The 277,386-nt window shown below is 40.7% G+C and overlaps 18 protein-coding genes and 1 long non-coding RNA gene across 30 annotated transcripts in view; 7 read left to right on the top strand and 12 right to left on the bottom strand.

The window, feature by feature from the left end:
* Positions 1-1,836: 1,836 nt before the first annotated feature.
* On the bottom strand, positions 1,837-9,228 carry LOC125764852 (putative uncharacterized protein DDB_G0282133). Of its 2 annotated transcripts, none has more exons than XM_049429479.1 (9): positions 8,973-9,228; positions 8,534-8,717; positions 7,970-8,476; positions 7,645-7,889; positions 5,766-7,515; positions 5,597-5,679; positions 5,305-5,522; positions 3,737-3,939; positions 1,837-3,662 (listed from the first exon to the last, which is right to left on the bottom strand). In XM_049429479.1, exons 2-9 carry the CDS (start codon positions 8,561-8,563, stop codon positions 3,621-3,623), a joined length of 3,078 nt encoding a protein of 1,025 aa, XP_049285436.1. In that variant the 5' UTR covers positions 8,564-8,717; positions 8,973-9,228; the 3' UTR covers positions 1,837-3,620. The 2 variants fall into 2 exon arrangements, with proteins under 2 accessions (XP_049285436.1, XP_049285437.1); XM_049429480.1 differs by having other exon boundaries at positions 8,534-8,687.
* Positions 9,229-10,775: 1,547 nt separating this feature from the next.
* Positions 10,776-14,398, top strand: LOC125764853 (uncharacterized). Its single transcript, XM_049429481.1, has 5 exons — positions 10,776-11,644; positions 12,492-12,631; positions 12,729-12,845; positions 12,990-13,480; positions 13,564-14,398. The coding sequence occupies exons 2-5, from the start codon at positions 12,530-12,532 to the stop codon at positions 13,877-13,879; spliced, it is 1,026 nt and encodes a 341-aa protein (XP_049285438.1). The 5' UTR covers positions 10,776-11,644; positions 12,492-12,529; the 3' UTR covers positions 13,880-14,398.
* Positions 14,399-23,076: 8,678 nt separating this feature from the next.
* LOC125760494 (uncharacterized) lies at positions 23,077-30,933 on the bottom strand. Its single transcript, XM_049420657.1, has 3 exons — positions 29,549-30,933; positions 26,087-26,457; positions 23,077-24,114 (listed from the first exon to the last, which is right to left on the bottom strand). Exons 1-3 carry the CDS (start codon positions 30,054-30,056, stop codon positions 23,917-23,919), a joined length of 1,077 nt encoding a protein of 358 aa, XP_049276614.1. The 5' UTR covers positions 30,057-30,933; the 3' UTR covers positions 23,077-23,916.
* A 42,511-nt stretch (positions 30,934-73,444) lies between these two features.
* LOC125774915 (uncharacterized) lies at positions 73,445-74,455 on the bottom strand. Its single transcript, XM_049445285.1, has one exon. It carries the CDS (start codon positions 74,453-74,455, stop codon positions 73,445-73,447), a length of 1,011 nt encoding a protein of 336 aa, XP_049301242.1.
* A 2,669-nt stretch (positions 74,456-77,124) lies between these two features.
* LOC125762960 (nucleolar complex protein 3 homolog) lies at positions 77,125-80,333 on the top strand. The gene is made up of 6 exons (XM_049425622.1): positions 77,125-77,295; positions 77,363-77,971; positions 78,043-78,377; positions 78,465-79,044; positions 79,111-79,510; positions 79,579-80,333. The coding sequence occupies exons 1-6, from the start codon at positions 77,247-77,249 to the stop codon at positions 79,829-79,831; spliced, it is 2,226 nt and encodes a 741-aa protein (XP_049281579.1). The 5' UTR covers positions 77,125-77,246; the 3' UTR covers positions 79,832-80,333.
* LOC125762964 (protein Malvolio) lies at positions 80,302-83,862 on the bottom strand. The gene is made up of 12 exons (XM_049425629.1): positions 83,351-83,862; positions 82,875-83,059; positions 82,615-82,779; positions 82,408-82,546; positions 82,178-82,333; positions 81,952-82,110; positions 81,530-81,742; positions 81,253-81,448; positions 81,119-81,149; positions 80,918-81,033; positions 80,770-80,861; positions 80,302-80,691 (listed from the first exon to the last, which is right to left on the bottom strand). The coding sequence occupies exons 1-12, from the start codon at positions 83,537-83,539 to the stop codon at positions 80,620-80,622; spliced, it is 1,713 nt and encodes a 570-aa protein (XP_049281586.1). The 5' UTR covers positions 83,540-83,862; the 3' UTR covers positions 80,302-80,619.
* Positions 83,863-84,768: 906 nt separating this feature from the next.
* Positions 84,769-89,135, top strand: LOC125762970 (pleckstrin homology domain-containing family F member 1 homolog). Of its 2 annotated transcripts, XR_007418284.1 has the most exons (8): positions 84,769-85,008; positions 85,546-85,812; positions 85,921-86,046; positions 86,116-86,222; positions 86,371-86,508; positions 86,570-86,683; positions 86,916-87,069; positions 88,708-89,135. XR_007418284.1 is itself a non-coding variant. In XM_049425645.1 (7 exons), exons 1-7 carry the CDS (start codon positions 84,993-84,995, stop codon positions 88,741-88,743), a joined length of 804 nt encoding a protein of 267 aa, XP_049281602.1. In that variant the 5' UTR covers positions 84,770-84,992; the 3' UTR covers positions 88,744-89,135. The 2 variants fall into 2 exon arrangements, 1 of the variants encoding a protein (XP_049281602.1); XM_049425645.1 differs by lacking the exon at positions 86,916-87,069 and having other exon boundaries at positions 84,770-85,008.
* Positions 89,136-89,491: 356 nt separating this feature from the next.
* On the bottom strand, positions 89,492-92,188 carry LOC125762957 (ER degradation-enhancing alpha-mannosidase-like protein 2). Its single transcript, XM_049425620.1, has 2 exons — positions 91,894-92,188; positions 89,492-91,819 (listed from the first exon to the last, which is right to left on the bottom strand). Exons 1-2 carry the CDS (start codon positions 92,085-92,087, stop codon positions 89,551-89,553), a joined length of 2,463 nt encoding a protein of 820 aa, XP_049281577.1. The 5' UTR covers positions 92,088-92,188; the 3' UTR covers positions 89,492-89,550.
* Positions 92,189-93,424: 1,236 nt separating this feature from the next.
* Positions 93,425-95,135, top strand: LOC125762977 (uncharacterized). The gene is made up of 3 exons (XR_007418290.1): positions 93,425-93,845; positions 93,955-94,805; positions 95,047-95,135. It is a non-coding gene; the product is annotated as an uncharacterized LOC125762977 (long non-coding RNA).
* Positions 95,136-99,383: 4,248 nt separating this feature from the next.
* Positions 99,384-105,567, bottom strand: LOC125762958 (transforming acidic coiled-coil-containing protein 1). The gene is made up of 10 exons (XM_049425621.1): positions 105,435-105,567; positions 105,038-105,126; positions 104,450-104,956; positions 102,430-103,316; positions 102,286-102,371; positions 102,154-102,219; positions 101,581-101,685; positions 101,242-101,403; positions 101,024-101,173; positions 99,384-100,138 (listed from the first exon to the last, which is right to left on the bottom strand). Exons 2-10 carry the CDS (start codon positions 105,096-105,098, stop codon positions 99,958-99,960), a joined length of 2,205 nt encoding a protein of 734 aa, XP_049281578.1. The 5' UTR covers positions 105,099-105,126; positions 105,435-105,567; the 3' UTR covers positions 99,384-99,957.
* A 4,338-nt stretch (positions 105,568-109,905) lies between these two features.
* Positions 109,906-112,781, bottom strand: LOC125762961 (GRIP and coiled-coil domain-containing protein 1). Of its 2 annotated transcripts, none has more exons than XM_049425623.1 (3): positions 112,194-112,781; positions 111,956-112,129; positions 109,906-111,866 (listed from the first exon to the last, which is right to left on the bottom strand). In XM_049425623.1, the coding sequence occupies exons 1-3, from the start codon at positions 112,288-112,290 to the stop codon at positions 109,960-109,962; spliced, it is 2,178 nt and encodes a 725-aa protein (XP_049281580.1). In that variant the 5' UTR covers positions 112,291-112,781; the 3' UTR covers positions 109,906-109,959. The 2 variants fall into 2 exon arrangements, with proteins under 2 accessions (XP_049281580.1, XP_049281581.1); XM_049425624.1 differs by having other exon boundaries at positions 112,236-112,781.
* Positions 112,782-112,983: 202 nt separating this feature from the next.
* On the top strand, positions 112,984-116,761 carry LOC125762962 (armadillo-like helical domain-containing protein 3). The gene is made up of 6 exons (XM_049425626.1): positions 112,984-113,903; positions 113,964-114,125; positions 114,200-114,412; positions 114,507-114,727; positions 115,812-116,044; positions 116,125-116,761. Exons 1-6 carry the CDS (start codon positions 113,155-113,157, stop codon positions 116,677-116,679), a joined length of 2,133 nt encoding a protein of 710 aa, XP_049281583.1. The 5' UTR covers positions 112,984-113,154; the 3' UTR covers positions 116,680-116,761.
* A 400-nt stretch (positions 116,762-117,161) lies between these two features.
* On the bottom strand, positions 117,162-118,746 carry LOC125762971 (V-type proton ATPase subunit D 1). The gene is made up of 5 exons (XM_049425646.1): positions 118,553-118,746; positions 118,357-118,474; positions 117,915-118,278; positions 117,756-117,850; positions 117,162-117,691 (listed from the first exon to the last, which is right to left on the bottom strand). Exons 1-5 carry the CDS (start codon positions 118,591-118,593, stop codon positions 117,569-117,571), a joined length of 741 nt encoding a protein of 246 aa, XP_049281603.1. The 5' UTR covers positions 118,594-118,746; the 3' UTR covers positions 117,162-117,568.
* Positions 118,747-128,952: 10,206 nt separating this feature from the next.
* LOC125762955 (GATA zinc finger domain-containing protein 14-like) lies at positions 128,953-137,180 on the top strand. The gene is given in 5 exon segments (XM_049425616.1): positions 128,953-130,160; positions 130,338-130,406; positions 130,496-131,042; positions 132,597-135,428; positions 136,722-137,180. Coding segments are annotated over 5 exon segments (3,633 nt in total). The 5' UTR covers positions 128,953-130,057; the 3' UTR covers positions 136,804-137,180.
* A 1,021-nt stretch (positions 137,181-138,201) lies between these two features.
* LOC125762953 (uncharacterized) lies at positions 138,202-192,767 on the bottom strand. Its single transcript, XM_049425615.1, has 6 exons — positions 192,654-192,767; positions 148,206-151,426; positions 144,089-144,253; positions 143,940-143,981; positions 143,451-143,746; positions 138,202-143,228 (listed from the first exon to the last, which is right to left on the bottom strand). Exons 4-6 carry the CDS (start codon positions 143,968-143,970, stop codon positions 139,608-139,610), a joined length of 3,948 nt encoding a protein of 1,315 aa, XP_049281572.1. The 5' UTR covers positions 143,971-143,981; positions 144,089-144,253; positions 148,206-151,426; positions 192,654-192,767; the 3' UTR covers positions 138,202-139,607.
* Positions 152,680-156,477, bottom strand: LOC125762963 (ubiquitin-like modifier-activating enzyme atg7). 2 transcript variants are annotated; one of them, XM_049425627.1, is made up of 11 exons: positions 156,157-156,477; positions 155,873-156,071; positions 155,444-155,799; positions 155,179-155,382; positions 154,951-155,095; positions 154,304-154,462; positions 154,052-154,243; positions 153,797-153,970; positions 153,601-153,710; positions 152,962-153,262; positions 152,680-152,890 (listed from the first exon to the last, which is right to left on the bottom strand). In XM_049425627.1, the coding sequence occupies exons 1-11, from the start codon at positions 156,357-156,359 to the stop codon at positions 152,849-152,851; spliced, it is 2,085 nt and encodes a 694-aa protein (XP_049281584.1). In that variant the 5' UTR covers positions 156,360-156,477; the 3' UTR covers positions 152,680-152,848. The 2 variants fall into 2 exon arrangements, with proteins under 2 accessions (XP_049281584.1, XP_049281585.1); XM_049425628.1 differs by having other exon boundaries at positions 156,180-156,288.
* Positions 159,533-165,494, top strand: LOC125762965 (vacuole membrane protein 1). 8 transcript variants are annotated; one of them, XM_049425630.1, is made up of 6 exons: positions 159,533-159,783; positions 161,241-161,560; positions 163,468-163,715; positions 163,896-164,177; positions 164,245-164,560; positions 164,632-165,494. In XM_049425630.1, exons 2-6 carry the CDS (start codon positions 161,312-161,314, stop codon positions 165,085-165,087), a joined length of 1,551 nt encoding a protein of 516 aa, XP_049281587.1. In that variant the 5' UTR covers positions 159,533-159,783; positions 161,241-161,311; the 3' UTR covers positions 165,088-165,494. The 8 variants fall into 8 exon arrangements, with proteins under 8 accessions (XP_049281587.1, XP_049281588.1, XP_049281593.1 ...); XM_049425631.1 differs by having other exon boundaries at positions 159,533-159,798; XM_049425636.1 differs by lacking the exon at positions 161,241-161,560 and adding an exon at positions 159,904-159,995 and having other exon boundaries at positions 159,534-159,783.
* LOC125762968 (DDB1- and CUL4-associated factor 13) lies at positions 167,170-168,732 on the bottom strand. The gene has a single exon (XM_049425641.1). The coding sequence runs from the start codon at positions 168,631-168,633 to the stop codon at positions 167,293-167,295; it is 1,341 nt and encodes a 446-aa protein (XP_049281598.1). The 5' UTR covers positions 168,634-168,732; the 3' UTR covers positions 167,170-167,292.
* Positions 192,768-274,976: 82,209 nt separating the features above from the next.
* LOC125762967 (E3 SUMO-protein ligase ZBED1-like) overlaps positions 274,977-277,386 on the bottom strand; it is a 3,224-nt gene continuing 814 nt past the window's right edge. Inside the window, exon 2 of the mRNA XM_049425640.1 lies at positions 274,977-277,386. This exon is cut by the window's right edge and continues 144 nt beyond it. Within this exon, the coding sequence (XP_049281597.1) occupies positions 275,729-277,207 (1,479 nt within the window). The 5' untranslated portion in view covers positions 277,208-277,386 and the 3' untranslated portion in view covers positions 274,977-275,728.

Genomic DNA, 277,386 nt, shown 5'->3' with positions numbered 1-277,386 from the left:
ACATATCCTGTCGGACGAGCGAGAGGTGATCGACAGATTGTGCTACTTCGACAGACATCTGAATGGAGCAGATACAGGAAAGACTGAACCAGGCGCAGGAAGCAGAGGAGAGCACTATTACGACAGTCAGCAGAATGACGAAGTGCCCCCGCCATCCTTGGACGAAGTCATCAGTGCCATCAAACAGCTGAAATGCAACAAGTCAGCCGACAGCGATGGTCTGGTGACCGAGCTGTTGAAGATGGACGCGAAGAGGCTTGCCGCCATTATGCATCGGCTGATCGTAAGGATTTGGGACTAGGAAAATCATCCGGACGAGTGGAAGCTGGGCGTCATACAACCAGTGTACAAAAAGGGCGACAAACTGGACTGTGCTAACTTCCGAGCCATCACAGTCCTGAATGTTGCCTACAAGATCCTGTCCCGAATACTCTTCTGCAGACTTGCGCCACTTGCCTTGTTGGAGGCAACGACCAAACCTTTACTCTACGGCAGATCCTCAAGAAGTGCCGATAGCACCAGATCCCTACGCACCACCTGTTCATTGACTTTAAGGCGGTCTACGATACCATAGATCGGACCGAACTATGAAAGACCATACAGCAGTACAGATTCCCTGGGAAGCCGATGCGGCTGTTGAAGGCCACTATGGATGGGGTGCAGTGCAAGATGAGAGTATAACATCGCTCTGGAAGGTGTTATGCGAAGCGCGGGCTTCGACATCAGGGACACCCGTTCTCTCCAAATTTCACCAGTTCTCTCCAATTTCTCGACTTCGCGGATGACATCGACATCATCAGACGGACATCTACGGTGGTGCGCGTACACCCGACTGAAACGCGAGACCGACAGAATTGGATTGAGGATCAATGCGATGAAGACAAAATACCTGCTTGCCGGAGGCTCTGACCATGATAGAACCTTACTCGGAAGCAGAGTATCAGTTGACGGCGACGATCTCGAGGTGGTAGAGGAGTTCTGCTACCTTGGTACGATCGTAACTTCGGACAGCAACATGAGCAGCGAAATCCGGAGGCGCATTGTTCAGGAAAATCGTGTCTACTAAGGGCCCCACAAACTTCTGCGATCCAGAAGGCTCCAGCAATACACGAAATGCACGAAATATTGCACACTGATATGTTCGGTAATCCTCTACGAGTATGAGTTCTGGACTATGCTAACAGAGGACACCAAAGGACTTGACATCTTCTAATAGCGGATGATAAGGGTTATCTTTGGTGGTGTGTGCGAGCAGGGCGTATTGAGAAGGAGAATGAACCACGAGCTAGCTGAGCTGTTTTGCGATGCAGATATCCTAACGGGGGCAGCCCGGTGGTGCATGTGATAAACGGCGCCAGTCCACACGGCCGGACCGGGTTCAAATCCCATTCGGACCGTCCCCCCGTAGCAAGGACTGACTATCCGGCTACGTGGTAAAAATAAGTCTAGTAAGCCAGAAATGGCCGGTGTGACCTGTAAGGTCGTTAGAGCCAAGAAGAAGATATCCTAACGGTGGTCAAAGACGGAATGATACGATGGCTAGGGCACGTGATGAGGATGTCGAACCAGAAAGGTGGTCGTTAGCGACCCGTTTTGCAGATCAAGTGGAGGCAATCCTGTCAGATATCGGATGCAACCGTGGATCTAACACTGCAGCCCTAGACCGAGATTCCTGGAAAGGGGTTGGCAACCTGGCTATCTCTTCGCCACGTGCTCGACCAAGAGCAGGCCAAGAAAGAAGACCTATAGCGCTTGCAATAAATTTTCAATTATTGACGAACTAAACTATTTTGAGGTAAATGAAAAACCCATCGCTTAAATGTATGCTATATAAAGTAAAAGGTTATTATGTTCATAATTTATTTTGTTCATAATTTATCTTGTTCAATGATTGTCATTACAAACTTCACATGCATTCTCACATCAATCATAACGCTGCATAAAACTATACAATATATCGCATTTATTTTGCATGGCATTACGTTTTATTTGTCAAGTCTACATTTTTAATCTTGTAGTATGTTTTCTATGCATTTTAATCGTATGCAACTGTAGCCGTTCCAACAATAAAAAAAAGTTATGTAGATACCCTACACCAATAAAGGAAAGGTGGAATGATTTTTCGCAAATATGTTTCGTTCTATTGAAATTGGATTTGAATACGTTGTTTTTTATTCCATACATTTTGGAATTAGACCTGAAAGAACATCCCTTTTGAATATTTGTATTACACTCTCTAAGCTGTTCTGTGTTCGATTAATCAATTTTTGTCGTTGCATCCAAATGCATCCCAATAGCCAAAAACAATACATTTACATTTATTCGGTTGTATGTAACGTATGCGTCTAACATCAGTGTTTCTGTACAGAATATTTAAACTACTTAAGACTCTTAAGGTTGTTGGAGAGCTTAAGGTTGTTTAAAAACACATCAAACTTAATTTTATTTCATTTTGTATTTGTAATTTATATGATGGATGCAAGAATACGTCATGATATTTAGTCAATATGTTTCGTAAAGCCGCAGGACCACGGCAGCTGAGATTTTTCCTCAAACTTCTTCAGTTACAAAAATCCCTCAAAAAGCGTCAGAAAACCAAAGTCTATGTGGCCGTTTCAGGTTTACCTCAAATTTGGTCTCAGAAAAAATCCCACATGACGGCCATGCTACCTCTCTTTTCCTCAGCGACATCAAACAGTTTGCAACAAATGCTATATATTTAATGTAATTGTAATTTTGATTTAATACCGTTTTTTGATCAATTTAATGGAAAATATGGTCAATAATATTTTTGTTTTGAGAAAAAGCATGTTCGTAAACATTGTATCAATTAAATGAACGAGATTCAGGCAGAGTATTCCGGTTAAAAAGTGTAAGTTTAAAATTAAAACGTATACGCAACTGGTGTCACACACTGTTCGATAAAGGTACTGTTATAGAAACAAAAAAACTAAACAATCAATTAAGTTGATAAATTATAATTAATGTTAGTTTTAATGCTTCAGTATGTATTTACATTAACAATGGTACACGAAGAGTAAAAACCACAAACAAAAAAAAGGTTTTTTTTACATTCCTAACAGCTGAGGCATCTCATCTGTACAAAGGATTCCACAAAAATTGTCACAAATTTTTTTTTGAAATTATTGTCCATGGGCCAAGTTTTTCTCAAAACACAAATCACTCGAGTGTTCACGTAATTTTTAATTCTGAAGAAATCCTCAACAGTCGTTGTCCCGCGGCCTAACACAACTTTTGCCAATTAGTTTTCAATTAAGATCATTGTACACCATCTTCACTAGTAGTCATACCGACACAGGATTTAACAGTTCTAAACACAATGCTACGAATATTATCTTATTGGTTAACTTGAACGAGTCCAAGTCTATGAGAAAAATGATTCTCATTTGTCTGTTTGTTTCCTGAAAACAATAATACAAAGCGCTGTACACTCCGCTTTTATTTATGTTTCATATAATATTCCCTTTATGGAAATATAATGAAATAAATGTAGGGTTTATGCTAGCATTGACTCCAAGTAGTAAGCGGTTGTGATAAACACATTGTGAATTGAACTGTGAAGTCTTGTATTAGCAAACAATATTATTCAACTCTCAATCCTAATTATCGTCAGTGTACGATGGAGCAAGTCGCGGATAAAGCTAAAAGAATAAATAAAGCAATAATTAAATAACTAACAGATGCGTATGACTCACCAGTGTTAGTAAATACTTACCCCAAGCAAATTTCTTGGAACGTAACCCTCTGTTGTTAAGCTGTTGCGTGCCCACCACCATTCACGTTCGGCTTCGTCTCCTTTCCGGATGATAGTAAGCTTATCATTTACAAAGAAGCTTAATTCATCAGGCTGTTGAGATTCATATGCGAACACAGCATGCACTTCTCCATTGTTCAATATGCCTAATTTTTCTTGTATACCTGTGCATAAAAAAATTAAAAAATAAATATGTTCATATCGACCGTAATATTTGATTGTAATTGCAATACTTGTGTGTGACATACGAGGGTGTGCTTTACGAATATAAAGGTTTTAGTTTCGATAATTGAAATATTACAGCAACAGTATTACGCCTAAAGTGCTTTACACAATCGACAATACAAGCAGTTTAAATATGGAAACTATAAACGGGCCTTAATAATTTGTGAAAAACTTTTTTTTTTGCTCGGTTAGAACGGCCTGGCCGTATCAAGACTTATTTTACCACGTAGCAGGATAGTCAGTCCATGCTACGGGGAGACGGTCCGGATGGGATTTGAACCCGGTCCCTGCCGTGTGAACGGGCGTCGTTTTTCACATGCACCCCCGGGCCGCCCCGTTTGCGAAAAACTTAAAGATCTGATAATTCACCGAACGTATCTAGACTTATTTTTACCACGTAGTTGGGTAATCAATCATTGCTTTAGGATTTGGCATTTGATACCCGGTCCTGTCATTTTAACCCAAAAGTTTGATAAAAAAATATGAAACTATATTATTTGTTTCTGCTCAAGACTTGTCCTAACAAGTTTGAATGATCGTTAATTGGCTTACAACAAAGGAATGTTTCACCAAATAACCGAAAAGTTAATAGTTAATACGTGAGTCGGTGTGTATCGGTTAACTTTATAAAATAACTAGCTTACCCTGCAAACCTAGCTTTGCCCTTAAAGATGCGTTTTGTAATTAAACTTTTCTAGCAAACAGTTTGTATGTTCAATTTTGATCAGTGTGGTGATTAGAGAAAATCACCAGAAAGAGAAAAAAAATGAAATTTTTTAAATTACCTATTACCATTCTTGATCAAAATGATATTCCTAATATAAGCAATTTCTTCTTCTACTGTTGTGGCACTTCTCCTTTTGTGTAATTTTATTCAATAAAACGTAAAGTGAGTGTTAAGTAAGTTAAAAGCGAGATAAGTGTGTGAATAATAAAAAAAAATGTTGTTGTTGATTTGCATATGGAATTGCCGCCTTGCACTGAAGGACCTGATATTGAATCCCAATCGTCAAGGAAAGCTAAAAATACCTCCTGAAGTGCCAGAAAAGGAGAAGATGTGCCACAACAGAAGAAGAAGAAATTGTTTGATTTCAAGAAATTGAAAGAATGGTAATACCTAGGCAATTTAAAACAAATCAATTGATCAACGATTTTCTCTAATCACCCCACGGATCAAAATTAAACTTTCAAACTGTTTGCTAGAAAACTTTAATTACAAAACGCATGTTTAAGAGCAAAGCTAGGTTTGACGGGTAAGCTAGTAGATAGATAACAATAAAAGAAGGAGAAATTTGTCTACGTACTATAAAGATATTCAGAGCATCCGTCGAATCCTTCTTCATCTTCTTCACACTTTTCGGCAGGTGTTTCATGGTCAGAAAGCGTAGCTGCGAACAAACAGGCACCAGACTCGACAAGAAATTTAACCATCGGTAAATTGTTACAACTAGCGGCACAGTGCAATGGTGTCCAGCCGTCGGAATCCTGCGCATTAACATCACACCCAAAATTCACCAGAAACCTGTAGTAAAATAAATAATTTTATTTTGTTAGCAATTTTATAGCAACGTGTACTGAAACATTTTCATCACTTACTTCACTATCTCAAAGTGACCCGCGCATATAGCATTGTGCAACGCAGTAATACCTTCATCATTGGCTGCACTTGGATTAGTAACCTGCCAACAACGGAAGTTTATCGAAATTAATTTAGATTTATAGAAATATTGAATGACATTACAGATCCCTGGTGATTATTACTTACCTGCATAGCAGTTTTCTCTACCAATTCTAATTCACCTTCTAAACTAGCATCCAACAATAACGCTAACGGGTCAAAGCTAACGCGGCGCGACAGCTTATGTTTAGTTCCTTCGACAACGTTTGATCCTCCAGCACCGTTTGCTCCAATACTGCTAGAATTACCCTGACTCTCGGGAGCAATAACAATGAAATTACGCTTCCGTCTAGTAACTTCATTATCAGTGTTCCCTGTTCCGTCAATGGTATTGGAACTTCCACTTTTTAACTTCTTTAAGCGTTCTATGGGATGGTCTCTTCCTGTGTTGTTCTCATTGACGTCTGAGGCGGATTGTTTGTCTTGCAATGTTTCATTTTCGTAATTACCGTAGTAAGTGGTTTCATTTCCATCGCCATGTCCTGCCGCAGCTGCCTCCTTTCGTTTATTTGATATCTGTTGCTGTTGCAAAGCGGCAGTAGATGGTATTTTATTTAGCCCCGTAGCCACAACATTTCCGTTACCGGGATTAAACAAACCCGTAATATTCTTTAGCCTCGGTTGCTCCAAGAATGGATGTTTCCTAATTGTCAAGGGTTTAGCTTTGATTGGAAGTTTATCGTTTGCTGACGATTGTTTACTTATTGTTGCATGTAGGCTTAAATCCGGAATGTCGTATGATGTAGAAGATGAAGAGTCATTCTCATTGCTTGTTAATGCACCTTCGAATGTGGAATTAGTTTCATTACTATTTTCATCATTTGCATTGTTATTTCCTGAAACAGCCGCTGTGCCGGTATTGCCAAAACATGGTGGTTTGCTAGGTTTTGGCGGGAGTGCCGGGCGATTGTTATTGTTTGGGCTTGTAGGATTCGATGCTTGTTGAGCTTCGTTCATCGCAACACCGCCACCGCTATCCATTCCTACTGGGAGCTTCCGCATTACACCCGTTACTTTTGCACTCGTGGTTTCATTTACGATGGTCGAAGAGCTAGACGTGGGAGGCTTCATAGCAAGGGTTGGTGCTACACTATTTATCGGTTTCCTGGGAGGTACCACCAAGTTTCCCAATGGAATGTTTTGTAAAAAATTGTAGCTAGCCTTCGGTTGATTGAAATTGTTTTGTTGGTATTTTTCTTGATTATTGCCATAGCCTTTAGTAAGTCCAACATTATTATCCCTTGACTGTCCTATATCGCTTCCTGTGTTAACTGCGGCATCTAATTCTCCCTCACTTGTCGGCGTATTGTTGTAGAATTCGATCATTCCTTTTTCATTATCGTAGGCTGCAGGCGTATTGGAATTGTTTGTTACCTCAAAATCATTTGTGATTATTTTTTGTTGCGTGTCCGGATAGTGTGCCTTTCCTGACACAGAATCATCCTCCGAGACCATTTCCGGGCCTGTAACAAAACCGACATTGTCTACGTAACGCGAACGGTACTGTTGTTGCCGGACAGCTAGTTTCTTTTCATCGCTTTCGGGTGCTAGTAACATAGCCTCATCACCGGCGATCATCATCGTATGTTTTTCGTGGTCCCACTGATAATTTTGAAGCTGATGTTGCTGCTGTTGTTGCATAAAATCAGACGTACCGGTAATTGGTGGCTGTATTTTCTCATTCGTATTCACCAACGGAGATGGCGATGACGATGCATTTGATCCATTTCCCAGGGATGCTGATTTCATAGGAACATGATTAAACGGTTCCACTGCAACTACATTGCCGCGGCTCAGAGTTCTTGAATGCGAGGGAATTATGTGCGTCGAAGAGGATCTGCAAATAATTTAGTGCAATCATGAAAATGTATATAAATCGGCCCCGATCTTTCATAGTGAATATATAGGTAAACAAAAAGTTCATATAATTCGCGATTATACTGTGTACAATTTCCAGCAAACTTACCTCGAATGCAACGACTGATTACTGTTGGACGGGATTGTTTTGTTATGGTTTTGTCCTGATCCCAGACCATTATTTGCTGCATTAAGTTTGTAATTCTGCACATTGAGTATTCTTTTTTTGTTAATACGGCTTTGCAATTCAACGATACGTTTGTCTACTGAATGTAGTTCTATTTGGCGCTGCTGCAAAGCTTCCCTCTGCATATTCAAGCGAGCATTCTGTTGCATGGACAACTGATTGCGATACTGTTAAAAATAAATGTATATCATAGCTTTATATATTGAAATCTTGAATGCTTGTGCTTTTTGCAATATGCTAAACTTACAACAAGTTCCAAACGCAACTTTTCCAGCTCCTTGCCCGCAGGTGATCCATTGTTATTTAGAGCATTTGTGTTAATATTGTATGAAATGCCATTTGTATCGACTCCTCTGCGGTCACGCCGTAGCTCTTCCAGTTGGCGTGTTAGCGCTTCTACTTTAGCCACTGCTAGCGTAAGCTCCTTTTCTTTCTCACTGAATAATGCTCTTATCGAGTCCAAATCATTACCTAGCGTAACATTATAGGTTTTCTGTAAATCCACTTGACCACGCAATGCTCGAAGGCGTCGTAATTTTGATTCCTGTGCTTCGACGCGCTCGCGTAGTCGGCGAAGACGCTCCGCTTCGGCAATTGAAACAACATTTCGCGTTTCCTGGGATTTTAGAAACCGTAAACGTTGTTCCTTTGCTGCCAACATTTGGTGCTGAGTGTCAATTTGTTGCTGTTGTCTCATCGCCATTGAACGTAGTTCTGCAGCACTCGGTCGATCAGCTCGGTCGTGTAGCTGAAACTAGGACAACACACAAATCAGTCTCCACCTAGCCTGTAACCTTAATTCTACACTTACATTATCTTCACTAAAACTCGGCTGCTTCATTCCATGATATAAAATAAAACAATCAACGCAAATGAGGTGACTGTTTCCTTGATGAACACTGCTACTACACTGAATTGAAAATCAATCAAATCCGAACAATATTTCAAGACGTATTTGACCAAACCTTGCAAAACAAGAATAGTTTAACGTGGCTCTGAAATAGTTAATTATCGAATCACCGAGGAAACACGTATGTGAGTTATAAACACTTTGATACTATGTGACAAAGTTAACAATATAAACACATCTCTTTAAAACACTACATTTAGATTGTTTGTTAAAAGTATTAAATATTTCAAACACGAGAAAGTACCACGAATATTGGGCTTTCAATGCAAATCCATTATAAAAACAATTTCCTTGCATGCATAGTAGCAGATACAACAGCGATAAAATCTGAATGAATTACTTCAAACGCTGACGCACGAAATTCCGTAGCCCTCTGGGTGTTTTTTATAAATATGCTGCAGTACACACACTGTATTAATAACAAAATTTTATAATCGATGACGACTGCACGCCATTTTGTCTGTATTTCACATTGATATTCGATACCAGCTTGAACGCACAACAAATGACAATTGGCTTCGTGACATTACTTGCTTTGACAGTATGGGTACAATGAAAAAGGTTTATATATAATAAAAACACCACTACAGATATTTCTCAAAATACGCTACTGAACAGTGAACTGCACCAGACAAATACGCGTAAATACCGTTCTAATTGTAGTATTTTAACCACTTTTTTGTAACAAATGTTGTTTTTCGATAAACATATCCGCGAGCTGTCTAAACATCGCGATCTAAAGATCAACGTACATCGATTACCACGTATTGTGGGAATTGCCTGTACAATTATGTTTGGTAGATAAACCAATTAACTATAGAAAATACATTTTTACAATAGTTTGAATAAACGAAAGATAGATAAACGATATGATTTCTCTGTTAGGATTATTAAAAGGTTAAAGAACCTGAAATTTAATGAATGGTTCAGGTAACACACAATCCAATCGACAACAACAATGTTGCAACAAAATATTGAGCCATTCTGCAAATCTTTCTTTACAGTATTGTTAATTATTCAAACAGAGACATGTGGACAAAGTAGCCGATCTCTAATACATTAAGGTCTTGGAACGTAAACCCTATACAAATAATTAACGTAGCGACGGAACCCAAGAAGCTGGATTTTGTACACCGTACCAACGAAATATCTTACAAATTGAAGAAGAAAATATAGTTTCAAAGTAGAAATGCAGTTTCCGAGACAAACTGCGATGATAAGAGGCTGTTTTGTTAATTGAATCTACAAACATTTTTCTTATCTGTGTTTACCTTCCTAGACAATAACGTTGGATATTCAAAAACAATAGGAAACGACATTTGCAAAACAGGAATGTACACAAAGCTATTTGGCGACCGCCATTTTGGATCCTATTTGACAATCGCAAAGGTACAGATGTTTACAAACGTAACTCAAACACACACAAAATTCCACCCTATTTTCAAACTTTGGAATTACCAAAATTTAGGCTGAAAATTTATTCAATTTACGATATAGATCGACAAAGTTGGAAACACCTCATATACACACCATAGCGAAAAGAGATGACCCTTTATTGTGTTTAAGAAACTGAGAAAGCAAGTGTAAATCTATAAACATATTTGTCTTATTTTCCTTTTATCGTCTGCGATTTTAGACTGTGTAGAAACGACGTTTGATGAAGTACCCGCAGGGAATATTGTCGCAGAGAGTTGCTGCATGCAACAGCGACTTCCGTTTCTAATTTTGTGCTGACGTTAACAATTTGTATGGCCTCGTACTAAGTTAAGAAATCACATACTCCTACTCTATATGAGCATAATAACGTCTGTAATTCCTTTACATTTCAACTAAGCTAAACTAGAGCAATCTATTGCCCCGTGGTCGCTAAGAACCTGCCCTAATCATCCTTGTGAAAATGCCAACTTTTAATCCATTGAAGTTAACCGTTGAAGTGTGTTGTTCAGCGTGATAAATAAAATATTTACATAAAATTTGTCGCATTGAACGGTGAACAACAATGATTGAAGAAATGCATTCATATTGAAAATCCCGAAATAATGCTTATTTCACCGCAATGGCGGAGCGTAATTGTTTCAATGCTTTAATGAAGTATTGGTCCATGTGTTGTGTTACACGGCCACGATGCGTTGAGGATATTTTTCCAGCTAGGGAGATGCTCAACAAGGACAGCATGAGAAATTGCAGTAACGTACGTATTGCGTCTGCGCAATTTGAACGTGCAACCCGTTTTCCAGTCGAGATGACGGTGACAGGGAAACGACATAATAGGCTCACCGTCGCATAAAATAAAAGAACCTGGTCAAAGCATAACGAATGTCGTTTAACGATCCTCGTATTTTCGCTCCGTTATCGGCGTGTTGGTGTTTCCGTCACTTTTTGGTGTATTTCGGGCAAAATTCAGCATTTCTGTCTACCTGTGCGTAAGGCGTGCCCCAGGACACTCGCCTGGAAATGTGAATTTCTTGTGCAAATGGTTACCGTTCGCTGCTTAGCAGAAGTAAAGCTAAATGCGTGCCGCGTCTGGGTGAAATGGGCTTCGGCCTTACCCTTGAGTAAAAGCAAAAAAACGCTACACACCAATTTGGTACCAGTATAAACCTTCTCCTGGAAGACAGCTAAACTTATAATATACTTCATAAAAGTGTACGATAACATAAAAGTGATAGGATATTTTCCCAAAAAAAGGCGTATGGGCTAGATTTTCCCCTGCTTCATTCGCATGTTGAGGTCAAGAGGCTATGTATTATGCTTCGCGTGTTTGTAGGGACTGAACTTAGCGAGCAATAGGTATACATGCATTGTGTTTCGTGTACGGTATAATTGATGGTTGTTCGATGCAAATCTTTGCTTCGCTTTTCTACGAACTTGACTATGTATTATTAACTGTGATCGGGATATAAAATTTTCAGTGACTTACTGGTTAGTGTGAAGTATCGGTATTCAGCCCTTATCAAAAGCGCTTTTTAACTTCGTTAAACAATAGACCTTTTGGATTCTGTTGTGAATAGGGTAAGTAAAAGAAGGTATTAAGTAGTTAATAACTTACGAAAGAACCGACTGTATTATAAGGATTTTATATTGAAAACAGAAAAAGAATAGTTTTGGCCGTCCAGAAAATAAAATAAATTGTGTGTTTTTTTTTTTATTCTGGTAAACAATAACGATCATACTGTTCATATTTTGCAATAAACGGAATTTTAGACTTTTGTTACTAATCTAAGTTCATTCCCATTTAATAAGTTTATAATTAGTTTTGAAAATGTCTTAACACAACAAGTATATTGTATATTATAAACATAAAAATGCATAAGCATCACGATAAGCAACGAATCGTTGGTATTCTACTGTTTGGCTTATTTTTTGTTTCTTATAGATAGATGGTATAATTGTTATTGATATTAATAATATTGCTATTTATGTACCTTAGAAAAAGTCAGAACGTTGGTTTATTGATAAAAATTATAACATATTTTATTTTGTTATTCAAAAGATGGAATTGCGTATAAAGGGACGTTGTGTTTAGCGACCTACGTCATTTAAGACACGATGATGTCATTTTATTGCAGATAATCGTAGCGTTCGTTGAGGAGTTCAAATTTCCCAAACAAAACAAAAAAAAAGTACTTGTACAGCACGCAAAAGAAATTATGCAGATTACTGTAGTTAAGCTGTGTGTTCTATGTAAAAGCTTTTACATTTTATATGCATTCGTATAAAATTTATACGTATTCGTAGTTCGTATTCAATATCGAAGCACCTATACTGGATATGTAAATTTATATTTTAGCCAATATACGATTAGAAGTTTAAAAAAAGATTTAAAAAAAATTAACACCTCTTTTAATACGTTTTACAGATATACATTGACCAGCGAACCATAACATCTAATGAAGGATGGAAATCGTACCAGAAGGAAACAATTTCGTTATCGTTAAAGAAAGCGAACTACCAGCAATGATGGAAGAGCTGGAAAAATATTTTCCTCATTCTTTAAAAGTATGTTCCTTGCAACCATTCAATAGGGAGACTCCAATTTATAAATACAACGAACAGTTTTCAAAAAATCTGTTGGTCTTTCTAAATTACATTTCAGTTCCATCAAACTATTAAAACGTACCTGACTGATAGAGTATGGCGATTTCAATTTTATAGAGCAAAGACTTGGCCGCAAGATCCTGTTTGTTTGCATTTTCCCGGCTGCACATACACGGTACATATTTTATGTTATAAATACTATTATATTTTTAACATGACATTTGTATCATGCAGTATTCAATTGATTGATTGACTGCTTGTCACTAATTTCAACATTATACTTGCAACAATGCATCTAATTTATTGCATATTCTTTCAGCCGGACAACAGAACGAACGAAAGTGTAGGTATTTTTTGTCCGCCAGACAAACTAGAGCGAATGGATCTGATTAAGGAGGAAGACATTCTGTTTGAATGGCATAGTCCACTGTACATGAACTTTACCCATGTAGGCATCATGTTCAAGATGGAAGAGATATACCGAGATAAAGTGAATGGAAAATTGGATGGGCATATCTACGGTGACATTTACGTACACGAATGTCCAGCTGAATTAGATTTAACATTGGAACCGTTAGCAGCGAATGAAGTGATCATGAAACCACTATGTATCGATGATGTCAAGGATATCCACGATTTGTACCCAGCAGGTGATATCGAAAGTCTTGAGCTATTTGAAAAGTTAGTCCGCCAGCTTCCAGGCTTTGGTGTGTTCAATCAATCGGACAATGAGCTAGCAGCATGGAGTTTGCAGTCCTACTACGGTGGAATGTTTTCTATGCAAACAAAACCGAAATTCCGAAGAAAAGGGTATATATGTTTCAACTGCAAAATATAATTTGTAGAGTAATAATTTCTAAAATTTGTTTTATGTATTAATTATTTAATTATAGATACGGTATTCAACTTGCACAATCGCTGACAAAGCTGGTAATCCAACGGGGATACATACCGTTTGTTGTCATAAGGCCCGAAAATGATGCTTCCCGTGGACTTTACATGAAACTGGGATTTCGAAAGGCTTTCGAGAGTGTACGCGGCACATTTGTGCCATTTGCTGGAGAAAATCATTCTCAAATTGGTTTACCAACTGACGTACAAAGTGAAATATCAACTGATGATATATCTCGAAACCAACATTGCACAATGGAACCGTCTGTGGAAGTAACAAACGGTATCGCCGCGGACAAGGAAAATAATATATGCTGAATTTTATTGAACGTTATCAAAACACGAAAAAGGCACGTGCAGATTATATTGATAAAATGATCTTCGAAAACGTTTTAAAGTAAAAATAAAAACCAGGTTCAATATTTATTATAATATCGAAAACATCCTGCAGCACACAAGGATTAACCGCTAATGCAACTAAAGCTAAAGCAGCATTAGCAGATGCAGCAACAGCAGCGGCGGCAGCCTCAACAAAAGCAGCGGCGGCGGCAGCAGCAGCAAAAGCAGTAGCAGCAGCAGCAGCAGCAGCGACAACAGCAGCCACAGCAGCAACAACAGCAGCGGCAATAGCAGTAGCAGTAAGAACAGCAGTTAACGCAGCAATAACAGCCGCAAACACACAGCAACAGCAGCAGTAAAAGTAATACTAATATTGTGTTTCTGCTGCTGATTTGCTGCCATATAGCCGCACCCGCAACAGCCTATGCAGTCACAAATAATAGATAGTTTTCTTATATAAATTTCGAACCAATATATAACTTTGCTTTACCTTAAAAAGTGCTACAACAATTTTTAAAAGTACTAAATTTGAAAGAAAATAAAAATGGCAATAGGATGATTTTAAACACATTTAAAATTCGTGTAAAGCCGCGCGGCCACCGCAGACTTTTCCCTCAAACTTCCTCAGTCACTCAAATTCGCGTCAAAAAGCGTCTCAAAACCAAAATCCACATGGCCGTTTGAGGTGTTTCATAAATTTTGTCTCAAAAACAATCACTCCCAAGCTCGGTTTAAAGTGTCCGATAAGTAGTGGAGCAAACTTCGACCAATTCTCGTTGTTCCAAATTTGGTCGCAATTTCTTACGAAACAGACCGTTATCGTTTACTAGGGATAGTTTTATTTCAAAGATTAGGCATCGTTATCGCTGCCTTATTGTTGCTATCCCATAGTTTCAAAGAGCCGTCATAACGTTAGTTTAGGGAAAATAACTGCCCGATTTGAGAAATGGTATTACGATTTTGAAATGCTAACTTACTACTTTGAATTCGCTTCTTTTACGTTTGCGTTTTACGAATTTGAAACCACCCATTATATATTTGAACTGGGCTGGAAAACCCTGTATTTATACTATACTTACTATTTGTTAACAAACGTTCGTTTGCGAAATGTTAACCACTTTTTGGATTAACAAATGCAAGCATTTTCCCCATGGTACGTATATAACATAGTACTAAAATACAATGAAAAAACAAAGTAAAAACAAAGTATATTTCGGTACTTATGTACATGTGGTCATTGCATTTTTGTGAGTGAGAAAATGATGTTCTATGCAGTTGTAAAGAATAAAATGTATCGTTTAAAATCGTTTTTTGATTTTTGCATAGTTTTACAAAGTTATTTAAAAATGTTTTGATAGTTCGGAAATTAGTTCACTCGAGAAAGAGTGGGATATACGCAGCATCATCGACCTGGGGGAAAAATTTGAAGAAAATATTTCTAATAAACCAAACTTTACATTAAATACAATGTATGAAAAATTATTTACATGATTTATAATGCATTTCAACTATTAATGATTTTTAAAATAAAAAAATTAAAATAATACTAAAAAATAAAAATAAAAAATTAAATTAAAATAAAAAAAGCACAAAAGAATTATTTTTCGCATGAAACGACCATTGAAATGTATTGCCGTTCACAGATGCGGACAGCGAAAATGTAAATCACTATCTTCTACACCAGGGGTCTCCAAACTACGCCCGCGCGACACATGCCCTCCGGAGAGATCCCGAGATTGGCCCTCACCTGTGGCTATTCAACTCAAAGCGACCCGCCATCTAAAATGTTTGAAGGCCCCTGTTCTACACCACCACTCTAATCCAATGTTCTCTAATCAATCTCCAACTCTCACGAGAGAGTGAACATAAGGAACACCCTATTGTCGTATTTATTTTTTGGCATTAGTACATGTTTTTGCTAAAATCCGGCATAAATCCACGCGCGAGAAACACCCGCGGACGACTGGCTGCGCGGCGCTTTATATACCGCACAGTGAGAGTGTGTACGTGTGGTATAGTTTTCCTGAGCTGGACACATACTTTTGGCTGGCCAATTCGACGATACTTGGGCCATGAGCACAAAAGAAGTTGGGCCTCATTGAACCTGAGTTTTTCCTTATGACTGGGAAATCAATGCACAAACTAATTTGCGACTTGTTGATGGTACGGCCCAAGATCAACAAGAAATATAATCTCTATTTCACTATTTCAAGCACAACACTCATTTGCATATTGTACTGCACAAGATACACACGCATTACGCACAAGAGGCTAGAACATTTTCTAAGTCGCATAAAAAGTCCGCGGCGGACTTAGTGCACAGCCGACCTCAATGATGGTTTAAGCGCTAGAGTAAGAACATAAAAGGATTAGTGGTGGGAACCCCGATGCTGATTCATGAATCCACTCCGACTCCGACGTATAAATACCGGAGTGTACATATTCCGAAGTAATTACTCCGGATTAATCCGGATTTAACCTTATGGTTGGATTTTAATTCATTTGGCTACTTGGGGAACTGTGTTGCAAACTACGTCGGTATAACTAGCAGGCTGTCCGGCTGCCAAGGTTTTCAAGATTGAAACACAAAACTGGTGACCAAATATTTCACAGCGCCAACACGGGTTCTTCGCTCAACGCAGCGTTACAATAAACCTGGTTGAATTCGTCACTAACTGCCATGCAGCATCCTCTACTGGAGCTCAGCTGGATGACGTATATAAAGAGTTAAAGGCAGCTTTTCATCGTGTGATCCAACGCATGTCGATATGTAGCTAAACTTGCCCTACTTGGATTCTGTGCAGCTCTGGTAAATCGATTCAGTTCCTACCTCAAAGGTCGTATAGCACTACTGTGATCAGTGGCGGATCAAGTTTGTCGGAGGCCCTAGGCGGAATAGTAATTGGGGCCCAAAAAAGTATAGTCGAACTGTCGCGAAACTGAATTTTGAATAAAAAAACGAGAATTTAACTGTTTTCAAAAGTGCTAACCGGGGGGAGTCATTTTTGGAGGGCCCCTACTGTACCTGCTCGGGGCCCCTACAACTCCGCAAACGATGAATGGGGGGGGGGGGGTGGCTGGTGCTAAGTGACCGTTAGCCAAACCACACTCGCAAACCTGTGCATATACTTTTCAAGGAAGAACAACCCATTCATAGTGCTGGGGCCTCGGCTGTCCATATCATTCCTTGGAAAACGTTCGTTCTGGGTTTAAAGGGGCCCCTGGCTGCTCTGTACGATTAAGCGAGAAGGTCAACAAATTCTCAACCTCCTCACCGCTGAACCTGTTATCCATATGATTCTTTGGAAAACGTTCGTTCATGGGTTTAAAGGGGCGTCTAGTGTTCGAGTTCGTTCAGGTAGTACATGAGCGGGGGGGGGGGGGGGGGGGGGGTTTCTTCTACCCGAGCTCCGTTACGTATGAAATGTTCTGTCGTCTTTCGGAGCCAAACGACGAGGCCCTAGGCGGCCGCCTACTCCGCCCACCGTTAGATCCGCTACTGACTGTGATATTATAGACAAAACTAACAAAATGCTAGGATTTATTCGTGGTCAGTATAGAGCAAATGTTTCAAACTCATTTAATTGGGGGGCTGCATTTACACAATTCCAATAATTTTAGGTCGGCAAAGTTGAACTTGAAAAGAAAATTAACTTCGTTCAACAATATATTTTTTAAGTTTCTATTTGCATATCAAGAGAAAGCTTTGCAACCTCAACGTAAAATGGCGCAACAATAACAGAACATAGATATCCCAACTCTTTAATATCAAGAAATCTGTTTTCAAACTCCTTTCTGAGTTCAGTAATTTTCCGAACGTATTTGCCAAAATTTAAACCTTTTTAAATTGTCTTTCATTCTTGCGCAGGTTGGAAGGTATACCAGTTCGCCTTGTAGTACGTGCGATTAAAATAATTTCAGCTTTGCTATAAACGCTTTTAATGAAGCGTACATATTTGTTATTAGCTGATTTTTTCCTTGATGTTTCAAATTCAGATCGTTTAAATCAGTGATGTCAAACTCATTCTGGTTTGTGGGCCGGATTGCAAACAAAAATTATCTTGCGGGCCAAGGCAAGTCAAAAGGGGAGGGAGAAGTCGGAAGGAAATAAAATTCAACAGTTGTTTGGACTTCAAGAAGATTCAAGAGCGTGTTACTTAAGTGTTAAAGAGTATATACACAACATATGCAAATATATTTTCAATTTTCCAAGCTAAACCTCACCCCAGCCAGATATTAATCGATGCTCTCGTTTTTCCTTCGCGGGCCGGATTCAAAGGCCTCGCGGACCGGATCCGGCCCGCGGGCCGTATGTTTGACATGTCTGGTTTAAATGTTCTGTAATATTTGGTAAAAATCCGACATCCCGACAATCCGACATTATTATTTTCATCCTTAAAATTCAAGAACGAAATAATTTGTGGTAAAATTGTACAGAATATTTTGCTAACTTTATTTATTTTTATTTTTTGTATTTATTTCACATTGTCGAAACGGGCAAGATTGGTTATAAGGAGGAAGGTTATATGGCACGACAACTAACAAACCGTCGTGTAATCACTCACTCAGATTCACTACGAAGTGTTGTCGAATTGTCGGTTATTTAGGCCTTGGGACCTTCAAAAATTCACCACATTTGTAACAGTTTGCAAAGCTGGTTCTCATTTGAAATATTTCACACAGAGTTTCGTGCTCGAGTTCAGTTCAGTTGTTTGGTGTAGGTCGTCTAGTGTTTGGAAAGACAGAATTACATCTGTCCTGAAAAAATGACGCGTGTTGTCCTTCACTTCACTTCGTGGCGTAATGTAGCTTCTTGTCCTTCGCACCATACTCGTTATCTGTTGTTTGGATTAGATACGATAACGATAACGAGACGTGGCGTGACATGATAACGCACCATGCACCTTTATGTCTAAGGTCCTCATCGGTGAGATAGATGCAGCCGATTAGTGATGGGTACTCGAAATCGGAACTACCCAGTTCCGATTCCGTGTTAGAAATCGGTTCTGATTACGGTTCCGTTTTCGAAATCGTTTCTGGTTTCGGATCCAATTCAGGATCCGATTCCGGTACTAATTCCAGATCCGATTCCGGAACCAATTATACGGTATTTTGCATCGGCACCCCTAAAAATGCATGGGCAGCGCACTCAGACTTTAAATAAATTATAATATAAATAATTACACGATAACATCCTGTGCAATATGTATATTTTTAACAATTTTAAAAATGACTGTAAATATAAAAAAGTAAGGTGTTTTGTTCTGTTAAGCTACATGGAGCGTTTTTGGAAATGACGAAAAAATATGTTACAGTGAGCAGAAAAATTTGGAATACTGGAACAAGAAGTAAACAATGAAATATACAACATGTCCATAGAAGTGATAGGCGGAGCGAACCTTCTGCAGTACTAAATCCCTAGATAATAGAAATTTTTTACCCATTTCCAGAGACAGGTTCCAAGAGCAAAATCTTAAAGATCTACGAAAATTTCGTTAGCGTTGCATGCTAGCGTTACACAGCACTTAAACTTTGCTACCCTTCCTGATACCTACAGTCACCTTTTAACAAAAGATTACAGATGGTTCAACAATTACGTAACGCAAACCTTGAACACTTTTTACCCTCTTCATCCCCATTGTAACAAAACGTAACGGTCTTTTGAGATAAAACTTGCTGAAACACCAAATTGTCTCACAAACATTGTTAAGAATGTTTTAGCGATCTTTAGAAGGCTTGCGATCTACCACAACAAGTTTATCTTAAACCAACACATCTCTACTCCGTTCCTTCATATCACTGTCGCAATGAAGCTAGGCTTTGCTCTTGATGACGGATCTTCATTAAGACTCTTACCTCTTTGTAAGACGGTCTCCATATCAACTTTCGGCTGCAGTTATGTATTGTGGAGCGGCTTCTCTTGGAAGCTCTAACCTTTCTCTAAACGAAATAAAATCTTTTAAATGCGAGATAGGTAACATATGACTTACAGAAAGTGCATTAAGATGTCCTCGCTCCGATGCGGTATTCATTATCTAAACAAGCCTTAGGATAACAATTGGCGGGTTTTACAATAATTCTTACAAATTATCTTATATACTATGCGAAACAGGAAAGCCATTATTTTTTATTCATGCACTATTAATCAAGAATTTTAGAAGCGTCTTATTTTATGTTACGTAATGCCCAAGTTAAACCCCAACCTCTCGCCCCCAACCCTCTTAGTTGCGCGAGGAAACTAAGAACATACCTAATGATCTTCGCCCGAGGGTAGTTCTGGGCATTTTTATGAACAAGTATGTTATGGTCATTTAGACCAAATAGCCAGTATTACACTTGTTGCCGACAGGGTCACTCCGTTAGAAGCGCACAACGCGTGGTGCGAGACAGAAGAGCTGCATCGGCATTTTGGGTGCAGCGGTTGATCGAGTTTCGCCGCCCAAGCCGGTGCCGCGGTTTTCGCGACGTCAACAATTTGGCTGCTACGATCAATCGCAGCCCAAAATGCTGATGCATCGTTGATCGAACGCACCACGAACCTTTACCACGGCTTTGCGACATCGGCAATTTGAGTGCCGTGTAACGACAAAATAAGCCAGCAACAGGTGGTGCGCGTAGGTTAAACATTGTTAAAAAGCCAGCTAAAATTTGGTATTTAAGATCGTAAATTTTAATCAATAAACCAGTATGTCTCAAAGTACCTTGGAGTGGAGGTTTCATAAATTAGTGCTCGAGTCGGCGTGAACTGCGCCTGTCTCGGTTTATCGGAAGTTTATCCGAAAGAAATTTCGCATAAACTACAACAATGGTGGATCATCCTTTGAGGAGGGCACAAATTTCAGTGCTTTTAGAAAGTCCATCGAAGCTTATTTCAACATGGGTCAGTCATGGAGATGTGCTTACACAGCAGAGCTAGCCGCAATCTTTTACGCGATCTTGCCATTAATGATAGCAGAGACCTCCAAGACCTACGGATCAGTACTTTATTTGTATAGATAGCCTTAGTGCTATTAAGGCACTGAGATCCCCAAAGACTGTCAGGATTTCTTTACCATAAAAAATCATTGAAATGCATTGAAATGGCTCAATGTTCGGAAAGGCGTTCAGAATTCCTTCAGAAATGAGGTACCTTCTCATTGTGCAATTCCCGGCAATAAGGGTTCCTTCTCGGTTTCTCCGCAAGTGTCCCTGCGGTCTTTTTCAGTGGGCTTTCTGTAGATCGTGTATTTATACACGATGATTGATGTCCTGATCCATGTCGAAGCATTTCGCCATGGATGCACATCTGCAGCGTATTAATCTGGCTCAGATGAAAGGGTGTGAATGCGGTGCTGGATTTCTGTGAAATGTTCTACGAACCCCTGCTTTCCAAATCCCCTAAAAAACCTATCTTTCTTGAAAGTTTCATGTAAATACGACGATCAGATCAAAGGTACACGCTTGAGAATCCGAAAAAAATTAAAACCCGATACAAAATGTATGACCCGGGTAGGCGGTCATACATATAAGGGGTATCAATCGAAAAAAATATTTAAAAAATGGTAAAAATAATTTTGAAATTTTTCTTTTTCTAGAAAATGTTGAAAAACATGTTTTTCTAGGCAAGTCTGTGCGCCTTTCTTATAAAAAGATATTAAGAAATAAAAGTGCAAAACTTACCCAGGTAGGCGGTCATTGACAATAGGGTTAAAAAGAATTCAAATGGATTTATTTTATCCTCCCTGTCCTTCCCCTGGATTCGATGAGCCCTTTCCCCTGGATCTGGATCAGAAATTTCTTCCCCTGGATGCCGATCGCCCCTGTGCTGGTTGTTTTGGGACTGGAGCATTGACGCTTTCCGTGCTCGTTGCGAGTACGTGACCTTCTTTTATGATATGTATCTCATTAACTCGCCTTTGTTTTTAAGCGTTACTTGTTCCACGCGGAGCATACCTCTGAGTGGCGAACAAGTTTTTTATTGACATTGCAAGGAAAGACCTCTTCTCTGGAATTATCAAATTACAATCTAATACTATTAGACCTTGTAACTCCGAAACAGTTACAAGGTGTAATAGTAACGCCTTGTTGATGTCGTTTCACGCTGATTAATTTAAGTTCCGCAAACGCTTATGTATATAATTCTTAAGTTTGCACTTTACACTTTTTCTGTCCTAATATTTTAATAGCATTGTGGTCAACATGCCGATCAAACATGTGATGTGCTGGTGTTTATTATTATAACAAAACGTGCAAAGTCAAACTGTTTCGTTTGAGCGGATGGTTTCGGTGACCCATTTAAACCAAACGTGTGTTTTCGTCATCGACACTACTTTGAGTATTAGCTTTTTATTATTGCCTTGAAATTAGACAATATAATTGCTTAAGTCTCTTTCCCTTCTTGGCTTTTAACGACCTTACAGGTCACGCCGGCCATTACTGGCTTACTAGACTTATTTTTACCACGTAGCCGGATAGTCAGTCCTTGCTACGGGTGGACGGTCCGGATGGGATTTGAACTCGGTCCTGCCGTGTGGACCGGCGCCGTTTATCACATGCACCACCCGGCCGACCCATAATTGCTTAAGTATGAAAGCTAAATAAATGTTTACCCTTAAACAGTTGTGCTAAATTCGATTGTTGCAACAAACTGTTGCTGTTTTTGTGTTTTATAATTTAAGGAATATGTTTAGTGGTGTAAACCATTAACTTCGTACTAGTGATGTGCGTTCCGGAATGAACGTGGTAGGTTCGTCCTTTTCTTAAAATGAACTATCACAACTGGGTTCAAAATTTTGAACCTGCTAGGTTCGCGGAACTGAGTTCGGAATTATTAGACTTGTTTCCAGCTACGTTAGAATATCGTGCCATCTGCCTTGAACCATATGCCGTCTGCTTCGAATCGCGTGCCATCACCTTCGAAAGTCTGCCAGTACGGTTGAATCGTGCGCCACTATGTTCGATAATTGCGATAATTGTCAAATTCGACAAGTGTATTATTAAGAAAAACCTGGTAGGTTTGCGGAACTAGGATAGAATAGTTGTATATTTTCGTTCCAATATCACACGAACACCATAAAACCTCAACCCCCTACCACCCATCCCCTTAAAAAAAACTTAGGGAGAGAGAATATTTTTCTCTTTTGTTAACCATGCATAATCCTAAAACAGAAACAATCGTCGTCATCAACGGTCGAAGGAGAAGAAGAAACATTCTACAATAGTAAAACATCCAACAAATTTCAATTTGCTATTGATAGGAAGCTCCTTTTTAGGTTTTTTTATAACTTTTATCTTTAGTTTATTTCACTTTTTGCAGCAAACCAAACAAAGCAATAATTTGAAAATGCACTTTTTACACGTACCAGAACAATGGACATTGAAACAAATCTAAAGTTAGTTTCGATTCTGAATATAGGTATAATGCAAAATTGACAGTATTCAAAATTGAAAGTAATTCTATAAATGCAATATTATTCTAACACTAGTCATTCTACAAAACTATACATTTTACAACGTTAAAACTTTAACAACGGTTCAACATTCTGTTTGTCTTCGTGATATACAACCTGAAGTTATTTTAGTAATTTAAAAAAGAATTTCGAAATTTTAAAAATAAGGCAAATTTTAAAAATGCTAAAAAAACAAAATTAATGCCTGAAATGGATCGGAATTACATTGAATCGTCTTAAATACATGTGTAATTAATAATAGCCATTGCCAATTAGTTCTAAAAACGATATTACATTGTTAGTTTTATTTAAAGATTCTCAGGTCTGATTTGAATTGCCATTACTTAAAGCGTAAAATCGTAATTTATAACTTATTAGTCACTTTTACTATAACATTCAATTATTAACAATAATTAAATATTGAGCGCCTTGTGGAGAATAATATCCATTTTACTTCCGATACATGATATCTTGAAAGTTTCTTATAAATGCAATACTTCAAATTAAGATCATTATAAAATAAGCCATTTATTTAACAAATCTGATTCCCTACAATGTTACAATAAACGTAAAGTTTTGTTATGCCATCTAATCAATTATTACGTCGTCGTCTTCAGTTCCTTCGTTGACATCTATAGATAACATATCTGCCATTTCAGAATTCATGTAGGACGGCGATATAGTCTGAGATTGTTCTATCTCTTTATTATGAGACATTGAAAATAACGAAGTATTCTTTACCATATGTCGCCACTTCATGCGACGATTTTGGAACCAAACCTTCACCTAAAATAAACGAAACCATATAATTATAAATCAAATGAAAATCAATAGAAACAAATACAATTTCAATGAAATAAAATGAAATAAATAATATTAAAAATCCATACATAACAATGAATTAAACTATGTATTGTAATATGTAGGGGAACGAAGAAATCCTTTAAATTTTATAAATAATCGTGTCTTTTATGTGAAATCAAAACAGTAAATAGGATTCAAAAGCAAGTAGATGTAATAGCAAATTGTAGCTATATTACTCCCCAAGTTCAATTAATTATTTTATGATTCTGTTTCTGGAATACTATTTTATATATATAAAATTATATCAATGACGCAATATGGCCTGGAAAATCTATACGAATAAAAAAAGTGTTATCAGCCTGGATATTTTAAAAACAGCAGCTAATACGCTATAACAGCTAATAGCTAATAATACATGAAAAAACTTTTAAAAAAACTAAAATAATATAATTCGCAGTATACGACAACCCGATCGCCCGGTCCTGATCAAATTTTAAACACATTGATTCGCATTGTGGGAGGGGGGGTTGGATTTTTACTCGGGCTCCGTACCCCAAGCAACGGGGCCCTAGGCGGTCATCTACTCCGTCCACCGTTAGATCCGCTACTGTGTGTAAAGCATATTAGCCACGGAGGCCCTTGGCAGCTCGGGGCCCCCTGCGGCCGCTTAGTACGCTTAGCATTAGAGGCACTGCTGGGCCCGGATACCACCAATATCACCGGTCCGCCCATACAATACGAATCGATACTGCCCGAATATTAGTTTAGATTTGTAAATCATACTTATTATTTTGTCTTCTCACATAAAAAACACTGTAATATTTAGAGCAACATTTTAGCTTGTTATTAGTTAAGAAAATGCTAAATAATAAATATAGGGATTACTTACAGAAATAATGTTTTAAAAATGTTAATGTTATTTACACTTTATTCAGCCTGTGAATCGTTATTAATGTTAGAAAAACAAATTTTTGAGAACTATCAATGTCAGTCAATCTTCTATTGACTTCTCCATTTTGCGCCTTCCTTACATTTTCCTTTCCACCCTAATGCCTTTAAATATTTTTTTTATTATAATTCCCAATTGGTGCTTTAATCTGTTACGTGTCTAAACCCATTGAGGGCAAGTTAACTGTATAATACTAAACGAAAAATAATGTATATTATTAAAATGAGTTCAAACAAAGCGGAGAAACAATTCATGCACTTTTTTATAAGTTTCCCTGACGATGGAAACAAATTCATTATTATAGATACTGGTTTGTTCGCTAAACGACGCCAGTTCCACACGACATGGCCGAGGAGCAAATCCCATCCGGACCTTCCACCGTAACAAAGGCTGACTATCCTTCTACGTGGTAAAAATTAGTAAGTCAGAAATGAACTTAGAGATCGCCAAGCCAAGGAGAGAGAAAGGGAGAGAGAGAGAGAAAGAGAGAGAGAGAGAGAGAGAGAGAGAGAGAGAGATAAATACAATCTCACCTCAAGTTCAATGTAGGTCTCAATTCAATATACTTGTTTCGAAAAGATTTTTTTTAATTCAGATAGAACGGCCTGGCCGTATTGATTCGAAAAGTTGTTATCATATTAAAACAAAATATTAAATGTTAATAATAATATTAATTAATAGTTATCATATTTAAACAAAACCATTTCTAATATAAATGTATCTATTTCAAAGTTATTTCTCTCTTCTTTCCCGCTACTGTCCACTGCCGAATACTCTCTAAAAATAATTCTCCACTCCCTTAGCCTTGTAATGTGCTAATTTAGCTTAAATTGGCCATGCAATAATCTTGAATCATGTGCTTATTGAGCAATACAATTTTAAATCAGTAGCATTGTCGGAGGCCGTAGTTAATGGGTAAAATTAAAAACACAATTCTTGGTAGTGCATTGTAGTACCTCAATAACAGGATGATAACGACCTACACGAGGATCAAACTATTGTTACCTGAGCATCATGCAGCCCCAGGGTAGCAGCGAGACGCTTTCTATCGGGCTTCGTGATGTATTTTTGTTCTTGAAATGTCTTTTCGAGTCCTTTCCGTTGCAAACTGCTAAACACTGCTCGTGACCATGATCTTTTACGACGTGAAATAATTGATTGAGTTCCTGACTTGTTAAACGCACCAGCTGCACCGTTGTTCGACCGTAAGCTGTTTAAATCCACAGATGGTGTTTTAAATACTGAACATTCGTTGAATTTATCAATCCGGGTAGGTACAGCTACATCACAAGCCCAAGATTCCACGTATCGAGTAGTTGTTGTGGTCTGTGGAAATGTGAAGGAGTCGATTGTTTGATGAGATATGATATCGCCGCCTGTAGCAAATATAAAATTTACGAAAAGATTTAAAATTTTGATTTGTACACTATTACTAACAAACAATAACCTCACTTATGTGTTTATTAATTAGAAGCAGTGAAGTGCTAATAGATTACGCTAATAAATAACTGTGAAGCGTGTGAGGGCTTCCATCTACAGATAGATGTTAATATCGTCGCCTAAAACCATTTCTATACTTCGATACTTACATCGTTATGGTCTTAATATTGTTCTTAATTTTGGTTTATAATTAATTATGAATGTAGAAATCTAGCATCATTCATAGTTTAAGTTATTTCATTTCCCTTCCCATTAAGTTATTTATGTTGTATCCCTATGTTGTATCAAAGCTCTTTTTTGGTTATGTGGCAAACAAACGCGCGCAGAAGAAAGTTTGTTAACCTGTTGCAACATGGTGTTACATGAACAACTCCTCACAGGCAATGCGCTGTTTACATGAACTCTCATAAACAGACGAGAATTAGGAGTCATCGACCAAACAAATATGATTATTATGTACAATTTGACATATTTGCCACCAAATGCAGTTTGTTATCATCAGATATTTGTTTGTTGTTTTTTTTCTCTCAGTTTTCTAAACACTATAATCAGATATGTCTGATTATTTAGACTTCAATAACAAACTAAACTCTTCAACATTTTGAGATCGCTGAGTCAAATGAAAGATAGCGTACTGAAAGTGAGAATAATCCAGTAGAATTATATCAATCGACACTAGAACTAGAAGGAGATAGCAATGCATAACACGAAAGTTGTCGAAAAGAGAAATGAAGCAACAGTTCTAAAACAGAGCAGTGGATCTTGTAAACAAAACAAACGATAATTTTAGAAAGGCTGCACTAGCTTCCAATGCGTGTTGTTTATTGGATATAATTAATTATGTTTCACAGCATTAACGAAACACAGTGACTAAAGATGATGAGTTAAAATACATCTACTATGCGTGTAGTATAAAACGATAAGATTAAAGTTGTAAAGCAAAATATGAAGTCAAACTGTTCAAACAAGACGCACAATAACGGAAAGCACATGTCGAAGTGTATTGATTTTATACACGAAAAAATATACATCATAAAATATTAGTTGCTGTACGTGAAAACAAGCATGCTACATTTTATAACCAATACACGGGTCGGTTTGGCTACCCGGCTATGCGTTAATCAATAAGTTACAGTTAGCCAAGTAGATAAGCCAGCAGGCAGGCCAAAACAACGGTTTGGGGGAGAAGCTTAAAAACAGAAAGTACCTTGCAGTATGGTCATTAGGTTGGAATCTAAATATTCACAATTGTACAAACAAACAGTAACTCATGTCGTAAACAGCATCCATTTCAAGGATGTAAGTTGTACACAAGTATCTGTGTACCATTGCGGGATAACAATTGATTTATTACTTTTGTTAAGCGTTCATTGCAAAGTTCGATGTTGATTGAAGTTGAATAGCCTGTTTCACATCGAAATAATGACTATTCAAAGTACATATAATATGGTTTATCAACCTGATAAAATGGAAAAGTTATGAAAATATATTCTCTTAATTTATTCTGGATCGTTACAATGGATTTCTGTTTTGTGATAATCAATTATTTTTGTCTTTGTTTTAATATAGGTATATCGAAAATCAGTATAATCACTTGTTTCATACGCGATACTTATGCTTCTAACCACTGTATCGTCAGGATGATGTTTACCAACATATGATTTTCAGTATTGATGTGTTAAATATGTTTACTAACAATTTCTCCAATATTTCTACTTTAGAATAACATATACGAATTTTGCGGAATAGTTTTTTTTCATCATTTTTGAATGAGTAATATATTCACTCAGCATAAAAATTAATTTGACGCGTTTCAGAAGTAACTGAATAACGTAATTCAAATTATATATTTATTTTGTATATTTGTTTCACAATGCACCTTTTAGTGAAAAACAAAAAAGTGAAAAACACGCAAAGGAAGAATCGATCCCAGGTAGAGTGCCGGCAGCACAAGTCTGCAAAACGTTCTAATGAATCTTGAGAGTTACAAAATTGACGTTTCGAAAAATTTGGCGCCCCGGTGGTGTATGTGCTAGCTGCGCCGTTCTCTACACGGCTGGAACGGGTGTCAAATCTCATCCGGCTATAATTAATGTTATTAACCTCAAAAGTTCTTTGTAAACCCTTTACGTACTGTAGATGTTTTATAATAAACCAATATTTTTACCAACTAGTCAACTAGTCAAACTTAAAAACGATTATCATGTGCATAATAGGATTGTCCAAATCATATCGATAGATAAGGATGAAATTTTCAAATGATCTTTCCTTACTTGCCTAAGTATTTTAAATCGGGTTTTTTTATCCAAATTTGGAATTGTATAAAGTTTTAAATCTCTTATTGGAAATAGGTATATAATATAGATCATAACGATGGATAGTTATAATTTTTTTCGATATAAATTTATTTCGATCACAATCTTAAAAGACATACCAACTGATACGATAAATGGGAAGGGAAAATCCATAGATAAATTGTTCATATTTAAAGTTAGTTTTGGGGCGGCGCGGTGCTGTATGTGATAAACGGCGCCGGTCCACAGGACCGGGTTTCAAATCCCATCCGGACAGTCCTTCCGCAGCAAGGACTGAATATCCTGCTACGTGGTAAAACAAGTCTTGATACGGCCAGGCCGTTCTAACCGAGCAAAAAACAAAATGAAGTAAAATTAACACTTTCCCATGTCTACCCGTATCCATTCCTTGTCATGTGCCGCGAATTCAATGCCAATGTTGCGATGAATTCAATGTTTGTAATCATTTTGCACCGTCGCGTACATGTCGCGTTCCTCAAATGTATACATGTAGAGCGGCTTTATGCTTGTTAAATGTTAAAAACAGAATGTACACAAAAAAGGGAAAACGCTTCAAGGGGGCCATATATGGTCCGATGAAAGCAAATAATAAATAACAAATATGCAAATCTTTAAACCAATTCAAATACACAACACAATAAGGTTGGTACATATACACAAATGTAAAGAATTAATTTTAAATCATATGTAGTAGCTCTTATTATACACATACCTAAATGTACACTTCCAATTCTCAGTGGTAGAGGTTTACATATTATTTTCGAAAATTTCTTGTCACTTTCATAAGAAGATCCGAATGGTACATCATTCACTGTTTCTCCACATTGCTCAACATTTTTTCTGCATTCCAGAGTGTCTGGTTCACACACACTATTAGCATATTTCGTTTTGCCCATGTCACTTTCACTAATCAAAAACTTTGAAAAGTTAGACAATAAATCATTGCCTTTATATTCTTCACAACATTCACATTTTCGCATCGGAAGATCACTGTCATTTTGTCTATCTTCTTCATGAGAGGGCTTCAGCAAAGTTTCACAACGTTTTATTTCGCGTTGTACAGTTGCCGGCATACTCAACAAACGATCGATGCCGAAAGTTAGTTTTTGAGTTGAAGATTCTTCTGCTTCCAATGATCCATCGCACACTGCTCGATATTCAATGCAGCCGTTTTCAAAACACCTATCACCTTGTACCATCTCGATGTTGGTATCCCACATGGTTTCAACTAACTAACAGTTATGTACGTTCACATCACTGCGTTGGCAACGGTTTACCATACGTAGCCGTATGGCGAGTGCTGGAAATTGAACTTTTCTTTTCGTCTTGATCGTTCCCAAGCAGTAGGCGGAGCCGAATTAAAAGTAAACAGTGCGATGATTACGTGCTTACGATTATTAGTTGGCATACAGAATAAGTATTACAATTTTTCAATGAATTTACTATATGAAATTTTTGCACTATGTATTTTGTTTATATTATATTGTTGTTTACTGTCACAGGTATATATTTGTATGATTTATTTTCTTTTTCCTTTTAGTGACACACTTTTTTAAATATGCGTAGGGATAAATGATAAACTTCTTTAACAGCTTTAAGGATAATGAAAAGCAATACTTTTCAAAATCTCATGACATCATGAAAGCTATTTATAAGTTATTAATGCTTCATCCGATCACAACTGATCGTACATTAGATAATAAAACAGAATAAGTATGATTGGGCAAACAAAACAGATTTCCACGTATTAGCTTGATGTAACAGCTTAACACAAAATATGTAAAATATGCAAAGCAAAATATGAATCAAGAAATCAATACTACAACTTCTCTTTAGATAATACACAACCAATCAGCATTGTAAAAAATGTAGCAAGAATTAATTCTTTATAACATGGATAGTACGATTCGAACAGAGCTTTTTATTATCTTGCTTTATGTATCATCAGCATTTCCTTCGCTGATGTTATTCGTAATCTTGATAAAAACGAAAATTAATAAAATAGGGATCGGATTACAAAATCATATTCTTTCTATTCTTTTGTTCTTCCATAAATTCTTGATCGAGCAGAGAACTTGACCACGTTAAACATTAAACTCGAACTAAGATTGGATTTGTTAACAATTTTTTTTGCAGTTTAGCTAGCTTAAAATCTTTGATCATACGACCATATAATAAAATAATTGGCTATCATCTTTTCCTGTTTTGGCTTCGAAATTTTTGAGATAGATTCTTTGTTTAGGTTTTTTATATAAAAGTTTCTCGCTTTTATCTATTGGACTTAAAGAACATAGGGCCGTTTTCTGTAAAATGTGTACCCTCAAAGTTCAGTTCATATTCTCCACAGTTCATATCCTCCACAAATCTCTTAGCATGATGGGACGAAGCCGATTCCAAGTACAAATTCGCTTAAACATTGCGGAAATATACTACTCATCTTAAATGTTCGAATTACAATTTAATCTTTTGCAGGTACTTCTTCACCAACGAATGGGGGTTTTTTAACTAACGATAAGAACGATTGTGGAAGAGTGAGTTCTTTCCCCCTCTTCTTCATTTTCAAGTTATGCTGTCAGTTTATTTTACCAGTATATTCCATCAGTATATTTTTACCGCCTCATCGGCCGCACCTGAACGTCACAAATTCCTTATTTGTCCAAATTGACAAATTGACAAGTGACAAATTGTTATTTGTCCATATTCTGATTTGTAAATCTTCTTCATTTCGGTTTTAGCTTATAGTAAGAATTTGTATGTTTTTATATCTGATGAAAGAAGCCTGACAGTCAAAGAAATACAATTCTTCCCTTGTTAGCTGGATTTGTAGCAAGAATATGTAGAAAAATCTATACCGGTGTCCAGGTTACATTGCATACGGAGAGTGGTGTATCCTTGGTATCAGTTAATATATGAGAAATAGTTATATTGACGCCTCAAAAGATACAGAAGGACGATGAGGATTTGTGAAACAGAAATGCGTGTGTCAATCGTGTATGGCCAATTCGGAGACGGGTAAGTATTCTTTACATGCTGTAGCATGCCGTATCATTCCAAGGGTGTGTTGTTGTTTTGTTTTCCTTAAGAAGTTTGCTCTGCTGTTGTGCCATATGGAATCCTTAGTAGGTGTCTCTTCTTGTAAGGCTGTAATACACCTGTTTTCAGCTACGTTCCAATCGTGCCACGTTCGAATCACATGCCGCTATCGTTGAATCGTGTGCCATGTCACTGAATCGCGTGCCATTACGGTTAAACCGTGTGCCACTACGTTCGAATTTGAAAGCTCGAGGTAAAGAATTCACAACCGGAGTCGATCCTCTTTTTCCTACCAGATGTTCTACATGACTACCTGGCGCGCAAAGAGCGACCCGGCGGGCAAAGAGCGAGAAAAACGGACAAAGAAATGGAAAGGGAAATGGTCCCAACTGCCATGAAAAAAAAGTTCCGATGGAAGAGAAGTGTGGTCCATTTCCCGTGTGCAGGCTTAGGGCAAAAACGAGAAACGGACCATTCCTAGCATTCCATTGCAGAGCGCTCTCTGCAACGAAGCCGAAGAGGATGACGAAAACATGATCCTTCGCTGCAAATAGAGTTAGAGTGCGTAAACGATGCGGACAAACAGCGCAAGAGGAACACGTACACACGATCCTGCACTACACATAGGAATACAATGCGCATATATTGTGGGCAAAACCCACAAGAAGAAGAGAAGATCTTGCACTGCATGTAGCACGATGCGATGCGGACCAACAGGACAAGAAGAAGACTCGATCCTTCCCTGCATGTGGGATTGGGGTGCCCGAACGGCGAACGGCGCCGGCAAGAAACACAAAAGGAAGACAAAAACACGAGCATGTACTGCATAGAATTGCAGCGAATGCGCGTACAGGATATTTGACACCATTTATCAGTAAAACAAATGCAAAAACTAATTTACGATTTGTTGATCGTACGGCACAAGATCAACCCGAACAATCAGACACAAAGCATAACATCAACTGCATTCATCGGTGTGTAAAAAAGAGAAGAAGTTTCCACAACATGTACCGAAAGTTTTTTCCATGTACATGTACCGAAAGTTCCGAAGCAAGCAGGGGGAAGGGAAAAAACTAATACCACACGTTAATGGCATGATAAGGCACATAGATTCTACATAAATCGTAACACTTGTTTGAATATTGCACTGCACCAAGCAAACGCGCACATTTGCAATCCTCCACGCATCATACACGGACAAACAGGTTCAAAATTTTCTAAGTGCCACAACACGTCCGCCTTGGACTTAGCACACAGCAAACTGAGCCCTTCACTATGTGGGTTTTACGCAAGAGGAAGGAGGCAGGATGAACAATACAGGTCAGGACGAGATGGAAATAATTCTACCTTGAGTAAACTCTGTCGGCTTACACATACAATCAAAGAATCCTCCTTTTTACACGGATCCACTCTCTAAGTAGTCAAGTTTCGGAGCGGAAAACCCTCGCGATCACCTTTTTCGGAAACTTTTACCGAACCTGCATGACTACGGACCGAAATTCGACACTCTCTGCACACCGGGCGAGGTGCCTTTCATATAAAGCGTCGTGATTTGTTCCGGTTATCATTAAGAGTAAACAGAACTTTATTTTCACTCCTAAAAACACATTTTTGATGCCTGTCGAGAAGAGAAGCAATAGATGCTGAAAATGGTAATAATATTACCAGGGCCTAGCAACCGTGCCACCTTTGAGCACTGTCAGTTTTGTAAAACAGTGAAAACATCCATCAATATACTCCTGTAAACTGATCTCATTCGTTGCCGGTGAGCAGTAAGGACTTTCGGAATTTGATTACACATTTTATTCAATTGTGATTTCTTCCGATTATCATTAAGAACAAAGTGTCCGGCAAACCTTTGTGCAGAGCGGACACGTTTCTGTTTTCCTTAACAACCGATACCCTTTTCCGGAAAATGATATAGTGATTATCTTAAGCAGCCTTCCTTTGGGGACCCTGTAAACACCAAAAACCAGATAAAATAAACATCTAAAATTCCCGTTTCAAAAAATAGTAAGTGAAAAGTTTAGCTGGCGATGGGGGTAGATGACTCGGGAGGAAGTGGATTTAAAGTGGAAGTGGAAGATTAAACATAAGCTTGAGTGATGTAAAAACAGAGGAAGTGTTCATGGTAGTGGAGAGTGATTCAACAGGCCAAACACTAGCAAATTATAATCCCTTCCTCTTTACAAAAGCATTGGTGTTGGTAATTAGGGCGTTAGAAACGACGCTTTTATAGGATGGTAAAATACCGATGCGATTGAAAAATCATAAAGAACTAAACGAAACTAAAAAATATTAAATTGAACCATGGTGGGAATGAGATGCAGGTCAGAGTTTATGAACACAAAACACTTAACACTAGCAAAGGAATATTACGTTGTGATGCCTGCAATATTCTGAATTCTTGGCGAATTGAATTGTGGTGAATTCTTTAATACAAGAACGGCCATCATAACTAGGCATGCGAGTATTAAATCAGAACCGCTCGATTCATTCCATTCTTTCTACTGAGCGAACGAGTTTCACACAACAAAATTAGAAACGACGATTCTTCCGTACGACGGCCGTACGGCGACAGTTCAATGTGTCGATGGTTCAGTTTGCCGACTACACATACGAATGCTCTTTACTTGTATTGAAACTGACACTAATACACGTATTAACACATTGGCGTCGACCACACTTTGGTAGAGATGAGAATATCAACTCTTTTCAGTGAGTCAACTCAGAGTGAATGAGTCGTTATTAGGAATCAGCTCGTTTAACGACTCATTTCGGAGTCATAAAAAAACCCGGCATAAACGTGCAAGTTAAGGTTCGGTCATTTTACTCACTCATGAGTATAAGTATGTAGCCGTGGTGAGTCGTGTTGCTAAAAGGAAAATACGTGAGTTGAAACGAAAATGTGCGAGTGAGTTGAAACAAAAATGAGTTGAAACGAAACGTTTGATACACATGAGTTGAAACGGAATACATGTGTACAACAAACTAGCCGAATTATAATACTGCTCGCTCTGCCTAACTATCAAACGAACAAGCGGGCCACTCTGAAAGACATGAAACGGGATACTTTTAGGATATTTATTATCATATACAGAGGTGGATCATCCACTACGCAAACTAAGCGGCCACGGGGAATCCCGATGCTAAAGGGGCCTTGAAATGTTTGGCGCTTGTAGAGTTCAATATGCATGTTTTGCAATATAGTAATACTTTACATATTTTCTTTCTTTATACATCTTTCTTTTACTTATTTGTTGTGGAGTTTATTGATGCATTTTAATGCGTATTTGTTGAAATAAGTTCCTTTTCGCTCAAATAATGCTTTCAATAAAAAAAGAATAAAAAAATATTAAAGAAATCAAAAAAATCTATAAATTTGAAAATCGCCTAAACAGAAACGGATTCCGTTTCATGTCCTTGCCGATCAGACTAGCCCTTGCAGCTTGTTAGCTTATAGCGACCACATGATGGCTCATGAGACGTCCAAAAAAGCCAAAGTCATACAAAATTTCAAAAAAATTGGGTCCTGTCCTGGATGCGTACACAAATCGCGAAGCGAAAGAGGGTTCGGGAATTCACAAGTAACAATTCACCACGGCCTAATTCACCACGAACTGCTGCGGAGAAGAGATTACAGCTGCGGTTGCATCTTCTTCTTCTTCTTCTTGGCTTAACGACCTTACAGGTCACGCCGGCCATTTCTGGCTTACTAGACTTATTTTACCACGTAGCCGGATAGTCAGTCCTTGCTACGGGGGGCGGTCCGGATGGGAAATGTACTGTTACTACACCAGTGGCACAAATTCAAATTTTCGACTCAACTCTATGGTGAATTGATGTATCAAACGAAATTTTTTCACCACAGCTGTGACATTACCGCGGTGTTATGGTGAGCGTTCATGTCAACAATCATTCAGTCAACAAAGCAAAGCGAAAGTGGAAGTGCTTAGCTGTAAAGTTTCATTTAAAAGTGTTGCGGTAAAATGAGCACTACACCATCAGCTTGATCTGGCCGCAGGAAGAGCCCTGAACTACAGGCACAACGAAAATCCGGCGCGTTTTACCGGCGCACGGCACAGCTTCTGAAAGCCTATGAAAACGCATCAAATTCAAATTTTCGACTCATATATCGACTCAGTTTCGGCGGGTCGAAAATTTTGACAACTCCATACATGGTGAGTCGAAAATGCTGCCGGTTAGCAGTCCTGTTTCGACTCATCTTTTTGATCTTTTTCACCATGGTGCTTTTCATAGGCTTTCGGAATCTGTGCCGTGCGCCAGTGAAACGCACCGGACTTTCGTTGTCCTTCTAGTTCACGGCTCTTCCTGCGGCCAGATGAAGTTGTAGTGCTCATTTTACCGCAACACTTTTAAATGAAACTGTACAGCTAAGCACTTCCACTTTCGCTTTGCTTTGTTGACATGAACGCTCACCATAACACCGCGGTAATGTCACAGCTGTGGTGAAAAAATTTCGTTTGATACATCAATTCACCATAGAGTTGAGTCGAAAATTTGAATTTGTGCCACTGGTGCTCTTTTTTCTATTCGTGACCATTGGATAAACATTGTTATCGATATTTATATTTGCTTCTAATTCCCTTAGCTCAATTAACCTACTGATTACTTGTGATAACGTCCTAACTAAGCCTTTAATAATTTTCCCTTCAAAGGGAGTTTCCCTTCAAAGGGATAAGGTTGGAAGGGACCCGATTTCATGTACATCGTTTCCTATGAGCAACAGATTGTAAACATTACTGTTTATGTATGATTTATCGTAATTAAACCTGAATATTACATATTACACTTCATATTATAAAATCTTACTTAAACTGATACCGCAGACCTTTTTTTATCTCTTGATACCAAAGTTGACCACCTGAGTATTAAGTCCCTTCCCTACATCAATGGGGGTCTTCAAAAAAGTTCATGAATCTTTAGGTACATGGTAGTCCATAGATTCACGAATAATTGCCAACAAATCCTTTAGAGCGGTATGTCTTATACGATGCGAAAGGGCCCACATTCGCAGTTTCAATTTAAACGCCTCATTTCGCAAACGCGACAATTGCTAAGCATATAGTGACGGGATTATTTGTGTTATACCTGGGATCTTCGCGAAGTGAAAAAGGATTCGGAAATTATACCTGCGATCCGCATTAGAATACCACGTACGCTGCATTCGAGGTAGCAATCGCCAAAGCGTTGTTTTGCTTAAGCGTGCAGTAAGCATAGAGGGTTTGTTTCGGCTTTCTACGAAGTTACTTGTGGACGTGGCCAGGGCGTGGGCGTCCCGTGTGAATTCGGCCATACATGTTCGACAGTTAAGCAGAGCGAGCAGAATATTCATTCGGCTAGTTTATTGTACACATGTATTCCGTTTCAACTCATGTGTATCAAACGTTTCGTTTCAACTCACTCGCACATTTTCGTTTCAACTCACGTATTTACTCTTTTAGCAACTCGACTCACCACGGCTACATGCTTACACTCATGAGTGATTAAGTGAAAAAAGAGTCGCTAAAACTCCTCGCGGTGAAAGAACGAAACTCGTTCAATGCAACGTTTCAATTCACTGGGAGTGTTTCTGGCGAACGATCGTTCAGGAACGATCGTTCGTCATGTCAAACCCTTTAAAAATGAATGGAGTTTCGCACAATTTTTGCTATTTGGGTCCTTTCAACAGTTCATCCTCAGTTTACCCTAGCGACAAAAATGACCACAAATTCATCCCAAAATATTCATTTTGAAAATGGTCGAGCCAGGGTCGAGGCGAGGGTCGACGTGTCGTGGTCCCTCGACCTTTTGCCAAAATGAACAAGACCCGTACTAAAATGAATCGTAACCTGCCGTGAACCGAAAGCAAAAATTTTGTTATCTGGGTAGCTCTAAGCACGCTTCCCCCTCCTAATCGCGTGTTGTGATTGGCTCAGCCGTATGTTCTATTTATAACTCTCTCTTCCTTATCCTTTTATGTCCTGTATGCGCGCCAGGCTTTGCTTGCATCTGTAGAATTGTGGAGGGGGATATATTTTTGTCTTAACTTTAACCTCAACCAACTGAACTGTTGTGAGAGAGAGTCTCTTTTTCTTGTTCGCCTATGGATGGAATTGAAGGATGAAAATTTATGTGTTGATGTGATTTGAACTCAATTTAGATACGTTTCCCTATACTAAATGTCCTGCCGCTACGATCAGGACTACAAAAATTGGGTTTTCATCCGCGCGCGAAGAACGTTATATAAAAAATGGATGGAAGGAAAGATTTCTGCAACCATGATCTAGGAGTGAACACGTCTATACACTCTTTAGTACTCTTAGGATTTTGGTGCAAATATGTAAGAGGTAAGACGTATTTTTCATGAGCAAAGCGCAACATTCCCGTTTTTTAATAATCGAATGCAATGCTAGATATGCGTTCTCGCCATTCGAAAACATGAAAAATTATCTTTTTTCTATCAATTAATATCAAATGGACGTACATTCGTTAAAGCACATGATAAATAATTAAAAAAAAAGTTTTTTTAGACGCAAGATATCTCTTAATTTAGCTTAATAGCTTAATATTTTCATTTCCAAAAATGTTATATTTCGTCGCACGTCTAACGATTTAGGTTCTGGTTAACTGGCCCATTTTCTCTTACTCTGTGATAAAGCGAATTAATCACAGCATATTTTGTCTTGCGCATTCAGTGCACCTTCACCTTCACTGGATTCGTGATCTTCGTTCAATCTTTTAAAATCATGTGCCGTGTCATCTATTTTATTTTGTAGAGGTGCTGCTGATGATTGTTTTTACTGATTTTCAATAACAATTCAAAAATTTGATATTGTTGGTGATAATATACCAGCGTAACAAATTTCTTCATTACATGAAAACAATCATTATCATTATTATCATTAAAATTATGTTTCATGTAAAATATCGTAGGCGGGTTCGAAAGGAAATGCAGTCCGTATGATCCACGTGGTAAAGACGACATACCTTGCAATGATCGAACGGCAATAGGTTTTGAAACATGCAAAAAATAATCATATCAATAGAACCACCGCAGCTTGACGATGCTCTTTCACGTTCATTTCAGAACAGTTTTGACAAAGAGGCAAGTACAATCAAGAGAATTTAAAAGGACATCGTGCGTGTGCAATGCATATGGGTCAGAGGGTGTGAAACAAGAAGCAATGCAGGGTGCAAAATTCATCGTAGTCGTGACGACGGACGCTTGTGGGTACGAGCAGCAAGGCAAGAGGAAGCAAGAGTAGGAGCAAATGACCGGCCGAGCAGACGATGAACATTTTCGTGTTCTCGAATGAAGGTTTTTGCTCTTATAGTGAATTTTTGGGACAGCGCGGTCATTTTTAGAGGGTCGGCGTTTTTTTTATATGGAGTTTGGATGAATTTGTGGTCATTTTTGTTGCTAGGGTATTTTTTAATAATTTATATTCATTTTGGTCATTTTGCTTCATTCCATGATATTTTTTATCACTTGGGTCTGCTATGTAATTCATTGCAATTCCACACTGTTAAGCTAAAAATCTGAAATAAAAAGCTGTTATACTAGAGTAAATTAACGTTTGATTTTTACAGTGTACAACGAACGATCGATTCTGCTTTGTATGGAGCTCTCCAGTTACTCCATGAGTAACTTTAGATGGTCGATCGTTTGGTTTTTTTTTGCATTTCTCCATGTAAGGGCTGATGTGCGTTGTACAGTTAACGGATTTAACATTTAATTGCTTTGATACATTAAGAAATACGGTTTGCGATATTAATTTTAATTTTTTTTAAATATTGGATTACATTTTAAAATTTTTAAATTAATTTTCCAATGAAACAATATGCTGAACAATCTAGTAAACCCGTTGAAGTAGTGAAGAGAAAATTTTAGCAAGTTTTAGCAATTGAGGGATCTCGGTTCAAGGTTTACTGCATTTTAAATGTAGGCAACGGCAAATGGAATACATTATGCAAAGAAAACATTACTAGTTCCCGATTTTTCTATAAGAAAACTATTGTTGCCTCATATTATAACACTGTAAATGGTTTGCAACCGACGCAGTGACGTAAATTTAAAATTGTGGTATACGAACATTGGTAGCTTGCATACAGTTCATTATGAGGGGTAATAGTTCATCACGAACGATCGTTCCTGAACGATCGTTCGCCAGAAACACTCCCACTATCTCACTTATACTCACTTTGCATATCTCAAGACCACACAGTGGCTTATGAGACATCCAAAATCGCCGAAGTCATACAAAATTACAAAAAAAAAGTTGAGTCCTGCCCTCGACGCGTCTACAAATCACGAAATGAAAGAGGATTCGGAAATTATAACTGCACCAGTGGCACAAACCGCATCAAATTCAAATTTTCGACTCATATATCGACTCAGTTTCGGCGGGTCGAAAATTTTGACAACTCCATACATGGTGAGTCGAAACTGCTGCCGGTTAGCAGTCCTGTTTCGACTCACCTTTTTGACCTTTTTCACCATGGTGCTTTTCATATGCTTTCAGAAGCTGCGCCGTGCGCCGGTAAACGCGCCGGATTTTCGTTGTCCTTCTAGTTCACGGCTCTTCCTGCGGCCAGATCAAGCTGATGGTGTAGTGTTCATTTTACCGCTTTTTAACTTTTAATTTTAACACTTTTAAATGAAACTTTACAGCTAAGCACTTCCACTTTCGCTTTGCTTTGTTGACATGAACGCTCACCATAACACCGCGGTAATGTCACAGCTGTGGTGAAAAAACTTCGTTTGATACATCAATTCACCATAGAGTTGAGTCGAAAATTTGAATTTGTGCCACTGGTGTGTTTGCTTGTGTAGGTACACTTCTCCTTTCGTTATCGCTTGACCCCTCTTCTAGGCCATCCGCAACGGTCGCACAAACTAGTGCGCGGCGCGCTTAGTGGGTCACTAGGAGACGGTTCGTTTCAAAAACAAAGGACTAGAAGAGGGAGTACTAGCATTTTTTCAACTGAAAGAGTGACAGAGTCGACATGCTAAAATTCAGTGAATTTGAGCCGCTTTGCCCGCTGGGTATAGTTTGTATGAACTTATTTATATTCACCAGTAGCACAAAACGCGTCAAATTCAAATTTTCGACTCATATTTTAATTCACTTTCGGCGGGTAGAAAATTTTGACAACTCCACCAGTGGCACAAAACGCATCAAATTCAAATTTTCGACTCATATATCGACTCAGTTTCGGCGGGTCGAAAATTTTGACAACTCCATACATGGTGAGTCGAAACTGCTGCCGGTTAGCAGTCCTGTTTCGACTCACCTTTTTGATCTTTTCCACCATGGTGCTTTTCATAGGCTTTCGGAATCTGTGCTGTGCGCCAGTAAAACGCACCGGACTTTCGTTGTCCTTCTAGTTCACGGCTCTTCCTGCGGCCAGATGAAGTTGATCGTGTAGTGCTCATTTTACCGCAACGCTTTTAAATGAAACTGTACAGCTAAGCACTTCCACTTTCGCTTTGCTTTGTTGACATGAACGCTCACCATAACACCGCGGTAATGTCACAGCTGTGGTGAAAAAACTTCGTTTGATACATCAATTCACCATAGAGTTGAGTAGAAAATTTGAAATTGTGCCACTGGTGTCCATACATGGTGAGTCGAAACTGCTGCCGGTTAGTAGTCCTGTTTCGACTCACCTTTTTGACCTTTTTCACCATGGTGCTTTTCATAGACCTTTAGAAGCTGTACCGGGCGCCGGTAAATCTCTAAACTCGTCAACGTAAACGCAACAGATAAGTAAAGAGAGATTTGAGCGAGCGGACGGAAGCTGCTGAGCGAGAGATTGAGCTGCGTTCGTCGAACTGGCGAACTGTCAAGTTCGTGCAGTGTGAAAAGGTTCTAAGCCAGACATGTCAAACATACGGCCCGCGGGCCGCGAGGTTTTTGAATCCGGCCCGCGAAGGAAGAACGAGAACATCGATTACTATCTGACTTGAATGATGTTTAGCTTAGAAAATTGAGGATTACTTTGTATATAATTACGTATTATGTAATATTATACGAGTACTATAAATCGTTATAGCAAAGCAAATGGCAACACGGCCAGAATAACGACAGGCTTCGAGCTCAACACGACGGTTGAGCTCGACCTCTTTCCTCGTTAGCTCTTGTGCGAACACGTTGTTCATATGTATTATCAAAGGTTAAATTGTTAGTTTTTTTTGGGTAGGTTTAGTTTAGGTTAGATGTAGAATAAGTTTAGTGTTGAGGCGCCGGGGTTGCCTCAAGAGGGGGAGGAGGAATTTTGTTTCCCTTTGGAGCAGGAAGAGAAACACCTTTTCTAACTTTAACCTAGGAACTTTATTTTCACTTTATTGACCGTTTGCCGGATCGGATTGGACTCTTACAGGGTCGGTTTGGAACTCTTGCCGGTTCGATTTGAACTGTTGCCGGTTCGTTATGGAACTGTCGCCCGTTCGTTTTGAACTCTTGCCGGTTCGTTTTGAACTCTTGCCGGTTCGTTTTGAATTATTGCCGGTTCGTTATGGAACTGTCGCCCGTTCGTTTTGAACTGTCTGATACGAGGATCTAATCGTCCTTTTATAGTTGCCAAAATGTTTATTTAGATCCTTCCAGAAAGATTCAGAAAGATCTATCCATCCAGAAGATAAATCCAGAAAAATCTGGATTTAAAAAGGTTGCCGCATCATTGCGCGCGCGATGATTACTTTGCGTAATAATCATCGGTCAGGGTTCATCCTGCGTTCGGGTCAGGGTTCATCCTGCATTCGGGTCGGGGTTCATCCTGCGTTGGGGATTGTTCGTGCGCGTCGGTGGTGTGACTATGCAGTAGGTGTGGTTTCTAAAGCCTTCGCACACACTCTCGCGCCCTGTGTCTAGTGTGTTGAGTGTGTTGGTGTCGAACATGCTCCCCCGGGCTGCGAAGAATCCGTTGAAGCACTGCAATCCTGATTGCAGTTGTCTTCGATAGGCAGGATAGAAATTCGGGAAACAGCTCGACGATAAATCGTTCCCCCGATCCTGACATCAACGGCTCGTACAAGATTGTCTGATCAAGGGTACGTGGTGACGATCCTGCCCATCTTCCAGGATTGTGATGGCAGATCTCTCTCCTCAACCAGCACAATCATTCCAGGGCGGATGTTAGGATGTGTCCGTTGATTTTTACTGCGGGGCTGCAAGCTCTGCAGGTAGTCCTTCCTCCATTGTTGCCAGAATTTCTCTCGTAGCTGTTGAAGGTATTGCCATCGGGACAATCGATTCATCGGTACATTGTTGTAGCTGGGTTCCGGGGTTGCAATCAGAGGACGACCCACCAGGAAGTGTCCTGGCGTAATGACCTCTGGGTCCGAAGGATCAGAGGAAATAGCGAACAGCGGTCGTGAGTTAAGGATCGCCTCCACTTGGGTCAGTACCGTAGCGTACTCTTCGAAGGTTAGCTGGGCGTCCTTCAGCGTTCTCTTGAGGTGATACTTGGTGCTCTTAACAGCGGCTTCCCAAAGTCCTCCAAAATTTGGAGCTTCGGGTGGGATGAAATGCCATACGATTTCCTTCGTCTGGCAGTAATCCTGAAGGAGCTCGATGGTTGCTCGGTTTCGGAAGAGTTGGTATAGCTCGTGTAGCTCCGAATTGGCTCCCTTGAAGGTGAATCCTTTATCCGAAAAGATTTCCTTGCTTAACCCTCGCCGACTGGTGAACCGATGGAACGCTGCAAGGAAGACCTCGCTCGACATATCCGAGACTAATTCCAGATGGACTGCTTTCATTGCCATGCACACGAAAACGGCAATATAAGCCTTAATAAGGCGAGGCTTATACCGGCCCTGCTTGACGAGTACTGGACCGGCGTAATCAACTCCAGCCTTCTCGAATGGATGCGCTTGAGTTACTCGGCATGAAGGAAGGTTGCCCATTAACTGGCTGGAACTTCGTGGCTTGGATCGGAAGCAGCGGACACAGGATCTTGTTATCTTTCGAACAGATGATCGTCCATCAATAAGCCAAAACTTCTGACGAATGGCTGCAAGCAATCCGGATGGTCCGATGTGTAGAAGCTCTTGATGATACGCCTGTATGATGAGATCGGTAACTGGATGCCTTGGAAGTAGGATCTGATGTTTATTGGACAGCGGGAGGTCGGAATGCTGTAATCTTCCGCCGACACGCAGGACTCCGTAGACAATTATCGGGTGCAGGGCGTAAATCCGTTTACAAGATTCGTTGCTTTCCACCCGTTGGATTTCGTCAGCTAGCGTTTCACGCTGAATAAGTTGGACTATGATGTCCTGGGCGTCTCGAAGTTCCACAACAGTGGGAAAACGGTTGGTGACACGCTTCGAAACGTCCTTCTCACGGCAGTTAAGGATGAAGCGTCGAACTAAAGCGATTACTCGCTGGAGTCTTCGAAAAGAGCTGTACTTTGAAAGGACAGGTGGGTTTGTTTACTGCCGGCGTGGCAGCGATGGGTGTCGTTCTCAATTCTGGAAGGCCGTCATCAGGTAACTCATCAGGAATCTCTACTTCATAATCCGCGCTTTGGAGGAACTTTGGGCCCAACCACCAAAGTTCGTTTGTCCGTAAGGCCTCTGGCAGCATACCGCGGGACACAATGTCTGCTGGATTCTGCTTTGTTGAGATATACCTCCACTGTACTCTCAACGGTTCGGTGAGTTGACGGATTTTTTCGATGCGGTTCCGCATGAACACTGGCAGGGATGTAAGCGGTTTCTTCAGCCATGCGAGAACGATCTGACTATCCAGCCAGAGGATTCGCTGGAAGCACGAGTGCGCTGGAACCACCTTGATCTGCCGATACATTTTGGATATGTCGGCAGTGAAGACGATGACATGTTTCCGGAATCGGATGAGGATGACGAAAATATCATTCTGCACAGTCGCTCCCACCATAAGGGCTTGGTTGAGAGCTACATCAGATGGCGCGGCCTTTGCAGATCCATCGAAGACCACACGGAGCTTGGTGCTGGAGCTAGATGGTCGTAGAACCGCATGATGAGGCATGTAGAAGCAGGCTTTGTCTGGTTCGTCAAGATCTTCCCTGATCTCATGGCAGTGACCGAGAGCTTCGTAGTCGTCGATGAATTTGGCATATTGCTGCTTCAGAGAGGAGTCCTTCTTCATACGTCGCTCAAGTGAGAGAAAGCGACGCAGTGCCAGCTCTCGGTTGACCTTCATCTGAGGTGGAAACTCACGAAAGGGCAGGGCGACAACATATCTTCCGTCCTCGTCTCGGTGGTGAGTTTCTCGGAACACCCTTTCACACGCCTCATGCTCCGTGGGTTGATCGGTATCTTCGATCTCCTCAACCTCCCAAAACCTCTTCATGGTCTCGGGCAATGAGGCGGTGGTGGCGATGCAGCATTGTTGGTCGTTTTTTAGTTCTTCGACATCTCCTGCCACGACCCATCCAAAATGCGTCTCTTGAAGTTCGGGCAAGTCGTCTCGAAGCTGCATCCTTCCTGATTTAAGTAGTCGTAGGAAATGAGATACGCCTAACAGCATGTCTATTCGTCCAGGCGTATGGAAATCAGGATCAGCCAGAACTAAGCCAGGTGGCAGGGGCCACTGCGTAATATCCAGTTGAGTCGAAGGGATGATTCCTGTTACCTTAGGAATCACCAGGCATTCAACGGTTGTTGAATAATCAGAACATCGCGACTCGATTGCCACGACGATCTTTTCACGAGCGCAGATCTTGACAGCACCCACTCCAGTGATGGGCACAAACGTTGGGATTCTCGCAAGTGATAGGCGATCAGCGATTGCCTTTGAGATGAAGCTTGCTTGGGAACCGGAATCCAGAAGAACACGGCATGGTATTTTCCCGTTGTCGCTGTTTCTTATGTTCACGAGGGCAGTCATGAGCATAGCAGTCGTTTGTTTAAACGGTCGGTTTTTTGGAACAGCGGTATAGGACGAAGGATTAAACGAAGCGGTAGTGGTGTCCGACCAGACTGCTGGAGATGTGTTTATCATTGGTGTGGGCTTCTCCGATGCTGGCTTAGCATCCTCGTGCAGAAGCGTGTGATGTTTCTTCTGGCATTTCGAGCATCCCCTTTGTGATGGACATTCGTTTACTCGATGGCCAGCTCGAAGACAGTTGTAGCATAGGTTTAACTCCCTCACCTTGGCGCTGCGTTTTGCGGGTTCCATTTTGTTTAATGCGGGACATTCAAAATGGCGATGTTTCTCGGAGCACACGAGACAGGGATGTGATGTCGATGACGATGATACTGCGTGTGCTTTCTGGCTTGGAAGCTTACCAGTCGACTGCTTATGGTTTAACTCCTTCACGGTGGCCGCCTGGGGTCGATTCTGGAACCTTTCCAGAACTTGGCATTCGCTTTGCAGGAATTTCATAATCTGCTCGAAGTCTGGTAGTTTTCCGTGTTCCTGCGTTCTTTCCCACAGTTGGAGCGTCTGGTCGTCTAGCCGAGCAGTGATGATCTTAGTTAGCAGCAAACCAGACATCGCGTCGACTTGGATGTTTTGGTACTGCAAACCTCCAACGTGCCGGTTTACAGTTTTTACCAGCTCTGTGAGATCCTTGTGGTTCCTCTTTGGAATAGCCTTCAATTCCAAAAGTCCAACTAGATGGGTGTCAACGATAACGCGAGGGTTCTCGAATCGCTCCTTCAGTTGCTTCCAGGTCAGCTGGAAATTGTTATCCTGGATCATCTTTGCCGTTATCCATCCAGAAGCATCGCCGACTAGTGCCTTATCCAGATGATGAAGCTTCATGGCATCGGAAACGTTGCTGCGACCGACAATGTCCTCAAACATCGTCTGAAACTTTGGCCAGTTTTCCACCTTCCCATCAAAGCTGGGAATCGGAGTGTAGCAGATAATATCTAATCTGCTATACAGCTAATATAAAAATTAACAGCTATAACCCAAATTCATGACCCACATAACACATACAACTAATATGAAAATTAACAGCCAAAACCCAAATTTATGACCCACATAAAACACATGACTATTTAATAAACACCAAACCAATAAACAAAAACTGACCCGCGCAGCCCAAAATTGTTTGCATAAGCAAAACATGTCCATGCTAGGTCGAGAGCGTTTAAACGAATCGAAATCGTTTAAGTAGGTCAACCCGCGTTACCAACAGAACAGAACAGAACAGAGCAACAAAAGCAAAGTCAAATGTAAGCCAACTTAAAATTGTAAAGTAAGCAAATTGAAATTGATATAATAAAGTACCGGGCCGAAAAGCAAGACAGATTCAATCTGGACTTGACAGGTGACTCTACAAATGAAGCTGATCGTATTCGTATTTAGTAAAGGAAAGAAAGGTGTTACATGGCGACCGTGACTTTAATCGGCAATCTTCGGATGGAAAAACTGTCTCATCGAGTGAGTCTATTAAAGAAACACTAAAAGTGCGTAATGTGAACAACAGTGCAGTTATAACCACGTTAAAAATACAGTCGACAATGTGAATCCAAACAATACGCATAGAAGGATGGTGTCAATATTGAGATCCCGAGTGAAAAAAAAAGAGACAAAACATTTGCGCCAAACGTGATGATTAGCAAGTGTGCATTAAAAATGCAAAAGAGTAGCAGAAAACAATAAGTGAATTGAAAAATTGACGATACAGCAAATTTTGGCAGTGTACAGTTAACGTGTTACACAGGTAAAAGTGTACCAGAAGTGCATATGTATACCAGAATTGCATAAGCAACACATGTACGTGAAGAAATAAAAATGGGTGGAAAAAACTCTACTCCAACTACGAAAGTGCAAGGAGATAATGATCTTACGATCATTCAAACACAGAATGTACACAGTGAACAGCACGTCAATCACGAACTCAAGTTGAATCTGGTGTTAATAATGGTGACGATTGTGTTAATCATCAAAGTACTAAAAATGGCATACAAGATGGTTTCGCGGCAGGCAGAAAGAAGAGCAATCCAAACATTAACGCTGCCAAAGTGAGTGATAATGAACGAGTGAGAGCGGAAAAGCAAAACAAGGCGAGTGGAAGGCGAGACCACGGCTCACAAATGGTGACCGGCGGGATCCCAAGAGGCAGGAGCCTCCAACGTTGAAGACAACGATCAGGAACCCTACGAAGAGCAGCCGATAAGAAGAAAACAACCAGGCAACATGATCAACAGATGAATTGCAAAAAAAAAAATACACCGGCAAGTAAAGGAATAACTATTAATCAATGCAAAATAGACAGGTATGTCAAAACTAATAGAATTAGTTCAAAAATTACAATATATCCTTAAGAAATTAAACGATAAAACTCAAAAATTAAGAACGAGTAGACTAACACAATTAAAATTGCAAGCTGAGGAATTACATAAGGAGATCCAAAAGGAAATAGAAATAAATAACAGAAAATACGGTATAGAGGAAATAATACAGCTAAAACGCACCGCAAAAAATGCATGGGAAGAAATCTGCTGCAAAATAGAAAACGAATTGATAAACTCGTCGTTAGAAAGTTTAGCCGAGGAAACAGAGATAAAAGAGCAAAAACCTCAGGCAACATTTAAAACAAAAGAAATAAAAATGACTAATTTTGATATAAAATTAGCCACAGGGCTAGTACCCATCTACGATGGATCAGCTGAATTGTTTAGCACCTTCGAAGATGCCTCTAAGTTACTGTTCGAGTTGAACGAACAACACGAAGAAATGCTAGTAAAATTCTTAAGAACTAGATTAACAGGTAAAGCAAGAATAGGATTACCAACATCGATAACAACATTCAAGGAACTATTGGATGATATAAAATTAAGGTGTGAAGAGAAAACTAATCCGGACAAAGTAATAGCAAAACTTAGAGCAATAAAATCCGGAGATACTCAAAAGATTTGCAATGAAGTAGAATTGTTGACAGCAAAATTAAAGGTAATTTACTTAGAACAAGGAATCCCAGAAAAAGTGGCAAACGACATGATCGTGAAAAAAGGAATAGATACTCTAAAGGAGAAGATCACTAATGCGGAAACAAAAACGCTTCTAAAAGCAGGAACATTTACGACCATAACAGACGCTACACAAAAAGTAATGGAAAACGAGGATGATAATACTAACAAACACATTTTCAATGTTAGAACACATGACAAACCATACACTAGGAATAACACTTACAATAACAACACAAATCACAGATACAACAAATACAAACAAAACTACGCTTATCACCAGAAGCGAGTTACTAACAACTACAACGACAGAAACAGGTACAATTCAGATAATAGGCCACAACAAAATTATAGGCCAAACCCACAAAACACTAGAAATCAAAACTGGCGAACAAATAATAATCGCCGTATTTACCAAACGTCAGTACAAGCACAGGGAAACAATTTTTTAGATCAACCCATGTCGTCCCAAATCAACGACACATATTTGCAATAAATTTAAGGGGGCAGACTACATCAAATTAAAAATACAGGCTACAGATGATGCATATTGCATCTTAATGGTAGATACAGGTGCATCAGTATCGCTACTGAAGAGAAACAAAGTAAAACCATATTCTGACATTAATACTAACAACCTAATCACACTAACAGGCATTTGTAATAACCCGATCAGTACAGTAGGCTCACTAGATACAGACTTACATTTCAACAACGCCATAATCAACCACAAATTTCATTTAATTACCGAAAATGTTGAATTACTGGCAGACGGAATTTTGGGAAGAGACTTCTTCAAACACTACAATTGCGACATTTTATATCGAATGGAATCACTCCATTTGATCCATAACGGTATAGAAGTGTATCATCCGTTGGAAGATGGAGACGTCAAGGGAATGTACCTACCTCCACGAAGCGAAGTTATAAAGAAAATCAGATTTACACATATTACAGAAGATTCTATCATATCAGCACAAGAAATTAAACCAGGAGTTTTTTGCGGTAACACAATTATTAGCAAAAATAATCAGTTCATCAAATTTATTAATACTAGAGATGAACCAATACAAATCAAGAATAATGAATTTAAGCCAAAAATTGAACCGCTACAAAATTATAACATACTCAAATTTAACACAACAGCCGATAACAAAAAAGATAGAGTAAACAAACTTTTGGAAAAAATCAACATAGAAAATGGCACAGCAACAGATAGACAAAGATTACAACAAGTTATTTCACAATATAACGACATCTTTTGTCTAGAAAATGATCAGATTACTACGAACAATTTTTATACACAGGAAATACAGCTAAAAGACAATATTCCCACATATATACCAAATTACAAACAGATACACGCACAGACAGAAGAAGTACATAAACAGGTAAATAAAATGTTACAAGATGACATAATAGAACATTCTGTGTCTTCTTATAATTCACCTATCCTGTTAGTACCAAAAAAGGCAACCGACGGAAACAAGAAATGGAGACTTGTTGTTGACTTTCGACAACTCAACAAAAAAGTACTACCTGACAAATTCCCATTGCCTCGAATTGATTTCATTTTAGATCAGCTAGGAAGAGCAAAATATTTTAGTACCTTAGACCTTATGTCGGGTTTTCATCAAATACCCCTTGAACAAAACTCAAGAAAATACACGGCATTTTCAACAACGACAGGTCATTACCAATTCAAACGAATGCCTTTTGGATTGAACATTAGCCCCAACAGCTTTCAGCGTATGATGGCTATCGCTATGGCAGGTTTAACACCTGAGCTAGCATTTGTATATATAGATGATATAATAGTTACTGGATGCAGCGCGCAGCATCACATCAGTAACTTAGTTAAAGTTTTTGATAGGCTAAGAAAATATAATCTTAAGCTTAACCCAGAAAAATGCCACTTTTTCAAAACACAAGTAACATATTTAGGGCATAAAATTACTGATAAAGGAATTTATCCGGATGATTCAAAATATGAATCTATAAAGAAATTCCCCATACCAACTAGCGCCGACGAATCCAGAAGATTCGTCGCTTTTTGTAATTATTATAGAAAATTTATAAAAGATTTTGCAAAGATTGCAAAACCTTTAAATAACCTAATTAAAAAGGAAATAAAATTCGAATGGACAACGGAATGTCAAAATGCATTCGACACATTAAAGCAAAGATTACTTTCACCAACTATCCTAAAGTACCCAGATTTCACCAAACAATTTATAATAACGACAGATGCTTCAGATATGGCTTGCGGAGCAGTATTGTCACAAATAACAGATGGTAATGACCATCCAATAGCATTTGCCAGCAAAGGTTTCACCCCAGGTGAAAAGAACAAACCAATAATCGAAAAAGAATTAACAGCAATACATTGGGCTATTGACTATTTCAAACCATATGTATACGGCAGAAAATTCTTAGTACGAACAGATCATAGACCTTTAGTATATCTGTTCGGTATGAAAAACCCAACTTCTAAACTCACAAGGATGAGACTAGATTTGGAAGAATTCGATTTTGACATTGAATTCCTATCTGGAAAAGCAAATGTAACTGCTGATGCATTGTCACGAATAGTGATTAACTCAAATGAACTAAAAGCATCAATTCCAAAGTTAAAGAGTGAAACAGTACTCATGGTAAACACTAGGGCAATGGCAAGAAAGGGTCAAGTCTCACAAAAGAAACATGAAAAACAGACGAGGATTGATCACCCCACAGTCTGGGAAGCAAATAAAGCTTCAGAAGTGAAAAAACTTCTTAAAATAAAAACGGCCAAAACAAAGAATAAACTCGAGATAGTGGTATACAACCACAATTATAATAAAGCGCTAGGAATGACCGATATTCCATTACATAAAAATGCGAAGTCAAGCCAAACACTAGAGTTTGCGCTGCATCAAGTATGCCAAATCGCAAAGAAATACAAAAGAGACAAAGTAGCTCTATCAACAAATGATAGCATATTCCAGTATTATTCCCTGCAGACAATCAAAGAAATAGCAAATAAAGCTATATCCGATAGTGAAATTGTCGTATATACTCCACCCAGGTGGATAGAATCGCAGGATGAGCAATTAAAGATAATCACAGATTATCATGTGACCCCTTCGGGAGGACACATAGGCCAATATCGATTGTATAGCAAATTAAAAGAAAAATATAACTGGAAGCATATGAAGACGGATATCCGCAAATTCATACAAAAATGTCAAGCATGCATAACGAATAAAACGACAAGACATACGAAAGAAGAAACAGTTGTGACGACAACTCCTTCAAAACCATTTGACGTAATAGCAATAGATACAGTAGGACCACTACCGAAAACAAATAATAACAATAGATACGCTGTAACAATTCAATGTGAACTAACCAAGTATATAGTATTAATACCCATTTACAACAAAGAAGCTAACACAATAGCAAAAGCATTGGTAGAAAACTTCATACTAACATTTGGAAATTTTGTAGAACTAAAATCAGATCAAGGTTTGGAATACAACAACGAAGTGTTGAGGAAAATTTCCGAAATTCTCAAAATTAAACAATCATTTGCTACAGCATATCACCCACAAACAATAGGAGCGTTAGAAAGAAATCATAGAAGCCTAAACGAATATCTAAGGAGTTACACTAATGAACACCACGATGATTGGGATCAATGGACAAAATTCTATGAATTCGTTTACAATACCACAATGCACACAGCTACAGGATATACACCTTACGAACTAGTTTTCGGAAGACAAGCTAATTTACCACAAGATATATACAAAACAAAAATAGATCCAGTCTACAATATAGAACAATACTATAACGAAATGAAATTCAAATTACAGAAATCCAACGAAACAGCTAGAAACAACCTAATTAAATCAAAATTCAGGACACAAAGAGTATTAAACCAAAATACTAATCCTAGTAATGTTAAATTGGGAGACCAGGTATACCTTACAAACGAAAACAGAAGAAAGTTAGACCCGGTATATATTGGACCATTCACAATTATAGACATCAATGACACAAACTGCGTTATAAGACATAACATAACAGACAAAGAAACAACAGTACATAAAAACAGAATAAAAACGCAAATGTAAAGAATAATGTCATTCTTTTCAAGTCATAACATTATTCTCCTAAAGAGGGGAGGTGTAGCAGATAATATCTAATCTGCTATACAGCTAATATAAAAATTAACAGCTATAACCCAAATTCATGACCCACATAACACATACAACTAATATGAAAATTAACAGCCAAAACCCAAATTTATGACCCACATAAAACACATGACTATTTAATAAACACCAAACCAATAAACAAAAACTGACCCGCGCAGCCCAAAATTGTTTGCATAAGCAAAACATGTCCATGCTAGGTCGAGAGCGTTTAAACGAATCGAAATCGTTTAAGTAGGTCAACCCGCGTTACCAACAGAACAGAACAGAACAGAACAACAAAAGCAAAGTCAAATGTAAGCCAACTTAAAATTGTAAAGTAAGCAAATTGAAATTGATATAATAAAGTACCGGGCCGAAAAGCAAGACAGATTCAATCTGGACTTGACAGGTGACTCTACAAATGAAGCTGATCGTATTCGTATTTAGTAAAGGAAAGAAAGGTGTTACAGGAGCACGCAGTTGTTGATGTTGCACCATTATCGGGGTATGAACCGTGCTATTTACTGGAACAGCGGTTTGCGGCAGTGACACGGATTGCTGCTCGAGTCTCTCCATCGCCTCGATGTGGAGAATATCAAAGGCCATAAGCATTTCGTCTTGCTCTTCTAGCTTCGATGGTGGGCATGCTTCCATAATCTCTCGATGGACAGTGGTGTACTCTTGGTAGTGTACATCGAGCTTTTTTGCGAAGACCTTTAGGAGTGTTGGAGTCACCTTTGTAGGGTCTTCTTCGGCTTCCTTCAGAGTGCGGTTGATGAGTGTGACTCTCCGCTTGATTTGGCCACGCTGGTGAACCAGGAGCTTGAAGTCGTTATCGTCATCCTTCTTCTCCGGTGTGTGATCGAGTCCCATTTTGGCTTAGTAAAGGCTCGCTGCACACACGATGGAACCAAGGTAAGGTTTTTTATACACACACACTTCGCGTTGTTAAAGCCACGCGAACGCTTTTCACTCTATCCTCACGCAAAAGATGGATTGCTTCGACCGACGGCTGGCCGACACTAGATCTTCCTCTGGTGTCCTTGCAGGCTGCTCGGATGTCACCAAAGGTGCCGATTAGCGCACTAATCGACAGGGAGCACTTCACTGGTCGCTTCGGGGACCGGGAGGGAAGATTTTGCTTCTACTGGTTGTCTGGTTAACCAGAGAAGGCTTGTGGTACCGAACGGCTCGGTAACGACGGGTTGATCAAAGGTGCCGATCAGCGCACTAATCGACAGGGAGCACTTCACTGGTCGCTTCGGGGACCAGGAGTGAAGGTTTTGCTTCTACTGGTTGTCTGGTTAACCAGAGAAGGCTTGTGGTACCGAACGGCTCGGTAACGACGGGTTGCTTCCACTAGCCGCCTAGTTGACTAGGGAAGGCTTCAAACTACCGGGGACTGTAAGCCGGTAACCGGTTCGGGATGGACCAAAATGTTGAGGCGCCGGGGTTGCCTCAAGAGGGGGAGGAGGAATTTTGTTTCCCTTTGGAGCAGGAAGAGAAACACCTTTTCTAACTTTAACCTAGGAACTTTATTTTCACTTTATTGACCGTTTGCCGGATCGGATTGGACTCTTACAGGGTCGGTTTGGAACTCTTGCCGGTTCGATTTGAACTGTTGCCGGTTCGTTATGGAACTGTCGCCCGTTCGTTTTGAACTCTTGCCGGTTCGTTTTGAACTCTTGCCGGTTCGTTTTGAACTGTTGCCGGTTCGTTATGGAACTGTCGCCCGTTCGTTTTGAACTGTCTGATACGAGGATCTAATCGTCCTTTTATAGTTGCCAAAATGTTTATTTAGATCCTTCCAGAAAGATTCAGAAAGATCTATCCATCCAGAAGATAAATCCAGAAAAATCTGGATTTAAAAAGGTTGCCGCATCATTGCGCGCGCGATGCTTACTTTGCGTAATAATCATCGGTCAAGGATCATCCTGCGTTCGGGTCAGGGTTCATCCTGCATTCGGGTCGGGGTTCATCCTGCGTTAGGGATTGTTCGTGCGCGTCGGTGGTGTGACTATGCAGTAGGTGTGGTTTCTAAAGCCTTCGCACACACTCTCGCGCCCTGTGTCTAGTGTGTTGAGTGTGTTGGTGTCGAACATTTAGTGTTTAATAAATATAATTATATGTTGTATGTTTACTCTTTTACACTTAAGTAACATGCTCTTGAATCATTCTTAAAGTCAAAACCACTGTTGCATTTTATTTCCTTCCGACTTCTCCCTCCCCTTCCGACCTATCTTGGCCCGCAAGATAATTTTTGTTTGCAAACCGGCCGCAAGCCAAAAAGAATTTAACATCACTGCTCTAAGTCGTCAAGCAGTGCGGGTCGATTTTTATTTGTGATATCACAACAGGTTATGGACCCAAATACCCAACACTTGAAAAGTGTTCTAAGAATTTTTGTGTAAAGAAGTTTACAATAAATCGTTTTTGAAACGTGTGCAGTTCGTTAAAAAATGGAAAAATATGGTGTAAAGAAATTAAACAATAATAATTGACTAGCATGGACAATTCTGTCTCCAACCGTCGTTCGGAACGGACCTTGCCTGCCCGTGTCAAGCTGTTATTGATGACAAACAGTAGTAGTTCGTGTTACCCCTGTGCTTCGTGTTACCCCTCTCCTGTGTTGTCCGTACTGCTCTGTTTCGGTTACTAGTACAGCTTTTAGTTTTTGCTTTCCATAAAATTTTTACTTTAGTAAATAAAATAAAAATTATAACAAATCCTCTTTTCCGATCTCTTTGATCACAGTGGCCGGGATGGAAGTCGAAAGAACTTCCTTCAATGACGGGTTCACCCCAGTTGCCAACAAAAGAAGAAAGTCGGAGATCGAAGAGGATTCCATTGTTTCACAGAAATCTGTTGTGTCTTGTGTCTGACATTCTCGAATGGTGGGCAGTGGAGCCGCAGTTGCCCGATCTCGCATCGTGGTGAATATCGGGTATTCATGATGCCCGGAAAAAAGAATTGGACTTGTTACGAATAACAAAGTCCTTGCATAAGAATTATTCGGCAGTGACGGACGTACTTCGCTTTCGCACAAATAGAATTCCGGTCATCGTAAACGAACGAGTACAGGTGAACTCGTTTCCATTTCGGCCGATCCTGTCTACACGGAGGATTACCGGGTATATTCCTGGGTTGAAGAAGCAGGTGTGGTAGAGGATCTCGACATCCCATCCGAGGAACTCCTAAAATACGGAATTGGTGGGTTCAGCTCCTGTGCAAAACCAGCGGTGAAAGTCATGGAGGTCAAACCTATATACACTTTTTCCATCGCAAATGGAAAGAAGGTGTATTAGGAAACTTGTTCCAAACGAGTTACTTCCGAGGGAACTATACTACCGGATTTCATCGTGTATGAAGGACTACGCGTCCCGATAGCTAGACCCTTTATCTCCAGAGTTCCCACCTGCGAGAAATGTAGCCAGATCTGACACTAAAAAGATTTCTGTAGCAATAAAGTCAGATATGTCAAGTGCCAGGAGCAGCACTTGTCTTCGGAATGCACCGCACCATTCAAATGCGCCCAGTGCAATCAGCACTGACATGATCTCAAGTCGTGCTCGGTGTACAAGAGGATACAAACTAAGCTTAAAAAAGCCCCATATCAACTGGCACGTGGCTCTTATGCTTCAGTTCTGATGGGTGGCCTTTCAAGCGAAAACGCATACGGTCTTCTGAATGATGAGGTAACTTCCTCCAGTTCGGAGCCAGTGCACCCAACAGTCCCGAAGGTGGTAGTGAGAGTCAAGAGTAAGGTGACTCGCCGCCTCAGGAAGCACCCCTAAGAAGGTGTAGTCCCCTAAGAAGGCTACACCTCCCACGGAGAAAAAATCTTCGTCTACAAAACATAAGAAACATTCTTCCTTCCCGGCAACTCCTCGTCTTACCAGTGCCCGTCGTCGATCTGCCCATGTGAATCTCCGTCAAGACGAGACGCTTCCTTCCCGTCCAATCCCCATCCCAGCATCCAATTCCCGACCCAAGCTATAGCAAAAGCTGAGGACTCGTCGTCAGACAAGAATCGTTCTCCTTTTTTTCAGTTTCTACGGACTTCCACAAGGGTCCTGTTTGAGCCCCATTTTGTATAATTTTTATGTCAACAACATAGATTCTTGCTGGTCGCCAAATTGCACCTTAAGACAATTGGCAGACAACGGTGTTGTCTCAGTCGCTAGCAACGACATCGTAGGTCTCCAAAGTCCGTTGCAAATTGCGCTTGACAATTTACAAGTGTGAGCAGACAACCTAGGTATTGAGTTTTCTCCAGAGAAATGCTTGTTTTTTTCGTATCATTACGATATTCTAAAAAATAGGCTTGCCAATTTGTGCAAACTTAGCTTTGATATTTGTATATGGAAATAAAATCTCAATTGCCCAAACTTTTAGATACCTAGGCATTTGGTTTGACATCAAAAATTGTGGAGGTCATTAGTGGAACAACTGGCAATAAAGTGTGCCAAACGAATCAACTTCCTCGAAACTGTCAAAGGTTTCTGGTGGAGTGCACAACCACTACATCTCCTGCAGCTGTATAACACAACGATCCTATCCGTCTTGGAATACGGATGCATCTGCTTTCATTGGGCAGCCAAGACGCATATACTAACACTATAACGTATTCAATATCGTTGTCTTAGAATTGAACTGGGCAGTATGCAGTCCACTCATGCAAGTGATGTCCGGAGTGATGCCGCTGAAACTAAGATTTGTTCAGCTGTCGCTTCGCCTTAGATACGTTCCACAGTATCTAATCGGCTAAAGTCTGAAATAAAGAACCTAGCTCTCACGGTCACTCATCTGTGTGTCAATTTTTCGTACAGGGTGGTTCGGAGGCTGTGCAATGTGGCCACCGTCACACTTACGGTTGCATACTTTTCTTTTTTTTCGTTCAAAATGCTTGTAACGGTCAAGCAGGTTTATTCTCGAATACCAGACAAATCAGCGGGAATATGCTACGGACTGCAGAAAGGATTTTTTTGTAAGGGGGGGCAAAAACTTTGTAAGGGGGTTTTTGCGAAGTGAAAAGTGATTTATTAATCGAGGAACCAAGTTCTATACCCTGTTTGTGAAACCATAAAATTTTCCGCATTTTTGGTCAATTTTGCCCCATAACTCGATCAGTATTCAACGGATCGCCAATCTTTCTTCTTATATGGTTAGATGGCACTTGTACCTACATTTCGTCCATGCACCACTATACGCTTCCATGTATGTGGCCAAAGCTATTCGCGAAAGCAACTGTTGCACTTTTTCGGGTATTCGGTGTAATTTTCCTCATTTCATTTCAACTTTGCCCCATACATAACTCGGGCGGTATCCAACGGATCGCCAATCTTTGACCTGTGGTCGATAGATGGCACCAATTGCTACATTTTCTTCTTCGTGAGTGACCGTGAGAGGGTGGGACGGTCCTTATTTCAGACTTTAGCCAAATGCGTGTATCCGCAAAGCACCGGAAACAAGCCAATGCGATTGCGGCCGACCCCTCCTTTACGGAGGATTACCGGATATGCTAACCCGGTGGATTAGTGGCGGTCATCGGTGTTGTCGATGACTTCGAATACACCCTGGAGGATATCCTGAAGTACGGAGAGGGGGCATTCTTGCAACAATCTACTCCTCGTGCCAAGGTCCTCGAAGTAAAGAAACTATATGCTTCAAGCCTGGTCGTCGGAAAGAAATTTTTTCTTGAGACTTCCTCGCTCCGAATCATTTTCGAAGGCACAGTCCTTCCGAATTCCCTGCTTTTCGAGGGACTTCATGTGCCAATTCGTCAACCATTCTTGACAAAAGTTGCGAACTGCATTAACTGCAGCCAAATTGGGCATTCTGCTCCTTTTTGCACGAAATGCAGTAAGTGTAGCGCACTCCACATTGGAGTGCACGTCCGCAGCCGAAAAGCAAACAGCAATGGCACGAAGTAAACGTCTGCCCTGTCTACCGTAGAAGACAGGCGGAACACAAGCGGACTGTAATAAACAGTGCAAGAGGATCGTACGCCGATGTTTTGAAGACGACCCCAAGCGTGAATCCGTTCGACACGCTTTCTTTGTATGCGAATAACGAATCGGACCCTAAAGACTCAATCTTTGCCTAAACAGACACCACGGCGTCACATGGAAACAGCGCCACACCAACGCCCCACTCGGGATAATCCCCTCGTGATGTTGGTACCTCCTCCGAACCCCGCAAGAACCCAAGTCCCAAAAACATGGCGTTCCCAAGTGAGCCCAGGTTCTTCTCTCAGATTCCTAGCCTGACAGAGATCTCTGATCGAGTCCCTCCACCTTCCGCAGCCACTTGCGGGTATGATTCCTTTTGCGTTTCCTAAGAGGAATGGACAAACAACGGTTGGAACAATGGCCTTGTCTTAGTATGATGGTCCGTTTGGACGACTAAAAAGTCCAATGCCTACCATACTACAATGGAACTGCAGAAGTTTTATTGGAAAAATAGACTCATTTAAAGTTATTTTAAGGCAACATAATTGCAATGTATTTGCCTTAAGCGAAACTTGGCTCTCACCAGAAAAAACTATAACCTTCCCGGGATATAATATTATACGTCAAGATCGATTCGACCAAGCCAGTGATAGGCGTGGTGGGGGAGTATTAATCGGTATTCTAAGTAGTCACAGCTTCAACCGAATAGCCCTCCCTACACCCGAGGGCATTGAATACGTCGCTATCCAGGCAAAGATAGGTAATCTTGACGTTTCTATTGCTTCTATTTATATCCCACCGGGAGCCAATCTTGAACCTGAGAAGATCAAAAAGGATCTTGAGACGTTAGCTACGGTTCTACCACAGCCGTTTTTCATCCTAGGCGATTTTAACGCTCATGGACAAGATTGGGGCTGCTCGAACGATGATAGTCGAGCATCAATCATTAGGGATTTCTGCGACACTTTTAGATTGACAATCTTAAACTCTGGTGACGCAACTAGGGTGTCATCACCACGAAATAGCGCAATAGAACTATCTCTATGTACGTCATCTCTAGGGCGGGATTCAAAGTGGAAGGTTATCCAAGACCCGCTTGGCAGTGACCATCTGCCAATTGAGATCTCCGTTATCAATGGAAATCGTACAGCCGATCCTTTTCCCGTCAATTGTGACTTGACGAAAAACATCGACTGGACGAAATACGGTGAACTAATGTCCGCTTGGCTGCGCCGTAAAGTAGCCAGTTTTTCCCCATACGAGGAATATAAAAATCTTGTTCAAGCGATAAACGAGTGCGCCCTTGGTGCCCAAACAAGGCCGCCCCTCCAGGGAAGGAAATTTATCAGACCTCCTACTCCTTGGTGGGATGCGGACTGCCAAGTGGCATTCTCAGCGAAGAGGAAGGCCTTTGCCCAGTATAGAGCCACTGCCTCCACAGATCTATATGATCAATATAGAGGACTGGAGCGCAAGTGCAAAAACTTGCTTAAGGCAAAAAAGAGAAGCTACTGGAGGAGGTATGTAAATAATCTCTGTCCTTCCACTTCGCTCAGTTCGCTTCAGAGCATGGCGAGAAGGATGCGAAATAGCAGAGCGTCCAACGAGAGTGAAAGAGTTTCAGGGGAATGGCTTAAGCCATTTGCACAGAAAGTCTGCCCAGATTTCGCTCAAGCACCACCCTTCATACAAAGTGCACCTGGCAGTGATTCCTCAATGGATTCACCCTTCACAATGGTCGAGCTTTCGCTTGCACTTTATTCCAGCAAAAAATCCTCCCCAGGAATAGATCGTATCAGGAACAAGTTGCTCCACAACCTTCCAGACCTGGCGAAGAAACGGCTATTGAGGCTTTTCAACATCATGTTGGAGCTTAATACCGTCCCGTTGGAATGGAGAGAGGTGAAGATTATCGCCTTGTTGAAACCTGGTAAACCAGCATCAGAGTTCGACTCGTACCGACCGATTTCGATGTTGTCGTGTCTGCGAAAAATTTTTGAGAAAATGATTCTTTTTAGATTGGACAATTGGCTTGAGTCCAACAGTCTTTTGTCAAGTACCCCATTTGGTTTTCGCAAAGGTAAGGGTACCAACGATTGCTTGGCGCTGCTTGTATCCGAAATAGAGCTTGCTCATTCCCGAAAGGAAATGATGGCCTCTCTATTTCTTGACATCAAGGGGGCTTTTGACTCAGTGTCAGTACACCTACTGTGTCAAAAGTTAGAAGCTGTGGGCTTAAGCCCGAAACTAAACAACATCGTCTTCAACCTCCTTTCGGAAAAGGCGATGAATTTCGATAACGGCCATTTGAATATTCGAAGGGTCAGTTTCTACGGACTGCCACAAGGGTTTTGCTTGAGTCCCTTGCTGTACAATTTTTACGTTAGTGATATAGATACATGCCTTGCACAAGGATGCAAATTACGGCAATTGGCGGATGACGGTGTTGTTTCAGTCGCCAGCAACAACATCATCGACCTTCAAAGACCTTTGCAAACCACTCTGGACAATTTAGAAGTGTGGGCTACAAACCTGGGTATCGAGTTTTCGCACGAGAAAACGGAAATGCTCATTTTCTCGTTTGTCTACGACACAGAGAATAATAGACGCAATAATTTGGTTAATCCTCAATTTGATATACATTTGTACAACAACAAAATATCCATTGCCAGATCTTTTCGATACCTGAGCGTTTGGTTCGATAGCAAGAATGTGTGGAGGGCACATATTGACTATCTGGTTAAAAAATGCACCAGACGAATCCATTTTCTCAGAACGATTACCGGATTCTTGTGGGGTGCGCACCCATCAGATATCCTTAAACTATACAAGACAACGATACTGTCCGTCTTGGAATATGGATGCATATGCTTCCATCGGGCATCCAAGTCGCATCTGCATCCAAGTCGCAATCGAAATAAACTCACCGCTGTGTGATGCCGCTATCGCTCCGTTTTGAGCTACTATCGCTTCGGCTTCTCGTACGCTCTACAGCAGTGCTCCCCAACCTTTTTAGTACCGCGGACCACTTTTTGTTCGACATAAGTATATCGCGACCCACATGAGACATCTAAGAACGGATTTTTTTAAATAAAACATTAGCAAAAAATGTAATTGTCCGCAATCTGACACATCGAGAGGTGTAGAACGATTTCGTCACGTAAAAATGCTTGAAATGGTAAACAATACGTATTAAAATGATCGGTCCAACGACCGAAAATTTCTTCCGCGGACCACTTCTACTTAAGCCACGGACCACAAGTGGTCCGCGGACCATAGGTTGGGGACCACTGCTCTACAGTATCAAATCCATTGATAATCGAGAACTTTCAAACACTGCATGATATAGGTTCTAAATGCAAAATCATGAAGACATATCATGATTTTGTATCTTTACAGGTACACCCTAGCAACTCAGAAAATTTAAATCGTGCCAGCTTGTCAGGGTCCTGCAGTTCTCGTTTTACTGTAGATACTTCGTTGAGAGAGGAAACTAAGTCTATCTCCGATAGCTTTCGCAGGACGTCAATTCCCATCATTTTTGTGGAAAAGCATGGCCATTTGAACAGAAACCAATTTTATACTGACGGATCCTGATCAGAGCAGGGCATCGGTTTTGGCGTATATAACATTGTATCCGAAGCATATTTTCAACTACGCCAACCATGCTCGATGTATGTAGCGGAGCTCACCGTAATCTTTTACGCCTTATTGATAATAAGTGCTTGTCCTCCAGACGAATATTTTAATTTCTCCGACAGCTTAAGCGCTGTCGAAGCATTAAAATCTGTGAAGGCTATTAAGATCTCAGACTACTTCGTAAAAGAAATTTTAAAGGTCCTAAGCTCATTGTTTGAGAAATCTTTCCGTATATCTCTTGTTTCGTTGCCTGCTCATTGTGGCAAAGCTGGCAATGAAAAGGCAGACCAATTGACCAAGAACGGTGCTTCGGAAGGGTCCTTTTTCGCAAGGCTTATCCTACCTCATGACATCATTCGAATGATGTCTAGACTTAGGTCTAATCACTTCGCATTGGGCGCACATCTTCAGCGTATAGAACAGATCGACTCCAAAGTATATGGCTGTAAGTATGAATGGATGAATGAAAGTAAGTATGAATGAGTACGATGTGTGAAGGGATGGGTACTACATGGAAGAAGTTGCACCGACCGATGCCATGGGCAAACAAATTACCGAAAAGGGAGAAGGAGGCCACGAACGAAAAACCCAGAACGATTAAGACCCCTGCTACGATATGGACCTTGCACATGGACTACGTAAAAACGCGTATGGTTTTTCTTTAGAGTGCAAGTAAAAAGTTCTGTCTTTATTCTGTTGTGAACCGGAAGTAGTACAAAGTAAGAATGTTTAAAGGCATGGCTGCCAACATAGAAAAATACACAAAATGACAAATGTCATGTCATGCAGGCAATAGACAGGGGTTGTCTACCTTAACACCCCCACTCAAGCGCTGCAACTTGCCAACCCTATAGATTGACAATTTCTTCGAAACGCTGCGACAGGTAGTCCCTTAGTCATCATGTCCGCTTGTTGGTTCGCCGTTGGAACATATTCCAGAACGATCTGCTTTTCCTTCACTAAATCCTTTAGGAAGAATAACTTGACATCGATGTGCTTCAATCTTCCGAAACCCTTCGAATCCTCAACAACACTCATCGTTGACTGATTGTCCTCAAAATAAGTCACAGGAAAATCCACCTTACAGTCAAGGTCACGAAGCAGACGTGTCATCCACAATCCATGACGAACAGCAACACATAAAGCCGTCAGTTCAGCTTCCGTCGAAGACAGTGCAACAGTTTGTTGTTTCCTTGTAATCCACGCCACAGTTGATCCAAACATTTTGAAAACGCTTCCGCTTACTGATCGTCTGTCATTCGGATCATTAGCCCAATCTGCATCTGCGTATACCTCCAGAGTATTTCCTTCACCTCGACGGTATACAAGTCCCACATCCAGAGATCCTTGTACATAGCGTAGAACTCTCTTCAAATGTGTCCAATGGGCATCGGTCGGGCAACTCTGAAATTGGCTATAAAAATTCACTGCTGCAGCCAAATCAGGCCTTGTCGTCTGAGCTGCGTACATCAGACAACCTATCAACTCTCTATAAGGTTGTGCCGTCCGATCTTCCTCTTTGCCTTTGGGCAATTTCAGCCGATTCTCTATAGGTGTCGAACAGGGTTTACATGTTTCCATTTTAAACCTTCGCAATACATCTTGAAGGTAATGCTGCTGCTGGATCTGCATCACACCTTCTTCCCTGTTGTATCTGATGTTCATTCCGAGAAAACATTTGATGTCGCCTATATCTTTCATCTCAAACTAGTTTGACAGACACGTCTTCACGTCCTCCACAGCCGCTAACGTTGAACCTGCAATCACTAGGTCATCCACGTACAAAACGATGATAACCACGCCGTTCTTCGTTGTCCGTGTATAAAGACACTGATCATTCAGGCTTCGCCGAAATCCTAAACGTTCCTGAATAAATGTGTCAAAACGATCGTTCCATGCTTTGGAAGCTTGTTTTAGGCCATACAAAGATTTCCGCAATCGGCACACCAGATCTTCACCGTTCAGAAACCCCTCGGGCTGCATCATGAAAATTTCTTCGCTAATAGTACCATTTAAGAAAGCAGTACGAACATCCATTTGATGTATCACCATTTTCCTCTCTTTCGCATAGGCCAAAACTATTCGAAGTGTATCCAATCTAGCAACCGGTGAGTAAGTTTCGTTATAATCGAAACCATATTTTTGAGTAAAGCCTCTAGCCACAAAACGGGCTTTGTAACGACAAGATTTGCCATCAATATCTCTCTTTACCGCAAATACCCATTTGCATGTTTAGTGTTTAGGACAAGCGTTTATTCCTAACCTATTTTGTTACCTCAGGGCAACACGCGGTGCGATGTGGTACGAACGTGGTAGCGTGGCAAGAAAACGAGAGAGAGAGAGCTTGGCTGAGCACGCCAAAGCTTTTATACGCGCAGTGCACGTGCACCCCCTAGCTGTCCTTTTCTATCTTTTTCATGCCGTCCCTATCTCCTAATCCCCAAGGATCGTAATCCTGCTACCTATATTTTGCGCCAGGTGGCGTCCTGGTCGCTACACATGTAATAGGTTTCCGACCTTCAGGTAGTTTCACCAACTCCCAGGTTTTATTTCTTTTAAGAGATTGCATCTCTTCATTCACCGCATTCTTCCATTTAGGCCAGTCTTCACGTTTACGAGCCTCAGCCAATGAATTCGGTAGATTCTCCACATAACTCGTAGCACTCAACGCATATGCTGCATACTCCATCTCATAATCTTTGTGCCAGACGGGAACCGTACGCTGTCGTTTTAAAGATCTTGAAGCTTCCGATACCGCTTCTTCTTCTGCATCTGAGCTTGAGCTAGGAGCCGTGTCATATTCTCCTCCCGATTCATTTCCTGTATCACCCATTTCAACCAGCAGTTCATCCTCAGCTGAACCTTGTGTTGAACCATCGTGAACTACGTTCGTTGAGAAGAAATCATCAGCCGACATATCTTTAACTGCTATAGAACTTGCTTGAGAGTCTTCCAAAAACACAACATCACGCACATGGACGATCTTGCTTCGTTTTGGATTCCAAACTAGATACCCGTTGACACCATAACCAACAAAGACACCTTTCCAAGCTTTAGCATCCATCTTAGCACGTTGCTCTTTAGGAATGTGTACATACACATTACATCCAAATACTCTAAGCTTCGCCAAGTTTGGTTTCTTGCCTTCCCATCGTTCGTATGGAGTCTCGCTGCTATCTATCGCATTTGTGGGGCTGCGATTAAGAAGGTAGGCTGCCGTCTGAACGGCTTTTCCCCAAAAATGCTTCTCAATACCTGAATCCTGCAACATAGTCCGCGCTTTATCATTCAGGGTGCGGTTTAGTCTTTCACTAACTCCGTTCTGTTGGGGTGTATGTGGAACTGTCCATTCCACCATGATGCCTTTCTGCTTCAAAAATAATTCGAACTGCTTACTGCGGTATTCACCGCCATTGTCACATCGCAAACGACTTATTTGTTTCCCAAACTTTGCTGTGACGGCAGCCTCATAATCTCGGAAACAGCTATATACTTCTTCCTTGCTATGGATTAAAAATACCATACAAAAATGACTCCAATCATCCATAAAGGTTACAAAGTATCGCTCCCCATCCACACCAACCGGAGTAACTGGACCGCAAACATCTGAGTGAATCAGCTCCAACACTCGAGACGATCTTCTCTCAGAACGGGACGGAAACGGATTCCGTGTTTGCTTCCCTGCCAGGCAAGACTCACAAACAATACTATCTTTGACCGTATTTACCTGCAGCCCTGTAATCGTTCCATTCCGAATCAACTGCTCAACACCGCGCGCGTTCAGATGGCCCAGCCTCCTATGCCATAATTCCATGCATTTCGACACACTACCTGTTGTCAACATCGAATTTCCATGACATGGTTGAATACAAAAATCCAGTTGGTACAGCTTTCCAACACGCGTACCACACGCAACAATTTCAGCACCGCGAGGGATCTGAACTGTTCCGTTTTTGTATACTACTGTCATCCCCGCAGCATCCACACGCATAAGGTTGGACATAGACGAAGCGAGATTTACGCGGATCGAGTAATACGCGGGTGTCAATTTTGGAATAACGTCGGTCAAACAGGCGAGTAAACCGCGCCTCGTGTATGGACCAAACCGCGTACGCAGTGCCAATAGCTTAAGAAAATCTATTTACTGCAGCTATAAACCTACTCTTTTTGTTGTAGTTTTTAGTAGTTGTAGCGAAATCTTTATGTTTTGGTTCTTCTTAACCAGAAAATCATCAACAAAATTGTAAACAACTCTTTATGTCATCGATCTCGCTACCGAGTAAACGCAGAGTTGCTGCACTTCAACAACTCTGCGGAAACGCGGGCGCGATAGCAGGCGCGGCAAATTTGACATCTGAACTGGGCTAAATCTGGTATAAACTAGCCGCGTATTACTCGATCCGCGTAAATCTCGCTTCGTCTATGTCCAACCTAACGGAAAACAAATTGCATCGTAAATTCGGCACAAATAAAACGTTGTTCACAATGCATTCGATTCTCTTCCCGTACACATTGCTCACAACGTGGATCGTTCCGGAGAATTCCGCACGAATCGTAGCATCGTCTTTCGCGATCGCAATGTCGATCGGTTGTTTTAAGCGTGTTAATTCCGAGAAAAACGCTTTGTCATTTACCAAATGTTCCGAGCAACCAGAGTCGATAAACCACTCCATTTTGTTTAGTTTCTCCGTTCTCACACCTACAAAGCTAACAGCATTAGCTTTACTCATATGAGCCTTCGATGTGTTGGTGACACTGTTCTTCTTGTTCGGACACTCAGACAACTTGTGTCCTACCATTTTGCAGCCAAAACACCTAACCTTGCTTTTGGGTTTGGTCGGTTGCTTCGTACTAGAGAACGCTGCTTCATTCTTTGGCACGCTTATATCCAGACACTTTCTTTTCGTTTCCTCGTGCAGCAATCGGCATTTCACAAATTCCAAATTAAGAATTTCTGCCGGCAACGATTCTATTGTTGTTACGACGGTCGAATATGATGATCCTACTGTAATCAGTAAATAACATATTACATCCAGCTCCTCCAGCGTAGCACCGGTAGCTCGATAATCCCGTACCAACCGATCGAACTTAAGAAAGTGTTCTTGGAGGGTTCCACCTTCAAAACGGAGAAAAATCAGTTGACGTTTCAGGTGCATCCTACTCGCAATGCTGTGTCTTTCGAAAACACGTTTCAGCGCGTCCCATACATCCTTCGGCGTCCTCTGGTCCTGAACATACTCTAACTGCGAATCGTGTATTCGCGACACGAGTATTGATTTGCAACGCCGATCCTTTTTAGTACGTGCCTCACGGTTCTGCTTCTTTTCCTTCTTGACCGCCTCACTATCTCCTTCCTTGTCCATCAGTTCCACCAATTCATCCGCATTAGAATAAACGCACTCCAAGAGCTCGTGCTCCTCCAGGAGGACCGATATCCGATACTTCCATGCCGTATAATTGGTACCGTCGAACAGCGGGAGAAAATGACGATCGTTCTTTTCTGCAAGAAGCTCCATCACAACACTGGATAAATAACTTTTTACTTTCTTTTCACTCGATGATCTAATACGTATCTGGGCCCATAACCTAAAAACGCGTGTGGTTTTTCTTTAGAGTGCAAGTAAAAAGTTCTGTCTTTATTCTGTTGTTAACCGGAAGTAGTACAAAGTAAGAATGTTTAAAGGCATGGCTGCCAACATAGAAAAATACACAAGATGACAAATGTCATGTCATGCAGGCAATAGACAGGGGTTGTCTACCTTAACACTACGGTACTATAAGCAACGAAACACCCGGACCACGATAAGACCTTCGCTACGAACACGACCATGAATTGGATGAAGGAATAAGACGTAACAACGCAACAACACAACCGAGCACACCCGGGACAAGGTGCCCTTTCATGGCTCGTAGGAAGAAAAGCCTCCCAGTTAAGGTGAAAGGTGTTTAAATTTTATTTGTAAGTTAGGATTAATCAATACTGCCAGGCCGTTCTATCTGAATAAAAAAAAAATACATCATCTGCAACATCTACATCTTGCTGCGAGTACAGGAATAACAGTTTTGTAGAGACTCACTGGTGGCAGATTCCACGATTAGAAACGTTTGCTGCGTAGCGTTGGAAAACATATAGCCAACGACTAACCAGTTTTGACAGTTGGAATCCGATTTGATTAGAGGACCGTGAAATTAAGTTCCACCAAAATACTAGTTCCTCATAAGCTCACACTGCAGAATTTTCCCATATAAGTATCATGCGTATTCTGACGAACGTCACACAGCTTCACACGGTTGTGGAATAATAGTCATAATAGACTGAACAATAACATTAAATCAACATTGGAATTGATTGTGAATTGTAATAACTACACATAGCTATGTTGTCTTAATGTAGCTCTGTTTATGTTTCATAAAATATTTTGGAACACGTTACAGCTTTCTTCGTGTTGTTAAAGATAAACCGCTCTATCAGTTCAATATGCCTAATAATTCTGTTTGCATTTCTCTTAATACAAATCGATTGCGTGTCCGGTGTTCCTCGAAGCATTCTTCTAATGCTTGCCTTTGCCAGCCAGAGTTGCTGATCACAACATGTCATTTGCCACCGATCCTTTCATTGAAATGTTCATTGCATTGCATTGCACCAGCTAAGCCCGTGAGCCTAACTGTTTCTGTAGGATGCGACCGTAGCGACACTTCCTGGAAAACTAATATTAAGTACAAAACATATCACAGCACAGCTGAACGTAACACATGGAACATTCTCTAGCGTTCCCTTCTTACTTAGCAATCGATGCCGTTCGAAAGATGCTCAGCGAGCATCAAAAGAGCGTGTAGAAATTGAAACGCAATGAAATACTTAACATTGCACTGTACGTTAACGTACTTCGCGACATCTGTAATGATCCTATTCGGTATCAAGCAAGAGCGAAGAATATGTACGATTTATAATGTTCTGGGAAGCCTTGCATATTAGATGTCACGAAAGACTACGAAAAAAGGTATGACTGTAACAACAAAAACAGATCGAGTCATTGTCCACGAACCACCACCAGCAATAGAACCATAACAGAACAGCTGATGGTACTTCGTTCGAGTCGCTGCACGTAGAGCAAAACCTGCTCTGTATCAATCCTTTTGGCGCCAAATTGTTGGTACCATCGGATCGCGGACGCCTGAAACACCACGGTAAATTGCCTCCAAATGTAAGTCTGGGATCGATTCCCGATATTTCCTACTTTGGGGGGTTGTTCCGTAGTTCGGAGCCCTTGTATTTGTTCTTCCTTCCTTCCTTCTTTGTCGATTGGTACTTGGCCACTTCTTTGGTCGTCCTTCGGTCTTCCTTCGGGGCTGCAGCGAGATGCTTGTCGGTTGACGGTATAACGATAACTAACTTAGTTCGGACATGCCGCCGCTTTTATATTGTGCTGGCCATGTCTCGAACTTTCCTATTTCCGTGTTTTTGAACGATTTCGTGTTTGATCCTGTCTGTTTTCGCATATTCTTTTGTTCCCCTAAGTCCTTTGTTACTTGTTCGCACCATATGGCACCCACTAGACAATTTTGCTTGTTCTCGTTATTGACCCTAGATGGCGCTTCTCTGTGTCCTGGCTATTGGCTATTGGTCGCCACAGTACTCCCCTCCTAGAGCGGTGTTACCGGTATCGCAGTGGGATTACAACTCTGCGTTGCGATCTGGTAACTCCGGTCGATACGTTGTCCTCGGTTGTCCGTAATATTGACTGAGGCTGAGTCTGGCTAGTTGGGGTCGCGCTGGATGAAGGCCTACAGGTTGCGGATGGTTGCTCAGGCGATAGTGGATCGACCGTTGGTGTTGCGCGTTGTGAGGTCATCATCGGTTCTTCGAAGGGGCGTGGCTGTTCGGCTGGTGTAGTATCTTCTTCGGTGGTATAAGCGGGTTTCAAGCGGTCGATGGATACGAACGAGGGATGTCCATTCAGCAAAATCTGGAACGATTTTGGGCCTCGTTTGATAATCCGGTACGGTCCTTGATAAGGTGTCGTCAGGGCAGGGCGGACGGTATCGTTGCGTAGAAACACGTGGGAGCATTTGTTTAGGTCGGCGTGTACAAATGCGGTCCGGTTTGAATGCCAGGCGGTTTTCGGCGGACGGATGTTGTTCATCGCTTCTTGTAGTGTTTCGGCGAAGTCCGATTGGTCGGCTGGCGGTGGCTTCTCGGCGAGGAACTCGGCTGGGATGGTGAGTGTCGTACCATAGACCAGCTCGGCAGGTGATGCGTTGATGTCTTCTTTATGGGTGGTTCGTAGTCCCAGCAGGATTAGAGGTAGATGTTCGCTCCATCTCGTTGTGTCTTTGCAGCAGATGGCTGCCTTCAACGTGCGGTGCCAACGCTCAATCAACCCGTTCGCCTGTGGATGATAAGCAGTTGTTCGAATGTGTTTTGTGCCGAGTGTTCGAGTCAGTTCCTTGAACAAGGATGACTCGAATTGTCTGCCTTGGTCTGTGGTGATGTACGATGGCACTCCAAACCGGGCGATCCAATGCTGTAGCAGTGCCGAAACGACAGTTGTCGCGGTAATGTCTGCAATCGGTTCTGCTTCGGGCCAACGGGTGAAACGGTCGATGATGGTCAGACAATAGCGGTTGCCATTGCTGACGGGGAACGGTCCAATGATGTCGACGTTGATGTGCGCGAACCTAGCAGCTGTTGTCGGGTACCGTACCAGTGGGCTCTTCGTATGGCGTCCTACTTTGGCTCGCTGGCAGGCAATGCAGCTTTTTACAAACTCCTGGGTCTCCCGTTTGATGCCCACCCAAACAAATCTTTCTGTCATTAATTTGGCGGTGGCTCTTGCTCCTGGGTGGCTGAGATCGTGGACTGCGTGTAGAAGTGGCTTTCGGAATGTTTCCGTTACGTAAGGGCGAATTATACCTCCAGGACAATCAGCATACAAGGATTTAGTGCTACCGGGAATAGGTGTCTTCTGCAGCTGAAGGTCGGTTGGTGTTTTTCCACTCAGCAAGTCCTGTAGCTCCGTGTCACGGGTTTGTTCTTCGGCTAGCTGCTCGTAGTCGATGGTATGCGACGCGTGTACGGCTTCGATTCGGGATAGAAGGTCGGCGGTGATATTGTCTTCTCCTGCTACGTGCCGAATGTCGTTGGTGAATTGTCCGATGAAATCCAGTTGGCGCGTTCTACGTGGCGATGTGCTATCGTGGGATTGGCGGAAGGCGTAAGTTAGCGGTTTGTGGTCCGTATAAATACGGAATTCACGACCCTCTAACTGATGGCGAAAATGTCGTACGGCGAGGTAGACGGCTGTCAGCTCCCGGTCGTAGGTCGAGTATTTCAGCTGTGCTTTCTCGAACTTTTTCGAGAAGAATCCCAAAGGCTGGAGTTGACCGTTGACGAGTTGATGCAGCACTGCTCCAGCGGCGAAGTCGGAGGCGTCTGTCCAGAGCGATAGCTCTGCGTTGGGAGCGGGATGGGCCAACAGGGTGGCTTGCTTCAGTTGCTCCTTACAGCATTCGAATGCCTCGCTAGCTTCAGGTGTCCAGACTAGCGGTGCTTTATCCTTTTTTTTGTTCCCCGGGGTCATCGCTAACAGGATATTTTGCGTCTTCATGGCGTGGGGCAGGAACCGGCGGTAGTAGTTCACCATGGCTAGGAACCTCTTTAGTTCCATGACGTTGGATGGCTTCTTCATCTGGCTGATGGCAAGAACTCGCTCAGGAAGGGGGCGTATACCTTCGACGTTCACCAGGTGGCCCAGGAAGGTTATTTCGCTGCGGCCAAACTCGCATTTGGCTGGATTTATCGCCAGTTGATGCTCTTCCAAACGCTGGAAAAGTTGGCGCAAATGCTGGTGGTGCTCTTCTTCGGATGATGATGCCACGATCATATCGTCCAGGTAGGGAAAGACGAAATCGAGCCCGCGGAGTACATCGTGGATTAGGCGCTGGAAGGTCTGGGCAGCGTTCCTCAGTCCAAAAGGCATCGTGGTAAATTCAAACAAACCGAACGGGGTGGTGATCGCTGTTTTCGGTATGTCGTCCGGGTGCAATGGAATTTGATGATAGGCCTTGTGCAGATCGATTTTCGAGAAGATTGTCTTTCCCTGCAACTGCATCGTGAAGTCTTGCAGAAAAGGCAATGGATAGCGGTCCGGGATCGTCTGCGCGTTCAGGGTGCGGTAGTCACCGCATGGGCGCCAGGTTCCATCGGCCTTCTTCGTCATATGCAACGGGCTTGCCCAGCAGCTGTGGGAAGGACGGCAAATTCCGAGCTGCACCAAGGACTCGAATTCGGCACGGGCTGCGGTGAACTTCTCGGGCGACAATCTTCGGGGACGAGCAAAGGTTGGTTGTCCCGTTGTTTCGATGCGGTGTGAAATGTTGGTTTGCAAGGGTGTGCCAGGTGCTATCCGTGCGGTCAGGCCAGGAAACTCCTTCAACAGGTTGATGTAGGGGGATGTTCCGTCGCAAACTTTCACGGTGGGCTCCTGTAGATGTCGATCCGTTTCACCGGGCGTTTGTAGGTTGGTAAGGGCGTCTACCAGGCGCTTGCGTCTCAGGTCCACCAAAAGATGAAAATGCTGGAAAAAGTCGGCTCCAATAATAGCTGAGCCCACGTCGGCTATTACAAAATTCCATAAGAATGTTCGGCGTAATCCCAAGTCCAAGGAATAGAGGGTTTCTCCGTAGACTTCGATAGGGGTTTTATTGGCGGCAAATAAACGCATTGACGATGGTTTACCCGGGAAGGAACTGTGATGCCTCGGGATTACCGAAACATCGGCGCCGGTATCGATGAGGAAACGTTGCCTTGAGCGGCGATCCACTACGATGAGGCGATGGCTTGCGGTTGCAAGAGCGTTGACTTCCTTCTTAGTGTCGCTGGCCGTCTGTCAGGATGATGCGTTGGTCCCTTGCGAACGCTGGTGAAACGAACACGGGGCTCGGCAATTTCGCGCATCTTTTCCAAACTTTCGATGGAAGTAGCAAATTTCCTCTACTGTTGGTCGGGCTGGAGAGTTAGCCCAACGGCGGTGAAGTGGTCGAGGATGCGAGCGTGGTCGGGACGGTTCACGGCGATGGTCTTGTCGTAGCACAGCTTCCAAACGTTCACTTAATTGGTTCACTTGTTGAGCAAAGCGATCCATTTCCACGTTTCGCACTTCGGACACATGTTGGTATGGCCCCGTTCGATGGTAAAGGGCGAAGGAATCCATCACTGCGTCGGCTACCTTCACTTTCTCCTCCACGTTGGTGGCAGCAGCGAGGACGGCTGATTGAACGTAGGGCGGCAGACGTCCAATCCAAAGATCGACCAGGGTTAGGTCGGTCATTGCTCCTTTTGCCGTTCGGCGCATTTCTGCTAGCAGCTGGGATGGTTTCCGATCGCCGAGGGTCATCTCCGACAGCAATCGATGTAGGCGGCTTCGTTGCGATTCTTCGAAATACTGGATCAAGGCTCTCTTGGCGGCTTCGTAGCGGTCGGTAGCAGGAACATTTTCCAGGAAATGTCGCACTTCCGGAAGGATGCTTGTTGGGATTTGCGTTTTAAGGATATTAAAACGCTTGGCATCACATTGCGGAGTGAGGTTCCACACATCAAACCAATTTTCTAGAGCGAAGAAAAAGGTATGGATGTCGGAGGTGCTGAGTTCCGGGGGCTTGAGTCGCATGGCGTTCATCGTCTGAACCTCCTGATCGGGTGGCACGGTTGAAAAATCATGCGCGGCGGGAATCTCGATGAGCACTGGCGATGCGGTAGCACCAGTAACCGGGGTGGTTCTGGCGACGGGCGCAGATGGTAGATCGATGATCACGAGCGGTGTGGTGTGACCGGCAGCGGGGTTGGTAACGGAGGCGGAGTTATCGGCAGGTTCACCACGCTGGATCGGGCTGTGCAGCATGGCGATCACGAGGCGTCAGCACGAATGGTCGTCTGCGATGGCTATCACGGCGTTGCGAAGATCGAAGAAGCGACGGGCAAAATGGCGTACAGCGCGGTGCACGGTAGAGATGTTCCGAGTCAGCAGCGGCGTGGGCAGGAACCACGAACCAACGGGCGTTTGTAATGGACGGTGGACGTGACAGTGGTATGGAACACCCGTAGGATTCCTGAAAAGGAATTAACCTGCGGTGCCAGTGGTACGGAACACTCGAGGAATTCCTGAAAAGGAATGAATCCTACGGTGCCAGTTGTACGGTTTGCTGAGAAGAAAATTTGTTAATAATGATGGGCTCGAAAGCCGGCGTCCGCTGAAGGCTCGGTGTCTCGAAGGCAGGAAAGATCACGTCGGGGTCACCAGTTTTGAGGGGTTGTTCCGTAGTTCGGAGCCCTTGTATTTGTTCTTCCTTCCTTCCTTCTTTGTCGATTGGTACTTGGCCACTTCTTTGGTCGTCCTTCGGTCTTCCTTCGGGGCTGCAGCGAGATGCTTGTCGGTTGACGGTATAACGATAAATAACTTAGTTCGGACATGCCGCCGCTTTTATATTGTGCTGGCCATGTCTCGAACTTTCCTATTTCCGTGTTTTTGAACGATTTCGTGTTTGATCCTGTCTGTTTTCGCATATTCTTTTGTTCCCCTAAGTCCTTTGTTACTTGTTCGCACCATATGGCACCCACTAGACAATTTTGCTTGTTCTCGTTATTGACCCTAGATGGCGCTTCTCTGTGTCCTGGCTATTGGCTATTGGTCGCCACACTACCATTACTATCTTTGCAGAAAACACACATGGGCGAGCTGGCGATATCACTCCAGTATATGACTATCATACTTACCCTTGCGCACATCGCGCGAGGATACCCCAACCTTGAAATAATAGTACGGTCTAGATCCTATATATGTGCCAAGCCGTTGAGGAAACAGTCGTCTTCGAGGAAAATACCAGAGCCGCAAAAGGGAGGCAGACAGGGTGTTTTGTGCTGTCCACAATATTGTAATTGTTGTTTGTTTTTTACAGTCCTGTGCAGCCCCCAAGCAACGAGGGACAAGACCGCTATTGGTGTACTCACCATTTTCACCAGTGGGTATAGATATCAGGTGGGCTTATCCCTAACGATTTGACAGCTGCGCTGTAGAAAAATGAATTAAAATTTGACGTTTATGGGTTCGATTTTTGTCAATGTATGTGAGCGAATCCTTTGGAATGTGCTATGTGTGTGAGTGAAAATATATGTATCACAATCGAACCCACAAACTTCTAATTGGTTTTCAATATGTCTACCGCGTCAAAGCTATAAGCCCACTTAGTCTCTTTACCCACTTTGAGCACCACCATCACACAATAGAAATAATATGGACAAAATAAAAATAATACATGTATTCAACAACAAGACGTACAAAAATCAATAGGACTCCGAACCAATCCACAACAACAATAGTAACAAAACCAGCAATAACCACAAACCCCAGAATCACAACCGAGTATGCCCGGGATAAGGCAAAGGACAAGGAGGAAATGCCTTGTGATAATAATGATAATTGTACTGCTTCAGCTCCAGAGGCTGACAATACGGCCGAAGCCGTCATCACGAATTATAAATAAATAAAAAAATAGATCCTATATACCACTAGTCAAAACGAAACAAACTGACAAGCCATAGGCAGTACGGACGAACGAACGCGATGCAAGACACACCAGCGCAGAACAGAACTCGCGAATCGAACAAATACTAGAATTAGCAGGAGCAAGCAAGAGAAAAAAAGAGGATCGACCGCCACACATAGAAAAAAAGTAATGTGGCAACGGCTGTGACAAACTTTTTTGCTTTAAATTTGAAATTGAGCTTTTTGCTAGACATCCGCACGATGACAGCAAAAATCCTGCAGTCCTCCTGCTGTTTGGGCGAAATCGACTGATTTCCGGAACAAATAGCGGCAAAAATTTCGATACACGAAATATAGGTCGAAATTTATGCCGAAACTCATTCCAAACGTCCGATTGGGATTGCTGGTCGGGTACGGCGCTGCTCTGGGATTTGTCGTATACGACGAACGACAAATACAAACGTATGGAGCTGTATGAAGGTGCTCTGTCAAATCCTGTAAAACATGATCATACATCTGTCGTTATACAAATCAATTTGTTTTTTCTATAAACCTCGTAAAACTTGTCGTAGGCACATCTTTCAAAACGTGCATCTTGGTTGTCAAAACAGAACAAATTGTTGCAGTAGAAATTAAATGGACGCAAGTTGTCCAATGTGCATCATTTCTAACTGAATTTTAATTAAAGCGGCCAATCTAGCAAGTTTAGGCAATGGAACTCAGATTTGAGGACGCTTTATTGTTGGTTTTGTATGTTTGATGATTTGATGTTTTTCTTCTTATTATTACGGTTTGACGTTCCTTCTCTGTTTGACAGTTTGTGTGACGACAAATCCTAGTGCACCTATAAAACTTGTCGTTGTCGTTCGTCGTATACGACAAATCCCAGAGCAGCGCCACCCACTTTGGTTACCCGGGTAGAAATCCGCTATAAAATGTCAATTTGAAAACAATGTTAATTGGGTTGGTAAAAACTGAAGTAACACCTTCGATGAATGTATGTTGGTTATATTCCCCGTATGTCATTTGTCAATGTGGTCACCATCAGGCAACCCAGTCTCATTTAGGCCGGCCAATTGAAATCCATGTGGTTTTCGATCGCGTAAACAAAACGATTCTTTGATTGAAATATAGCTTTGCGGTAATTGTAATGGTTAAATTACGTAAAAAATCGATTAAAGCAAAGCCCGCAAATGGAGGTACGGTTTTCATTCTATAATTATTGATATTACTTTGACTTACTGTTAATTTTCTGTTTATGTTTAGCGCGACAATCTTTACGTGGGCTTCGGAAAGATAAAAATAATATATCCGCAGGTGTTAAAGCGAAGAAAATACTTCGCTCTAAAGATTTTAAACATAAAACACAGACGGACAGGGTCGAAGAGATGGAAGAAGCATATGGCAGAAAAGTACTGGCGGAAATGAAAAATCGCGATAATGTAAATCATTTGTTGCCCATAAAAATTAAAGGGAAAGGATTGATCAGTCGATCCGCTCCTAAGCGTGTGTCAAACGAACCTGATATAAGTGCAGCTACAGCTACCGACGATCCATTAGCAAAAGCTGTTACATCCCAGGCGCCTTTAGCCGAACAAGAAGTAGTGTCATTGACCGATATTCTGTTGAAACGGGAAGAGCAAGTTAGAGAAAAGCAATTTTATATAGGAACAGCATGTGCGGCATTATTAGAAAACCCAGAGGCAAGGATTGAAAATGTTAGTTCTTTGCTGGACTTATTGAATGAAACAACCCGCGACGGTTCTATCAACTTCTTAGCTGTTCGTAAAACTGCTTTGATATCTCTGGTTGAGGTATTTAAAGATATTGTCCCAGAATATCGCATTGGAGTCGTTGACAAGGAACAGCAAAAGTGTAAGTCTAATGTTTTCGCTCAAGGTTTTGGGAAGAAGATATTCTATTTTAACTTTTTTTTTACATTTTAGTGAAGAAAGATACGCTTGCTCGTGTTAACTTTGAAAATAAGCTGCTAGCATATTATAAGCAATTATTAAAATACATGGAAACTTTAATAAGTAATTACACCAGAAAAATAAAAAAATCGGAAAAACAATCGATTGAAACGCGCCAACTGCTGGAAATGGCTGTGCAATGCATGTGCGATTTAGTACTAGCACACCCGTATTTCAACTATAGTCCAAATATTATACAAGTACTGGTACTAATGTTGAACAACACAAAAGAAACCATACGCAAAACGGTACACGCTTGCTTCAGCTCTTTATTCAGAACGGATACACGGTTAGATTTAACTCATCATGTAAGTAATTGGGCTAAATTTTCAAATTAAATCAAAAAGTGTGTAAAGAGTTTTTGCTAATGGTTATACAACTTTTCTTTATTTCAGGCTGTGCGTCATATAAATATGCTGATTAAAAAAAAACAGCGAAGTATATTCCCTGAGATGATTTCCTGTTTGAAAAACTTGCAGATTAATCGTATAAACATGAACGACGACGTGTTGTTAGAGCTCAAAAAACAAAAGCTAGAAAAGCAAAAATCATACGTTATCAATATGTCACGAAAAGAACGGAAACGCAAAAAGAAACTTGAGGAGCTTGAAAAAGATATTTTCGAAACAAAGGCGGAGGAAAACAAGCAAGTCGTACGCCGCAAGCTAACTGAAATATCGAAGTTGACGTTCATGATTTACTTCAAAATTCTAAAATGTTATCCTGACTCGAAAGTGCTAAGTGTGACACTGGAAGGATTATCTAAATTTGCACATACAATCAATATCGAATTTTACGCCGATCTAGTTGAGCTATTGAATAATCTTTTGGAAAATGTCGAGTTGGGATATAGAGAGCAACTGCACTGCATTCAAACGGTATTCGTTATACTAAGTGGACAAGGAGAAGTTCTTAACATTGATCCGGCAAGATTCTATTCCCATTTTTACAAGAATTTGCTCTACGTGCATGCAGGTAAGAAGTAAAAAAATCCTATATTGTCATTTTGTACTTAAATTTTCACTCTTCTATAATTGACAGGCAAAAACCATGATGATATGGAGACCATTCTTAAAACTTTGGACATCATTCTGTTCAAACGTCGTAGAAACGTAACGTATCATCGTTATGTGAGCTTCGTAAAGCGTCTTTCAACGCTTTGCCTACAGGTGCTTCCCAATGGTTCTCTTGGTCTTATGTCGTTGATTCGAAGCTGCATCCATATGAACCAAAAACTGGATATCCTGCTCGATACGGAAGCCGTTGTAGGCTCGGGTAAATTTGATCCATTTAATGACGAACCGGAATTTGCTAATGCCAATTGCAGTGCATTATACGAAAGTAGCTGCATGACGCGCCATTATCATCCAACCGTACGCAAAATAATAACTAATATATTAAAAAATTCGGACACCGTGCCCATCAATGCCGGCAGAACACTGTAAGTAGGCGATTGTGATAGAACATATATGTTTGCAAAAAATATTACATCGTTTCCATTTCCATTAGGACCCCCGGCGAGTTTTATACAACCTACGATTGCTCGGAAATGGTGTTTAATCCAGCAATTCCTCATTCAACATCTGTTAAAAATGGTAAAAATTATCGCAACCTAATTGCTACGAAATTATCAGAGAGACAAAAGCTAAGCCATCCATACAACATAAAGGAGATAAGAAGGAATGCTAATTTCAACGATAAGTCAAAAGAATTATATTACGATTACTTTTTAGAATACGTTAAAAAATCTAAAGCATGCTAAAAATATTGTTAATCTAAGGCATCTTATCATTGATGTACCATAATAAAAGATTTATCTCGGTGGATGTAAACGGAAGGTTCTGTTTTACAAAACCTTGTTTTGAGTTCTACTACTAAGAAAATTCTATTGTTCTGTTTTGGTGCAATATATAAATGCAATAATTCTAATTTTCGTTGGTTGTGTTTTACACGCTATTCCAAAGCTTACGGTCTTTGGACATGGATATTCATTGCGATTAAAACATTATCATGGTAGTTATATTGCCGTTGAATGTTTTAAATCAATGAGTCCAACAGCGTTTTGATGTTGGAAAGGTGGAAAACGATTGTAAAGCTTTTGGACCAGCACTATAAAATCTGACAGGATATTCTCTTATTCCTACTTGTTAGTATTTTAATTTTTTTTTAATTTAAACGAACGGTCATCAAATTAAGCATTTCTAATTACTTCCGAAGGATCACACAAATCAGTAAGAAAATATAATACAATCATGAATCCCGAAAAAGTATTATACGAGTATTTTTATTAACATGTGACGCAATATATGTAATAGATATTTATACCTTTTCTAATGCACAGCCCTATTTGTATATGCTTTTGATGCGTTGCACTTTAAAATAATCCACTTTATTTATCCTGAATTAGCTAACACAAAACATTACGGATATAAAAGTTGTCTAAAAATATACTTCTCTACTAAGGCACAACATATGCTTAATGAGCCCCGGTTAAAATCTTCTTTTATTCCCCAAAGTAAATATGTAAATGATACACATGACTATTTAAGATCAAATACCATTATCTATCGTCGCCATATTTGAAAACAGCTCAACATCATCAAAGATATAGCGCTTGACGAGCTAGATGAAAAGAGAAGACAGATATATATGTATATATATATTTTTTCGTTTACGGTGAAACACTTTTGATCCACTTACTGAATTGGTTGCTAACGATTTGTTTCCCAAATTTACCATCATGTGTAATATAAGGTACGCGTTAAAAGCGATGTAGAAGGTACCGAATATGACTAGAAAGTAAAAAAAAATTAAAATGATTTCTTATGCTACTTTAAATCAAACATACCAACGCCAATTAACATAAAAGCAGTCAAATTAACTTGCTGCAGATTTGCAATAATAAAATACAGATTTATGCCAATGACAGTGAAACTAAGTGTGATGGAGATAATCTTCTCTACCCTGCAAAAGTAAAAAAAAATCATTATTACATTTGTTATATACAATTACCCAACGGAAGAAAAAGCCAATATGCAAATTTCCTTACGTGCTGTTCACGAATTCTTTCTTCATGAGTGCTGTTGTTTGTTTAAGAAAATAGGAAATGAGACACATTTAAATTAATGAAAGTTGCTGTTTTTACACGCCGTCGTTCTATTGCCAACTATAAATGAAACATACCCACGCTTGAAGAAAAAGCGACAGTTGGTATCGCTGCAAACGGAAGTTGCAATGCCATAACGGCGTTCAAAATGTCATTCATCTTGGTTAAATCATCTAGCTTGCTGTAGAATGCAACATAAAATGCTGGCATTATTGCAACCGTTCTGGTGAACAATACCCGTTTCCAACGCGCCCATTGCAAATTAAGAAAGCCCTACAAAGGAAGCAATAGTGCGTTTAGTGGAATAAGTAGGATAACTCTTAATGCACGTTAGTGAGATGTACTATACATTACTTCCATAGCAAACTGTCCTGCATAAGTGCCGGTCATGGTGGAACTTTGACCAGCCGCTAATATACCGATTGCCCACACGTACATTGATAGTCCACCGTAAAAGCATCCTAGTACCAAACCACCTTTGTAAATATTAATATCAGCTGTAGCATTATTTGCCGTAAACGCTTGTAGGATATCATCAGAAAATGATGAATTACTGCATCTGTCAATCTGCAAAAGTTAACGAATTATTCAACGAGTATCCGTGATGATTATGCACAACATGCCAGGGGGAGAATGTTATGGAAGAAGAAAAAGAGAGGGTGAGCAACTACTAGTAGTAAGCAACTACTAGTTGTCCGAAAGTTGCTACGAATCGTAATGATATGTTAGATCGGCTATTTATAGTGTTTTTTATCGATTAGCTGCTTTTTACATACCACATCCTGATTTGTCTTTCCGTACAAATCGTGAGCGAAAACAGAAACTACAAACACGTTGATAACAAATGATACAGCAAGCGCTATAGATGCTTCGATAAAATAGTAACGGTTGGCTTTTTTCACCTCTTTCACTTCGTTTCGGTTTATCGCTCGGGACTGAAAGTAAACAAATTAATAGTTAATCGTATTTTTTTTTCAAACTAAATTTGGAAACAACGTGTACCTTAACCAGCGCTGAATGTAAATATAAATTGTGCGGCATGATAACTGCACCGATAATTCCAACTGCTTGTAACAGTGTACCGGGCCGATAGTCGGATGACCAGGGAATGAACATGCCCTTTATTACTTCCATTTGTGGTGTATCACTGATGATGTACTACAAACCAAAAAAACTCTTGTAAAGTAGAACATTTTCCATAACAGCATTCGAATAGTAACTACTTTAATTACCTGGTAACCGAATGATACCGCCATTGTTGTAATAAGAAAACCGAAAAACAGTTCCAACCGTCTCAATTTATACTTGTCCAAAAAGAGAAAGGACATTGTGTCTAATACGGTTATCAATACACCAACGTGCAAAGGTATTCTGTAATGGAATAACCAGAGTTAATGAAAAAAAATTCTTTCAAAATGAACTGAAAAACTATAAATTACCTTTTATATGAGAGAAGATAGATTGCGATTGCCGTACCAATTACTTCCTGCATATCAGAACCAATGATAGCAACTTCTACCATGAGCCAAAGTATCAACCGTGGTACTGTTTTGTATTGTTTATGGCACATCTCCGCTAAATCCAATCCTGTAACGACTCCAATTCTTTGTTTAGCACCGACAGAAACATATTGTTAGTGAATGGAAATAAGTTTGTTCAAAATCGTAACTTAAAAATTCATTGAAAATATGTTACCCACTTCACAGCCAATCGTTGCATCGCTAAACCTAGCAGCGTCGCTCCAAGTAGTACCCATAGCAAACTGTATTTGGCTACAACTCCGCTCTGCAAGTCTGATTCAATGTTTCCCGGGTCCAGATAAGCGATGGACATCAAAAAACCAGGCCCAGTGAACGCCCATAATTCTCGAAAGCTGAAATCACTCTGCAAATTAATAAAGATAGCATATAGTAAGTACGGTCAAACTGATATAATATAAATCATAAGGAAACAAGATCAGTCATTACAGCGCTTCAGTTCATATGTACATGCTGTAAATACTGAATTCAACTATTAGTTGAATTGTACGTCATTCATTTACCATTTGATAAAGATGAATGAAACGAATGATAAATCACGTGTAAAAACTCACATACACTTGCGGTTAACCTATGAATTTAAGAATCTCTGCGGAAAATAGTTAATTTACTGCTCTATTCATACCAAACTGCTTACCGTTTCGGTATCAGTAGCACTGCGCTCTCCTCCATAAAATATGCTTGAAGCATTGTTTAGAGTGGAATCTTCGGAAGGTTCGATTAAACTATTACTAGAACTAGGAGTTGTTGCTGTTGATGAAGTTTGGCTAACAGATTTGTCGCCCACGCTACTACTACGGGGGGAAGTGGATTTGTCGAAATTCATTGCGTTACTTATGGGGTACGCCACCGAAAAAACACCGATTTCCTCTTCTTATCTATTCCAATGACGAAATGGCCACGCAACAATCATAAAGGAATGTCACTGTACCAGGAGTGACGGTGAGATACATTTATTCTACGAAGTAATTTTCACACCCGCTTATTGTTGACATAGTTGTATTGTATATTATAAGATAATTCAACTCGGATTATAACATGAAACGATTTTATAAACTACGTTACTAATCCTTTGGAAATGATTACCACACACTTCACCAAATAATAAACACAAATCAAGTGACAGCTCGAGGACAATGCCAAGTTTAATTCTTGAAACACGATTCAACATTGAGGGTCTGCGAAACGGTGGTCTATTGTACTTTGCAGGGTTACAGCAGCTCATTTTTACCTGTCAATAAATAAAGCTGCGACCATTTTGGTAAATAGCTGTTTCAATAATAATAACCGAGGAAATGAAATGACGGACATTTGTTGAAATAGTCCTTTGCCGAAATGATAAATTCGATTGACACTTGAAAATGATCGGTATACCATGAGAATTCTCTTCTTTTGTGGCCTGCTCACGGTCGAGCACGTCGCGTAGACATGGCCTGGTCGCCAAACCGTTTCCAGGAAACTCGGTCCATACATACAATCAACCAAATATATCAGGCTGTCTACACATGAATCCGCGGACGCCGCGGTCCGCGGAAAACACGTATAACTTGTATACCAGTTGGGTCCGCTCGGCTGTCAAATTCCGCGGTGGGCTGTCAAACCTACCGCGGCGCCTGCTGTTCCGCAGATTTGTTGATGTTCAACAAAACTGTGTTTCCGCGGTGCCGCGGTAGGTTTGACAGCCCATCGCGGAATTTGACAGCCAAGCGGACCCAACTGGTATACAAGTTATACGTGTTTTCCGCGGACCGCGGCGTCCGCGGATTCATGTGTAGACAGCCTCAAATGTCAAACATTTTATCAATATTGTCCACGGTTGTGTTTTGCTGGGTACGTAGTGTAAACGCCGCTAAAGTTTTCTCCATTGCAAAAACTTTTTTTATTTTTATTAAAACTGCCCTCACATAAATTTTCTTAAGAATCTATTATGTAAAACAAATGATCATGCTTCATCGATTAAAAGTATTTTCAGGTTTAATTCATGAATGATCCCTCATGGATATTTCTTAAAGTGATATTTGCCAGTCCATTGTTAGAACCATTGTTACGAATAGCTGCGCTCTTTGCTGTCAGCAAAACAGCATCGACAGAGGAATGTATCGAACACTGGAATAGCACGAATAATTTAATTGTCCTACAAGTTTCAGAAAGAGTTTTGATACGTGACCCATCAAGTTGATTATTTTTTTGTTTTTATTTTGTTTAATTGTAAATACAGTTGCTAATTTCGTTCGAATTTGTGAGGAAAGTAAAGACATCTATACCAGTGGTGTTCAAATATGGTGGACAAGTTAGGTGAGTTTATTTAGCTGGATTCAACATTGTCATGATTTTTCTTTGTGTATGAACAGTTCGTGCTACGTGAATGCAGAATATAGCTATATTCAGGTCATTATATGCATTGAAATAGAAATTATGGGTAATAGTTTAGAATCAACGCAACAACAATTAGCCTGCATGTTGCTGTATAGAATGGTAATGACGATGATGGTATTAAAATGATTCATACACAGTTTGCTGTGCCAGGGCTCATGAATCGCGTGATAATAATATGATACTTTATATTTGTCAACAAATTAACGAAGTAAAAATAGAAAGTTCTGCACTGGTTAAAGCAATAATGCGATTCGTTTGTAGCTAAAATAAGGATTACATGTTTTTATAAAAAAGATTAATTGTGTCCACAATTATAGGTTTGAGTTATTCTTTTACTTGTTTAATACGGAAAAGTATTTGATTTTAAGTGTTCTAGCTTCTGCATTTATGTTTTTTCCTAGATATAAAACAATCTAACAATTAATTATATTCCATTTCCCTTCCTAATGTGAAAAGTTAACAGCGAAGCCAATGCTCGACGGATACAAATGGTTGAAAACTGTTTCGGAACATCTGGGCAGCAGTTGCTTGTTCCTGGGCGTGTACTAGTAGGCGAAGGGGTCCTTACAAAAATGTGTCGCAAACGTCCTAAAGCACGACAATTTTTCTTGTTTAATGACATTTTGGTGTATGGCAACATTGTTATTGGCAAGAAAAAATACAACAAACAACACTTAATTCCCCTTGAGGAAGTTCAGTTGCAGGCGCTGGAAGATAATGGTCGTAAGTTTTTTTTGTTCTTTTATGAGGAAATAAGTTTTAGAACGTAATTTTAGAACTAATATCCACTGCTTACGCATCATTGCTCCTCGCATTCTCTTTCCGGTGCAGAGTATAGAAATGGTTGGCTGATACGTACGGCTACCAAATCTTTCGCAGTCTACGCTGCGACCCAAACAGAAAAACAAGAATGGATGGCACACATCAACAAGTGCATCGAAGATTTATTGCGCAAAAGTATGCTTCGAACGCTAGGGTAAAGATGTAGAAGGATTTTCTTATCAGAATTTTTTTTATTCATAACAGGCGGCAAAAAACCAGTCGAAACGCATGCTGCGGTATGGGTTCCAGACAGCGAAGCAACCATCTGCATGCATTGTAAAAAGACTCAGTTCACTATGATCAACAGAAGGGTGCGTAAACAAAGCAGAATGTATTCATGTTTGTTATGAATCATTCGAATACGTACTACAGCTGCAATTCGTTGGAAAACGAATTTTGTCATGCTTTAGAGTACATGGAAGGTTATTGATAATTATGTGTCATTTCGGTTTTCCATAGCATCACTGTCGAAATTGCGGAGCCGTTGTATGCGGTCCATGCTCGTCGAAAAAGTTTATGCTTCCCGGGCAGAGTAATAAACCTCTGCGCGTATGTCTCGATTGCTACGACAACCTCAAGTCTATGAAGCGCGATGGAGTAAGTAATGACGATCATGTTAAGTGTGTGCAACATTCTACATAATGTGTTATTTTTACAGAACAAAGCACTTGCCGGTAACAACAACAAACCAGCAAACTCTACTGAAAGCTCGGGCGAGGATGATTCAGGAGATGACGAGGAAACTCTTAAGGATAATGTGACACACGATGAAGTAAGTATTGAATGGATGGCATAGCGCAGGAAAACTTTGGCCTTTTGAAACACACACAAGTATTGCATAGTATAGTTACGTGTTTTTTAGTGTGTGTGAATCTTAAACACGAGGAATTATATATCTCAAATACGTATAATGCGTATCTTTTCTAACTGTATTTATTCTCTTCTCTCTATCTTTTACTAACTTTTATGAATTCGTTGGGATCACGGATTGTTCTGCAATTCAGAATTTTACGATGCATTACGCACATGCAGCGTTATGTGTGTAATAAATATAAGAAATCAATGAGGAACAACGTTTTGAAGTATATGAAAAACGTAAAGAAAAGGTTGTACATTATTATTTCTATTTCTGCTGTAACTCTCCTGAAAGTTCAAAAGGTTAGATTTGTACGATACAGATAAGACGTAATTATTTACGTATTAATTTTGTGATTTGTGATGTTTTTGGTTTGTTGCAGTAATGTAGAGATTGTTTTTTTCATTGTTTGAGTTAATAAACCATTTCGTCTACTTGTTAATTTAGTTGGCTAAATTGAATAATCAGTTGTTTAAATAGGTAGTTTAATCTATTTCAACATTTTGATTCTAGAACTTATCGTACAAAACCGTGTGCCAAATAATTATTTTCGCACCGTTAAACAAGGAAATTTGTCGTCGTCCCTTGTTTGACCGTTTTTAACAAGTGTCCATTTCGTGTTATTTGTGAACTGCTTGCATTTTATGTTTTCCAAGCGTTGTTTTTAAAATTGTTTTATATTTTATGTGGATACAACTTTTTCTTTAAATTATATTTGCTTACCAAATCTGACTAAAAGTTTATAGAAAGTTATGGGAAGTTATGGAAAGTAGACGTGAAGATAGAAGCAGTAACTAAAGAAAAGTAAGAATGAAGAAATACTAGTATGGTTTATAAAGTTTTTTTTTACTGCGTACCATTGGTTTGTGAATTTTTTACTTTCTATTTGTTTTTAGCTGAAGGTTGCATGTTATGGGAAAAAAAGAAAGATTTTTTTTTGTTGTAGGTATACGGTTTTATCACACATTCATTATTTTTTATGTATACAGTTCTATCCCACATTCACTATTGTTCAACATTAAAGTATGGCTATTTGATGTATTCCTATATGTTTACAGATATTTTACAAATGAAATTGTTTGTCTGCTTGCAAACCTTGTCTGCTCTGCTTCTCAATCTTTTAATGTTTAACCAATCAATGTTCGTGCAAAATTTTATAATTATTAATTTACGTTTTGTTACTCAACTAATACCCTTCGTTTTTAATTATACGTGGCTCGACGATTAAGTACAAGTATAATGAGATCAACAATTGCAAATTCAATTCCGACGCGCAGTTAACGAGTGTGAGTTTCAATGTGTAAGCTCTAGTCAAGCTCAAGATCCCACCGTTACTAATGGTCCAATATCAATTGACTTTATGTTGTATGTGATGTATATTTATAGATAAATTATTACTGCATGCGCCCTAATTATTTAAAATCAATTGCTAGTGCTAGCACAAGCTAGAGTGAAAAATTTAATAAAAAAAAAAATTCATATTAACGTAAGAGGGTTCTTGAGCAAGGGAAATCGTGGAAGTATAAACACATTTTTTGCTACAAAATCCAAGAAAAAAAGATACATTGTATCCAAAAAAGCAAGTCTGTGGACCGAGCCACACATCCATGTTTTAAACATTATGTACCTAAGTGCATTGAATAACGGTTGAACTGGTCGAGCTAGTTTTGATCACCTATGGATCAAAAATGTATTTCATAATGCAGAACTGTTTATAGTACCTATCAACTCCTACAAAGGATCAAAAGCCATAAATGAGGGGGCTCATAAAAATGTATGATGATTAACCTTCTATCGCTAGAATACAAACAAAAAAAATATGTTGACACATCAATTTTGAGTGTTTCACAATTTGTTTGAGCAATCGTATAATTTAAATGAAATTTTGATGTATTGTGTTTTTTTAATTAATATTTTTTTGTTTATTTGTTCGTTTTCAGCCCAAATTTTACGCCGATGGTAAACTTGAAAAATAATAATGTAAGTGCTTTAATGAATCCTTCATAGCGTAATGCTGGCGTTCGAGCTAATAAAGTAAAAACTTTCTGGAGAACAAGTGGTATTGCATCAAATAATCGTACATTCAGCAGAACATGAAACAGACACCAATTTCATTTTGATGTATAACCTTATATTCATTTTAGTAATGGTAAAATACATTGGGTACCCTATTATATATATGATATTCTTTTACAATTACAATGAATGATTAGCTTGAAACAACAACAGAAAGATTATTTTCTCTTGATTTATTTAAGTTATAGAAAAAGTTATAAAAATCAAAATATTTAGATATTTCCGTAACTTGTATCATGCTGTTTCTTGAACATGAAATATATTTTACTTTTGTCCAATTATGTCGTATAAATTATGTGTTTTTATTTCAAAGATTGTTTGGTATAATCCGTAGAGTTTTAAAAGCAAAAAGTACATTTTCGTTAATGCACTAATAAAAAAGTACCTATGCTAAAGCTTTTTTCCCCAGTATTCTCATGTTCTGTATTGGGTCAGATAATGAAACCTTTTTCATTCTCAAAAGGAAGCTGATTCTAAACTAGCTAAGCTTTCTGAGCTGCAACACTGATAGCTTTGCAAATGCATGAATGCAAAACTTTCAGTGTGTTAGATGATATATAGTCTATAAGATAAATGTGATATATAGTGTACATGATAAAATTGGTAGAGTTGGTAAACAAAAAATAAATAACAAATTTACCCGTAACGTCCAATTTCATGACACTTACACTTTTTTTATTTCAAGCAACGTTTACAACCCCCACACTTTAATAGAACTCGCCAATTAGAGTTAGCCGATGAAGATAAGGTTGTGCGCGACACAGTAGCAGCTCGTGCTGCTTTTCATCTTTGGTCGGCGATGGTGCCGATGCGTTGTATTTACTACTTTCTTCTTCTAACATACGCTTTCTGATCAAGTGTTGATAAAATTTTTCACGATCAAACTTAGATCTTTTCGTATCATGCTGGCCGACGGTTGTGTGAAACATGCTCTGCACGAGTTTTAATAGCGTTGCCATTGTTTTATCTTCCTCATTTTCATTATTGCCATCCTTGGTTGACGTTAGTGTTGATTTTACCATAATATTGCAAGAATCTTCTTTCAATGCAGATGATTCTTCCTTCATAGGGTCTGATCCAAAAATGATGTAATTAGATTTGTCTCTACTGCTGCTGCTGCATTTCGTTTCCTTCGGTGCAATGATTGACGATGGTTCCGCAATTTCACCCGATACAGATGAAAGAACATGACTAGCATCATCTACTATTTGCGATGATTCTGTATAGTGTAACATCGAAGATGATTTCATATCTTTGCTTGAAATGGGTACGGTTGATGAGATAGTTTTGATCTTAATATCACTGGGAATACTCTCTACTTTTTCCACATCACGATTCATAGTGCCGGTAGGAAGACTTATGGTGGTCATTCTATCAACAACGGGTTTTGTTCCAACGTCCGAATTCGTAGCAAATGTTGGTTCTTTACGTATGGAGCGATTCCATAATTGTTGTACATTTTCCTTTTGCTGTGATTGAACCATTTTCCGTTGACCTTTCGAAAGAAACAGTTCGCCTCGCGGGGAATTGTTTTTGTTTTGATTTGCGGATGTCCGGTCAGCAAAAATGTTGCCATGAATTGCTTCACAGCACCGCAGTGCCGTTGGATCGATTGGATGGGCTTCCGTGTTGAAAATGTATCCCCCAGCACCTACGACACATTCGTACATTTCATCTTTATCATCTTCGTTGTGCACTACATTAATAACATTGCCAATGCTCCCATCATTGTGCAGCACATTATTTGGATCAAACAATAGGTACAGATATTTGGTAGTTTCGGCCAAAAAAAACGATTCCATACGATCCTCTTGTTGGTGCGTCAGAACGTTCCGTATCGTCGCGTAGCCACATGCCGTCTTGGCGCTATACTCGATGCTTTCAAGGATGTTTTCGCCTACCTCCAGTAGGAATGGATCGCCGGTAGCACGATACAGATACATTACCGATTCAATTAGCTCTGGCCGCAGGGGATAATTTTCACGATTTGCACCAGCTTCTCCGGTGGGAATATTGTAAAATTCCGGTAGAAATCCATACTGACGCCAAACGGACTGGTAGTTGTGCAGTACACGTAGCGCTTCCTTTGTATTGCCATACAAACTAAGTAAACCTGGCCAGTATGCTTCGAGTGACTGAAATACGGGTAGCGTGATCTGACCTTTGCTCATGCTAACCCAAACGTACCAATCTTCTCGTTTCAAATAGCGATCAATCGCTGCCTTACTTTCGAGGAATTTGCCCATCAGCTCAGGTCGTTCGAGCAGGATTGATCCTTTTACTAAATATTCAAAATATGAATCCACCCCAGCACCAATGCCGGCATCCTGTGCTATCCAGCGACCAGTTTGTACATCGATATGATTTCCATACAATCCTATTGGGGAGCGGTGTTTGTACAGTGCGGACAGAGCATTCATTGCAACATCTTCGTATACGGAATTTCCTGTCAGTCTGCTGAGGGTGCCAAATTCCAGTATAAAAGTTCCGATACCCGCAGTACAGGTGACCGATGTTTCTCCATATGGTACACCGTGGCGCAAATTTACCGTGCCGTACGGCATGCCCGTAGCGGTATCGAATGCCGGCAATAAACGCTGCGCAACATCCTGTGCCATTTCCAATAGTGGACCTTCACAGGGCCAACCTGGTTTAACTAATCCCATGGATGCCAGATCGGCATGATAAGAAAGTAAATGGGCCGACAAAAGTCCACCAATTATGCGAATATTTGTTTCGAACACTGATACGTTGATGTCTGCATCAAATGATCTATCTTGCAAAAGTTGTACCACACGGCCAAACTCAGTGTAGTTACCCATGACTGCTAATGTATCGAGTGCGTCAATCAATGTTAGCGAATAACTACCCCAAGTGTCAATAGCATCGCAGGATAAAGGCCGCAACTCGTCGTATGGAGCACCATACTGCAGATAACCATCGTACGCATGATGAAACATTTGACGGACTCGTTCGCTGGAAAGATGGCATGTAAAATAGGATCACTTCGTGTTGCCTTACATCTTTTACGACTATGGGTCGAGTGTTACCGCATACGATGCATATCAGTAGCTGCATATTTCCTCAAAGCTTGCACTTCCGAAACAGATTGGAAAATCCATCCTGCAGTACAGCACCATACTAAAACCATCAGTAACGATTGAGGACAATTAAAGCGTATGATGCTCCGTGATACATTTGTGATACGTGAGCACCTTGTTTTCGATTCTAGTATTACTTTCATTGAAATGAAGCTACAATTAGCACTATCTTAAATAAAACCTATATTTCTATCACTGAAGCAAGCCTGTTCTCTGTTTGTTTACATTTGTTTGAAACGAACTCAAACTCATGTTGACATGTTATCGAATACCCAATATGCATGTCAGAATAGAATAAGACCGGTCTACACGGCAAACCGGCGAGACCGCCCCAGTGAGGCAGCCCGGTGTGCAGAGAGCGAGAGAAACGGACCAAAAAATGGTGGGAGAAATGGTCCGAAGCGCCATGTAAAAAATGGTCCGAAGGAAGACATGGTCGGACCATTTCCTATGTGCTAGCATAGGGCAAAAAAGAGAAACGGACCATTCCTAGCATTCCATTGCAGAGTGCGCTCTCCGTATTTTTGTCGTTGTGTGCGTGTAGGTTCAAGCAGTGATCTTCGGTTCCACGTACGAATGATGCCGAAGAGGATGACGAAAACACGATCCTTCGCTGCACATAGGAATACAGTGCATACGATACGGGCAAAACCCACAAGAAGAAGAAGACACAATCCTTCACTGCATGTACGAATGGGGTGAGCGAACGGCGAACGACGCCAGCAAGAAGCACAAAAGGAAGACAAAAACACGAGCATGTACTGCATAGAACCGCAGTGCCTGCGCGTACAGGATATTTGACATCATTTTTCACCAAATCAAATGCGAAAACTAATTTGCGGCTTGTTGATCGTACGGCACAAGATCAACCAGAACAATAATCACTATTTCACACACAACACACAACACCAACTGTATTCATCGGCGTGTAAAAAAGCGAAGAAATTTCCACAACATGTACCGAAAGTTTTTTTCCTCACTTCAATTCAATGCGCTTGCCGAAGCAAGCACGGAGTGAAGGGAAAAAACTAACACCACACGTTAATGGCTTGAAAAGACATACAAATTCTAATTAAATCGCAACACTTGTTTAAATACTGCACTGCACAAAGCTAAAGCGCACATTTCCAATCCTCCGCGCAGCATACACGCACAGATTCAAAAATTTTTAAGTCCCACAACACGTCCGACCTGGACTTAGCGCACAGCAAACTGAGCCTTTATCTATGTGGGTTTTACGCTAGAGGAAAGAGGGAGGATGAACAGTTCAGGACGAGATGCAAATAATTCTACCTTGAGCAAACTCTGTCGGTTTACACATACAATCAAAGAACCCTTCTTTTTACACAGATCCGCTCTCAAAATAGTCAAGTTTTGGAGAGAAAAACCGTAGCGACCAACTTTGTCCTAAACTTTTACCGAAACTACACGTCAACGGACCAAAATGGTCCGTTCGTCTCGCTCTCTGCACACCGGGAGCGTTCTGCTAATTTACCCATTCGAGTAGTTTTCTTCGGCAAGCTTCCCAAGTAGAAATTGACAAGCGCAATATAGGCCCAAGGGAGTGTAAAAGGTAAAAATTTGCTCGAATCGTGAGATGGAAGAAATTTTGCCGTAAGAAAGAGCAGGACGGCGATAAAAGTATATGCTGGTATTGGTAAACGTCACAATCCTATGGATGCATTTTCAAAACAAAAACACATCGTATTTCCTAACGAATATAGGCTGAACGCCTTTTCAAATCTCCTTCGTGTTTTGAGTGTTTTGTGGCTATGGCTTTTATGAATAGTACAAATCGTTCAAATGAAAGTACAGAGTCATTCTCACGTGCTGAAGTTAATTTGGGACAGTTTTAAAAGAAATCAGCAGCAAATAAGCCAGCAGGAATTTAGAAGGACTAGGTAAGATGCATTTCTTTGCGTTCATGTGTTGCGTTTATTTAGTAGTAGTAAAAAATAAACCACACGACGACGAGCGTATAATTGAACGTATAAAACTTCTATCTTTTAGCAAATTGGATAGTCGGATACAGTGCTTAAATCGGAAGTACAGGACAGCGTGCTAGAGGGTGAATAGATATAAGAAAAGGAGTGTTTTTGGAAGAACGATGCTTGGAATCAATCCGGAACGAAGGAAGGAGGGTAAATATTCTTGGGCTGATAGTATATAGGCTAGAATAGGCTAAAGACATTGGATTATCTCTAAAATTTAATAGTTCAACTGAAATTGAAAGATATGTTGCTTTTAACTTTAATATTAATAATATTTGTTTTCTTTGCTTTGCTCTTCTTTGCCGGGACGAGTAGAAAAACAGTTGATAACTGTTGTAGGATGGCCGTTGAGAGCTTGCAAAATGTTCTTCGATATTGTTCTCGCGTATATTTTAATTAAAAGAATGTTGATTAGGCTAAAGTCTGAAACAAGACCCCCCCCCCCCCACTCACGGTCACTCATCTGCGTGTCAATTTTTCGTACAGGGTGGTTCGGAGACTATGCAATGTGGCCTGAATTTTATTTTTTTTACAATTACTATTAAATTGTAAGGAGGTTTTCGCATAGTGAAAAGTGATTTATTCATCGAGGAACCAAGTTCCATACGCTGTTTGTGAAACCGTAAAATTTTCCTCATTTTTGGCCCAACTTTGCCCCATAGCTCCGCCGGTATCCAAGATATCGCCAAACTTTCTTCTGGCCATGGCTAGATGGCACTTGTGGCTAGATTTCGTCCATGCACCACTAATCGCTACCATGTCTGTGGCCGGAGCTATTCGCGAAAGCTCCAACGGATCGCCAATCTTTGACCTGTGGTCGATAGATGGCACCAATTGCTACATTTTCTTCTTCGACGGCCATGCCCTCAGGTGTCTGTGTCTCGAAACATAATTAAAAAACACCCAACCGATTTCGAACCACCCTGCACGAAAAAAAGTCACTCAAATGAGTGCCCGTGAGTGGGGGGGGAGGGGTCGTGTTTCAGACTTTAGCCACCATGTCTGTGGCCGGAGCTATTCGCGAAAGCTCCAACGAATCGCCAATCTTTGACCTGTGGTCGATAGATGGCACCAATTGCTACATTTTCTTCTTGGACGGCCATGCCCTCAGGTGTCTGTGTCTCGAAACATAATTAAAAAACACGCAACCGATTTCGAACCACCCTGCACGAAAAAAAGTCACTCAAATGAGTGCCCGTGAGTGGGGGGGGGTCGTGTTTCAGACTTTAGCCAAAAGATTTTTGGCTAAAGTCTGAAACACGACCCCCCCCCACTCACGGTCACTCATCTGCGTGTCAATTTTTCGTACAGGGTGGTTCGGAGACTATGCAATGTGGCCTGAATTTGATTTTTTTTACAATTACTATTAAATTGTAAGGAGGTTTTCGCGTAGTGAAAAGTGATTTATTCATCGAGGAACCAAGTTCCATACGCTGTTTGTGAAACCGTAAAATATTCCTCATTTTTGGCCCAACTTTGCCCCATAGCTCCGCCGGTATCCAAGATATCGCCAAACTTTCTTCTGGCCATGGCTAGATGGCACTTGTGGCTACATTTCGTCCATGCACCACTAATCGCTACCATGTCTGTGGCCGGAGCTATTCGCGAAAGCTCCAACGGATCGCCAATCTTTGACCTGTGGTCGATAGATGGCACCAATTGCTACATTTTCTTCTTCGACGGCCATGCCCTCAGGTGTCTGTGTCTGGAAACATAATTAAAAAACACGCAACCGATTTCGAACCACCCTGCACGAAAAAAAGTCACTCAAATGAGTGCCCGTGAGTGGGGGGGTCGTGTTTCAGACTTTAGCCAGATTTTTTAATTATTATTTAATTATTACACTTTTAGTTCTTATTAACATTTTATATAATGGAGCTATTGGTTTGAAACTTTGAAACTAGATTCGCGGGCCGCATAAAACCACCTTGAGGGCCGCATGCGGCCCGCAAGCCGCAGGTTGCTCATGCCTGCTCTAGAAGGATAATATAGGCACTCCATACCCTACTCCGACTCAATACGTCCCCGTCGTACAGAATGGTAACATATCTCTCCAAATATCTGAGCTTGGGTATACGGGGAAACCCAACCCCTTGGGAAGATGGGGTATATGGCTAAATTAAGCGGAGGGAGACAGCCAGGGTCTGTTTTCCATATTAGGGGCGGCTGGATGTCCCTTCTGTCCTGGCATCATACGGGACTTAAAACAGCTAGGATGCGTAGGCCCTCCGACGAGACAGGGGGTTGGGAGAGAGGCCTTGCAAGCCACCCCCAATACCAAAGCAAAGGAAAGTAACCAAGACATTTCGAATCGGATTAACGGATACCGACCCACGCAACTGAACAAGAACTACGATTGGAAACTCGGGACATGGAACTGCAGCACCCGGAAGTAGCCGCATTCTTTTGGACGAGGTGAGGGCCCGCGGCTTCGGTATAGTAACACTTCAGGAGGTGCGCTGGAAAGGAGTTATGGAGCGCCCCTACCACAGTGATTGCATGATCTACCAGAGCGGTGGTAAAAAGCATGAACTCGGTACAGCGTTCCTGGTCATAGGTGCGATGCGAATAAAAGTAATCGGTAATCGGTGGCCGATCAACGAACGGATGTGCAGGTTGAAGGTTCGCGGAAGGTTCAACCTGAGCATTATTAACGTGCATAGTCCGCACCTTGGAAGCACCGATGACGATAAGGAGATATTCTATACGCAGTTGGAGAGGGAGTACGACCGCTGCCCACAAAATGACGTCAAGATCGTCATCGGACACTTTAACGCTCAGGTCGGACGGGAGGAGGCATACAAACCCATGATAGGTAGTTTCAGCGCCCACCAGCTGACAAACGAAAATGGGCTTCGCCTAATAAACTTCGCCTCCTCCAAGCATATGACCATTCGCAGCACCTTCTTCCAGCACGCACCCCGCTTCGGCTACACCTGGAGATCACCACAGCAGACATATTCCCAAATTGACCACGTTCTCATCGATGGAAGGCACTTCTCGGATATTATCGACGTACGTACGTACAGAGGAGCAAACGTCGACTCAGACCATTTCCTGGTTATGGTTAAGTTACGCCAGAAACTGAGCGCAGCCAATAAGCTGCGCTATCAGCTCACCCCAAGGCTTAACATAGATCGGTTGCGGCAAGCTGATGTGGCGAGGAACTTTGAGTTCACGCTTGGGTAAGCGTTACCACCTTCGAGGCGATGTCCCTCAATGACCATTGTCGTATGATAGAGCGAGTCATCAACAGCACGGCCGATCGAACTATTGGCAGCGTAACACGTAACCAGAGGAAGGAATGGTTTGATGATGTGTGCAGGCGAGCATCCGAGAAGAACGCAGCGCGTACCCGCATGCTCCAGCGCGAGACCAGGCAGAACGTGGAAGACTACAGACGACTGAGAAGGCAGCAGACCCGACTCTTCTCGATAAGAGTCGATAAGAAAAGCAGCTTCCAAGAGCCGGACGAGCAACTAATGCTGCACCTGTCCCAGTCGGGGGAAACTCGTAAGTTCTACAGGATGTTGAATGCGGCACGAGGCGGTTTCACTCCCATGACCGCTATGTGCCGCAACGAGGAGGGAGATATCCTGTCGGACAAGCGAGAGGTGATCGACAGGTGAAAGTGCTACTTCGACAAGCACCTGAATAGAGCAGATACAGGAAAGACTGAACCAGGCGCAGGAATCAGAGGAGAGCAGTATTACGACGGCCAGCAGGATGACGAAGTGCCCCGCCATCCTTGGACGAAGTCATCAGTGCCATCAAACAGCTGAAATGCAACAAGTCAGCTGGCAGCGATGGTCTAGTGGTCGAACTGTTCAAGATGGGTCCGGAGACGCTTGCTGTCATTGTGCATCGGTTGATGTAAGGATTTGGGACCAGGAAAATCAACCGAACGAGTGGAAGCTGGGCGTCATGCAACATCTGTGTACAAAAAGGGCGTCAGACTGGACTGAGCTAACTTCCGAGCCATCATAGTCCTGAATGCTGCCTATAAGATGATGTCGCAAACACTTTTCTGCAGACTTGCGCCCCTTGTCACAGATTTCGTCGAAAGCTACTAAGCTGGATTCGTTGGAGGCAAATCGACCACCGACCAAATCTTTACTCTACGGCAGATCCTCCAGAAGTGCCGAGAACATTAGATCCCTACGCAACACCTGTTCATTGAGCTTAAGGCGGCCACAATACCATAGATCGGACCGAACTATGGAACACCATGCAGCAGTACGGATTCCCAGGGAAGCTACTACGGCTGTTGAAGGTCACGATGGATGGGGTGCAGTGCAAGGTGAGAGTATCGAACATGCTGTCGGAATCGTTCGAATCTCACCGGGGTCTGAGGCAAGGGGACGGACTCTCCTGTTTGCTGTTTAACATTGCTCTGGAAGGTGTCATGCGAAGCGCGGGCTTCGACATCCGGGGCACGATTTTCACCCGTTCTCTCCAATTTCTCGGCTTCGCGGATGACATCGACATTATCGGACGGACATCTGCGGCGGTGTGCGACGCGTACACCCGACTGAAACGCGAGGCTGACAGAATTGGGTTGAGGATCAATGCGACGAACACAAAGTGCCTGTTTGCCGGTGGCTCTGACCGTGATAGAACCCGACTCGGGAGCAGAGTATCAGTTGACGGCGACGATCTCGAGGTGTTAGAGGAATTCTGCTACCTTGGTAAGATCGTAACTTCGGACAGCAACAGGAGCAGCGAAATGTTCAGGGCAAAGGCGCATTGTTCAGGGAAATCGTGCCTACTACGGGCTCGACAAACTCCTGCGATCCAGAAGGCTCCAGCAATACACGAAATGCACGAAATATTGCACACTGATATGTCCGGTAATCCTCTACGGGTACTAGTCCTGGACTATGCTAACGGAGGACGCCAATGCACTCGCTATTTTCGAACGGCGTGTGCTAAGGACTATCTTAAGGTGGTGTGTGCGACCAGGGCGTGTGGTGAAGGAGGATGAACCACGAGCAAGCTGAGCTGTTTGGCGGTGCAGATATCCTGACGGTGGTCAAAGCAGGAAGGATACGATGGCTGGAGCACGTGATGAGGATGTCGGACTCATGCACCACCAGGAAGGTGTTCGTCAGCGATCCGTTCAGCGCGAGGCGGAGAGGAGCACAGCGAGCTCATTGGCTGGATCAGGTGGAGTCAAACCTGTCGGAGATCGGATGCAGCCGTAGATGGAGGACTGCAGCCCTGGACCGAGTTTCCTGGAAACGGATTGGCGACCAGGCCATGTCTACGCGACGTGCTCGACCGTGAGCAGGCCATAAAAGATGAAGAAGACATGCAGTTTTGCGGTAAGAAAATACAAAATTAAATTTAAATTTAACGTCGTCCTTTGAACTTCAAACGTTTTCCCTTTTCTTCTAAAAATACATAATTATCAGGATCTAGAATTCCTCCAGAGTTTATTCAAAACGATTTATCTTCGTACGATAATAGCTGCGTAGTTATTTATTAATATATGCGTTTTTCATATTTTTACAGTAGATCTCTAACAGTAGTTATGCAAGTTTATTACATTGGTATCGAAAAATATTAGGCGAACATTTGTTGGAAATAGTGCGTTTGTCGTTTATAGTTGGTTAACGAATAGATAATATTTTATATCTCGGGATGTTTTTAAATGACAGATGGGTTTTTTGTTAATACAAATTTTGTTTGTTACGATTGTAGTTAAGAATAAATTGAAATAGAGAGCAACATTTCTGTTGTTGAAAACGAGAATGAAAAAAAAATAACAATATTTGTCACTTCGTTTTCATAAATCAGACATGGATACAAATGTTCAAACTTGTTGAAAGATGTGCAACAAATTAGTACTTGACGCGCGAAACTACTACCAAAGCGAACAACTACGACTCTCTTTCATTTCATACAATGGCTGATGGAGAAAAGAAACACTGAATCTTTTTCTCTACATTTGCTGTTCATTTCATGAAGCGCATTTAAGTGGATTTGGGAAAATTTAATCCATGCTAATAGTAAATATCTTTCAATTGGTTTCACTGATTAGCTCGTCGCATATCTTAACCAACTCTTCATTTTCTTTTGATTTTTGAATCAACTGCTCGTTGATCGAAATTCGATACAGTTCCTCTTTCTTTATCTGAGCTTTTAACTTTGCTGATTCCTGGGAATGGTTGCGGAGAGCTTCATCAATTTTGGTGTTTGCACTGTAATAGAAAGTGAAAAGTATACAAGGAAGTCATTAGATTGCTGCTTTTGAGATACAATACATTTCGGTAATATTTCAATAACGGACAAGCTAAAAACATTGTCAAACACACCTTTAAATTAATTACTGAACATAATTGTGAACATATATTCGTAGTGTTCTGGGTAAAAATTTGACATTTTCATAATTGATTATATTTTTCTGCAGGTTAGAGGTGTTAACACAGGCTACTCGACATTTGAATGTCTAAACCCTTATTTGATTGACAAGATGCCAGAAAGGATAAATGATTGGAAACAGTCTGGATCATGGCAGTGAATAACTTGCATGAAGATGATTTGCGCCGGTCATCAAAATAAGGATATGTTTATTGTTTTCCAACGCTCCCTGAATATAATAAAGCAACTAGGCGTAAACTAGCGAATGACTTGCATACCGCTATCTAACCATACCTCTTTGAACAGTCAAAAATGGTTGTCGGAAAATTTCTACGACTTCACCAGTCCAAATATTTGGCCTCAAAACTCCCCAGATCTTGATTCTATAAATTATGTTGTATCGGGTACAGTTAAAAAGCAACCAATCGCATTTAGTGTAACACTCCAGCTAATGGAAAAAAAATAAATAATTTTAGAGGCCCTTCTTACGGAAACTGGTAGCATCAGCTTGTTCGAGGTTCTGAATCAGGATTGAATCTGTGATCGATGTAAATGATGGCTATTTTGAGTGGATATTGTTGATGTAATTTGATGACTTGACAAAAGTTAATTACAGATAGTAATTACAAATACAGAGATAGAGCAAATTACAACCAAAAAAGAAATAAAAATTCGTACAACGCTATTTTTAGATAAGAAAAATAAAAAAAAAACTTTTAACTTACATTTCCAGTTGACTCATAGCATGACCTTTCATTTTTTCATACCGCTGCTCTTGCGCTCTAAGGCATTCTTCAAGTTTCAAAACCTTTTCTAAAAGCTTATCTTCATTTTCTTTATATTTTATTGCGCTCTTTTTCATACGCTCATATTTCCTACGATAGTAAAAGTAAATATTTTCATTAAATAACACATTTGTTAGAGAATCACTACGAATACTTACGCATATAAGTTTGAAAAGGTTTTCTCCAAAGATTCCAAATGTTGTGCGTTGATTTCATTGTCTTGCTTAAGACTTTCGCATTCAACTTCGTGATTGCGGATTAAAATTTCTTTTTCCGATATCAACTCAGCTATAGTTCGCTCGTATGCCTCAACCACGTTGCTATCAAATATATTTGAATTAGAAATGGATCAACAATGGGTAATCTACGTTTATATTGTAATGTTTGAAAAATAAGTAACTACAAAGCGAATCAATTACTTTTACTTGAATATATACCTGTTATAATTTTAAAAATGTACTCTGAACACCCAATATTGTGATGATGGAAATATTTACCTCATTTTGGAAATTGTTTTATCTTTTTCTGTGATCCGCTTTAACATGCTTTCTTCTCTGAGTTCAACGTCATGCATCTTTTTCTCTATATCTGCAATATTTACTCTGGAACGATAAAGCGTGTACAATGTTAATTGTCTTAATCCATTTTGTTATAAATGTTTGTGTTGCATAACAAACTAAAACTATAATTGATCGTAAACAAACGACAAACGGATCCATCGTTTGGATAACATAGAGAAGTACTTTTCAGTGCACGAAAAAATGTAACTGTTCCGCCTTGCGTTATGCAAACCGCATTACTGCCGGTAGAACCGGTTAATAGTTAGTAGTGGTGAGCGCACCCGATAGTATCAGGATAGGAGGTGCGTAAACGCACTACTAATAAATGTATAGTTAGTTGCAATGAAGAGACCAAAGGGAAAAGTTCGTTAAAAATAATCCTGAGTTACATCGTATCCGAACACGGCCCTTCGTACAGAGCGTACAGTAACGTTGCACAATATTGTTACGTTACTATTGCTACTCAGTTCCAATTATGTTGCACTGCACTTAGCTGTAACTGTTACTTACTCTTCAGTTTTACTTTTTTTTTCAACCTCAGCATAACCTTCCTCGTTCGGTACCGATCGATCCTCACTGTGTTAAATGAAGCAAAACTCATATTATCATCGTTTCCGTGTTGCATATTTTGCATTAATTTACCTCATATTTTGCACGGCAATGTTCTGTTTTTCAGAGTTCGGTTCAGCAATCATATTCCCGTCATGAATCGTTAAATCATTATGAGCCTTAAAGAAGATAATGATTAACAATATAAATGTCTCCGATGCTACAAAGTGTACTTACATTAGAAACACCTGCGAAAATCACAGTACTGCTTAAATCTACTGTATGTTCTGTAATGACTCCTAATGCCGGTTGTTTTACAGGTGATGGAACTTTGAGGTGCGATTCATGTAATTGTTCAACAATCAAGTCTTCACGAGGTGTTGTGCTTAAGCCCGAATCCAATTTCGACAATTCTTCGGCGTCTGTGTTACTTTCCACCAGTTGGACAGAATCTTTATCGAAATTCGAAATTTCCACTAATGGTTCATTTTGTTCCTCATTTGGACTGTCTAAAACTTCTTGTGTTATCGAGTTAGTTGAAAACACAAGACGTTCCGACGATTTTGAGGATTCGCTGATTTCGTTTTCTACTGTAGTTAATGTTTTGTCTAACGAGCTTTCACTATGATCCCTATTACCGTAATAATTTGGATCTATGGTTGCGTCAAGCAGACAACAAGCCGTTTCTTCCTGGCGCAGGTTATCCTTGAAACTGACACTGGGGTGATGTTGCGATAGGGGTGTTGTTGATGATGAGTCTAAAGCATTTAGCAAGAGTAGCGTACTGTCTACCAGCTGGTGATCGGAAGGATCGTCGCCGATATTATAGGATGCTGGTATTGGTATAGTACTTCCGAGGTCTGGCTGCCGTTGTGGTAAATTAACTAAAGCCAGACAAGCACCAGATGGGGAACCTTCGACGTGTTCAACGGAACCTCTATTTTCTGGCTTTATAATAGTTTGCCGACGTAAAAGTGGGTCAAAATTGTCCAGCACAGAGTTTCTCGGAAGGTTCGCAGTTGAAGGGGACGATGTAGAAGCTAGAGTTGATTTTACCGTGCCTGAAGTAGGCTGCGAGCAACCCCGAGACAGTAAACAATCAAAATCGGCCGCCGTAAAATTGTCTGTAAGATAAAAAAAACACATAGAAACAAGCATTAATTTTTTATCACTTTTATCACAACTTACTGCCGTATACTGTTGTGGATGTTTTCAACAATTTTAAAATACCGTAGTGTAGTTTTCACAAGGCGAAAGTTTTTTCGTCATACACTTTTATCTCTCTTCCTGTCGCATATGTATATATACGACGATGCAACTCCCGTCGTGCTCATGTAGGCCATCCGTGGGAAGCATAAGGGCGAGCGAGCAATGACAATAACCACCCTCAACGCCGCGTTTGCAGTGCAGGGTTGAATACTTTACGAACTTTGAAAAGTTGGTTGTAACTTAAACCCAATAAACCTAACCTATCTTATATTATAAATTACAAGATTTTTATCAATCGCTTGCGCAACTCAAAAATATTTGACATTTTACTGAATAATCATACCTAATTTAATCCGCTTAATTGGCCCCAAATATTTATTGTAACACAATTAATATGCGTTACCAACATTGTGAAACTTCGGGAGAGATTCCGTTTCATTTTCGCATCTAGTGTAATAATGTTTTTTCCCAACCAACTGTTCAGATGAGATATTAAGTGAAATATCTTCAAGTTTCCATGTCGTTCAGCAGCTGTGGCATGTTCCGATGCAACATACAGCGAATGATAAATGTATCGTTCCAGATTTGAGGATAATTTAGATATTGGTTCTGATATAAATTTTCACAACATAGATCTAAGTCAAGTCAAATATTAAAAAGCAAAACGATCAATTCACCATAACAGTCTCGAAAGCATTATTTTCGACGAGTATCGAATTCCGGGGCAAAAAGAAAATGAATCCAATCTGCCAAATCTGTGCGATCAGTAAAACCAGGGTTTCACCATTGAAAATTGAGAACTATCCCTGATGAGAACGATATTCTAACTGATCCATGTTCTAATTTTATAACACTTAACTATGCCGTTGAATTAACTAATAACTAACCGTGGAAATAAACTATTTGCGAGATGTAAACACTCAGTTTTCCCAAAATCGGTTCAAACCGTGGAACTGAATGATTAATTCAAAACTAAAATAACACACTGTTAAAACGCAACTATCCTTCAAAAGCTATGTTACAAAAAATAAATAAATAAAATACTCACATTCATTAGCTGGAGTAAAATGTTCCTCAGGAAGCGAAGAGTGTTGGTCAGACGAACAGTCTGATACAAATTCCGGAATGTTGTCCAATGGAAATGCACATCGCAGACTTTTTGTTTCAGTGGGAAACTCATTTAATCGGATTTCGCGTGCTTCCTCAAACATGTTTTCTTTGTCCGACCCACAGATTCCGGAATACTCTAGTGTGTTCATTAGATTTCCTTTTAAGAGTTCCATGGAATTGATACTCCTAGACATAATGTTGAGCTGATTGCAATCCTTAGTGTCTTGGAGCGGAAATCGATTGGCATCACAACCGTTTTTGCTATTTTCCGCTGGGAAACTAGTGTTGGGCTCAGGCAGAATGTTTACTTTTGATGTGTCAGATTTCTGCTCTAATATAATGCTTTCAGCATGCTGGGAATCCTGTTCAATGATCATGGCATCTTGGGACACTTGTTGCAGTACAATGTTTTGATGATCAGAACATTCATGCTGTTCTTCATCGCCTGTCAATCGCCAAAGTGAATATGGATATAATTATATTAGTTATTCGTTCTGTTTACAATAGCTTTAAGATTTCTACTTACAAATCATATCAGATACGTCTCCAATTTTCTCATCGCTGTACGAGATATCCATGCTCTCCATTTTTGACTCTTCACGGTGTTGCAATTGTCTGAAAAACGAAAATAAGTACATTTGGATTGTCCTTGCTCCGACTAAAGTGTTGCCAAGTTGTATAAAAACGTCCTATTAGTTTATTTTTACACACAGGGTACGTTTTCATTTCATTGACAATGCAAAATGCGCAGCGCAAACCAAAAAATGTTTACCACCTACTGCGCATTCCTCCGCAGACTTGAGTGCCATTCTCAGATTAAGGATCGTACATTTCCATCGCTAATGAACATATTAGGGTTTAGAATAAGCTTATATCTTAAATGCACTCAGAGCCAATGTGAAACAAAGCATTTACATACTTACAAAAAGAATAATAATACTTTTCCCGATCGTATACAAAAGTTATTTGTCGAATTGAGAAAGATCGTTAACTTCGCGCCCAAGCGGTTTTTATTGTTCGGCAATTTATGACATCTTGAAAAGATTCTTCCATGATGACTATTTGACATCTGTTGTCATATTCAAGGTACCTAAAAAAAGGTGTCCTTTAAATACGCTGTTGAAAAGTTTGAATTTAAATATACATTAATTCCAGTCAGCAACTAGACAAAAAAAATCATTTAATCTAAAATCCAATGCATTTGTATAGCTACAACGCGGCTTGAATTTCGGTTGTCGAAGGTAACTCCCAAATACTGTATCCTTGAACGCCAAGGAATCGATGTTCCTTGCATTAAGAGCTAGTGACCCGATGGTTTGAGGAGCTTCGGAAAAGGTCGATGCGAGATGATCATAGCTTGTGTTTTGGATGCGTTGATTCTAATCTTCCATTCGGAGACATATTTGATGGCTTCTTCAAGAGAACCAAAGTGGTCATGTAGAACATTTGGTAGGAAAAAGAGGATCGACCCCAGTTGTCAAATCCCATCCGTTTGTTCATGTGTGTTGGTGAATGGCAAATGTTTACATCCGTATTTATATCGTTGCCACAATCAGAACACTGATGATCACATAAGCGGTAAATGCATAGAGTAATGTGCAGGATCCAGAAGAACGACGACACGCCACATTCTTGGCCGAAGTTCCACTCAATACTTTACAATTATTGTGGGCACCTACTGCACTCACATTGATCGTCAACAATAACATCACTGTATGTGTGGCCTTCATCGGTATACAAATGCTATTAATACATCTCCTTATAAATACCCACTTTGAAGAGAACGCTGAGCATTTAACCTGATACAGTTAAGAGATCTTTCGCGTGCCGCTATGGCAGTATCATCCGCATAGAGAAATAACTCCATTTGCATTTGGTAAACATGGAAAGTCAGCTGTGAACAGCAGATAAAGAAGAGGCCCCAGAACGCTGCCTTGAGGAACTCCTGCTGTTGGTGGTAGTAGACGCAGTGGCGCCTAGGACAACACGGAATGTCCTGTCCGACAGGTAGCTTTGCAGGAGTTTCACCAGATGTGTTGGAAGTTGTGACATGCATAGCTTCTGGACAAGCCCATCGTGCCATATATGGCACAATGTATACATTGTCGAACGCCTTCTCAACATCCAAGAGGACTACAGCAGTAGACTTGGAGACTCGGGTGTTGCTGTGGATGGTTTTCTTCAGCCGGAGTAATTGATGTGTGGTGGAGTGGCCCGTTCGGAAACCAAACTGCTCAGGTGGTAGGAACTGGAGATTCTCAACTGCACCACGCAGTCTCCAGATTTTCTCGAACAATTTTCCAAGCGCGCAGAGCAGGCTAATCGGTCGATAGCTGGCCTTTTCCAGGTTTGAGTATAGGAAAGACCTTTGCACATTTCCAAGCCTTTGGCAAATACTGAAGTTCCAGGCAGCAGTTGAATATGTTCACAAGCAAATCGAGGGTTCGATGGTGAAGGCGTTTGATGAGTATGTTGAAGATGCCATCAAATCCCGGAGCCTTCATGTTTTTCAAGCTTGTCAGTGCATTTTCGAGATCTTTTTTGGTGATACCAGCTTCTGATGGAAGGGATGGCTGCAATCTTTCAAGTAGTTCAATAGTGGCGGCGACAGTAGCATCTAAAGGACTGGGCATGGATAGTGCAATTTTATGAGCTTCTGCAAACTCATGAGCAAGAGCGTTGGATTTTTCTTCAAAAGCGAACATGATCGAGTTCGCTGATGTAGAAACAGGTCTAGACTTCTTACGAAGCACTTTCGCAACCTTCCAAAAGGTGCTTGAATTGGGTTTCAACTTATGAACCATCTCGTTGAATTTGTCATTCCTTATGCAAAGGACACGCTCGTGGATGACGCGGGAAAGGTGTTGCGCTGGTATTGTCTCCTAAGCTGATTACGATGAGAAATGAACCATCGAGTGCCATCATCCAAGATGAGCACCTCCTCGCGTAAACTCACCTCTGGCACACATTCAGCTTCTGCAGATAAAATAGCACCTTCGAGTCTGGCTATTGCTGATTCGATGCCGGTTTGAGTTGGTTCAACGTTGCTGGTAGCGATGATAGTTCATGATAGTTCTTACGACAATGGTGGTTTTAAGGTCCACTTCTGTAAACACAGGAAAGTGATCCGAATTTAGCTCGTCGATGTTGACAGGTTTACTGATCATTATGTTCGTCAGGAACAAATCGATGGTAGAATATCAATATGTACGTAGGCTTGTCAGGGAACTCAACGATGAAGTTACCATGTTGGGAGACAGCTGCTGTAGAGTTGCCGTTAGTATTACTTCGCAGGTTATTCCATTGCTGATGGCGTGCATTAAGATCGCTACCTATTACTGTGCGTGTAGAACTAGTTGTGATGGTATGTAAGTCTCGCCGGAAAACAGCAGTAATAGAGCGGTAGCATTGGCGTGGACAGTATGCTGCGATGAGGTTCAATAATCCAGAGCTGATGGAGAGCTGAATACCGATTGCCTCGATAACGGAAAGGTTGAAGTGCTTAAGTAGCGTGTGCTGGATTCGAACAGCGATCGCAACACCACCACTGCGATGGTTAGATCTGTCGAGCCGATGGATGGTGTACTTTCCGAGATAGAAACTTAGGTTTGGCTTCAGGTGAGTATCTACAACCAACGCTACATCGATGTTGTGTCGATTCAAGAAGTCAGCGAGGGGGATCTGCTTAGCGCTGACGGACTGAGCATTCCAGGTGACCAAACGCAGACTAGTGAATGAACTAAGCAATGAGGTCAACAAGGACAACGAGTTTTACCTCAATAGAGCGGCAAGCTCTGATGAGTGGAACATACTTTTTGACGATGTTCATCAACTGCATAAAAGATGCAGCATCATCCTCCGTGGAGATATCGGGTGTGGTTACTGCTTCACGGGCGATCTTCAGGCGCTGAGCCAGATTCACCTGGAAACCTGGTGAAGTGGCTGGAGTAGAAGATCGCTGCGACGTCACGGTACTGCATAATGCAGAGGGCGGGGTCGATGCAGGAGCCGATGCACTTACCATGGCGTAGGTCTTAACAGACCGTCCTGGAGCTGGCTGCTGTTGAAGCTGGGGCTGTTTCAGCTGTTTTTGCTTCTAGGGCTGCTGCTTAAGATTGCGAAGCCGGTTGAAAACCTGTTGCCGCATTTCTTTATACTGTGCACTGCGAGGGCACGATGGATCGCTAGCACGGTGGTCACCATTGCAGTTCACACACTTGAACTGCGTCTGGGCTGCTGCTGGAGTCGGACTGCGTCTGAACCGTCTGGGATGCTGCTGGACAGGAGTCGGACACGTGTTCTTCTGCGCATAATGCCCATCGTGGCTTCATATGACAATGGCGGGTACCATGTCCAAAGCTCTGACACCGAAAGCACTGCGTCAGACCTTGTTTGCCACCCCGATATGCCTCCCAGCGAACGATAACTTGCCGTATGCTGCGAACAGCACTCAGCTTGGCGAGAGAGCACGTCCCTCGCTTGAAAATGACGAGATAGAGTTTAGACTCTATGCTCTCGTCACGCCGCTTCATGTGGAAGACACCCAATACCTCCAAGTTGTGCTGATTCCAGAGCTCGTCGGCAATCTCCTCCACATCCATTGCTGGCCAGCCATGGTAAGCCTCGGATGACCGCCTTATACGAACGTTCGTCCCGGGGAGCATGGGTGTAATATTCCGTTTTTATTGCGTCTGAGTATTTGAAGACCGGAAATTATACCTGCGATCCGCATTAGAATACCACGTACGCTGCATTCGGGGTAGCACTCGGTAAAGCGTTGTTTTGCTTAAGCGTGCAGTAAGCATAGAGGGTTTGTTTCGGCTTTCTACGAAGTTACTTGTGGACGTGGGCAGGGCGTGGGCGTCACGTGTGAGTTCGGCCATACAGCTTTTTTTCCTGCATCGTCGAGCTGAACTTAAGTACACGCGTTAAAGCTAAAAAGATTTTTGTCATTGTTTTTGTATTTAATGTTTTGTTTTTTCTTTCAACAAGATTCTAAGCACTGTTCTAGGAACTGTTTAAGAGGAATTTGCTTTGTAAATATATTATTTAAATTATAACATATATTTTAAAACAAATCTTGTTTTGTTCAATAGACATCTGAACATTTACTTCACGAGAAGACTAACCCAGCCCAACGCTAGAAGGAAGGGAGACGAGTCTTGGACCGATACTACCATTGATTAGGAAGAAGGAAGGAAGGAAAAAGAATATTCCGGGGCCGAGACATTCCTCAATAAGGAGTGAAAATAAAATAAGGATTCCTCCCTCGGAACTTCTAAACATTAATACATAGTTACCAAAGAGAGAAGACACATTAGCGATGAAGAACTGAAGACAAGATGGACTGATTCGATTTTTCCGATGTATTAAAAACCTTTAAACGATTAAATATCATCTTTTAGATAAAGTTACTGTTAGCTGTAACATTTATTCCAATTTAACTAGCTAATGTTTGATATTATTAACAGCTTGTATTTCATTGGTATCAAACTTTAAGACTGCTGCTATCGCATTGGTCATATGTTTCTTACTGTCAATGTCTCGCGTTAAAAGGAAGCTGAGCACCACATTTTTCAAGTACTCGAGGTTTGATCCTTCCAGCTGGTTATTGTTACGCAAGCGTTCAATGTCTCGTTCCATGTGAGCTATTTGCTCTTTATATCTTTCCTCAATCATTATCTTTTCCTGTGCAAGCTTCCGAAGAGTAACCTCCGACATGTTCTTTGATGTACGAAGCGAACTAATTTCGACGTCTTTGCGTGCAATTTCCTGTGCATAATGAAGAATGTGTTGGTGTTCATCAACTGACGAAGTGAATGATGTTAACATTGGAGAAGAATCATGGCTGCTATTCCAACGATTAATGCGATCTTCTTTCACGTTGTTCATAGCATCACTACTGGAATCCTGTTGCCGGATAGAAGACGAAGATAGTGAAATAATTTCCAGTGACGTTCGTAGTGTTTTAATCTCTTCATCCTTCTCGTCCATAACGGCAAGTGAACGTTCGCGCTGCTTTTGTAATGAATCTTGAAGATGTCCGATTTGTCTCTCGAAGGACGCTTGCATGGCATGCAAGGCATCAGAATGTTTGGCGGACTCGTTTTTAAAAGCCATCTGCTGATCGGCTAATTTTTGCTGCAACTTAGATTCCAGCTGGGCAGTGGATTGCTTCTGTGAATCAAGTTTTTGCTTCAGTTGCGCTACACATTCTTGACACAAAAGCAATTCCTTTTTCAGTCGTTGGTTTTCACCCATTGCCTGTTCGTAACGCCATTTATAATTTTCCAGCTCATTTTGAGCATCCAAATGCTGGTCATGGACAACCACGTTGGATGGAAAATTTAAATCTGTTTTGTCAGAACTCTCTGCTAGATGGAGTTCGAACAGCTCTTGGCGAGTTCCATATCCATCTTCTATGGATTCGCGATCAAAATTATCGCAAGGTAAGCTGTTCTGTTCTTCTACATACTTCGTTTTAAGGTGAGCAATGGTGTTTTTAAGTTGTAAAATATGTGCTTTGTCCTGCTCTTTCAAACGATCATACTTACCTACCATTTCACTGAGCTCCCGTATGCGGGATTCAAAATTTGCCACACGTTCTTCGTGAATCTCTCTTAAACGTTTACTGCTTTCTTCCGCCAAACATACCCGTTGCTTTTCATCGGACACAGCAATGGCATACTGTTTCTTTAAATTATTCATTTCCCTTTGCAAATCTTGCAAAGATTCTTTTAAATTCATCGAATTGTTTGAGCTCTTTTCAATGTTACTGTGCATGGAACTGTGGTTCTTTTCTTCTGCACGTTTCTTCTGTTCTGCCTGCCGATCCGGGATGGTGAGCAAAAATTGCGTCTTTAGATTACCCAATTGTAACTCCAACTGTTCGTTCAAATTACGTTCATCGTCTAAAAGTTTCTTTAGCTCTCTTATTTTTAAAGACTGATCCTCATACTTTCCACCATTTGGCAAACGTTCCGCAATACCACTATCAAACGAAGCGCTTGTGTCAGGCTGAGATTGGTTTTCTAGTATCCTGATTCGCCGCGTTAATTCCTCTATCGTCGCATCTTTGTTAGCTAATTGTTGACGAAGCTGATTTCTGTCACTTTTCAACACTTCTTCGATACGGTTTCGTTCAGCAGTGAGAGTTGCGAGATTTTGCATTAGTTTTTGGACTTGTCCTTCGATCGGTGCAGAAGGTACTAGTAGTTTAGCGTCGGACTGTTCATTGTTTTTCAAGCTGAAAGATACTTTGCCTGCTCCATCATCACCTTCCGTGCTCAATGTCTGTAAAGATTGCTCTAGTGCTGCCTTTTCCTTGGCTAAACCTTTATATGCTACGATAATGTCTGGAAAACAAAATATTGTTGATTGTTGGACGGTAACATCATGGGACTAAAAATATTTCGTATAACACACATCTGTGAATACAACTCACCCTTTAGCCGACTTTCATAACGATTAATATGTTCTTTTTGGGAGCTAATGATTGATTCATATTCTTTCAATCTGTGCATTTCATGATTTCTTTTCTCCATGATGATAGATATATTTTCTTCAAAAGTACCCGATAGAGGCTCGAAGCGCTTAGTTCCACAAATTACATAAATAACTGGAAATAACGAAGCAATATCCGAATATTCCGTATAACAATTGTAAAACTATTACTTTATTACTTTCAGCACGTAAACAATACAGCAAATTATGGATATTATTACCGTAGGTATACCGAACAATTAAACCTACATATCCCCAGTATTGTATGTGCCACATATATGCAGAAACTGAGAGGTACGTACAAGCATGAATATATTGTATTAAATGTTAGGAAAAGAAATGTCATCATCAGTGTGGCCAGATTGTTTTCCTCGTTATCGGTAGGAAGGCAAAAAATTTATCGGTAGTTATCGGTATGATCCTAATTCTGTTCAGCTCATGTTCTCTTCAGCTAATACGTGTGACCGGGGGGGGGGGGGGGGGGGTTCGCAGGGAAAATGGAAATGTTGAACTGCTGTGAATTTTGTCGTTTTCAGCGGCACAAAAAGAGCCAAAACTCGGAAGAAAATTGTAGTTTTTTATTGACTGTACACAATTCATTCTTGACATTTATGACTTCTTCAGTAATATTAAGAAAAATCTGTGATTTTCGGTAGGATTCTTGAAAAATCGGTAGTTTCAGGATGCTCGTCTGTGAATCGGTAGGCTAATCAAAAATCGGTAGGAATACAGATAAATCGGTAGTTCTGGTCACACTGTTTGTGAATTTCAAGACTAAAACAAATAATCGCAGACTTACTTCAATTTCGCATCTTCTGTATATATCTCGTCTCATTAGATTTTTAGAAGAATGTGCGTGTGCATGTTGGAAAGGCTGTAAAATCATCTGGTCTCTTTTCAAAAGTTCCAACTAAAATGGCTGCCGTAATTAAGTTAAAATTACAACCTGGCATGTGTTCAATGACAAATGATCATTTGTCAAACGGCTATGAACAGCCGCAGCTGTAGTCACCTTGAAACGTAATCAACAAATTGTACGGAAACGTAGTTCACCTAGAGATAAAATAGATAGAAAACAGAGGAACCGTTTACGTTAAAATATCTAATATAAATAAATCAACCACGTAGACACCAGTTGCGATGGCCTCTAGGAAACGATCTGGTTCGGGTACGAAACGACCAAAGGAAAAGGTGGTCCACATCTACGAACTATTGTGTCGAGGTGAAGACCCCAGAAGGCAGAATGCTCAGTTTTGGGAGGAGTTTTTTCTGCTGCAGCCGAACATGGATACGCTGGAATGTGAATTATACAAGCTCGCTCCGGAACAGTACAGTTGCGCTAAACACAATATACAACAATTTTTCTCAGAATGCATAAACATTCTGTCAACCGGCAGTCCCAAGCGCATACACAATGCATTACAAACGATAGGTGTTTTCATTCATGTGCTGTTCCGCAAACTGGCAATGCCTAGTGCTGGTGGCAACGGCAGTGATACCAACAGCGGTGTTGGACCAGGTTGCATACCTGCTTCGTTTATTACTATAAGTGAGATAGTGGATGATATGCGCGAATTAATGAAACAACTGTACGAAATATTGTCGAGCAACATTCCCTCTGATCGTCCAAAAGATCTCTGTTTAAAGATTCTGCTTATTATTGCTACCGGCATGGATAACGTTAACGAAAATTGCCTCATAGAGTTCATCATCGGACAAAATATGTTTGAAGTATTTAAAAACATGTTAAGCGATTCCAGTCTGCGGAACCTACATGGTCACGATGTGGTTACGCTGCTAACGATTTTGGTTAATTATCGAAAACATGAAGGAAGCAATCCGTTTGTGGTAGAACTGTCCCTATTAGCAGACGAGTTTGCATTGAACGGGTAGGTTCTTGACATTATGTTTTCAAACTAAGTAAAGCAATTGAATTCATTAAATTGCAGTTATGGACAAGTGATATCGTGCGTACTGACAATGTTTTGCAAGCAGCATCTGCTGAGTCTGACAGAGCTTCCAACGTCATCATCCTGGTTCTCATCGTTATCGAGTATAGTTGGAAACATGTTTATTTCCGACGATTTGTGCTATAGAAGCCAACAGATCCGGTATGTATTAGGAAACTTTAATAATCCTTTCGATAAAATATGGTCATGTTTATCTTCTTTTTTTCAATTTTCAGGGCAAACAACGCACTCCTTCTGGCACTGTATGAAGCAATTCATCTGAACAGGAATTTCATAACTACCCTAGCACATACGCAAGCAGATTCCACTCCGCCTTCGCCATGCAATACGTTAAATATAAATGACGGAACTCCCGATTTATCGGCGGCAGCTATCCTAGATGCGTCACAATATTCAACTAATCTGTTCGTAGCCTTATTTCAATACTGGTAAGAAGTTTATTAACGTATTGATCGGTTATAGTTTTGACGAAGAATACGTCCAACTTTTAATATAATCGTTTTCTTATGTTGTTGTTTGCAGCTCGATCGTGATGCAAGATCATAAAAGCGAGTTGAGTGCAATTAATTTGAAACTTTGCTTGCTTATTTTGACATGCATTGCTGAGGATCAGTATGCGAACTCTATGATGCATGACAATAATCTTACTTTCAAAGTTTCTTTACATCGAGCACATATGCGACACAGAAAGCTAACGTCAGAAAAAGTTTCTAAACCACAACCCTTGGCTACCACCTTGCTCGGTAAGTGAATAGTGTTTTAAGATGTTTTCTGTGAAGTTTATTATTCCAAATCAATTTAATCATCGGGTGAGTTTGTTTTTTTGGCCGACATTGGTCGTATCCTTTTTTACGGCATCAGACGATCAGCGTGACCTGTTTTTTGTTGTTTAAACTTTTTTTTATGATTTAAAAACGTAGCTTTAGTTATTCTAGCGTAACTAATTTTATAGAATTGTAATGTGATCGCGCATACATGTTTTACTTCGCGTTTCACTTTGTACTCGCGTCACACTTTCCGAATGTGTAAGGTTAACGTTGTTAACGTTGTTTCAAACAATTTTACCAGCGGACCACAAAACTTCACTTGAGCGGAATCGATAGTCCAGGCGATCATAGAAATTTGGAAGAGGTTTATCTTACTGGATTGATGGAGACATCGAGGCCTTACCTTGAGTAGGGGTATACTCGAAGCTTTTGAAAGAACTACACTAAGAGGTTTAGGTTTATTCTACTTGAAAGCTGACGGTCCAACTCGTTCTATTTCCGTGGATGTTAAACTAGCTTTATTAATATCCGTGTTCCATGCGTTTTGCTTGTTTATTTATCTATAGTTGTCATACAAGCATTGTAACTAAAGTAGCTCATATAATTTTGTATCGCTAATGTTTATCTCCAAAGATATAATGAATATATATTATTGGTATATTATTGGTATATTATTGGTATTGGAAACTAACACTAACACTAAAGTAAACAATAACAGAAGCATTTATATGTTAATAATAATTAAACGTAGTAAACATTTAAATGTTTACACAAAGTTTGCTGTGTGGTGATTTCGCAACTATGATAAAGTTAATCTACCATATTAGGTGTTTAATTCGATAAAATTGATTGATAGTGTGTCGCATTTTCAATGTTTACAAAATTGTTCAAACCACTGCAGTAATAAACCATTCCGTGAGCTTAGCAGCTACAATGATGTGCGCCAATAATTCATTCAGTTAAAAGATAAAGAAAACGATACACACGCTGTATGTTTGTAGGTTGTTTTAATGTATAATATTTAATAAGTTATTTTCCTTTTTTTTCAAATCTTTCGCAGATCTTTTAGTGGAGTTTATTGTGTCGCATTTGCTAAAAAAATTCCCAATAGAGCTGTATCTTTTGTGTATTGGTATAATACATCGCGTAATTATATACCAAAAAAGATGCCGCGTAAGAATTGCATATCACTGGAAAGAATTATGGACGGCAATGATAAGTTTGTTAAAATTTCTCATTTACCAAGAACAAAATCTTATGAAGAGATGTAACATTTTCGAGTTAGCATTACAGGTAAGAATTAAAAAGCGCAACTGGACGCAGAGTTACTTGTTAATTGCCTTCGTTAATGTATGCCGATTTTGTCGTTTTAGGTTATAAATATTTTTAATCTTTTCATCACATATGGGGACACTTTTCTCGCTACAACTAACAGCTATGATGAACTTTATTACGAGTTGAATCGAGAGGAAAAGGTGTTCTGTGAATTGCATGCAATGGTACTAAGATATGCTTCAATACAAGACTGCGATTACAAAGACGATTCGATTCGACTTTTGCATGCACTTTCCAACATATTGGCAATCATCAAACACTTTCAGATGAAAATTAAAGAATGGCTGGCTAGTCAAAGCTTATCGACACCTACTGAACAGCAAATACTAGAACAAATTCAGAAAAACTATGATCTTACACTGAAGCTTCAGGATAGTCTTGATCAATATGAACGATATAGTGAGCGTCCGAAGCATGAATTTTTTTTTGCCAACCTTATGAAGGAAGTAATGGTCGATACCAGGAAAACGGTTTACTATTTAGTAAAGGAAAGTAACAAAGGTACATTTGTTGAATGTTTGTGTGGTGCTATGACGGATGGACCAAGTACCACCGACGGACCAGAAGTTGGAATGACGCATTCCCCCAGTTGAAAACGATCGGCGATTCATTGCAGTAATGCTTAGTTTAAATCTGTATGACAGCAAATAAAACAAATATCTGCTTTCAACATAAGCAATACAACGTATATAAATAAGTAGCATATTGATAGTTGAAGAAAGAAAAAAAACGTATCGTTTCAAAAAGTCGTCACCTAATTTGTTTAAGAAATGTTACATCAAAGTAAACTGAATACCATCAACAATCTTATTAAAAGGGATTAGCAAATTCCCTGAAAAAAATGTTTGACTAAAGAGGCCAATCAATATGAATGTAAAATACAAAATGAACATTCGCGCTAGTTCGACGGTTCAGTTCAACTACTCCTAGCATTTTTGATAAGCACTGAAGGCTCAATTAATGATACCATAGTTTGCCACTTTGTTTTGAACAAACCAATTTTAATTATGATCTTGACCTAATGCATAAATTTTGTTCGAATATTTACTAATAATAATTAAAACAAACACTAGCGAACGGTGACGTTATACTACATATGTTATAACATCTATATTTTACTTTTGCTATAGTTGATTTTAATACAATCGCATTTTTCTCCTATCCACTTGCAAGATTGTACAGTGGTAATTGATGTAGGTTGAATCTTGTGTCTTTATTAACGTTGTACCACCTTCAATCCTAATGCAGTTCTATCATCAGCAATGCAAAACAAAAATTACACAATTACACACAAACGGATGCGGAAAGTACAATTCTACAAACATATTAAAACATAATAAAACAATTCAACAGAACATGAACAACTAGAACATATTTCCTTTTTCGAATACATTTGTAGCTTGCTGTATATGACGAAACCAGACGGGAAGTGAGTTTTAGTCGAACTCAAATCGCACTGTGGAATGAACGGCTGGGAAGCTTTTAGAACAGAATATCATCGTCTCCTTCGTCTAGGATGTTAGCTTGGCTGCGCACATCTATGCCTTCTTGCAACAGAGCAGCCCGTTTTTCCTCTGCCTTTTTCTTTGCGATACGTTTCTTGTCCTATTGAATGAATTACGATTGGTATCAAAAATACAAAATTAAAAATGTTTACACTTTTACAGACCTGAATTTTCTTCAAACGATAAAATTCCTCGCGTTCCAACTCATCAAGCTCTGAGATGATGTACGCCAGTGTGCGGTCAATTCTAGGAATAATAACTGTAAATGATCGAACAATTAATGCAACACATTACTGTTTTGTACATAGATATGTATACCCTACCATGCTCGATTGCATTTACACGACGATTGGTGATTTTAATGACCTCGTCTAATGTAACGAACGATGTTTGGAGGGATGCCAACTCTACCAGCAGCTTTACAGCACTTTGGTAATTCTTTTTCAATTTCTGGAGCTGCTGTCCACCCTTCGCTAAACCGGTAAGCTCGTACGTATCCGAACCGTCTTGATAAGACTCGAACACTGGCAGCGTAACTCCGGCAACGTTATCCTTTTTGGTACGTATCTTGATTTGGGCTTTAGTAACATTTTGGAGAACGACCTGGTTGAAATCGCCGGAAGCAAACTTCGCCTCTGCGAGTGAGAAAGCTGCCTCTTTCATTACCTCACCCATCAATGTCTTGGTCTGTCGTAAAAGTACACGAAAACAAAGTTTAATTGAGCATATGCAAAAACTGAGGTATGTAAGTTCTAGTCGACTTACCTCAATAATCTTACTTAAAATCATCCGGAAGCGCATCTGAAGAGCATCGGCCTTCTTTTTTAACAGCCCGTGACCCTTATGGGCACCTGCAAGGCGAGCCTTCATTTGCATTTGGGCACTGCAAAGAGAAAAAAAATAATGCGCATATCACATCCCTTGATATTCATTTCTTCGAGCACAACAAGAAAATACCTACCCCCGCGATGGGAAAATGGGAATTCGATCCTTGGATGACATTTTGGAAAACGAATATTTTCTTCAGACTGAATTGGAATCCTGATGTTAGGCTGTTCCACTGAACGTACGAAGAAAACAATCACGGGTTGCAAATTTCAGATTCTCTGGTCACAAGACCATACAACAACATACACATACACAGACTTGTCCATAAGTCATTTTGACTTTTGTTGTGCCAAGGTTAGATCATTTTTAAACAAAGTGGGTATATAAGGAGGTGTATTCACAAGGTGTATTTATTTAGAAGCTGAATTTTTATCATTTTTGCTGGGCGCCATTGCTTACCGTCTGGTCCAAAATGGGTAGACTAGGTAGACTCATAGGTTTGACGCGGTAAACATGATGAAAATAGGTGCAGTAAGTGTCCACAATGATTGTAATGTGATTGAGTGGAAATTCGGTCAAAAATGTGGCGCATCGTCGTTCTTCTGGATCCTACGCATTAATCTACGGATTTACCGCTTATGTGATCATAAATATTTTGATTGTGGCAATGATATAAATACGGTTGTAAACATTTGTTATTCACCTACACACATCAACAAACGCTTCGAATCTGACAACTGGGGTCGATTCTCTCTTTCCTACCAAATGTTCTACATCAGGCATGAGCAACCTGCCCTAGCGACAAAAATGACCACAAATTCATCCCAAAATATTCATTTTGAAAATGGTCGAGCCAGGGTCGAGGCAAGGGTCGACGTGTCGTGGTCCCTCGACCTTTTGCCAAAGTGAACAAGACCCGTACTAAAATGAATCGTAACATGCCGTGAACCGAAAGCAAAATTTTTGTTATCTGGGTAGCTCTAAGCAAGCTTCCCCCTCCTAATCGCGTGTTGTGATTGGCTCAGCCGTATGTTCTATTTATAACTCTCTCTTCCTTATCCTTTTATGTCCTGTATGCGCGCCAGGCTTTGCTTGCATCTGTAGAATTGTGGAGGGGGATATATTTTTGCCTAAACTTTAACACCTCAACCAACTTAACTGTTGTGAGAGAGAGTCTCTTTTTCTTGTTCGCCTATGGATGGAATTGAAGGATGAAAATTTATGTGTTGTTGTGATTTGAACTCAATTTAGATACGTTTCCCTATACTAAATGTCCTGCCGCTACGATCAGGACTACAAAAATTGGGTTTTCGTCCGCGCGCGTAGTACGTTATATAAAAAATCGGAGGAAGGAAAGATTTCTGCAACCATGATCTAGGAGTAAACATGTCTACACACTCTTTCGACTCTTAGGATTTTGGTGCAAATATGTAAGAGGTAAGACGTATTTTTCATGAGCAAAGCGCAACATTCCCGTTTTTTATTAATCGAATGCAATGCTAGATATGCGTCCTCGCCATTCGAAAACATATAAAATTATCTTTTTTCAATCAATTAATATCAAATGGACGTACATTCGTTAAAGAATATGATAAATAATGAATAAAAAAAAGACATTAGAGGCAAGATATCTCTAAATTTTGTTTTAATTTCTTATGTAAACGTCTAACGATTTAGGTTCTGGTTAACTGGCCCATTTTCTCTTACTCTGTGAAAAAAGCGAATTAATCACATCATATTTTGTCTTGCACATTCAGTGCACCTGCACCTTCGCTGCATTCGTGATCTTCGTTCTATCTTTTAAAATCATGTGCCGTGTCATCTATTTTGTTTTGTAGAAGTGCTGCTGATGATTGTTTTTACAGAATTTCAATAACAATTCAAAAATTTGATATTGTTGGTGATAATATACCAGCGTAACAAATATCTTCATTACATGAAAACAATCATTATCATTATTATCATTAAAATTATTTTTCATGTTAAAATATCGTAGACGCGTTGGAAAGGAAAGTCCGTATGATCCACGTGGTGAAGACGACATACTTTGCAATGATCGAACGGCAATAGGTTTTGAAACATGCAAAAAATAATCATATCAATAGAACCACCGCAGCTTGACGATGCTCTTTCACGTTCATTTCAGAACAGTTTTTACAAAGAGGCAAGTACAATCAAGAGAATTTAAAGGGACATCGTGTGTGTGCAATGCATATTGGTCAGGGGGGTGTGAAACAAGAAGTAATGCAGGGTGCAAAATTCATCGTAGTCGTGACGACGGATGCTTGTGGGTACGAGCAGCAAGGCAAGAGGAGGAGCAAATGACCGGCCGAGCAGACGATGAACATTTTCGTGTTCTCGAATGAAGGTTTTTGCTCTTATCGTGAATTTTTGGGACAGCGCGGTCATTTTTAGAGGGTCGGCGTTTTTTTTATATGGAGTTTGGATGAATTTGTGGTCATTTTTGTTGCTAGGGTGGGGCCCGCGGGCCGCATGCGACCCTCGAGGTGGTTTTATGCGGCACGCGAATCTAGCTTTTTAAGAATTAAAAGAGCAAATTACCCGGTTAATACAACACTCAAAAATAAAAAAAAAATTTAATCATAATTCACTTTTCAAAAATACAGCGATGCGTCCGAAAAAGTCCGGATAAAAGCTGCTTTACTACATTCATTATTTACATTTACATTTACTACATTAATGTGGCCCGCCAAGCAGTTTTTGATTTTGAATGTGGCCCGAAGCTCTAAAAGGTTGCTCATCCCTGTTCTACATGACTACACCTCGTTATATACACACTTTGATTATACCCACTTTGCTAATGACGATCGCCCGTCACAACCAAAGTGGGTGTCAGAGCGTAGCTCCGACACTACAGGGTGCACCATAACAGAATTGTTGCGGTCGCAACGTTAGATTTGAATATTTGTTTAAAAATTGTACCTTATCGCATGGGATCGTTGGAAAGGTCGGTTTCACGATACCATCGATAAGAATAAATCATGCATCGCGTAGGTCATGCGAAGGAGGTCTATGGGAAACTTAAACAAGCTTCTCAAGTGCAATAAACAGCTAGGAAAAGGAATGCATGTGCAGCACAATGAGCTGCTTTCAATGTTGGGTGCAATAAAAATGAAATGTTTAGGATAAGGCACCAATGAAAGTGAACACGAGTCAAAAGGGTCGTACACTTACCGTGGTTCAATAATCAACGTTAGGCGTGAAATGCACTTGTATCAAACAATCGCTTTAATTCAGTTGTCCAGAAACAGATCCTAGCCATGTGTTTATTTAGGATGAACATAGAAGAAAAAAGGAAAAGATCAACGCGATCTAACTTACTAATACCACCACAATGCGTATGCGTATACGTATAAATAATACACAAACAATTTCAAACATTGTTAGTGTATAAGGCAAAGAAATTTGTTAATAAAAATAGATTTAATTTAGAACTTGAATGGAGAACGTCTCGACATTCAGTTGAATTTTCTTGATCTCTCCTAAGGCTTTGCTTTGAATCTCACCCGAGTCTTCTGACCCATCCGAAAAGTTGCTATTACCGGATTGTTCCACATTCGCAGTATAGGTTCCTACGTACCGAAAACACTAGCGGGAAGTTTAACGAACAATTGGCGACAGCAACCCCTTTTTGGTCAGAAACTAAACTATCCTGTTTTACGGTTAAACTAGGGACTCGGAAGGCCTCTCCTTCGCGTGGCCTAGCCTGGGTTTGGCCGTTAACAAGAATGGATAAAAATCGTGCCCCGGATGTCGAAGCCCGCGATACGCATGACACCTTCCAGAGCAATGTTAAACAGCAAACAGGAGAGTCCGTCCCCTTGCCTCAGACCCCGGTGAGATTCGAACGATTCCGACAGCATGTTCGATACTCTCACCTTGCAGTGCACCCCAACCATCGTGACCTTTAACAGCCGTACCAGCTTCCCTGGGAATCCGTACTGCTGCATGGTCTTCCATAGTTCGGTCCGACCTATGTTATCGTAGGCCTCCTTAATGTCAACGAGCAGCTGGTGCTCTCGCCACTTCTTGAGGATCTGCCGTAGAGCAATGATTTGGTCGGTGGTCGATTTGCCACCAACAAGGCAATAGGCGCAAGTCTGCAGAAGAGTATTCGGGACAGGATCTTGTAGGCAACATTCAGGACTGTGACGGCTCGGAAGTTAGCACAGTCCAGTCTGTCGTCCTTTTTGTACACTGGTTGTATGACGCCCAGCTTTCACTCGTCCGGTAGTTCTTCCTGGTCCCAAATCCTTATGATCAGCCGATGTATAATGGCGACAATCCTCTCCGGGCCCATCTTGAACAGCTCGGCCACCAGACCATCGCTGCCAGCTGACTTGCATTTCAGCTGTTTGATGGCACTGATGACTTCGTCCAAGGTTGGCGGGGGAACTTCGTGCCTTGGCACTGCTGGCCGTCGTAATACTGCTGTTTTATCCTTCCTGCTTCTGGTTCATTCAGGTGTCGAAGTAGCATTCCCACCTGTCGATCACCTCTCGCTTGTCCGACAGGATACATCCCTCCTCGCTGCCGCACATAGCGGTCGTGGCATTAAAACCGCTTCGTGCCGCATTCAACTTCCTGTAGAACTTACGAGTTCCCCCCTACTGGAATAACTGATGCATCAGCGCTCCGTAACTCCTTTCCGGCACACCTCCTGAAGTACTGCTATTCCGAAAACGTGGTCCCTCACCTTGTCCGAAAAAATGCGGGTACTTCCGGGTGCTGTGAGGGATGTGCAGTTTTATGTCCCAAGCTTTCAATCGTCGGCCTTGTTCAGTAGCGTGGGTTGATATCTTTCAAGGTCTCCACTTTAGACGCCAGACTTTAGAGGTCGTTAAGCCAAGAAGTAGACCCATCTTCCCAAGGGATTCGGGTTTCCCGTATACCCAAGCTCAGATATTTGGAGATATATGTTACCGTTCTATATACCGTGGACGTTTAGACTCGGAGTAGGGTATGGAGAGCCTATATGTATTATCCTTCGAGAGGCTTCAGATCGTGCTGTTGGACTATTGTGGGCTACGTTATGCAGATTGTCTCGGAAAAGGAGGTCGTGGAGTTCCTTGCTGGGGTGGCGTGTTCGTATTCAACGTCCGGGAAGCCGTACACCGTCCGGGACGCCGTTAAACGGGAGAGTCATTGTTCCCCCAGGACCCGGGAGCCTCTTTAAGGATGTGAGCGTTGCTTGTCGAGTGTAGGGACACTCCGTGTGTGTTCGTGATGCACTAACACGGCGTTACCACTACTGATGCACTTGACGTCACTACATATCACGGACACTGAACTACATGGAACTCGATACGCCATGCCAGGAGGAACTTGGTGGGGTCGTCCTTGTCGTGAAGCCTATCGTTGCCTATCCAGTCGTGAGCTGGATTGCGGATTCCCGGGTGTCTTTGTGAAATGTCGGTGGGACGGTGTAACACGGTACTGTGCGAGGTGCTCGACAGAACTGATACTTGCCAGGAGCGCGTGGACGAAGAGATCACCTCAGGGTCACCAGTTTTGGGCCAAAGATGGTAGAGGCGAGGCGTGTTGCTCTTCTTTTCCTACTTTTATTATCCCCTTCACCACACGACCGGGTATTAGGAGCTGGTTTACTACAAGGAACGCAAGAACAATAATTGTGGTATACCTTCGCTTTATATACCGTCGGTGTAGTGTGCCAATCCTACATCCTTCTCACTAAGGGTACTCCTGTCCTGGTTCCGTACTTCCCACTTAACATTTAAACCTGGTACGCATATAAACTACGCCAGGGTCGCCACAAATTAAACCCGTTTCCAAAATGCGTTTAGCAAAGCCATATTATGAGTTCTATTCTGTTTTTCCTACGGGAGTTATCAAGTAGGCATAGCCATTTTTTCAACACGAATAATGTTGAACACTACTGAAACAAAAAAGTTCTAACTAATAAATCAATCGAAGTAGGTAGACATGATGATTTATTTTGTGCAATTATATTCATTAAAGCATAAAGTGAGTGATAAATAAATAATAAGCAAGTGTGTGAATAGTCAAAACATGCTATTTAGTGATTTGCAGGCTCGATGGTACATATGGAATCGGTGCCTTACACGGAAGGACCTGGTATTAATCCCAATCGTCAAGGAAAGCCAGAAATGTCTTCTGAAGTAGCAGAAAAGAAGAAGAAGAGCCACAAAAAAGAAGAAAAAATGCTTTGATTGGGAATATCATTTAGATGAAGAATGGCAATAATTGAAGAATTTTCAATTAATCAACGATATTCTCTAATCGCCACTCTAATAATACCACACGAATCAAGATTGAACATTCAAAATGTTTGCTTTAATTACAAAACGCATGTTTAAGGGCAAAGCTAGGTTTGCTGGGTAAGCTAGTTCTTATATATTTTTTAAATTTAGTTATTTATTAAAGGTTCAACTAACCTATTCATCATCATTCATTAGCAGATGATGGGTCAACTATCATGCTATAAATACTATAATACAGTCAAATAAGACTAAATCTAATGTTCTGTGGTGTGATATTCCTTAGGTTGCGCAATTTAAAATTTAAAACTTTTATTTTTCGTTTTCTTCCTTATTTCCACATTATTTGACGAGGTACAATCATGATTTTTTCGCACGAGATTCTAGAACAAACCATTCGCCTAAGAGAGCTCTAGCATGTCCCAATATAAGGAAAATGCTTTCAATGCTCGTTCAACTCGAATTCACGAAGTTGATGCTACGTTTTAAATCCTGACGTCCATAAACACGTTCCAATGGGTAAATTTTTGAAACAGCTCGTTTGATGGTTGTAGACGCCGTCTTGAAAGTTGCGACTCTAGCAACGCCGTCTAGTCCGAGATGTATTTGGGTTGATGGGTCATACGATTCATTTCATGTCTCGACCCGGAGTCAAGTACATCAGAGTACTCGGAATCGACCTCGACCCGTGGATGCAGCGGGTTCGAGCTGAACTATAAGTTTAACATGTTAACCTCCATCCCGTTGCAAAATAGGCAACTCAACTTTCTGGCAAAAAGCGCTGCCCACCTTCGAGGCCATGTCCCTCAATGACCATTGGCATATGATGGAGCAAGACATCAGCAGCACGGCTGATCGAACGGCCGCGTGACCATTGGAAGGAATGGTTTGATGATGAGTGCAGGCGAGCACTATCCGAGAAGAACGCATCGTGTACCCGCATGCTCCAGCGCGAGACCACGCAGAACGTGGAAGACTACAGACGACTGAGAAGGCAGCAGTCCTGGCTCTTCCAGATCAAGAAGCGCAGCTTCGAAGAGTCGGATGAGGAACTGATGCAGCAGCTATCCCAGTCGGGGGATACTCGTAAGTTCTACAAGATGCTGAATGCGGCACGAGGCGGTTTCACTCCCATGACCGCTATGAGATGTCCTGTCGGACGAGCGAGAGGTGAACGACAGGTGGAAGAGCTACTTCGACAGGCACCTGAACGGAGCAGATGTAGGAGACTGAACCAGGCGTAGTACGCAGGATGACGAAGTGCCCCCGCCATCCTTGGACGAAGTCATCAGTACCATCAAACAGCTGAAATGCAACAAGTCAGCTGGCAGCGATAGTCTAGTGGTCGAACTGTTCAAGATGGGCCCGGAGAGGCTTGCTGTCATTGTGCATCGGTTGATGTAAGGATTTGGGACCAGGAAAATCAACCGGACGAGTGGAAGCTGGGTGTCATACAACCATTGTACAAAAAGGGCGACAGACTGGACTGCGCTAACTTCCGAGCCGTCACAGTCCTGAATGTTGCTTACAAGATCCTGTCCTGAATACTCTTCTGCAGACTTGCGCCTCTTGCCTTGTTGGTGGCAAACCGACCACCGACCAAATCATTACTCTACGGCAGATCCTCAAGAAGTGGCGAGAGCACCAGCTGTTCGTTGACATTAAGGAGGCCTACGATAACATAGGTCGGACCGAACTATGGAAGACCATGTAGCAGTACGGATTCCCAGGGAAGCTGGTACGGCTGTTGAAGGTCACGATGGATGGGGTGCACTGCAAGGTGAGAGTATCGAACATGCTGTCGGAATCGGAATGCAGGACGGACTCTCCTGTTTGCTGTTTAACATTGCTCTGGAAGGCGTCATGCGAAGCGCGGGCTTCGACATCCGGGGAACGATTTTCACCCGTTCTCTTCAATTTCTCGGCTTCGCGGATGACATCGACATCATCGGACGGACATCTGCGGCGGTATGCGACGCGTACAGCTGACTGAAACGCAATGCTGACAGAATTGGATTGAGGATCGATGCGACGAACACAAAGTACATGCTTGCCGGAGGCTCTGACCGTGATAGAGCCCGACTCGGAAACAGAGTATCAGTTGACGGCGACGATCTCCAGGTGGTATAGGAGCTCTGCTACCTTTGTACGATCGTAACTTTGAACAACAACATGAGTAATGTCGAGACCGCCGGGCAATAAACCCAGTGGTGCCGGACTTTTGTAGAGCGAGCGCACACTGCTTACGGGAGCTGGGCCCTTTCCTTCAATAATTAAAGACAAATGTTCTGCCCTTGATTTTAGAGAGAAGAAAGAGAGCCTTTATTCATTTTTTCCTTGCACCGCCATTCGCCCACGACGTGCTGTTTTAGTGATGTTAACAATGTTTATCCCTACTCGTCCTAGATTAAGAGAGTGCGTGATCATTATCGATTAGCTTTCAGCGCCTGAGATCGCAGCGACTAAGCTTGAAGCATCTCTCGCTCTCGCGGCGTCGGGTCTGAAGCATAAGGGAGCTTTCTACTCATTATGCGTTGGCGATTATTATTATTATATATTTATTTTTTAATTGATTATTTTTTACTATTCTTTTTTAATATTTAATTGTTCTAGCGACGACAAGTAGCGAAATCCGAAGGCGCATTGTTCAGTGGAAATCGTGCCTACTACGGGCTCCACAAGTTCCAGCGATCCAGAAGACTCCAACAACACACGAAAGGCAAGATATATCGCACACTGATACGTTCGGTAGTCCTCTATATTGAGTAGAGCGAACAATAAAAGCGTCCGTACACAACGGCTGACGGAACTCAACAGACCTTATTATAATTCAAAATATATGCATGTGAGGTGATCGCATATAAGAAATAAGGTGTATTGAATTGGTAATCCTAACACTCTACGGGTACTAGTCCTGGACTATGCTAACGGAGGACGCCAATGCACTCGCTATTTTCAAACGGCGTGTGCTAAGGACTATCTTAAGGCGGTGTTTGCGACCAGGGCGTGTGGAGAAGGAGATTGAACCACGAGCTAGCTGAGCTGTTTGACGGTGCAGATATCTTGACAGTTGTCAAAGCCGGAAAGATACGATGGCTGGGGCACGTGATGAGGATGCCGGACTCATGCCCCACCAGGAAGGTGGTCGTCAGCGATCCGCTCGGCATGACGCGGAGAAGAGCACAGCGAGCTCGTTGGCTGGATTTGATGGAGTCAAACTTGTCGGAGATCGGATGCAGCCGTGGATGGAGGAATGCAGCCCTGGACCGAGTTTTCTGGAAACGGATTGGGGACCAGGCCATGTCTTCGCGACGTGCTCGACCACGAACAGGCCAGAAATGATGATGATAAAGATAGAACGAGAACGCATGTTCATTTTTGTGGGGATTGACATGGCGTGAATGGTCCCTAGCAACTGACATGACGGTCAACGTGTTAAGGTTCAGTAGTTCCGACCCGAACTCGCTGCACCCACGGGTCGGAGTCGCTTACAGGGAAATACAAATGATAGGATGCGGAGAGTCCACTTTAGGGAATCCCTCAAGCGTATATGCAATACGCGACTATTCATATAGAAACACACAATACTTTAACGAATCACCCAAAATTGTTATGGAATCGCGTTATTGGTCTATGTATGGTAAACGCTAAGGATTGAAGATTAACATAAAACCGACTCGTTGAGAGCGGAATGTAAACTGCGGACTTGGGGATAAAGAATTAGCTTGGATGGATGGGCAGTGGTGTAAGTAATAAAAGCAATAAGCATTTGTATGTTGAAATATACAACATTGTGTTGTCGATAATAAAATACAGAGAACGCTACAATCTCTTCCAAAGCTAAACGCAAAGATTGCAATTGGCTGAAGTTTGGAGCGCGAGGAGGAATTAGATGCCATTGTATGTGCTCTTGTATTGTTTAGTATTTCGTAAACATGATGTAACTCATTTGTCGCCCCAAGCTTGTTCAAAATTTTGTTCAAAAGATTCCGAATTATGAAGCTGGAAGTTTTACGGATATAGGATAGAATAGTTGAACATTTCCGTTCCAATTACACAGTAATATCCCGAGAGCACAACCTCCCCACCCCTTCTCTATTTAATGACATGAGCCATTAGGACAATTAACCTACCAGTTTTGTTCCGTTCTTTTTCAAAAAGAATCCAGTTCCGTTCCGTTCCTATTTTTGTCCAATTTTCCCATCGCTAGTTCTAACGTGCCGACATCTGGTCCAATATAGGACCTGCAAATTTTAACGACTTAAATTTTAATTTAATTTTAACGACTTTCTTTAGCGATGCTGGCTACCGTTTTTTTCAAGAACAATCTCTCCGCGTAGGACGTTCTAGCATCCTTACATAGGGAAAAGTGTTGTCAATGCTCGATCAATTCGAATTCACGTGGTTGATCCGTCAGGAATCTAGGAAAGTGGTAAGATGAATCAACATCTTACATGCATGCAATTTACACAAAACAACTTTTTTAAGTTATATGTTTTAAGTTATAGAAAGAAAAAAATTCTGTTCATTTATTATGATTGATTTTAATTGATTGCAAATATTCCATGGAACTGCGAAATATGTTGTGTCGCCGTAATTTGACCAGAAAAATCCAATCCGCATTATGAAAAGGAAACACCAAGATAATTATGTTTCATTCTGTTCTAAATAAAAATGTTTAAAAGATCGCTTGCATTGTAAAAATTGTAATCTATTAACCGTCTTTTTAAATTACAAAAGCAAAAATAAAAAAAAATCACCACACGCCAGGATTGGTAAATTATATCAGCGGAAAATTCAGCTGATGGTAATAGTTAATTAAAAATATATTAAATGCATAGTCAAAGCCAATCTCCCAAAACCACTTGCTAATACAAATTCTATGATAAGAAATCGATGGCTCAGAAATGTGAAATAAAACATGAATAATTTTCTTTTGTAAAATGTTGTCCAGCTGCTTTCGTATTTGCACTGTATGTTGTGTGTACCGTATCTCGAACTGTGGGAGAGTGCGAGAAAATTTTCCACGCGTTTGCGCAGTTTCTTGTCTACGCCAGCCCTAACTTTATTGGAAATGGCAGCAGCAGTAATGTTATAGATTGTCCATGTTAAATAAGTACAGACATTTTTTCCACATTTCCAACGAGTTGAAAATCCATGTTCGATATTGTGAAGTACAGTGCATTGTTGTTGAACATGTTTTAAAACATTAATCTGTAGTATACCTTCCAGAACGCTGATCGTTTTAAACGAAAACCATCGTCACAAGCATATTTTTATCGTTTGTAATTGTCGAATTGTAATTTGAGTGCGTTGAAAGTGAATAACATATTTTTGTTGGTGTTGAAACTGAATCCAATTGGTCAGTTTTTGCAACAATGTCCAAAATATCGCAAGAAAACAGAAAGTCTTGCTTGTACTTATTTGGACATTGGTTATGGTGTGGTTATGTACTGTTACTGCAAGTGCCCTCCATAAACGGTACGTACTTTTTAGATAAACAATTTTGAAATGCAGCGGGGTCATGATAATCCCTGAATATAATTTAAAATAATTTAATATTTTCTAGAAAAACTGTCATAGCTGCGCTAGTTTTAGTAATAACGATGAATTAAAAGTGTACATTTTGTGACAAGAAGCTTTTTTTTACTTTTACAGGTGCATATGGAAATGTTGTGTCTCTACCAGGGGAGTGCCGAGATGTGAATGGCAAAAAAGTGGAACAAGGTGAAAGGAAATAAGAACAATAAGGCAATGTTTCCTGATATTCGTAACAGTGTTTTATAAATATACCATATTCTCTGTATCGTTGATAGATGCACATTATGTGCCGCCAGGATCGGATACCTGTCGATTGTGTTTATGTGACAATGGCCATCCAAAGGCGTGCAAAGCAGTGCTTTGCTCACCGCCTCACGATTGTAAATCCTTTCAAATTGGTAGTTCTTGCTGTGAGTTCATCTGTTTGGATGACACAATAGGCAATACAGCAGATAAAAACTACGATGTCGGCATGTGACTAGTAGCTACTGGAGTGATCGTAACATTTTCGTTAACCTTGCTTTTCTTCGTTATCAGTCGCTTAAGGCATCGTAAAAGTCGTGCCCAAGAAGGGCGCGAAGTCATCGATGATCCTAACCAACGCAATTTGGTAAATAACGTAGGGTACATGGGAGGCAGCATTGGTTATCTAGGTGGGGGGACGATGAACATGGATTATTCATATGTAGACCATGCTGTCGCTCCACACTACCAACTTTGGAAACCTCCTGGGGCGTATTACACGAGGGGTGAAGCTCCTCCTCCTTATGAAGAGGCCATAGCTATCGCTCATGCAGAGTCGTTAAGTTCGTGTACTGTAAGGTAAGGAAATATTTCCCTATCTGTTTATATGTAATATCGAAAAATGTGTTTTAATAATTGTAAAGAAATTGGAAATCTTTGTTTTACACTGATGGTTATTTTTAATTAAACTTTAATTCACAATTATTATTGTTCTTGTATGACAGACTTGGAGATCTTTGCATGGGATTTCTGGCTTTGCATTACTTAAAATAACTTGTAGCTGGTTAGTCGATTAAGCGTACGGGGAAACAATCCGGATGAGATTTAGTCTTTAGGAGCACTCTGTCATGTAAAAGACTGGCAGCAATACCATATTACTAACCTTTCCAAAGCATTTGTTGACTTCCTTAAAACATTTGTTGAGTTGTTCTTTGTTTTATTAACTGTTTGCAGTTCACACACGGTTGTTCTCATAGTAATGGTTTATTCTCTTCGAAATGATTAACAGTAAAATGTCAATTTTTCAAAAAAATTTGATACCTTTCCAAAAAGGTAGGTTTTTAGTATTTTTTTTCTTGTAATTAGTGATTATATGGTACTACCATCTGAGTACCATATAATTTTCTTAAGTATTGAAAGCAAGATATTACAGGAGAACAGTTAATTTTATGAATAGTTTTCGTCAATGTAGCGAAAACAAGTTTGCCCAAGGGGCAGCTTTAAACAGACACTCTTGTTTGTCAATTATATCAAATATATAGGGACGGATAATGGGGTACACAAACTAAACAGATGATTGAGGTGTCAAGGTTGCTAGGACCCCACACTTTTCGTTAAAATTATCTGTAGCTGAATAGACAGGCTCGTCATATATGGAGGCTCCGGTGAAAGAAAGACCCTGGAGCGGCCTGGTGGCGTATGTGATAAACGGCGCAGTTCCACACGACATGACATGGGTATCAAATCACATCCGGACCATCTCCCCGTAGTTACTGCTGATTATCCAGCTACGTGGTAAAAATATGTCTAGTAAGCCAGAAATGGCCGGCACTACCTAAGGGGTTGTTAAGCCAGGAAGAGAGAGAGAGGTGATAGAAAGTTTGTAAAGATGTGTGCATTAGAGTATCGTACACACTCATAATAGTTAGAAAAGCACTCTTTAAAAGAAACCACTTCCTCTCTGTTTGAGTTCCTTTGCAGGATATCGGTGTGGGCAAAAAATCACCTTTCTTTGGTTAGCAGTTTTGAAAATGGTTCACCACCGGGTCGAATTAAAGTTTGTTTAGCTTCCTCCAAACTCCATCACTGTAAATACAGTTAGTCTCCAAGATACACGGTACCTCTTATACCGATACCGAGTATTCCTAATATTATGTGAACTGTTGTACTGTTGTTTTGGGTTTTGGTAGTTGTCATTGGAATTTTACATTAGCTTCCAAAATGTACCAACCATATGAACACAATCAATCTCATACCTCATAATATTTGTGAAAAATTACGACTGTACGAATGAAGATTAGGATTTAAATAAGGAATACACTAAACGGTGAACAACATTCAAAGGACGATAAAACTATGCATATTTCTAGTGAAGTTTATTTGACAATTTTGTCTCTTTTTGTGTCGTTTTAGTGTCGCTACATCTACAGGACGAAATTATCCACTCGGAGTTGTGCAAGATTCTGATGCTGCACCAAATATAACGGCGAATACTACGAATTTAATAAGCATTAACATTAATGGTACAGGACATGGCGGAAATGTAACGGAAATCGGCGGTGTGGATAGCAACATGGGGGCACGTAGTGTGGCCACTATCACTAATGAAGACTCGCCATTCGTGACATCCAGCAATAACCGTGTTAGCGGTGTTAATGGACGCTCAACCCTTTTAAACGGAGGAGATAGGCATAGTAGCGAGACAAACGAAGACACATCGATGACAATTTACAATCATCATCCATCGAATCTTTTACACCAGAACGATGTAATCGATGTTAACGATGGTCTCTGTGAAAATGTTAATTTAAGTAGCAATCATCATTGCACTGGAAGCAACACGATTTCTTTCAGTAGCGTGGGGTCAGACCTGTGTATGAATTCTAGCTGCGAGCTGAACATTAATGCTCATCAGTGCAACTTTACGCATCATCAAGTCACTGTGGCTGCTGTTAACGTTAGTTCCGGGGAATTTGGTGAAACAGGAGTACATAGAGTAGGAATAAAAGAGGACCATTGTTCTTCCATGTTTCAAAATCCGAACCGTCTATCAGATGGTGTCGATAAATTTATTGATGCTAGTCATCACCGCCATTGTCAGCAAACAGTTACTGGAAACTGTGGAGACGAAAGCTCACAATTACCCGCTTCTTCTCAATCTCCAATTTCACAGTCGTTGATGCAATCCGTCCCGGTACCAGCAATGTTCAACGATGATATGATAAGCGACAGTAAGTTTAGCAATTATTCGGATAAATCCACTGATGTGATCAAAAACCGAATAACGGGGAAAAAATACCATCGCACTATTCCACGCCATTTCTCTGTGGTTGATCCTATAATAAATCCAATCAAGACCAACTTTTTGGCAGCAGGGACAGCAGCTACTGCCACCACCCCCACGGATTCTTCAGCATCATTTACTCTAGTGCAACAAGATCGTGTGTCTGGGGATGTGAGAGATAAGCAAACTTTGCAACGGACGCCTACGAAAGGGGCGGCAGACGTAACAACATCGCCAAACATGATTTTGGCATCAGCAAATGGAAACACAACAGTAGCAAACCGGAAAGTTTGTCAATGTCCAATACAGCATAAAGCCTTGACGGGTTATCAGTCAACAACTGCTGGAAGATCTTCGGCCATATCATCAATTCATGGCGATGATAGCTATCGTAGTCTACGGCCAACATCAAAAGATATCCTACAAAATCGTGGTGATAGCTGCAACAAGCAAACATCAAGTCATGGTGATCATGCCATGGTTGCGAGCAAAAGAAGCAATGGACTAGGTACGATGCGAGAAAATTATGGCACGGAAAGAACTCCACTAAAGAGAGCCAGTGAACCAGTGGGGCTAATGAATCAGCGGTTCCATGAAAAAGAACATCGTAAAACAGCTTCATCGTTCTCTGACGCTACTATAGGTACTGGTGGCAACAGGGTTAAGGCTAAACTACAACCGAATTATCAACATCGTACTCACTCAGATCACAGTTCACATATCGCTGCATCGGAACGCAAGGTGACTACACAATTGCCATTGGATGAGCTAATGTCTACCCGATTGACAACTAGGCCCGGGATAGAGAGTGAAGATCGGCCTCATTCTGTACTGAAAAAATCTTCGTTAAATACGAACATGAATAATGAAGCTAACAGTGGTTTACACAATCCCATTCTACCCCCGAAGGCTAAAAAGCAGCAGCATCAACAGTCTCGCCAAAATCAAGCATATAATAAAAACATAGCACCTGGAAATCATCAACTGCACGATGGTAGTTTAGTACATCAGAAAATCTTGTCTCTTCCTGAAAAGCCTAACGATGGTAACAATGGAGGTGGAAACAAATTGCGGGAACTACGAAAGTCGCCCATGCACATAACCCATGACACAGGTGGAGTGCTGAAGGTGTGCAACAACAATGTCATGTCAAGTGGATTCTCAAATTCGCTACCCAGACACTCGTTTGCTGCTATACGAAATTATGAAAGGAAACAGCGCAATGATAATTTGTTTTTTAACAATTTTGGCAAGGGTACGAAACAACACAGGCCCGATGGTGTAGACAGTGAATTATTACAAGAAAAAGTATTATACGATAGTAATACGATGCCGAAAAATATTCCAAATCATAATGGGCGCAAGACAAGCCTAGTTACGGAAGCAGTAAATCACATACCCCCCATCATAAACATTCCAGTTACATCACACAGTGCAACGTCTTTTGGAAGAAACGCAAATTCCAACAATCAAAGTACCAATAACGTGAATTGCTCCAATACTGCAAATACTACAGCAGCAGAAAATAGTAATCATTCGTCAGTTGTACACGGTTCGGCGCAAATCGCATTACAAGCCGCTACATTGCCCAATAGCACTAATGGTGGAAGTAGGAATAATGATGATGGAGGGACCAACAGTAATTCAATCAAACAACCGATTCTTCTGCCATTGCCCGTATTAATGACAACCATCACAAACTGTGCCAATCCGCGGGAACACATGCTACCGAATGACAACAGTCTTGATGAGGATTACTTAAGCGAGTGTGAAAATTGCAAATCGTCCGCTAACAACATGCGCTACTATCTCGATCTAGAAGATGGTAGTAAAACTTGTGCTCCCATACAGGAAACGATGACACTGCAAAGGAAAATACCAGACGCTGCAGAGGAGGTAGAACAAAATTATTATCGCGTATCTTCGACATTGCCGACTAATACCAGCAAACGAAATGTACCGTAAGTATGATTTACTAATGCTATCATCATAACATAGAAATTGTAAACTTGCTTTATGTATTTAGATTCATGTTCGATTTGTGAGTAATTGTAGGTGCTATTTTTGATCTCTCTGATTGGGCCTGGGAAAAAAACGAAGAACAGATAGTACTAAACATACAAAACAAAACACCCTGTCATATCTGCATCTCATTTGCAGCTTTGATGCTGTCCTCAATGGCGGTACCGACTTTTACAGACTTTACTAAGGTATAGTTCACATGTTCACAGAGTTGTTTTATTCGACAATTTTGTTGACTCTTTCAGCAAGTTACTGAATAGTATAGAAGATGGCGTTGACTTGTTGAGCAAAACTGTTAAGCAACACTTGCAGTTTGCGAATCTAAAACCACTGCATTAAATTCTCTTCATTAAATGCTCAATGAAATCATATGCTTTCATATTCAAATACAGATAACACCAAAGTCTTATAAAGTCGCGGCCCATCTGACAGTTGTTTGTACTTCCAAAATCCTTTCCTTAGGCATCCCTTATTGTCCTTAGAAATTTTATTCTTTTTGAGCATTTTTGAATAAAATATGTTTGAAAAAATATCATCTGGAGTTGAACCATACACCAAGGAACAGAAAATAACCGATGATTAACATATTTTCCCCATAAAAAAAGAGCTCAATGTTTAGGTCATATGGCCATTACTCACTGTTTTTCGGTATCGCTAAAGAGAGAAAAGCTTATCATTTCGGTTTTCATTGCTAAGAACTTGATACCAAGGATAAAAAACACCTCGGCAAGGTTATCCAGAATGATTTGACCGTTTGTCGAGTGAAAGTCCGTTGTATTTAGATGGCCACTATGCCTAATGAGAAGAAAGAATCCAAACTGAATTTTCAGGCTCATTTTTAACCGTCAATAGAATTTTCTTTTTTTTTGCTCGGTTGGAACGGCCTGGCCGTATCAAGACTTATTTTACCACGTAGCACGATAGTCAGTCCATGCTACGGGGGGACGGGTCCGGATGGGATTTGAACCCGGTCCTGCCGTGTGGACAGGCGCCGTTTTTCACATGCACCACCGGGCCGCCCCATCAATAGAATATTTGATTTTGGTAAAATGCAAACCCCCTGCAAATCCAAAACCAAGTTGTTTTAGAAACAACAGTTGTTTTGTAATGATAATGTAACAGTTACATAGAGTAGACCGTACCGCTTGGTAGCTAATATTTTAAAAGAATATACTGAGGAAATTAAAATAAGAAAGAAACTAACAATGTGTTTCCATTCATTCTACTTTTAGGCTTGTCAACAAGGATCGAGTAGCATGGTTTTCTACTATACCGGCTAGTTCGTCCTCGGACGATGAGGAAGTATGTGAATGAATTCGCTAACGCGGTAAATTTGTTCAATGGCACATTTAGCCGTGTCTGAAAATATATTGTAGTAGTAACCAACGAAAAAGGATGCAATGGAATCGCATCTTTACTAACAAACATAAAATCTTCAATGCGTGGAAATATTTAGAATATAAATAGTATTTAAAGTCGATAAAAGTATGTTGAAAAATCAGCACATGAATTCAAATCCATAATAAAACAGATATAGAATTAATTTTCAACATTGTAATCGACTGCCATAAAACTCAAACAATGATCGCATGGATTCTCCGTAATCTGACAAGTTGGTGTATATCTATTTTTGTCAAAATTCTAACTCGTGGAACCAGGAAAATAAATGATAATGTAAAAAAATTAACAAACTTGTTTTCAATTTCTGGTGCGCTTACGTGTTGACAGTATATCATTTTATTACAATACTAAACTTGCATTAAGCATTTTTTATAGATGAAGCTGAGGAGATGGTGTATTCGACTGCCGGTAGCAATTACTGATTATCCGGCTACGTGCAAGAAATAAATCTAGCAAACCAGTAATCGCCGGTGTGATGTTAGAGGTCGTTAAGGCAAGACCAGAGAGAAAGAGAGATTAAGCTGAGAGATTTAATAAAATTTCTACGGTTCAATAGTACAGCTATTCAGAATAGCTGGAATCAGAATGTTATGTGTATATCAGGTATCAGGTGTAATGGTAATATACCAATGGCAAAAATTGTCACGACTCTCCCCGTTGTGTTTTGCGTGGGGTAGAGAATCGTGACATTTTTTATATTGTCACTGTCACATTGGTATATACTGTCCTGTTTGTGTGAAACATGTGTATATGTAGTATGGTGTTCGAGGAAGAGAGCATGCGTTTTTGTTTTTTTATTATTTTTTATTTTATTACATGATTACGGCTTTTGCCGTATTGTCAGCCACAGACAGCTGAGGTAATTACAATTTTCGCAAGGCATTTCCTCCTTGTAATTTGCCATATCCCGGGCATGCTCGGTTGTGGTTCTGGGGTTTTTGTACTGCTGTAATTATGAGCGAGGAAAAGATTTGAACGCATATTTAATTTCAATTAGATAATTACCGGTGCATTTGGTTCGTCTTCGTTACAAGCAAACTATTGGGTAAAATATCGAACATAATTAGGAGTGAGTTTATTTTACGTACACCGAAATACCTTGCATGCTTATACAACATGCTCTGCCCGAGTTCGAATCTCAACGCGATCTTTTTTTTCGTGGGTTATTCCACTACGCCGGTTAGTATAATTACATTTAAATTGGAGTGTTTTGAAGTTGGAAGTATGCATCTTTTCGGAAAATCATGTCAATTGTTGTTGGTGCGCTAAAATCCACAAATCATCACTATTTTTTAGGTTTTGACTTGGTAAATGTTGACAGCAATAACCGATCATGCGAGTTGATAATTAAGGACGATCTGGCGAATTTTATGGTAATTACCATAAACCATAAACCTATTTAAACAGAAGTCGCAGTGTGTGACGTCACAAAATGCCTATGATTGCGAGCTAGCAAGATATGGAATTTAGAGCAGAATACACGCTATTTTGTTCATTTTAGCCCCACCCGGTTTATTTGGGTCGCGCCATAGCTCTTGTTGAATAAACAACCATTAACTGCTCAATACTGCTTAAGTTCCCGTGTGGTGACAAAATTAATTTCCTCCCCCGAAATACAACACATATTTTTTTAAGGCAAAGCTAGCTTTTGCGGGCTCATCAAATATGATATGATATTTCAGTCAAATATGATATTTGTTTACCCGTAAACTCTATGATATTTTGCTCTTGTTTAATGAAGCATTTCGAATGTCGCTTATTTGGATGCCTGCTTAGCCGTGGTAATGAGAAGGCGAATCTCAAGGCCAAACGATTCTCTGATCCAAACATGTCGCTGAGGGCAATTCCCCCTCACAACTTTGCTCGCATTCCACTGCAGGATTCAGCGTTCTCATTTCCAATCTGAGATCAATCTCGATCAATCTTCGATCCAGATATTTTATTTATTTAAACCCATTGAAACTGTATCTCACATAATTAAATGCCTTAATAAGAATAATAGGTTATAATACTTACCTCAACTTACCGTAATCATAAGAAGTAAAAAACCTCTTATATTATACAAAAAAAAAATATTGCATTTCATTTAATGTATTTTAAAGTTATGTTTTACACCAAAGTGCTACCAATTTAGTATATATGAAAATGGTACCACTTTTGGAGTTTTGAAAGATATACAAACGCTGCTTTTTGTACTGTCAACAAATTTTTAATTTAAAATCTTTATAAAATTGTTCAGTTACAGATGGTAGAATGATTATTACGGAGTTTAAATAATTTATGAAATATTATCTATAATGTAATATAATATATAAATATGTATGTATATATATAACAAGTTGCAAAGTTCCAGGTTAAATTTTTCATTCCTTCCGTTAGCTTAAACACAACTTCCCTAAGCTGTGAGATTGTCTTTGCTTCTAGATTTGTTTTAATATTATATACGATAAATATGGCCGGATTATTTATTACACAACAAAAACTAATCATAAAAGCTAGCATCTGCCTTCAAAAATCCTGTCCATGCACTTGAATCATCCTGTTTCGTTAGCACCATGGCTTATTGCTGCATACTTGGCTATTACTGTGTTAACATTATTTGAGTACGGTTTTTTTAAAATGTTGGTTTTTTGTGATTTTGTTATTTCAACCACACATTGATAACTGAAGTTTTACGTTGGTCTATATTACACAAACGTACAAACGAGTAATTTAGCTTAGCCCCATCTCGCTGCTAAAGAGTAAAGCGATTTTAGAAGTTCGAGTGCACGGGTATCGGAATTATGAGCGGAATGATATTTGTTTTTGTTTGATGAAGGATAGCCTAGCGAACTTGAGAGATCTTTTGGCAAACGCTGTGAAACGATAAACGGTTTTTTAAGTTCGGCAGACGTATCAGATTCTAAAGACTCTACGGATCTGTTTTCTGTATCAATGGCGTCAACCGTAGTTTGAATTGTCGTAGAGCTAACGTTATCCGATGTTTCTGAAGTTGGGTTTACTGCTAATGTAGGGGTTGCGGTGGGTTCCGTGATCGTAGTAAATATCGTTGAACTACTATCAGCCGTGGTTTGCATTACTGTGGACGGATATGGGGTCGTAGTAGGTTGAGTCTCATGTGTATCGTCGTAGCCATAAGCCCATCTGCCTTGGGTAGTGACAGTGTTCGGTAAGTAGCTTGTTTGGCCCTCACCGGAGGAGTAATACATTTTCGTTGTAGCTTCCGTGGTTAGAAAATCGTTTCCTTTCGACCATTCCTCACTGTTGAAACGTTCTTGACTTTCTCGCTCTTCACTATTGCTGCCACCGTTTGAGCCCCTTAACATTTTTGCATAGTTTTCTGTCGTTGCCGCTATATTCGGAGTGGTTGATTTAACAGGAACACCATCGTACAACAGATTTGAATCTCTGCTGTACCCAATTTCTTTACCACGACGATGATCTGAATCCCGGGTCTGGCTATCGGACAGGATACGCAGCTCGTCAGCACTTTCAGGATTCATTACGCCTCCAATGTTGATTAAAGCCTCTAGCAAAGCTTTGCGTGATTCTTCGTTCGTATTTGTTGGACTATCGTCACAAGTACGTATCAGAAGAAGAATCAATCTTCGCATCGATTTATCCTTATCGGCCATTTTGATTGCTGTCATAAGATTATCCGCTTGAACATCGTTCAGATCGCCAAACATTTCATTTGCCTTCTTTTGCATAAACGTAGCATTTTCGCGCAGGTTTTCGCTCATCAAATGTGTGTAATTATCTCCCTTCGCTACTTTAGATGTGGTAGCACCCGGCTCAAGCAACGTCCCGTTCCAACCATAATGGCGCGGAATATGTATCGCTGGTGTATGTGCTGCTGTTGGTTTAGGTTTTTCAAGCTCCATAAGCTCGTCATTAATAGTTAATGGATCAAAAAATACAGTATAAGACATCGTAGTACGAGACGATGGCACTATCCCGTTAGCCTCCGGTTGTAGATTGATGAACGGCTGAACAGTAACGGTAGGCGTCTTGTTTACTGATGTGCTAAATGTTTCCCTCGTTGTAGGATTGTCCCTAAAATTATGCAAACTAATGACGCTATACTTGTTTCTTTCGTATATTGGGCGATTGTTTTGGCTGGACAGGATCGATTCGCTTTGTGCACGTTGTAATTGTTCGTCATCCTCTAGTATCAGTGATGTTTTTGGTCTAATTTCCATGGAAAACCGACTGTTTGATAATATCGGCGGTTTTAGTATAGATTGCGGGGCTGGTATCGGCTCAGTTACGAATTTAGTTGTTGATGATGTTGGTAGAACGCTAGAAATTGTTGGCGTATTCGTATCCACTTGATTGTTGTACGATGACGTGCTTGTCGTTACATCTCCCAGCTTGATTTCTTTGCCCTCTGAACTTGTATGTTCTGCAAAACGGTTTGAATAGCTGTAGGAAGCCGGTGTTCCTAGTTCACTATTAACTTCGTCGGCAAGTTGATTACGACTGTTAGTTATGAATTTGATAGATAAACTTTTACCTTGCTTTCTTGACACATCTTCTGGTTTACCCGTCACTTCATTATGATCGGTATTATAGTCAGTTGTTGTCGTTGGAATAGTTGATGTATCGAAAACCGTTGTTTCATTTTCTGTAGGATTAGCGGTGGTGGTGGATGTCGCTAAGTCGGAGAAGTCTAGCACTTCAAAATTTTCTGCATTTTGCAAATTGGCATGTTGGATAGCCTTATCAATAGGTGAATACGTAGTAGTTTCCAGCAGACTAGTCCCAAATTCGTTAATAGCAGACCGCTCAGACGTAACCAATTTGCTGGTCGATTGCGTTCCTGGGGCTTTCGGGCGAATTTCAGTCAATATGCGCCGAAATGTCACGGGATCTTGTAGGTAGGCAGACAATGCGTGAGTAAAAATTTGTGCCAGTTCACGGATTTGTGTTGAATTTGACATTCCAAACACAGGATACCTTGAAGATTGACCTTCCAGATCGTGTTCCATTTGCGAATCCATGTAGAACTCCGTTTCCAAGTGATCGTGACCGTGTACATCGTCAATATGGTTTCCATTGTTTTGGTTATTTCTCGACTGAAACAGACGATCGTATTCATTCAATGTAGTACGCGTAAGGAGCGAGCGATGGCCAACATCAACGTTGGGCTTACGATCAGTCACAATGCGCATCCTTCTGTAACGCTCGACGTTCGGACCATCTCCTAATGGATGCTGCAAAAACTCGAATGAAGCTTTTACTGGCGACGCAATCGTAGAGAACGTAATGGACTGGCCATTGAATGTGTTGGTGGACGCACTACCCATCACATCATCTATGGTTCGTTTCACTGAATTGCCACTGCTTGTAGATTCATCAATTTTTAGATTTTTGATAGTTTGCATAATTTCCATGGCATGATCCATTATCGACTCTTCATCAGTGGTGGTACCCTCTCGCCGTATTGGTTGAGCGAATTGGTTGCTGAAGCTGTGGGATTCGACGGTTCCACCGTTGCTGAAACCATTGATTGCAGTGGCCTTTGTCGTGACCATGGCATCCTCCGTTAATGCCCCCACCGTCGTTGTTCTCGTACTGGTAGTGAACGTGGGTACTGTTGGAGTGTAAAATTGCGTAACTTTGCTGTTTAAATTCAGTTTTCGTGCAGTTGTGTAAGGCATGTAGTTCATCGCGTGCCTATTGCTGCTGCTGCTGCTGCTGCTGCTGCTGCTGCTATTCTCTTCTCTACCATCTTTTGACAATACCGAAAGATAATCACGATGTGAATCTTCCAAATTGGACTCAACTCCTTTTAATTTGTTGACGTTAGTTTGATCTTTAATCAGTTGTTCTTGTGCGTAATACGTGTTGAACATTTTCTTTGCTATCGAGGTGAAAGATGCACTTTGTGCAGTGTCTTGTATTTCATCCGCTGCATTTAGTTGGTCGATTTTACCTTTTGTAGTTTCATCATTTCTATTTAAACTATCGGGAACAAATCCGATTGATTCTGCGGAGATGGTTCTATCGATACGTCTGTTCAATTCAAGCCTATGACGAGTCGGTATTTTGGCAGTGCGATGAGCATTTGTGCTTCCTAACAACAAACGTTTATCTTGAATGCTTAGTGTAAGTCTTTCATCACTTTGATTGATAGGTTGGGGTACGGGATGCTTGCTTTGTAAACGTGCACGTTTGGCTTGAGTTAGCATTTCGGTACTTTCGGCGAAATGGTTCGGTGTTGCAGCGCAATCCACTTTGAACCACCAGTCACAAATTAAATCAAGCTGCCTAAAGATCGTACCGTTTGGACAAAGAAACGAGATCTTCTTTCCATCATCGCATATATGGAACACCTTTAAAAGAAATAAAAAACCAAAGAAAATAAGATTTTTAAAATCTAAACCTTTAACAACAACGTATAACCAAATGAGATTCAAATCTTTTGTTTGTAAATAGACCAAAAACCTTTTACAAAAATAAATGACAAACGATTGTGTTTTGGTTTGTAAAAAGCCCAATAGATCAGTACGGATATGTGGTCGTTACAAATATTTTATATTCTTATATATACTGACCTGGCAACGCGTTTCCAAATCGGCAAAGTAACCATTTCCATGACTTTTACAGTCAAAAATGGTTTTTGGAATATGCGTAAGAACCGGAAAATCAATGCCTGGCCGGCCAACCAAACCTTGGTAACTGTTCATCTCAACACCAGGAAACGAATTAGCTACAGTTCCACCGTCGTTCTCCTGCACCAATGCACTTCGAGGAGCTCGTCGCGATGGCACATGAAAGAGGTTGCGCTGCATGGTTTTAGAGTTGCCTTCGATCGATGTAAGTACGGATATCATTACAAAAACCGGACACACTTGTTCAACGATAGAAGCAATAAAATGAGAAAAAAAGGCTTATAAAATTTTGATCAACTGTGCTTCAGCAAAAAATGTATTATATTGATGTATATCAAAATTATAATGAATATTGAATATAACATATTGCAAAAAAACACATTTTCACTGAAGTCTAGAAAAGAATGACCTCAAAATTATACAATTACTTACCTAGGTGTATGAATAATGAACAGGGGCTCATTTTGGTGGAAGCTTGGAAAAGAAATTAAAACAAAAGTTAATAGTGTATAAACGTAGCAATAATCTGATTTTATTATTTAAAACACATGATCATAGTATCATAAAAAGTTATTACTTACCTTTTGCTCGTATCAAATCAAATAGAAGCGTACTGTAGAAAAACAACCGTTAGCAGTGTAGAATATTTGGGTTTAGATGTATGTAACGTTTTCTGTTATGTTTATAGTTTTCCATGTACAAAACTATATTTTACTGGAACTCATTATTATGGAATTGTTTGAAGCCTGAGGAAAAAAAATTGTACTCTTTAGTTTTTTTTGTTAACTAATAAAAAGGTAATTTTTAAATAAGATTAGTTAGTTAGTGTTTTATTTATTGCAAATAACCAATTTTTTTGATGTTCTAATAACATAGTCGGAAATGCACAACCCAACAATGCAAACTTTGGTTCAAATTACGAATTTACTATTTCTTCGTTATACGATGCTACTTAATTTAAAAAGTGTAGCTGTAACCATCAAGTGAACGTCATTTTTTCGTCTCAAGTTGAAAGTTTTGTGAATGTGTTTGGACTTTTTTATATTGAACTCTCACTCAGCATGAAACACATGGATTTATGCAAAAAAAAATCCTTTTGATCTAATCAAGTGATTATGTTTTAAATTTGAGCGGTTGGTGTTTAATTTCCCTCTTTTTATTTTAAATGGCGTTCTTAAATTTTTGGCGTGATCCAATATGTTTGAAAACTGTTTTAAGAATTTTTACTGTAATTTCACTTTGTATCTAGATAAAATTTTGCACATAATATTAAAATGTCAAATGATAGAGCATTTTTGTTAAATAAAAATTTCTAGAAACTTTTTTGTACGCAAGCTACAGTCGGTTATATACCGACGTAATAGTAATGTCTTGATTTCAATCCGCTATGAACCGCGATGTTCACAGTCATCTCCAAATCGATCTCGAGTAATCTTTTTCGCAGCACAGACAATTTCTGCCTAGAGCTGACCTCTCTCACAGCCTTCCATCCAATCCAACAAGACCAATTATTACGTTAGATTCAGAAATCGAGTGCACGGCATTCGACCCTACCACGACGTCCTCTACCGAGTAGTCTGGGAACTTGCTGGTTTTTATTATTGTTTATGTAAGCTCTACCATTGTTACAGTACATAATTAGCAGTTGGTTTTGTGAGTTCGTGTCAGCTAAATTTTATCTAATAAATAAAATGAATAACGTAATCAAGACGATATTCCACATTTATACACCAGATAGATTTTTTTTGTTTAAAGATTCATTTAATTACATTACTAACTATAATTATATGACAATATCGTTGAGAGGACAAAACGATCTAAACATAACAGACATTGTAATAGAAGGATATCTTACATCGTTTGTACTGCGTAATTTTTTATATATACTAATATTTTACACATATTCTTTCGATAGCTTTGAATTCTGCACATTTTTCCCTTTTTGAAATTTCTAACTAGCAGTTGGTAGTTTTTGTTTAAATTAATTCTAGTTCATCATCCCAATTATGTAAAATTAATAGTCATTCTGAGCACGAACAAATGAAATTTAAACACGATAATGTGTGGGCGGTGGTGGTGTTTGTAATAAACGGCGCCGGTCTACACGGCAGGACCGGGTTCAAATCCCTACGTAGCTCTACGCAATACGAATCAGAACGATGAACAAATATTCGCTAATTATTGCTATTTTACATTCAAATTTGCTTTACAACAATAACAAGTAACAAATAATTAAACAAATAATTTTTTTTGTATAATTTTTATTTTTTTTTAATTTTCAATTTTAATTTCTATCATGTTCAATAATATATATTAATATATATAATTCAATATATAAAACTAAATTTTTTTTAATGTGTTTCAAACAGTTAGGTTTTTTACGTTCACTGAAAATATTTGATGGATATTTGGATGGATTTAAATAATAGCAAACATTTAAATTATTAAATATAAAACTTGTACAATTTCTTATCACTATCATTTTTGCTACTGAAGAATAGGCTAACAGGAAAACAGCTTAACTATAGGATAAGAAAAAAATTAGTTGATGATGAACACGTTTCTGCTACGATATTTAAAGGAATATAAAGGTAAAGCAATAATCTAATTCAATCTAGGCATTAAATCCATTCCATCCATTCATTCATGCCAGTAAATTTGTCATAGCGAACATTAAAAGCTGGACTTGGTGAAAACAATATCTGAAAAAGAATCGTTTAACGGTTGTAAAATTAATAATAGCAAAATTTTATTCTTTTTACGACAATAAAAATCTTTTACTTAACCGATTGTAAAACAACTCAGTTCTTTAGAAAACCTAATGAAAAGCAAGCCCGATTTGATGGGATTGGTTGTGTATGCACAATAAATTGAGCATTGTTTTCAAATTTTCATGAGCTATGCGATCAGTGAGCCCAACCAAACAGAATGTAGCGGTGGATGAAGCTGTGATCAAATCAAGGGTACAAAAGAAGAAGCTTACTTATGGCAGACTTCCATTGCAAAGAGTCTGTGAAAGCAAATGTTGCATGCAGCAAGATTGAATCTTAATGCAAAGTGTTATCGAAACACGGGCCCTTTAAAAAAAGTTGCATCAAAACATCATGAGCCTCACAGTCATGCCATGTTTCATGGGAATTTCTGTCTTTCCTCTGTTTATTGCACTGTACTAGCTGGTGTGGTAAGAAGCATTGGAAAGGCAGATGGTGTGAACGGGATTCAAGCGAAGCACAATTTTCTGTTTGTATGGTAATACGTTACCAAACCATCTTCATTCTTTTGGGTTCGTTCCCTCGCGGCAATAAGAGAAATAGTAGTGAATTAAACAACAGATGCAATCATTGAGAAACTCAAAAGCGACCGTTGTTGCAAAATAGTAACCACGTGGAAAAAATGTACGATTATGTGGCTAGATATTGCCATTAAAACAATACGACACGAGTTCATATCGAAAGAACTAATGTCTGCATTTATTTTCATTTCCCGCATGATTTCAAAACAAACTTAAGAACACACAGTGATGAAAGTAAAAATACTATCAGTGATAAATGTCATATAAATATCGATATATTTGATGTTAGGAAATATGTTTTTATTTGTACAATATATTTGTCAACGATTAGAATAGAGAATACCCTCGTTGGCATTTTGAAATATTTCCAAACATACAAAGCTTTATAACATAAAAGTTATGAAACACAAAAACAAAAAAATAAATAAATAACAAAATTGTATATATATGCGATGAAATGCTAAACTAACTACTAATGCTGTTTAGAACTGAACATTAAAGAAAATATTTTCTTAGCGCAAGTTAAAATGAGCCGCTAAACATTTTCCTAACACATGCTAAAAGCATAAGAAACTGTCAGAGTCATGAACGTATCTAGTGAAGGGTACCATGCCTAGTTCAGGTCCGCGACATTTAGCTGACATTTTGCCCTTTTTGATGCTATGACCAAATCTGGTTTTGCTATGCGAATGGGGAAATTGAATGTGTTTGAATGGAGTATACATAATAGTAATAGCTTGGTACATAGACACATTCGCAACATTTAAACCATTCCAATCGAGAAAGTTAGACGAAAACTGGTTATTCCAGAGAGATTTAAACTAATGGGAAGAATGGCACATGGATGTACAAATACCTAGGGGTGCCGTAGCCAAACAATGGGGAAATAAATAACGTATCGTTGCATTTTATAATCGCTACATTCGAATTATCGTAAGATTAACCTAATAGAAACTGCATTACAAAGATCATAAGAGCAGAATAATAGCGGAGAAAGAACGGCAATAAACTTTCAGTTTTCACATGTTGTCTCACTCAGCCATAAAGAGACGTAGAGTTGTAAATAAATTTAAACCACAATTCTGACTTAAACTACCATTTGATCCATGTGTATTTAAAAATTAAAAAAAAGTCTTTTGCTAGCTACTGTAAGACCGATTCTTTTATTAGTTCAAACCATTTCATTTTAACCACTGTACAGCAAAGAAGAATTGATGGTCTCTTCTTATTTGGTATAACGAACTAGTTTATCACGCCTGCCTTATTATTAGACACTGAAGTATCTTTTAGATTTAGGCTTGTTAGAAATATTTATGTTTAACACGTTACTCTATAGTTGATCCTCAGTACGGGGATATCGATCAAGTTTACATTCGATTACCCGAATCTTCCTGTTTCTAACATACCTTAATGCATTCAGTTACTAGTTTTCCTCGGTCTCCTATTGTCACTTTGAAGTTCTCGTAGCCAAATCGAATACAGTTGATTTGCAAATTGTTTCGAACTATGAGCTTAAGCCGATTTTATAGATACTACGAGCTTATTCTTGTTTTTTCTTTTTCATCACAAAACACTGTAAATCACAGTATACACGATACACGACACTTTAGCACTTCACATTAAAACATATAACTACTAATTCAAGTCATGTACTGCCCTAACAATTTGCCACACAACAAATTAGTAAAAACTACTTGTCCAGTCGTTACTACCGTCCACCACGGTACGGAGTAGATCAAGATGTGGCGCTGAATAACGTCTTTGCACTATAACAATTAACAGAAGAATGTTCGTGAATGATGAAAACTTTTATTCGATATCTATTCGTGTAACAGTCTTTTTCCCTTCTCTGTTCACATTCATCTAGCGCATCTTTTCGCGCATCCATTACCTTGCGCTTTTTGATGTAACTGCAGGTACAGCTCAGCAGCGAGAGCAATTCTCCCACCTTGATTTTACAGATGGTTCCCACCACTACCCTTTTTGTTGAATTCAGAGAGCTGACTGAATGAATTGGTAACCGTTTCATCATTGTGGGGTAGTCACAGTACTCCGCAATACACTGTGCATTCATTTTACAATCGAGTAACTAGATTTGAAATACATTAGACCATGTTGATTTCTTTTTTGATTACACATCAAATGTTAGGAATGCATTCTTAGTTTTCAAACCCAACATATGAAATTTATTAAAACTCAAGCAGTAGAAGTAGATTTTTTTAATCAATTTTTGTATTTGAAATTTAATGTTGCGACTGGTAAGAACTTTCGATTTCACTTGGTAAAGGTAAAGTTTTGATTCTTTATGCAACATTTGCCGGCCGATTTTCCGATACAATAATGCAAAATATTTTTCACAAAATAATAAATGATTCATGGTTTATACATACACGTGAGTTCTTCTTGACGACTTAGCTCGTTTGCACTGGATCAGCAGGGCGATCACTGCACTAGGTCAGCAGGGTGATCACTGAAGGGCGTCATTGGGTATTAAGTATTCGTTCGACTCGCTTAACAACACAAGATATGTTTTGTTTGTGAATCAACGTCGCCAGCAATTTGACATGCTATTGTCATTTTTTAAACTTTTCGATGATATCTTCCTAACCATGCTTATTGGTGGGACTGAAAGCATATTAAGGGTTCTTCTTTGGGAAGTCCAGAACGCATGTGGTATTGAATGCATTTGTGTTCAACAATTTTTCAACGCACAAATTTGTAATTTGTAATTTTATTATTTACACGAGTCTACCGAACATTGGTTTCACTCGTCTTTCTTAAATCTAAACAAAACCAAGTAACTCTAAACTAAGCTTAAAACACTGAAAAACACTACACAGAGATGCCGCTTTATTCTACAAAGCGTAATTTTTCTCTAAATGTGCAGATGCCTTCAAAATATTCGTACGGAATTCAAAATAATCGTACGGTTCATTTAACACTTTTGACATAGCTGATATCGGTTCATTTGATCCATATTCTGGTATCTGATATTTCTAATCAGATCTGGTATTTCTAAATTGTGGTCGCAGAAAATATCTATGGCGCGTCGTCTATCTATGTACATTGATGCTTAATTTCTGGAGTATTGCTGGCGCATCAATGTTACCACAAAGCACTCCAGCGATGAAGATTGCTTGGGCATTTCTGCACCTGTTCGCAAGAGTATCTAAGCCTAGAAGAAGAGAACGTGACCGATATGGTGGAAGTGAGTTAAGATTATTCCATGGTAGATGCCGAAGTGCGTATCGTGTAAATTATTGTATAGATTCTCTCTTGTTTTCCAAATTTCTGCGTATGCAATATCACAAAGATTTGACACACAATGGATCATTGAATTCTCTGGTAATTTTAAATATTAAACCTAGGGTCCTATTAGTACGTTGAGAACCCCCGTCATAGTATTGTATAAAATATAATTTATCGTCAAATGTAACTCCTAGGAAGCGAATTTCACGCTTACGTTGTAGTAACTGTCCGTAAATAGTATAGTTTGTCAAAATCATTGTACGTGCACGAGTGACAATAACCCTTTTTTCGAGGCAAAGCAATGGTATATTCCGATTACATCAAATAATAAACGATTCTAATGCCGCTTGAATGAATAATAAGCTGCATGTATTTTGATGTCGTCGGCATACATTAAAAATTTCACATAACACATAAGACACATAATTGATATGTAACACGAAGAGTAGTGGTCCTAGATTACTTCCCTGGGGGATGCCTGGTGTGCAATTGAATGTTTCCGAAACCGCTTGACGAAATTTTACTGCATATAATCGGTCTGATACGGTATATACGATCGCAGCCATACGAGGATCCTTGTAGGGAATCCCAGCTTATTTAGCTTTGCTAATAGTATATCGTGAGATATACTATCGAAGGCGGCTATATACTATAGTGCCGCTTCCACAGTCTTGTAGTTAATGATGATATCAGGTACGTCGATACAATCACTCGGTGTATCAGAAATCGCTTCGTCTATTCTGTCCTGATCTAGTACGCGGAATAGAAACACATCGCGAAATCTGGTCGAAAAAATTTCGCTGATCTTTTTCTAAGTGATAACCGTATTTCCTTTATATTCAATTACTGTAACAGCTTGTCTCTGATTACATTTCGAGTTTATGTATGACCAAAATGATTTCGGATTTCGTCGTAGGTTGCTTTGTACTAGGACGACATAATTTTCGTGAAGAATTATTGTTATAGGCACGATATCGTCCAGAAGCAGAACGATAAAAGTTTCGATTGTCGACATTGTTTTGTCGTTGAAGATTCCGTAGCGCCGTTTTTTCTCGTTTTTTCATATCAATGATTTTCATATTAAATACCGTTACTGTATTGCCAATTGTGATTTCATCTATAAATCGAAACTCCCAGTTGGTATTTCATATTTCAGTTGTGGAGTTTTTAACGTGGATTGTAAGCATTGGACGATAACTGTCCGCAGGTACAAGAAATCTCAAATTGTCAGGCATTGTCACATTGACAGTATTTCCACCATCCACCATCACCATCCATGGCTGCATCCGATCTCCGACAGGTTTGGCTTCACCTGATCCAATCAACGTGTTCGCTGTGCTCCTCTCCACCACGTGCCGAACGGATCGCTGACGAGTACCTTCCTGGTGAGGCATGACTCCGGCATCCTCATCACGTGCTCCAGCCATCGTATCTTTCCGGCTTCGACCACCGTCAGGATATCTGCACCGCCAAACAGCTCAGCTTGCTCGTTGTTCATCGTTCTTCTCTACACGCCCTGGTCGCACACACCACCTTAAGATAGTCCTTAGCACAAGCCGTTCGAAAATAGCGAGTACATTGGCGTCCTCCGTTAGCATAGTCCAGAACTAGTACCCGTAGAAGACTACCGGACTACCGGTAGTAGGCACGATTTCCCTGAACAATACGCCTTCGCCCTGAACATTTCGCTGCTCATGTTGTTGTCCGAAGTTACGATCGTACCAAGGTAGCAGAACTCCTCTACCACCTAGAGATCATCGCCGTCAACTGATACTCTGCTTCCGAGTAAGGCTCTATCATGGTCTGAGCCTCCGGCAAGCAGGTACTTTGTCTTCATCGCATTGATCCTCAATCCAATTCTGTCGGCCTCGCGTTTCAGTCGAGTGTACGCACACCGCCGCAGATGTCCGTTCGATGATGTCGAGAAATTGAGAAATAATAAGCTATTCGTTATTGTATTATCAATCCACGTTTCGGTCAGTGCTACGTAATTGTTTTCAATAAGTGCCATGCAAAAACGTATTGTTTTGGATTTGAGCCCGCGAACATTCTGGTAATAAATTTCTGTTAAGTTTCTGTCTGTTGCGATTGCTGAATAGATGTCGTTGGGTTTTTTGAAACAGGTTTGTTTTTGAAAGGGATCGATTGTTCTGTTCTGTTCAGTGTGATCCGTTGGTTGACTGGTATTGTAGATCGCCAAAGTTTTTGAAATTGTTCAATGCGTCGTTCATACTCACGAAAAGCCACACCAGTTGGCCAAATATCGAGAGATAATATTCGATTAGAGTATAAGTCGGGAACTCCGGGTTAATCAAAGTAGGTACACATGACGATTCATTTGTTCAATTTTATCCAATAAAACGTAAAGTGGCTGATAAGTACGCCAAAAGCAAGATAAGTGTGTGATATTGTGTAGTGATGTGCGGATCGGTGGTACATGTGGATTTGGCGCCATACGCTGAAGGAGCTGGTATGAAATCCCAATCGTCAAGGAAAGCCACTAATGCTTCCTGAAAAAAAGGCTTTGATTGGGAATATCATTTCGATCAAGTAGTAATTTAAAAAATTTCAATCGATCAGCGATTTCCTTTAATCGCCACTATAATAATGTCACCATAACACGGATCAAGATTGAACATTTAAAATGTTTACTAGAAAACTTTAATTACAAAATCCATGTTTAAGAGCAAAGCTAGGTTTGCGGGGTAAGCTAGTTGGATATAAAATTTTAACTATTGCAATGCTGCTGTTTCCTTTACCGCCAAACGAATAATAGTTTTACTTAATGCTGCATAACCGATTAGGAATCATCTGACAAGTCACTTTCGAAGTCCAGTGTATCCTGTAAAAAAAAACGATATAAATAAAAGCACATTGAAAGTTAATGTTCAGATTGTAATTAAATGGTTTTACCTTGTCCTCGCAGCCGTCAATTATGCTGGACATCATTTTGTTCAGACCCGCCACTGTTTCGAGAGATTCGGTTCCATTTATTACATTGATTATGAAATCATCTTTGCTGCTAGCATAGCGTTCGAGAACTGAACCTGAACATGCCACGCAGTTCGTGTATCGCTCTGTGGCAGTAATCATCGATTGAAGTGTAGCGATGTTACCACGTATAGAATGGGGTATAATTCCAAGTAATCCATCTGGTTCTTGTTCTCGACACAAAGGATCCGATTTCGGAATACGATAAAATGCAGGAGGATTTCTAAAAACGATTGTACAACATTTATATTTTAACAAATTGAAAGGTTTATAAAACGATTACTGAAACTAAGGACCAAAAACATCAAGCATCCTAGTAGATCACTATTCAGAAAAGAATAATGTTTTCAGGGACTATGTAAGAGTTATGGTCCTGTCGAATTTTAAGCTGAAATTAATTTGAACATAATCGGGTATGTTTTCCCGATTATGTCATATGACTGACTTTAAACTTTAAACTGCTAAAAAATTGACTGCTAAATAAAAACTAAATAAAAATAAGACTACATATATTTACATAATTAATTGTTGTATGCTAAGTAAAACTATTTTCATACATACCTATGCTGTATAAGAGAAACCATCAATTCTACTGCTAAAGCTGACGCCATATTAGATACAGCTGGTCTTGTCACAGTACACTGTTGATCTAATGTTCGATCTTTCATTGACTACATAAGAATTAAAAACAGACATATTAGGTTCAGAATTGAGAACGCTGATTTTTCCGCCGTACATGAAGTATAAATATACTTACATTACCAGGAGCTACAATGTCATTACAAAAGTAGCATCCCAAATCGCAGCTATCGATTTTACGGAATCCAACCGGGCATGATGAACCATAGTTTTCTGTATTTATATTGTCCCCAGTTTTTCCATGGCGCATGACAAGATAGGAATCGAATCCTAGTGCCGCATTTATGACGTACTATAGTAGCAAAAAGTGAATAATAGTTAATGAACAACTATGAAATAAAAGAACAGGTTTATTATTTAATAATAGACTGACCTTATTAAAGAAGGCGCCGAGCAAAGTAGGAAGCCAACGACTTTCGCGAGAGTCCGTCAGTAAATAAATGACATCGTGGTCTTTAATGAGACTTACAAGCTTGCTTAATATATCTCTTGTTTCTGCAACTGCATCACCATGGCCAATTGGGTGTCCGGGCATTGGAATTTTTAGATTCACTCCAACAATTTTCTACAACCATATGTAACTATTTCATAAACCGAAACATTTAATTTAATACTTATTATTTACCGCAGCTGGGTTGATTTCACGAAGTCGTTCTGACGCTGTTGTAGCCTTAGGCTTTCCTCCATTTAGAGCATCCTCAAAACGATACAAAGTTTGTCGAATTGGGTTTGACAAGGAAACTTTTCCGCAGTCCACTATTGTTATGTTAGTGACACCCCAAGCCTACAAGGAATACATAAAAAATACATAAAACATGATAAAACGAAATAGAAGTCATATTATAGAAGGGTATGTACAGTTTCATGTTTATTCTATGTGTTGCAATTAGAATTGAAAGCATTGTTTTGCATACCGCTTATCATAATTATTACTTTAAAAGAATACTAATGTGAGCGGTAATCAATATTTTAATTTAATTCGAAATTTATACAAAAAAATACATAATTTATGTTTCTATTCTGATGTATTCGTATTTTTAATTTTTTTTTTTTGATAAAATGTTTTAGATATGAACCAGTCATACGACCTCTAAGTGCCGAGTTTATATTTTTACATTTTCATACATACTTATCACTGATGTATTGAGTCAAGAAGCAAAACGGTAAATTAAAAAGCAAGCGTTAAACTTATACCCATTCCAAAAGCCGTGCTTTGCTATATCTACTATGTATGAAAACAAAATAAAATGTTGTTTATGGACAATATCTCACCATAAGTGACCTAGCAACATTACACCCCAGCGTTCCGGCACCTAACAGGAGACATTTAGTTTGTTTAATTGCGGCAAGATTTAGTGTTGGGATGAGACGCCATTTCATAAGCTTCAAGTTTAAGTCAATTGCATTTACGGCAAGGCTATAAAAAATAATTATATTAATTTTTGTCACTATATTACAACATGTAAGACATGGTGGAATTTTTCAACCCATAACACTTACCTTCCAGGAGACATACTTTCGTTCAAAGATGTAACTCGTGGCAAATATTTACCATTTCCATCAGATTCCCAACCTGCCCAAACTTTAAGATCGTTTACATTTTGTTGTTTTGGTAGATGAATTGTCATTAAAGAAAATTGAAGTTCAGCTAGTGTTGAACCATTCACACGAATACACTGTATTTCTCGTTCGGCAAGAACAGGACTATAAATAGAATAAAATTAGGTAATTCGGTAATGATAATGAAAAAAATATGATATCCTACCATGTTAGGACAAGATACGTAAGCATCTGCCTTAGGTGCCATGCAACAGGAACTGAATTCATGTCACCAGTTGGATCGTAATAACAGAAATAAATTATTTCCATATTCTCCTCACGGAAATTTTTATCGGTATGGCGATGTTGAATATAATCGGCTAGCAGCTTTATGCCTTCGGTTGCATGATAAATGAAAAACGGCTCATTTGGCATTTGGTTTTGATACAGAAACTCGCCTACGCTTTTCCTTAGGTTTTCATTCAAATTTGACGTAATAGGTCGCTCCTCGTCATATCTGTATGTTAGCTCTGTAGGTACAGGAAATGCGAACCAATGGAAGAACTTATATGTTTTTAAATCCTAGAACGAAAAAAAAACATTATTGTATGTTGAATAATAATGAAGTTAGTTAATTGGGATTGGGAACCCTTACTGCAAACGAAAGCAATAAAAAAAACACCAAGTCTGCGCTCCTCTCGATGGTTTCTTTTTTCATTAAATCATGATAAAATTGTACTGCTTGATTTCTAAGAACCAAATTCTTATCACAATTTTTAAAGGACCCTAACGTATTATGGTTTAGGAGAATGCCTTTGCATCGAAAACCTCGCCGTGAGTCGTCATGGTATGTGCTAAAAATGCATGTTAAAATAAAGATAATAATAAAGTAGATTATATTAATTCATCATTTTTGGAAACAATTTTACGTTTACTCACGTATTGAAGGAACTACAGGCTACCTCTAGCATTGTAGATTTTCCAGTGTTTAACGCTATGGTACCGTAAATGGGTCGCCCCGAATCGTCCAATCGATCAATGTCTATTTTAATTTCAGCAAATTTATGCCAAAAATCATTATGAATGAAGGAATGCAGTGGAAGAAACTTTAATGTACGATTTGTAATTGATTCCTCAGCCATTGCAGATAATCGATGAAGATTCTAATTAACTTTGTAATTTTTACACTCTATCTTTGTATTGCAAAGAAAACAATGAACAACAACACTAGACGGTGCGAATGACAGTTGTAACAACAGCAACAATGCATGTAGCGGCGTGTACACGTACGCTCAAGTATCAAGACTTTTATCAAGGTGTGTATAAGGCCCATTACAAACGGCCACACGGGCAAAAGTTTCGTTGCAATAGAGGTTGCACAGTGCTGCTATGCAACCTCAATGTAACGATCCGTTGTGTGCATGTGTTAGTGTGATACGCGCGTCATGAGTATGTGTGTGTGAGAATATTTTAGGCATTGCACAGTGGAATTTCTTCTTCTTCTTGGCTTAACGACCTTACAAGGTCACGCCGGCCATTTCTGGCTTACTAGACTTATTTTACCATGTAGCCGGATAGTCAGTCCTTGCTACGGGGGGACGGTCCGGATGGGATTTGAACCCGGTCCGGCCGTGTGGACTGGCGCCGTTTATCACATGCACCACGCACAGTGGAATTTCTCAATGTATATAAAAAGACACGAAGTAAATTTATTTTTTTTCATTTTTATTTATACTTAATTTACACCCCTAGCGACTAAAATGACCACCAATTCATCCAAACTCCATATAAAAAAACGCCGACCCTCTAAAAATATCCGCGCTGTCTCAAAAATTCACGATAAGAGCATAAACCTTCATTCGAGAATACGAAAATGTTCATCGTCTGCTCGGGCGGTCATTTACATTCTCTTGCTTCCTCTTGCTTGGCTGCTCGTACCCACACCCTAGCGACAAAAATGACCACAAATTCATCCCAAAATATTCATTTTGAAAATGGTCGAGCCAGGGTCAAGGCGAGGGTCGACGTGTCATGGTCCCTCGACCTTTTGCCAAAGAGAACAAGACCCGTACTAAAATGAATCGTAACCTGCCGTGAACCGAAAGCAAAAATTTTGTTATCTTGGGTAGCAGCTCTAAGCACGCTTCCCCCTCCTAATGGCGTGTTGTGATTGGCTCACCCGTATATTCTATTTACAACTCTCTCTTCCTTATCCTTTTATATCCTGTATGCGCGCGCCAGGCTTTGCTTGCATCTGTAGAATTGTTGGAGGAGGATATATTTTTGCCTAAACTTTAACCTCATCCAACTGAAACTGTTGTGAGAGAGAGTCTCTTTTTCTTGTTCGCCTATGGATGGAATTGAAGGATGAAAATTTATGTGTTGATGTGATTTGAACTCAATTTAGATACGTTTCTCCATACTAAATGTCCTGCCGCTACGACCACGACTACAAAAATTGGGTTTTCGTACGCGCGCGAAGAACGTTATATAAAAAATCGGTGGAAGGAAAGATTTCTGCAACCATGATCTAGGAGTGAACACGTCTATACACTCTTTAGTACTCATAGGATTTTGGTGCAAATATGCAAGAGGTAAGACGTATTTTTCATGAGCAAAGCGCAACATTCCCGTTTTTTTATTAATCGAATGCAATGCGTCCTCGCCATTCAAAAACATATAAAATTATCTTTTTTCAATCAATTAATATCAAATGGACGTACATTCGTTAAAGCATATGATAAATAACGATTAAAAAAAAGTTTTAACATTAGAGGCAGGATATCTCTAAATTTTGTTTTAATTGCTTATGTAAACATAGCTTAATATTTTCATTTCGAAAAATGTTATATTTCGTCGCACGTCTAACGATTTAGGTTCTGGTTAAGGCTGGAGTCACGGTTGCGTCGCATACGATTTCGTCGCAATGCGAATCGCAAGTGCAGTCACTGTTCATGCGATTCGCATTACGATTTTTGTATGAGTTTGACAGGTGAAAAAAACAAAACAAACAAATGGATTGCAAAATAAAACTCATTGAAGCACAAATTTCTTCATAGAGTGGTTAAATATAATCTGCTAGTTAATAAACCATGCTGGTTTATGTTATTTGTGCCCTCTTTAGTAAAAATACGATGAGTTTAAAATAAATTCAAATTGACAGATCTCGTCGCATGCGACGATCCGACGGAATCAAAAATTTTTGATTCCATCGTACGACGAAATCGTACGTCCGACGTTATCCGTCAAATCCCATACAAAATTTTGACAGCACGTCCGATTAAATCGCATGCGACGCAACCGTGACTCCAGCCTAACTGGCCCATTTTCTCTTACTCTGTGATAAAGCCAATTAATCACATCATATTTTGTCTTGCACATTCAGTGCACCTGCACCTTCGCTGCATTCGTGATCTTCGTTCTATCTTTTAAAATCATGTGCCGTGTCATCTATTTTGTTTTGCAGAAGTGCTGCTGATGATTGTTTTTATTGAATTTCAATAACAATTCAAAAATTTGATATTGTTGGTGATAATATACCAGCGTAATAAATTTATTCATTACATGAAAACAATCATTATCATTATTATCATTAAAATTATTTTTCATGTAAAATATCGTAGACGCGTTCGAAAGGAAATGCAGTCCGTATGGTCCACGTGGTAAAGACGACATACCTTGCAATGATCGATCGGCAAGAGTTTTCGAAAAATGCAAAATAATATCATCTCATGAGAACCACCGCAGCGACGCCGATGCTCTTTCACGATCAGTTCAGAACAGTTTTGACAAAGAAGCAATTACAATCTAGAAAATTTAAAGGGACATCGTTTGTGTGCAATGCATATGGGTCAGGGTGGTGTGAAACAAGAAGCAATGCAGGGTGCAAAATTCATCGTACTCGTGACGACGGACGCTTGTGGGTACGAGCAGCCAAGCAAGAGGAAGCAAGAGTAGGAGTAAAAGACCGGCCGAGCAGACGATGAACATTTTCGTGTTCTCGAATGAAGGTTTATGCTCTTGTCGTGAATTTTTGGGACAGCGCAGTCATTTTTAGAAGGTCAGCTTTTTTTTTATACGGAGTTTGGATGAATTTGTGGTCATTTTTGTCGCTAGGGCGATTTGTCGCTCAAAATACACGTAGAGCGACTTTTCGCAATTTTTTATATGGAGTTTTGCAAAAAAAATCTGAATCGCGTTCGCAAACGCGACAGTCGCTAACCGTTTAGTCACGGTATAAGTGTAAATGCTGGTTGGGTACGCAAATGGGTGTAACGAAACATAAATCTGCCACTGAACTAAAATACACGTCAAGCAATGTTGACGGATATGTCACATGTTTGGAACACGTAACACAGAGTCGTGGTGCAGATTGTTTTGAAAAAGTGATATTTGCAAATTAAAATTCATCGTACGACGTTCCAAAGCACGAATCATCGTTTTGCACGCAGTTTTCATATTAGCTTATTGATACAGATGATATTTTTTCTTTCCGATTGTGTTAAGTCATAAGCACGGATTTGCTTTTGTGGGCATTACAGTGACTTGAAGAAAGAGCTGACTAGTGTATGTATGCGCTATGTGAGTGTGTGTACTTTTGTGTGTAGGGATTGAATTACAAAACTTATTGTAGTACCTAGTCGGAGTTTGTTTATAATGTGATTAATCGTTAGATACGACTTTAAGCTTTGGAGCGAAGTCATTCTCAATTGCAGATTATTGTGCAGTTCTAAAGTATTAGGGATGCTGTAAATGAGAATACATGATTGATACGCGAGGTGAATTGATGCTGTGAATATGTATATGCTTCGTGAAATTTGCATATCAATTGGACAACATCATTCTTAAAAAAGCCGGAAAAAAGTGTATTGTTGTATAAGTATTTATAAAGTTTATTAAGCTGTCGAGCCTGAGTTATTTAAGCGAAAACATATTAACCAAAATTTAAGTTTACCGGGAGGCCCAGATTACAAACAAGGTAGAGCACAACGATAACACTACGGTTATTTTCGTTTCGCTCAATCGTTACTGCAGTGACTCGCTATCTTCCGTTTGTGCTTCTTTGTAGGCAAAACCTTCGCTTTCCCGGTGTCGCCCTTGTTGGCTGAGCGTTAAATGATTAACACGTATGCTAGCTACAGTCAATCCTAAATTGAAACTTTCTTGAATTAAATTTAATATAGATTGTCTAGAAATAGACTACACTGACTTCACCCTGAGATTGAACTAGAATGTTTTTTTCTTCCTTTTTTTACAATGCTGTACACATAAGCTGTATTATCATTTTTGCATGCTATTTCTGTACCTCCGTTGTTCACATGGATCTATTTGGAAGGCTTTTATATATTGATAATATTTTTATCTAGAATTATTCACAGATAAATTACACCGTTTACAATGTTTCGTTACGTTTGAACAATGTTCAAATAGGCAACAGCTTTTTAGTTGGACCTGAAATGTTTACTTACGGTTAAACAGGGATCGAAATAGGTGTAAGACTGCAATAGCAATATTATCCTGTTTGTCCCCGACATACACTATTACAGCGGGCCGCAGAAATTCTAAAAAATCCGTGTTCTCTCGCTACTGCATACAAGTCGTTGCAAATTACAGAATCAATTTCCTTCTTTGCTCGTAATATATATTTCGCTTTAAATGCGATTATTTGAAGAAAAACTTTTCCTAAAATTAATTAAAAAATCATTGAATTGAAATAGAAGACATTAACAAGCAAATGTTAATTAATTTGCTTTGCATTTTGTACAATAAATTCAATGAGCAGTTAAATTTTAAAATCCGCACATCTTATACCGTGTATCACGGGAGCTGTATACTGATTGTTGCCTACATTCTACTCGCCAAACACAGTATATGGTAATTGTAAAACGTAAACTGCACTCAAATTATTAACAATATAATCTGGAAGTATAATCTGGCCCTTTTTAGACGAATAACAAAAATTATATTTCAAATTGTACATTATCATAAACATTGATTTTAAACCTTTTTGTATGTTTCACTAGCAAGGAAGTATTTATCATATTGCTGGAAAGCTGTAAAATCAGTAAAGCCAGTAAAGAAATAATTCGTTGTTATGCCAAAAAAGGTGGTGGTGTCCAAAAAGAAAACAATGAAAATGAAGAGCACAGCTCATAATAGCAGCACCCGTAATTCTGATACAAATACGAATACTTGCGGTGGGCGTCCTAAAGCACGTGATGATGATAGATATGGTGAGAACAGTATGGTTTTTGAAAACAATCGTTGCAAATCTTCTAATAGTCAACACAAGAACAAAGAACATGATAGCGGCGAGAATTCATTCTTCGATAAAAGCAAACAGGTGACAGAGCTCCTCATTAACTGTGGATAATGCATGGAATGTAGCTATTATTATTTTCATTCTACCCAATGTACATACATGTTGTCTTTTTCGTTTCGTTGTGTTATAAATATTTTGCATTAGATATAAGGTGATGGTTCAACTATGCGCTAGAGCTAAACTGTCGAGAAGTCTTTCGACGCGTATAGGCTAGTGATGGATCATACGATTCACGTCACGATGGCTCGACCCGTAGTCGGGTTCAGCAAAATCGGAGTCGACACCGACCCGTGGGTGAAGCGGGTTAGGGTCGATTCGTAAATACATACCTATAAATAGAGGTTCAGTAGTTCCGACCCGAACTCGCTGCATCCACGGGTCGGAGTCGCTTATGGTAGCTTGCGGTTACTGGACCTACTCAACCTACCTTTCTTCTCTTGAAAATTGTTATTGCAATAATTAGACCGTTAAGAAATTTTTTACAAATTCATTCAATTCATTGGTTTGCTTGAGAATTTGCACAAATGCAACATTAGATAAAATCGTCGCGGTTTGAATTGAACGCTCCCTAGGACAACTGTGGCACGCAGGATGTAGTTTCTGCAGCCCTCATGTGCAGTATTTGATTCCGATTAGCCATAATAATGTTTTGCAAGCGAACGACACCTACAAGTTTCCGCAATAGACCAGATAACACGAAAACACGGTACTGAACCATTGTTTTTTGTTAAGCAGACACATTTTTATAACTATTTTTTATAGAGACTTTGGTATTAATTACTATTTAACATAATTTTTAACCTCCTGTTTTGAACATCATTTACCAAAAATTTCGTAAAACACCTTGGTTTATATCCTGTTGTATCGCTCCTCTTGTGTATTCAAACGATTATTTGCAATTTTTAATCATTCACTGTTAAAGTTAAACAAAATCAAAGAATGATTCGATCGTCGAGATCGATTGTTTTAAATTCGTCCAAAAAATAATGGGCTTTAATGAAGAATCAATTCATGAGTTACTCAAACACTGATTGTTGCACCATACAATTTGAAAGTTAAGGTTTTAGAAACAATTCGATTCCAAAAGATCTCCCAAAAGTATTTTCTTATTTTTTTAAGTCTTTTTTCTTTCTTTTATTTTCTATTATTAATATTTTTTATTTTCTTTAAATTTTGTATTAAATAATTTAGTTTGTCTAGGATAATAGTTCGAAATTGATAATTTTTCACATTGACTAATTAGTAACAATAAACTGAAAACTGTTGAAATACATTAAATGGTACTAACATGTAGCTTTTCCCATAATGAGCTTTTTGGTTTCCTGGAACTCTAGATTATTTACTTTATAATTTTAAAAGAAAATGTGATCGATATGGAATGCTCCGAAGCTCTTAGATCAATTATAGCATAGAATCAACCCATGATCGGCTTGTGATCAACTGAAGAATTTGTGAATGTGTACAATACATTATCGGATGTTTTATCGTTATATGAAATCAAATAACCATCCTGATGAGCTAGGTGCTCTACGAATGAACGATGCAAATGATACGCTTACAATTTCTCATTTTCGGCCACTGTTAAAAGAAGAAAATACCTTTATTTGGTTTATGGTTCGTTATGGTGGTCGTTCGATAAAGCACAGGAACGGAATAAACTCGCTATTGTACGCTCGATGCACCCAGATTTAGGCTGAAATTAGTCTTTAGTCGCAGATTAGCTTTTGCGTCGATTAATTTGTTCCATTAAATGAAGTTGCCCTGTGACAAATGTATGCACCAATATAGTTTGTTTAGTAAATATTTTTTTCTTTACTGTATGTGTTTGTTTGTCTGCTATTGCTATCATGTTTAGCTTTTAAGATAATGAAAATTACTCGGGCAAATTTAACTTAATGTTTTTTTATGTTTTCCCTCTATACATGCAGTTACATACGCTGGAGCACAGGACTGGTGGTAATACGATGAAAAAAAAGAATAGTGGTAGCTTTAATAGCCATGCAACCTCCAACCGCAATGGGAACAGCAATAACAATAGCAGTGCGATGTCACAGAAGAATGACAATAAAAAATTGGCCAAAGAAATTAAATCGCTAGTGCTATGGAAATCACCAATAAAAACTCTAAAATACGCAGGTCTCGAAATATTATATCTGTTAAAAATCAACATGAATAGGTAAAATAATATAGTAATTATAGAAATATTTTAACATTTGATAATATTTTCGCTCTGATTAAGAAAGACTTGTCGAGCTATTATCTTATTGTTATCATTTTTCTTATATGATTAGCAAAGTAAACGAAAAACGATTCAGCATTTCCTATTTCTATTTAATCTGCTTATTTACTTTTGCAGATTATTACACCAACGAGCACTACTTATGGCCATTTTAATTTTATTGTGTGGCATCACTGTAGCCATTTTCACTCCGGGTCACCATCAGAAGCTGATAGAATCTATTAAAACCAAAGGATTCTTTATTGCTTATTGGTTAGGCTTGGGCATATTATCGTCAGTTGGGCTTGGGACTGGACTGCACACATTTCTCTTATATCTCGGACCACATATTGCCAGTGTCACGTTGGCGGCGTATGAGTGTAGTTCTCTCAACTTTCCGGAACCACCATATCCAAATGAGTACGTATATGTTACGTTAGTTTCCTTTGATTGTATCGATTAACAACATATTATTGTTCTAAACCAGAATCCTTTGTCCCGATGACAATGGTACAACAAACCATATCATTCCATCGTTATGGTCAATAATGGCAAAGGTTCGATACGAAGCATTTCTTTGGGGTGCCGGTACCGCACTTGGAGAACTCCCACCGTACTTTATGGCTAAGGCTGCCCGCCTTAGCGGCAACACTACGGAGGAATTAGAAAATCTGCAAGAGTTGGAGAAGCTACAAAAACGCAAAGAAAAAGGAGAAAAGTTAGGTTTATTCGATAAAGGTAAACTGATGATGGAAGACATCGTTGAACGAGTTGGATTTTTTGGCATTTTGCTTTGCGCTAGCGTAAGTAACTAGAAACTCGTTTGTTTTTCTCTAAGTAAATTTGGAAATAAAAATCTTTTTTCCTTTTTTAGATTCCTAACCCTTTGTTTGATCTGGCGGGCATTACTTGTGGTCATTTCTTGGTGCCGTTTTGGAAGTTTTTCGGTGCTACCCTTATCGGCAAAGCGGTGATTAAAATGCATATACAGAAAATATTCGTTATTATATCGTTCAATGAAAACCTAGTAGATAAATTCATCGACATTCTTGCATTCATTCCAATGATAGGTGTACGCTTACAAAAACCTTTTAAAGGTTTTTTCGAAAGTCAAAAACAACGTCTCCACCGAAATAATCATAAGCAGTCAGTAAACGCATCGCAGGGCAATATATTAGCTAGTGTATTCGAGTATTTCGTGTTTATCATGATTTGTTACTTTATCGTCTCAATTATTAACACCTTTGCTCAAAGCTGCTGTAAGCGTATAATGAAAACTAATAGTAGCAACGCATCGAGAAATGTAGCGTCTAACAAAAAGGAACACTAAATCATGGTTTAGAATGATGAATAGCTTGTATCTCTAGATGAATTGTCTTTGTTAGGGATAAAGCTTTTCTATGTCGATAGATAAACGCAGTGGGTTTTCCCAATTATTATTCTTTCATCGACGAAACTCCACACACATCCTGGAAGAAACGAATAAAAAGTTTATGAAATGATTAGAAATGGAATTACATAATTTGTAACAATAGCGTATTTAAGACATTATTTCAACTCTAGTCAAATATTGTTTCACATCCAAAATTTAAAAGAATTATATGAAATAATATAAACCTTATATAATAGAGCAAGCACAGAAAAAATACAACAGTAAACTGACTGATATAGTTAACAAATCACAGTTTTTTTGCTTGATGAAATAAAATAAAACTCTGATTATTGTAGGTAAAATAATTTTTTTGTCTTTTTTTTTATTTAGAAACTAGTCACCGCTCTCGTATCTGTTGAAATTTGAAGGACCTGTAACCGTACAGATACATTTTTACCGAATTAATTATGCTCATCTTAGGATTCCATTTTTGGTTCAGTTTCGCAAACATAACATTCACATATGAGCGATGAACACATTGAGGTAGAGAGACATTGAGGATGTAGTCTTCAAAGCATCTATAAATAACAAAAAAAAACTCATTGACTTTGCTACCAGGACACTAGCAGCTCATCGCTCAACTAAACTTTGGCCTAGTACTGGGTAAAGTAGCACAATTTGGTGTGCTGTGCACACACCTAGCACAGTGCTAGCACACCTTTTTTGCAATGAGTTTAACATAGCACATGAAGGTAAAAAGTAAGGCGCTAAAGAATCATAGTAATCATTCATAGGATTATTATAATCATATTACGCCTTACTTTTAACCTTAATTCACTAGGTGTGCTTGCACAGTGCTGTGCGCACTGTGTGCATAGTGGCACTTAACTCAACAGTCAGGGCCCAACATGGGTAGAACGATTCTTAACGCGTTTGAAATAAAAAAAATGTAAATTAGTTTCTCTAGTTCTGATGAACCGTTCCAGTAAACGATCTCAAGGAAAAACAGTAATGGCAGCTAACAAGATCTCCGAAATTGTAGTTGTAAGAGACAGTAAAGCTCAAACATGTAAACTTATTGATTGCTTTGCTTCAAGAGAGGTTCTTTTTGTTCCCTATTGTACAGTTTCGACTATGTAGCACCTTATGCTTCGCGTTTCCACAACAGTTCATAATTTACTTAATGCTACACACTTCAGCGTTCTTCAGCACTGTATAAAGTCTACGTTTCAGTTGCTCAATAGTTGAGGATGGTTGTACTCTAAAAAAAAGCTCTATGGAATATCGTTTCATGTAATATGATTTAGAGCTTTATATGGTGGAACAAATATATCTGGATCGAAAAATGTGTTCACTTCTCATCCTATACCTTACGGTTAGTGATCTGTGAGTGATGAAATTCCGGAAAGATGTTGTGCTAGTTAGCTCGAAGCGCTAGAATAATTTTATTCTACTAGGAGAGCCCGGTCAAACTAGCTATTTCCTCGAAAAATGTATTTCGTAAATAACAGATTCCAAGTATATATTTTGATAACGTTAACAACTCATGACATTTATGGTTGAAGAAGGACTGGAGTGGTGCCAGTCCTTATTAGCGTGAATCTGTGTCGATATTTTCTTTGATAAAAAATTGTATATGGCTGATTTATTGTTTTAACCATACTCTAGTAGTTAGCGGATATATTATGACATCTAGCTCATACAGAGAGGGATCTGAGATGGCAGGCAACGGTTCTCGATCGTATGCGGTTTAGATTACTCCTGCAATAACACTCCCAAGCCTGCGAAGCGATTGCACTGGCTGATAAGTGAAGTATATCTTAGTACTATCGCTATCACATATTCCTTTATGCTAAGTTGCTAGACCAACTTAATTCGCACATATTTACAAGCAAATTAAAAATTGGTCTGCCTATGAAGTGGCATAGGTGAGAATATCTACCGAAAGAACAAGCTAAATCTACTAAAAATAGGTCCAGCCGTTTAGAAGGTATTTGTTCACAAACGTTACACTAATAAAAAAACATTAGAATGACCGCATTAGTTAAATAGTACATAATTTTATTATCAAATTATATTCAAGAAACAAAGGATGTGTTAACTTATACATCTGATTTGAACAAGATATATGGTTTAATTTGAAAATAAACTTCTCAGCTTAAATTATTGTTCCGTACTGACAATTTTCGTCTTGGCTTCTGGCACATACGGTACGGTACCAGGTTTCGAATTTTGGCGCCTGTTTTCCTCTTTTCGTTTCTCCCTTTGCTTCGCGGCACGTTGTTTTGTCTGTTCATTGTATACCATTTTCGGTACCTGGCGATGTTGGGCAATGCGTCTGATGGAAGGATGTGCAGCATATTTTTCCTTTAGTACCGCGTTGTAATTGAATGCATTTTTCTCGCGCATCTGTAGCGCTCCCAGTTTTTCAGCTGCATTTGCTTTCCAAACACGTATGTTCATTTCATCGGATCCAGAGAATATAAACTTATTATCCATACTCCAATTTACACATGTTACGTGTTGCATACGCTTCGTATGGTACACTTCTTTACTGTTAGCCTTTGCAGCGTCGAAGATGCGTATGGTTTTATCGTAGCTTCCGGAAACGAATTCTCTGCCTGTTGGGGCATAATCGACAGATGTAACCGATCCGACATGACCGTGATGTATTTTTAAAGGATGCGTTAATTGACGGGTATCGTAAGTATACAAATTTTGATCCTCATTGGCCACAGTGAAATGGAACGCTTGCATGGGATTCCAGGAAAGTTGATTGGAGCGCAAGGTCATTATTATTTTGCGAATAGGTTTCGTTTCACGCTGGTCGTACAAAATAATTCCACGATCCGAACCACAAGCGGCAAGGAGAGATGTTTCCGTAGGATTATACTTGATATCCTGCAGCAAATCAACACCCCATTTCAGTTCCTTCAGAGGTTCGTTTCGACTTTCGTCCCATATGTGGCAGGTTTCACCGCTTGTTGCAAACCATGGACCCTCAAAACTGTGGGACAAAGAGGCTAGGACAGTTTTTGTTACAATCATGTTTGATGGCTTCAGTGTTTCGGCTTCTTGCTGGCCGACGTCGTAACTCCATGTCATTATCTTTTTGTCGTCTCCGATCGTGATGATTCTGCTTCCATCGCCACAAAAGGAAATTCCACGGCAGTAGCCCGTATGAGCATTAATGCTCGTTAGGCACATTTTATTCGCTACATACCATATCTTTACTTCACCGTCGTAAGTGCCACTTGCAACTAGCGAAATTTTTGAATAGCTTTTCGACATTACCGCAATACCATCACGATGTCCATCCAGATTTCCGACGAACGGTTTGGCAAACACTCGTTCCAGTTTGGTTGCGTTCAAGGCTCGTATGTATTCCCTTGTGCTTTGGAAAGGGTGTAATTCGCGGTCATAATTACGAAAACATTTGTGAATGTCCTGTTTCGTTTCACGGGAATATTTGTCCGGATTTCTGGAAATAACTTTAACTTTCATGTTTCACAGTGAATTAATGTATGCGTTTGCCGTGGTAGTTACAGCAACTCGTGCTTTATGTGCGTCATTAACAACATGGGCGCATGAAGTGACATATGTCATCACAGTACAGTTTATAGAAAGAAGGTATGCTCACCAAAGTGGGTATATAAGGAGGTGTATTCATAGCATTTGACACATTGCCATTTTAAATTTCAGTTTGACAACAGGGGTCGATATATGTATACCGATGCAGGCCACACATACATTGATGGTATTCTTGACGATCAATCTAGTTGCAGTAAGTTCCCATAATGATTGTAATGTGATTGAGTGGACATTCGGCCAAAAATGTGGCGTATTGTAGTTCTTCTGGACCGTACGCATTACCTCAACGCATTTACCGCTTATGTGATCAGCAGTATTTTGATTGTGGTTCGATATAAATACGGTTGTAAACATTTGTTATTCACCTACACACATCAACAAACGCTTCGAATTTGACAACTGAGGTCGAACCTCTTTTTCCTACCTAACGTTCTACATGACTACACTTCCTTTATATACCCACTTTGCATGGATCCCAGCTGCCACTTTGATGCTCACGGAGTTTTGTGAAGGGTGAGTAAATAGTTAATGGGATCTATGACACTTTTCACTAGTTTTTTTTATATGGACATTGGCGTTTGGAGGCTTGCTGCAAGCTTTCCAAAGCTTGCTGGTGGCAGTGCTCAGTCGTACGACTATTTTAATCGTAGGATCAAACGACTGAAGGGGTGTCATTGCTCATCCGACTTGGTCGTTCGATTTTTCTTTAATTGGAAGTTAGAACAACATTGAATTAATTTGTTTACATTAAAATCGAGAAAATAACAGCAATTTTGCGTTTATACGAGCAATGATCGTGCTTGTTATACTTTATTATTCGGTTATTTCAAACTTTTTTTTACAGATAAATAATCAAAATTTCACTTACTTTAATTTTAACATTGCATAGAAAATCAATATGGATCTAACTCACAATTTGATATATGTACAGCACACTCTGCACAGTGTGTGCATCGTTACAATTTTTCATCTTTGTAATAAACATTTGAGCAGATTTAAAGACAAATGATAAGAAATCAAAACTATATTTCGAGGCTGTAGTTCTTGTTACGTTAAAACGCCGTTCTACAAAACTGATATGATATTATATTATTTATTAGCGATTCCCTCCTTGATTGTGTTCGATGTTTCGACAGAAATGGGCTAAATATTTTAGCTTTCTGAGTTATGGTAAAACGTCAATCTATTAATTTAATGGTCATTACTATCCTGCCTCAAACAAACTCTTTTTGAATATATTTTGTGCAAGAAATACAAATACAAAATAATATGTAAATTTATTCAACCTTTGAATATGTAAACACCTTAATGCTGCACACTTCTGTCAAAATAAATTTTTAAATATGGCTTCCTGAGATAGGGTACGCGACTGGCTCGTCTCATTTCACTAGGGATCATCATGATAATATCTTTGTATTAGCAGAGAAAAGAGTGATTTGTTCCGATAGGGAAAAACATAATCTTGAGGTAACCAAAACTTTGAGTTAATTTCATGTAGCCTTTGTTGACATTCCCGCAAAATTATAGTATTTCATGAATTAAATCCGCTTGGTTCTAAAAATTTCCGATTTCCAAAGTGCTTGTAAACAAATCAGTGCGTTGCAACAAAGATTGTGAAACTTAGTTTGCCTCGTAATCAGGAAAAATCGATTTTAAGTGTTAGACAACATTGGGTCAGTGAATGCTTCTGCGAAAAAGTTATCGTGATTGATTGTGTCTTTAATTTTTGTGTGATTGAACGTATCGATCGAAACGAATGTGTAAAATTGTATATGTAATTTGATTTTCTGCTTTGAATCCCTAATTGGACACTGATAGATGTGAGAGGTAAGTTTAAAATAGGTTTTTTTGTTTAACAATACATAGTTTGGCATTACTTAAATAAAGGTCGTTTAACATGGTAGCGATATTCCCAATATTCCCCAGCGATATTCACAAATTATGTGTTACTCTATTAACTATGAAATTTCAGGTACAAAACCAACTACCAACATGAACCAGGAAGAAGAAAATACTTTGCAAGATAAACCGTCAGAAGTAGACGGTAACGACGAAGAGGAATTAGCAATGCTTCATCTCAGGAAACTATTTGATGAATTCATCAATCTAAAATCATCTATGACGGACACTGAGCGGGATATGAAGCTCTATCAGATGCTGCCATTGTATTGCAATGTGGCAAATAATGCCATCCATATGAAAGATACAAGCGAGAATCTATATGGATCAGCTCATTGTTTGTCATGGGAAGGTCAAGCTGCCTTTTGTCATCACATCAGTCATTTATTGGCAAGAGAAATAAAGCGCAGGTAAGTGCGATAAGGAATACAGAATACATTGCAGAAGTGTCCGTTTTGTTTATTCGCAAAGAAAGAGGAAATCAAATTGTTTTAATTTAAGGCTATCAGTTTCGGAAATCATGTAGGAATTCTTTTGTTAAAAATTTTAGTTAACTTTGGATATGATAGGATGGCTTTTCTAACTTGGACATTTCCTTTTCGTTAACATAATTGTTTAGTTGATTGAGGTTGGTGCCGAAACTTTGTAAAACTTTTAACTGGTTTCTGTGAATCAAATGATAACAATTATGCTAGTGTTAATAGCCAAGCTTCACGGGAACCTAACACTAACAGAACAGCATTTGCAGCTATCATTAAGGATAGACTTACATGGTAATGTTTCGTATAGTATTTGATTTTGTTCCATGTAATGAGTCTGAAATTTTTTCTTCGTTTTAGACGATATAAATCGCAACGGTTTACTACCGTTTATGTTTGACACTAACCAACAAAAATAGGAAGAACTGTTCCTAAACAGTGACATACAGTTTTCGGGAATTGAACAAAATCAAATCGCTGTTGTCGTTTGTTTGCTCTACACGGCGTACAGATATTGTTTGGCAATTTCCAAGAGGTCGTTCCTAAACCTGCGCAATCTTCCTTCCGGAATGCAACTTATAGCATGTACAAGTTGTGGACGGGAACATAATTTTGCATAAAGGTAAACTTCGAATGCCCAGCGTGTTATGAAGCCGTTTTTTATTTGTTCCCCATTATTTACGTAGAAAAAAGCATTTATGATTATTTTTTCCACATTACCGTCTGCAAGGAAAGTAGAAGAAGCACACTGAACAGTTTTCATGACGGCCGAATTCGATGTGTCCGATTTTGAATACCCACCCTATTGGAGTGATTTTGCCAACTCGCGCGTGTGTGTATTTCTGCAGAGATAGTTGTAGTATACAAATGTTGGGAATCGATCTCATCGACAATTTACCGTGGTGTTTTAGGCGATTCGATGGTTCAGGCGATTCAACAGTTTGGCGCCAAAAGGATTGATAAGGACCAGGTTTTGTGCTACGTGCAGAGCGTCGAACGAAGTACCGATCGATAACGTCATAAACCATCAGCTGTTCTGTTATGGTTGTATTGCTGGTGATGGTTCGTGCTTAATGCATCAAAATGTTTTGTACATTCATGTGCACAAATTCATGATCTGAGCGATAATGTGTTGTTTAGGTTGGGGTTTTTTATACGAGTGTTTCTATTTTTCAACATAGTACGGCAGTATAATGGCGATCCTCTGATAAAGAGGGCAAACACTTAAACAGACTGTTTTTACATAGTTTCAGTTTGACGATTTTACAATGATATTTGTTAATGTTTTTATGGATGCGTTCATTGGATGCGTTTGCAAAGCCGTACCAGAACATTAACAATCGTTAAGATTCTTCTCTCTTGCTTGATCCCGAATACGCTCGTTTACAGATATCGCGAAATACATTAAGTGGAAATATTGGAATGTTAAATATTTCATTGCGTTACAATTTAATACATGCGCCTTTTCTTTAAAGTGCCTGTGTATCTTTCGAACGTCCTTGACTGCTGTTAAGAATGGAACGTTTGAATATGTTTCACGTGTTACGTTCAGATGTGTAGTGATTTGGAGGAATGGGGTCACGAGCGGAATTTCGGATTAAGTGTATAATTACGTGTGGTTGGTTCCGTGGTCCAAAAGTAAGAGAGCTAATTTTATTCCTAATTCTTAGTTATACATAAATTGGTTGTCTTCGTTCTAACGACGAAGGACCCACGATGGGTCTGGATTATGCTCGCGGATTGAGCGTTCCTTGTCCCTACTTGTATGCAATATGCATATGGCATAAATGCGTATGGTTGCGGTGAGCCGCTACAGTGATATGTTGTGATATGTTTTGGAAGAAAGTATCGCAACGGTCGCACATGCTTATCCTACAGAAACAGTTTGATTCACATGCGGAATATTATGGTTTCGGATCATGCGATATCGAAGAACAAAGCTACGGACAAAGCTGGTGCAATTCCTATTTGAATGAAAAGATCGATGGAAAGTTAAATGTTGTAATCAGCAACTCGGCACGGCATAGTCAAGCATTCGAAGCATGCAAGGGACGCTTGCATGCTATGCTATGATAGCATGCAAGTTTTCCGCCCCTTAAGAGCTAGCGTCATATCCAATTGCCATTGCTTCAGCCGCTTAAGAGCTTCTAAGGGACGGTATTAAGCGGCGCCTTTTTATCGATTTTTTGCTACGGGGGAAGCCATGCATACATTCCTTAAGATAAAAATATCGCTTGAATTATCAGGATCACGAACGAAACACTATTGTTTTTCGCTCCAGTTTTTGGCTACTCACGACTGTTTTATCATCATCAGCTTCCATGCATATGATACGACGTATACGCATGATACAAATGTTGGGATATTTCTGCAGTATGAGCTTATAATGAGCTAGAACTTTGGTGGATTTTTATTTCACGGTCCTCTAATCAAATCGGATTCCAACTCCCAAAATTGGTTAATCGTTGGCTATAAGTTTTCCAACACTGCGCAGCAAACATTTCTAATCCTGGAATCTGCCACCAGTCTCTACGAAATTGTCCTTCCTGCACGCCTGTAAAACGCCTCATAATCTAGCACGCACTTGTCTAGCATTTGGACAGCAACAGGCCGCTTCGCTCTACGCATATTAGCTCACAACAAAGTCGTGGTAGAAAACAGCAACATACAGGGTTTCGAATCATATAAGGGAACAGTTCAATCGATATAAGGGAATAAGAATATAAGGGAACAGTTCAAACAACGGACGGCCAACGATGACATATTGGAGGTTGAGAGATTGCTCTCCTCAGCGGTTGCAAAATTCCCTACTATGATTGCACGGCTCCCCTAACTGCTTGACACATTCCCCTAAATGCTTGCAAAATTCTCCTAAGCGAGTGAAAAGTTCCACCAAAGCGTTGCAAACATCCCCTGAGCGATTGAATCTTTCTCCATATCGATTGAACTGTTCCCTTATATGATTCGAAACCCTTTAAGGATAGTTCGATGTTTGCTGTTGTTTAATTTTTGTATGAGGCCTTTGTGCATTCGCCTCTCTTGATAAGAAATAATAATTATGTTAATAATAATAATAAAAAAAATTAGAAAGGGGTATAGCAGTAACAGCAACAGTAATCTATTTCTTGTAAATTTTTGTAAATAAAATTATTTGTGTAAATAAAAAAGTAATAGAGCATTTTTAAATTATACAGTTGCTTCTCTCGATGAACTGCTATTTTGAATTTTGTTTATGGTTTTCATCTTGATTGATCGAAGAAAGAAGTCGATGAAGCTTTCGTCGACTCTCATGGGTGTGAGGAATGCAAATTTGCTTTCCGTCTGGTTAGAGTCTTTGTGACGGAAAGTTTTCCGTTTGTTATTGAGAATGAGCACTTAAAACGTACACACAAATTGTGTCACACACTGTGGAATAAAGGAACAATTTACCATTGCAGAAACAAAAAAGAAAACGCAATTAAGGTGGTAAATTATAAGGTTGCAAATACACCCAGTGAGTTTTACGCGGTGCAAGTATACCAGGTTTAGCCCAGTTCAGCTGTCAAATTTGCCGCGCCTGCTATCGCACCCGCGTTTCCGCAGAGTTGCTGAAGTGAAGCAACTCTGCGTTTAGGCTGGTGGGAATGCTCAGTCGTACGACTATTTTAATCGCACTATCAAACCGAAGGGGTGTCATTGCTTATCCGATTTGGTCATACGATTTTTTTGATTTAGAAGTTAAAACAACATTGAAATAATTTGTTTACATTAACATCGAGAAATTAACAGCAATTTCGCGTTTATATGTACAAGCGAGTTCAACTTGAAGAAGTCGTACACGACCATCCGATCGATTCAAAAATTTTTGATTTGGTCGTACGACCAAAATCGTCATCCGACTTTATCTGTCAAATCACATACAAAATTTTGAAAAAAGGCGTATACGACTGAGCACTCAAGAACAGTTTGTACCGTCGTGACCGTAACAACCGTTACCAACTGTTACCCGTTTCCGTAAAATATTTTAGTGTACATCTTTACATCTTTGCAGTACTTATTTTACCTCGTACCCGGATAGTAAGTCCTTGCTTCCGGGGGACGGTCCGGATGGGATTTGAACCAGGGCCTGCCGTGTGGACCGGCGCCATTTATCACATGCACCACCGGGCCGCCCCACCATTTTAAACTAAAAAAACCATATGAAATAAATATTTTCTTCAAAAAAAAAATCAAAAAAAGTGAAAAGTTGAGTTGGCGATGGTGGTCGATAACCCGGGAGGAAATGGGGCTAAAGTCTGAAATAAGGACCCCCCACTCACGGTCACGGACCTGAGTTATTGTTTTTCGTGCAGGGTGTTTCGAGGCACAGACACCTGAGGGTATGGCCGTTCAAGAAGAAAATGTAGCAATTGGTGTCATCTATCGACCACAGGTCAAAGTTTGGCGATGCATTGGATACCGTCCGAGTTACGGGGCAAAGTTGGGCCAAAAAATGAGGAAAATTGCACCAAATACTCGAAAAAGTGCAACAGTTGCTTTCGCGAATAGCTTTGGCCACAGACATGGTAGCGATTAGTGGTGCATGGACGAAATGTAGGCACAAGTGCCATCTAGCCATATCAGAAGAAAGATTGGCGATTCGTTGGATAACGCCTGAGTTATGGGGCAAAGTTGCGCCAAAAATGAGGAAAATGTTACGGTTTCACAAACAGGGTATGGAACTTGGTTCCTCGAAGAATAAATCACTTTTCACTATGCGAAAACCTCCTTACAATTTAATCGTAATTGTAAAAAAAATCAAATTCATGCCACACTGCATAGTCTCCGAACCAGCCTGTACGAAAAATTGACACGCAGATGAATGACCGTTAGTGGGGGGTTCTTATTTCAGACTTTAGCCTGGGAAAGCATACTCATTTTCTTTGTAGGACGTACGATGCAAAAAATGATTAAATGTTTTAAACACCTATTTTCATCTTTGCCACTCACAAAAAAGTTTCGCGCTGAAATTTACCAATATGGTTGAGTGTGTCATACTTCTCGCTCTGGCCAACTTCTCGGTCTGCCACATATGATATCAAACAAATAAAGCGGGAAAGCGTGCAGATTTGTTGGAAGAATTTCATTCGTACGGAGAAGCAGCAGGATGAAACGAATTTACGAATTTTTAATCTATGATTATAGTGTGTAGCAATCTTTTCACTGAGTATTTTTTTCTTAACCATTTTTTTAACATTGAACTAAGCCATTCATTCAGACTTCATGAAATTCCAGCATATTGGTAGTGCCAGGCACAGAATATGGAATAACTATTAGTTTTGCATAGTATGTAATGATGAACTTTTACCTTTTACTGTTTATTAACTTTGTGGATTCTAGAAATTGACAGTGTTCGAAAAATTCGTTTTTCGGAAATTTGCTAACTAATAAGATTTTTTTTTGGCGAACATCGATTAACAGACGTGGCTCGCAGGTGGTCAAACAAAAAGATATTTTCTTGTCTCCGCAGGCGTTGCCTGCGACTTACATTTTAATTAACTACATTTTGTTTCAAATGTTCCAACATCGGGTAAAAATAAAACTATAGATTTTGTTCTATATTACTGAGTACGTTTTTTTCATTATCAATACCTCGATTCAATACATGTTTTCGAATCATATAAGGGAATAGTTCAATCGGCATGGAGAAAGATTCAACCGAAATTGTTTGTTTCATCAAAAGATTAAACAAACAACGGACGGCTAAAGATGACATTTGGGCGGGTGACAGATTGCTCTCCTCAGCGGTTGCAAAATTCCCTACTATGATTGCACGGCTCCCCTAATTGCTTGACACATTCCCCTATATGCTTGCAAAATTCTCCTAAGCGAGTGAAAATTTCAACCGAAGCGTTGCAAACATCCCCTGAGCGGTTGAATCTTTCTCCATACCGATTGAACTGTTCCCTTATATGATTCGAAACCCTGTAAAGTCCGTACCGCGACCAACGCCAAATTACAACAGTCCAAAGCTAGATACTTGTTCTGGTCAACCCAGAAGAAAAGGCTAGTCGTCCTGACTCGAGTAACTTTGGCAATCGCCATCTTCCCGCACGAGCGCAACGCCAAATTACGAAGGCCAACAGCTAGATACTTGTTCTGGATAATCCAGAAGCAAAGGCTAGTTGTCCTGACTCGAGTGATTTTGACAATCGCCGTCTTTTCCGCCAGAGAAGTGTGTGATATTTGAAGTCCATTCTGCGGCGCTATAAAAACGCAAAAAGGAGCTAGCGCAAGAGGTTCGAGTTTGACTATTCTTCACGTAGTCAACTGTGTACGGCGGACCCCGTAGTCCGAATTTGTTCTCGTCAGTAACAGTGTCCTCAAAAGATATATGGCACAAAGTAAGACTTCTAACAGGAGAAAAGAAATCTCCATCTGCGATCATATTAGACAAAGAAAATACTATATCACACCCAGTCCAAGTAGCCAATACATTTCCAGAAAACTTCTTCAAAAATTCTTCTGATGAAACCTACACAAAATCATTCAAAGATCGCAAACAAAAAAAAACATAAGATTCAATTTGATGAAAATGAGGAACATACCTATAACGAATTGTTCTCCATGCACGACCTTTTATGAGCTTTAAATAAAAGTAAAGGGAACTCAGCAGGGCCAGATGGTATAGGCTATCCCTTATTACAACACCTTCCAGAGCAAGAAAAAATCGCTCTTCTAAAAATTTTTAGTGACATATGGGTTTCAGGAGAAATCCCGGATGCATGGAAAATCAGCTACGTTATACCATTAATTAAACCATGCCATGAAGCAGAACGCTATCGCCCAATATCACTATTAAATTGCATAAGCAAAGTCTTAGAGAGAATGATAAACAGAAGATTGATAACAGAACTTGAAACAAGAAATCTCTTGAGCTTATCCCAACATGCCTTTAGAGCCGGTAGAGGTACTACAACATATTTCGCTTCATTTGAAGAGTTATTAGCCAAAACAACAAAAAAAACCTACATATGGACTGTGCCATTTTCGATTTATCAAATGCGTTCGATCGAACATGCTGATACAAGATCCTTGAACAACTCATAGCATGGAAATTTGGCGGTAGGTTAACATCGTACATAAGTGATTTTCCAATCAATCGCTCTTTCAATGTCCTCATAGAATTAGAACTGTCAAAGAAATTGCTGGAGAATGGAGTTCTTCAAGGAACTATTATATCTCCAACTCTCTTTTTGATAAGTATGGATTCTCTTTTCGAACATATTCCTACCAAAGTAAAGACTTTTTTATATGCAGATGAAGTCACTTTAGTCCCAATCTCTAAATCTGTAACTGAATGCAGAAAAAACCTACAATTTGAGATAAATGGGCTGCAAAAATGGATTAAGCTAACAGGTTATGAAATCGCTGCTGCAAAATGTAAAGTTTTACATATTTGCCACAAACGCCATAGACACAAAACACCACATATTAAATACAATAAAACCATCATACCAAATGTCAGAAAAGCCACAATTCTAGGTGTAATCTTTGATGCCAAATTATCCTTCATTGCCCATTGCAACTACTCCAAGCAAAACCGTACAAATCGGTTGAATCTATTCAAAATGTTAGGATATGGTAAACATCGTGCTAATCGGGAAGTATTGATTAGGATTCTTAAAGCATTCCTAAGTTGCTATACGGGATTGAAATAGGTAGTGTCGATAAATAAACCCTAAATTTGAAAATTCATTAGCGCCACTTTATCACGCTTGAGGTATTCTACCGGGGCCTATATTACAAGTCCCACTCTCTCACTGATCTGCGAAAGCGGACAGCTTCCTTTCTCCCACATCATTACACAGAGAATAGTTGCCGGACGTCTCCTGGAGAATGATATCAAAGTGGATGCGTTTATTCAGAGAGCCCAAACCATCTTCATGGAACTGACGAAACATCAGGTACCACCCATTAAAAACAATCCAGGAATGGGAATAGACCATGGTACCAACGAAGCCTTACAGTTGACTGGGTAATGAAGCAAAAGCTAACAGCAGTACCCAAGCCTAAACTTCTCAACAAATCTTCCATGAGCTACTGTAAAGGCGATACCCGAATCATCACCACATCTATACCGATGGATCTGTCGCCGGAAGCAGTGCAGGATGCGGAATCATTTCGGCAAATGATAGATGTACCATCAAACTAGCCGACAATAGTATCAATCTTTATACACAAACGGAATTTTGACAAGACAAGTGAGCCAAGACAAACGGAACTTAGATTTGGATCATGAAACCATTCTTGTGAAAGACAAGATTAGTCAAATTTTTTCTTTCGTTAAAGCTTTTATGCTGCAACTATCGATGTGTCAAACCGTTCAAAATCAAAACAAAAAACCGTTAACAACTCCCTTCACTGTTAGCTTGAAAAAGATTGTTTGTTAAATAATTGTTTAAAACATTTAAATGATTTTCTCCTGCTACGTAAGTGATGATAGCAACAGTGAAGAAGAAACAACGGAAGATCTGGCACAACAAAGCCGATTCCTTCGAAGTGTTATCGACCCTTTGCAACTTACCACCCAAGCGTGAGTTATGTATGCGAAATATTTGTGCAAAAAATATTTAACTTGTTCAATGCCGTGCTTATTAATTACAGATTAAGGACAAATTTTCTTGTGTCGAAGGAAATATTCCTTGACATTCAAGGAAAAGTTTCCGCCGGTTAAGGCAAAATGGCTTAGGCGCTGCTCTGGGATTTGTCGTATACGACGAACGACAAATACAAACGTATGAAGCTGTATGAAGGTGCTCTGTCAAATCCTGTAAAACATGATCATACATCTGTCGTTATACAAATCAATTTGTTTTTTCTATAAACCTCGTAAAACTTGTCGTAAGCACATCTTTCAAAGCGTGCATCTTGGTTGTCAAAACAGAACAAATTGTTGCAGTAGAAATTAAATGGACGCAAGTTGTCCAATGTGCATCATTTGTAACTGAATTTTAATTAAAGCGGCCAGTCTAACAAGTTTAGGCAATGGAACTCAGATTTGAGGACGCTTTATTGTTGGTTTTGTATGTTTGATGATTTGATGTTTTTCTTATTATTATTACGGTTTTACGTCCCTTCTCTGTTTGACAGTTTGTGTGACGACAAATTCTAGAGCACCCATAAAACTTGTCGTTGTCGTTCGTCGTATACGACAAATCCCAGAGCAGCGCCTTACTCCAAAGGAAATGTCGGAAGTTACGCTGGGATTTCTAGCTGAGGGTAGTTATCAAAGTAAAAAGATTTCCATTTAGCGATTGCTCAATCCACTTCCTCCGTGGTGTTTGCCAAATGTTTGGAAATTGTGGAAGAAATTTCAGGGAACAAATAGATTAGCTAGGCTCCTTGTTGTTTCTAAATATATGCAATATTCTGAGCGAAAACATAAAATTATTCATATATAATTATATGCTGTTTGGATGTCTAAGTAGTTACTGGTGTTACGTCGCGCCGATTTGATTTCGTGGAAAATAATAAGGTTTTACTTTTGGGGTTGTTTTCTCTTTATTTTCCCTACGTTGTGTTTTTTTTTCTTTGAATTCACTTAGCGGTTACGGACCTTGTCTGTTATCCTTCGCGTCTGTCTGTGAACTGAGCCGACTGCTCTCAAACTTCTACATTTTATTACCTGAAACTATTTCCTGTCAACTATTTCGAGCTCGAAATTCAAATTGTCAAAACAAGATATAATTTTAAATATTGACCGTTACAAATTAAAGAAAATTAACATTTCATGCAAATATCGAACATACCGGCCGCCTTGAAATAATGTAAAATTATTCAACTACTATTCATCCTCGTCTGATGGTAGTAAGCATATACGAGTTATGGGCCGTTTGTATTCTCCCTTTGTGGTTTTCAGCGTCACCACTCTAACTACTCCATCGCGTCCTGGATGAATTCCTACTATACGGCCTAGAAACCATTCGCTTGGTAGTGCATCCTCTTTCAGGATCACCATCTGTCCTATTTCTACCTTTCTAGCACATCGCATCTTCTGATTTATGTTGTGCAATTCACACAAATATTCCTTTTGCCATTGCTGCCAATGCCGTTGAACGAGCTGTTGCAATCTTTCAAAATGTTTTAATCTATTTTCTGGAATCATAGTATTGTTCGCATCTGGCAGATTCAACAAAGCTTCCCCTATTAAGAAATGACCGGGCGACAATACATTAAGCTCTCCTGGATCCTCGGATAAAGGTGTAAGTGGGCGTGAATTTAACTGAGCTTCAATCTGCGTTAACACCGTGCACATGTCCGCAAAAGATAGTCGTTGGGATACAAACAGCTTGTTCAATGTCTTTTTTGCCGACTTTACGGCCGCCTCCCACAACCCGCCGAAATTGGGAGCCCTTGGAGGAATAAAATGCCACCTTATTCCATTGCTTAGCGTATCTTCCTGCACAGTATTCCTAAATGAGTCTATACTCATTAAACGATAAACCTCAAGCTCTCGTTGAGCTCCTCTAAAGTTTAAACCATTGGCCGTATAAACATCGACGGGATATCCGCGACGCGAGATAAATCGCCGAAACGCAGCCAGAAACGCAGGAGTCGTCATGTCCTCCACCAATTCGAGATGTACCGCCTTGGTACAAAAACATACAAAAACTGCGATATACGACTTCTGTGCAGCTGCCCGACGATGAACCGGCTTGAGATAAACAGGACCGCAGTAGTCTATCCCCGTCGTCAAGAATGGTCTTGCTGGTGTCACCCTTTTCTCTGGCAGCTGGCCAATTGGTTGCGTGATGGGCCTAGGGTTTGCCTTGAAACATACTAGGCAATTCTTGTGTATCGAGTTAGCGAGTGATTTACCGTTAATCGGCCAAAAATCCTGCCTCATGGTTGCAAGGGTAAGTCGAGGACCTCCATGGAGCGACAGTTCATGGTATGCTTTTGCAATAATCTTCGTAAGATTGCATTTGCTTGGCAGAATCATCGGATGTTTGGTGTTATATCTCATGTTCGTCAGCGAAAACCGTCCTCCAACTCGCATAACACCTTCACCATCTAGAAATGGCCGGATTCTTCTTAGTTTCGACCTTTTCGGCAACTCTCTCCCGCAAGCCAACTCCTGCACCTCTACTGGAAATTCGATTCGTTGTAATGTGGCCACCAAGCGTCGAATTGCTTCATTAAACTCCTTATAAGAAATTGGCCCTGTTGAAACGGTCTCCTTTCGGCATCGTCGTATGAAACGAAGGCAATAGGCTGTCACTCGACCACATTTCCAATAGGAAGAATATTTATCCAGTATGGGGTGTTCTGCAGCCTCAACAGTTGTTACAACGACTTGACGCTTTCGTTCTAACTGAGTCTCCTCTGCACTAGACACATCCTCTGGAAAAGACCATCTCTCATCTGAAAGCCAATTCGGACCGCTGAACCATTCCTTCGTTAGTTGACTGGGCAATGCTCCTCTTGACAATATGTCCGCAGGGTTCTCACTACCCTTCACATGTTGCCAATGATTTCCTTTAGTTAAATCCTGTACCATCGCTACTCTATTAGCGACAAAGGTAGCCCAAGTGTATGACGGGGCTCTCAGCCAGTTTAGTACGACTGTGGAATCACTCCAAAAGAAACTTTCCACAGTTTGATCCTTCAACGCGTCGTAAATGGTCTTCCATAGTTTTGCACCCAGTACAGCGGCGCACAGCTCCAGACGTGGCAAGCTCAATTTCTTTAGTGGGGCCACCTTGGATTTTGCAGCTAGCAGAATGACCTTTACTAGACTTTCTTGGCCCTTCACCCGCAAATAGATGCAAGCCCCATAAGCAGCCTCTGACGCATCTGCAAAACAATGTAATTGAGTAGATGTTTTCTGGAGACACAATACATACCGCGGCACTCTTATTTGCCGAATGTGACTCAGCTGTCTCTGAAACAAGCTCCATTGATCAGCCAATTCGTGAGGTATGGGATCATCCCATTCTTTCGTGGCAATCCACAATCGCTGCATCATTATTTTCGCCCATGCAATAATTGTAGCTATTATGCCTAGAGGATCAAACAGCTTCGCTATGGCAGAAAAGACTGTTCTTCTTGTTGGATGATCGATTAGCGCGTCTTCAGCCAATTGTACCGCAATTCCCAACTCATCAGCTTCCGGATCCCAGCATACGCCTAGCGCTTTCACTTCATCCGCATTCCCAATATTCACTAGATTGGAATTGTCTTTGTCACCTGCGTCTACATTTCGCAAGGTTGATGGTACGTTGGAGTTCCACTTTCTCAAGTTGAATCCTCCCTTTTTTAGTAGTTCAACTAATTCGCTCACCAGTCGTACAGCTTCGTCCTCGTTATCTGCTCTACCGATATAATCATCCACGTAGAAACAATGTTGTAGCGCTCTTTGTCCCAGCGGAAAATGGTCGCCTTCATCAGCCGCCAGTTGAAAGAGAACTCTTGTCGCTAGGAACGATGATGGTGTCAAACCAAACGTGACTCTCTGTAACTCATAGTGTTTGAGGTTGTCGTGTTCGGAAAATCGCCAAACAATCCGCTGCAAAGATGTATGCTCTCGATGAACTCTGACCTGCAGATACATTTTCTCGATATCTGCCATAAGCGCGATTGGATGCATTCTGAATCTAAGCACCATGTTGAACAATGTGTCTTGCAATACGGGTCCATTGAGTAAACACTGATTTAGCGCAAAACCAGATGACGTCTTTGCAGATCCATCAAATACCGGACGCATTTTGGTACTGGTGCTCGCCTGCTTGACCACCGGATGGTGGGGTAGATGATACGCCTTCAGCCTAGCATTGCACTGCTCTTCACTGGTGTTGGGGAATACCTCCTTGAGGTATCCGAGATCCAAATACTGCTTAAAAGAAGCACAATATTCTGCATGCAATACCTTATCTTTAGATAAGCGCTTCTCCAGTTGCAGAAACCGGCGCTCTGCCATCGATTGGGATTCGCCTAGCATCTCAATACCGTTGATCTTCATTGGCAGTTTCACTACGTAGCGCCCAGTTTCATCTCGAGAGTGTGACTGTACAAAGCTCAGCTCGCAATCCTGCTCGTCCTGTGTCAATCTTTTTCCCTCGTGTAGCTCCTCGATCGACCAAAACCTCTCTATTTGGTCAACTAGACTCAAATGGGAACAAACAGCTGATGGCTCATGCCGGGGTTGTCTTGGTCCAGCTAATACCCATCCAAAAACGGTATTTACGAAATAGGGATGCTCGTCGCTTACTTTATGAATCTTAGGCCGGCCGCCGTCCAACACTAAAAACTCAAAAAAGTATTGTGAGCCTAAAAGAATGTCTATTTCACCGCCTTTGCTCCATCCAGAATCAGCAATTTGTCCATTCTCGGGCACACATGACGTAGGCACACTTACAGGTTGCAGACTTTGCGTGATACAATCGAGCACTAAGAATTCCATTTTTCTTGCATATTCTGTCGCCTGCGACAACACCTCGGTTGTAACCGCAGCTTCACCGCTGACCTCGCAATGCCCAATACCGATCAATTTCACTTCCCTACTGTGACGAATCAAATTCAGTTTTTTGCATAGCCTTTCCGTCAGGATGTTCACTTGGGAACCATTGTCCAATAAGGCTCTTGCTTCACATAGCTCACCACTTCGCGATTTTATTCTCACTAATGCTGTAGAAAGCACTCCGCAAGAAACCGTTGGTCTGGTGACTGCCATAGTCAGATCCGCATTTTCCACATAAGTACCTTGTACTTCGTTTTGAAATGGTCCATTATTCATCTCACTTGCTTGCACAGATCTGCCTGGAACATCGTCTTTCTTAGGCAGCCACAAGTGTAAAAGGGAATGATGCATTCCTTTGCAAGCTCGACAGCGCACGATTGACGAACACTGGCTCCTATAATGGCCCTTGCCCAAACAGTTAAGACACAACTCACTCGCACGCGCTATTTTGAGTCGTTCTTTTACCGGAGCCGCTAGAAACCTTTCACACTTAGCCGTAGAATGCTCTTCACGACAAACACTACACTTTGTCTTCTTTTCTCCCGTTGCCACGTGCACAGTAAATTTTGGAGTGTTTAACCCAACTGCCGGTTGGGTTCTCTGATCCGACTTATTTTCACCCAAAGCCTCCAAAATTCTGACTTGTCCGCGCAGAAACTTTATTAAATCAGCATAGTTTGTTTCGTTTTCGCCTTCCACGGAACGCTCCCACTCACGCTGCGTTGCTTCATCTAACTTCGATGTTAGAAGCTGCGTTAAAATAACGCCCCACATTGATGGAGTTTCTCCGAGTTGCTGAAGCAGCTTTGTATGCCTTTCAAAGCCATCGATGAGAGTATTTATGCTTACTGCGTTAAGCTTCCGCATGCGCGGCCAGTTGAGAAGCTCGTTTGCATGCCTCTTTTTCTGCAAATATGGATTTGCAAAACGCTTCACTATAGCATCCCAAGCGGCGTCGTAGCTAACTGCGCATATAGGAAAACCTTCTATCACTTTCAAAGCATCGCCTTTCAAAGAACACTTCAAATAATAGAACTTTTCAACCTTTGACAAAGCTTCATTGTTGTGTATCATTTGTTCATACATATCCCTGAACTGCAACCACTGATCATACTTTCCCGTGAACTCTGGCAACACGATCTTCGGAAGTTTTATGGTTTCCTTCGATAGTTTCTTCGAATCACTAGCGCTTTCTTCTTTTTTGCACCACTGCATACTTTTCAGATTCCCGGTCAACACCATCACACGTTCGTCAAAATCGTCGAATTTTTCATTGTTTGAGCGCTTGTTCTTAACGTCATCCAACCTATTGATTTCCTTTGAAATCTTTTGAAACTGGTCCCAGCACTGCTCGAGCCGTTTCAAACGAGCATCGACTTGTTCTTTGCTCGTTGGAGTAGGATTTTCCACGAAACGTTCTAGCCTCGCTAGACAACGTATCAAACCGTCTTGTTCCTCCTTTGCCATAGCTATTGTTTGAATACCTCTAGCTAATAGCGTTGAGGTTAGCGACATTTTCACTTTTTTCTATCCAGGTCCCACGGCACCAAATGTTACGTCGCGCCGATTTGATTTCGTGGAAAATAATAAGGTTTTACTTTTGGGGTTGTTTTCTCTTTATTTTCCCTACGTTGTGTTTTTTTTTCTTTGAATTCACTTAGCGGTTACGGACCTTGTCCGTTATCCTTCGCGTCTGTCTGTGAACTGAGCCGACTGCTCTCAAACTTCTACATTTTATTACCTGAAACTATTTCCTGTCAACTATTTCGAGCTCGAAATTCAAATTGTCAAAACAAGATATAATTTTAAATATTGACCGTTACAAATTAAAGAAAATTAACATTTCATGCAAATACCGAACAACTGGTATCCGGTAACCATTCAACAACAGAAGCAGTAACAAAAACAGTACTTTCTTGAGCAGAAACAACAGTACGATGTGGCGGAATCTTGCCAGCCACAAGCAAACATATTTAATTTTTTTTTCATTCATAAATGTTCATAAATTTATGTTTTTACAAAAATACTTGTTTATTCCAATAGTTTCTGTACTAAAATATAACAAAAATATTACAAACACTCTGAAATTGGCGCCTTTCCGTGAGAAAAAGCTAACGGAAAGCTGTTTGACAGTTTCGGCTTTCCGTTTGTGTATAAGGATCCCAATCTTGGCAGTTTGTTTGTAAGCTTGCCTTTCGTCAAATTTTATTTTTCCAACAGATCACAAACACGACTGTCATGATCCAAACCACCCGTTCTTGACAACTTGTCTAGACAATTTGTGTATGAGGATTGAGGCTAATACCAGCATTTTTTTCGGTAGAAGCCATTGCTATGATCATCGCTGCAGAAGAGGCAACAAATGTCATCAAACCTAATGCTATCTTTACAGATAGCGCTAGTGTCTTGGCCGCTCTAGAACGAGGAAGATCTAAGGACCCCCACATCCAGGCCTTAGAAAATCTTCCGTCCGACATTCAATTTACTTTTTGCTGGATCCCTAGCCATTGTGGGATAAAAGGGAATGAAGAAGCGGACAAGGAGCAAATAAAGGTCGGGAACAAGAAACAGAACTGCAAGAACATCTTTCCCGAAAAGACATGATGAAATGGGCCGATAAAAGAATAATAAAAGCATGGCAAGAAGAATGGGGGAATTTAAAGGAAAACAAGCTTAGACTCATCAAAAGATCCGTTGCTTCATACCACATTAAACAATAGAGCAATCAAGAGCAAGCGACTAAGAATTGGGCTCTCTCGTATTACGCACGGGTATAATATAACAAAATCTGAACCGATTAAATGTGGGTACTGCGGGGTTAAAACAACAATAAGACACATAGTAGCAGACTTCGAAGGCTACAACCAAGAAAGAATTTTACACAAAATATGAAATAACATAGCTTATATCCTAGCGAATAATGAAGAAAATGAACGAAAGATCTTTAATTGTAAAATATCCGTACCAACTAAGAGAATGATAAATTGAGGGAATAAATTGTAAATGATACAAACTAACGAGGCGAATGTCATCCAACAAGCCTAAAGCCTCTATAAAATATGATGGGGTCTTTTGATCAACCGGGCCCGTTCCCGGTGAAACACACTGGTGGAAGATTCGTTCGTTTCAGATGAAACACGTCCTTTCTAGTCCACTCCTTAATTGCGTCTGTTTTATTTCCATGTAACATTACATTAGCTCAATAACGCGCTCTATCTTTCTCCGTTTATACTGTTAGGTTAGTTTCGTACTCGTACTTTCGTAATTACTTTCGTTAAAAAATTCAAAAAAACAGTTACAACTAATTTAAATTTGCAATTAAAAAAATTGCATTCCATTCTTCTTGAATAATTTGCTCAAGCTGCTTTAGGCTTGTTACTCTGCGTTTAGCTACACTTTTCTTCAGTTCAGCCCATAAATGTTCAATAAAATTTAAGTCCGGCGACTGAGCAGGTGTATCCAGCACCTTTGGACAATTATACAAAAGCCATATTCTTGCTTGCCAAGCCAAATATAAGATAAGGCGCCCGGCAACAGCGAGTGCAAAAGTCTGCAAATTGCAGGATTTACGGCTCACATGAGATTCTTGCAAATTGCAAGCATTTGCAAGAAACCTGGAAAGCGCACAAAAATTCTTGCAATTTGCAAACTACTGTCAGTTTGCTTAGCGAGTGTATGTAGTCATAGCGACACCGTGAGTGATTTCGTGAGTTACCGTAGTTGCAAAAGCAAATAACTTGGCAACGAACTCACGCTTGCAAATGTGATTTTAGTCGTTGCAAATGTAATTTGAGTGCTTTGCAAAATTTTGCGCTTGCAAAATACACCGTTGCCAGGCGCCTATATAATCATTAACTATCCCCAACTTCTCAGCACTACGAGAAAGTCTTTCCTTCAGAATGTCGATGTAGCAGTGCTGGTCCATAATGTTTTTGATAACATGCAGCTCTCCTACTCCTTGTGCAGACATGCATCCCCAAAGCATAAAGGAAGAATGAATTGCATATATATATTTTTTCCAAAAACTAACTTCGCCAAACAAACCACTACTTGAATTAAAAAGGATCAAATACAAAGTGTCCAGCTGTAAATGTAAGCGAACGAAATAGCGAGCGTGCGACAATGTAGACATTTTTCGTATTTCAAAGGCTATTGTATCGTTTTTGATTCCGTTTTGAGCACATTCGTAGAGCTACAGAGTAGATCTAGCACTGTGAGTAGTCAGAATATCGAGAATTGTTACTGTTGATGGTTTATAAAGCATTGAACCCCACGTGTCGGTCGAAATCCAAGGTGTCCAGTTTACAACGGGAGCCACTGTAATAATGTGGGCGACGTGGGTTCATTAATTTAGAGTAAAAACTTTTATTAATAATTCCTCGATATGCACACTTGAGTTGCTAAATACAAACTGATTTTAATGTTAAGCTAGTGCTACTTGTTCGGCCTAACCGCTGAGCTGGTGTCTGGTGCCGCTGGATCATGTCCGATGCGGTGTCTGATGCAGCGTGGCATGTCGGTGTCGGATGGCGAACGGGGTCCGGAACTGCTGAGTTGTCGTCTGGTTCGGTCTGGACGACAACTGTGGGAATTGCAATGTTCTGGGTGTCGTATGATGGTTACTTGTCATAGGCAAATAACTACAGCCGGGATCGCGAAAGAAAGTCGTTAAAATGTAACAGTATTTAGAATTAAACAAAAGTCGTTAAAAACTGCATGCCATTTGTATCGCGAACAGATGAACTGATAGTCGTTAACCAAAGTGGGTAAAGAGACTAGGTGGGCTCATAGGTTTGACGCGGTAGACATGCTGACAACCAATTAGAAGTTTGTGGGTTCCCACCCCGGGTAGCAATATCAACATACCTTCTCGTTCTGTCTTATGAACAATCAAACCTGGCAAAGCGAGAAAGCATGTTGGTTTGGCTGGTCGGGACCTGCTATCTATACCCAAAGTGGGTATATAAGCAGCAGCGGATCTAACGGTGGGCGGAGTAGGCGGCCGCCTAGGGCCTCGTCGTTTGGAGGGGCCCCGAAAGACAACAGAAAACTTCATACATATCGGAACCCGAGCAGAAACAACCCCCCCCACCCGCTCATCTACTACTTATCGAACTCGAACACTAGAGGCCCCTTTAAAACCACGAACGAACTTTTTCCAAAGAATCATATGGATAACAGGTTCGGCGGTGACGAGGTTGTGAATTTGTGGACCTGCCAGGGGCCCCTTTAAACCCAGAACGAACGATTTCCAAGGAATCATATGCATAGCCGAGGCCCCAGCGCTTTGAATGGGTTGTTCTTCCTTGAAAACCATATCGTTAACCACAGGTTTGCGAGTGTGTTTTGGCTAACGGTCACTGAGCACCCCCCCCCCCCCCCCCCCCCCCCCCGGCCATCATCGTTTGCGGAGTTGTAGGGGCCTCCAAAAATGACTCCTCCCCCGGTCAGCACTTTTAAAAACAGTTAAATTCTCGGTTTTTTTTTAATTCAGTTTCACGACAGTTCGACTATACTTTTTTGGGCCCCAATTACCATTCCGCCTAGGGCCTCCGACAAGCTTGATCCGCCACTGTATATAAGGAGGTGTATTCATAGCATTTGACATATTGCCATTTTGAATTTCAGTTTGACAGCAGGGGTCGATATATGTATACCGATGAAGGCTGTGATGTTATTGTTGACGATCAATGTAAGTGCAGTAGGTGCCCACAATAATTGTAAAGTATTGAGTGGAACTTCGGCCAAGAATGTGCCGTGTCGTCGTTCTTCTGGATCCTACACATTACTCTACGCATTTACCGCTTATGTGATCATCAGTGTTTTGATTGTGGCAACGATATAAATACGGATGTAATCATTTGCCATTCACCAACACACATGAACAAACGGATGGGATTTGACAACTGGGGTCGATCCTCTTTTTCCTACTAAATGTTCTACATGACTACACCTCCTTATATACCCACTTTGGTCGTTAACTGTGAAGCGATTCCCGACTAGCAATGTCAGCACTTTTTACATGAAAACCTTGGGGAAATGCTATAAAACTCGTGTACAAACACGAATCCTTTGATTGTATGTGTAGGCTGACATCCAGCAATCATTGATATTGACGCGGTTTGCTGTGTGCTAAGTGCGGAGTGGACTTGTTGTGGTAGTTAGAAAATATTGTATTCTTTTGTGCGTGAATAATGCGCGGAAGTTTGCATTCATGCGCGTTGTTTTATCCAGTGTGAAAAGTGCAGTTGTGAAAATGAGTGTTGTGCTTGTCTTTCCGTGCCATAAATGTGTGGTGTTAGTTTTTCTCCTGCACTACGTGCTTGCTTCGGCAAGCACATTGAGTTTGTAGTGAGGATAAAAACTTTCGGTGCATGTTATGGAAATTGCTTCGTTTATTACACACCGATAAATACGATTGGTGCTGTGTGCTGCGTGTGAAATAGTGATTAATTTTCTTGTTGATGTTGTGTCGTAAAATCGCAAATTAGTTTGTGAATTGATTTTGTGTTCGTTATTTATGCATGTTGAGTGGCTATGCGTCTTGGGTGGCAGACAGCTGTCTGCTGTCAATTTGACACGACCCTACAAGGTGTCCGTAGGGCGTGCCGTTGGGCCACACATACTGGTGTTGGTGTGCATACAAAAAAACCGCTGTTTGTTACACCCCGACCAGCCAAACCAACATGCTTTCTCGCTTTGGCAGGTTTGATTGTTCATAACCGTGCAAAGAGACGTAGAGAGACATTTCGCGCCGCGACATTTCTCAAAAGTAGCTCAATTCTGCAAACAAAGCAAATCGCTCGGCGAGACATTTCTGTGGCTGCTTCGTTGAAATATTTCTGTGTGTTTCTATGAAAATGACGTTTTGATGCTGTTTTTTTATATATGGACTTTTCATCGCATTTCATCGAATATTGACGAGAAAAGTCGCGGCGAGAAATGTCGCCCTACGTCTATTTGCACGGTCGTCTAAGTAAACTACAAGTTTACCTTTGGCAGCGCGCTGTGAACAGCCAAACAAACCAGGTGCTCTGCCAATTGTCGTGCAGAACTGTCACTCCATCGACAATTTCAATGCCTAGTACTGTTGCTAAGCAATCTTACCTCGTTTAGTTCCAACTTCGGTGAGTTTATCATGCTCATTCTCAGTAACAAACGGGAAACTTTCCGTCACAAACACTCTAACCAAACGGGAAGCAAATTTGCATTCCGCACACCCGTTAAGCCAAAAACAAACGGAGCATACTTGTATGCGGCGACAACTGACAGCTACAAATTTTTTTGATTTCTCGTCGCCGGCTCGTAACGAGCAACCATAATGCAAATTTGCTTTCCGTTTGAATTGTGACTTTCCGTTTATGAAATTTCCGTTTGCGTTTCATAATAGCCCTGTTAGAGTCGATGAAAGCTTCATCGACTTTTTTCTTGGATCAATCAACCTGTCAAGATGAAAACCATAAACAAAATTCAAAATAGCAGTTCGTCGAGAGAAGCAACTGTATGATTTTTTAACAAAATTTGAGTTTTGAAGTCGCAAATCTCATCACCACTGTTGTATTTCGTGTGAATAATGAGTTACAAAAGAAGTGAACACCTCCGCATTCACTTTTTTATAATCAATTCTCAAGAAAATTGTACTTTCCGTTGCTTTCGGCTGACGGAAAATTGTCTCTCTAACGGGGTTTCCGTTTGGCACAGGTAATGCAAATTTTTTACTTTCCGTGGAACATCAAGTTATCATTGATTTTTGAAACGTCTGAATGTGCCAAACGGAGAGCCAAACGGAAAGTCATAATACCAAAATGACATTTTCGTGACGTTTGAGAAGACGTTTGTTACTGAGAATGAGCATGTCTTCTTTTTTTTTTCTTTCTTTTCTGGCCTGCTCATGGTCGAGCACGTCGCGTAGACATGGCCTGGTCGCCAATCCGTTTCCAGGAAACTCGGTCCAGTGCTGCAGTCCTCCACCCACGGCTGCATCCGATCTCCGACAGGTTTGACTCCACCTGATCCAGCCAACGAGCTCGCTGTGCTCCTCTCCGCCTCGTGCCGAACGGATCGTTGACGAGCACCTTCCTGGTGGGGCATGAGTCCGGCATCCTCATCACGTGCCCCAGCCATCGTATCCTTCCGGCTTTGACCACCGTCAGGATATCTGCACCGCCAAACAGCTCAGCTAGCTCGTGGTTCATTCTCCTTCTCCACACGCCCTGCTCGCACACACCGCCAAAGATAGTCCTTAGCACCCGCCGTTCGAAAATAGCGAGTGCATTGGCATCCTCCGTTAGCAGAGTCCAGGACTCGTACCCGTAGAGGACTACCGGACGTATCAGTGTGCGATATATCGTGCATTTCGTGTGTTGCTGGAGCCTTCTGGATCGCAGGAGTTTGTGGAGCCCGTAGTAGGCACGATTTCCCTGAACAATGCGCCTTCGGATTTCACTGCTCATGTTGTTGTCCGAAGTTACGATCGTACCAAGGTAGCAGAACTCCTCTACCACCTCGAGATCGTCGCCGTCAACTGATACTCTGCTCCCGAGTCGGGCTCTATCACGGTCAGAGCCCCCGGCAAGCAGGTACTTTGTCTTCGTCGCATTGATCCTCAATCCAATTCTGTCGGCCTCGCGTTTCAGTCGGGTGTACGCGTCGCACACCGCCGCAGATGTCCGTCCGATGATGTCGATGTCATCCGCGAAGCCGAGAAATTGGAGAGAACGGGTGAAAATCGTGCCCCGGATGTCGAAGCCCGCGCTTCGCATGACACCTTCCAGAGCGATGTTAAACAGCAAACAGGAGAGTCCGTCCCCTTGCCTCAGACCCCGGTGAGATTCGAACGATTCCGACAGCATGTTCGATACTCTCACCTTGCACTGCACCCCATCCATCGTGGCCTTCAACAGCCGTACCAGCTTCCCAGGGAATCCGTACTGCTGCATGGTGTTCCATAGTTCGGTCCGATCTATGGTATCGTAGGCCGCCTTAAAGTCAATGAACAGGTGGTGCGTGGGGGTCTGATGCTCTCGGCACTTCTGGAGGATCTGCCGTAGAGTAAAGATTTGGTCGGTGGTCGATTTGCCTCCAACAAATCCAGCTTGGTAGCTTCCGACGAAATCTGTGGCAAGGGGCGCAAGTCTGCAGAAGAGTATTCGGGACAGGATCTTGTAGGCAGTATTCAGGACTGTGATGGCTCGGAAGTTAGCACAGTCCAGTCTGTCGCCCTTTTTGTACACTGGGTGTATGACACCCAGCTTCCACTCGTCCGGTAGTTCTTCCTGGTCCCAAATCCTTACGATCAGCCGATGCATAAGCGCGGCAAGCCTCTCCGGGCCCATCTTGAACATCGCTGCCAGCTGACTTGTTACGTTTCAGCTGTTTGATGGCACTGATGACTTCGTCCAAGGATGGCGGGGGCACTTCGTCATCCTGCTGGCTGTCGCAATGCTGCTCTCCTCTGCTTCCTGCAGAGGTCTCCCCTGCATCTGCTCTGTTCAGCTGCCTGTCGAAGTAGCACTTCCACCTTTCGATCACCTCTCGCTCGTCCGACAGGATATCTCCCTCCTCGTTGCGGCACATAGCGGTTATGGGAGTAAAACCGCCTCGTGCCGCATTCAGCATCCTGTAGAACTTACGAGTTTCCCCCGACTGGGATAGCTGCTGCATCAGTTGCTCATCCGACTCTTCGAAGCTGCGCTTCTTGTCCTGGAAGAGTCGGGTCTGCTGCCTTCTCAGTCGTCTGTAGTCTTCCACGTTCTGCCTGGTCTCGCGCTGGAGCATGCGAGTACGCGCTGCGTTCTTCTCGGATAGTGCTCGCCTGCACTCATCATCAAACCATTCCTTCCTCCGGTTACGTGTTACGCGGCCAATAGTTCGATCGGCCGTGCTGCTGATGGCTTGTTCCATCATACGCCAATGGTCATTGAGGGACATCGCCTCGAAGGTGGTGTCCTCCGGCAACGCTTCCCCTAGCGTGGTCGCGAAGTCCCTCGCCACATCAGTTTGCCGCAACCGATCTATGTCGAGCCTTGGGGTGGGCTGATAGCGTAGCTTATTGGCTGCGCACAGTTTCTGGCGTAACTTAACCATAACCAGGAAATGGTCTGAGTCGACGTTTGCTCCCCTGTACGTACGTACGTCGATAATATCCGAGAAGTGCCTTCCATCGATGAGAACGTGGTCAATCTGGGAATATGTCTGCTGTGGTGATCTCCAGGTGTAGCTGAAGCGTGGTGCGTGCTGGAAGAAGGTGCTGCGAATGGTCATGTGCTTGGAGGAGGCGAAGTTTATTAGGCGGAGCCCATTGTCGTTTGTCAGCTGGTGGGCGCTGAAACTACCTACATGGGTTTGTATGCCTCCTCCCGTCCGACCTGAGCGTTAAAGTCTCCGATGACGATCTTGACGTCGTGTTGTGGGCAGCGGTCGTACTCCCTCTCCAGCTGCGTATAAAATAACTCCTTATCGTCATCGGTGCTTCCAAGGTGCGGACTATGCACGTTAATAATGCTCAGGTTGAAGAACCTTCCACGAACCCTCAACCTGCACATCCGTTCGTTGATCGGCCACCAACCGATTATCCTCTTTCGCATCGCACCTATGACCAGGAACGCTGTACCGAGTTCATGCTTTTCACCACCGCTCTGGTAGATCATGCAATCACTGCGGTAGGGGCGCTCCATAATTCCTTTCCAGCGCACCTCCTGAAGTGCTACTATGCCGAAGCCGCGGGCCCTCACCTCGTCCGAAAGAATGCGGGTACTTCCGGGTGCTGTGAGGGATCTGCAGTTCCATGTACCGAGTTTCCAATCGTTGTCCTTGTTTCGGTGCGTGGGTCTGTATCTGTTAGTCCGATTCGAAATTTCTTGGTTGTCTTTCGTTACGTTGGTATTGGGGGTGGCTTGCAAGGCCTCTCCCCCAACAGCATGAATGAGCATGTATGTATGCTAAAAATCTGAAATACTCTGTTTCACAATAACTATTAAAAAAGCAATCCAGCACACAAACCGCTTCGGTGATATTTGACAACAACGTATAGAGAGTTTCAAGGTGTGACACAGACATGCAAGACAAAATCAAACTGTTTTGTTCTATGTCGTGTTTGTCTGGTTTGTTCTATACAGGTTGACAGAGCACCTCCATATGATTGCATGGGTTTGTCTCGCACTTGATTTCTTTCTGCAAAAGATAACCGCATCAGTTTGCAGTATATCGGCGTATTATTTGTAACATTAATCGTCATCCAATGTTTAAACTGTTTGATTTGCTCATTCGGTACCTTTAGATAATCAGAATGTATTCCCGAAGCTACTAGGTTAGATTGTTCACTAGTTAAATTTGAACCAATGTCTAATTTTTCCACCTCTTATGTTAATATCAATAGCACAACGTTCGTTAAATGTCGTGGAAATGCTTTCCTCTTCTAAACTTGTTTTCAATTCAACTGGTCTAATCGATTGCAATTGAACACCCTTCTCATAATCACGATTCAAAATCCCCAGCAGTTCAAGACGTTCCCTCACGTGTGGTTTTAGTTCGTTTTTATTTAGCTTCCTTTATTTCATGAAATCTTAAAAAGAATAACGATAACAAGCATAATTCAAATTAACATTCAGTTTCTTCAATAAATCTTTTCCAATAATGATGGGCCAAGTCATTTGTGCTTTTGGTAGTATTATAAACGTATGATAAACATTGGAATCACGAAAACTTATTTTTCCTTCTGCCTCTCCTAACGATGTTAGGGGTCGGTCAACCAATCCATGGTATCCCGAAAAAATGGGAACATGAGTTAAGGATGGTACAAGCTGTTCATTGATAAAACTCTCACAAACAGCTTTCTTTTGCGAAGTTGGCGATAAACTTCTTCAGCCGGGATTTTGGAATTATTATTTAGTGTAAACCACTAAGTGGATTTTAGGGGTTTTCGGACGATTTTTATGGTAATATTCGGAACAAGGTTTTTCCGCGTGTTCTCAGGGTTCTTAATTTCTTTATTCTTCTTCTTATTTCTTCTACAAATGACATATGTCAAAATGATCGTCAGGATGTATATACAGCTACTCAGGGTTAATAATTTTAGTTTGTCTACATTAGAAAATTTAGAAAATCGTCACAAGCTTGCGTTTCAAATCATCGTATTCGGTGTGCACAGATGATTTAGCTAACATGGCGGCGGTTCCTTCCAACATTCGACGGGTGATTATGATTCGCTGTACTCCGTATATTTTGAGCATTATAAATGTCTGCTCGAGATGATCGATCCAGGTAAATACATCCTCTCTCTTATCACCACTGAACTTCTCCACTAAGCTTTCCACATGGACAATAGCTTCGGATAATGGTAGCATTTTTGTTATTTAGTTGCGTATTTGCAGTTGTACCAATTTTGTTGTTTTTCCGCTAACTGCTTCATTTACTACAGCCGCAACGTTGCCACCATTTTCGCTAGGCGCCATTTTACACATCACCGATCCGGCGTCGGTTTCATTTCCAACCGTTATTGTCTACTGACACGATTGGACACGTTTCTTCTTACAACCTACGAATCCGGGGTATCGTAGCAGTAGTAGACACAGGAATGTTAGCATTTTGTAGAATGCATAACATTTCGTCCTTGGAAGGCATTTTTGCAAATTCTATCCCGCTTCTGAACTGTGAATTGGTTTTTTCGTAAAGCACAAAGCACAAAGTTGCGTCCGCTTCGTCGGTTGACGATCACATCTATATTTTCAATCTGTCATATATGTTGTTACATGTTGATTATGTCAGATGTCAAAAGTAACCAAGGTGTATTCTATATGGCCAAGGTTTATTCGGACAAATTCGGACAAAGGAACAAATTAGGACTACGGGGTCCGCCGTACAGAGTTGACTACGCGAAGAATAGTCAAACTCGAAGCTATTTCGCTAGTTTCTTTTCGCGTATGTATCGATCTATCGCACTTCTCTTGCGGAAAACGGCGATTGCCAATTCACTCGAGTCAGGACAACTATCCTTTGCTTCTGGATTATCCAGAACAAGTATCTAGCTGTGCACCTTCGTAATTTGGCGTTGCGGTCGTGCGGGAAGATGGCAAGTGCCAAAATTACTCGAGTCAGGACGACTAGCCTTTTCTTATGGGTTGTCCAGAACAAGTATCTAGCCGTGGACTGTTTTCAATGGAGAACTGTTAACAAATTTTCAATGGAGAGGCAGTTAACATCTTAGTAAAAAAATATGTACTTGATGAATTCGCTTTTAAAATGAACAATGCCCGGTACTTTTTGACTGCATGTGTACAATATATGTAAAGCTAGTTTTCCTATCAAAATCTGGACTTCAATTCCTACCTACTAGACCTTCTAGTGAAAGATAGTATTTTCATAATTATTTATGTATTATTTTTTCATGGAAATCACACATTTTGCATAAATATAAATCATTGAATGCAGCCAAGTTCTTACTAAATCTGTATGTTATCAATCAATAATTTGTTTTTCATTCTTTATTTACAGAGCATTAAATCGAAGCACAGAAACTGCATCAAAAACTATTGCATCGTTTTTAGAGCTTTATAATGTATACGACAGTGAAGAATCAGGCAATGGAGCAGTATTGTTAACAGCTGTCAGTTTAATGATTACCATAATGAAAGATAGTTCCTTACAGGAGGTATGTATCAAACTACACTACATGAATGAATATACAATACCAACTAAATATAACAAAAACAGAGATTTTAAGAGCACAAATGCTGGGAAGACAATTTAACCGACAGAAAACAGGAAATCATCTTAGAAGAAGTCATAATTGGGTAATAAGTCATAATTGAGCATAAACACGTACAACTTCATATTCACACGTAGTAATAAGAGCCAATGCACGTTGGGTAGCTCCGAACAAATTTAGGGATAAAATTATTTTGGGGGTTATTTTAAATTTATATTGATTGTTTTATTAATAGAGATAAAAAATGCGTTTTTGGATTAGTTCAGACAAAAATCACCAGGTGGCGCTAAATAAATGGGCGTTTTTGAACGTTTTTCATGAGCTCCCTTCTGTCAATAAAACATTTTTCAATTCTAAGGGGTTCTAGTTTCGTTTTGTTTTCAAAAATTTATAAAATAGCAATTGTTTACTTTTTCATTCATTTTGAGGGGTAAGAAGTTGTTTTTACAGCCATAACTTCTCCAAATCCTGCACTGTCCTGTGAATCGGTACTAGAGTTTAGATCCTGATGTTGTTGATCATGGGACCGTTTGATTAAATTAGTGTTTATGAAATTTGCTTCAATATTTTATTTAGCAACAAAAAACATTTTTTTACAACGCCTGGAAAGTTTTGGATTTCAATCTTTTACGTAGGGTAAGTGCGTCAGTTTTCGGCAGTGTACCTATTTTCGGCAGGTGTGTAATATAAGCTTAATTATACACAAATGCGTTATACACATCGATTTTCATACACAAACGGAAATGTCTCAAGTCAAGTGAGCCAAGACAAACGGAAAATAGATTTGTATTATGAAACCATTCTTGTGACAAGACAAGATTCGTCAATTTTTTTCTTTCGTTAAAGCTGTATCAAAGCGAAAATATGAAAAATTATTCATAAATTAATGTTTTTACAAAAACACTTGCTTATTCCAATAGTTTATGCTCTAAAATGCAACAAAAATATGACACGCGCTCCGAAATTGGCACCTTTCCGGTAGAAAAAGCTGACGGAAAGTTGTTTGAGAGTCTCGCCTTTCCGTTTGTGTATAAGGATGCAAATCTAGCCTGCTTGTTTGTAACATTTCCTTACGTTAAATTTGATTTTTCCAACAGATCAAAAATTTGACTGTCATAATACAAATCTTCCGTTTTTGACAACTTGTCTTTACAATTTGTGTATGATAATTGAAGCTATAGAATGCAGTCAAACACTATTTTAACTATGACTTTGCCCGGGCTCCGGTACGTATGAAATGTTCTGTCTTCTTTCGGCCCCCCAAGCAACGAGGTCATAGGCGGCCACCTACTCCGCCCACCGATAGATCCGCTACTTTGTGTGAAGCACATTAACCACGGGCCCCTTGACAGCTTGGGGCCTTCAGCGGCCGCTTAGTACGCTTAGCGTTAGAGCCGCTGCTGCCGAAAGGTGATGTTTGACAGCACTAAAACTGTGTGATTTTGTATGCAATGGCAGCGTGGTCTACTAGATTAAACATGAAAACTGCAAAATTGTCGACAACGGGCAGCATAAAATTACATTTTAACCACTTTGCGGCCACAAAATTAGCATAATAAGAGTAGAATTTTTTTTTAAATTCAATTAAATTGAATTTCAAATTTCAATTCAATTTTAATCATTTCAGTCGTTTAAAACGTTTAACGGCCCTTATTTACGCTGCCGAAAATAGGAACACATCCTGCGAAAATAGGAACATTTCTGCCGAAAACCAATGTTAACATTTTCATAAATATCGCACATAAAACGCATTAGAATCACGAAAATGAAAATGGTAAGAATACTACGAAAATTTATCAACCAAAATAACATCACTTTCAATCACAAATATTGCAAATAATAGGTGTTTTTTCGTTTTTTTTGCAAAATAGCAGCACTAACCTGAATGTTGTCATTGTATCATTGTATCATTGTAGCTAATCGACACCATCTTGACACTTCAATGAAAACTATAAGAATGAACTGCCTATTTTTTTATACACAAGAAATTATGCAATATGCATACCTTGACAAGTATTCAAGTATGATCAAGCCTTGTTGAGATGCTGGTTTACCTTTCATTACTTGTTCGAGATGCCGATTATACTTCATACTTCTAATAGAATCATACCTGATATAGATTTCCGTCAAATGTTTTTATAATCTTACTGCGGTCATACCGTCCCACTTTACTTGCTTTACAAAGCAAGTACTTTGAAAGTACTTCAAAGCAAGTACGGACTGGTAGCCGACTGCAAAAAGCAGAGATAATTACACCAGATCACACGTATCATGGTGTAACATAAAGTACAAAACGATAGTATGAATACAGCAAAATTTGAGAAAATATCATATAATTTAAGTGGTATCATATAAAATTTTAAAAACATGATATTTTTCACGGACTTTTTGCGAATATTTACAAAAGTTTAAGCATAAAATAAGAAAAATCACAAACATGAGCACATATGTTCAAAGAATATTAAACTTCCTTTCTAAATTACAAAAGTTATCAAAATCGTTCTTGTACCTGTTGAATTTGAAGATTGGTTTAAAATTTGCCAAAAAAAAATCATGATTTTTTTACATTTTTTCCCAAATCTTGACTTTGACACCCTCGTTTCTCAGAAATCAGATAAATCAATTAAATCAATTAAATTTTATTGATTGAAAAATCGCGTTTGGTTTGCCACTAATTAAAAATTGATTTTTTGAATTTCATTCCGGCAAATGGCCAAAGTGCGTTGGTATCCATACTTCGCCGCGTTACAATTCGAACTGGTCTTTTTCTCTTTCTCGTTCTTCCCTAACTGTCAAAGCCTACCATTTTTCCCTTCTCATCTTGGTCACTGCAGAGTTTGCAGTTTGTTCCTTTTGTAGTTTCATTTATTCACATTTTGGACATGTGAACTTGATATTAACCTTTTTTTAAATTAAGACATGCTGGGTGGAACCATCTGTCACACTCCTTGCATTCTGCCATTTTTCCCTGTTCATCTTCTTTGACACACAGCTTACAGTGCCCGTTTGGGTTTTTCTTATATTTGTAATCAATTTTACTTACTCTGGATAGCTTGTTCTGTGTGGTCCAAACGGCGCGTCGTTACAGGCTGCAGATTGAGCCGTCCGCTCAATTGGCTGGCGTCCTCCGTCTACTTGCGTGGTTAACACTGTTCACTTCTGGAACATTGCGATTTGAGCCGTCCGCTCACCGTTCACTGCACTTCTCATTTCTGAGCTCGTTGCAGGTTCGGCCGTACGCTTACCGCTGTCTGGCACTTCTCACTTCTCGTTAGTTGCGGATTGAGCCATCCGCTCGCCACTGCCTTTCCTTTTTCACTATGAAGATCTTTACAGGTTGAGCCGTCCGCTCACCGTTGACTGGCACTTCTCATTTTTGAGGTCGTTGTAGGTTGTTCCGTCAACTTACTTTATTCGGCACTTTTTGGTTCTAGCACCTCTGGGTGAACAGTTTCTTACGCCTCACGAACCTACGTGACGTTGAGCAGCAATATTACTGGACGAACTTCACTGTTCACTCGTAACTGGTGCTGGACAAATAGCACAAGAGCTAGCCTTTCCTCGGTACGTCGGCTTTATGTCGCCTTTGACGACCGTTACAACGGTTTGAGCCGCCACTGCGGGAGAGTTTCAGGCGTGAGGAAGTATCCTCTCTGCAGCTACCATGTAGTTTATGTGAAATTTCTTTCGCATAAAGCTTTCCGAGACTGGCGCAGTTCACGCCGACTCCAAAATTAAAGTTTGAAACCTCTACTTCAGGGTACTTTGAGACATACTGGTTAATTCATTATAATTAATGACCTTAAATACTAACTTATTGTTGATTTATCAATAATGCTTAACCCAAGCGCACTACCTTTTGTTGGCTGATTTTGCCGTTACTCGGCACCCAGTATAGGTATGTGGTGCGATTGCGTTCGATCACCGCTGCTTTTGCGCTGCGATTTGGCGTTGATCATAGCACCCAAATTTTTGACTGCGCGAAAACCGCGGCACCCAAAATGCCGATGCAGCTCCCATATTCCGCATCATGCGGTGTGTGACGCTTCTAACGCCGTGACCCTGTCGACGACAAAAACACTATTTAAAACGCATACAGACCAACTAGCAGAAAATATCATAGACTCAATTTTGTAATAGTACTTTAAGACAAAAAAGTCGTGCATCATTTGCAAGTGTGAAAGACCTAAGCATCCAAAAAAGAATTTATTAACAATTTTAAATTTAATTGTTTTTTAAATTTTAACAATTTAATGTATTATTTATTTAATGGTCATGAAATTAATTATATTGTATGTCTTATTCCAGATAATGATAAATGCTTCTCTGCCCTCAACTTTGGTGCGATGTATCTATCTATTTTTGGATCTTCCAGAAGAAAAAGAAATTTGTTCATTTAGTGTAGCGCTCTTGGAAGTCAATAAGGATAGAAAAAATAATTCATTTACAGCATTTTCACAGGTAAGTGCAGTTGGTTTGTCGGTGTTGTTAGGCTATTTGTTTGCTAAGAATTATTTGTTTTTTTGTTTTTTTTTTTGTTTTTTAACAAGGACTACGTTTCGTTAAATTTTATTTTTCCAACAGATGTCATAATACAAATCTTCCGTTTTTGACGGCTTGTCTTTACAACTTGTGTGTGTCTGTAGAGTAATCACGTCTAATAATAGAGGGGTTTTGGCAGCTCTTGGAATAACAATGAAAAATAGAATGACAGCTAGGTGTCCGAAGCTCATACATTATTTTGCGTATTTGTATGTGTATGATTGGAATTTATGGAATCTATTCCCTAGTACATCTATTCCCCATCTAGTACATCAATTCCCCACATTTTAACGTTGCCACGATGGTCGATCAAACTTGGAGTGCTGAAATTTGTTCAGTAAACAAGTCACCAATACATAGCCAAGGACATCTTACTGCCATTATACAAATCCAAAGCCTATTATGCTTTCTTGCTGGCATAGCCAGTTCTACTACTCTTTGAATGGCATCTATGGTGAAAAAGCCTTTAGGGAAACATTGGGGTCTACGATACCTTAAGTTAGGTTGGAAATAGACGAAGCGAGATTTACGCGGATCGAGTAATACGCGGCTAGTTTATACCAGATTTAGCCCAGTTCAGGTGTCAAATTTGCCGCGCCTGCTATCGCGCCCGCGTTTCCGCAGAGTTGTTGAAGTGCAGCAACTCTGCGTTTACTCGGTAGCGAGATCGATGACATAAAGAGTTGTTTACAATTTTGTTGATGATTTTCTGGTTAAGAAGAACCAAAACATAAAGATTTCGCTACAAGGACTAAAAACTACAACAAAAAGAGTAGGTTTATAGGTGCAGTAAATAGATTTTCTTAAGCTATTGGCACTGCGTACGCGGTTTGGTCCATACACGAGGCGCGGTTTACTCGCCTGTTTGACCGACGTTATACCAAAATTGACACCCGCGTATTACTCGATCCGCGTAAATCTCGCTTCGTCTATGTCCAACCTTAGAAAGCTAAATTGTTTAGCCAGATCTGTCATAAAATCGAGCAGAATCGAGCGGGAAATTGTTGACAGGATATATCATCATGCAAGGATTCCTCGAGGACATAGCATTTTGACATAAAGAATGACATTAGGCTACAGTTTTGTAGAACGCGTTTTAAGGAAACAGGAATTATAGCTTCGAAATATAGTTTTCATTTGAAATATAGTCATCTCATTTTGTACAATCTGAGTCATCTGATTACAAAGATGACAAATTATAATTATGCATTATGCATAAAGCAAACCGGGGAGGTCCGGTGGTGCATGTGATAAACAATGCGAGCCCACACGGTAGGACTGGGGATCAAATCCCATCTGGACCGTCTCCCCGTAGCATGGACTGACTATCCTGCAACGTGTTAAAATAAGTCTTGATACGGCCATGCCCTTCTTAAAAAAAAATTAAGTTAAAGTAAATTAACTATGAATTTTGAAGTTTGTACATCGATGCTTATTGCTAGTGAGATGCACATTTATTTTGTATGCAATGTTTAAATTAATGTGATAAGATTATATAGGATGAGACAAAGCTTGTACAAATCGTGAAACTTTATTTTTTTTTGCTCGGTTAGAACGGCCTGGCCGTATCAAAACTTTATTTATTTATCTGAGCAAATGTTTTAATGCACGAAAATATATGGTAAATTATTGAAAAATTCCGATGCTTGGTCTTAGTCCCAGATCGAAAAAACTGGGTGAGGCTATCATTTTGGTACGCAGTGTAGTGGCAGTAGTTTTTCATTCATCTGAATTTAAATGATATAATATATATGTAACATTACTAATAGTATTGACCTTTTAATCGGTACCGGATGATTCCTTAACTCGACAATTAATGATAGTTCTAGCCCTGGGGCGTTTTGAATGTGTGTTTAGAATTGGGTGGACAAATGAAGTTGGGGAAAAATTCTTAAAAAAAAATCCCTGAATAAGATTGCTTAAGATTAAGATTTAGAGTTACTTAAGATAAAAAATAATGGAAAAAACAAAGGACAGTGCTAAAAGAAGAACATGTAACTAACCTATTTTTAACTACTAACTTATTCTATGCTTTTGACTCGTGTCGTAAGATATGCATCTTCATATAAGGTTACGTAGGATTCTCTTTCTACTGTTTGAGCATTTTGTTATATATTTACTTTTAGTTATTTGAATGTTTTCTAGTATCCTATCGATTTGAGCATTTCTGTGAATAATTCTTGTGGTATACTATGGAGGAAGATCCATTATTCTCTTTAGGAATTTGTTTTGGAACACTTGTATCTTTTTTATATGCGATATTGCACTGTCTCCCCAGATAGGTGAAGTATACAAAAGTATTGGCCTTATTAATGTTTTGTACATGAGGATTTTGTTGCGTAGGTTCAATTTTGAGTTCCTGTTTAGGAATGGGAACAATATGTTTAGGGCATTTGTGCCACTGATTATTTTTCCTTCTATGTGATGTTGGAATGTAAGTTTTTTGTCTAGTAAAATGCCTAAATACTTGATAGAATTTTTCCATTCGATGTCTTTGCTGTTAATGATAAGGCGACGACTTGGGACTTTCCTAGTACTGCGACACTTCGTGAAAAATATTGCCTCAGTATTTGCATCATTAACCTTAAGTTTCCAATTGTCATAGAATTTAACGTATTTTCGAATACCTTTGTTTAGGTTTGTCATTACTATATTTGGGTTGGAGTCCGATGAACTGACAGCAAAATCATTAGCAAAAGCAAATCTTTTGACACCCTTCATTTTCGGTATATGGTTTGTAAAGGTATTAAATAGGATAGGTTTGAAGGTTTCAGAATTACAGGATGCTAGGTGGGCTGAGTTGGATCTACTGGTTAAGAAAGATTGTGTTGGTAGGATTAGTTTTGGGGGGAAGTTATTGCTGATTATTTTGTACAACAGTCCTTCGTGCCAGACTGTGTCGAAAGCATGCTCAAGGTCTAGTGTGACTACTCCAGAGGATTTTTTATGAGACGTTCTTTCTTTATAATGTTTGTTAGTCGATCTAATTGATGGGTAGTACCCAGATTGGTTTTGAACCCGAATTGGAATGGTGGGATGATTTTGTGGTGCTTCAAGTGTGCGTTAAGACGTTTGGTAATGATTTTTTCAAATATTTTTCCCATGCAGCTTAAAATACTAATCTTTCTGTAATTGGCAGGGTTCTTCGGGTCTTTCTTGGGTTTGGCAATGGGTATTATTTTTGCTGATTTCCAGGTGTCAGGGAAGTAGTTCCCTGACCGCTGGGAGCGGTCAAATTCTTCGTTAAGCGGGCTTCAGACGGGCTTCAGGACGTCAATCTGAAGCCCGGGTGAAGCCCGTCTGAAACCCGTCATCCGAAGAGCTGTTTTGCGCATGTGTTAGTGTGTAGCGCGGTAGCCGCGTAGGTATGGGTGCGTTATTGGCTATGCATAATGGAAAGTTGTCATCAATTAAAAAGGACAAAACATGAAATGTTTTTTTGTTTAATTATTCTATTTTTTATTGACAAATTTCTCGCTTACACTTCACTTGCTGGAAAATGTGGCAAAAGTGTTGGTCTGTAAACAGAAAATAGGTGAAATTAACAATAATTTCAATAAGTTTTCTGTATTTTCTGTATAAGTTCTGTATTTCGAAGTACGTACTTATGTGGTGTAAAATTTTGTCCTCTGCATGGTACTTTGTACACTGTGTTTGCTGTTTGGTTTCCTGTGGTCCGTGCCAATAAATTGTTTCGGATGTACCTGAAATTGTAAAAGCGTGATGTAAATTGCATGTAATTGATATAATTCGTTGCATTAAACGCCTTACCAGACTCGCAGCAGCCATGAAACAGTTTCAGCACCACTTTGTTCCGGATGCACGCTGGTCAAGCATCCTCCCTATTTCCATGTGTTTTTTCACACCATATCCCTAACTAAACTATCCAGTCACTTGAAAAACGCGTGCTCTTTTGATTCGAACCCATTTTTACCCTTTTATAGCCATTTTAACTCCCTGTTCGATGCAATAAACTAACCAAACCTTGCACTTCGAAAGCAAAACAAAATTTGATGGCCGAAGAATGACGGTGCTGTCAAAATGGTTTTCTGCACACACAAAGATATTCCATGAGCTCGGTGTGTAAATACACAACGCGGAGCACGTCGAACTTCGGCAAAGTGTGAAAAGAGCGAGACAAGAACATGCTTGACGAACGAAAAAACAGAGATAGCTTGTGTTGAGACGCAAAAAATAGGCCAACGAGGGTTGGAAGGGAATGAAACGAGGTGAAACGCATGAAAGCTTGACCGCTGGGCTGGGACGTATTTCGTTTTTAATTTCGCTTGTGTAAAAACTGAAAACTATAACGGAAGGTGTGCTTCGCACGAGCTTACAATCACGAATGACCGCGTTGACCGTTTATTTTTCAAATCTATTATCGATGATCGGTCTGGTCTAGCAAAAGTTGGTTTAATTCGGTCGTTCAGCATGGCCAGGTTAAGACATACTAAGACTGTGCGAATCTGTATTCCTCTTCGGTATTGTTGGCTAAATGTGATAAAAGAACCACATCAATGTTCCTCTCCCTGACAACTTGCCACATCCGTGACATGTTGTGACGCGGTGCAGTGGTACCAAACGTGACGCCGTGGACATTGGTAGCTACGCAAGGTTTGACACAAGCTGTGACCCTTCTGATCGCACTTCGTGCAGCGGTTAGTACGGTCTTCTCCAATACAGGTATAACTAGTGCGTCCCGTTCGCCAGCATTTAAAACACTTTTTGATCTCCTTCACTTTACGAAGGTGGCAGATGCTCCAGCCTACCCGTAACTTCACTTGGTTCAACTTTTAAGAATCAGACTACGGTACTTTGAAAATTACCCTTTGCTTTCCCAGGTTTGATCCAAATTGCTCATGAAGGGCCTCATCCAGGTCACGGGCTTCTATTGATGTAGCCGCTGCGAGGGAGGCAACCGATGCTTTCCCTTCTAGAACCTGTCTAAGGGTTGTGGCAATCTAGGAACCCACGCTACCTTTCTTCAGCTCAATGAGCAACTACCCGCTTTTCACCCTGCGTATCTTCGAGGCATTTTCTCCAACTACTTGAAGAGACTTGTCTTATTTTAAGGCAGTGATAATTTCAACATATGTGTGTTCTCCAATACTACTCAACAGCAGTGCATCAGGCAGAATGCTGAGTATAGTTTTCAGCGTCTCCTGCAATTCCGCGAGCTGACGCAAAAGTAATTTTGACACATCCTGCTGAAGAGAGGTCGATACTACACCCGATGGCCAATACCGGGATGCTAACGGAGCGGGCTTGGATGAAACCCGTGTTCGAAGCGAAGATCCGTTTATTACGCCCTGCTTCTGTTCTAGGTTTATTTTTCCCTTTTGGTTCGTTTAGTTTTCCGTATGATCAATGTTACAATCCAGACTTTTTTTTTATTTCACTACTAGTTCAACTGCTGGCACTAACACCAACGAAATCAGGTCCAATCTTCTATCATACACTCATTTGCGGCCCAATTTGACGACTTTTGGCTACTTTTTCTAACAGTATTCACGGATCTGTACAAAACACGACCGTTCCATTTCCCGCGTGCGTGCGTCATTATCATGACTGAGACCAGGTTAGACGATTCTACTCTCACTTCGTCTTTCTCGGATGGAAAATACAACGTGTTTAGGTGCGATCGCTCATCATCGAGTAGCAATTTATCGAAAGGCAGCCGTGTTCTTATCGCTTACCTATCAAAGTTTTTTTCGTTATAAGATGTACCCGGTTGTTCACCTGAGCCCAAATATGTACAAATTAATCTTCTCCGTGTTTCTCCGTGTTCCTGGCAGCGTTTTATTTACCGCCGAATATGAGGTCGAGCACCGTTGCTCTAGATTCTATCTTTGAGTCTATTACTACGGTACAATCGCGCGTTAAAACAATGGCGTCGTTCTCGTCTGTGGTGATTTTAATCAACCCTTAATTAAGTGGACCATCAGCTTCTGGACACTCCTCCACTTATTTTTCTGACGGAATGACAGGATGCAATCTGAGGCAAATGTCAGGAATAGGTAACTCACTTAACCGACAATTAGATCTAGTCTTTGTTAATGAACTCGCAACGTACTACGTTTCCCCCCGTCGTCAGTTCGATAGATCCAATCCTTCCGCTAGATAAATACCATCCTGCTCTAGAACTTGATTTGAATGTGCCGCTACCACACAATGTGCAACCCCTAGCTAGGAAAAGATTTAATTTTAGCAGAATAGATTTTGTTAAAATCAACGAGATTATTGAGAGCTCCGATTTGTCTTTCCTTGACTCATCATGTTCCGTGAACGTTGCGGTGAATCAATTTACGTCTGTTGTTAATACCGCCTTCCCTCTATGTTGTCCTATTTACAAACTCTACTCCTCCCCTCAATGGTATGATCGAACCCTACGTTCACTTTGCGCAGACAGAGCACGAGCACTACGTAGACTACGCCAACATCCTTGTGAATTTACCCGACGAGTTTTTAAATATTCGGCTTCAGCGTTCCGAATCTATAATCGTGCAAGGTATAGACTATACCTCGGAAAACTCCAGTCTAGTTTTTATCGTAATCCAAAGTGCTGCTGGTCATATGTAAACAAGCGTCGTAATTCCTCCACCTCTCCCATCTTTGTATACCTGGGCTCGAGCACAGCAGACAATGCGGCTGACGCCTATACTCTCTTTGCTGAACACTTCTCTGGTAGTTTGTCTGTTCCGTCGCGCAGTTCCGACCTTATGTCTGGGTGTGAATCGCCCAGTCCCAACAATTGGGGTTCCGAATTCATCACTCCCGAGGCTGTGGATGCAGTGTTAGTTAAGCTCAAGCCTTCCTTCTCTCCCGGTCCGGATGGTATCCCTGCGTGTTTACTCAAAAAGTGTCATGTTGTGTTTGTTCCTATACTTGTTAAGTTATTCCGTATGTCTTTGTGCTTGTCTATTTTTCCTGATCTGTGGAAACGTGCCTGGCTGGTACCTATCCTAAAGAAAGGTAATCCCTCCTTGGTCACGAATTACCGCGGCATCTCACTTCAATGTGCGATGTCTAAGGTGTTTGAGCACCTTCTCCATTCTTTCCTTTTGTAGTCCTCCAGGCCGTTGATTATCCCCCAACAGCATGGATTTCTTCCCAATCGATCTACTACTACTAACCTTATGTCCTTTACCTTCTGCATTTCCTCTAACCTTGAATCGGCCCATCAAGTCGATGCCGTATATACGGACTTAAAATCGGCCTTTGATCGCGTCCCTCATTCCTTACTCTTTGATAAACTTTCCCGTTTAGATGTTAGCCATTTCTTTAAGTCGTGGTTGCGTTCTTTTCTGTTTTTTTTTTTTTTTTTTTTTTTTACAAGGAGTTTAAAATCTTCGAAAGACACCCACAATGGGGGACATGGGATTTTTACCCAGTAAAAAACTCTCCTTGAACCCTGTGCACCCTCCCACGGAATCACCTCGCGGTATTACTTCATGGGAGGGGCAGTGCTGTGGCACTCAGTCTGTCTTATGATACGCGCTAGCAACAAGCAACACTTTTGTTTGTTTTTTTTTTTTTTTTTTTTTTTTTTTCACAACACAACACAACACTGGACATCACATACACAGCACAGCACACACTCATGCGAGACCAAACCGTTGATCTTGTCGCCACTGTTTCTGCAGTTTCACCAGAATCGATCGCATCGCCGTTTCAGCTGCCTTCCACAGATCTGCACTCTGCAACATCACTTGCAGGATGTTCGACGCGTTCACTGCCGTTCCGCACTTGTCGCTCAATTGCTGGCGCTCCTCAGCAAATCTGGGACAGTAGAACAAAACGTGTTCAGCTGTCTCATCTACGTCCCCGCATGCTGGGCATCGTGGTGAAGCGGCATGTCGGAATCTATGCAGGTAGTTCCTGAAACAGCCATGACCGGAGAGAAATTGTGTGACGAAGAAGTTCACTTCGCCATGTTTCCTTCCCAGCCACGTTTCAACGTCGGGGATCAAGGAATAGGTCCATCTCCCTTTCGCCGAGTTGCTCCAAGCCACCTGCCATTTCCTCTTTGACTCCGACTTAACTGCTCCATCAGCAAGAGGTTCCCCCGAGCGTGCGTTGCGGAAGTTCTTCGCGTCTTCTTCAAGGGTGATGTAGAGCGGCATGATTCCCGCAATTACGCATACCGCATCATACGATATGGTACGATACGCACTGGTAACACGCATGACCAATCGTCTGTGTACCTTATCCACAGCTTTCCGGTTCTGCTTCGCCGACATGATGTGCGCCCACGCCGGGGCTCCGTACCTCACTACGGACGTAGCTACATTAGCGTGTAGGCGCCTAATGTTGCTGCTTGGTCCACCTATATTTGGCATGAATGTTGCCATCATATTTGCGGTCTTCATAGCCTTCCCACACACTTCTACGAGGTGCTGCTTGAAGTTCAGCCGATCGTCGATTATGACTCCGAGATATTTTAGATATCTGGTAGACTCAATGTGGTGCGAACCAACCAATATCGTAGCTTTCTGTACTTCCCTGTGGCTGCTGATGACTATAAACTTCGTCTTCGCGTGCTCAATTTGCAGCTTTACCCCTCTCATCCACCTATCAATCCTGTTGACTGCGTCCGTTGCCAGCATCTCGATCTCCTCAATCGTTTCGCCGGTTATTGTAAGGGCGATGTCATCTGCAAACCCGATCAATTGAGCTCCTGGTGGCAGTGCGAGAGTCAGCACCCCGTCATACATGACGTTCCACAGAGTGGGTCCTAAAACTGATCCCTGTGGGACGCCTGCCGTAATCGAGGTTGTCCGGACTCCTTCCTCCGTGTCATATTGTAGCACCCGTCCTTGAAGATAATTACTCAAGAGCCTGCACAAGTACGGGGGAACCTCCATGCGCTCCAACGCAGCAGCAATTGCCTCCCAGCTAGCACTGTTAAAGGCGTTTTTTACATCGATTGTAATCAACGCGCAGTAACGTGCACCGGACCTTTTTCTCCGAAACGCAGCATATCCCGTCTCCAGCACTGCCAACATTGCGTCGACTGTTGAGCGTTTCTTCCGAAATCCAAACTGCCGCTTAGAAAGTCCAAGCGGACCTTCCGTGTGCACTGTCAGGCGATCCAGAATTGGAATTTCCTGTACCTTAGCCAGGGAATCTGTGAGCCCCAAAGGCCTTAGAGCTGATGGGTCGCCCGGCTGCTTTCCTGGTTTTGGTATTAGCACCAGCTTCTGCTGTTTCCACGTCGACGGGAATTGGCCTGACTTCAGTGTGTCCTGGAGTACAATCTGGAACACTTTCGGGAAAGCTCTCATGGCTACTTTGACTGCTTCGTTTGGAATGCCATCCGGGCCAGGTGCTTTCCCAGGTTTAAGACGGTCGGCAATCCGTAGAATTTCGTCTTCAGTTATTGGCTCAATCGCTTTTTCTGAAGTTCTGAAGGTAGTGTACAGTTCTGGAGCGTCATGAGTGGGGAACAAATTCCCAATGATCCTTTTAAGTCTCATGGGACATCGTTCCACAGGCTCTTGGCGAGTTTTCACCTTCTGCATCACTGTCTTGTAGGCAAAACCCCAGGGCTTCCGAGCAATTTCAGCACTAAGCTCCAGGAAGCATCTCCTCTTACTGTCTTTAATTGCTCTCTTCAGATCAGACCTGGCCGTGACGTATGCTGCTCGCAGTTGATCTCGGTTTCCAATACGTCTCTCCCGCTGTAATTTCCGGCGTACTGCTATGCACCTGGCCCGTAGTGTCGCGATAGAAGCGTTCCACCAATAGGCAGGGTTTCGCTTACAGCTGGAGGCTTTTCTCCTCGGCATTGTCGCATCGCAAGCATCAGTCAACCCAGCTGCTAGTTCGTGCACGCTGCGCGCATCTGCGAAGCCACCAAAGGCTAACGCCTCCTTGAACAGCTCCTCGTCGAAAAACTGGATTTTCCAACCTAGGGTGCCGTTAGTATACACTGTCGTTGGCATGCTCCTTCTGATGGCAGCGTATCGGACAACTCGATGGTCGCTGAGAGTGTATGCTTCGCTCACTCTCCAGTTCAGATGTCGCGCTAGGATTGGGCTACAGAACGTGATGTCTATAATCGAAGTCCTATCATTTCTACTAAACGTGGGAGTAGAACCTACATTTCCCAAAACAACATCCAGTCGAGCAAGGCTTTCTAGCACCGCGTCTCCTCTGGTGTTCGTCCGTCTACTTCCCCATTCAACCGCCCAGGCATTGAAGTCTCCAGCTATAACTACTGGGCTTCGACCCTCGAGCTGTTCCACTAGGCTGTCTAACATATCGTTGAATTTGTTTAGCTCCCACCTGGGGGGAGCGTAGCAGCTGCAGAAATAGACTCCGTTGATCAGGGCGATGACGAACCCCTCGAAGCCGCAGGATACTACTGTTTGAATGGGGAAAGGTCCCACAGCCCAGATTGCAGCCATCTCAGTTTTATCCATGACCCAGTTGTTGGTGTTACCTGGTGCACGATAGGGTTCTGATATAATGGCCACATCGCCTTTTTCCTCCATTATCACCTGCCACAGAAGATCCTGTGCAGCCTCGCAATGGTTAAGGTTCACTTGGACTACTTCCATGCTTTCCGAGCTGCGTGGCAACGGGTTCCTCCGACTTGGTGTGCATTGCTTCCCGGGGGGCACACGAGACACACTGCTGGTTTGACGCAGGTTCGTGCTTGATGCCCTTTTTCACCGCAGCGTAGACAGTGCTCTCTTCTGTCTGGGCCCTTACAGTCACGTAGGACATGGTCGAACTCCCAACAACGATAACACCTTCTGGTCTGGGGCAAAATGCGGACGCGACAGATTGACCAATCAACCTCTACCTCTCTGGCTTCTGCTACAATCAACGCTTGCTTTAACGGCATTTTTATGTACGCCGTCTGCGTTCCATTAAACGCCGGTTTCATCTTTATTTCCACGGTGGCATTTCCTAGTTCGAACCGACTTCGCAAAGCGAGTTCAACTGTCTCTGCTGCTGTAACTTCATCTATATCACGACATTCAATTGTCGCCTCGTTGCCACGTACTGTTACTTTCCCCGCTTCTCCCACAGACTCCTGTAGGAGATCCTTGTAATTCATCCCACAGGCCGTTTCGTCCTTTTTCAGCTCGAAGATCATATTTCCTTCTCGCGTGCGCCTGATCTTCGAGACCTGTTTACCCAGCGTCTGTAGCTTTGGGTCTGTCTTAACACGCCGTAAGATATCCGCGTAGGAATCTTTTTCGTTAAGCCCGATCACTATGGCTTCTGTTTTCGGACGCACTTGCGGCTTCGCTGGAGGATAAGTCCAAGCAGCATGTTTTTCTTCTGCGGGTGTTGGTCTCTGCTGTTTTCTCCTTACAACAGTATTCCACTGAGACTCGCTGCTTTCATCGGCTGAGGTCGGCATTTTCTTCTCCGTAACATTGCTCTTCTGCTTCTTTTGTCCTTCTACATCGGCCTCCGGTGTTCTCTGGTTTCTCCCACGTTTCGAGGGGCCTGCCGGAGGGATAACAGGAGTAGCCGATGGATCGCGGGTTACTTCGGCATAGCTTAGTGCCTTTTCCGCTCTTTCTGCTCGCAGCTTCAAGGTAGCAAGCTCACGTTCCACGTTGCTAAGAGCATTTAATATTTTCACCGACATCCTCTTTATCGGCGCATGGACATTGTTGCGATCCTTAGTGTACAGGTGCAACTCACGCGCCGTGTCAAGCGCTTCTTGAAGCCTGCTTTTGGTCAATGCTTCGGCGCTCTCCTGCCTCGGAAATATTTGCATCTGCACAAGCTTTTTTCCGCCAGCAATACCTGCAGGATCTTTTTCCGCCTGTGCTTCCTGAGCTAAATCGCAACATTCGATTGTAGTATGCTCACCTGCTCCCTGTCCTTCACTGTCCTTCTTCCCTTCTTCTACCGACTGGGAATTTCCACTGGGCGGAGAACGCACAGTTTTACTGCTACGGCCGAAGAAAACGCTCAGTGCAGTACCCAATGCGTTTGGGTGACTTCCTTCGTGTTCACTCATTTTAAAAATGCTGCGTTTCGCTCGTGTAAATGAGCCTTAAGCACAGCACTCACCGCTGAACACCATCTGACGCACTATACGAACACTCACGTAGGCTCACACTCACGTTCGAACAGCACGTAGTTAGGATCAGTGTACGCAACGTCGCACTAAACCAGGGACGCACATGTACTTATGTGCGTGGAGACACGTTTTACTTTAATGTGCGTGGGGACGCCTGCTGCCCTCACGAATACTATTTTCGATCGACACAAAGGACGCGCCGCGCAAAATACTGATTCGTACCAAGCACCGTACCAAACACTTTGTTGCTAGCGACGCACCGTTTTTGTTAGTAAACAAAACGCAAGCCACCCACGAGCACTAAGGTTTCAGCACACTAGTCTGTCCCTCGATACCAAAGCACTTCACACGAAAGATGCAGCAGGCTGCCTGTCGCCGAAGCGACCTGAAGCCGAAGATGCACGGCCGCGAATGCAGTTTTTAATTTCCTTCCTTTCGCTTCAAAAAAGGGGTGCAAACTCGCACACTCCACAACAATGTTCACTTAGCACTTTGAACTTTGCACTTGTGTCGAATTTATCACGACCAACGCGACTTTACACCAAATTATTTATATAAAACCACGGATCGCAAAACACTACACGTCTGCTTGCACCGACTGTCACTCACAATCCCGTTCACAATGCGTTCTTTTCTGTATGATCGTTCATATTGTGTTAAGTATTGTACAATAGTGAATTCTCCTACCCTTTTTCTTCATCTGCAGACGTTCCACAAGGTAGCGTTCTCAGTCCTTTGTTGTTTGTTATTTTCATAAATCATGTCAGCACTGTGTTTCCCAATGATTGTTTCCTGTGCTATGCAGATGATTTAAAAATCTTTCATCCTGTGTATACTCGTGAAGATTGCAAATCTCTGCAAGGCACCCTTGACCGTTTCTCCATCTGGTGTGCTCGTAATTCCCTTACCCTCTGTCCCGACAGGTGTAGTGTTATCTCATTTACCCACTCTCAATCTCCTTTCTGTCACCCTTATGCTCTTGACGACCAGATTGTCAGCCGAGTCACGCAGGTGAAAGACTTGAGAATCTGGTTGGACAAAGATCTTTCCTTTAACCTCCAAATTGATTCCGTGGTTGGGAGTGCCTGGAAGAACCTTGGCTTGATCAAACGTATTGCTCGCGACTTCTCGGACCCCCTTTGCTTGAAGGATTTGTACTGCTCGCTGGTCAGATCGATTCTGGAATATTGTTCAGTAGTCTGGTCTTCACTAGCGAGAACTCATATTGAGAGAATTGAGCGGGTGCAGCGATCGTTCACCAGGTTTGCGGTGCGCAAATCATTTGGTGATCTTTCCTCCACCCCTCCTCTCCCACAATATGAACTCAGGTGTCAGCTACTTAATCTTGATTCGCTCGAAGCTCACCGTTCCCAGGCGCAATCAATCCTCATTGCCTCTCTCCTTATTGGTCATACCGACGCTCCCTCTCTGTTATCATCAATTCCTTTTTACATTCCTTCCCGTGTCCTTCGTAATCATCCCCCTCTTGCGATCGCAACTAGAAGGACTTCAGTAGGGCGCAAAGACACCCTCGTGTGTGCTATACGTCAATTCAGTTCCGTGTGCCATGTGTTTGACTTCCACCTTAGTTTGTCCACTTTCCGGTCCCTGCCTTGGCTCGAAATAATGTTAGGTTTAGGTTTTAGTTAGTAAGACATTTCTGTTAACCAGCGTGGCAACGAAAAGAAAAAAAATAATATTAAAATAATAATAATAATTATAATAATAATAATAATAATAATAATAATAATAATAATAATAATAATAATAATAATAATTTGAACTCACTATTACTGTTATTTTACCAGGTAGATGTACCTGATTTCTTTGGACCTGGTCGTCGCCTTGAAATCCATAGTGCACTTTGTTATTTTTGGACCTGATTACTTTTGGAATTTTATATTTGGAATTGTGGAGCTAGTTATGTACCTGATGTAACCATTTTTTTTTTATTTTTGGACCTGTTCAGGTTCTTTACTTTAATCTAACGGTTCCGATTCACCAGGTCCAGCGTTACTTTCCCATCACTAATATGCATAGAATGCATATATCACATCCTGTCAACAATAACGACGCTATTGTTGACATGTCCGACAATACGTCAAATACGCGCTCGGGGAATTAGATCCTACGCACTTTTCGCAATGAGAGAGAGAAAGTTAACAGAGAATAAAAAGATCGTATTGGTTGCGTGCGGGAATACTGAGAGCATTAGTATCTTCGCCGATACTAAGGCAAAAGAAGCACGAAACGGTACGGTTTTTAGCACTGCCCAAAAAAGTATCGCCTGTATTCACAAGTATTCACAAGTTCTGAAAAATTATCCCTGTTTGCGCTGTTGCGAACACATCCGATAATGTGCGACCTTTTGTTTTCTTTTTGCAGGTGGAGCCAGATTCCACTTTTTTTAGTTTCTGCATAACTATCTCACTATTGCTTGGTTACAAGTTGTTATATAATATATTTCTTTGTCATGATCGCCAATCCACCTTACGATTTTGTTCTTTTTCGTCTCACCCGCTTTGGATCTGTACGTCCAACGATATAACAAATTAAATTGGGCAACTGGTTGTTCGATTTGCTGAATAAAGTTATTTTAAAACGTCAACGTTATGTTAATACATGTTCTGTATCTGTGAAATGAACAACAAAGTAATAAAAAAACGTTATTTATGTTTTGTAGATATTGTTGAAACTTTGCTCACACCCATTGGCAGCAGAAGAGCTAATACGAGTCGATGATTTGAGTTTACTGTTCTCCACTGTGACTGCACAGTATGGACCGTGTAATCTTAGGTGGCGTTCGCTAGCTGGTGATGTTCTTAATACTTTAGCAAGACATGGTTTAACCGAGGCAATCATTGAATATGTACATGGTAAGAGTTAGAAGTTGTGTTTTGCTCATCCAATCTAATGTTCAAATTTTAAAATAATTAATGTTTGTTTTTTTGCAGCAAAAGGATGTATGGCGCTCTGTGTTGATAATATGCAAAGAATTGTAACTTCAAACCCATTAGATGTAATCGAAATGTTACTATCTATTTGTGGCTTTTTACAACAGTCATCGCATTGTTCCCAACAGTTAATGGATGATTTTAAAGAATGCCAAGGATACCTGTTTCTTATTGATTGCCTTCTCAAGTAATGTTAGCAGTATTTTATTTTTGCTAAGTTTAATTTTTGGTTTTTGTTACAGATTGCACCACGATATCCCAACAAAGGAAAAAAATGGTGAATTAACTAATGATATGTTTCAAAAGTTAATAAAAATCGTTCTTTCTTTGTGCTATTGTGGTTACGCTCAAGTGACACCACTGCATGCAATGGATATGTCTAAAGCACGGTTTCAAGTGCAAGAATTCCGGCTTCAACAAATATCATCTAAAGCTGCCTGTTTACGTAACATCAATGCCTTTTTGGTTCTGCAAACAGTATTTTTACGTTCCGAAAACGCTTTTGTGTGTTGTTTGATACTTGATTCTGTAAAGAGTGTTTATAAAAGTGATGAAGTTAATTATTTTATACTGGAATCTCAAAGCACTTTATGTTTATTTGCTGAAAAAATACAACATAAACCAAGAGCGGTACAGAAGCAATTTTTCGAACTGATCGAATTTATAGTGCTTCAGCTAAACTTTGTGCCCCGTAAAGAGCTTATAGCTCTTTCAGTGCTTTTAAAAACAAATCAGGTTTTAAAGATTAGCATTTCCTGTACTCGAACATTTCTGCGCCTTCTAAGGTATGTATAAATGTAAGCAAAAAAAATTGTTTGTATACATATTATATTATATATTACACACATATATGTAAAATATTTACAGTGCATCCCGCAATTTTTTGACACGTTCCCAGATATTTTTGATGCCATCCCACAATATTTTGAACGCGTCTCACAAATTTTTGAATTCGTCTCACAATCTTTTGGACGCGTCCCAGAAATTTGTGATTTCGTCCCACAAATCTTTTGAACGCGTTGATGTTCTTGCACAATCTTGTGATGATTTTTAAAATGGGGAGGGTCCAATTTGAATGCAATGTTACAAAATAGTCTTTACTTTTTAATGCATTTTTCCCGTAAATCTTCTTAAAGATTGCATGCTAACGTATGTAAAACAGTGGTGGGTTGATGTGACCACCGGGAACATAGTCTTGTCTAGTCAGTAGCATTAAACAAAACCCCGGAAAGAAATTAATTCTAGTTGTTTCTATTTTTTGCGTGTATTACAAAATCACAAAAAATTAGAGATGATTTTGTTTGATTATATTTATACACACCCTGATTATTTGTATTCTTCCAAGCTTATATTTAAATAGCTTCTCAGAAGCACTCCGCGTACTGAGAACTTTTAGGAAGAAATTAGCTCCATGTAGGAACATTCAAAAATAATTGGGAAACTGTTAAAAAAACTATGGGACGAAATCAAAAACTTGTGGGACGCGTTCAAAAGATTGTGGGGCAAAATAAAAAAAAAAATGGGACGCGTTTAAAAGATTGTGGGACGAAATCAAAAATTTGTGGGACGCGTTCAAAATATTGTGGGACGAAATCAAAAATTTTTGGGACGCTTTCAAAAGATTATGGGACGGCATCAAGAATATCTGGGAAAGTGTCAAAAAATTGCTTGATACCCTGTAATATATGGAATTCTATGTCTTTTCATATTTACCAATATTTCTCGAGTTTAGACATAACAACTTTTTTTTGCCGCAACTCAACATACCGTAAAATGGACACTTCGAAAGAATATGTTTTTTTTTTCATTTATTTATGAATTTCAAAATCGCCAAAAATCATAAAATCATTAGTACATTTAAGCTAATATATATTTTTTGGCAATTTAAAAATAAATCACTTAGCTTTAGTTAAAGTGATCGGAGTGATCGGAGTGACCGGATAAAATTTCAACACTGCTTGGCTGGCTCTCATTTGCTACTACTTTTCTTAACTGCTGGTCTCTCATAGATACGCTGGGCTGTCAGCACCGTCTCGTTACGTTCTTGTCCATCTCTCGATTTGCTGACTGCTATCACTCTTCCTTTTGGTCACGAATTGCGTGGAGCGTTCGGTTCCACAATCATCACAATAGTCTCGGCAAGCATTTTCCGGACAGGTTTTCCTTTACTGATCGAACCAGACGCTTCCATGCACCTTCCATATGCGGCGATGCGGGTGGAATGAATTTCCACGCTGTTTTAGGAGATACTATTTCTTCGATAAGTTTGTCGTGATCGACTCTTTTAAGCGCCTCCACCAATTCCCTTGAAGCTCCACGGAAGTTCGTGCCGTTGTCGCTATGTATTTCGTGTGGAATTTCTCGTCGGGCCACGAAACACAGCAGCGCCATTTAGCAGTCTATGGTCAAATCGCGGTGACAACTTGTAAGGTGTCTGCTTGGGTATACCAAACCAGTACCTTTTCGGTAGGAAATGGTAAACCAATGTTCATGTTCTTCTCTGTTGTAATGTTGCCAATCATTGCATTCAAAACGCCGTTCGAATTGGATAAACAATTTCTGATTTCGAATCCGCCTTCGCCATGGCCTTTTCCTTTGTCTCGACTGACTGTGTCTGTCTGATTAGCTGTTCTAAAATCATCTTCGTGGCAGCTGGATATTGTGTCTCATTGTGGGCAGCTGTGGGTATTGTGAGCAAGCTGCTCCAAAAGTACATTTGCATTACACACATGACGTACTCAGTGAGGTTTCCAGATGACGTATCTAGCTTCCAGAAAAAACGTTGCCAATGTTGATCGTCCTTTTTGATGCACGCTTCGTGAAACATCTCGCGGATGTCACCACTCACGCCGATTCTATATTGTCAGAATTTTAATAGTATCGACGATAAAGATGAAACTTGATCTGGTTCCTTTAATAAGAATGAATTCAGTGATACTCCAAAGGCCTTTGCAGCTGTATCCCACACAATTCTAAGCTTGCCAGGTTTGTTAGGATTGGTAATTGGAAACATTCATAGGTAAGTACCAAATTCTTTCATGTTTTTCGTTCAACTCTGCTGGCGTTAGTTTTCGTATATATCGTTTGTCAAGGTAATCTTGGATTTTAGCTTGCGTTGCCATTGCGAGTTCTTTAATGGCCATTGCTTTACTATTCGGCAGCCGCACATTATCGTATTTCCATAAAAAACTACTTTCATACGGTTTGTCCATCAGTCTGGATTGCTTCGAGAGTAGTCGTAGCGCACGTTGCGAGGATAAATCTATTCCCATGCTGTCTAAGGCAAAGTACCCTTTCATTGCTTTGTGCATGCTCTCATGCAGATATGCATGACTCTTTGCAGACCTCACATGTTTTCGTTGTGTTAGGTGTTGACGATGAGGCATGCGGTTGTTCCGATTTCGAAACCACCTTCGCCATGAATGTATGAATGTTCACAAATGCGATGTGATAATACATGCAGCTCTGGCGATGCCCCCCAAACCAACTATTGAACGTTTCCAAAGTTACCTCTTCCTTGTCTATGATGAACTCGGCCTATCGCAGTTGTAGATTTGGTGGCAGTTTCACTGCCACTGGAGCAAGGTTTCGTTGTACATGTAGCCTTTTAGTTCACATACTTCTAATGTGGCACAGTAGTTCTTCACCTTTATTGCTAGGTTCACCACCTCTTCGAATTTACCTTCTTCTATGCATGAAAGAGATGAAATCTTACGGATTAGCTCGTGAATAATGCGTACAGGTTGTCCAAATTTAATTCGCAATGTATCGAGAATCGTTTCTACATTACCCGGATGCATGAGAAGACTTTGTTCCGTTTCCCGAGCTTTCTCTTCCAAGCATTTTGATAACCGAATCAAATTCTCCTTATCACAGTATCCACACAGTTCTGTCCTTCGCTTGTACGTTTCAAAAATGGCTGGCCAAGCCGTTTAGCTCCTATCGAATTTTGGTAGATCAGCTAACTTGTTTTGACGCGCCGCAATTTGTGCCTTTGTTGGGTAACGTCGCGATGGTATTGGATTGGATACATTTTCTTTCAGTTGATTTGCTACAACGGGTTCTTCTCTTTCAGTTATGGTTCCGGTGTTGATGACCCAGTCTTGCACTCTTTTTTGTTGGTACGCATTTGTGCTAGCGCTGGAGGCCGTTACTGTGCCTTCTACTATTAACTCGTGACGACGCCTAACCAACGCCAATTTTGGTTTGATCAGTTCTTCTTCTTCTTTAATTTGCTGAAGCAACAATCTTTTACTACTTCTAGCATACGACTTCTGAAAAACCTTGTCCAGGCTTGAATTTTTGCCTTTCCTTTGGCACTTGTGTCGTTGGCGTTAGCGTTGAATCTGTTTCGAGCGACACAACAGAAACAGATAGAGCAAGCGACTATTCCTCTTTTCTTTTAGTATCCCTCCGCGTAAGCCTCCGTGTATTGCTTTGTTCACCTTTCGCACTCATTTTAGGTAAACTTACTTGTTCCCACTAACAAATACGCGTTCTATACTCGCAGTGCCTATACACGTAGTTTTTTTAAATTTCGCATTTATGGCCTTTTTTCTAGAAAATTTGTCCACAATGATTTTTTTTTTGCTTCACGCTTTGGAGACATCGTTTTGACTTTACAGAATGCACTTTCTTTTGTTCATACGTTTTTTAAGAACGTTGATTCTCTATGCATCACGCTTCGGAAAATGGCGGCAATCCAACTTCACTGTGTTCCCACGAATTCGGCGGAATTCCCTCACTTTATTTGTGTGTTGCCGTTGCCTCTGGTTATAGATCAGTTGTTTTTCAAATCGCTTTACGATGAAAAGCTTTGCAAAATGGCGGTAATATAACGTCACGAATTCAACACGATTCACTCGCTTTATTTGTGTGTATTACAATGACGCAGTCCGTTGCCTCTCGCTTTGGACGCGTTCTTCCTCGAAACGTTCCTTGTGTCTATTTCTGAACAAGAATGATCCTGTCATTGGCGGTCATGATAAGCCTTATTCGAAGCTAAGCCGCGTGGTTCTGTCGCCCAAACTGAATGTGATCCTTGAGGTCTTTGTACAAAGGGTCCTCCTTAATAACGACTGTTGTGACACACTGGTTTCTCAAAAAGGTGTAAAGTTCTTATGAAAGGATTTAAACCGCGTGTTCTTCGATTCTTTAGGTTGGCTACATACGAGCCGCGGAATACGCGTACCGCGGAATACGCGTATAACTTTCATTGCCAAAACAGCACTTCGGCTCGGCTCGGCTCGGTTCGGTACGAGTCGGATGCCAATAACGAAATGTCATCGGTACGCGGTACCGCGGAAACGCAAAATTGTTGAACATCTACAACTCTGCGGAACAGCACCCGCGTCGATTTGACAGCCAAACTGTTATAAAAGTATGACCGTAAAGTATTACCCCGTGCCTACATGCTTAGCAATTGTCGCGTTTGCGAACGCGACAATCGTAGCACAGTTTTACCAAAAAATTTTGCGACTTTCGGCGCGACTTCAAGGTTGTTTAAGTTGTCTCGTGCAAGGTTTGTTTATGTTTTCAATCTGGCCGGTAGCGGGAAATTAATGTCGAATTAAATTAAATTAATTTAAACAAAGAAAATTATAATAAATAGTAAATTTATTGTTTGGATGAAGTTGATGAAAAAGGCAAGTTTTTTAAGCCCAGTGACGATGTTTCAAAACAATGGACCATCAAGAAAGCTCGTGGCAGGATGCTGCTGACTCCTGTGATACAAATAACGGCTGTTGCTAACAGTACCGCAGATTTATCCGTTTTGTTTTCTTGTGTGTTTGACGCTGGAAAATCTTGTTATAATTTTTTCCGGCAGCCAGAAGGAATTTTAACGAGATAAATAGGTGAACGAAGATGTGTTTGTCCACCGCGTCATACACCGGGCAAAATAGAATTGGGATCGGCAGCTTCGAGTAGCATAAAGGTAAAAATCTTCGAATTCGGGTAATCAAACGTGTATGGCTTCTTTCTCATTTCATGACCGTCACCGTACCCTCAATATACAGGTATTCATAACCACGATTCCAACACAGCTTCCAAACTACCATCAATATACAGGTATTCATAACCACGATTCATAACACAGCTTCCAAAAGGGATCGAATACTGTGTTGTAGACTATCTAATATTTTTTAATTCTATTTTTTTAAACTCTAATATTTTTTCTAATTCATTATTAATTAATTTGTAAAAACTGAAAACTATAACGGAAGGTGTGCTTCGCACGAGCTTACAATCACGAATGACCGCGTTGACCGTTTATTTTTCTGACATTTCTTTTTGACAGTTAAGATAATTAGAGTATGGTATGACATCTTATTATATTTAAATTCCTAACTATCTACAGCTCGGCCGTCCTGACCCCAAATTGTCCTCAATTTTGTGTTTTAATTTCCCAAGTGTTGCGTATTATAACTCGATCAATCGCCAGCAAGGGGCACAATCCACCTTCTTAATTTGACTGATTCCAAAACTCCGTCATAAGGTATCTGCGTAATTTGAATCCCGTCAATATCCCTAATTACATATCTATCGTTAGGTAAGCGTTTGTGAATTACGTATGGACCCTTGTATCTGGCGATAAGCTTTTTGTTAGAGTTGACTGTGTTATCTATATTTTTTATCACTACAAACTCTCCTTCTTTGAATTCTGTAGCTGGACGGTAGTTTTTGGCATGCTGTTTTTCATTGGTTTTTTGCGATTTTAAAATATTAGAAGAAGCTTCAGCGCGTATCACTTCTAGCTCTGAGGGTACTTTGTTTTTATCATCCAGATATTCGGTTAAGTGGTCTACTGCAGGACCTCGCTGATCTACGCCAAAAAGCAACATAGACGGGGAAAACCGAGTTGAAGAGTGAATTGTATTGTTAAGTGCGTACTCCGTGTATAGCAATTGAAGCACCCAATCAGAATGATCGGTTTGATTTGATAATTTGCTTAATATAGGGCGAATTACTCGGTTCACTCTTTCTACTTGGCCATTAGCTTGCGGCGATCCCGTGGCATTTAACACGTGACTAATTCCTCGACACGATAGAAAATTGGAAAATGCAGCCGAAGTAAAACACGTACCACGATCGCTCACTATTCTTTTGGGGCGACTGTAGTAGGAAAAATATTGTTTCAAGGCATTGCATACTTCGCGGGTGCTAGTGGAAGAAGTTGGATATAGTTTGACGAATTTGGTAAATGCATCTATTACTACAAGTAAATACTTTTTCTTCAAGGTTGATGTGGGCAGTGATCCAAAATGATCAATATGTAATGTGTGAAAAGGGTAGGGTTCTTTTTGGATACTGTGCAGGTTTCTATTGTTAGTTCTAGCAGGAGCGGTATAAAGAACGCACTTTATCATGTTTAATGTTTATCAATTTGAGTACAACATTTGTCGACTCCAAGGTGTCCTATTTGTTCGTGAATTGAAGATGAATTGAAGGTGAATTGAATCGAAGATTATTTATCATTTCCGTAGGTACGTATAGTTTTAATCTGTTTGAAGTGGAATGTTTATATACAATATCATCTTGCAACTCGTAACCTTCAACGTTGTTCGTTTCTAATTCCCTTTTCAACGCTTGTATAGTAGGATCTCTAGCTTGGGCAACGCGTATTTGGAAGTCGATATCAACATCATCAATTGCAGCTGCAAGTTCTAATCTACTCAAGGCATCTACATGGCTCATTGCTGTCCCCGGACGGTGTTGGATTGTATAATCATAATTCTCTAAGAAAAGTGACCAACGCGCTATTTTAGCGGATGCGTTCCTATTTTTCAATGTCTCCACTAAAGAGTTGCAGTCTGTTAAAATCTTTATAGGGATGCCATGAACATATGCGTGAAACCGTTTGAGGGCATAAATCACCGCAAGTGTTTCGAGCTCATAGCTGTGTAGTTTGGCTTCTTCAGTACAAGTGGTCTTTGAAAAATCGATATATACAACTAATTTTTCTTCTTCAATAAATTTCCTTAATATTGTATTTATAAAACGCTGAAACTCGGCAGGTGCATTTTTTAACCCAAAGGGCATACGAGTATACTCATATTGCCCATCTGGAGTAACAAAAGCCGTATACTTAATCGAATCCTCGTGCATCTGCACTTGGTGATAACCGCTCTTTCCAGAAGGGTACACTTTTTATTTTCCAAATGTTCCAAACACGACTCTATGAGCGGCAATGGGTAGTTATCTCGGAGAGTAACTTTGTTCAGTGGTCGATAGTCGATGCATTTTCTAATTTCACCATTTTTCTTCCTAACTAGAACAAGTGCAGAGGCGTAAGGTGAGTTACTTGGTCTTACTATACCAGCTTCCAATAACTCCTTCACGATTTCTTTAACTTTGTTCCTTTCGCCAAACGAAAGACGTCTAGGTTTTGTGAATATAGGGGTATTATGAGTAAGGTTTATTCGCATTTTGTGAGTTGTTGGCACAACTTGTTTATCTGGGTAATTTTCGTAATTATTAAATATTATTGACTTCATATCGCTTTGTTGTCCTTTAGATAAATGTTCTCCTATATTTATAACGCTTGTTTCATTTACAACGTCTATAGCGCACATTTCAGTGAAAGTTTCAATAAATTGTTTTCCGTGTTCGCATTGTTTTGAAATTAGATCGGAGTTTGTAGCATTCTTAGAATCAGACATAACAAATCCCTTATGTACCCCAACTGGTTTCTTGATCGAATCATGCAATAGACCCAAAGTTTGAAGCTTTTGGAAAACAACCGGCTTTATTGTATTCAAAGTTTTATTCACATTTAATTTCATCAGTTCAGGAATGGTATAAGTTTTACGAAATTGAGCAAGAAAAATGAAAAGTTCAGATAATAAATCTCTCCCTTTTAGCAAGGGTAATGACATGGAATTTTTAGGTAAGATAATAAAAATATGATTGAAGATTTCATTTCGAAAGCGTATACTAGCGTAAGAATTTCTAGTTGTATGTTTCCTATTCCACGGAATCTACTCGGTTGAAGAGTACCAAATTGTTGTCCCGGAATGATGCTCTCATTGATAAAACTCCTAGAACTGCCAGAATCAAAAAGACAGGTTGTCTTAAACCATGTGCCACAAACTTTGGTCTTTGGAAAAGCAACACTCACCTCTTGGAAGGGATCTAGCTTAACAATATTTCCATCCTTTTCAAAATCTCCAACTTCCTCATTATCCTGAACTGCAGCTACTGTTGGTGAATGTTTGGTGATCTCGGGACAATTGCGGATGATATGAGTTGTGCTTCCGCATTTAAAACAGGAACCTAGAGTACGACGTGGTTTTGTACATTGCGATGCATGATGCCCAAAATCCGAACAGTTGTAACATCTCTGTCCGTTTCGCTCTGTCGCCATCTCTTTGCCTGTGTTCGACTTCGAAGCATTCGCACTGTAGGAGGATGGGTTTCGAGTATCTTGGGTTTTGCGTATCAGAAAATGCGTTTCGCGACGTTTGATGAATTCTATTAGCTCATAGATATCACTGTAATCTCTTGTGATTAAGCAGTTGTAGATTGGGTCACGAGACAGCCCTTTGATGGCGTATGTGATTATGGCCTCCTCGCTCACTCTGCCTTTTTTCCCAAGTGCATTCACACGATACACATAGCTATTGTACGATTCACTTGGCTTCTTAGACACCGACGCTAGCTGACTATGTATCAGAGCTTCGTTAGCTTGGTCGGGAAATGCCTTTTTTATTTCTTCGGCGAACTCATCGAACGTTTTTATTGTGTTGCGGAAACCATCAAACCATTCCCGAGCCGCTCCGGTTAGTCGACCGCCTGCGTACAGCAATTTCGTTCTGTCTTGCCAGCTGTAAATTTCACTATTATGCCGAATAGTTTTCAACCACTGGTTGATACCAAGGCCGTCGGAAAATTCCGGTATTAGGTATTTTACTTTTTCGGGATGCGCCAATTTTCCGTCCGTATTGGGATGTCGTAGCTCCATTGCCTTAATTTTTTCCTGTAGGGCTATTATTTCGGCACGAAGGCTGGCTTCACTGATTTTCTCGTGAACTATGTTTTTTTCAATGGCGTCGTCTTTACAAACACCGTTTCGCGTGTATTCCGCCATCTTTGTGTCGACCGTCGGCGAAGCTTCGGTTAAGATTATGGCGTCACCGATGCACGTGCTTTCCTGCGAAGAGATCCCATTGTTCTCTGTACACTCATCTGCTTTCACTACATGTTCCTCGTACATGCGACGGAGCTGTGAAATGGTTGCCGTCAAAGCACACAAAATTTCGTCCTTCGTCGGCATATTTCCAAATAGGGTGTTCCAAATATGGGTTCTTATCCCACTTCTGAATTGTAAAAACTGAAAACTATAACGGAAGGTGTGCTTCGCACGAGCTTACAATCACGAATGACCGCGTTGACCGTTTATTTTTCTGACATTTCTTTTTGACAGTTAAGATAATTAGAGTATGGTATGACATCTTATTATATTTAAATTCCTAACTATCTACAAATTATTAATTAATTTATCTTGTTCAAGCAAGTTCAACATACAAGTAATAAATTCATAAACAATGCAGCCATGCATTTGTCCACAATATGGGATTTTTTTTAATTAACAGCGATTTTTTTGTTTTAAAAATAATATTGACATTCACAATAATTATATACAACACGTATGTACTTTTAATAAATAAATAGCGCTCGATTTTTTAATTTAGTTTACAATATTTAATGACACTCAAACGATTTAATTTTTTAATTTGTATTTTGTTTACCTTGTTATTGCCATGTTTACCTTGTTATTACAGAAAACTGTCATGGCGTCAAGTTGCGTTTCGAATCGCGATTTTTCGCTGAAAATACACGTATAGCGACTTTTTACAATTTTTTTTATATAGAGTTTCGCAATTTTTTTCTGAATCGCGTTCGCAAACGCGACAATTGCTAAGCGTTTAGAGCCGGGGTAACCGAACCCTTTATTTCATAAACCCTTGAGCCCGTTGGCTCTTAACCCGTTTACGTCACACGCTCTAAGAATTGAGCGTTCGCGTTTAGAACTATAGATCGGGAGCGTAATAGTTCATTCAACAGCGACCCAGAGCTTCCGGTAGAGGCTCTCCCAGTTGGGGGAATCCTCAATCAGCTCTGGTTTTGACTTACGTGATCATTCCTGTTGTAGCAACTGTTGATGTTGTTGTTGCTGCTGCTACCATTGCTGCTTTTGCCGTTGCTGGTTGCCGCCATAACCAAGTGTTTGCACCAACACCTCCTGGAAGCTCGCACGCTTCTCGCTCAGTACCTCACACACGCTTCTTCTTCGTGTGTCGAGGTGTTTCATGATACGGCACAAAAATCCAGCTGCCTGGGCCCTCCTGTGCTACTTCGTAAATTTGTCTACAAAGAACTCTAAATATGTGGACCGTCAACTAAAGGTCATATGTCCCAATTTTTTCTACATGAGGTATTCCGTTACTATTTTTTGGGGGGTTTTACAAAGTTGGTGTTGTTTTGTTTTTTTTATGTATTGACATCTGGAGTGTTCTCGAGTTTGTTGTAGGCTTGTTTATACCTGCTACTGCTGTTCTTTGTTGTGTTGTTTTTTGTCTGTTCTGTAATGTTTTTTTATAGTTTGATTTTGTTTGCTTGTATAAATTTTAGTACTTTTTTGATTGCTCCTGTTTGTTTAGCTTTCCAACTGTTAATGAAGGTTTCCTCTGATGGTAGTTTATCTCTGTTCGTTTCGTTTCGTTGTTCGTTTATTTCTCTCTATACTACTCTAACTACTAAACTACTTTAGTTCTTCTCTGTCGATCCAAAAATACGAAGCAGGGGCCGGTAATCGGTTTGCAGATGAAAGTGTCGGCCGTACAGCATCTTGTGAAATTTTGTGATAGCGAAAACGATGGCTAATCCTTCACGATCTATTTGGCTGTAGTTCTGTTCAGCTTTTGATAAGGCCCGTAAAACATGTTGAACTACCTTCACTGATCCGTCCGAAAACTTGTGGCTGATCGTTGCCCCAAGTTCCACGGATGATGCATCCGCTGCGACAATGATGTCTGCTGCCGGATCGTAATGCGTAAGAAGCAGCTTTGATGAAAGGATCTCTTTGAACGTGCGAAAAGCCTTTTCGCATTGTTGATTCCAAGTGAATTTGCCGTCGTTGTTTAACAGATTGTCCAGCGGGTAACGAAGGTCGCGCATTTTTGGGACAAACTTTCCATAATAGTTGACCGCTCCCAAAAATGAGCGAACACCACTCACGTCTGTTGGTGCAGGAAGGTTGAGGATTGCTGCTATTTTTGCCGCGTTTGGTTTTAAACCATTACGGTCGACGATATATTCCAAATATTCGATGCTTTTATTTTTGAAGGCACATTTTTTCTTTGGAATTGTGATCCCATAATCTTGTATTCTTTGAAATAGCCTGGACAAATTATCATCGTGCTCTTTGCTTGTTCTACCTCCAACAACCACATCATCCATGTATCCACAAGCTTCCTTTAAACCGGCCAACATAGCGTCCATAATCTGTTGAAATGCTGCGGGCGCTATTTTCACTCCAGGCGGCAATCTGTTGTATAAATACAAGCCACGATGAGTGTTGATGGTAAGTAGTGGCCGATACTGTTTCTCTATTTCTACTTGCAGAAAAGCGCCCGAAAGATCAATTTTGTTGAAATATTCGCAATGGGCAAATTTAGCGAATATGTCTTCCGGTATTGGTAATGGATGTTCGTGTGATTTTAGAGCCGAATTTAGTCCAGTGGAATAGTCGCCACAGATACGAATGGTACCATTTGCTTTGCGAACTACCTCTATTGGAGCTGCCGATTCTGAATAGTCAGTCGGTGTAATAATTGCTTTGGATCAATGCGACTAAGACAAAGTACCTGCTTGCCGGAGGCTCTGACCGTGATAGAGCCCGACTCTGGAGCAGAGTATCAGTTGACGGCGACGATCTCGAGGTGGTAGAGGAGTTCTGCTACCTTGGTACGATCGTAACTTCGGACAACAACATGAGCAGCGAAATCCGAAGGCGCATTGTTCAGGGAAATCGTGCTTACTACGGGCTCCACAAACTCCTGCGATCCAGAAGGCTCCAGCAACACACGAAATGCACGATATATAATTATGTAGGCGACGCGTGTTCATTAGTTTAAAGTACAAAACTTTTTATTAATGACGACTCGTTGCTTACGGTTGAGTTGCTCGATACAAACTAAAACTTGAATTCTAAGCTAATCCTACTTGTTGTGCCTAACCGATGGTGTTTGGTGCAGCGTGGCATGATGGTGTCGGATGGCGTACGGGGTCCAGAACTGCTGAGTTGTCGTCTGGTTCGGTCTGGACGACAACCGTGGGAAATGTTGGACTGTTCTAGGTGTCGTATGACGGTCGCTTGTCATAGGCACATAACTTCTCCGGGGGGTGAAAAAAGCGTGTCCTCATGCGTCTAATCTGTCCACGAGAGTAGCTTCACTGCGATGGTTGCGTGGCTCGTTCTGTAGGCGGGATTTTCTTTTACCGATTTGATTTACTATTGCTGATACTAGGTGACTTAGATAGCAATAGGCAATTATGATCAAAATTAAAGATACTGCAAAGCTAAGTCCGATTCCGCTTAACAGACTCCAATTCCATGTTATATTCTTGTACTGTTGCAGGTAAATGTGTTCGATATGATTGCGATTCGTTAATGTTCTATTGTCTAGGGACGCCAAAGGAGTTTCTACGGTTTTTCGGTGAATTGCGGTGTTGAATGTTGTTCCTGACACTGAAGGGCTCTTTACATGGATTTCCTTTGATGTGAATGTTTGGTTTTCGAACTGAATGGTACAGTTAGAAAATGTAAGTAGGAAATTTCCTCTCAGTATTCTGTCATTTGGGCCACAATCGGTTTTGATTAGCTGTCCATTTGCATTCTCGATAAGTAAGAGATTATCCGCTATGAGTTTGGCTGTGATTGTGTAATCTTGTACTACAATACAATTACTTTCTTTTCCCATCACTAGAGGGAATATACAATTGTCGATAAATTCCATTGTATAGGAATACCTTTGAACGTATTCTTCCGGTTTCGTTGTTGTGTAGAGTATCTTTTTGTGTTGTAGCAGATATCTTGGATGATGTCTGATTACGGAATTATTATGGTTTATCGCAATTATTTCAATGATTTTTGATTCGACTTCTTGTAACTGAGGAACTTTGAGTATGTATAGCAGTTTTTCTTTGCTGACTGCTATTTTGGGCGTCACGTAGGTTAAAGCTTCTTCAGGGATATCTGTTTCTACTCCTTGGTCTTCTAAAAGACGTTTGATGATGGCGTATTCACGTGGCGACAGAATTTTGCTGTTTGTAACAGACATTTTGGATAACAGTATCGCATCTTTGATATCTTCTAGTATCTTATTGATGGTGTCTATATTGATCATTGTCGTCAGCATATCAAGTTCGGTAAGGAGTACATCATTTTTAACTTCGATTATCTGCTTCACTTCATTGGTTAGGATTTTGATTCTATTTCCAAGATGTTCGTTGAATTGATATTGTTGGTTATTGCTTTCTATAAGATCATTCATCGTACGATTAATGATTTGCAGATCATGGGCATCCGGGCTTCCTCCGATCCATTTCCAAACTGACCCTATAGCTTCTATGCTTCTTGTTTGACGCTTTCTTGGTTTTATCTGATACAAGTTTGAATATACGTTGTTAATCTTATGTTTAGCGATTTCCGAAAGGGGACTATTTGTTGGCCTATTGATAGATTGATTTAGAAGAGTGATCGTATTTTCGATATCTGTTAAGTTAATTTCGTGAATTATGTTAATATTGCCGATTTGTAGCTTACATGGGTGTTTATCTAATATTAGTATTGGCTGATCAATTAGATTACTGATTAACAATTCCTGTGCTTTGGAGTAGGTGATTTGATGTATTTTGAAGATAGCTGTTAAAATAATCATTTTGATAAGATCCATCTTAGTTGCTTATTCTTGTTTCCTATAGCGTTTTCCTATATCTATTCTATCTTTTTTTATCTCTTAAGTAATTATTTGTTTCTTCTCTTAAATAATTTTGTTTGTCCGTTTTTCCTTTTTCCTTTTTTTTTACGCTCCTTCGTGCTGTATATTGCCAATACTCTGAAGATTGCTAAAAAGAAACTGGAAAATATTGGTACCGGCGTGTCAATTATTTTTATCCGAATCGTCTTGTCCTGTAACGATAAGACTATATTAGTATTAAGTTTAAAGATTGTGTAATCCGTTTTAATTAATTGTTGTTGCATTTGACATTTTTTGGCGCAATTTTTCCACGTCTTGTCCTGTAAAGATAAAACAGTATTAGTATGAACTTGTTTGAATATTACTTAATCCGTCTTAATTTGTTTTTGTTGCGTTTGACATTTCTTGGCGCAATTTTTATTGTTTTTTCATTATTTTCCACGCATTTTGCTTTTGAAAAACGTGGGTCGAGTTTTTTCCTGGTATTTTTCTTTATGAAAATGTCCTGCCCTTCAGTAATAAACGGAGGATTTTCCTTTTTGTTATTATTCTTCTTCATTCTATTTGCAGCCTGGAGAAGATTTTTCCTTACGTGTTGAAAAACTTTGTATGCATTTACAGTCCTTTCTATAGGATTCGTATAGCCTGGATTAAAAATTATCTCATTCGGAGTGTACTTAGTGACTGAATGTACTGTATCATTGTACAAAGACGTCACAATCTGCACAATCTCTGACGATGAGCTGCTATTAAATTTGTGCTTGTTGGTGTTGTAAAGTTCTATTATGGTGCTATGAGTTTTTTCAATTTGTCCATTCGACTCTGATGAGGAGGCGAATTCGATTACCGTACCAAAGTTAGCTAAAAATTCTTGCAATTGGATGCTAGTGAATGCAGCTTCGTGATCACAAATAATTTTTCTTGGCAATCCGAATGTTCTATTGTACTGTGAAAGGGCCTTTCGAATATCTGTCATGTTTCTGGATTTAATTTCTATAAGTTGAAGGTGTTTCGAAAATGCACATATTAAAGAAAGGTAATAATGCTTATCCATTCCGAAAATATCCATGTGAACTCTATGAAAAGGACCATTTTCTATTGGTCGTGGTGATATTTTAATATTGTATGGTTTTCGTTCGTATTTATGTTGCGTACAAATCGCGCACGAATTAACTAGCTGCTTGATTCGTTTCATCATGTTCGGGAAGAAGTATGCACGTTTAAGTTGTCTTTCAACTTCGATTATACCTCTGTGGGCTCTTTCGTGTTCTTTTCTTATAATATCGTCTTGGATTGGTTCGGATGTTACGTCTTCAACCATATTTTGTGTAATAACAAAATGGCAATTTGAATTGCTGAAGTTTTCTCTGTATACTGCTTGAATTACATTTAGTAAGCTTTCTGGAGCAAAAATAGCATTTTGCTTTCCATTAGAAAGGTCTTTCATTAAGTGTGTGATTTTTCTTCTATCAAACGATGGTGAACTAATAGTTGTCCTCTTATAGTTTTGAAAAATGTGCTCTGTAACAACGGAGTCAGAGTTTCCTATTTTGAAAATGATTTGGTTTCTGTAACTGTTGATAGCTCTCTCTGTAAAATGTATGTAATAGTCGTCGGAAGTATCAGCTGAATGTATTGTGTCAGCAGAAGATGAACTGAAATTATTTTCCACTGAAATTTCATCTACCGAAACATCGTTTTGAAGTTCGTTAGTGTTAACTTCCACTTTTCTACTGAGTGCGTCAGCGACTACGTTGGTCTTTCCTGTCTTGTAAATTACGTCATAGTCATAATTTTCTAGGTCCAGACGCCAGCGTATCAATTTGGCATTTTTATTTGAGTTTTTTATGAAAATCAGAGGTTTATGATCGGTAACTAGGGTAAATTTATTACCATACAGGTAGGGTTTAAATTTGGTTACTGCCCATATGATGGCTAGGGCCTCTTTTTCAGTTGTGGAATAATTCGACTCTGTTTTGTTTAGAGTACGGCTAGCGAAAGCAATGGGTTTTTCTATTTTATCTATTACCTGTGAAAGGACGGCACCGAGGGCGTAGTTACTTGCATCGGTTGTCAGTATAAAAGGAAGTTCAAAATCGGGGTAAGATAAGATTTGATCGGAAATTATTATATTTTTTAATCTTTGAAATGCCTCTTCATATTCTTGATCATTCAGGTTAATTGTTGAATCCTTTCGTAAGTACTTAGAGAGGGGTTTTGTTATTTTACAATAGTCTTTTATAAAACGTCTATAATAACCAACAAGTCCAAGAAACTGCTTTATTTCTTTCTGATTTTGCGGAAGTTTCCAATCTTGGATCTTTCTTATTTTTTCTGGGTCAGGTTTTATTCCATCGGGAGTGATAATGTGCCCCAGAAATTCGGTTTCTCTGCGTAAGAATTCACACTTGTCAAGTTGTATTTTGAGATTGAAATCACTCAATCTGCTAAGAATTTTTGAAACATTGCAGAGATGATCTTCAAGGGTTTTTCCAATTATGATTATATCGTCTAGATACACATAGCAGATTGATCCAATATAGTTTGATAAAATATTATTCATAACACGTTGGAAAGTTGCGGGGGCATTTTTCAGTCCGAAAGGCATTCTCTTAAATTCAAAATGTCCGAGAGCAGTTGAAAAAGCCGTCTTTTTTGTGTGGCCGGGATCCATTTCAATTTGGTGAAAGCCTGATTTCAAATCTAGTGTGGTAAAGTACACCGATTTGCCGAGGTTATCTAAGATTTCTTCGATTTGCGGGATGGGAAATTTGTCGTTTATAGTTTTGTCATTGATTTTACGGTAGTCAATAACAACGCGTACCTTACGCTTGCCTGAAGCGTCTTTCTTTTTGGGAACTACCCAAACTGGTGATGAGTAAGGGCTAATGGAATGTTTGATGATTCCGTTATCAAGCAATTCCCTTATTTGCTCTTCCACATCAGTTTTGAAAGCGTGGGGGTACCGATATGATTTTGTATATACAGGATTCTCATCTGTTGTTAGAATTTTATGTTTTACCACAGATGTGGCTGTGAGTTTCTCTTCTGCTCTTAGTAAAACTTTTTGATTCGCAATGATTGTTTCAAATAATTTATCTTTTTCAAACGTTGATAAATGATCAGTGCGAATTATTTCATTTAGGATTTCTTTCGTAACACTGTACTCTGGCTGTAACGGGATTGGCGAAATTGTTTCAAAATTATTCACCCGTAAGTTCAGCTTTCCTTTAATGACAGGTGTTGTTTTTTTGGTACTTAACACCTTTGTCATCGTTGTCTTATTATCAGCTTTATATAAACCTGGATCAATAATAATACCTTTACACAGTTTTTGAAATGTTGGTACTAGCCAGTCGCCATTTACTGTTGTATCCATTTGTAAATGATGCGAGTATAATTTGCTGGCGGGGAAGTATTTTTTGTATTTTAATTTCAAGTTTCCTAGCTGAAACGTTTCGTTTTCGAAGTTTATTTTAGCTTTGGTTTGCGCCATAAATTCTGAGCCGATGAGAGCATCAAAAAAATTATGAAACTGTAACTCATAATAGATTTGATTTGGCAGCATATTACCGAGTAAGTTAATGCTACCCTTCCTATTAACTTGTTGACATCCAGCAGTGTTGTTTATTTTGGTGTCGTTTACCTTTGTAGTTTGCGTCAATATGCCTGGTCGTATAATGTTTTTATTCGCGCCAGTGTCAAGCAAAATGTTTATAGGTTTGTTCGCTTGAGTGTTTGATGTTATGTAGGGCAAGTAATTCATGTGTTTCGATATTCTGGATGAGTTAAGCAAAAATTTACATCCAATTCCTCCTCGGCATCAGATTCCTGATTATCAGAAGTATTTGATATTTCTGAATTAAAAAATTGTTTCCTGTTTAGCGTTAATCTACTCTTAGATGACCCTATTTCCATGGGTTCGGGAGGAGAATTTACACCATCGGGTTTACGAGGTCTGTTGTCTTGTTGTCTTGCTGTCTTGTTGTCTTGCTGAGGTTGCGCAATGCTTTCTTTAGTAAATTTTCTGTCTATTAGTTTTTTGTTTTCATATTGCCCTATGGGACGGTAGATTCTTGTGTCTTGTTTATTTACCTGAGTAAGGTTCCGGGTTGATTCATTTGACGTGAATTTGCATATGAATGCATATGCATTTTCTATCGTTTTAGGCTCGGACGCTTGTACGTATCCAAAATACGGTTTTTCTAGTCCACTAACGTATGCTGATAGGCTATACTCGTCTATAAAATCGTTTATAGCATCCCAATGTTGATTATATTTTGGGTTCTGTTTTGCTAACGATTTTATGTTGTGAACCAGTTCTTTTGTTTTCTGGTAATGCTTATTAGCGTTACCCTCCATTTTGTTATGCCAAAGTTGGCAATTATACGTGGAAAGCTGTTGTTTATCGCCAAGAGTTTCCGTTAAAATTTTCTTTACGTCGTCAAATGTTTTTGGATTTCCATTTGTACACAGCATGTCTTTAGCATGTCCCTCAATTTTATTTATCACCGCAGTAATGTAAATTTCAAAAATGTTCGGTGACACAAGGTTTTCGAATAAGCAAAGAGTTTTTTCTGCTGTTTCTAGCCAACTTACAAGTTGCTTTTTGTTGCCATTAAACGTTGGCAGCATTTTTATTGGATCCGGGATTCGGAACGGGTCTCCTGACATCGTCATTTCGCGAACAGGTTCATTTTGCCGGTATACTGGTCCATTGTCATTGCTAATGCTTTGGAATCGCAATTCATGTTGCGTTAACCTTGCACCTATGTTTTCCATGGCTTGCATCATGCGTGCCATCTGCTCACTGAAATTCTCCAGCGGGATAGATGGAATTTGAGGTTCCATTGTAAGGTTTTCCAAAGATAGATCCAAATTTTCAATAGGTATGTGAGAATGTTCTCCCGATACCACACTTTCTTCTGACTCGGAACTAATATCAGATGTAAATCCTTGTTCCTGCAGCAGTTTTTGTGCTTTTTTAAAAGCAGTTTTCTTAATGTTTGGCATCAATTTAAAATTGTTGATACTCAAACTCAAAGCTCTATCTAGTAGTGGCTTTAAACTCGTTCGTTTATCTGGTAGCACACAATTTCACTTTCCCGGAAGTTGATAAATTTGAAATAATTTTACTTCTCGAAAAATAAAAAATCTTGTTGCTATCTACTTGTATTTCGAAGCGTCTATCTAGTAGTGCGCTGTCGAAAAATCCTTCTACGTCTATCTGGTAGTGCGTAAAGGGGGTGCCGAGAAATAAATTTACACTTTTCACCAACACAATACTCTTTTCACTATCAGTCTGGGGAAAGTGAAAAAACAACCGTTACCGTATGTGGTGGGACGTTACGGTTTCTTACACGCCTATCTGGTAGTACGTGCAAGAAAGTATTGATTAGAGAGCACTGTAAAAATATTTTCGAGCGTTGTAACTACACTTTTTCTATCACTACACTACACTGCACAGTGAATAAAAAAAAAGGTCGGTACTTACAGTCGGTGGGTCCGTGGTTCGTGTCAATTCGATGCTTAGGGGCGGGAGATCCACTACTCCTCGGCGGACGGTAATCCTTTGCTGCTCCGGATGCTAAATGCGGGATCTTTTCGACGAAATTTGTTATTTTTCGCCTTCCACTTGTAACCACTAAGCTTTTCGTTTAACACATCGGACGGCTGCGCCAATTATGTAGGCGACGCGTGTTCATTAGTTTAAAGTACAAAACTTTTTATTAATGACGACTCGTTGCTTACGGTTGAGTTGCTCGATACAAACTAAAACTTGAATTCTAAGCTAATCCTACTTGTTGTGCCTAACCGATGGTGTTTGGTGCAGCGTGGCATGATGGTGTCGGATGGCGTACGGGGTCCAGAACTGCTGAGTTGTCGTCTGGTTCGGTCTGGACGACAACCGTGGGAAATGTTGGACTGTTCTAGGTGTCGTATGACGGTCGCTTGTCATAGGCACATAACTATATCGCACACTGATACGTCCGGTAGTCCTCTACGGGTACGTGTCCTGGACTCTGCTAACGGAGGATGCCAATGCACTCGCTATTTTCGAACGGCGGGTGCTAAGGACTATCTTTGGCGGTGTGTGCGAGCAGGGCGTGTGGAGAAGGAGAATGAACCACGAGCTAGCTGAGCTGTTTGGCGGTGCAGATATCCTGACGGTGGTCAAAGCCGGAAGGATACGATGGCTGGGGCACGTGATGAGGATGCCGGACTCATGCCCCACCAGGAAGGTGCTCGTCAGCGATCCGTTCGGCACGAGGCGGAGAGGAGCACAGTGAGCTCGTTGGCTGGATCAGGTGGAGTCAAACCTGTCGGAGATCGGATGCAGCCGGGGGTGGAGGACTGCAGCACTGGACCGAGTTTCCTGGAAACGGATTGGCGACCAGGCCATGTCTACGCGACGTGCTCGACCATGAGCAGGCCAGAAAAGAAGAAGAAGAATAATGCTTGCTTTTTCTAACCGATCTAGCTCCTGGTCCACTATTTCTTGCATCGCGTATGCTACTGGTCTTTTGGGGCTGAAAACTGATCGACAGTTGTGCTTTAACTGGAGCTGCACTTGAGCCTTAGTGCAAAGCTCCGTTCCACGAAAAACGGTTGGAAACTGTTGCTGTATGCTGCTGGGTATAGCTGCTTCACTACAAATCTTGTTGCAAAAACTGTCCATTGGGATTGAACCAAGATTGAAAAGCTCGATCAAATCTGCTCCCAGTAGCGATATGGCCACCGTCACTACTCGGATTGTAGCCGTCTTTGAAATGCTTCCGATCTTGATTTGGCCTGAAACTCTCCATACATCTGCAATCCTGCTCCTGTAGCGGTTTTAGCTTGACTGCAGGTTGAGTCAATGATGATTTTCCGGTACGCTGCCACAATTGCCAGTTGATGATCGAAATATCGGAACCCGTATCTAGCTGTAGCTCAGCGGGAGTTTCATTTATCGTCAGCTTTACGTACTTGCGGCGCCCACGAACACTGCACACGTTGATTGTGATGACACGCAAGTTGGCTTGAGGCTTTCCTTGAAATCTTTGCTGATGTTTGTGTCGAATGGTTCTGTTGCAGAGGCCCTCTCGATGATCTGTTCGATCACAATCACGACACTTATGCGATTTGTAGGAGCATTCGCCCTGCCGATGCTGTTGGTTAAATCGAGACGCTGGCCGCTGATGTTGTATTGCTAACACTTTTTCATCCTTAACAGCAAACAAGGTGGTGTCCTGTTTAATACTTGCATTGTATTGGCATTCTGCTGCAAGTTCTTCTACGTTCGACACCTTTGCCTTTTCGATTGGTGCCAATTTCTCTTTTTTCTTAAATCGGTGTCTGCCTCTTCCTTCATGCCACATACGAACACAAGGCATTTAAATTGATCTTCAGTCATGCCAGCCAACTGAAAATTCTCGCATGCTCGATTTACCTTTGCAGCGTATTTCAAAAAATCTTCTCCGACTGATTTTTTGTTTGCATGCACTTGTAGCGTTTCTTCAAAAGTGACTCGACTTTCCCGATGATGAGCTTCAGTTTATCTATTGTCTGTTTGTAAAACAAATCTCGTGGTAAGGTTAGCAGAATGAAGTTTGTAAACCTTTGATGCTCAGTCGGTCCTAATTTGCGCAAAAGCAGCCTGCTTTTGGTCACGTCGTCTAGTCGGGAAGTCTCGCTGGTGAAACGGTCTTCATAGCGTGAATACCACATTTCAAATGTGAAGCCTAACTCGGGCTCGAACCGGAACTCGGTGATGCTGCTTGCTAACCATTCGATAAGCTGTTCAGTGCAGTTATTCTGTGCGGGAGGTGGGTGCGGTGCTTGCGTTCCTGGTTGCGGATTCTGCTGCGTGAATTGAGCCATAAATGCTTGTTGCTGTGCTATTTGATGTCGCATGAGTTGTAGCATTTCCAAAATGATGGTCCCTTCCGCCGATGATGCCAAAAATGCTGACGCCGATGATGACGCTTGTGCAGCATTTTGCGATGGCCGCTGGTGCAAATTATGTGGCCCTTGCTGGTGAGGGAAAATAGCGGCTGTATTAAATAACTTTGATATTCGTCGCCGTTCATCCGATGATGGATCTCCTGCTGGGTTGCTCATTCTGCGTCGTTTCCTCGAAGACGGAATTTTTAACACACAAAACTCGGACGCGAACGCAGACGCGAAACTTGATACGATGGGACAACGTAGTGAACGATAACGATTGCAACGCGATAACGGACAGTGTCCTTCTCTCACTTAAATATAATAAATTTATAATAAAACTTTATTCTTCAATTAACAAACATGTACACGCACAAGCACCGCACACTTGACGCTTCCTATCTCCGTTCTCATTGAGTCTCAATTTGGTACTACTCTCGATTGCGCAGGTAACGGCGCCATTTGCGGAGTAAAGAGTTTGCACTTGTAGACTTGCATTGACACCAAGTGCATATGACGACGTACTTCCTTGATGACAGCTCGATGCTTCGGGATTTTGAATCGTTGGCGCATCTCGTTTAGCACAGTCTCATTGTTAGTGTAGCATATGACTTTATTTATACACCTTTGGCAATCGACCTTATGGAATTGTTAATTGGGTTGCCGCACACACACATGAAGAGGCGCAGGAGCAGACCGCTTAGGGAAGGCAACAGGGATTCGATGTTCGACTATCGACGGGAGCAGAACGACCTGGTACGATACTACAATTGGCGACGAGGATTTTGGATTCGACTCGAAAAGGTGATGGAAATACAGAGTTTTTTTCCCCTGTTAAGTGGAATGTATAATGTATTTTGTCAAATAAGCGAATAGAATAGTAAAAAAATTGTGATCAGACAGTGCATAAGTTTGTACATTAAGCAACAAGTGTAATAAAGAGTGAGGTTATGAGAAGCGTCGGTTTCGGTAGCATGCGTGAAGTTCTCGGAAACCGTGGTGAAACGGCGAGTATGAACTGGATTGTGCATGTATATAGATTGTTGGCTGAAATGGCTCAACGTGAAAGGCGGAAAGTTAGCAGCGTTATTTTTTTGGAAAACGTGTAGATATTAAAACATGAACATAGAAAATATGAAGAGTGGCGAAAACGATTCGAGTTTTCCCAGAACGATCACATGGCGGAAATCAATGGATTTCTCCAGAAGAAGCGCGAGAATTGTTTAGAATTCTCCGGGTTTATAAAATGGAGGTTGGCAGAAATCAGTGGATTTCTCCAGAAGAATGCGAGAATTGTTTAGAATTCTCCGGGGCTGTGCAAAGGAGATGGCGGAAATCAGTGGATTTCTCCAGAAGAAGCGCGAGAATTGTTTAGAATTCTCCGGAGTTGTACAAAGGAGGTTGGCAGAAATCAATGGATTTCTCCGGATGGAGTGCGAGAATTACTTACAATTTTCCTTGGAACGATATTATCGGAGGACACTAAACGTGTCATCGGGAAAGGTAGCGAGGATTGTCAGAAGCCTCGAATGTGTTAATGGTAATGGTGGTTCATCGAGAAGAGAATAGAAAATTGATTTGATCAATTTTGCCTGTTTGTAGCATGTTGAGTTGAACACTAATCTGGACACCTTTTTAGTTTGGTTTTTTTTCCCTTGTTGTGGAAAAATGTTTTATTGTGTTTTTGTTGTTGTTGTTATTTTCTTGCATTGCAGATGCAAGAAGTACGACCAGTGCCACTGTTCCAGTGCGACAAAATTGAAACGGCGAAGTTAGCAACAGAATGGAAAAGTTGGAAGGAAGCCGTTGAATGTTACTTCGCGGCATACAAGGTAACAGATCAAGCGGAGAAGAAGGCAAAGTTGTTACACTTCGGAGGACCGGCACTGCAGCGGGTATTTAGAAATCTGAAAGACCATGAGCACGTATCATTAGTAGTACTGGAAACCCGGTGGTACGACCATGCAGTCGAGAAACTAGATGAATTTTTCGGGCCGCAGAATCAAACCACCACGGAAAGACGGAACTTACGAATGATTAAACAAAAACCAGGCGAACGATTTGCCGATTTCATAATCCGGCTTAAACAACAAGCCAATCAGTGCGGATTCGACAAATACGGCGATGAAATCGGTTCAACGCTGCGGGAAATTTATCTAACAGATGCAGTAGTCGAGGGATGTTCCTCAAACGAGGTTCGACGAAAAATTTTGCGTAAGGATTTGGCGTTTTCCGAAATTGAGGACATAGGAGTTGCGCAAGAAAGCGTAGAAAGTCAAATAGTGGAAATGACAGCTGGTTCACCATCTAAGAAAATTTTCAAAGTAGAACAAGGAGGGAAGAAAGGAAAATCCATGACAGCAAGCACAAATACCACGGAAACAAGACAAGGTGCAGGCAAGCATAACGGGAAAGGTTGTTTCAATTGTGGTCGAGTAGGACACTTTGCGGCATCCTTCAACTGCCCTGCTCGTGGGAAAGAATGTAGAAACTGTAAGAAGATCGGTCATTTTGAGCAAATGTGCCGAAAGCCCACGGAAAAGGGCCCGATGAAGCGTCAAATAAGAGCAATCGATGAATCGTCCGAGGCAAAACAACCGAAAATGGAATCAAATGATACAAAAGCATATTATGCGTTCTATTCTGGAAATGAATCGAACGTAATTAAATGCTTACTTGGAGGAGTGTCCTTAGAGATGTTGGTTGATTCCGGTGCAGATGCTAACTTGATCCCAGGCGAAATATGGGAGAAATTAAAAACAGAAAATGTTGCGGTGGTTTCATCAACGAAAGGAAGCTCGAAGATCTTGCGAGCATACGGAAGCCAAAATCCACTTGTTATTTTAGGCACTTTTGCTGCGGAAATCGCAGTAGCGGGCAAACGAACTCAGGCCGAGTTCTTTGTTGTAGAAGGAGGACAACGTTGTCTACTGGGTGACAGGACGGCTAAACAGCTGGGTATTTTGAAAGTTGGGTTGGACATAAACAGAGTAGAAGGAAAACCGTTTCCAAAAATGAAAGGCATAACAGCAAAGATCAGGATGAACCCGCAGGTCATCCCAGTATATCAGCCGATGCGACGTATTCCCTTACCATTGGAAGAATCAGTTGATCGAAAGTTGGATGGAATGCTGAAACGGGATATAATTGAGATAAAAACAGGACCAACGACTTGGGTATCGCCATTGGTCGTAGTAGGGAAGTCAAATGGTGAGCCTCGATTGTGTCTTGACTTGCGAAGAGTCAACGAAGCAGTATTAAGAGAACATCATCCGATGCCTTCGGTTGACGATTACTTGGCAAAGTTAGGACATGGACGGTTGTGGAGCAAACTTGACATCAAAGAAGCATTCCTTCAGGTAGAACTGGACGAGGATTCACGAGACATGACAACTTTTATAACTCGACGTGGTTTGTATCGGTTCAAACGGCTGCCATTTGGTTTGGTAACAGCTCCAGAGCTGTTTCAAAAGGCAATGGATGAGATTTTATCTGGTTGTGAAGGGACAGTTTGGTATCTTGATGATGTACTTGTTGAAGGCAAAAATCTGCAAGAGCATGATGAACGGTTGAATGAGGTGCTGAGTCGATTGAATAGTCGTGGAGTCGAATTAAATTGGGAGAAATGTCAATTTCGGGTAACGGAATTAGATTTTTTAGGACACAGTCTTGGGGAAACTGGAATTATGCCGGCAAGAAGCAAAGTTGAAACTATTTTATCATTTCGGGAGCCACAATCTGAAGCGGAAGTCCGTAGTTTCCTCGGTTTGGCAAATTACTTGAATAAGTTTGTACCAATGTTAGCTACTCTTGATGAACCATTACGCCGGTTATTGCATAAGGATTCAAAATTTGAGTGGACCAAGGAACAAGCAAAGGCATTCAATGCCATAAAGGAAGCTATGGGAAAAATTGAGAATTTGGGATTTTATAAAGTCGAGGACCGAACCGCAATAATCACGGACGCTAGTCCGCATGGTTTAGGTGCTATGCTTATCCAGTTTGACGAGACCGACTGACATCGAATTATCAGCTTCGCATCTAAAGCGTTAACCGACACAGAGCATCGTTACTGTCAAACAGAGAAGGAAGCATTAGGCATTGTTTGGGGTGTGGAGCGTTTCCAATATTATCTACTAGGAAAACCATTCGACATATTCACGGACTGTAAGGCACTGAGTTTTCTCTTCTCAAAACGATCTAAACCGTGTGCGCGCATAGAAAGATGGGTATTGCGGTTACAAGCTTTTGATTACAGGATTAGGTTTTTGGCGGGAAAAGATAATGTGGCAGATGCTCTATCTCGGTTACCAGTACAAAAAGCGAAGCCATTCGATCCATCAGAGGAAATATTCGTTAGGGAAGTTGTTACACATGCGGCAAACACTTCGGCGTTGAATTGGCGGGAGATAAAAGCAGTAAGCAAAGAAGATGTAGAAACACAAGAAGTATTAACATTATTGACTACGGGAGAAATCCAAAAATTACCGATAGAATACCGCGTGATCGCCAACGAGTTATGCGAACTAGAAGGAGTACTTCTACGAGGAGATCGAATTGTTGTTCCATTAGCTCTAAGGGACCAAGTTCTTAAAACCGGGCACGAAGGACACCCAGGAATTACTATGATGAAAAATCACTTAAGATCTCATGTTTGGTGGCCAAAAATGGATGGCCAGGTAGAAAATTTTGTGAAAAGCTGTCGAGGCTGTACACTGGTAGGGGCTTCGACAAACCCGGAACCACTACAAAGAAGCAAATTGCCTGTTGCTCCTTGGCACACAATTGCATTAGACTTTCTTGGTCCTCTACCAGAAGGTCAACATATATTGGTAGTGGTTGACTGTTATAGTCGATTTATGGAGGTGTGCGAAATGAACACGACAACTACACGGGATGTTATAAAAGAGTTATCAACAATGTTCAGTCGGTATGGCATCCCAGTGGTAATGAAAGCAGACAACGCTCCCCAACTTAGTGGAGAATGTACTGAATGGACGGAATTTTGCGACAAATGGTATCAAATTAGTGAATACCATTCCCTATTGGCCTCAATCGAACGGAGAGGTCGAAAGGCAAAATCGTTCGATTTTGAAACGATTGCGAATATCGCAAGAACTTGGACGAGATTGGCGAAAAGAACTGTACATGTACATACTGACATACCATGCAACCAAACATCCGACAACAGGAAAATCTCCGGCGGAAATAATGTTTGGACGGCGAATTAAAAGTAAATTGCCTTCAGTGTCATCATTCCAGGAAGACCCGGAAGTGAGAGATAGAGACATATTGGTAAAAGAGAAAGGGAAGCAATATGCTGATAAAAGGCGGAACGCGCAGGAGAGCTCAATAGGAGAAGGTGATCATGTTTTGGCAAAAAGAATGCGTAGATTGAACAAATTAGATACGGAATTCAGCAATGAAGAATTTATTGTTCGCCATAAAAAAGGTACTGATACGATCATTCAGTCAAAGGAGACAGGCAAGGAATATAGAAGAAGTTCAGCTCATCTTAAAAAGATAGATCATGATTCTTCAGGCAAATTAATGCGTTCGAGTTCTCTTACTGAGATCATCCCGGATTCGGGACAAAAATCGGATAAGACAGCATCTGAATCAGGTCCATCCAAACGGTTAATACAACCACCATTGAGGCATCGGGACTATGTATCGCATTAACGTTTTCATAATAATACCTGAACTATAACGAAGTAATAACGAACTAAGGAAGAAAAGATTTATATTAAGTGCTTCATGGAATTTTATCAATAGAATTATACACAGATTAAAAATTATATAAAAGGGGGGATTGTAGCATATGACTTTATTTATACACCTTTGGCAATCGACCTTATGGAATTGTTAATTGGGTTGCCGCACACACACATGAAGAGGCGCAGGAGCAGACCGCTTAGGGAAGGCAACAGGGATTCGATGTTCGACTATCGACGGGAGCAGAACGACCTGGTACGATACTACAGTTAGCATGGGCAAACGATTCATGATAACACAATCCTTTTTGTTATGTCGTGTTGTCTCGCCAGGATGCTCGGATATCGTTGGTCAAATTACGTCTTAGCTTTCGAGGTTGGAGTTCAGTACACCCAATTCATCGGGAAACGATTCCCACTGTGATTGTCTAAGCAAGTGAATCTGTGCTTCCTTTCAGTTGCTTCTATACTGTGGATTGGTCTCTTGTCTCTCTTTCTAGCACACTTGTCTACGAATCGGCTGACATATGCCATAACACGAACCAATCGTTGCCAGGTTGGTAGCTGTTGTGACGAGATTACTGTATGAAACAGTACTATCTTCCGAGTGTCTTCTTCGGTATTTTCTATCTCTCCGTCTGTCGCATGCCAATATTGTTCAGGCTCATATAGATATGCTGCACCTCCGAACCATTCTCCATCTATCTCTACAGGAGGACGTTTCCCCCAATTGGTCATAACAACGTCGATGTTCAGCTTAGACGGCACTCATCTCCAGTCGTTTTTGTTGGCTAACTCCCATACTTCTTCAATTCGAACGGCTACAAATTGGACGAATCTATGTTGTTCCGAATTAATCCAACTAAGAACAGTCTTGGAGTCTGACCGGAAGGTGCATTTGTTGATCTTTAATGTATGGGCCCCTAGGATAGTGCGACTAATACGAGCCCCCAAGACTGCTGCTATTAATTCCAGTCGAAGAATAATTTGTCTCTTCAGCGGTGCCACTTTGCTTCGAGACATGACGAGTTTCCAACGTACTGTGCATTCAGCCTGAATTCGAAAATACGTTACACATCCGTATGCGTGTTCACTGGCATCAGTAAAAACATGCAGTTCTATCGATTCTATGGCGTCTGAATGTGTGGTATCAAGGTAGCATCGAGGTATTCTTATAGGCTTTATTTTGTCGAGAAACTCTATCCATCTGTGCCACAATGCCTTCGCTTCCTTGTTTATCACATCGTCCCAACCACATTTTGAGCGCCAGAGATATTGAATAAGAATCTTACCGTGGATTGTGAACGGCGAGATCAAGCCAAGAGGATCGTATAATCCCATTACACAACTGGTTACAATTCTCTTCGTAGGCGCTATTCCACCTTCAATGTAGGGCTTTAGACTGTCTCGCATCGATGTTGAAAAAGATATCATATCCTCTGTTGGGTCCCAAATAACAAGTAGTACTCTTTCGTGCAATATGTCTTAGTCCTTGTTGAAGTGTATTGGGGCCAATTCTTGGTTTTTGCCTAGCTGTTCGAGGAATTCTTTCGAGTTTGACTTACGGATTTCAAAACCTCCTTTGCGATGTACCAGGGAGACCTCTTTTTATTATTATTATTATTATTTATTTATTCGTCAACGGACTCATGAAGCCCATTCGACAGCGTTCACAACATGTAAATGACGATTTAAGACATTAGGAATCCGAGGTAGCGCGCTGGATATTAATGTTGTCGACGAAAGTCGCAGTTGTTATGCCTGGCTCGAACGCATCGGAAACATCGTTAAAATTGCGACACATGACCAGGAAACGGTCGGATGATCCAAACACTGTGCGCCGAGTTTCCACCGCCAACAAGGATCGCGTCCGGAGAGAACGGGCCGTTCAAGTCCGGACCAGCACGTTGATCGGCAAGTACCAGACGCTTTTGGATGGAGTCTCATTCAATTCTTCTGGTGTAATAAGATAGACATAACCCTTCCTCTGCTACTCTTCGATTTGCTGGCATAAGTTGTTGTGTTGGTTTTCTTCAGTTTCGTTTCTAGTTGCTTAAAACGTTTCACTGCCATGGAATAGCTTTTAGGAAAACTGCGTTCATTTTCTTTCCATAGTAGGCCAGTCTCAAATCGTTCACCCACTCGTGTTGTTTGTTCTAGCAACTCGTTTGCTCTTTTGTTTTCGGCAGAATCATTGGGTATCGTTATGACGGATTATTCTAGCTTGTAGTGTTCTCTAATGAGTAGATCAAGGTCTTCATTGGTAACGCTGTGATGCCCGATGCTGTTGTTGGTCTGTGTACCCGTAAACGGACCAACCCAACTTCGTCCTCACAGCGATAGGGTCGTTTTCTTCTCCGGAGACGACTTCTAATGGCGCAAACATATCGATGTTGTTGATTCTCACCATGATCTCGGGTCTACCTTGAAATGATGCAATGGGAATGCTTCTAAGATGAGCGTTTGGGGGATTTTTCACTGTGGTTCGAATGTTGCACTTTGCAGATATGGGATATGTCCTATCGTACTGGCTCTTAAAGATCTAATGAATTTTATTTTCTACTTCGGCAGTTTCCTCGTACTTGCCTCGTTAGTTTATAATTGCGGATCTATTCCGCTACAAGTGTAACGTACTTTCAATTTGTTCGGATCTACTCGTTGATGTGGTAGCTCTAACCTTTCTACGGTCCGTGCGTCTTTTAATGTCTGTAATTGTGGCGATCCTACATATGATATTGTCAGACTCAGCCTTTGCGACTCTCTCTCTCTCTACTCTCTCAATGCCAGCAGTCCATCGCAAGGTAAGCTTCTGAGGAACGCCACCAGCTCCGCGTCGCTCCACCAATTGACGTTCTACCTGCGTTATAGAAGCACCTTCGTGGAGGTCGAAGTCGAGGAAAAACAAGAACAGTTAGTTTGGTTCCATTATGATGAACATTTACCGGAACGACACGGAACAGCATACAGTCATCCATATTTACATGAGCACTAATACCCTCAACCAATTTAGATCCTACCATATCGTGCAGAAGGGGGTGGTGCATTTTTTCGCAATCACCTACGTTGCATCTCTTTGGTGCGAAGCACCTTCCTTGGTGACCGTTGAGACAGAATCTACAAAATCTGTGCTTCACTACGAAGCCTTGCCGCTGTTTCGTTGTACACTCCTTAAAAACCGAACAATTGCGTAGATCTGTTGCTTCACGTGCTAGGCATGGCTCTCTGCCAAAACATTACGTTACATTTTGGTGTAAGGGCTCTCTGTTGTTGTGCCGGCGCTGTTTGATGATGGCCTATCGTTTCCCTTTTGCGAGTGTCTTTCGGTCGCGATGATTAAGGCATGTACTCACAAGTTTCCAGAGTGTTGTCGAGGACTTCGGTCACCACTTCGTCCAGGAAGTCTGTTAGGGTCCGCAGCGATACTCTCTACATGACCTCTCTTGAATAGTGACCAAGTCCGTTTGTCTACGTCGGGGAGTTTATCGACCAGCTCCTGAATTAGCAACAGGTTGTGTAGATGGTCTTTCAATCGGGCCGCTTCGAGGTGTTCGCACAACTCTTCAACGGGGTTGTTGAAATGCAGGAAGCTGGTTATGTCTGTCGCCTTCAAAGTCTTAACTTCACGCACTTTTTTCAGCACGCTGTGTTGGATAATCTCAGGTCTTCCGTACACTTGAACCAGCTTCTCGATCAATTGCAGTACGGATTCTGCTGTTATCAGCCTTCCGCGAACCAGTTGGAAGGCAGGTCATTTCAGGCACTCTTGAAGCCGCACAAGATTCTCGTTATTCGTGTAGCCACACGTTTTGGCTAGAAATGCGCCGTAGAATCTTGGCCAGTCTTGTGGTTTTCCACTGAACTCGGGAAGCTTCTGTGAAATGCTATGTCGAGCACGCCTTTGTTCTTTAGTTGGTTGCACGTCTACACTTGCTGGTTCTACTTCTTCTTCTTCAGCATTCAAACTATCACTTTCCGAAGAAGGTACCGCCACTTGCACAGCCTGTTTCTTCACGCTTTCATACGCCTTTTTTGTGCTGCGGGCAAAGTCTGTAGACTAATGAGGTCTCGTAATAGAGGGGTTTTGGCAGCTCTTGGAATAACAATAAAAAATAAAATGGCAGATAGATGTCCGAAGCTCCTACACGATGTTGTGTAGTTGTATGTGTACGGATGTTTTGGAGGCTGCTTCAGCTGCTCGTGTAAACATGATTTTGTTTCAAGATATCCTACGGTTAATTGTTGTAGATTTTATTTTAAAACGAAATCTTTTAATAGTGTGATTATCGTGTAATATAATGAGCAATGGAAATTTATGGAATAGTGCATATATTCCCCACATTTTAACGTTGCAACGACTGTCGCCAAAACTACGAGCGCTGAAATTTGCTCAGTAAACAATTCACCAATACATAGCCAAGGACGTCTAACTGTCAAAATGAAAATCCAAGATGGCAATGTCAACAAAGCCTATTCCGAGACCTCATTACTCTACAGACTTTGGCTGCGGGTCTTCCGACGAATTGGGCTTTCTACCCGTAATGATAATTTTTTCCTTGAAAGGTTCTTTTGTGCAACAGTAGCACCACCACTGGGGTCTATGATACCTTAAGTTAGAAAGCTAAAATTTTTAGCCCGGATCTGTCAAAACATCGAGCATAATCGAGCGGGAAATTGTTGACAGGTAATATCTTCATACAAGGATTCCTCAAGGACCTAGCATTTTGACATAAAGAATTACATTTTTATGTATTTTTTCACTCTTCTCGATTTTTTCACTTTTCACTTTGCGAAAACCCCCTTACAATGTATTTGTAAAGTTAAAGTCCGAAATAAGAACCCCCTCTCTTACGGTCACTCATCTGCGTGTAAATTTTTCGTACAGGGTGGTTCGGAGGCTATGCAATGTGGCCTGAATTTGATTTTTTTTACAATTACGATTAAATTGTAAGGAGGTTTTCGCGTAATGAAAAGTGTTTTATTCAACGAGGAACCAAGTTCTTTTCCAACCAGCAGGTTCTTTGATCATCAATTCAATTCCATCGGACTCTCGGTTCAGTTGGGTGTACTTGTCGCACCAGAAACTCGGTCACTAGACCATCGCTGCCAGCTGACTTGATGCATTTCAACTGTTTGATGGTTCGGTATCTCCGGCATCTGAAGGATTGAAAGACGTGGGCCTTTACCTCGTCCGAAAGAATGCGGATACTTTCGGGTGTTGTGAGGGATCTTCAAAATCAATTTTTTAATCGTTGTCCATGTTCCGTAGCGTGGGTCAATAGCCGGAATCGCGAAGTAGTTAACAGATTTTAACAGTCGTTAAAAATTCCATTTTTTTCATTCACAACTAGTCGTCAGGGTCAATGCATTCACGACTAGTCGTCAGCGCCCATAAGAAACACAGTTAAAAGTTCGGACCATTCGAATATATGACAACTAATCGCGTACGTTCTTGATGATCGTTTATTTAACTACGTGTCAGCGCCAGTCGTTAAAATTAACAAATGAATTTATTGATTAATTTTCTATCAAATACAACAAATAAATGGGACGAAACGTATATGCAAACGACATTTTCGATAAACTTAGTTTAAAAATACAAGTTTGTGCAATTTTAGAATTTTGGGGAATGTGTATAATTATAATTACATATTAACTCAAAAATTATGCGTATCTATTGCTGAATTACCCCTTAGAGGTCATACCAACCATACCGCTATTAATTATCTATCGGCTGAACGACCCCTTAGAGGTCATACCAACCATACATATTATATACTTTGAATTCAATATTCGATTAACTCGATTCGATATTAACGCAAAAATTATGCGTATAATTATCTATCGGCTGAACGACCCCTTAGAGGTCATGCCGACCATTTCTGGCTTGTTTTCTACCTAATACCTAGATTATTGCAATTTGTATTAAAATATACTTTGAATTCAATATTCGATTAGTACCCCTTATTCCTTTAACCACCTACCAGGGTACGCCAGGGTAGTAAAACTGTGTACGCAATTTGCACCGTTATGTTGCCTAATTTACCTGCGCATCAGCATTCCCGGCTGCCGTGAGAAGTGGTAAAATATTCATATTCCCTTTGTTGTAAGCAGTTCACAGGCGCATTCACTTTGTTGACAAATAAAATATAACTATTTCCAGCTACGTTCGAATCTCGTGCCATCTGCCTTGAACCGCATGCCGTCTGCTTCGAAACGCGTGCCATCACCTTCGAAAGCGTGCCATCACGGTTGAATCATGTGCGCCTACGTTCGAATTTGACAGCTGCTTGGATGCATGTTTGTTGTTTGCTGACAATTTGTCTATTCTTTAGCCGTTTGATAAAAATTGTTTAAAAAAGGTAATAAATTCATAGTTTATTCGCCAGTCCATAGTTTACAACCCGCTCTCAAGGAGTCGGTTTAATGTTCATCTCCAGTTCTTACCGTTTACCTTGCATAGGCCAATACTCTACATCCCTAACCTAGCCTATCAAGCAACCTATCAGGCTAGCTTATTTTCAACTTGTATTGATGGAACTTAAAACAGAGCAAGGAATTTTTTTTTATGTGTCAACGATTCCTTGTTTCTATGAATGTTTTATCTGCAGGATTCGTTATATCTTGCAGGAACTTTGGTACTCCGTGGTTGTGACCAATATGAGTCTGTCCTTAGTGAAAGGAGCAAATTTTTCACAGGTCTTCCAGTCAGCAGTTCCATTGGAGATTTACCGGTAAACCAGTGTGGCGTGATGTTAAAGGTGTAAACATATTCGTCAATGGCCTTCCTCCAATCTTCTTTCATTGCCTTGACTATTCTTATAGTACGTAGAATTGCTTGGTTTTGCCGTTCTACTAATCCGTTCATCTATGGCCAATACGGGATTGCACGCACTAGACGGATGTCTTTACCCTGAAAATAATTAGTACATTCTTCACCCGAAAAAAGTGGCCGGTTGTCAGCTCTTATTGTTTCCGGATAAGTGTGATGGCGAAAAAACGCTTTCAAGGGTCTCTATTGTTTTGTTTGCATTAGTCTCGATGACAGAAAGAGATCGGCTGTAATAATCGACAACGACCAGAAATGTGGTACATTCTTTCGCCGATAAGAAGTCTATTGCCTCACTATAGCACTCACTTGGCTATATATAGCACAGCAACTATATATATACATATAGTTGGCTCACTATAGCACAGTCTCAATAGCCTTGGCTACCGTTTTTATTGTCTCGTCAATACCCGTTTGTTGTTTGATTTCCTCTAATGTAATGGCTAGCTGTTTCGTAGTGATTTCACATACATAGTGTTCAGTAGCTTCGTCAAAAGGCGTACTGCCAGTTGGACACAATCTGGAAAGAATGTCCGAGATATTGTCAGACCCCGGGATATGTTCCACTTTGAAGTCATACGGCTGAAGTCGCAATGCCCATGCTTCCGGTCTGGAGCAGGCCCATTTTCCTTCTTGATGTTTGCCGCCCAAGATGTACTCTAGAGTCTTGTGATCTGTAAATACCGTGAAGCGTTTTCCGAAAAGATAGTAATAGCCTACACGACTGCCAGATCTTCTCTTTGGGTTTGTGGATGTACTCTCTCTCGTTTCCGTTTGAGGCAAAGGTGATGATTCTTGCTTACTGCCGACTATTCCTCTGGGTCAATACCGCCCCAAAGCCCACGGCTGATGCATCTACGTATAGTTCAGCCACATCCTTCGGATCAAAGAACCCTAGCCGGTGGACCGTGCTTGCTAACTCTTTACGAAGGTCGTTGAATGCCTTCTATTGGTCCATTCCAAACGATTCAGTTTCCCCTCTTGTAAAGCGTTTCAAAGCTTCCGTTTTTGATGACAGATTGGGGATAAACTGGTCAACAAAGTTGACTAGTCCTAGGAAACTTCGAACTTCTTCCTTCGTTTCAGGTAGTCTAAAGTTTTGTATTGCCAGGATTTTATCTTCAGTAGGACTTATGTCCTTTGCATTGATCTTAAAGTTCCAATATTACGTTGAATAATATAACGTTGAATACGCATTTGCCATTGTTAAGTAATGCGTTATTTTCTTTTAGTATAGTAAGTATCTTGCATAGTCGTGTGTTATGCTCCAAGTGTGTCGTTCCCCCACCACGATGTCATCAATATAAATAAACACCCCATCTACATCGGCAAGCCTTTCACCCATAATCATTTGGAAAATCTCTGGGGCGCAATTGATACCGAGCATAAGTCTTTTAAATTGCATTAGACCTTTTCCAGTCATGAACGTGATAATCTTCCTTGAGTCTGGATGCAGTTGGACATGATAGTCGGCTGATATTATATCCAATTTAGAAAATATCACTGCTCCTTTAAGTTTGTTAAGTAACGTATCGATTATAAGGAGTGGGTAGTGCTCACGTTGAATAGCTGTGTTTGGATAACGCATGTTGATACATATCCGGATATCGTCAGTCCCTTTAGGAACCACTACCATTAGGGATACCCAACTTGCTGGACCTATAACTGGTTCAATGATATCCTTACTCAGTATTTCTTGAAGTTTCCGCTCAACCTTCTCTTCCATCGCGAACGGAATACGGAGGTATGCAAGCTTCTTTGGGGTCACTTTGTGGACAATGCATAGTTTTAGCATAATGTTCTTCGGTATGGAACTTCGGAAATGGTTCTTTTTTCTGTCCGATATTATTGACTTCCTACCCGACTTTTAACACCTTAAGCTCTTCTGCCGTTCCCCACTTGGCAAAAGTCGTACGACATCAAGGCTATTTAGCCGGCTAATTAAAGGCTATCTAGCAACTTAGATAGCCTCGTTCGTGGATCGTTCGCGGGGGTGGGGGAATCGGGTATAGGGGGCGGGGCGTATGCCGTATGTACGCTTGTATATGAGCATGCAAGCTTGCAAGCATGGAAGCTTGCAAGCTAATTTATAATAAGCCTTGGTAGCCAAATTAGCTTTATTTTGTCCCGTTTTTTCCTTCGCTTTTTTTTCTTTCTTGCTTTCCCTTTCTTTCCTATTGCTGCATTCGGGACACCCTCGTCTTGAACACACCACGACCGTGAACGAAATAATTACCAGGAAATACATACGATTCCTTTTTTTATTGCACATACGCTCATCAAGAGGTCGCTGGACGAACAGGTAAAAAAACTGCCGGCGTTCTGTGAAGCGGACGGTGGGATGGGGTGCCTATGTTCGGCAGAGGTTTCTGTAAATATATAGAAGAAAAAAGGACGGAGAGACATGAGAAATCTTTACACTTTGTTTTTTTTCTTAAACTCTTTTTGAGTGTTAAAATGCGTACCTCTCAAGACGGCGAGTATTCAGCACTCTCTCCGATGTGGTTTGTCCTGGCATCCTGCGGTTTAACTCCGGCTTCACCCTTTCCGCTTTACGGCCAAACTCTTTCCATCAGCTGATCGACTCGATGGGATTCACTACGCACAAAACACATGGATTATAATTAATTCACTAATCACACTCACTAGTTTTCACATTACTTACCGGAGCAAAGAATCACTTCACAAAACACGATAACGCTTGCGCACACACCTCCGCCTCCAGCAAAGGCCAAACTCATATGAATACGCCAAAGCCAGGGCAAAAGTAATTTTGCAGTGAAAGAAAGGAGACAGCGAAAAACAATATACACTTCGGCTATGGGACCATTCAGGTGTGGGGTGGAGTGGTGATTCACGTTGCGGCGAGGGTTTACATAGAATATAGGAGCGTGTGTGAGTGAGGTAGGGTGGTGGAGTAAGATTTTGTCGTACGATCGCTCGAAAGTGAGGGTCAGGTGTAGCGAGAATGAAGAAATTTCCCCCCTCTCATGTGATTTCTGCCAAGTGGGAAAGTGAGGGTCAGGGGTAGCGAGAATGAAGAAATTTCCCCCCTCTCATGCGATTTTTGCCAAGTGGGTCTTTTGCTAAGCAGACTTCTCTGCGCGCCCTTTATGACGAAGAACTCCGCATATGTTTTTTGGGTTTGCTCTCGTTGATGGATATTGGTACTCATCGCGAAGCAATCTTTCCACCAGTGGAATAACATATCGACCAATAACTTGACTGTCATGGCGGATTGCTATCGCAACGCATCACATTTTTCAACCCGTAAAACGGTGGGAACAATAGTCATGGCAACCGTACAAATCGTAAGGAAAACGTCGAGCAGTAGATAAAAAAATGGCGAATTTGTATCGGGAAAGAAATATTTTTTCCACTGCGATCGAAATAAATATCTACTGCTTCGACCCAGTAGATACACAGTGGAAAGCTCATTTCACGTGGAGATTCGAGAGCTGAATTTGTTTTAAGAGAATTATTTATGTGCCATGCTATTGGAAGCATGGAAATTTCAACGTAATTAATTAAATTTATATTTAATTAAAAAATATGTTATACTTATAAAGCGACCACGGGTAGATTTTGCTGCTAAAAGAAACAAAAAATTGTTTACAGGTTTATTTAACGTTTTAATAGTCAAGGAAATGAGTATGTTCCAACGATAAGGTCAGTTGTTTCACCATTCATTCTAAGCTACCGAAGGTTCACAAGCTACTACCGAAGGTTCACAGGCAAAAGCGGGTTTTCGTACAAGCGGACCAAGCGGCAGCGTGGGACCCCCGTCTTGAAGAATCCTCGAGCTCAAGTATCAAACGAATTGGTTCTGGCCAGGGGCAGATTAAGCGATATGGTTAAGAGCGATAACTGAGAAGATGCTTGGGGATGCGTATGTCATCGTATTTTTTTGGGGGAGGGAGGAGAGAGTTGATGCCTCAAAAAATTACTCCTCTCGCCCGGTCAGCACTTTTGAAATTAGTTCACTACGCGGTCAGTATTGCCAAAATTTGGCTTTTCGCGAACGGATATAGTCGACGAATGCCAAATAAACCTCGTTGATTTAAATTTATCAACAGTGCTACCATCTTCAATTTTGGGTCCCCACCTTCCATTTAGCTTTGGGCCTCCGAGAAGCTTGGTCCGCAACTTTTCACAGGCACAATGCGTATTTATTGGGCCGTATACGATGATTGAAGCGAGTCTAGCCGTTTGCGCATTTGCCTACGGTGTCCTGCCAGATTTTTCCCAAGATTATCACTATCACTCATGAAAAATAAAACATTTAACTGATTTTAATGCACTTTTCCGAATCATTACACGTTTTCTTCAACCAACTAGCGTCGTAAAATGTAAACATGTATAATTGCAAACTCTAGATTTCACAACTAGCGTAGCTACTAGATGGGTAGATACATATTGGTTGCTTTAATTTTATCGACCCGAAAGTGAAAAGCGTTCGCGATGCCATTTCGAGTAGATAAAGTTATTGGTCGATATAGTAAAACCAGTGGAATTGATTCCACTGTTTTTAACGACTGCTTTGCCGATACCAGCCATTGTTTGTAAAATGATGAAGCTTTCTTTCTGAGTAAACACGAAACGTCTGGTTCGGTTGAGGATTGCAAGTCGACTCTCGCGTTTTAATTTCTTTTCTCCTTGTTACACAAAATTCCCAAGTTACAAAATTCTCACGTTTATATCCTTCAATCATAGGATTGAACAGATATTAAAGCCTCAAAAATGGTCAAAATTGGCAGTGGTTCTTGAGTTGCATATGCTGTGATCTGCCGATGGCATTGAAATTTCCTCTTGAATATTCTAGCATTATCTAGTATTCACCTAATTAATCCACACTTGTTCCGTGATTGTATTGATCATAGCCCCAGAATCGATTAAAAATTCCACTGCAAGTTAATCAATAAACCCCGCAATCATTCCGTTATTATAATTTGTGCCTCGCTGCTAAAAAAAATCCAAAATTAGGACAGTGGCTGTTTATTACTATAATTATTTTATTGATACCATATTCCGTCCATCTTCTATTAGTGTTCATTAATTTTTTTTAGTGTAGGAAATGTAGTATGTAGATATAGAAAAATAACAAGAGAAAAGAAAAAAAACAACGTCATTCTACCTTGTGTGATGCGCAGTCGTTACGATGTCTACAAAGACTACCTTGCTCTGCAACATCCCCGTCATCGAGCAAGGCGTTGGCCACTTCCGATCTTTTCCAAGAAAACCGACTCGTTGTTGGTGTGTATCGATTGCCTGTACACTTCCTTGCGAAATGTCCCAATTTTCCGCAACTGTTACATGTCGAATTCCGTCGAAACAGTTTTTAAAATCGTTCTAGTGTATTCCTGAACCACAACGGCTGCATTCTTGAAATGTACGGTTAAACTTTTGCGAGGAATAATTTCTTTGTGATGTCGTCTTCTTATTCGTGTTCCGATTGACCCATGCCACTACTGCATCGTCTTGTCTCATTTGGTGTGCTTTTTCTTTTTGCTTTAGTAGCAGCTCTCGATTCATGGCATAGTTGATCAAACTGTCAAGGTTCATTGTGTCTTCAAGACCTTTGTCTTGCCCTGCTGCCGCTACAGTTATTTGGTGTAGGAGTTCTTTTTCTTCACGATTTTTAAAGTCACAGCAAGCAGCCTGCGTACGTAACCTCAACATATAGCGTGTTTTTTGGATGGCGATCGGAAAATTTCAAATTCCACCCGCTTATTTCGCTCCCCTACAAAGAATGCGTTGAGCCGTTTGATGGCGTTGTCATACTCAGGAGGTTCTTGAGGAGCCATTGGTACTTTAGGAGGCTGCGGGTGTATTTTCCCCGTTACCGGCGCAAGATTACTATTCTCTATTACGATTTCGCATGCCCGGTGCCATACCTCCCATTCTCTACGTAGTCCAGATATGTCAACAGCGTCGTTGAAGGGTTCCAACGGAAAGTTCTGTTTATTGTCCATCTGTTAGTGAAAGCATAATGATTAATGTATGCTTCTTACTGAAAACTTACTATTTGCTACTTCTTACTAAAAACTTGAACCAGTATTTTGCGAAGTTTTGCGTTATGCCTTTGCAGTTATCTAAACCACTATCCACGTTTAAATTTCTTTTTTATTCGGACATTTTATATTGCCATTGATCAAAGTCTTTCTTAATGTGCACTGCGGTGCTCAACTGGACTCACATTTGTTCTTTCTTTTGAGTGTGCGCTACGGAGTATTACCGGTCTCGTTTTCTTTTTTTTTAGTGTGTGTTTTGCTGTTGTAACCGGACTCGCATTCGCTTAGCTGTGCGCTACGGTGTATTACCGGTCTCGCATATTTCATTTTGTTTCTTAGTGTGCGCTACGGTGTTGCTACTGGAGTCGCATTTGTTCTTTCTCTATGGCTTCTTTATGGCGCCCGCCTATTCCGCCCACAGTTTGATCCGCTACTAACAAACACTTAAGTTTATAATAAACAATAAGCAATATTCTGATTGGTATTTTTAGAAGAGTCATAAAAAACTTCACCGGCAATTTTTAAACATTTTAATCAAAATATTTAAAAACGTCTTCTTCTTCTTCTTGGCTTTAACGACCTTACAGGTCACGCTGGCCATTTCTGGTTTACTAGACTTATTTTACCACGTAGCCGGATTATCAGTCCTTGCTACGGGGGAACGGTCCGGATGGTTTTTGAACCCGGTCCTGCCGTGTGGACTGGCGTCGTTTATCACATGCCCCTAAAAACTAAATTGTTATAAATGTAATGATAAAGGGAAGATAATTCCAGGTTTTTTATTTGGGAACGGTGTTTAATATTGGTGTTCGTTATAACGCGTCTATACTTCTTGGCTGTTCATTTGCAACTACTTACTCCTGTCATCGCGTCCTGTCACATCGGGTCCCCTCGTTTCATTTCACATGACCCGACGAACAAACAGAACGGTAGCCCGACCATCTTTTTTTCTAACCTATCTACATAAATGTTTACATAAATTTCTTAAAACATTTCAAATATAGCTAACTTTTTTTAATAGTTAAGAAATATATTTCAGCTGAAATTATATTTATGTTACGGCAAAAAAAAGTTTTTATTTTATAGCTTGAATAATATTGTAGAATTCCTTTTCACACAAAACGTACAAGCATTATTTTTTGTATCTCTTCTAAATGTTGAGAAAATCGCAAGAAACTAGGTGTGCTTATGGTTGGTTTTGCACTATATATATAAGTGTATATTTATATAGGTTATGTTGTTTATTTTTATTAGGCACAATAACAATTTCGCTGATGTTTATCGAGAAATCGGAGTCCTAGAAGTTTTTGCCACATGCATAAGGCGGTACAAGGATTTTCTGGAAAAAAATATCGACACACGAAGAATGTCCTGCAGCCACGATCATGGAACAATTGAACCAAAAAACGCAGGTATTTATGGACTAACCAAACTTATTTATTCATCCTACTGCACAGTTATCTGGTCTTGTAATTTGCAATTGAGATATGTAGCCAGAATCAGCTATATTCGAATCGCGTGCCACTACCAGGCCCGGGGCAATGGTGTTTGAGGATTCCCTCAGAACTCAAAACCTCAGAAACTCACGAGTGGTTTTGAGAGGTTTGCGTTTTGAGGAAAAGCTAGCTTATCGACAAAAACAAGGACTACGTAATATAGAGGTCGATGCATACAGTGTAAAATGATAGGATAAAATCGGAAGCTTTTGAGATCTGTCATATCCCATACAAAATTTTGACAGAACCATCCGAAAAAATCGGAGCGATGGAGCTGTGCCACCAACACTTAACACTTAAAACTTAACACGCAGTTTCAACGAAAACTTCACCGCCTGCAGCAGCACCAGTAGATGCAATGGCTTCAGCAGCGGCTCGTGTGTTAGTACTTCGTTAACATGGTTGATGACTTTTGTTACGCAGAGAAATTATGTTTGAAAGTAAATACATCGATAGAAATACATCAGTTTCTCAGAAGCTACTATATTTTTACATCAGCATCACCACTAACACCGGAGCTGCCGCTGATTCTGTTGATGCTGGTGGGGGTTCGGGTTCAAAATGCCCGTCACAACATTTGCTAAGACTCGAACTCTGTATTACATAGAACTTGGACAAAAATCTCAAAAACTTTTCGAGACTACAGTAGAACGTTGATTATCCGGGGGCGGATTAACCGTGCACCGAAAATTGACAGCTGTTCAACCGTGGTGACAATTGTACAGATGTCAGGTTGGTCAAATTTATTAAATATGTCACCTGTTGCGTCTTCGCAACAGACACCTTTCTTTCCACGACTTTTATCAATTAACACGGCACAATTTCTTTTAACGCGATTTATTTGTCACTTGTGTAGCGAGCGGTTAAAAAAATCACTGTGCTTCTGATGCGCGTTCTGATCGAAAAAGTGCGTATCACGCTTCGACGCACACTTTTATCCTCGCTAGCGCCGGTCGTCAACCCATCTCCCGGTCATCGCTCCAACGCTGTTTCGGGCTCCTTCGGGATCCTCTAGGCGAGATTACCGCCCTCTATGGAGAAACAGCGCAAGCCCTGAGATGTTTTGTATCTATCTCGGTCGGACTGTTTACATTCGTAACACTCCCCCGCAGTGTTTTCATCCGTGGAATCACTCCTTATTTGTCCGAAATCGATGACAGCTAATTTGACGACAGGCCTTTCCAATACTTTGCCGGATGCTAGTTGCACGTGATCTGCGTCGTATTCCGCGGCTGGCTTTGCCCCTGATGACGATTCCACCAAACAGTGATTCGGCATCAGCCGGTCATCTTCCTCACGATCAACTGGTACGTCAGTCAGCGGGTCACGGTTGATTATTGGTTCCACTTCGATCAACCTGCTTTCCCACGCTTCCCCGAGGTGTGGTGCTGCGAGAGGGTTGGATGTCCACTTCGTTCCGGTAAGATTGACCTGCTCTGCAATCTTGTTGACGTTCACTTCTTTTAGGGACTGACGCAGCTCTTGGTTTGCTCTGCCGAAGCTCGTACCATGATCTTGTAAGCGGCAGCATCCTGACACCACCCATCCGAGCCGGGTCTTAGTGGCAACTGGTTCATTTGACGGTCCTTCAACGGTTCTGAGTGGTCGTGTGAGGTGGTAGTTGTCGATACCAATCAGAATGCGCGGGACAGCCGAGTCGAAAGATGGAATCGGAAGCGCGCTTAGGTGGCTGTACTTCTCGCCAAGTTTTTCCGCACTAACAGACTGTGGAGGGAGCCCAAGGGAACGAACGGTGTGCACGGAGGATATCTCGTACCGATGATCGCTTGCTCGCCTTCCGGAAATGTAGAGATTCGTTTGCATTGAATCGGTTTCTTCGCGGACTTGTCCACCGGTCCCTCTGAGACAGAGGGGTTTGGTGGAACCCTCTAACCCTAACTCCTTCATCATGCGATGCTCCATTAGGGTGACGGTAGAGCCTTCGTCGAGCAGCGCTACCGTATCAATACTTTTGCCCCGCCCGTGTAACGTCACAGGCACGTACCGCAGTAAAACGTCTGGCTGTGAAGTGGTAAAGTGTGAGAGGTTAGTTGCATACTTGCTATTTTCAGCTTCTGGATTAGCCGTATTGTCGTGCAACAAGGGATGATGCTTCTGCGTGCAACCATTTTTCCCACACGTTCTGTTGTCTCGGCACTCATTTCGATGACGTCTTAGGCACCCACTGCAGAAGTGACTCGTCCGTACGTGTTTCCATCGTTCAGCAGCTGTCATATGAAGAAACTTTTCACAGCAGTCCAGCTGTCGGCATCGATCGTCGCAGGCACAGGTCGCTGTCGAGGGGTAGGTGTGACGTACAGCGGTGTGGACGTTCACCTGCTTCGTGAGCTTTTTATCATCTCGTTTGGTAGATGGTGGGGTCACTAGCAGCGCAGCATCCTTTGTGTCACGCATCCACTTGCCGAAGTCCGCTAGCGTTGGGGCCGGTTTTTCCCGGATATGCATGCCCCACATCAGCTTCACAATTCCAGGCAGTCTTCCAACAAGCTCTTGCAGGAGCGGTCCGTCAAAACGACTTTCCGAGCAGCTCGAGCGGACGGTGGCACAGATCTCTTCCACTGCTATGCCATAGTCCACTAGCGTCTCCAGGTTGTCCGTTTTCGGTAGCGGCATGCGTTGGACCTGCTCCAACAGCGTGTTTATTACAATTTCCGGCCGTCCGTACATCGCCTTCAGCGTTTCCATTACTTCCGGCAAGTTTTCAGCATGCCGTAAACGACACTGCACTGCCTTTAGCGCCTTTCCCTTCAGTGCCAGCTGAAGGCGCAGGATATTTTCACCGTCGGTGTAGCCACAAAGACGGGTAGTTTCCTCGTAGCTGGCGATAAACATCGCCCACTCTTCTGGATTCCCGGAAAACGGCGGAAGCTTACCGGTAACCGCTTGCCTAGCGGAGCGTTGGATCCGGGTCAGCTCATGGGCTCCTTCCGTCGATGATTGTCCCCATGCTGTAGAGGAAGCAGGCGGTATTCCATAGGAGGCACGTGGAACCGACGCCATCGCTTGTCCCTCCATTTTCTGCTCCATTGCTTCCAGCCTGGCCAGAACCACGTCGATGGTGTTCGTCGATTCCATCTTTTTTAGTTTGCAGAAAGCGCATAGCCACGTGTTGCGCTCTGCTCTAGAAAATCCCACTGGCAGACAAATATAATGGGTTTGACGATCGCATTTTTGGCAGGCGATCATTTCACTGGTCTCGGGTCCGTTGCACGAGTAGCAAACCCGAACGGAACGAGACTGTCTCGGCGTATCACTTCTCTGCTCCATGCACGCCTTCATCTCCTCAAAGAGACGGCTAATCTCTTTCATGGCTTGGTCCTGCTGTCGTGGTTCGATCGGAGATGATGATCTGGCTTCCGTGGTCTTTGCGATACACACTTGACAAAACCATTCGCGGTTAACCACTGAATCGTCTACGCCAACGCACTCAAAGTGGTACGCTTGCCTGCACGCATCACACAAAATGCATTTGTCACCTCCCGGCTGCGCGCACACACGACACGACAGTTCCTCACTTGTATTCTGCATATCTAACACTTGTTCCACCGACATAGTCCGATTTACCTCAGAACTCCTTCGACGCAAATCCGAATTTCTCAAGACGCGACGCGACGGTTGACACTAGTGCGAATCCGAATTACTCAGGATTTTATAGTTTGTAAAAGTCTCGATTAAACTCGCGCAATCCGATTGCCTCAAGATTGTTTCACACAATCACATACACGTAAACCCGAATTTCTCAGGGCAAGCGCACACGTTATCGCGTAATAGCGAGGTTTTACCGAGCTTTTTAAGAAAGTGATTTTTTTAAAATGTTGCGTCTTCGCAACAGACACCTTTCTTTCCACGACTTTTATCAATTAACACGGCACAATTTCTTTTAACGCGATTTATTTGTCACTTGTGTAGCGAGCGGTTAAAAAAATCACTGTGCTTCTGATGCGCGTTCTGATCGAAAAAGTGCGTATCACGCTTCGACGCACACTTTTATCCTCGCTAGCGCCGGTCGTCAACCCATCTCCCGGTCATCGCTCCAACGCTGTTTCGGGCTCCTTCGGGATCCTCTAGGCGAGATTACCGCCCTCTATGGAGAAACAGCGCAAGCCCTGAGATGTTTTGTATCTATCTCGGTCGGACTGTTTACATTCGTAACATCACCAAACAATGTATTTGAAAGGTTTTTTTACGTTCTAAATTTTAATTCCTATTTGATAATAATTTGCTTGATCCAGAATCATTTTTAGCATCAAAAGGACCACCATAGTATAGTATAAACACTATATGCGCTTTATCTATATTTATGAATGACCTTCATATTTAAGGGACTATTATCCGTAAAAATCGATTAACCGGCATCAGTCTGGTCCCGAGTACCCCGGATAACCGACGTTCTACTGTGATTTTCAGGAATCGTTTTGACTGTTCCGATGCCTCAGCTGTTCAAAATGTAAACAAAATATATTCTGCACACATCTTTGTTTGCGGTTTTTTTTTCAATGAAAGCACACTTGTCGTGTGCCATTGTTAATGCAATGCCTACTGAAGAATTAAAATTCACAGTGTGTGATCGTTCAGGAACGATCGTTCGTTATGTCAAACCCTTTAAAAATGAATGGAGTTTCGCACAATTTTTGCTATTTGGGTCCTTTCAACAGTTCATCCTCAGTTCATTTTTTAATAATTTATATTCATTTTGGTCATTTTGCTTCATTCCATGATATTTTTGATCACTTGGGTCTGCTATGTAATTCATTGCAATTCCACACTGTTAAGCTAAAAATCTTAAATAAAAAGCTGTTATACTAGAGTAAATTAACGTTTGATTTTTACAGTGTACAACGAACGATCGATTCTGCTTTGTATGGAGCTCTCCAGTTACTCCATGAGTAACTTTAGATGGTCGATCGTTTGGTTTTTTTTGCATTTCTCCATGTAAGGGCTGATGTGCGTTGTATAGGTAAGGGGTTTAACATTTAAATGCTTTGATACTGTTTGCTTTGAAGAAACACGGTTTGCGATTTTAATTTAATTTTTTTTTCTCAAAATTAATGGATTATAATTTAAGATTTTAAAATTAATGTTCAAATGAAACAACATGCTGAACAATCTAATAAACCCGTTGAAGTAGTGAAGAGAAAATTTTAGCAAGTTTTAGCAATTGAGGGATCTCGGTTCAAGGTTTACTTCATTTTAAATGTAGGCAACGGCAAATGGAATACATTAAGCAAAGAAAACATTACTAGTTCCCGATTTTTCTATAAGAAAACTATTGTTGCCTCATATTATAACACTGTAAATGGTTTGCAACCGACGCAGTGACGTAAATTTAAAATTGTGGTATACGAAAATTGGGAGCTTGCACACAGTTCATTATGAGGGGTAATAGTTCATCACGAACGATCGTTCCTGAAAGATCGTTCGCCAGAAACACTCCCTACAATTACATGAAACACGTAGCATTTGTCACATACTGTTTGTTGTCGCTGGCGAATGATGGTTTGTTGTCGCCAAGTGTGATTATTTGTGCGACCAAATTTGAGGAAAATCTCAAACGGCTACGGGGATTTTCCTTTTAGGCGGTTTTTATGGTATTGACTGACTGAGGAAGTTTGAGGGAAAGTCTTAACTGTCGTGGCGCTGCGGCTATAGAATCTTCTAAAACTACGATAAAATTAAGTGGTGATAAGTGTAAATGAATCACGTGGCACTATCATCGAATAACGCGCTGCCACGATTGCATTTGACAGGTGTGTTGCATATTTGTTGTTTGTTGAAAATGTGTCTGTTTTATCCAAAGTAGGTAGATATATATGTTGTGAATAACAACACGTCATTGTTATTGTTTAGGATGTGGTGACAGATTTTAATCGATTATAGTAGGGTAAGTGTACCAATTATGGACGAGTTTGTACAGCGTTTTCACAAGAACGACGTTTGTGGCAAAACTGCTTAAATTTTTGGAGTTTGAACATTTAAAACAAAAGTTATAGTCATTTTCGTAAACCTCTTCAATACACCAATGGTTGTGCTATGTGTACCAATTGTTGTGCTAATCCAAAATCACCATTTTAATTGATTTCACTCAAGCTAATGGGTATAATAAGGAAACTTAATGTTTTTTTAGGAACTTTTGATAACTAATATCACTGAAAATATAGAAAAAACACGTTATTTACTGATTTTAAAATCGTGGATTAGAGAGGCAAATTTTGATTTGATTTGACAGCAATTCGTGAAGTCAGCGTAAAATGATGGCAGTAGGCTGTGTGTTCAAAGTATCAATTAAAACTAGTTTTTTGTAGTGAATAAACAATGTTCTAATTGTGATATTGTTGTTTAATTCACTCATTATAATAAAATAAACGTTGCCGAAAGTCAATATACTTATCTCCAGTACACACACTTTGTTTATCAGTGAATTACGACAGCACAAACAACCAACATGAAAATAGCACAACAATTGGTGCATTCCGGTTTTCCATACACTAATTGTTGAGCTATTTTTAAATACGATAAATGAGCTATTTTGCATCAATTAATTATCAAAAACGATGTGGTTTTAGTTTAAGTGAGCCATAAACTAATTTTTAAATTCATTGGACATGGATTTTAACCTATAGTTTCAATAAAAATTGAAACCGAAAAAATTGTCATGTTTTAGACAATCGATAAAATATTGCAGATTTTTTGACAGCAAACCTAAAAATTGTGATTTTTTCGAAAAACAAGCTTTTAGAATTAATGAAACGTATTGGAAAATAAGGAAATTTGTTAACTTATGTGAAGAAATTTGTTTGGGACAACAAATCATCTTGGTTTTTTCTAATTATCCATTTTTCCGACGATAGCACATGTTACGATGTAACCGTGCCGACGAACCGCATGGTAGCCGTTATAGCAGGACAATGGTAGGGAAATATAAACAAACCATGACAGGATAGGGTAGGATGTAGGCACCTTGGCTGTCAAAGTGACAAATACGAATTTCGAACATGATCGAAAGGGCAATGATCGGAGCGAAGCGAGAGCGCAACGGCCATCGCGGGAAAAAAAGGGATATAAGGAGCGTGCGTAGGGCAAACGGCCTCTGCGCATTATAAACCGTCCAAGTACCGCGTTTTTAAAAACCCCGCCACAGAGTAAAATAAAAGTGTTATACGAATTATAACCAATTGATTGTAGCGTCGTTATTTAAACGGTAAATCACGGGCGTAGAGAGTTGCGTTTGCAACATTTTTTTAAAAACGCGATAGTTACGTTATTACAACGCGTAGTTATATTATTACAACGCGTAGTTTATCGCGATTCATAACTCGTTACGTCGTGAGTGTAAGTGAAGTGAAGTTCTGCAAGCTTCCCGTACACCGATCCCGAATCAAGGAGCGCCTATTTGCGAAGGGCTGGAGCTGCTTCCCCCCTCCGTCAGTAGACCAAGCAGCATCCGTGGATCCGGCAGGAACAGCACAGATCCGTTGGCCAATTCAACGATCAGGCCTACGGAAGCTGGACGGGCATCATCGAGGCCATCCTCGAGGGCGTCATCTACGCGAAATGAGACACTGAACGAGTTAGTAAGGAGAGCTCGCGAAGCCAAGCGCGAGCTGCAAGCGATCGAACGTGAAATAGCGGAAGTTGTGGTGGACACAACTTCGTCGATTGCTGAAAAGGAAGACGAAATTGATCAGTGGCTACGTGATACGGACCGTATAGGTGAAACTGATCAAAGGCAACCAGTGGTTCGTGCCCAAGCCACCGCCAAAAGGCCGGTACAACCGCAGAGTAGTTTCCTCCCGCCTTACATTATTGATGTGCCGCCAAGGAATACGTCCGTAAGGAACCCCGCAGCACGATCTACGGCGATCGAGGAGGAAATGGAGAGGATAGACAAGCAGTGCGAACAACAGCTGCTTGAAAAAAATATGCTCGCAATTGAACGATGTGAGCAACGCCGTATGGCCGAAAAGAAACGGCTGCTGGAAGAATCTATGCGTCCGACTACAAGCAGTCCAAAGCCGCGTGTTGAACCATATAGACCGGCCGTTAGTTTTGTGCCTGTTAAGCCGGCAGAAACAACACAACAATCGGCATATAACCATACAACTAGTTTTCCGACGTTTAGTCAGTGCCAGATCTCGGCGAGAAAGTGCACGAGCAAAGAGCTTCCAGCATTCAGTGGCAACCCGAAAGAGTGGATGGCCTTCATATCGTATTACGAGCACTCCACTGCGATATGCGGCTATACCAACGGAGAGAACATGCTGCGGCTACAAGCGTGTTTGAAAGGGAAGGCGCGTGAAGCAGTTGCTAGCTGTTTGTTGTATCCTGACAGCGTTCCGGAGGCCATCGAGATCCTGAAGGAGTGCTATGGACGTCCCGAACTAGTGGTGAACACGCTGATGGCCAACATAAGACGCACGCCGCCTATAAAGGACGACAGCTTCGACACGTTGGTGGATTATGGTGTGGCTGTGCGGAATTTCTGCGCATCTATTACGGGTTCCGGACTGCACAACTACTTTGATGGAGGACCGCTGTTAGAGGAGCTCGTGGACAAGCTGCCGCCGTACGTGAGGCTGAACTGGTATTACTACCAAAACGGTCATACGCACGTCACTTTGGCGACATTCAACGAATGGACGAAGGAGCTAGTGCGCGCTGCCAGCAGAGGGGTCAAGCATACTAGCGGTCGTAAGGATGTAAAAACTGACACTAGCCATCGTCAGCACGACCGTAAGTACGCTCACCAAAACGTTCATTCCACAGGTCCAGTAATAAAACCAGCAGCCAAACCAACAGTGGCTGAGGGTGATACTAAGCGTTGCGACGGATGTCAGGAGAGTGGCCATGAATTGTCCGATTGCAGTAAACTCCAGAGCATGAGTGTCAGTTCTCGTTGGACACTCATTAAGCGTGAAGGTATTTGCAGGACGTGTCTTCGCAAACACAAGGTTCTTGCACGGTTGACGCGATATGTGGAGTAAGTGGATGCGAACGTCGGCATCATCGATTGCTGCACTCAGCGAACAGCAACCAGTTCCATCCTGGCACCCGACAGGAAGCAGGTCGGGTTAATACTAACTGCAACGTGCACGCTGCTGCATCCGGAGGTGTGATGCTGAAGTATGTTCCGGTTACGCTTCACGGTAATGGTACGAAGGTTGACACCATCGCACTTCTCGACGACGGATCCTCGGCCACTTTCATGGAGCATGATCTGCTCAGAGAGCTGGGGATTAGTGGCAAACCTCGCCCTTTGTGTATATCGTGGACCGGGAACCAGACCAGAGTCGAGGACGAATCAGTAGAATTATCCGTGAAGATATCCGGCACCGGGGCATCCAATGTGTACGACATGCCTGCGGTACATACTGTTCGTACTCTCGGGCTGAGTAAGCAGTCATTGATACCGGCGCAGTTAGCAGCCAAATATAAGCATCTGATGGGACTGCCGTTACCGTCATTTAAAAATGCTGCAGCAAGAGTGCTCATTGGTGTCGACAACTATTTCCTGTCCCAAACGTTAAAAACCGTCGAGAGAGGGGCAGATGAGCCAGCAGCATCGAAGACTCGACTTGGTTGGGTGGTATATGGACCATGCAAAACTTCGACCAACACGGCAGATACCATGAAAGACATGAACGTGCATATTTGTCCCTGCAATAAAGAAAGGAATGATGAAATGGATCGAGCGTTAAGGAGATACTTCTCTTTTGAGTCGTTGGGAGTGTATCATCCTGCTAAGTCCTTACGCTCCGATGATGAAGAACGCGCGCTTAATATTCTTACTTCCACCGTGCGGCTACTAGATAGACGCTATGAAGCAGGTCTCCTGTGGAAATTTGAATCTACCAAGCTGCCAGATAGCCGTGCAATGGCGTTGAAGCGTCATGACTGCTTGGAACGAAAGTTACGCCGCGACCCAGTGCTAGCTCAAGCAATGCACACAAAAATCCAGGAGTACGAACAGAGCGGGTATATAAGAAAACTCTCCCAGACTGAGCAAAGCATCAAAGAGCCACATGATTGGTATTTACCCATCTTTCCCGTCATCAATCCGAACAAGCCGGGAAAAGTTCGAATTGTGTTTGATGCTGCGGCTAAAGTAAATGGAATCAGTCTAAACTCTGTTCTACTTACAGGACCGGACCAGCTCGTAGGACTACTGACTGTCCTTTATAAATTCCGCGAGTATAAGGTTGCAGTGACCGGGGACATACGCGAAATGTTTTTTCAAGTTCGCATGATCAAGCGCGACCAACGTAGCCAAATGTTTTTCTGGAACGACGGGAAAATTGGCAGCACACCACCAGCATATGTACTATGTGTGATGACATTTGGAGCCGCATGTTCGCCCAGCACTGCCCATTATGTAAAAAATACCAATGCTGATCGGTTTCTTGACGGATATCCACGGGCAGTCGAGTGCATTAAATATGAGCACTATGTGGATGACATGCTCGCCAGCATAGAAACCGAGGAAGAAGCCATTAAATTAGCACGTGATGTCCGTTTCGTTCACTCACAGGGCGGATTTGAAATCCGTAATTGGCTATCCAATTCAGCAAGAGTGAAGACCACGATGAACGGCACTGATTCGGAAAGCAACAACGTACCCATCGAAATGGAAATGGCCACAGAAAAGGTGCTTGGCATGTGGTGGAACACGGAGACGGATGTGTTCACCTTTAAAATCTCCAAACGATACGATCCGCAACTGATATTCGACGGTAGAGCACCTACAAAGAGAGAGATATTACGCCTTTTAATGTCGATTTATGATCCCATGGGTTTAATCGATCACCTGTTAATGTACCTGAAAATCCTACTTCAAGAGGTCTGGCGTACTAAGATCATGTGGGACGAAGAAATCGTTGGTATCTTGCTTGAGAAGTGGCACGTGTGGTTATCCGTTCTACCCAGCATACAAGAAGTGAGCATTCCCAGATGTTACCGACAAACCACGACGGCCAAAGGCACGACAGTAGAACTACACGTCTTTTGTGATGCGAGCGAAAACGGAATGGCTGCTGTCGCCTATTTTAGGTTTGAAGGAAGTGGGTTGATAGAGTGTGCATTGGTGGGCTCGAAGACAAAGGTCGCTCCGTTGACGTTTACGTCCATACCACGGTTGGAGCTACAGGCTGCAGTACTAGGGGCACGCTTAGCAAACACGATAAAAACTTCACATCGTCTACATATCACACGTGAAGTCTTTTGGACTGATTCGAAGACGGTCATGTGCTGGATCAATTCGGACCATCGCAGATACAGTCAGTTTGTCGCCGTACGTATAAGCGAGATTGTAGAAACGACAAATGCAGCTAACTGGAATTGGATATCCACCAAGACCAATGTAGCCGACGAGGGCACTAAGTGGCAAAAACTACCCGACCTTAATCCAGGCAGCAGATGGTTCCGCGGACCCGATTTCCTCTGGAAACCAACCAACCTGTGGCCGAATACTACGATGGAGTCGAGTTTGACGGATGAAGAAGTGCGCCACCAGTTACTTCATCACACACTAGACTCACCGCTGATAGATTTCACTCGATTTTCTAAGTGGAAGAGACTGCAGAGGACAGTTGCGTACGTTTACCGTTTTATGCGTAACTGTCAAGCAAGAACATCGAAGGGGGCCAAGCAAACTGGAGCGTTGGCGCAAGAAGAATTGGAGTTTGCGGAATACGCAATATACCGACAAATTCAAAACGAAGAATATGCGGATGATCTTCGGCGACTAAGCGATGGTGAGCTACAAAGGCATCCGTGGAAGCAGCCAATTAAAAAATCGAGCACGTCAAGCACGGAATCCTTCGTATGAAGGGAAGGATCGACAAATGCGTGTGGGTTGGCGATGATACAAAAAGACCGATTATAATTCCAAATCGTCACTATGTAACCGGCCTGTTGATCAGCTGGTTTCACGAAAACTATCGGCATGCAAACCATCAAACGGCGATTAATGAAATTCGGTTAAAGTACCATATCCCACAACTGAAAGCCACCTATAGCCGAGTGTGCCGTAATTGTCAACACTGCAAGGTGCATCGTGCTATTCCACAGAATCCTGCGATGGGAAATCTACCATATCAGCGATTGGCCGCATTTCAACACCCTTTCTCCTACACCGGAATCGACTATTTCGGACCGATGATCGTCGCAGTGGGCCGAAGGACTGAAAAACGGTGGGGAGTCATTTTTACTTGCCTCACTACCAGAGGCATTCACATCGAGGTTGCGAACAGCCTTTCCACCGATTCTTGCATTTTCGCAATCCGCAATTTTACGGCCAGGAAGGGTATGCCGCTAGAATTTGTTAGTGATCGAGGCACTAACTTTGTCGGCGCATCGCGCGAGCTTAAGGAAGCGTGTGCGCTAATCGATTTGGAGCGGTTGATGGCTGAGTTTGTGCACCCTGGGACGAAATGGACGTTCAACCCACCAGCAGCACCCCACTTTGGCGGGTCATGGGAGCGACTGATCCAATCAGTGAAGAAAACGCTTTCGTCCTTTAATCTACCCCATCACCCCACAGATGAGCTGCTCCGGGCTAGGTTGAGTGAAGTCGAGCTGATAGTGAATTCGCGACCACTGACGGATGTTCCGGTTGAGGACGAGGCCGATCCACCACTAACGCCTAATCACTTTATTTTAGGAAGTTCAAACGGAAGCAAGCCACCGATACCGTTCGATGATTCCATCCCATCTGTACGTAGGTCCTGGAAGTCAGCACAGCAGTTTGCAGATATGTTTTGGAAACGATGGGTGAACGAGTACCTACCGACGTTGACGAGACGAACAAAGTGGTTTCAGCCGACAAAACCGCTGGAGGAGGGCGACCTGGTGCTGATCGCAGACGGGAACAATCCTAGAAACTGCTGGCCAAGGGGACGGATTGTCAAAGTGTGTCGTACTATCGACAATCAGGTGCGTCGCGTGACGGTACAAACGTTAAGTGGTTTATTGGAGAGGCCAGCGGTGAATATCGCACTATTGGACGTCGGCACAACGAAGGTAGGCCACTAAAGTGGCATACCGGTGGGGAGAATGTTACGATGTAACCGTGCCGACGAACCGCATGGTAGCCGTTATAGCAGGACAATGGTAGGGAAATATAAACAAACCATGACAGGATAGGGTAGGATGTAGGCACCTTGGCTGTCAAAGGGACAAATACGAATTTCGAACATGATCGAAAGGGCAATGATCGGAGCGAAGCGAGAGCGCAACGGCCATCGCGGGAAAAAAGGGATATAAGGAGCGTGCGTAGGGCAAACGGCCTCTGCGCATTATAAACCGTCCAAGTACCGCGTTTTTAAAAACCCCGCCACAGAGTAAAATAAAAGTGTTATACGAATTATAACCAATTGATTGTAGCGTCGTTATTTAAACGGTAAATCACGGGCGTAGAGAGTTGCGTTTGCAACAGCACAACAATTGGTACACTTACTTACCCTATTGTTGGCGATTAATGTAGATTAACGATGTAAATAACGAGTATCTGAAAAATTATCCTTAGTCGCATACGGAAGAAGCGCGATACGCAGCAGCATTCTTACGAAATTATAAATATTCTTCGGAATATACACCAGAGCTACCTCAGTTCGATTGCAACAACTGTACAATCACTTCTTTTTAAGTTAGTGCGTTTCTTTGTTCAGTTTATTCTACTAAACTACCCACTTGCTCCTTCACCCTTCCCTTTTGACCCGCCAGAGGTGTAACAGAATAGTGGGCATAAAGTCTGAAATAAGGATCCCCCCTCTCATGGTCACTCACGTGAGTGACCTATTCTTCGGGCAGGGTGTTTCGCAATCGGTTGCGTGTTTTTTTAATTATGTTTCGAGGCACAGACGGCTAAAGTCTGAAATAGAGATGGGACAAAATGGCATATAGACGGAACTGGTTCCAGACGATTCCACAAAAATTCGGAACCAGTTCCAGCAGGTAGGTGCAACCACCCAGTCCGGAACCGTCCGGAATCGTCCGGAATCGTCCGGAATCGCCCGGAACCGTCCGGAATCGTCCGGAATCGTCCGGAACCGTCCGGAACCGTTCGGAATCGTCCGGAATCGTCCGGAACCGTCCGGAATCGTTCGGAATCGTCCGGAACCGTCCGGAATCGTCCGGAACCGTCCGGAATCGTTCGGAATCGTCCGGAACCGTTCGGAATCGTCCGGAACCGTCGGAATCGTTGGAACTGTCGGAACATTTGGAATCGTTGGAACCGTTGGAACCACTGGAACCGTTGGAATAGCTAGAACCGTTGGAACCGTTGGAACTGTTGGAACCACTGCAACTGCTGGAACTGCTGGAACCATCCGGAATCGTAGTCGGCTAGTATGACTTCACAGTACGCACTGTTTTCTTTTTGATTTGATGATTTTTATTTCGTTTTCTTCGCCTTTTGCTCTGCGTGTATCTTTCATAAACGGGTAGACTTTTTTTTATCAAGTAGACAAACGCTTGGTGCTGTTGGGTTTATTTTGATTGCATTTATGAATTGTGTGAAAGTACCGAATGTTATGTTAATCGAAATGTTTTTACAGACTTTTTTCGAAATCGTTCAGAACCGTCTCTGAATTGAATGCTCTGATACTGATAGTGTCTTTTAACCCACACATTTCTTCTGGTTCTACTTCCTTCTACATCTGTCATATTGTCCTTCATCTTTCGTTTATATTTACAATAAAATCAATACTTTAAATAAGATTGTAAATATAATTTACCACTATCGACTTATTTTTTTGGATAGGATCAGAATACTATAATAGGATATGAGGTGAGTCCTATCGTAATCTTTCTTTTTTGCTAAAAAAATAAACTATTGAACGGCTACGATTCTTGCATTTTATTAAATTGAACATATGATTACATTACTATCTATTTATTTGCTATCAGCTCATTACTAAACTATAAGACTTACAGGTTATGGTAATTTTGTTTTATAAAAATGATTTCTTTTAATTTTTTTGATGTCAATCTATTTCTTTTTTCTGTAAGAATGTTACCTGCCTTCGAAAAAATTCGTTCACATGGAACAGAAGACGCAGGAATGCTCAAATATTGTTTGGCAAAATATGATAACGTTGGATAAATCACTTCTCTTTCCTTCCACCATAGAAATGGATCACATTTGACCTGTAAATTTTTTTCCGAAATGTAGCGATCCAGCTCAAGAGCAGCAAGAATTCTTGCACTTGATGTGTGCTCGCTTTGGTGAACTTTTTTCAGTGGTTGCCATATGTCGTCATCGCTATCAAGATCTTTTTCTGCATTGTCTTTAATTTGTGTATCCATTCTATTTTGGAATGGAATCATCTTTTCTATCATATGCGTGTACACATTTTGGTACTGCGCGTCGCTTCCTAAAAATCCATCTTTTTTGAGCCTTGGGTCTAGTAAAATCGCATACGAAACTATTTCAAGATTGTTCGTTGTTTCGAACCTAGTTTTTAGACCCAGTATAAGATCATCTACTAAATCAATAACCTTGTGATGTAGTACTTCCTTTTCTTTTTTTTCAATAATTTTTTGCAATAAGGACCTAGTTAAAAACCCCATTGTTGAAATTGATATCGTTTTTTCCGCCATAATTTCGATTGTAACCGTATTGAACAGCTTTAAGATCTTAGTAGCTTGTTCTATAATGAGCCAATCTTCTTCCTCTAGCTTGCATGAGATTTTCAAAGTTGCAATACAAGATGCTAGTGGAATTCGGTTTTGTTTGAAACGATCCAACATTTCGTATGTTGAATTCCATCTGGTAGGGCAATCTTGTTTAATTTTTAATAGCGGATGATTCAAGCTAGTTTGCATTTCGGCCAGCTTTTGGGCAGCTTTTGAGCTTTTTTTGAAATGCATAACGATGCTTTTTACGTTCTCAATCGTTGATTTTATCTTTTGAAGGCCTCTTTGAACCACTAAATTTAACGTATGGGCACCACACGGGAGATGAGAAAGATTGAATATAGTTGCAGCTGATTTCATGTTGGTCGCATTATCCGTGACCAAAGTAAATAATTTATCGGAAATTTCAAAGGTATTAGTTACAGTCGTTATCCAATCGGCTATATTCTTTCCCGTATGGGTAATTGAAAAATCTGAACATTCCAATAAATACGAACACAGTTCGTATTTATTATTTATGAAATGAGCAGTCACTGCACAAAAATTATCATTATTAATGCTAGTCCAACAATCTGCTGTCAGTGATACAGTTGAAGCTATGAGTAATTTACTATTCACCACCTCCAAAGTTTCGTTGTAAAGTGCCGGTAATGCTGCATTAGAAATACTTTTTCTTGTTGGCAGTTCATATTTAGGGTTTAAAGCTTTAACGAAATCTCCAAAATATTCATTTTCAACTATTGAAAAAGGATGATATTCTTTACATATCATTAAAAGCAATAGAGAATCGATTTTTTTTTTGATTCCGAGCTCATTGGTTTGCTGGGTTGAAAAAAATTGGTAATTGTGGTGCAGACGTTTTGTTGGCCGGAAGTACCTTCTAGAGGGGAATCTATTTCAGAATTTGTTGTCGACAGCGGGTTACTCCTGTACAGCGGAACGGTTGGGTG

Source organism: Anopheles funestus, chromosome 2RL (genome assembly GCF_943734845.2).
Source record: "Anopheles funestus chromosome 2RL, idAnoFuneDA-416_04, whole genome shotgun sequence".
In the NCBI taxonomy this organism is placed as follows: Eukaryota; Metazoa; Arthropoda; class Insecta; order Diptera; family Culicidae; genus Anopheles; species Anopheles funestus.
The sequence above is the reverse complement of the archived record's forward strand: the minus strand, read 5'-3'. Positions and strand labels throughout refer to the sequence as shown.

Bases quoted from the DNA above. Each gene is read 5' to 3' on its own strand.
- LOC125764852 (XM_049429479.1), bottom strand. From the start codon at position 8,563: ATGAAGCAGCCGAGTTTTAGTGAAGATAAT. The intron at 5,523-5,596 runs GTAAGTGATGAA...ATTTTACTACAG, and splicing joins GGTCACTTTGAGATAGTGAA to GTTTCTGGTGAATTTTGGGT. The intron at 3,940-5,304 runs GTACGTAGACAA...TTTTATGCACAG, and splicing joins ATGCTCTGAATATCTTTATA to GTATACAAGAAAAATTAGGC.
- LOC125764853 (XM_049429481.1), top strand. From the start codon at position 12,530: ATGGAAATCGTACCAGAAGGAAACAATTTCGTTATCGTTAAAGAAAGC. The intron at 12,846-12,989 runs GTACATATTTTA...ATATTCTTTCAG, and splicing joins TTCCCGGCTGCACATACACG to CCGGACAACAGAACGAACGA. The intron at 13,481-13,563 runs GTATATATGTTT...ATTTAATTATAG, and splicing joins CCGAAATTCCGAAGAAAAGG to ATACGGTATTCAACTTGCAC.
- LOC125760494 (XM_049420657.1), bottom strand. From the start codon at position 30,056: ATGTGGGATACCAACATCGAGATGGTACAAGGTGATAGGTGTTTTGAA. The intron at 26,458-29,548 runs GTATGTGTATAA...TATTTGCTACAG, and splicing joins AATTGGAAGTGTACATTTAG to GCGGCGATATCATATCTCAT. The intron at 24,115-26,086 runs GTAACAATAGTT...CGTTTATTTTAG, and splicing joins TGGGGCTGCATGATGCTCAG to GTGAAGGTTTGGTTCCAAAA.
- LOC125774915 (XM_049445285.1), bottom strand. From the start codon at position 74,455: ATGCTGCACAGCCCGATCCAGCGTGGTGAACCTGCCGATAACTCCGCC.
- LOC125762960 (XM_049425622.1), top strand. From the start codon at position 77,247: ATGGTTAAATTACGTAAAAAATCGATTAAAGCAAAGCCCGCAAATGGA. The intron at 78,378-78,464 runs GTAAGTAATTGG...TCTTTATTTCAG, and splicing joins GGTTAGATTTAACTCATCAT to GCTGTGCGTCATATAAATAT. The intron at 79,045-79,110 runs GTAAGAAGTAAA...TATAATTGACAG, and splicing joins TTTGCTCTACGTGCATGCAG to GCAAAAACCATGATGATATG.
- LOC125762964 (XM_049425629.1), bottom strand. From the start codon at position 83,539: ATGAATTTCGACAAATCCACTTCCCCCCGTAGTAGTAGCGTGGGCGAC. The intron at 82,547-82,614 runs GTAATTTATAGT...ATTCCATTACAG, and splicing joins TATCTTCTCTCATATAAAAG to AATACCTTTGCACGTTGGTG. The intron at 82,334-82,407 runs GTAATTAAAGTA...TTTGGTTTGTAG, and splicing joins CGGTATCATTCGGTTACCAG to TACATCATCAGTGATACACC.
- LOC125762970 (XM_049425645.1), top strand. The intron at 86,223-86,370 runs GTGCGTAAACAA...GGTTTTCCATAG, and splicing joins TCACTATGATCAACAGAAGG to CATCACTGTCGAAATTGCGG. The intron at 86,684-88,707 runs GTAAGTATTGAA...GTTCGTTTTCAG, and splicing joins ATAATGTGACACACGATGAA to CCCAAATTTTACGCCGATGG.
- LOC125762957 (XM_049425620.1), bottom strand. From the start codon at position 92,087: ATGAAAGTAATACTAGAATCGAAAACAAGGTGCTCACGTATCACAAAT. The intron at 91,820-91,893 runs GTAACACTCGAC...CCATCTTTCCAG, and splicing joins ACTGATATGCATCGTATGCG to CGAACGAGTCCGTCAAATGT.
- LOC125762958 (XM_049425621.1), bottom strand. From the start codon at position 105,098: ATGGAGAGCATGGATATCTCGTACAGCGATGAGAAAATTGGAGACGTA. The intron at 102,372-102,429 runs GTAAGTACACTT...ATCTTCTTTAAG, and splicing joins TTTTCGCAGGTGTTTCTAAT to GCTCATAATGATTTAACGAT. The intron at 102,220-102,285 runs GTAAATTAATGC...CATTTAACACAG, and splicing joins ATTGCCGTGCAAAATATGAG to TGAGGATCGATCGGTACCGA.
- LOC125762961 (XM_049425623.1), bottom strand. From the start codon at position 112,290: ATGTGGCACATACAATACTGGGGATATGTAGGTTTAATTGTTCGGTAT. The intron at 112,130-112,193 runs GTAATAAAGTAA...CGTTATTTCCAG, and splicing joins GTATTGTTTACGTGCTGAAA to TTATTTATGTAATTTGTGGA. The intron at 111,867-111,955 runs GTGAGTTGTATT...TTTGTTTTCCAG, and splicing joins TTATGAAAGTCGGCTAAAGG to ACATTATCGTAGCATATAAA.
- LOC125762962 (XM_049425626.1), top strand. From the start codon at position 113,155: ATGGCCTCTAGGAAACGATCTGGTTCGGGTACGAAACGACCAAAGGAA. The intron at 114,126-114,199 runs GTATGTATTAGG...TTCAATTTTCAG, and splicing joins TATAGAAGCCAACAGATCCG to GGCAAACAACGCACTCCTTC. The intron at 114,728-115,811 runs GTAAGTGAATAG...AATCTTTCGCAG, and splicing joins CTTGGCTACCACCTTGCTCG to ATCTTTTAGTGGAGTTTATT.
- LOC125762971 (XM_049425646.1), bottom strand. From the start codon at position 118,593: ATGTCATCCAAGGATCGAATTCCCATTTTCCCATCGCGGGG. The intron at 118,279-118,356 runs GTAAGTCGACTA...CTTTTACGACAG, and splicing joins TTTTAAGTAAGATTATTGAG to ACCAAGACATTGATGGGTGA. The intron at 117,851-117,914 runs GTAGGGTATACA...GATCATTTACAG, and splicing joins TGTAAATGCAATCGAGCATG to TTATTATTCCTAGAATTGAC.
- LOC125762953 (XM_049425615.1), bottom strand. From the start codon at position 143,970: ATGAGCCCCTGTTCATTATTCATACACCTAG. The intron at 143,747-143,939 runs GTAAGTAATTGT...TCGTTGAACAAG, and splicing joins TTCATTATTCATACACCTAG to TGTGTCCGGTTTTTGTAATG. The intron at 143,229-143,450 runs GTCAGTATATAT...TTTCTTTTAAAG, and splicing joins ATTTGGAAACGCGTTGCCAG to GTGTTCCATATATGCGATGA.
- LOC125762963 (XM_049425627.1), bottom strand. From the start codon at position 156,359: ATGGCTGAGGAATCAATTACAAATCGTACATTAAAGTTTCTTCCACTG. The intron at 156,072-156,156 runs GTGAGTAAACGT...ATGCATTTTTAG, and splicing joins GCCTGTAGTTCCTTCAATAC to CACATACCATGACGACTCAC. The intron at 154,463-154,950 runs GTGAGATATTGT...TATTCCTTGTAG, and splicing joins ATGTTGCTAGGTCACTTATG to GCTTGGGGTGTCACTAACAT.
- LOC125762965 (XM_049425630.1), top strand. From the start codon at position 161,312: ATGCCAAAAAAGGTGGTGGTGTCCAAAAAGAAAACAATGAAAATGAAG. The intron at 161,561-163,467 runs GTGACAGAGCTC...CTATACATGCAG, and splicing joins TCTTCGATAAAAGCAAACAG to TTACATACGCTGGAGCACAG. The intron at 164,561-164,631 runs GTAAGTAACTAG...TTCCTTTTTTAG, and splicing joins GCATTTTGCTTTGCGCTAGC to ATTCCTAACCCTTTGTTTGA.
- LOC125762968 (XM_049425641.1), bottom strand. From the start codon at position 168,633: ATGAAAGTTAAAGTTATTTCCAGAAATCCGGACAAATATTCCCGTGAA.